General features: G+C 37.0%; 4 protein-coding genes, 1 non-coding gene and 1 pseudogene across 13 annotated transcripts; 2 read left to right on the top strand and 4 right to left on the bottom strand.

Moving 5' to 3' along the window:
• Positions 1–29,476: 29,476 nt before the first annotated feature.
• NDUFA12 (NADH:ubiquinone oxidoreductase subunit A12) lies at positions 29,477–54,299 on the bottom strand. The gene is made up of 4 exons (XM_063075974.1): positions 54,174–54,299; positions 53,189–53,271; positions 51,303–51,390; positions 29,477–29,761 (listed from the first exon to the last, which is right to left on the bottom strand). Exons 1-4 carry the CDS (start codon positions 54,257–54,259, stop codon positions 29,581–29,583), a joined length of 438 nt encoding a protein of 145 aa, XP_062932044.1. The 5' UTR covers positions 54,260–54,299; the 3' UTR covers positions 29,477–29,580.
• On the top strand, positions 33,053–40,258 carry LOC134360921 (treacle protein-like; annotated as a pseudogene).
• Positions 54,300–64,124: 9,825 nt separating the features above from the next.
• NR2C1 (nuclear receptor subfamily 2 group C member 1) lies at positions 64,125–120,279 on the bottom strand. Of its 6 annotated transcripts, none has more exons than XM_063074946.1 (14): positions 120,256–120,279; positions 101,503–101,576; positions 97,894–98,124; positions 94,853–94,934; positions 92,586–92,765; positions 91,421–91,568; positions 91,243–91,333; positions 84,716–84,900; positions 83,036–83,201; positions 77,315–77,436; positions 70,515–70,654; positions 68,745–68,882; positions 66,750–66,855; positions 64,125–64,644 (listed from the first exon to the last, which is right to left on the bottom strand). In XM_063074946.1, the coding sequence occupies exons 2-14, from the start codon at positions 101,554–101,556 to the stop codon at positions 64,470–64,472; spliced, it is 1,818 nt and encodes a 605-aa protein (XP_062931016.1). In that variant the 5' UTR covers positions 101,557–101,576; positions 120,256–120,279; the 3' UTR covers positions 64,125–64,469. The 6 variants fall into 6 exon arrangements, with proteins under 6 accessions (XP_062931016.1, XP_062931013.1, XP_062931012.1 ...); XM_063074943.1 differs by lacking the exon at positions 120,256–120,279 and adding an exon at positions 111,429–111,592; XM_063074942.1 differs by lacking the exon at positions 120,256–120,279 and adding an exon at positions 111,443–111,591.
• FGD6 (FYVE, RhoGEF and PH domain containing 6) lies at positions 117,759–219,125 on the bottom strand. Of its 2 annotated transcripts, XM_063074939.1 has the most exons (21): positions 218,951–219,125; positions 211,155–213,552; positions 185,178–185,331; positions 167,416–167,483; positions 167,300–167,330; positions 159,582–159,733; positions 157,198–157,354; positions 155,017–155,104; positions 140,639–140,689; positions 137,659–137,717; positions 137,394–137,465; positions 136,637–136,705; positions 136,028–136,111; positions 135,183–135,262; positions 128,954–129,056; positions 128,314–128,460; positions 127,165–127,267; positions 125,304–125,431; positions 121,194–121,322; positions 120,256–120,404; positions 117,759–117,938 (listed from the first exon to the last, which is right to left on the bottom strand). In XM_063074939.1, exons 1-21 carry the CDS (start codon positions 218,964–218,966, stop codon positions 117,902–117,904), a joined length of 4,275 nt encoding a protein of 1,424 aa, XP_062931009.1. In that variant the 5' UTR covers positions 218,967–219,125; the 3' UTR covers positions 117,759–117,901. The 2 variants fall into 2 exon arrangements, with proteins under 2 accessions (XP_062931009.1, XP_062931010.1); XM_063074940.1 differs by lacking the exons at positions 117,759–117,938; positions 120,256–120,404; positions 127,165–127,267; positions 128,314–128,460 and having other exon boundaries at positions 121,207–121,322.
• On the bottom strand, positions 193,858–193,979 carry LOC134361413 (small nucleolar RNA SNORA26). The gene has a single exon (XR_010021437.1). It is a non-coding gene; the product is annotated as a small nucleolar RNA SNORA26 (small nucleolar RNA).
• A 331-nt stretch (positions 219,126–219,456) lies between the features above and the next one.
• VEZT (vezatin, adherens junctions transmembrane protein) lies at positions 219,457–282,181 on the top strand. 3 transcript variants are annotated; one of them, XM_063075208.1, is made up of 12 exons: positions 219,457–219,574; positions 242,822–242,956; positions 246,367–246,456; positions 251,503–251,678; positions 252,469–252,744; positions 255,467–255,616; positions 258,624–258,771; positions 262,358–262,689; positions 266,065–266,255; positions 275,279–275,379; positions 276,816–277,023; positions 280,286–282,181. In XM_063075208.1, the coding sequence occupies exons 1-12, from the start codon at positions 219,539–219,541 to the stop codon at positions 280,813–280,815; spliced, it is 2,373 nt and encodes a 790-aa protein (XP_062931278.1). In that variant the 5' UTR covers positions 219,457–219,538; the 3' UTR covers positions 280,816–282,181. The 3 variants fall into 3 exon arrangements, with proteins under 3 accessions (XP_062931278.1, XP_062931279.1, XP_062931280.1); XM_063075209.1 differs by having other exon boundaries at positions 255,479–255,616; positions 280,286–282,180; XM_063075210.1 differs by lacking the exon at positions 219,457–219,574 and having other exon boundaries at positions 242,875–242,949; positions 255,479–255,616; positions 280,286–282,180.
• The last annotated feature ends 6,177 nt before the right edge of the window (positions 282,182–288,358 follow it).

The following is a 288,358-nucleotide window of genomic DNA, read 5'->3' as shown; positions in this document are numbered from 1 at the left end:
AGAGATAAAGTATTGAAGAGATGTGTCAAGCAGCCAAATAATGAAGATATTACTTTTATGGGTTTTTAAAGTATTTGTCAGCTTTATAAATATTGTAATTTCTTTTCCCATTTGAAGTAAATATTCAATTTCATACTCAATTTTTTTTTTTTTAATTTTATTTTGTCGATATACGTTGTGGCTGATTATTGCTCCCCATCACTAAAACCTCTCTCCCTCCTCCCTCCCCCATACTCAATTTTATATTTATAATTTTGCATCCTTTTTCTTATAGAAGGAGCCCACTTCCCTCATGCTTATGCTTTAGTTTCCACAAAACCTGGACATTTCCTGTCATCATCATTTATTAAGTGAGTTTTTTGGGTGTGTAGAGGTAAAGTGAGAAGTGCTTGGGGGCTAAGTTCGGGGAAATTTATAGAAAATTATCCACAAGGGCAGCTCAGACTGACCCCCAAGATGTCAAGATATTTTATTTCAAGGTAAACGAGTCAGCAACTGTCACTTCCTGAATCCCATTTTCTGATGACCGAATTATATCCTCATTTTTCTTTGTTCTTGTTCTGTAGTCATGGTGGCAGCTGATAATAGGAGACATAGCAGGGCCAGGGGCAGATGACTGTTTAGCTGTGACTCTACAGCCTCCCACACTATAGGGAGCAAAGGAAGATAATGGTAAAAAAATAAAACAAACCAGCAGCTACCAGAACATGCCATCAATCCCAACAAAGAGCTGGCATCCCTTTGGAAGCCCCAAGGACAGATCCCTGAAGCACACAGAGCAGAGATGCAGGTCAAAAGGCAGGTAGGAGCCAAATCAAGTGGGTTTCACTCATGAGACTACAGACTGCAAAGCCATGACATTCTTCTCATGGAACAAAGCACGGGGATTAATTCTTAGAATGTAATTTATCATTTCTTTTAGAATGAAAACATTTTGCCCTGAAGCATATTAGGTTTTGGAGTGCTCATATTTCCTCAAAAACAGTTACAGAGATCTGGGAATTTAATTTCTACCTCACTTAATGTGGTTCAGGGACTTGTAAAAGATAGGCTCCCTGGGGCAATGCTACTGGTCCATTTCCAGCAAATCAACTTCATTGATTTTTGGAACACTTTATGGCTAAATAAAGGGGGTTGAAGACAGGCTTATCTCTTTTCCCTTCTGAAATCTCAGTAACATGGACTGTAAATAGAATAAAATAGGTAAAGAATAGATATAAATCCACACAGATAAAAAGAATGAGGGCTGGCTGGTTTGCTCAACTGGTTAGAATGTGGTGTTGATAACACCAAGGTCTTGGGTTCCATCTCTGTACCAGCCAGCCACCAAAAATACAAAACAAAACAAAAACAAAAAAACCAAATGAGAGAAAGATGACAGCAGACTAGAGATTCTGCAGCATTCTAGAAGCTATAGTCCTGAGAAGTGGGATTTAGTGGGCAGAGAAGATTCTAGAAGCTTTAGTCCTGAGAAATGGGATTTATGGGCAGAGAAAGCTGGGTCAGAAATATTCACCCTACCCTTATCACCTTTTAGGCTGGAACAGAATAGCTTTCACAAAGCAATTTATATATTATGGGATTTAAAAAAAATAACATGGATCACTTATGGTTATAAAATAAAGAGCTTTCATTTACTAAATAGGAAGAGTTAATCAGGAGCAAGTTGATTTTTACCCCAGATCCACTCTCCATCCCTGGTCAAGAAGTTCTCTTTCTGGAGAGATTGCACCAGCGAATCCTGAGATGTCATACTGCAAACAGAGGCAAAGGTGGAGTCAGCTGTGTCTGAAACACACAGTCCGAAGGAAGGGAAGAGCAGTTTCACTGGAGGAAAATTGGGGTAATAACAATAACGGCAGATACATAAACTATGTGCCAAGCAGTGTTCAAAACATTTTATATACATTAACTCAATTAATGCTCACAACAACAGTATGCTGGAGGTACAATTATCACTTAAGTTTACATTTAGGGAGACTAAGACACAGAGAATTTAAGTAAATTCCCAAGGTCACACTGCTAGTGAGTAGAAGAGCTGGAAGCTGACCCTGACAGCCCGGCCGTACAGAGCCATGGCAATGGTTCCCGGTGACAAAAACACAAAAGGTCTGCCACAGGGAGAGCTATGACTTAAGTTCCAAAGCTTTCATACTTAATTGTGTGGACTGTACACAGTTTTATCACATTTCCCACAGTTACAACGTGGGACAAGGAAATGCCATAAAGTTAAGCTCATTCCTTTTGAGGAGGTCCTTTTCTGCAGCCGCAGGTCCCCTACAGACACAGGTCTGTAGTAGTCTGTATAACGGCCCTGAAAGATGTTCTTGTCTCAATCCCTGTGCTGTGGTTTAAATGTGTCCCCCAGATTTCACATGTTGGAAACTTAATCCCCAAATTCATATGTTGATGACATTTAGAGGTGGGGCCTTTGGGAGGTAATTATAATTAAATAAGGTCATCAGGTTTGTGCCCCTGTGATGAAACTGGTGGCTTTATAGGAAGAGGAATAGAGCTGGCACACTCTTGCCCCCTCACCGTGTCACAGTGTAGCAAGAAAGCCCTCAGCAGATGCAGCCTCTTGACTTTGGACTTCCCAGCCTCCAGAACTGTAAGAAATAAATTTCTTTTCTTTATAAATTACCCAGTTTGTGGTATTCTAATATAACAATAGAAAATGGACCAAGACACCCTAAGATCTGTTACCTTACATGGTCAAAGAGACTCTGGAGATATAGTTAAATTAAGAATCTTGAGACGGGGAGATTATCCTCGATAGGTTCTCCAATCCTCATAGGAGATCCGGGCCTCTTTCCACTTCCAGACCATGAGGGGAGGGGCTCACAGACTAGAAACCCCTCTGCAAATACCATGCTAAGCCTACATCACTATTCAAATCACTGGTAAAAACCTGGGACAAAGGTGAATGGGATCTCAGATCTCTCCCAAGCTGGTACTGATTACACACTACATTAGATACCCATACAAGAAACGGTTTATAATCACAGAACAGGAAGTTCTCCAAATAAAATCAGGGTAAATATACTAAGACATCTGTAGGTTCACATGCTAACACAAATTGATTTCATTCAGGCTTCAGAATTCTAGAGTGTTAACGACTTGGCTGTGGTTTCAAGGAAAGAATTGTAAATAAAGCCTGGATGAACTATGTCTATAAAAAGGATGGAACTCTATTAGTCACGGATGGCAGTTGCTGTATGATCAACAGCCCACCTATTCTCTTGGTGTAATTAATGCCTTTTCTATTTTTCTATTGTAAATCTATAATCCTAAAATGACTTTATAGGTGGGGGATGGAGAGAAGAACCCTGTTGGTTCCTAAATGAGACACCAGAGACTTGAGCAGATGGCAGAAGCAGGTAATACAAGCCAGGAAGTGCACCAAGCAAATCATCTGTCTTAGGGTATGTCAATCATTTCAGGTCTGCAACAGGACTGTGAACTCAATGTATTCCTTAGACAAGGAGCAGAATGTTATTGGGTGCACCCATATAAGTCATGAGCCAGGAAAGGACACATTCAACCAGGAGCTGCAGGCAGACATCTGGGAGGCTATGTGATTATCAGAGGAACTAAGCTCAGACCTTGACTTAGAACAGTGATATAAAAAACATAAGACACATAGTCACTCTTCATCCCATGCCCATGGCAGACATTACTAAGTGACCACTGCACACATTCTTTCTGAGACCACAGGCAGCCTCAGAACCTTTCTTAGCACAGATCCTCAGAGACCTACTACCTATTGATCAGAGTTGACCCATAAGACAAAACCTATCTTCTCTCCCTGGTTTAGAGAAAGAGGTAAAGGAGCCAAACTTTAGTTAGAATAAACTCTGCATTAATTCCTGTCTTGAAAAAGCACTGGAAGCACACTGCATTGTGCATTATGCACTGGAGGCACATTGGAACAGAGATCTAGATAAGAAAAAAAGGAGGACTTCCTGGGGCCGAAGCCAAGGAGGCATAAAAAAAGTTACAGGAGATGACACTAGCCAGGCTGAAATCTAATGAACGTTAGCAAATGCTTCCTTACCTCCCTTTGGTCATAATGGGACCATTAGCCCATCCTGAACCAATCACTGTAGTCAGATGTGTGGGTTTGCTGATTGACTTAATCAGAGCCTACCACTGGAACTAAGGTAATTCCCACCTAAACTACATGACTAAGAGCAGGGAGATGTGACTCTCCAAAGGAAATTGGGGTACACTTACCATGAAGAACAGATTTACTGCTGAAGAATAAATAATAGGTATTATTTACACTAAGGTACAATTTCCAAGGACTGGAGTCAGAGAACTCTCCTAGAAGAGCAGATGAGGTATGTATCAAGTAAGTGGAAAGTGGTCCAAAGCCCAAGGAAATAATTTCTGGAGACTAGGTAGGAAGTGTTTTCCTCCTCTAAGGAGACCTAGGGATCTGTACTTGCCACAAAAATGAGGGAGCAAGTTTAGGTTTTAACTCAGAATGTACTCAGACCCAGCAAAGGAGCCAGCTTGAATTTTCCTGGGCAAGCAGTGTGGGCCAACATTCCAACATCACAGGAGGAAGATATGTTGGGACCACCCAGGATCTAGATCCTACAGCCCAAAGACATTAACAGCAAGTGATTTCTTCAACCTGTGCAAATACCCCATGTTTGTAATTTTTGTTTCCCTGAATGTTTCCTCACAGCGGTTAGCAACAAATTGCTGAAGTCGGAAAGGTCCTAAGTGCTTACCTTACAGGCAGGGAAAGAAGAAGGAAGCTTGGGGATTGTGTCCCACTTTTTTGTCATTCCTGGAAACAGAAATCCTCCCAGAGATTAAGAAGGGGATGGCGGCTTTGAAAAGAAAGGAAGGTGGGATGCTTGGGACCTATGGAAAAGAAGAAACGTGTATAAAGGGAGCGATGAGAAGCAGCTGTGCAGGTTTAATGGGGAGAAAATCCAGGCATTACAGAGGAAGAAGAATTTGTAAATAAGAAGGCCATCAAAGCAAAGAAAGCTGGACGTCTGCTACACTTTCTTCACAAGTGGCATCAGTTAGATTAGATATCTTTCAGCTGTAAGCATTAGAAAACCTTCCCCAAACTGGCTTACACAGAAGAAAGAATTTATTGGCTTATGTATCTAAAAGGCACAAATGGAGAATGGACTGTAGGCAGGGTTTGATCCAGCAACTCAAAGGACTCAGTATCTTCCCATCTCTACTCTCTTCATCCTAAGGCTGGGTCTCCTCGTTGCTGCAGGATGCTTACCATAACTGCTGCGGGCGGGGGTTGGAAGACATGCTTCCTCATTAATATCAAATAAAGAAGAAAGGAGTCTGTCTCCCAGAATTCCTATCAAAGGACCTCTAATTGGACTAGCTTAAGTCTTGTGTATACCTTTGAGCCCATCATTGTGTCTGGGGGGAGGGAAATCAGGTGCTAACCAGGAGATGGCTGTGGAGTGTGACATAAAATCTGCATGGCTGAGAATGGTGAGAGTGATGGTTTCCCAAAGTAAATAGGATGCTATTATGATGAAGGAAAGGGCATAAAGGCTAGGTAGCCAAAAACGGATATTCTAGTATCAGATGCTCAGATGTACAAAGATGGTGGTTTATTAGTCCATTTCTGTTCCTTTACAACAGAAATACCTGAAACTGGGTAATTTGTAAAGAAATAATATTTATTGCTGACAGTTTCAGAGGTTGGGAACACATCTGGTGAGGGCCTTCTTTGGTGGTGACTTCAGAGACACAGGTATCACATTGAGAGAAAGGTAGAAGCAAGAAAGAACTAACCTCCTCACTGGCTCCCCTTTTAAAGCCCTGAGAACCACGCCCATAGCCACCACTAAACCATCAACGGATTAATCCATTTACGAGGGCAGGGTCCTCACAATCTAATCAACTCTTCAAGGCCCCACCTTTCCTTTACCATAATAGGATTTCCCACCCTCAACAGTTACAATGGGCATTAAGCTTCAATGAGTTTGGGGGGACATTCAATTAACACAGGTGGAATGTATGTAATATACTAAGTCAAAGGTAAAAAGCAAATAGCAAACGTCTCTCTACTGGGAGTGACTTTTGCTTAAAAAAAAAGTGACTAAAAGAAAAGGCTCTCATGGTATGAGTGTGGCCATGCTCAGCTGGCTAGCAGCTGCTCCACCAAAGGAAATGAGACACAGGGATAACCAACTCACATGAATAATCTCTGAAGATGGGTCCTGACATATATACTTGACCTAACATTCTTGGAAGGACTCACAAGATACAGCCCAAAGAGTGAGTTAATGTTCTGTTAAGTTCTTGCTTTATTTATCCACAAAGATGGTTTCCTCCTGAAACCCAGCACGATATTAACATTCTGCAAGTCACTTCAGTTCAAGCAATCCATAGGAAGACGGATCACCATTCATTCACTGAAGAATTTCCCAAGTTAAAGAAGAGATATAAATAATAATGTTAGAGTAGCCCCAGCTAGAAACTCTAACAAGTTATATAACATGGAAGACAGAATAATGAGAGCAGTCATTCTTTTGTGCTTAGAAGAGAACAGTAAAATAGATTGAGTAGCATGACAATTTTTCAATAGTTTTTTTCCCTCTCTGGAGCTAATGGTTGTTGATTCATGCCAGGGGTCTATGAGGCTGAGAGAGCCAACATATTTATCTGAAATAGAATTCTCCAACCACCATGTCAGAACATAAGAGTAGATTTTAAAGTCTTGCCTGGTATCGAGGTGATTGTTTAAATAAATTATGATATATCCCTACAATGGAATTATATTCATTTATTTTAAATTATGCTATAGAAGAAAATGTATTAACTTTGCTTGATGTTCACAATATATCTATCATTGAGTAAAAACAGCAGGTAAGAAAACATACCCTGTACTGGCCAGCCACCAAAAAAAAAAAAAAAGAAAACAAGAAAACAACATGAACTTATAAGCACACTTTTATAAAACATTAAAATATTTACATTTTGCACAGAAGAAATGAAAAGATATACTTTAAGGTGTTGATAGTAGTTTTCTCTGGATGGTGGAATCATAAATATTCTTTAAAATTTTTTTCTCTTGTTTATATTTTCTAAAATTTCCACGATGTACATTTATTGCTTTTGTCATAAGGAAAATACAGCAGAGATATTTTATTAAAAATTATATGTGCTGCATATGTAAGTCTTTAATTGTAGTATTTTACTCTTTAAAAATTTTGGTATTCTTCCTGTAAGCAGCCACAAGTCCTTTCTGGAATGAGATAGGTAAATAATGGATAAAAGAGTGAATGAATAAACACAGCACCAATTAGAACAGTATAGGAAACTTGAGGGAATCCAGAGGCTGACCCTCTGTTCCCTGCCTTCCATTTAGTTAACATCTAAATGAGATACACTTCCAGAGTGGCCTCTTGGCAGTCACTAGCAGAGACAGTCTCATCCATAGGCATTCTAGCACTTCTAGGTCTGGAGATGAAGTTTTCTTGCTTCCAGGAGGGGCGTCTTAGAAGTCTACATCTTGAGACCCTAGTAATGGGTCAGTCAGTCCCCCGAGCCCCATTTGGAATTTTTCTTCTCATGGTCCCTAGATCCCTCCAGCCTCCCCAGGTGGGGCCAACAGCTGGTCTCAGAGGGAACGCCATCACTGCTGAGCCAGGGCTCCTTGACCTTCACCCTGCTTCAGCCCCTTCTCCGGTGCTCTCACACCCACACAGCCCTCAGTAGTGGCCACCATCACTGCTGTCACCATGCTCCAGAAGGTTAGAGTCTAATTCCGCCCTCTTTAGTCCTCAGCAAAGAGGCAAAGAAATGCTCTCTCAACAGCCTCTAGAATGTAGAAACGCAAAGGTCCCATCCCAGGGCTTTCTCCAGGTAGGGCAGAAGGTGGACACATCAACCTTCCATCTCATTAGTAAAGTCCTATAGCATCCTTCCTTCTTGCTGCTCACCAGCCTGATAGATAAGGGGACACAAAATGACAAAAAAGGAGGTGAAACAAACTCAAAAGCCTGCAAGTAACATAAATGAGTTTTCTACTAGTTGCTGAGTTGTACTGGATTGTTGCCAAAGACCCGATCTTGATAGGGTTTTTTATTTTCCAAGAAAAAGCAGAAATCTAGATTATTACATATAATCTCCCAATGTTGGCAACTAATTCTTTTTTCTTAACCACAGTGTAGGTTAGGACCAGTTAGAAATTCTATTAAGCTGCTAGTAACAGAGATGATAAATAATATGGCTTAAGAGAAAGACTTATTCTCTTCCACCTGAAAGAAGTCCAGAGGTGGGCAGTCCAGGGCAGTAAGTCGCTCCATAAGGTCAACATGTTTGAACCACCTGGCTTCTTTCTAGCAGTTGCTAGAATGTACTGGAACTTGAATTCCAGATAAACCAGCTGAGTGTCCCTGGGCACAGCCATTTATTTTTCTACGCTTCTGTTTCTTCATTTGTAAAATGGACAGTAACGACACCTGCCTCATGGGGTGGCTGTGAAAATTAAATGAGATAATACGTGAAAAGCACTTCGCACAGAGCCTGGGACCCAATGAGCCCTGTAAGTGTCAGTGTAAGAAAAAAGGAACTCCATCTCCACTCTGATAACCTGGGCCCTTGTAACCTGTAATGACAAAGCAAAGAGAGTTGGGCACAGCATAGATGACAGCTGAACTATTCTATATTAAAAGATGAGAGCTCGTTTTCCTGTATTTTTTCCCTCTCAGAGCAGGAAATAACAAAAGAGAAGGGAAGAGAGGAGAGAAAGGAGAAGCAGGCAACACAGCAAGGTGGAGAAGGACATTTGAAAATAAATATACCTGATATTAATTTTGAGGTTGATAGTCTTTTTGAAATGTAACACCCTGTCACCCTGAATCTTTAAAGTCTGGTAGGCACACAAATATCTATTGTGAGTAATTTGTCATGGAGATTATGAAAAGGGGCTGAGTTTTACATGTGGGTTGATGCAGAATAGAAATGGACAGCATCTACAGGACTATGTATTCTATTGACTAGACTAATGAATAGAAATGGGAATCTGGAGACAAAAGTTAATCTGTAAGAACATAGGCTCTACCCCTCCCTCAATCTTTGGATAGACTTACTGGACTTTCTTTAAATGTGAAGGGCAGAGGGGCAATTTGAGTCAATTTTATCTTGATCTACAGGAGCAGGAAGTCCCCCAACTGACATCTGAGTGCCTACCCTCCCCCAGTCCTCAGCCACACTCCTAATGACCCTTTGCTAAATTGAATGGGAATCTACTGACATTGCTTCTGCTTTTGCATTACTGAGAAGTCAGGGTGAGCTTGAGTTGGCTGTAATCCTAAAAGATAAATGGATGCTGATGGTGTATCCTAGCAACAGCAGAGAAGAAATCAAAGTCAAGTGGTACAAACTCCATGAGTAGAAGCAAAACATCCACTGAAGCATGGTAAGAAGTAACACGGCCTTGGTGCTGTCAGATCAGAACTGAAGACAGTAAGCGGACCTTGCTGTTAGGTTGCTGTGAAGATGGGGCAAGAGCAAAAGGGTGAGTTAGGCTGAAGTTAGGCTCATAAACATGACCCCAAATCAAGATGCTCAAAGTCCAGGTTTGGAGCAAGAGCCTCAGCCAGAGAAAACCACTTCATTTGCAGATAACGGAAGGTCATAAAAGGCTGTCAAATAAATCTCTTTAATTACAAATGACATTTATTTCTATAAAGCCACATAGTATTAAATAAGACACTGATAATCATATGTCACAAGAATCAAAACAACTCCTTCCATTACCCTCCTCATAAATTTGGCAAGCACTGATCGTTAGCCAAGTACGAACTGGAGAATACTGATGTCCTATTGCATTAGTCAGGGTTATTTTACTGCCAATGAAAAAAATTCAGCTTGAATTGAGCAAAAGAGGGGGGATTTGGGGGAAGGAATAAGGCATGGAACTAAAGGAAGACGTCCAGGAATCAGGGCAGCTCTGAGGACATCTGGAACTAGAAACCAGGAACTTACACACTGTCTCTGTCTCCGTCTCTCTCTCTCTCCTTTTCTATGTGTGTCAGCTTTATTTCTTGAGGTTTTTCTCTGAGGCTGAAAACATGGCAACCAGCAACCCTGGAGCTGTATATAGTTTTGTGGCTCTGAGAAGAAAGAGCACTTTCCCTACTAGATTCATTTAGAAAAAATTCAAGGGAAGAATTCGATTAGCTTGGTATGGGCCACACACATGGCTATTCCTGGATCACCTTCTGGGGCCAAGAGGATTGGCCAGGCCTGGGTCACTTGCTCACCCTTGGTATAAGGACAGGAGGTGGTGTAGTCTGGCCAGGAGGGCTGGGATGGAAAAGAGAAGTTCCGCAAAGGAAGAGGATGCTAACTTCAAAAAGGGAAAATACTGGTGCTGAGCAGACAAATAACAAATGCCCAGCACATTTATTGAATCAGTGATGAGAGTGAGTTTCACAACCTGCTGCTATCATTAGCTTGTCTAAGTTGTCTTAGCAAAGGTAAAACATTACAGAATCCAGAGCTGTCTGGAATGTACTCTGAATTTGATTTGATCTAGCTAAATCATTTGCAATTAGCCATCATAGGAGGGGAGACATTTGCTGTACACCTCTGAAAAAACCAAATTCCATTTTTCTGGTAAATAAAAGAAGGGTACTCTAAAGATAAAAGCAAATATCATAGCTATATGTTTAACTTTGTTTATAAATATAACCATTACATTTCTTAAGAATTTTTTTTTTTTTTTTTAAAGATGACCGGTAAGGGGATCTTAACCCTTGACTTGGTGTGGTCAGCACCACGCTCACCCAGTGAGCGAACCGGCCATCCGTATATGGGATCCGAACCCGGGGCCTTGGTGTTATTAGCACCGCACTCTCCCGAGTGAGCCACGGGCTGGCCCTCTTAAGAATTTTTTAATCAGTAAAATAAATAATGTAAAATTGAGTTTTATTAAAACTTGAAGGAATACTGCATAAATAACTTTTTTTTTTTTTTTTTGCAGCTGGCCAGTAAGGAGATCAAACCCTGGACCTTGATGTTATCAGCACCATGCTTTAACCAACTGAGCTAACCAGCCAGCCCTGCATAAATAACTTCTACAAATATTTCTAAGTCATTGTTATACAGTGATCTATATTGACATTTAGTGTAAAGTTTTGTTGAACTAGTTACTATTAATATGATTCTATTTACTTAAAATAAATAACAGTAAAAAGGCCTAAAATTGATCATGCTTTCAAGAACTGTAAATCAGCAAACTAAATTATTATTTTAAACTTTTGTTAGGATTTTGGATCTTTGCTTATGATTCGACCCAGATAATTAAGGAATGATAATAGTAACCCTTATGTTTACCATATGTCACATGTTTTACTGGACATCACCTCTGAGGAGGATTTAATTATCCCCATGTTATAGATGAGGAAACTGAGTTCTTCTAGGGGTTGACAGCTGCCCAAAGTTGTAGGGTAGACCCAGGTCAGTCCAATCCTAGAGCTGACTTTCTTTCCAATCTGTCATATTGCTTCCCTGACTCAACAATGCTGGAGAGAAGAACAAAACTGTGCAGATATTTGTTAATAAAATAGGAGTCTGTAGAGCTAGGGCTAGGGCCTCTGGTGCTTACAGGCCCCTCAAGCCCGTTCACAAACCCTTCACACGCAGGTCTATGAGCTAGGTAACTGTCAAAAAGGTCCTTGGAGCCTTGGTTGAAGTAGGAATAATCTTTATTCAGCACACACAACACTATGAGCCAAGCAGTCCACAGAGAAACTCAGAAACTCAACTGCTAGAGCAAAGTCCAAAGAAAAACTGAAACTGAGCAGCTGCCAGCAGATAAACATGCTCTGTTTTTAGACTTGAGCTCTGCCCACCAGTGCTGCTTCACAAACTCAAGAACACACAATAGCAACAAACTGGAAAGAAACATGGGTGCACATGCACACTAACTCCACCCACACAACTTGTTTACAAGAAATGTTGAGTGAGCCTGACTAAATTATCCTATTTTCCCCACAGAGTCTAATAATTGAGTGTTCTAAAACAATTATTGAATAACAAATTCTATAAAGGGCCATGTAGTTGGGCAAACAAGTTCACTTCTTAGATTTTAAAATGTTCTCCAAAATCCAGGTAGACACATTTGCAGTGTATAAAATGAGACAAGTGCCAATTCTAGGACCCAGAAACAGACAAACAAGAAATGAGGGCAAGGCAGCTATTCCTCAGTCTAAAGTAAGGGTGCAACTGTGCTCCAAGTGACCACAAGGGAAAATGTGAGAATAAAATCTTACATCTTCTTCACCAATGGAAAATTAGTTAAAGGTTTCAATTTAGGGTTGTGGGGGCTGCGTGTATAGAGGCAGTAAGGGAACTGGGGCAAGCACAGTTAAATGACAAATAAAACATGATGACTATCTTAATTCTCAAGCTGAAAGTTTCAGGTCAGCCTGTAGGGCAAGCTGCCTCCATATGTAACAACCTTTCTGGAAATTCTCTGTGAAGGTTTACCTAAGCAAAGGAAGTCATCTGAGGTCACAGACAAGTACATAATTCAAAATAAGGAGGGGATGTCAAAAGAGCTCTACATTTTTGGACAAAGCCCCAGTAAGACAGCATTTTTTCCAGTGAACAAGGCCACTCCTCCCCCTCAAGGGATATTAATCATGAAACCACTAGAGCCAGCCACTTATCACCAAACTCAAATTAGGAGTCTCCAAGACAGACAATGTTAATGCTACCTAGAGTTATTCCCCCGGCATTTGATAACAGAACCTTAATTTTGTTCACCCTCTATGTCTTTCAGCAGGCTGAGTCCTCTGGGGATGCCTCTTGATTAATAAGCCAAATGTGGTCGTCTCATGATCCTTACTAAGTGACTGGTTTATTATCAATTATTTTTATTTTTGGTGGCTGCCTGGTATGGGGAACTGAACCCTTGATGTTGGTGTTACAAGGCTGTACTCTAAACAGTTGAGCTAACAGGCCAGCTCAAGTGGCTGGCTTAGAAATGGCATATGATGCAATTCTGGCCAATGAGACATGGGGGGAGTCTGTTGAAAGTATCTAGGAAGATTTTGTGCTCCCAGAAAGGGATGTAAGACAGGGGCATCTCCCTTTCTCTGACTCTGCATATTGGCATTGGCATGTGATATCTGGAACTACAATAGCCTCTTTAGGACTAAGAAAGGAGCTAAACTAAGAGTACAAATCAACCTGCTGAAGATGGCAGCAGAGTGGAAAGACGGGAAAAACCAGAGTCCTTGATAATGTTATTGAGCCACTGAACTTAGAAACTACCTGTTACTTAAATCTAATTACAGACTCTCTATTATGTGTATTATTCAATGTCTTATTATTTAAAGTACTTTTAAACTGGTTTTCTTTATAGCCAAAGTGTCCTGAGATTTCCCCCAAGCTATAGGTATCAAAATCCAATCTTAGGTCATCCTGGTCAGATCAGTTTTCCAGTCCTCTCTATTTGCTGTCCAACTTTTGGGCAGCTTTATAATGTTGAGGAACTTGTGAGCCCCATCCTCCTCCTCCTCCTCCCTCCACACCCCCATCTTTACTCCATGTCCTACCCACCCTACAAGCCACACTGCACTTACCTTCAGGTAATGTAATTTTTAGAAGGAGGCTTAACTCAATCTATATTAAGCAAAAAAGATAGAATAATCTTATGGTGCTTGCCCAGGGAACAGAATTGTTTTTAAGAGGATCAATAACAGAGTAAATGTCACTTTCTTTTATGTTGAGGAAACAGGATTACTGTCAATAACCCATTAGAACTGAGTTTCTTAATCCTTTTTTTTTTAAAGAAACTGAGATGAAAGTCCAATAGCATAAAATCCAACTTTTAAACTATTCTGAAGTGTACAGGTAAGTAGTTTTTAGTATGTTCACAATGTTGTGCGACCATCATCACTAATTCCAGAACATTTCCATCACCCCAAAAAGAAACCCCATACCTGTCAGCAGTCGACCCCAATTCTCAATCCCTTAATTCACATGTCCTAACAGCCAAGAATTTTACTGTTTTGTTTCCTGTAGTTTGTATTATAAAAATAAGGTTTGTTGTTTTATTCATTTTCTCAATGCAAGATTACTGTATTAGTCCGTTTGTGTTGCTATAACAGAAATACCTGAGACTGGGTAATTTATAAAGAAGAGAGGTTTATCTGGCTTACGATTCTGGGACAGCTGCATCTGGTGTGGGCCTCAGGCTGCTTCTACTTATGGCGGAAAGTGGCAGGCAGCCGGCGGGTACGAGCAGATCACATGGTGAGAGGAAGTAAGAGAGAGTGAGGAGACTTCGATTGGCCTGAGTAGCCCTGGCTGCCAGAAATAAACTCTTTTCCTTTTCCTATTACCTGGTTCTCGTGGGCAAATTTCTTTTACCCGTTGGATGTTGGCCATAACATTTGGGGGCTCATCCGGGATCCCTTAAGCCTCTCGAGAACCGTCCTTTTGGCCCTGGGACTTTTTGGATCTCTAGGGGGGAATTCCTGAAAAGATGTTCTTCAGCCCCAGAGAGACAAACCCATGGCAGGCGCCATCGAATTTGGTGAGTCGACTCCTTGGTTGGGAAAAAGGCTGGGCTGGACGCAGCCGTAGACGCCTCTTTCCCTGGATCAAATGAGACGTCGTTCTGATCCGTTGGGACCTTTTTTAGGTCGTTGGGACTTTTGTTTTGATTTTAATATCTTTTATTATACGTGTATCGTTTGTTAGTTTCGGTCTGTGTTTAAGTCCTTTTGTTTGTCTAGTTTCTTTTTGTGTTGTCTGCTATAAGTGTAGCTTGGCCATTTCAGCTCCACAGGACATCGTGGGACAAGGATCCTCCAGACCAACTGTCCTCCAATGTTTTCTTATGAACTTTAACACCTTCCGAGAGAAGGCTGCAGACTTTGGGGCCTCCGTGGACCCCGAAGTCTTGCGAGTCCCTTGTGAGATTGATTGGCCGGCCTTCAGTGTCGCTGGCCATCAGAGGGCTCTCTTAGCCTCCCCTTAGCTCAGGCTGTCAGACGGGTCATCTTTGGAAAACCCGGACACCCTGATCAGATACCTTATATTCTCATTTGGATTGAAGTTCTGTCTTACCCTCCTCCTTGGTTAAGAAGATGTTTTCCAGGTTTAAAGAAAAACGCTCACCGCTGAGAAACCACCGCCATTCTCCTGACGAAGCCGCGCCCTGATTCTGCCCCTAAGCAAGTTTTATAAACCGCTCCAGAGGAGCCGGACCTGATCTGCCACCCTCCACCTTATGCAGAGGACCCCAGCCAAGTGTCTGACCCACTTATCTCTCCCCCACACCCGCTCTGGGGCCTCTTATCGTCTCCAGAGTCCCGCCCCACCAGTGTCGCCTCCTTCCTCTGCTTCCCCTTCTTCACCTTCCTCAATTGCTTCCCCTCCTGGACTCTTCCCCTTGCGTGAGGCTGCAGGGGCAAACGGCCCTTTTATGATATATGTTCCCTTTACCACCAGTGATCTTTACAACTGGAAACACCAGAACCCTTCCTTTTCCGCCGATCCACACTGTCTCATGTCTCTGCTTGAGTCTGTCTTTTATACTCACCAGCCCACCTGGGATGATCGCCAACAATTATTACGGACTCTGTTCACTTCCGAGGAACGTGAATGAATCCGCCGAGAGGCCCAACAGGCTCTCCTGGGCCCCAATGGTCTCCCCACGGATGACCCTGAGTGATTGGCTGCTGTTTTCCCACCCGCCGCCCCGATTGGGACCCAAATAGTAATAGAGGTAAGGAGGCTCTCCATCAGTTTCACCAGGTCCTGTTATGAGGGGTTCGAGCTGCAGCCTGAAAACCCACAAACCTATCTAAGGTTAGTGAAGTAATCCACCAGCCTGCCCAATCTCCAAGTGCATTCTTAGAGCGCCTCCTAGAGGTGTACCGGATCTATACACCCATAGACCCCGAAGCACCTGAAAATAGAAGGGCAATTAATTTGGCCTTTGTAACTCAGTCTGCACCCGATATAAAATGGAAGTTGCAGAGATTAGAGGGATTTGAGGGCAAGGTTCTTTCAGAGTTGGTAGAAATAGCCCAAAAGGTTTTCGCAAATCGCGACCCACCTGAAGATAAGATTAGCTTAAAAGACTAATTGAGGTTCTGCTGGCCACACAAGGCCAACCCAAGAAACCTCAGGCCCCTAAAGGAGCAGTCAACATGGGGGTGGAAAAACGCCCACCATTGGATAAAGACCAATGTGCCTACTATAAGGAAAATCAGTATCATTTCTGGTGGACACGGGGGCTACATACTCTGTACTGAAAAAACCAGAATTGCCTAGCAATAAGCCCCCCATTGCCATTCAAGGGGCCACAGGAAAAACTAAATTTTGTTCATGGACAGAAGGGTGACTCACCGACTTAGGCAAGAACACAGTCACTCATTCGTTCATTTTAATGCCTGACTGTCTAGTGCCTTTATTGGGCAGAGATTTACTCCACTAAGCTTGGAGCAACCTGCCACCCTTTTGGTGACATGCCTTTGTCCAAAGAATATAAGCTCTTGCCAGAACAATTGCAGGAAGATAAAACCTCCAACCACCAAGAATTGCTAGCTTATTACATGAAACTTGTGCCCCGGGTCTGGGCTGAGTCTAATCCCCCTGGCTAGCAAGGCACCAACCTCCAATAGTGGTCCAGCTCATGGCAACTGCCACCCCCATCAGAGTAAAACAATACTCTCTTCTGTTAAAGGCACGACAAGGGATAGAACCTCACATCAATAAATTAAAACAGGAAGGGATACTAGTGCCTTGCAAGTCTAGCTGGAATACTCCCCTGTTACCGGTCTAAAAGGCAGGGACAAATGACTACAGGCATGTCCAGGACCTCTGGGAAGTCAGTAAGAGGGTGGAACTATCCATGCAACTGTACCAAATCCCTATACATTGTTGAGCCTGGTTAATCCCCTCCATCAGGTTTATACAGTGTTGGGTTTAAAGGATGCCTTCTTCAGTCTGCCCCTAGCCAAAATCAGCCAGCCTCTGTTCACCTTCGAATGGGAAGCCCCAGATGGAAGCTACTCTGGTCAACTAACATGGACTAGACTGCCCCCAAGGGTTTAAAAACTCACCTACGCTGTTGGATGAAGCGCTGAGCCGAGACCTCCAAGATTTCAAGGTAAAGTGGGGATCAAATATAACACTGTTACAATATGTCGATGACTTGCTATTGGCTGCACCCACCCTGGAGATTTGTAAACAAGCCACAGGGGATTTATTAAAGACCTTACAATACCTAGGATACCAGGTATTTTGCTAAAAAGGCCCAACTTTGCTCCTTGATGGTGACATATTTGGGATATATCTTAAGCACAGGGTAAAGGAAATTGTCCCCTGACTGCATAACAGCCATCCTAAATATACCAGAGCCAAAGACTAAAAGGCAAATTTGAGAATTCTTAGGAGCCACAGGATACTGTCGCTTATGGACTTTCAACCTTGCTGAAATGGCCCAGCCCCTCTATGAGGCTACTAAGGGACCAGGGGATCAAATTACTTGGACTGAGAGACTCCAATTGGCATTCAACAACATAAAGGCTGCTCTTACGAAGGCCCCAGCCCTGGCACTGCCCAATCTAGAAAAGTCTTTTACCTTATTTGTAGCTAAAAACAAGGGCATTGCAAAGGGGGTGCTAGCCCAAGATCTAGGGCCATGGAAATGACCAGTGGCTTACCTGTCATGCAAGCTGGACCCAGTGGCCACCGGCTGGCCCACATGCTTATGAGCTACAGCTGCAACTGCACTCCTAGTAAAAGAAACTAATAAGTTAACCTTGGGCCAGCCCCTATTGTTACCTCTCATGGGGTAGAGACTGTACTGAAAACCCCACCAGGAAAATGGATTTCAGATGCAAGGTTAACTCATTACCAGACCCAACTGCTTGGACCCGAACATATTACATTCTCCAACCCGGTTGCCCTAAATCCAGCCACCTTGCTCCCTGACAGTGACCCTGACTGCTGCGAAGTCACACATGATTGCCTTGAAATCTTAACCGCTTTCCAGGGCACCCGACCAGGGTTGCAAGACACTCTTCTCAAGGAGGCGGAGCTAACTCTTTTCACAGATGGCAGCAGCTACATGGTTGACGGAGTCAGGTATGCAGGTGCCGCGGTGGCTACCCCTGAACGAGTACTATGGGCAGAAGCTCTCGGGTCCCAGACCTCAGCCCAGCGGGCAGAACTTATCGCTCTCACAAAGGCCCTTCAGCTTAGTGAAGGTAAGACTGTAAATATCTACACTGACAGTAGATAATGCCTTTGCTACTGTACATGTACATGGGGCCCTCTACAAAGAAAGAGGGTTACTCACTTCAGAAAGAAAGACAATTAGGATAACTGGATATCGATATGCAGGAGAATGAAACTAGATCCATACCTCTCACCGTATACTAAAATCAACTCAAAATGGATTAAGGATTTAAATATACACCCTGAGACAATAAAACTTCTTAAAGAAAACATAGGAGAAACACTTCAGGAAATAGGACTGGGCACAGACTTCATGAATACGACCCCAAAAGCACGGGCAACCAAAGGAAAAATAAACAAATGGGATTATATCAAACTAAAAAGCTTCTGCACAGCAAAAGAAACAATTAAAAGAGTTAAAAGACAACCAACAGAGTGGGAGAAAATATTTGCAAAATATACATCTGACAAAGGATTAATATCCAGAATATATAAGGAACTCAAACAACTTTACAAGAAGAAAACAAGCAACCCAATTAAAAAATGGGCAAAAGAGCTAAGTAGGCATTTCTCTAAGGAAGATATCCAAATGGCCAACAGACATATGAAAAAATGCTCAACATCACTCAGCATCCGGGAAATGCAAATCAAAACCACATTGAGATACCATCTAACCCCAGTTAGGATGGCTAAAATCCAAAAGACTCTGAACGATAAATGCTGGCGAGGCTGCGGAGAAAAAGGAACTCTCATACATTGTTGGTGGGACTGCAAAATGGTGCAGCCTCTATGGAAAATGGTATGGAGGTTCCTTAAACAATTGCAAATAGATCTACCATACGACCCAGCCATCCCACTGTTGGGAATATACCCAGAGGAATGGAAATCATCAAGTCAAAGGTATACCTGTTCCCCAATGTTCATCGCAGCACTCTTTACAATAGCCAAGAGTTGGAACCAGCCCAAATGCCCATCATCAGATGAGTGGATACGGAAAATGTGGTACATCTACACAATGGAATACTACTCAGCTATAAAAACGAATGAAATACTGCCATTTGCAACAACATGGATGGACCTTGAGAGAATTATATTAAGTGAAACAAGTCAGGCACAGAAAGAGAAATACCACATGTTCTCACTTATTGGAGGGAGCTAAAAATTAATATATAAATTCACACACACACATACACACACACACACAAACCGGGGGGGGGGGGAAGAAGATATAACAACCACAATTATTTGAAGTTGATACAACAAGCAAACAGAAAGGACATTGTCGGGGGGGAGGGGGGGAGGGAGAAGGGAGGGAGGTTTTGGTGATGGGAAGCAATAATCAGCTACAATGTATATCGACAAAATAAAATTAAAAAAAAAAAATAAATAAAAAAATAAAAATGAGAAATAAAAAAAAAAAAAAAAAAAAAAAAAAAAAGAAAGAAAGACAATTAAAATGTTCCTGAAATTCTTGCACTATTAGAAGCTATTTGGCTTCCAACCAAGGTTGCAGTTATTCATTGCAAGGCACACCAAAAGGGAACAACTGTAGAAACTCAAGGAAATAAATAACTTCGCTGATAAGACTGCTAAAACAGTGGCACTCCAACCAACTGGAACGTCAATCATAGCGCCTTTGCTACCACAACCTCATTTGCCACTAAAACCTGAGTACTCTCCAGAAGATGAGAAAAAGGCTAAAACATTGGGAAACCAAAAAACATAACCACTGGGTGGTATGAATCAAAGGACAAAGCCATATAGCTACCAGAAAAAATGGGTCAACGCTTGGCTCATGAAATTCACCAAGCCACCCATTTAGGGGAAAAAAAGCTATTAGAATTAATTAGACAATCATTTAATTTCAATAATGCATCAAAAATTGTTGAATCACTAACTAACCGATGCCTTGCATGTACTCAAGTAAACTCTAAACAGGTCACTCATCGATGGTCTGGAGTTCGACAAACAGGTAATACTCCAGGAGAACATTGGGAAGCTGATTTCACTGAAGTTACGCCTGGAAGGTATGGATACAAATACCTGCTTGTATTAGTAGATACATATTCTGGATGGGTCGAGACATTTCCTACCAAGTCTGAAACAGCCTCTATAGTAGTAAAAAAATTAATCAATGAAATTTTACCCCGCTTTGGGCTACCCACAACCCTCGGGTCTGATAATGGACCTGCCTTTACAGCACAAATATCCCAACAATTGGCCAAATGTTTGGGAATAGAATGGAAGTTACATTGCGCCTACCACCCTCAAAGTTCAGGACAGGTTGAGCACATGAAAAGAAGTTTAAAAGAAACCTTGACTAAGCTTCATTTAGAAACTGGTGAAAATTGGGTAGACCTCCTTCCCTTTGCACTATTAAGGGTACAAAATTCCCCATATAAACAGGGATATACACCTTATGAAATTCTTTTTGGTCACCCCCTGCCCCTATTACCCAGGGTGCCAATGGAGGCTGACCCCCAAAAGCTGCCTGCCCATATTTTGGGAGAACTTCAAACCCTACAACAGATTTGTTCACAAATCAGAAACAAACAAAATGCTAACGCTTCCCTTTCCAAAGCAGGAGCCAGCCGGACCCATCCCGGGGACTTGGTGTACATAAAGAAGTTACCTGCCTCGTCCCTCCAGCCCTGCTGGACTGGACCATACCCGGTGATCCTCAGCACGCCCACAGCTGTAAAGGCAGCTGGAAAGGACGCTTGGATGCATTGGACTCACGTCAAACCAGCACCAGTGATCCTCAGCACGCCCACAGCTGTAAAGGCAGCCGGAAAGGATGCTTGGATGCATTGGACTCACGTCAAACCGGCACCAAACTCAAACCCCAACACCGACTGCTGGAGTGTCCAGACCACCGACCACCCAACTAAGATAAGACTAAAGAGACTTTAACGTGCTTTTAAAAATTCAACCCCTAAGATAGCAATGATTTGCTATAGCTACAACAACAGAGGGGAATGTTAAGGGATGCCCCAACCCCTACTGACCTTAACATATGCATTCTGCTTCTGTATAAATCGCTTGCTAAAATAAAGGGGAATAAACAGAGTAGCATGGCCAACGCCATTTTAGGCGGCTCTGCCATTTTAGCCTGAAAAGTCCCTATGGGGAATCCAGGGTGGGGAGGGGCTACAGGGCTACCCACAAAATTAGCTTATGTATCGCTGGCTTGCTTGCATTGGCTAGATTGTGTCAGGTGTGAAAAATTTCCACCTAGCTAATAATAAAAGCTGCGATAGGTTTCAACTCGGGGCTGCGCACTTCGATTGGCCTGCGTAGCCCTGGCTGCCAGAAATAAAATCTTCTCCTTTTCCTATTAAAAAAAAAAAGAGAGAGAGAGAGAGAGAGGAGGCACCAGGGTCTTTTAAACAACCAGCTCTCATGGGAACTATAGAGAGAACTCACTCATTAATCCCCCTGCCCCTGGGGAGAGCATTAATCCATTCATGAGGGATCTGCCCCCATGACTCAGTTTCCAACACTGCCACATTGGGGATCAAATTTCCACATGAGTTCTGGGAGGACAAAACATCCAAACTCCATCAATTACATTTTAATGTTATACATGCTTTTTCAAACTATAGTTGCCTCCCAGATTCTGATGGCCAACCCCATCCCCACAGGCATCCTCCCTTAGCCCTGGCTGAATATTGCTCTATTAGTCCTTACTTGTGAGATGTGTATTTTGGGTGGCTTTTATATGACTGACTACTTTTTCCATGAGTAATTTTTTGTTTTTTCACCTAGCTCAAGTTAGAACTGATGGTTCTAGTGAGCTGTGTTGCTTTAGATGAAATTCTAAAATTTACATTTATTAATCCTACCTAGAAAGAGATAGCTTTTCATAAAAGGGAAAATAGTTTTTCATTTAATATTTAAATTTTAAATTAGAACACAGCTTTTTCTGCAGAGAATTTTCCCATCCTCTATTGCTTTGAAAAGAATATCATAAATCAGCAAAATTGTGGAGATGACGCTTAGCCTTATTTAATGACATAAAAATGACTGCCAATTTATTAGAATTTTATTATGGCTTAAAGTGTCAAGGCCAGGCCACATACAACCAAATCTGCACATCTGCAGACCTCTCTGGAATCATCAAGTAGAGCCATCACATACAGGAATTTTAAAGGCCTGGATAAACTGTATACTTAAATGCACATGCAGAGGCTTCATGGCATGTATGCATTCACTTTATCATAAGCTTTAAGTTTTAAAATAAAGCTATTTATTAGTTTATAGCAATAAATCTTGGCAAACACTACTAGTTCATAACATACCCATATTTACGAATCAGAAAATTCATTATCAGGGCTACTTCTAAGAAGAAAGATGGTACATACCAAAAATAAATTTCATTACTAGAGAAGTAATAAAGTCATAAGGATGTTATATCAGTGAAGACATTCAGTTGCAAGTGAAAGAAGCCTAAGTCAATTTAGATTCAGGAAAAAAAAGGGGGGGGGGGGAAGCATTGTTTCACATAACCGAAGAGCCCAAGTAAAGAGTAGCTACAGGCATATGTGGAGCTGGGTCCTCAGACACTATAATCAGGAATGTCTTGTTCCTTCTCTTCTGTGTTGACTTCATTTTCAGACTGCTGCCTTTGGTGTGGTGCCTCCTAGCCACACCAGGCATATATCCTCCAAGCTTCAAGTCTTATTGAATGAGGACTTGTATTTTCCAGTCTTTCCAACTAAAGTCCTGGACTTGAGTTTCACTGGCCTATCTTGGGTCACTTATTCATTCCTGAACAGATCACTGAAGCCAGTGGGATAAGATACTCTGAGAGTCAGAGAGTGGGTGTAGTCAAATCCACTGACCTATATGTTTTTGTTGATGTTGTTATTTTATCACTGACCTGTATGGATTGAGAATAGGGGAAGAATGGTCCCCGAGAGAAGTCAGGGTTCTATGATCAAAAGAAAGGGCAAGCACAAGCAACAGAAGTCTAGACATGTACCTTCCTGGAACTGGATTCTCTCCCAGACACATCCCGGTGAGTAACCCAGAAGTAACATGTTGCACAACTCCAGGAGACACCGTTCATGTGGTATTCTATGTGAAATGTGCAATACAGTGGCCCTTGCATATCCCCTTTTCTCTGGGATAGGAGGCTGTTTCAACACCAGACATAAGCCTGGGAAGTAACTTTTCTAAGACCAGTTCTGTTCCAATGGATCTGTTAAAAAATCTACCTCTACATGTCCATTTCTTTAATTCCATTATTCCATAAATCTTAGGAATATAAACAGACATTATCTCCCAGAGCTGACAAATGTGGCTCAATTACTTTGCACTTATGATGCAACCGCATTTCATACTCATGGACACTTGGTATGATTAACTTGTATTTGAAGAGAATGTTGTAAATAGGATATCTCCATGCATAGGAGCATGACTTAAAGTAGAGATGCAGGCCTAGAGTTCTCTGCAAGCTGATCACACAAGTGACAACAAACCCTTGAAATGGTCACCAATCTTTTTGGAAATACAGCATGACACTTGGTAATTAGTGCAATTTTTTTCCTCCAAAAAATTGTTCAATTAAAGTTTTTTAAGTTTCCTATTTATAACTATTTGCAGTCTTTAATGTTATTCCCCACAAGGGCTTTTACTTTCTGAAATTTCAGAATTTGTTGTTCAAGGCTGCTGAACAGTTGTTATCTCACCCCTAGCAAAATTAATAAATCTGATCAATACTGTTCTACTTCATTATGTCTACATGTATAGGATCCTAGCAGGTGAATAGTAGATGTTCTGTAAATGATGAACACACAGATCATTTATTGGAATAATTTTGTTCATGCCTTTTTTTAAAAAAGAATATATATTTTGAAGAAAATAAAACAAGGAGGTTTATGTAAATAAAGTAAAAAGAATAGGAAGTTCCTGAGAAAACTACTTTAGATTAGATTGACACAGAACATCCTGCCGAGAAGGTAATACCTGTAAAGTGAGACGTCAATGATACAAAAGGAGCAACACAAAGATGTTACTCTTCCAGATGAAGGAACAGCAAGTGCAAAGGCCCCAAGACAAGAATGAATCTGACTCTGAAGACTAGAAAGAAAGCTAGTATGACTGATACATAGCAGGTGATAGGGGAAGAAACCAGAAAGACGATGTCGAGAGGTTGACAGGGGCACACTGTGAACACTTGAACATAAGCACGGACTCCCATAGACACTAGTCCATTGCCTTACCTTTTTGTGAAGAGAGTTTCTTGGCCAGGGGCACTGGCCTGCGTATGACAATGGAGCAAGCATTCTAAGTCCGTGAATGTTGGTGTTGGCCAAGGCATGACAGGCAAGGAAAGCAGATCCAAATTCAGAACAAGTGCCTATTCCCATGGAAACAAATCACCACTCCCTCCAAAATGGAGGAAGTCCAAATGAAATGAACTTGCTGCCATGATGCTACTGGGCTTAGATGTGTGTTTTCTGTTGGGTTCTCCCAGACGCAGTCACTGAGACAAGTTCTCAGGAGGTGATCTCAGTAAGTACCTGGCTGCTTTGTTCTAAATATTCTTGAAGTAATAGTGCAATCCTGTCTACTGCATTTGCAAAACCCTTCCTAAAACTTTCACACCAATCTTCAGTGTCGCTTTTTAAGTCTCTGACCATCAAGCCAGCGACTGGTTATAGATCCTGATCTCAGGTCACGTTTCTATCAGGTCAAAGTACATGGTAAAGGCATTACCTGAAATCCTGCGTACTGATATTTGCCCTCCACTGTCCTTCAGAACAACTCCTAATAGGGACTGATATACAACAGTACATTTCCAGCTGGCAGTGCATATTGTTCACAATGTCCATAAGCCAGGCATGGCTTTTTTCATTCTGTAATTGCACGATAACTCTCCACAGGGTAAAGGGACAGACTGATAGGAGCAAGGTGTGGGCATAATCAAAGGCACAGAGTGGAAAGAAATCTGCTCACACAAACTAACTGTACCTTCATGGCCTGCTCTTGTCCCATCTACTAGGTGATTGAGCATGACTGGAAATGGCCAACTTTATGATTAAATAGATTAGATAGCACCTGGTGTCCCACAGTTTCCAACATCCCCAGGAGCAAATTGGTGCTGTTTCTCAAAAGGAGAATAGTAATCTTCTGAGAGGGATATGACTTTGCTCCAAAATCCTATGGGTTTCCATTGTGATTCTCCTGCAGAGACCTGTTTTTGATTTCAGTACGTATCCCAATCTGCTAGACACTTTGAGAGGGCTGGGCAACAAAACTGCTGGTACTGTAGCCTGGGCCACCTAGAAAACTGATTTTGCTCTACCAGCTTTTCAGGTCACCTGGTAAATAAAAAAGTGCAAAATACCTGTATGCTATATTGTTCTCTTGAATATCCAGGGCACCGCAGGGTACTGTGCCTTCTACAACTAATTGTAGAAGCTGCAAGGTATAGTGTTTTTTCCTTAACACTGAAGGGGCTTCTCAACATGTCCTAGACCACTGAGTCCCTGCAAATTTTTCTAAGGAGTCAAGTTCCTGTATTTCTATGAGATTCAAATTCCATCCTTTGGCATACTTGTGTCTTACCAAGGGAAAGATACCAGATACCTAGGGTATCTGGTATTTCCAGTTCCGCATCAACAAAGTGGACTAACGTGATATCATATGGTTTGGTGAGTCATTAAATATCTTCATGTAGCAAATGGCTAGAGTTGACATCCTTGAGACAGATTTGTTAAAGCTATCTCTGTCTCTGTCAGGTAAAGCAAGCAACTACTAGTGGAATTCACAAACCAAAATGAATAAAAATGCAGTGGTTAGTTAGGTCAACAGTTACATATCAAATGCCAGAGCCTGTATAAACTTGCTGCAACAAAGTGACCATTTCAGGAAGAGCAGCTACAATTAAGATCACCTCATGATTAAGTTTTCTTGTAGAACCCACCGTCATTCTCTAAGATCCATCAATCTTTCCCACTGGTCAACTGGAAAGTATACTGTACATTTGGAGATATGACAGGAATTACCACATTTGTATCTTTCTGCCCTCTGATGGGTACACTAAACTCTCCAATTACCCCAAAGATATATCGCATTTTCATTTATTATTTGATAGGGAGGGAACACTCCAATGGCTTCCCCTTGGCCCTTCTACTACAGGAACGCTTACTCCTCAGGGCAGGAAGCTAATGTTCATATTCTGCAAAGGATGCCCATCCCACCTACACTTAGGAACTGAGGAAATAAACCATGGGACAGCGGGAGGAGAAGGGATCAGTATTCCAGGGAGCTTACAGTTAAGGAGGATCCAAACTCCATTTATCATCTGTTTCCCAGAAGCCCATAAATGGGCCATAATATTCTCAATTCCTCCTAAGTTAGTGCTAACCTGGATGAAGTATTCACTGATCCCTGAAAGCTTTGAATATTTCTTTTCTGAGTACATGTCACCTGAGAAAGTGGCTGGGTGGAAAGGTCATAGTGTATATATACATATATCTACTATTATAGCAAGCCCTTAAGTCAAATGTTCTAGCTCTGAAAATTAATTCAGGTCTAAGAATTTAAGAGAGGCTATGTCTTAGCTTGATTCAAGTCTCTACCTAGACCTGTAAAATTATTTCTTTTAAAAGAAAAATGAGATTAAGACTTAAGGTAGCTGTCTGTTGCTTTCATTCCTAGAGACCCTGACATTACTTAACCATAGTCAGATTGTTGTGGTTCAGATCATTTCCTAATTACCACCTCTTTTCACCTTCTCCCTCCCCATAAGACCCACAACCATTTTGCTTCTAATAGGTGAACGTCTAGCATTCTTGACCCAGAAAAAACAGCAGCTAAGAGAGAACTTCTAATTACTCACAAATTTCCCTCACCAATCTATTCCTAATGGCATTAGAAAGCAATGCTTTAGGCCCTGACAGAGGAGTTACTGAAGTGGTAGATGAACAGAACACATGGAATCTCAATCCAATATAGGTAAGCTTTTAGTGTTTGGTCCTGTGCTACGTTAGTCAATCAGCAAACTGCAGACAGCTATCCAAAACAGCACATTGAATACAGTATCTCCTGAAGGCACCGAATCAACCTGATTCAGCTAAGTAAGGGATACTTGGGGGTAAGGCTGAGAGCAACTGCAGTTTCTTATGATCGAGGAAGAGCTTCAGAAGCTCTGATTTCTTTAGTTCAGTGGTTCACAACCTTGGCTGCAATGGAATCACAGGATGGAGGGTGAAGGGGGAGGCATTGAAAATTACTGATGCCTTTATCCCACCCTCAGAGGTGCTGGTTTAATTATCTGGGCCTCCGGGTTTATTAAAAAAAAAAAAAACCCAAACCAAACACCACTCCAGGTGACTCTGATATGCAGCCAAGATTGAGGACCACTGTTCTAGTTCCTTCCAGATGTTCCTATACCAACAGTCAGGACCCCACGCCATCCCTTGATTTTCACATAAGAAACTTGAGGTTAGCTAAGTCATATAATTGCCCTGAGTTTCACTCAATGCCTTTAATTGAGATTTGGAAATCGAGGTTCGTTCTCTCCCTTAAGTTATCCAGTGCTCTTGGAAGCAACCACCTGACTCTGTAATCCTAGCACTTTTTTTTTTTTTTTTTTAATTACCATTAAATTGTTCTATGGAGGCTGCTAACCAGTCTCCAAGGGCCTTTTCCTCAGGAAGTTCTTGGATCTTGGTGACTAAAGACAACATCTTGATAAGCTGTCTGGTCATTGAAGCTGCTAGTTTTCCGCCCAGAATACAGAGGATGTGGCAATCAACGCCTTTCATCCTATCCAGACACAACAATCAATTCCAAAGATCCCACATTTCCCTGAGGGCCTTCTGCCTACAACCCTCATTCTCTGGTACTAATCTGGATATTAAATTTTTTTGTTTGCAAACAACAAAAAACTAGTGACTGTAGCTAGCTTAAAGAAATAAGAATATATTGGAATGGATCCTGGCATAGTTCAAATTCAAATAAACTGTTAAAGAACCGAAACTCAGAAAATAGGAAATCTCTGATAACCTCTGCTTAGAGAGCTACCATAAAAGCCATCCATCTCTGATGACTCTCAGTCTGTGTCTCTCTATTCAAGTTTCAAATTCCCACAAGAAAATTTGTTTGGCTCAGCTTAGGTTTAGGTCTTCCTCCCCCTGTCAATCAGCTATGGCAGTGAGGCAGGGTCACAAAGCACAAACATGACCACTGGGGCTGTTCCCAGAAAAGGAGCAACTGTCAACCAGGCAACCATCCTAATCGATGTCGACTTTAATAACCCATGTTTGTAAGCTTCTATTTTGCAGTTGGTGAATTACAAAGTTAAGGGCAAAAAGGCACAAAAGGACATAAATAGACATTTCTCAAAAGAAGACATACAAATGGCCAACAGATATATAAAAAAAAAAAAAATGCTCATCATCACTGATCATCAGGGAAATGCAAGTTAAAACCACAATAAGATATCACCTCACACCTTTAGAATGGCTATTATCAAAAAGACAAAAGGTAACAAGGGGGAGTGTATGGAGAAAAGGCAACCCTTGTACACTGTTGGTAGAAATGTAAATTAACATAGCCATCATGGAAAACAGTATGGATGTTCCTCAGAAAACTAAAAATAGAATTACCACATGCTCCCACAATCCAACTTTAGGTATATATCCAAAGGAACTTAAATCAATATGTCAAAGAGATATCTGCACTCCTGTGTTCACAGCATTATTCACAATAGCCAAGATCTGGAAGCAAAGTGGGTGTCTATCAACAGATGAATGCACCAAGAAAATGTGATATATATGCACAATGGAACACTATTCAGCCTTTAAAAGGGTGGGAGGGGATCCTGTCATCTGTGACATCATGGAAGGTGTGCTAAGTGAAATAAACTAGGTACAGAAAAGTAAATACTGTATAATCTCACTTATATGTGGAATCTGAAAAAGTTGAACTCATAAAAACAGAGAGAAGAATGGTGGTTACCAGAGGCTGGGGGACGTGGGGGTTGAGGAGAAGAAAGATGTTGAGCAAAGGGTACAAATTTTGGTGAGACAGGAGGAATAAGCTTTAGTGACCCATTGCATGGACAATGGTGACTATAATAAATAACAATGCACTGTATATTTCAAAATTGCTAAAAGAATAGATTTTAAATGTTATCATTAGTTTGATTTAATCATCCCACGATGTAAGCATATATCAAAATATTACACTATACCCCATAAACATATACACTTATTATTTGTTAATTTAAAAAAGGCACAAAAGATATTGCTTAGTCAAAGAATTTTAATCAAGTTAATGATAAGCAGTAAAAGTGCAATTACATGAAAAGCCCCATATTTTACATGTTTAAACTATTTCTCATTGCCTTTACTTGTAAGGTGCTGAAGGTGGAACCCATTCCTGAATCTTCTTTCTCGTGGTGGAATAAGGTACATATTGTTCTGGAGTGCCACTCACGTTGAATTTATGGTTTGTCCAAATGAATTTACGAGCAGTAGGTGGTTTTGTTGTTGGAGGATCATCGGTCATACAGTGAAGCCAACGATGCCTTAAAGAGGGGGAAAAACAGTTATGAAGAGGCAGTACAGCACAGGAGGAGGTAGGCTAAGAGGACAGCTCTGGAGCTATTTTGTTGCTTGGGTTCAAATCTCAACTCCATCATTTACAAGTTCAACTTTTCTATGCCTCAGTTTTTTCATTTGAACATCTCTACTTCCTAGGGCTGGTATGAGATAATATTGAATGAGATAATACACTTAAAGCACCTAGAAAAATTTTTGTGCATGGTAGGTAGCTCCACAAATGGTAACTATTGCTATTATCATTACTATATTTCATCAAATCTAAGACATCATCCATTTTTAGACACATCATTATTTTATATACCTCTAAGAAAGAAAAAATGCTGCCAATTAAATTGACACACTATATTGACCTGTAATATGCATCCTAAGTTTAGATGTAAACTGTATTTTAGAATTGATGAAATACAGTACTACTATCAGATGCTACAGGCTGATTCTGGATTTTCAGTATGCTCAGGTTGCTCTGGCCAATGAAGCTCTAGTTTGAAACTTATGAAACTCTTGCTGAAGAAGAGGGTCTCTGCATGCATCTTCCATTCAAGGTCAAGTCTGAACACTATAGCACATATTTTGTTATTAAAAATATTAAATCACAGCCCAAAGTTCACCAGTATTTCAGTTATACGTGCTTCAAAAGTTAATGTCAAAGGATAATTGATGGGAGGTGCCAGAAACCTCACCTAAAGAAGGAAGCTGGGTGCATGGTGTATAAAGGGAAGAGACTAGTGATGATGCTGCTCAAGATGGAGAGAGCAGGCGGGAAAGTTTTTTTGTTTTTTTTTTTTAAAGATGACTGGTAAGGGGATCTTAACCCTTGACTTGGTGTTGTCCACACCACACTCTCCCAAGTGAGCCAACCAGCCATCCCTATATAGGGATCCGAACCTGTGGCCTTGGTGTTATCAGCACCACACTCTCCCAAGTGAGCCACGGGCTGGCCCTTTGAGGAGGCAAAGTTTGAGGGACAAAGAGTAGAATCAATAGGGAAGCTAAGCCAAGGAATTTATATGGAACAGGAATGTGAGAGAGAATTCACACCAGATCTCCCAAGCCCCGGAGCTCACAAGACAGAGATGACACTACGAAAAAAGGGAATGAGAGGACAGTCGCAGAACCGTAGCTCCAAGAAAGAAAAAAAAAAGGGTGATCACCCAGCTGCAGAGAAAGGACAAGAGGAGGTTTCAGTGGAATAATGAAAATTAAAGGGAATGAGAAAAATTTATAATGCTATGTGAGTGTAAGAATATTTGCTAGCAGTAACTGAGAGAGCTAAGGAACTGGCTAAAACTAGTAAGAATAGAGATAAAATGTGATAACTGTTGCCATATTTGTGTGTAAAGATAATTGTGTCATGATCAGCTAATACAACAAAGAATGAAGAAGACTGTACACATTGAGTGGGTGTCTGTTTCACATTGTCCAAAGGAAACAGGGGTTTAGTTAAAGTGACCGGGACCAATAAATCTCAACGATTAACAGGAGTGCTGAAACCCTTGTGAGCTGGTGGTAGTGAGCCAGTCTCCACTAACTACTTAAGAGAAGAGATTAGCTCTCAAAACCAAGGCTGTCATTTATCAAGGGGCTTTATGTGAGCTTAAGGCACAGCAGAAATATTTAACTTTTACCTTGTTAAGTCAGCTTAAGTAACTAAAAAAAATTTTATCCAAAAACTTGCTGTCCAGACTCCTGAAGGTTAAATAAAATGATAATTAAGAAACAATAGCCCAAATCTTATATATGCCTAATCAGTTACTTAAGTGAGGAATAGAGAGCTCAAGGAGAAATAGAAAATGCTCAAAAAAAGTAAAAGATAATTTTTATCACAATACCTAAAATCTGAAAATATTTATCCTAGCAAGACTACAGGCAAGAGTTAGGGAATGAATGAATGATAATCTATACTCATTATGGTGGTTTATAAAGCACTGTAAGAAACAAGAAAATGTTTATAGTCTGCTAGGCTAATATAACCTATTTTTATCATTATTGCTATTATTATTATATAAAGGGTAAAAAAAATCATACCTTTTAGATTTCCATACCAAAGAGTTCTATTTGCAAAATAGATTTTCAGCTGGGTCATTTTTATTCCAGCTAATTAAAGATGGCAATGTACTAACAGCATTGTCTAGAAAACTTGCAGTTGGCATTAGTATCACTTCAATCTTTTATCAGTGTTATTATCTTAAAGCACAAAATATAAAATTACTTAAACATGATAAAGTCAGTGAGACTGCAAATGAGACTAGCAGAAAGGGAAAAAGTTACAAATACGAAAGAGAAGACTATAATGAAAATATAACATTTTGGGAAAAACTTACTATTCAAACATATTAAAGTTGTGTCTATATAACTGGAAATAAAGATACGAAATCATAATTACTGTAATCCCCTCCACCACATTATTTCCACTTTTGGGAAAAAAGCTTGAATTTGCAGCACAACTCAAATGGAAAAAAACCCATAAGTGGCTAATCCAATTTTCAGTTGTATGAGAGAAAAAATTTATGTCAAAGAACAGGGAAGAGAGACTTTCCCTTTTGAAAATATACTGCTTCACTTAATAAACAGCCCCTCATTCAAGGACGTCAACCATTCAAAGTGCAGAACAGAGGGATTAATTTGTGATAAAAGAATAAGACAGCCTAACAGGAAATTTAAAAAACAGAAAATACATATCATATAAATAATTTTTAAACATCATTGCAAATGAAAACACTGCTTAAGATTAGTATTAATAACAAAAATAAGACAATTTAATTTTCCCTTTCAGATAATTCCCAGAAATAAATTGTTATGAAATAATAGCCAATGACAACAATGAAGGCAGCTTTGAATCTTTCTTCTCCTTGGATATGAAATCAATTGGGGGAATGAAGGAACCATTCTGGCCGTATTGTTCATGTTTCAGATACTTTCACTTAACATAACTGAGACTAGAAATCTAAAGACTTTTCAGTTTTTCAAAAAATAAATATGAAAGACTAAAGAAAAACTCCAGAATGTTTTTTAAGGTAAAAATATTCATCATACTAAAACTATTATTACTCCATCCCACTTCAGTTTATGAAACATTCTCACACATACAACTCACTTACTTATTTAATACTCATCCAGGTATTTTATATTTTAAAGTCAAGGAAACAGAATTTGTAACAGAGCCAAGGCTTGAACACAGCCTCCCAATGGTTGAATAAAGAATCTTCTGACCAGAAATTTAAATTTCAATCTATAGATGAAATTGCTTTGGGATCATGATGGCATGTAAGTATCCGCAAAAACCCTGAGATCCATCTAACACCACGATGGGACTAATAAATTTAACAAATTTAAAAACCAAACATATTTCATTGTTAAGAAGGCAACTCAAACCTTGTTAGCACAGTAACTATTATTTAGATAAATGCGATATGAATCAAAATCCCAATGGGATTCTTCTTAGAGTTTGACAATATAATCCTAAGGATCAGCTGGAAGCCTGTCCAAGAAAATTTTGAAAACTCAGAACAATCAGGAAGGCTGGCATTACCGGATATTAAATGAAAGTCTCAAACATTAGAATGGTATTAAAACCAGTACAAAAGTACAATAATAAAGCAGAACAAAATCTCCTAAACAGACTAAAGTGTATATAAGGTATGGTAAAATTGGCATTTCAAATCACTGAGGAAAGTAAAAATTTCTCAACAAATTGTGCTGATAAAAAAAGTTAGGTTTCCCAAATCATAAATCAAATAGATTCCAGACAGATTAATAAAGCTCAAATACAACATGGATGAATATTTATATTCATATGACATGTTGATATCCATAAAATATGAAGGACCACTTCTAGGCTTAATATCAAAGGTAAAAAGCCATAAAAAAAAAGCTGATACATTTTACTATGTAAAAATTTAAATGTCTATGTCCTAAAACACTGCAAACAAGATTAAAGGCTAAAAGAAACAGGTGAAAATATTTATAATATACAGAAAAAAGATTAATTTACTATTATAATCAGAAAGAAAAAGTAAAACATCCAATAAAAAATGGACAAAAGATAGTAAAAGGTAAGTCATGAAAGAAAAAAATTAGAATGGCAAACAAAAAAAGTTTAATCAAGGAAATACAAATTAAAACAAGATGCAACTTTTTACTTGCTAAACTGAAAAATTAAAAAACAAAACAAAAACCAGTAATACTCCATACTGGTGAAGTTATAGAGAAATCACGTTCATATAATGCTGAATGTATTACCTTGAGTGTAAATTGGTACAGCCTTTCTAGTGGGCAATTTGGCAATGATATCAAAAACTTATAAAACACATATACTCCTGGGTATAACAATTTTACTTGCAGAAATTCACTTAAAGAAATCAAGATACATGGGTAAATCTTTTATTTATAATAATGAAAAGATACAAAGAACAAAACCAAGAATAAAGGGAATACTTAAATAACTCATGCATATCCACATGACAGAAGACTATAATGCCATTAAAAATTATGTTATAGAGAATATTTTATGACTTGAGAAAATGTTCACAATATTTTAAGTTTAAAAAGCAGGTTATTTACTTAATTTATTTAACAATACTTATACAGCATTTGTAAGTCATGGGCACTTTTCTAAACACTTCAGAAACATTAACTTATTTAAGCCTACAACAACTCTAGAGGTACATATTATTATCCCAGTTTAACAAATGAGACAACCAGGGCCCTGAGAGTTTAAATAACTTGCCCAAGGTAGTGGAGCTAGGATTCAAACCCAGTCTACCTCTTCAAAAAGCCCAATTACATTAATAACAAAAACAAAAGGATACATATGCACAGAAAAAGAGGAAATTGGAATAATACATATCAAAATGTCAATAGTGGTTGTTTCTATGTGGTAGGATAATAGGTTATTTTTATTTCCTTTGTTATTTTCTGAATTTTCTATGATGAACATATACTACTTCATAAGAAGTCTATTAAGAAGAAAAATCCTTCTAATTCAAATCCATTCTACAGATGGTTTATAAATCCTGCCCAAGTCAACTGTCATGTATTTTGAGTTTATAAATAGGTTCTGTCTACCTCTAACTTCATTTTATCCTACTTAAGCCATCATTAAAAAAAAAAAAAAAAAATCACTCCTTCTAAAGTACTCAAATGTTTTAGTGGCAGATAGACTGTTGCTCTAGGTCCACCTTAAAGGAAATTTTTTCTAAGTCAATTCCACAATACAACGTCATTCACTAAAGGTTTCATTAAAAAGGCTCAAAACATGTTTCTATCTAGAAACCTCAAAATTTTCTGTACATGACTATCTCTACCATATACTATAGCTCTGATAACCTGCGAATACAATAACAACTTATTCTGGAAACTGGAATCTAGAGCAGTTCCTTGTTCACCAAGAGTAATATGTAATTTACTTCCACACCCCAGGTATAGGATTTTCCAACAACTCATCTTTGCAAAATGAAGCATTGAACAGCAAGTGAAATATGTTAAACAAAAGCTGAATTTTAGGGCCGAGCCCGTGGCGCACTCGGGAGAGTGCGGCGCTGGGAGCGTGGCGACGCTCCCGCCGCGGGTTCGGATCCTATATAGGAATGGCCGGTGCACTCACTGGCTGAGTGCCGGTCACGAAAAAGACAAAAAAAAAAAAAAAAAAGCTGAATTTTAAAAATCAAAATAAACTTGTCTTCTGCTCATCGTGAACATGTTTTAACAGAAGGGTTATAAAGAAAAGTAACATTCTATAACATAGGAGAATCTACCTACACAGTCTAGTTTCTTAGAACAAAGTCTCTTAATATTCTAATTTTCTAGAGAAGAAAATAAACATTAGGAAGGACGTATTTTGAAAAGAATCTCACAACCTATTGTGCTGAGTAACACTCACTTCAATTCAAGGAGTATCTTATACAGCACTCACTACTACCTGAAGAAGGCTAGATAAGGCAGATATACCAAGAGGAAGAAGACAATATTCTCTGCCATTGACAGCTGGCAATTTATTTTAGGGAATAATATTTTAAAAGACTACAACAAATGATTCAGTGGGATGAGGTACTAAGGACAGGCTTAAATTAGAATGGATTTCAGAGGTAAATTTCACTCCAGATTCATTTTAAAAAAAGCTATAAAAAGTAACAGAACATGCCATCTTTATAATAGCTAGCTAAAGTGCAAAAAACTGATTATTGTATCCAAAAAATAACGATTATTTCAAGTAAAATGTTATGTCTACATTCATTCACTCAGCAAATATTTATTGTGCAACTACTATGTGCTAAGCAGTATTCTAGCATGGTAGGTAGGGAAATAAACAAGAAATTAAATAATAAATAACACCAGACAGAGGTAGGTAAGTGCTACCAAGGGAAAAACTAGAGTAGGGGGAGGGGATGGTGTCAGAGGGGAACAGGTTTTAGAGTGCGTTGTCTGGGGAGCCACTGAAGCAGGCTCTTGAATAAAACTGAAGGTGTGAGCCATGCAAAATCTGGGGAAACAGCTAATGCAAAGAGACTGAAGTGGGAGTGCGCTCACTGTCCAAAGAAAAGCGAAGAAGGCCAAGGTGGCTAAGTCAGAGTTAGTAGCACAGTAAATGGAACAGTATACACAGAGCTAGGCAGGACTGAGATCACATAAGGCCTTGCAGAACATGTAAGAAGGTGGGGTTTTTATTCTAATTATAATGGGAAGCCACTGGATAGTTCCAAGCAGAGATTTGATGTGATCTGATTTACATTTTAAAATAATCATTCTAATTACTTAGGATGTGGAGAATATTAGTGTTTTGCATGAATGTAATCAGACCAGTTGGGAAGTTGTGGTAGAAATCCAGGCAAGAGATAACTCTGGCTTGGACTAGGATAATAGTTATGGGGGTGGTGATCAGTTGTGGGACATATTCAGGAAGTAAAGCGTAAAGAGTTTGATGATAGACTGGATATTAGAAAGAGTTGAGGATGACCCTTAAGTTTTTGGCTTGAGTAAACAAGAGTCATTTAAGTGCTCAGAAACAGTTTGCTTGATAGGTTTGTTAATCTACCTATCCACTGGGCACCTGAAGAATTGAAAAAAATCAAATACTTTAAATTTATAAATGTTAACCTAAAATGCTTAAAAGTATATAATTAATTAAATTTGCAAATGGGTGTAACTGTTTAGGAGAATTTAAACCTTTTCATTAGAGTTTGTCAAACATTCACCAAAGAGCAGGAGAAAATGATTATTCTTTATTTTTATGCAAAAATATTTGATTTACTACTCTTGTTATTCTATTTATAAATTGAACCTCAAGACTTATGAACTAGGTTTTATAATTTGCAGTTGTAATAAATAGGATATTATTTTTAAGGTCAAATTGCTATTAATCCTTTTTACATACAAAAGCCCCTCAGACACTTAAAAACTGAAAGTGACAAGCAGAATATTTAGTGGAATGGGGAAAATGTCTGTGATATATTAAGTGAGGGGAGGAGAAAGCAAGCCACAAAATATTGTGTATATTACAACAGAAATGTATATGTATATTGTTATTTATAATCACAAACTTTCATCTAAAGAGGGTGTGACCAATAAACTACAACCAATTTTCCACACTGTAATGGGAAAAAAAACCCAACAACTGAATATGATTGTGAACACAACAACTACATAAAAAAGTGCTTTAAAAGGGCTAAAGGAGATATGTCAAATGTTGACAATGGTTGTCTCTTAGAGGTTTGCTTCACCCTCCCTTGCCAGAATCTTTAAACTTTTCTAAACTCTCCACATTTTTTTCAAGAACAGATTCTATGCAGATTCAGTGTATTTCATGTTGCCAAATCACACGGACACTGCTCTGTCATAATCTTATTCGGCCTCTTGTGGCAACAATCAATAAAGCGGAGCCTTCCTTTCTTGAAATGCTAATCTCTCTTTCCTTTCCTCCTACTTTGCTAGCTACTTCTCATTCTTCTTTGCTGGTTTGACCAATGTCCTAGCTCCAGATTTATAGATCCAGCTGTGTACCTGACATATCTATTCACTTGAATTTCCAAAAGGTATTGCAAACTTACTATGGCCCAAAAAGAGGCTTCTTATTCCAATCCTTCACCACCCTCATCTACCCTTCTCTCAGTCTCCATTTCAATGAATGGTCCCACCACTATGGTACCAACCATTCAAGCACAAAATAGTGCCAATCATTCAAGCCCCAAATCTATGAATCATCCTTGATTCCTCTCTATCATTTCCACATAATCCTCCTAAGACCTGCCACCCTACTTCTCTACAAAGGCTTCTAGAACACAACATGCAAACAAACAAACAAAGAAGCTGACCACAGTGATGTTAAGCATCCTAAATAAATTAACCTTACCAGAGCAAAAACATTTATTGGGGGCTGGCCTATTAGCTTAACTTGGGAGAGTGTAGTGCTGACAAACCAAGGTCCAGGGTTTGTATGCCCAAACAGGCCAGCCACCAGGGAAAAAAAAAAAAGAAACCCTTTAACCCACACTATTATTTTTAAGAGAATGTACTTATGTCTTACTTGAGTAATTAAACATTAATTTTAATAAGAAAAACCCCTACAGAGACTAATACACTACACTGAGGGAGAAAAGACATGCTACTTAGAAATGAACAGGAGGTGCCACCAAGTGGGAAAACAGTATATACGCAGTAGAGAAAAATCTAAGCAAGCCACGTTGTTGTTTTCAAACTTGGTTCAAAAGACTTCAAGATTCCAATACATAAAAACAAAAAAAGCATATCTTTATTCCTCCTGATGTAAGTGAAAACAATTTTATACTGTATGGGCTGGCTGGTTAGATCGGTTGGTTAGAGCATGGTGTTAATACCACCAAGGTTGGGGGTTCGGATCCCCACACTGGACAGCTGCTGAAAAGAAAAAAAATAGTAATAATAATTTTCTGCTGTCTCATGCGTGAAATAGCGCAAACTTTCTACCTTTCCATACTCAACAACTTTTTACCTTGTCAAGTTTCATGTAGATACTAGTTACTTACTTAGTTTATATGTTACTAATTCTACGTAAAAGCTAAGTACCATAACAACGAAAATAAAGACTTTTGTGCTTTCTGTATAGATGGTGGCAATTAGCTCACTTAAAGATAAAAGTGAGGGCAACCAAAAGTGGTATAAAATAGCATTTGTAGGGGGTGGCGGCAGGTGAGCTGAATGGTCCAGGGTTGTGGGCACGGCTGAGGCCAGGAAGCAGATCTACCAGCATCTGCTGCAGGCGGGAAGTGAAGGAGCAGAGCAGTCAGAAAAGTTTCCTGGCTCAGCCTGTAACCTTCCTGGACATCTATACGCACTGATAACAAACCTCAGAACTTGGCCAGAAGCAGAAGGCAGAGGATGATGCAGTACTGCAAGCCAAGAAGATGAGTATGTAGGACCCTATTAGCAGCCCAGAGAGCTCGGAAGAGGAGGAAACAGAAACTGAATCTGCCAAAGCCACCCCCAAACAGGTGTCTACCAACTCCTCTGTCACATGGGTGGGCATGCCATCGAGCATGAAAGAAAAAGCCAAGGCAAAGACCAAGAAAGCCAGCAAGATGGGGAACTCCATGCCACATTCTGCCTCCAAGAAGTCAGTGGCCCACTTCCTCTCTGGGAAGCTGCCCAAGAAGTCAGCAGAGCCCTCAGCAAATACCATCTTGGTCTCAGAAACTCAGGGCAGGGTCCCAGCCTTGGAGCTGCTGCCAAGCCTGGGATGGTGTAAGTGGGCAGGCTGACAGCTCCAGTGAGGACACCTCCAGCTCAAGTGATGAGACAGACTTGGAGGTGAACCCTCAGTAAAACCAGCGCAGGTGAAAGCCTCGCCAGCCCTTACCAAGAAATTGCCAGCAAAAGGGTTAGCCTCAACCCTTGGGAAGGTGGGGGATGTGACACCCCAGGTCAGAGGAGGTGCCCTGGCCCCAGCAGGGAGAGCCAAGAAGTCAGAGGAGGCATCGGAGAAGAGCAAAGAGGAGTCTGAAAGTGAGGAAGAGGCCCCTGCAGGGACACCCAGCCAGGCCTCTGAGAAAATTTGCCTCGGCCCCTGCCAAGGGAATCCCTGGGAAATGGGCTACCCCAGCACCCACTGGGAAGGCAGGACCCACAGCCACCCAGGGGCCAGAGGAGGACTCAGAGAGCAGCAGCAAAGACAGTGAGGAGGAGACGTCCTGCTTCAGGCAAAGCCCTTGGGGAAGACCTCCCAGGTCAGAGCTGGCTCAGCCCCTGACTAGGAGTCCCCCAAGAAAGGGGCTGCCCCAGCACCACCTGACAGTACAGGGACTACAGCCACCCAGGCCCAGGTGGGGAAGCAGGAGGAAGACTTGGAGAGCAGCAGTGAGCACTCAGACAGTGAGGAAGAAACGCCAGCAGCCAAGAGCCTAACCATGAGCCCAGCTCAGGTGAAGCCCATGGGGAAAAACCCCCAAGTCAGACCTGTCTCTGCTGTGGGTGTGGTACTCTATTTAATTTGATTTCAGAAAATAAAGGACTTGAAGAAAAAAATAATTTTTTTAAAAAATGGTATTTGTTATCTACTTAAATACTTTCAGAGTATTCTTTTCAATCACATTAAACTAATATAAATTCCTGAAGAAGAAATTAAAATCTTCTTGCCGATCCCTTAAGAGAATAAAACTTAGATGGGAAAATGAAGGTACTATAACAAAAATAATAGACACTAAATTGTAGTACAGTATTAGTCTACCAGCTAGTAGTCCTTAAATGACTATAAGGTCCAAGAAAGCAAGGACCAGATATATGTCACTCACCACTGGGAATGTATAAACCCATCAATGCCTAACATATAGTGGGGTGCTCAATAAATATTTGTTGGATGAATGAACAGTTTGTAAGGAGAGTGATGTGCTGGGTTCTAGGTAATAAGTTTCTTATTTTCAAGGTACCAGTAGCTCCACTGCCCATCCGAAACATCTGCACCACCATGTATACCTTTTGTTTATCTACTGGTAGATACAGTAGCCTCACTGGCTGCTGGTAGATTCAAAGAAGTGAAGGCCTTGAGATGAGATAGACAAAATTAACTCATTTCCCCACAAGATTTCTAATGTTTCCTGCAAGATTAGGGAATATAATGTGAAACAAAGTTCACTAAAGATATTCCCTGATTCTATCAAAAACGCTGATGCCTCTGAAGGGAAATCCATCCCTAGTTCAGATTATGCTGCTACTGAACAGATTCATAAGACTATCATAGGCCACATTGGCACCTGATGGCTCAGAAGGACAGAGGACCGGAACCACAGCTTGCCAGCTGGGCAGCATCAGTTGTTCCTCTCACTGGGAGTCTTTGTAGTTGTTGATGGAGGTGACAGCTCACTCAACCATCCAGGAGCTATTTTCTTCAACTCTCTACATGACACAGCACAGGCTCAAGGGACATGAGAGCCACACTGGACACGTGCAGGAACTGCCCTGACTTAAAAGCTTCATGCTCCACCAAAGCCAACATCTCTATTACAACTCCATAGGCATAGCTTCAGGATTCCCCTTCCCACAAGGCTCATGCCAGCTTTAAGATTAGCAGTAGCAGCATTCAGAGAAGTCCAAGCTAACTCATCAGGCTTTTTATAATTCCTCTCAATCCAGATGCGATTTACCAATCAGAGGTCAATTTTATGTAGCTATATACTTGATACAATTTTATCTGGTTTCCAGGGCAACAGAGCTAGGCATTTAACTGAAAGTTATATTCTCTTAACTCTTAATTTATGAAGTTAAATTGTATACTACACCAGGTAAAATCACATCAAAGTCCTATCTCCAGGACCAATCTCTATCTTAACTTCCAAACTACTGTTTTCACCTGTTCTCTCACCATCTCCACTTGGTTATCTATCAAGTATCTCATACTTAACATGGACAAAGTAGAACTCTTGACTACCCCTTCCAAATCTGCTCTGTCTTCCCTGTCTCAGTAACTGTACCACCAGTAGTTCAGGCCCAAAATCTTAAGTCATTGTTGACTCCCTATTCTCTCAAAATCCTGTCAATTGGCAAATCCTGTTGACTCCATCCTACTTGAAAATATATCACCGAGGCGGGGAGGGTTGAGGGAGGGAGGTTTTGGTGATGGGCAACAATAATCAGCCACAATGTATATCGACAAAATAAAATTAAAAAAAAAAAAAAAGAAAAAGAAAAAAGAAAATATATCCCCGAGATAAGCAGCCCCCAATGATCACCTCCTCCTTGTATAAAACACTCTCCTTGAGTGTGGGCTGGACTGACTGACTTGCTTCTAATAAATAAACAGCAAAAGAATACGATGTCACTTATGAGATTAGGTTTAAAGGCTGTGGCTTCTGCTTTGGGTGTTCTCTTTTGCTCTTTCTCAGATCTCTCACTTGGGAAGCCAGCTGCCATGTCATGAGGTGGCCCTGTGTGGAGACCCACTCAGTTAGCTTGGAACCAAATCTTCTGAGGTCTATCTACAGCCATGTGAGTGAGTTTGGCACTGGATCCTTCCCAAGTCAAGCTTTGAGAAGACTGCAGCATCAGACAATATCTCAGCTACAGCCTTGTGTGACAGCTTGAGCTGGAGGCACCCAGCTAAACTGTGTTTGAATTGCTGACACACCAAAATGGTGAGATAATGTTTATTGTCTTAAGCTAAGTTCAGAATAACTTGTTATACAGTAATAGATAGCCAATGCAATCCCACATCTCACAACCTGCATCATTAGCATTCTAATCCAGCCTCCATCACCTCCTACCCAGACAACTACATACGATAGCTTCCTAAGTGACTAGTCTGCTCTCACGCTTGCCTCTCCTGCTTCCTCTATTCTTCACAGCAGTCACAGATATATATATCTATTTTTTTGACCTGGAAGGGGATCGTAAACCTCGGCCCAGTGTGGACCGCACCATGCTCAACCAGTGAGCACACCGGCCATCCATATATAGGATCTGAACCTGCAGCCTTGGTGCTATGAGCGCTGCACTCTCCCGAGTGAGCCACGGGGCCGGCCCTCACAGAGATGTTTTGAAAATGTAAATCAGAGTCCAAAAGCCATATGTGCTTGGTGTCAGGTGTGGGAGAGGGGGAGTGCTACAGTAGTCCAGCAAGGTGCGTCATTGCATGGGGAGAGAAACGTGTCCTCAAGAAGGGGAGGAGGATGGCAACCCAGTATGGGGTGTTGGAGGCAAAGTGGGGTAAGAAGGAAGTCCAGTGGGGGGGTGGGGGGATGGCTGCAATTGGTACTTAGCTACACACAATGGAATTGACCAAATAAATAACTACAGTAACTACATTAAGAAAAAAACAGATACAAATACAGAAAGGGAGAAAACTAGAATGTAACCTGTGGTGTAGAACAGTCGTATGAAATCACTAAATATGTGTATATATTCCCTAGCTCATCTACTGAGAAGGCCTGGGAGCACTGACACCCCAATAACAATCAGCATATCTTGCATTCAGACCTTAGTCTCTAAATACCATTCTCCATTAAAAAACAAGCAAGCAAGCAAACAAAGAACAAATATAGGGCTCCTTGGAGAAATGACTGTCTCTAAGGCTGAGACAGGGAAACTATAAGATCAACCTGGAACATCTTGTGTCAAAAAGCAAGAAGATGGTCCAAGAATGATGGGGACATCAAAAGGGCACCAAATTCTAATATCCAAAGTATATAAGGAACTCATAACACTTAATCGCAAGAAAAAAAAGAACTCAACTCAACAATGGGCAAAGGACCTAATTAGACATTTCCCAAAAGAAGACATACAAAAGTGGCCAACAAATATATGAAAAAATGCTCATCATCACTAATCGTCAGGGAAATGCAAATTAAAAAACCAATAAAATATCACGTCACACCTGTTAGAATGACTGGTATGAAAAAGACAAAAGATAGCTCCCTTGGTTAGAGTGTGGTGCTGGTAATACCAAGGTCAAGGGTTCGGATCCCCCTATAGGCCAGTCGCAAAAAAAAAAATAAAAATAAAAAAAAGTAAGTGTTTGCAAGGGTGTGAAGAAAAGGGAACCTTGTACATTGTTGATAAAAATGTAAGTTAATATAGCTATTATGGAAAACAGTATAAGGTTCCTCAGAAAACTAAAAACAGAATTATCATATGATCCAGCAATCCCACTTTTGGGTATATATCCAAAGGAATTGATGTCAGTATGCTGAAGAGATATTTGCACTCCCATGTTCACTGAAGCATTATTCACAACAGCTAAAATATGGAAGCAACCTAGGTGTCCCTCATCAGATGAATGCATAAAAAAAGTGGTGTGTATATATATAATAGAATACTACTCAGCCTTAAAAAAGGAGGAAATTATATTATTTGTGATATCGTGGATGAACCTGGATGACAATATGCTTAATGAAATAAGCCAGGCCCATAAAGACAAATACTGTATGATCCCACTTACATGCTGAATCTAAAAAAAGTTTAACTCATATAAGTAGAAAGTAGAATGGTGGGTACTAGAGGCTGGAGGAGAAGGAAGAATGGGAAAAGAGGAGATGTTGATCAAAGGGTACAAAATTTCAGTTAGATAGGAGGAATAAACTTTAGTGATCTATTGCACAGAACAGTGACTACAATAAATGACAATGCATTGTACATTTCAAAATTGCTAAAAGACTAGATTTAAAAAAAAATAAGTGAGGTGATGAATTTGTTAACTAGCTTGATTTAATCATTCCATAATGTAAACATGTATCAAAACATCACACTCGGGCTGAGCCCGTGGCGCACTCGGGAGAGTGCAGTGCTGGGAGCGCGGTGACGCTCCCGCCGCGGGTTCGGATCCTATATAGGAATGGCCGGTGCACTCACTGCCTGAGTACTGGTCACGAAAAAGACAAAACATCACACTGTATCCCATACATTTATATGATTATTATTTGTCAATTAAAATTAGAAATTAAAAAAACCTGCAAAACAAACCCCCACCCCCAAATAACCCAAAAAAGACCCCAAATGCAGCCTGAATGCCTCCCAGCTAGACAAATGGAGCTCAATTTGAGCAATAAAAGAACCAATTATAGGAATGAGTTATAACTCATTGATTAAAATGAGAGTTAATATTGATATAAACAAATAAATGAATTGATTAAATGTCTGATGAGTAATGGGATAGGAACATAACTCAAAGTATCGCCACAAAATTTTAATTCATTACAAAGAGGAGATGTATTAGTCTTTTTATGTTGCTATAAGGGAACACCTGAGACTGGGTAATTTATAAAGCACAGAGGATTATTCGGCTTACAATTCTGGGACAGCTGCATCTGGAACAGGCCTCAGGCTGCTTCTACTCATGGCGGAAAATGGCAGGCCAGCCCATCGGTACAAGCAGATCACATGATGAGGGGAAGCGAGAGAGAGAGAGAGAGAGAGAGAGAGAGAGAGAGAGAGAGAGAGAGAGAGAGAGAGAGAGAGAGAGAGGAAAGAGAGGGAGGGAGGTGCTAGGGTCTTTAAACAACCAGCTCTCACAGGAACATAGAGCGGGAACTCACTCACTATCCAACACCAGGGCATTAATCAATTCATGAGGGATCTGTCCCCATAACTCAAACTGCTCCCAACATTGCCAAGTTGGGCATCAGATTTTGACGTGAACATTGGGGGTACAACACATTCAAACTCTATCATTCTGCCCCTGGTCACCAAAACTCATGTGCCTCTCATGTACAAAATACAATCACTCTATCACAACAGTCCAAAAAGTTTTAGCTTGTTCCAGCACCAACTTAAAAGTCTGAAGTCAAAAGTCTCATCTGAGACTAAAGGCAAAACTCCTTCCAGCTGTGAACCAGTAAAAATCAAAAACAAATTTATCTACTTCCAAGATACAATGGTAGAACAGATATTGGGTGCACATTCCCATTCCAAAAGAGAGGAAAAGGCCAGAAGAAAGAAGAAACAGGCCCCAAACAAGTCTGAAACCCAGCCGGGCAGACATTAAATCTTAAAGTTCCCAAATAATTTTCTTTGATTCCAAGTCCTGCATCCTGGGCACAATGCGGGGTTTGGGCCACCAAAGCCTCGGGCAGCCCCACCCCCATTGCTCTGTTGGGAGCAGCCCACTGGGCTACACTGGTGCCTGAAGCTTTTCCAGGCCAGCGTTGCACATTCCCAGTGGCCCTACAGTTCTGGGGTCCTGGTGACAGCCCCACTCCCTTGGCTGTACTAGATATTTCCTTGGTGGGGGCTCTCTGTGGGGGCTCTGACCCCGAGACTTTTCCATACATCCTTTGAAATCAGGGTGGAAGCTCTGAAGACTCCACAGTTCTGGCATCCTGAGATCCTGCAGACTTAACACCATGTGGAAGCCACCAAGGTTTCTGGCTTGTGCTCTCCAGAGCTGTTGCATGAACCATACTTGGGGCCACTTGAGGCAGGGCTGTTCCATCCAGAGCAACTGGGATATAGGGAGCAGGTTCCTGAGGGCAGCTGCACCCTGGGTTTTTTCTCTGGAACAACTTGGTCCTCCTAGGCTTCTGGGTCTGTGATGGGAGGGGTACCCGTCCAGACTTCTGAAATGCCTTCAGGGCCTTTCTCCCATTGTCTTGGCTATTAGCATCCCGCTGCCTCATAGTCAAGCTAATGTCTTTAGCAACCAGTCCCTCTGATGCACCACTAAATTCTTCTCCTGAAAATGCTCTCTCATTCTCTACCACATGGCCAGGCTGCAAATTTTCCAAATCTTTACACTCTGCTTCCCTTTTAATGATAAATTCTGGCTTTATGTCATGCCTTTGCTGCCATAACTGAGTGTAGGCTGTTACAAGTAGCTATGCAGCTGTCTGAATGCTTTGCTGCTTGGAAATTTCTTCCACCAAACATTCTGGTTCACAACTCTTAAGTCTCACTTTCCACAAAGTCCTAGGACCTTGACACAATGCAGCCAAGTTCCTTGCTATGGGGCAGAATGATAGAGTGTGGATGTGTTGTCCCCTCAAAGATCATGTCAAAATATGATGCCCAACTTTGCAATGTTGGGAGTGGTTTGGATTATGGGGGCAGATCCCTCATGAATAGATTAATGCCCTGGGGGTGGGTAGTGAGTGAGTTCTTGCTCTATGTTCCTGTGAGAGCTGGTTGTTTAAAGACCCTAGCACCTCCCTCCCTCCCTCCCTCCCTCTCCCTCTCCCTCTCTCTCTCTGTCTCTGTCTCTCTCTCTCTCTGTCTCTGTCTCTGTCTCTCTCTCTCTCTCTCTCTCTCTCTCTCTCTCTCTCTCTCTCTCTCTCTCTCTCTCTCTCTCTCTCTCTCTCGCTTCCCCTTATCATGTGATCTGCTTGTACCTGTGGGCTGGCCTGCCACTTTCTGCCATGAGTAGAAGCAGCCTGAGGCCTGTGCCAGATGCAGCTGTCCCAGAATTGAAAGCCAAATAAACCTTGTGCTTTATAAATTACCCAGTCTCCGGTGTTCTGTTTTAGCTACACAAAAATGGACTAATACAGGAAATGAGTAACTTTAATATGGAGACAGCTAGCAGACACCTTAAAGAAATGATAGAAGTTTTCATTAATAATGGGACAAATCAAAATTGGGTGCAACTTAGTAGAATGCAATAAGAAAAACATGGCATTGCTTCTGTGACATTACTGTCAAAGATGCACAGCCTGAACCTAGTTACAAGAAAATATTCAACAAACCCATACTGAGAAACATTTTACAGCATAACAGTCCCATAATTTTCAAAAGTGTAAGGGTCATGAAAATCAAGGAAAAGCTGAGGAATCAATCCTGTGTGAAGGAGACTAAAGAGACGTGAGATTCATATGAAATGTATAATTAGATCTTCTTGCTATAAAGGGACAACTGATGAAACTTGAATGGGATCTGAAGATTAAACAGCAGTGGTTGAAGGAGTTCAGAACATGCCACTCTAAAATGTGCTGCTGTGGTATATCGACTATTTTGAGTTAAAGGCACTTGAAAAACAGCAGGCACAAGAACACTCTTGACTTTCCTTCTTCTTAAAAGCAGATGAAACTCCCACATGAAATGTGTCCTCCCTACACCAGAAGGAAAGTATCATTCTTCATCAAGAACAGGAAGCTGAGGTCAAGCGAAATCTGTACAAACTTTGTTAAATTAATCCTTTTCTTCCTAGTCACTTCTCCACCCAATTTACTCCCTAGCCTAAGTCCCTCTGCCTTGTCACATGTTATATAAGTGTTCAACATTAACTGTCTTTGGGTCTTCATTTCCTTATAAGGGCTCGCATGTCACATAAAACTTATATTAAATAAATTTGTATGCTTTTCTCCTGTTGATCTGTCTTATGTAGATTTAATTCTCAGTCCCAGTCAAAAAACTCTAAAAGGGCAGGGGTAAAATTATGCCTCCCCTATATGGTGTATCATTGTTAATTTCCTACTACTGATGGTTATATTGTGGTTATGTGGGAGAATGTACTTGCTTGTAAGAATTACACAGTAAAGTATTCAGGAGTCGTATGGTATCATTTTGGCAATTTACTTTGAAATGATTCAAATACTTGCAATGTTTCAGAAAGTTCAAGATTGTTCCAAGTTTTAAAAAACTATAAATCCTATCACATCCTACCTTATATTCCAGTGATTTCCAAAGAAACTTAGATAACAAACCAAGGTGTTTATCACGGTTTACAAGATCTGCATGATCTGGGCTCTAGCAAATTCTCCTACTCATTTCTTAACATCTTCCCTGCAACTCATTTCATTCCGCTAAACTGGCCATATTGCAGTTCTTTGAACAGACCAAGCAATACATCTCAAACATACAGGGCTTTTGCATCTATGATTACCTCTTCCTGGAACTCTTTCTCCCCTTTTTCAAGGTCTTTCCTCAAATATTACTTCCACAAAGACTTCCCTAACCCTGCATAAAATAGCCACCCAACCTTCCTGTTGATCGATAGTCTCCTTATGAGTCCCAGTTTCACATTAACATCCTTGTTTATCATTACCTCATAACATATATGTTTTTCTGCCTCCCCCCATGAGACCAAGAATTTTATTTTATTCACTGTTGTATCTCCAGTGCCTACAATAGTTCTTGGCACCAGGTAGGTACTCAGTAAACAGTTATTTGCGTGAGTAAAGATGACAAGTGGTGTTTGTTATTCATTACTCTGTATATATGATAATACCTAGCTCTCAAATTAAAGATAAATCAACTCTAGGGCCGGCCCGTGGCTCACTTGGGAGAGTGTGGTGCTGATAACCCCAAGGCCATGGTTCAGATCCCTATATAGGTATGGCCGGTTAGCTCACTTGGGAGAGTATGGTGCTAACAACACCAAGTCAAGGGATAAGATCCCCTTACTGGTCACCTTTTAGGAAAAAAAAAAAAAAAAAAAAAGATAAATCAACTCATTTTCAAATTTATTCATGGATCAAAGGTAAGAATCCACAGATTTAGAATTCCAGTGTATCATACTCAGCATACTGAGGTCTGAGAAACAAACAGCTGAGCTTGTCCAATACCACTTCTCCCTACAAAGACTCATCAGAAGCCTTTAAGCTTCCCATAGAAATAAGGGTCATCAAAGGTACTCAGCTCTTAGGAGGCTCTTCTCCACAAAGAAATTCAGCTTTGTGTCTCCAATTGCCCTTAGGTGTCTGCTAGAGTGATCTTATTATCTTTTACAGCTCTCAGCTTCTTTTTCATGTGATCTCAAATCATACAAAAGGACTTGCTTGGCTAAATAGTGTTTTTATCTTTTCAGGTTTTTTATTTACTATTTTATAATTTTAAACGTGTTTCATCTCACATAATTTGTCACCCCCCTGAGCACCAATGATAGATGAGTGTTTTGAAGGAGACAGCCCACATGCCTTCCACATCCTCCCAGGACCAACGCCACCCAAGGAGAAATCAATCAAACAAACACTGGGAGGATTCCTCAGCTCCTAAAGCCTATTTTCTACTTTGAGACCTTGGTCTCAAATAGTTCTCCTAATGTATAGAATGCCCCTCAGAGAAGGCTGACAGCTCTAAACCTAAAATCATAGCTCCTCAGACCTTAACAGAAGCACAGATTATTATCAAAAAGAGCACAAAATCAAGCCCCAAATATTGTGCAAGAAAGCTCCTAATCAGTGATGCTTTCCCATGTTGATAACCAATGAGGGCTGGCCATTTAGCTCAGTTGATTACAGCATAGTCTTGACACATCATGCGTTTGGATCCCCATACTGGCCAGCTGCCAAAAAAAAAAAAAAAAAAAAAAAAAGAACCAAGGAGCTTTATATAAGACATCATCCATTATCATGGTCCTCAAACTTTATCACCGACATCACCCACGCTCCCAATTTGTCCAAGTAGTAGACCAGAAGTTAAAAACGAGTTGTAGGTAAAATCTTAAAAAGATGTTTTGCTTAGAAAACACAGTAATTAAAAAAAAATCTGTTCTGTCCAATCAAGAAGCCTATTCAATTTAGATAAAATAAAAATTTCATTTCTTCAGTTACATTATCCACATTTTAAAATGCTCTGGGCCAGATGTGGCTAGTGGCCACTCTATTAGATAGCACAGATACAGAATCTTTCCTACCATTATGGAAAGTTCTACTGAATAACACTGTATTTAAATTATCAACTATTTTTTAAAATTAACATTGAAAAACAAGAACTCTCACAAAGAAATACAGATTTCCACCTTCTTTTGAAAAATCATCTAGAAACCCTTAGCGGAATTCTCACCTAATGGAACAAGGGCAGCTGAAAAGGGCTGCTGCCCTCTTTGGTTATATGTGTGCTTTTCAGCTCTCTATAGTCCCCACTACTTCCTAACGTCTTTTATCTGCACTTCACTCACATATGTCACATGCCTGGGTTTCCAAGTGAGTCTTTACAACAGAAGAGAATACTCTGAGATTATCCCAGCTTCTATCTACTCAAGAGCCCCAAAATGTCACAGACAACATTATACACTTACTTCTAATTTTCTGGTGAAATTTTCTAGATCAACTGGAAAGAATTTCCAGAGCTTAACTGTGTATCAACCTGAGCTGGCCGGTTAGCCCTCTAATTGCCTCAACCAATGGAATATGGAAGTGATACCGAATGATTTCCAAGACTAATTCAGAAAAGGCAATATGGCTTCTGCTTGGCTGTCTGTCTCAAAGCAATTGCCCTAGGAAGCCCAGGTAACATGAAGTTCCAACCCACAGCCCCAGCTATGCCCCAGGCTGACAGCCAGCATTAACTGCCAGATACTAAGTACACAACAAGTCTTTAGTAGATAACTGCAGTGTACAGCCATTGAGTCTTCCAGCTGAGGCCCCAGATATCTGGGCACAGAGATAAACCATCCCTGCTTTGTCTTACCTGGACACCTGACTCACAAACACTATGAGAGGTAAATAAGTGTTTTAAGCCACTAAGTTCTAGGATAACTTGTCATGCAGCCACTGAAACTGGGACATGCTTTCAGAACACCACTGGCTGCCTTTATAAATAAATAGATACTCAATAAATATTTATGTAACGAAACAAATATTGCCAACTCAAATAAAACAAAATGTTGACTCAGTTTACCATTCAGGAGGCACCATGCTTCCATCCACATCCCAGAACGTGTTTTTGCCATTCATTTCAGTAGTATATATAACCCATCGGTGACGGCCTGGGTGGAAAGATCAACATTTAGAAAGATGTGATGAAGTAAAGAAAACTTTTGATTTTAGAAGCATACATGCATAATTATCAAAGAAAACAATCTTAATTAAGAAAATTTTACGTGTTCTTATATAAGATAAATGTTAGAGGAATAACACCCTGGGTGTATTAGTGAAGGCAAGCTCCAGAAAGTGTGTGGCAAGCTTTTATCATCAGCCTGGCTGCCACCACAGCAGGGTCCCTACACCAGGAACTCAGACAACTCACTGCTGTGGGTGGTACTCAGACCTTTCCAACAGTGAAGAATCCTTGCTTCTCCCCCAGCTCCCGCAGAGGGAATAGTAGAGAGAGTAGGGGAATGTGTTCTCAGCCATTCACGGTATTCAGGAAAGATTGTGTTTCTCCTGAGACTGGGGCAGAAATGTATTCACAGCAATCATACTTAAATTCTAGGTTTCCATATAAATATTTTAAAACAACCACCTCAGATCCTTTTGGAAATGTGAATTATACATAATAAGCAAACATTATCAATGATGGTTAGGAAAGTAGGGAAGCTCATGCCATCAAAATAGTATGGCTGCATTCTTTATTTAACAAATTTCTGTGAAATTATTGGGGCCTAACAACTATTTACAAAACTATTTCTATTGGGTCCTTACGTTGGGCAAAGACTTGGGCTCCAATGAAGAATCTGTCACTTATTATCAGTGGATATTAGGCAAATTTTATGAGCCTCAATTTCTTTATTTATTACAAGTGGATGATTATACTTACATCTTAGGGTTGCTGTGAAAATTAAACATCACACACATACATCTAGTTTAGCATCAGGCATATTAGTGCATAATATATATTAATTCTTTCCACTCCTTCCTCACTGCTCTCACCCCCCAAACAGGGAATACTGAATTCACCCCTGTAGTGGATTTTACACCAGTAAGCAAAAGGTAATCTGAATTTAGTTTACAGGGTTTTCCTAGGTAAACATAATCAACAAATATTGACTAATGCTACCTACACATGATCCTATCTACTAAAAGAAATACAGATTTCAATCAGGATTTGCTTCTTTTAGAGAAATGAATCTTGAGAACAGCTAACTAAAATCAAATGAGGCAGGGGAACACAAAGACAGATGGAGGAGACCTTTGGAAAGGTCTCTTAAATTAGGCCATGACAACAACAAAGAATTCTAAAAAATATGTAATTCATCAGTATCCAAATGATACACACTAATGTTGCTTTTGAATTTACTACTAAAACACTGCTGTAATAGGTGTCTTTGTTTTGCAAGAACATTTGCAGGATGAATTCTTAGAAGTGCAAGTGCTGAAACAAAGAATATGTGCAATGTAAATTTTGACAAATACTACTAAACTGTCCTCCAAAAGTACTTCAGTAACGCCTTTCCTCACTTTGGGATTTATCAGATAGAAAAACACTTCAGGGGCTGGCCAGTTAGCTCAATTGGTTAGAGCATGGTGTTGATAACACCAACATCAAGGGTTTAGATCCCCTTACCAGCCAGCCACAAAAAACCAGAAAAATACTTCAAAATTTTATAGGTGAAAAAAAGATAACACGTTTTAAAGTTGCATTTCTATAATTACAAGTGAGGATGAATATTTTTCCATGCCTTTGTTAGCTATTTAGTTTTCTTTTTCTGTGAATTTTTTCTATTTTTTTATTGAGTTTTTCATTCTTTTTCAAGTGCTTTGTAAACTTTTTTTTGGTGTAATATGGAAAACAGACTCAAATAAAACCCCAACCCAATTATTCATACCAAAAAATACTGTACTCACCAAAAAATTGCTTGTTGTCTTCATAGTATTTGTTTCCGTATTTGTCTTCCCCAACTAATGTGCCAACCCTCAAATCATTTGCCCTGTGGGTGCCCAGAAGAAAGCAGACATTTTAGAAAGATTCTTTGCTCAAAACACAAACAGAAATAAAGTGAGAATACCAACTTTCAGACACAAAGGTTGCTGCATCAACTAGAAAAAGGAGGAGACTCTGAGATGGTCACTGGTTGTATGTTTTCAGTCTTCATCTCCAGGTTCTCTCCACCCAGTGTTAAAGAATCAACTTTCAGGTTACAAGTTCTAGAATTCCTGCTCATGTTGGCCCCAGTATCATGTAGACAGAATGGGAAAAGAAAAACTGACACAACTGAAGCTCTTAAGTTACACTAAAAATATAAATGCAATATTCTCAAATTACAAGACTGCTTTTATCTACTACCCCTGAGCCATGAGGCACTGGAATTAGCAAAACCTTCAGGAAATCAAGAAGCCAAAGTATTTTATCTCTTTAAAATGATACGAATGTCTCCTAGCTCTTTCATTCCCCCATGGGCCTCGAATTCGGTTTCCTCGTAAGATGCTGCTCGTGCGATCAACGAATGTCAGGACTAGTCTAGAGCACTATGATAACCTCCTCCAACGCCTTACGGCACAGGAAGGGACGTGCAGGCCAGTGCAGGGAGAAAACTTTCCCAAGGTCACCGAGTGAATGTCTGGTGATGCTCATTACTGTCCAGGCGCGGGGCAGTGGTGCAACGCAGATGCCCTGGCCGCCGTATCACAGCTCTCTCAGAGATACCTTCTCGGTCCTCGGCAGTTCCCGGATAGAGACTTTAGCGTGGGGGGTTCACGGCAGAGATTGGGCCGGCTGTCCTTGACAAGAGCTATGGATTCTCCAAGGTGACACAAGATCGGGCCCCTTTGCAAGAAGCCAGCCGGCGCAAGTCGAGCTCCAGAAGCCAAAAGCATGGCGTTGTCCGCCTACCTGAAAAGAACTCGTAGATAGCCGCGGAGGCCGCCGTGGCCGCTGATCTGCTGTAGCCCGCGCTTCAGGACCTGCAGTAACTCCATCTTGTCCTGCAGGCCCCGCCTCCCGGGTGCGCCGGCAAAACCCACCGGGCGAAAGTGGCCACTCAGCGCGCAGGGAGACCTCACGCGGAAGGTTCCCACACGCGAAGGCGGATCTGCGCGTGCGCAGAACTGGAGCTCGCCTGCCCTGTTACTTTCCGGCTTTCTAAGTAAGCGCCATTGGTTTCCCTAGGAAGCAAAGGGTCCTTAAACTTAAGAGATTTCAGAGGTTGCATCTAGGAAGCGGGCGCGTGGTGGAAAGCTTACCTAGGCAAGGCTTACCCAGACGGGGGCTCCTCGTTTGGGAACTTTAGTTTGCTCATCTAAAAATGATTGGCTCAGACTATTCCAAAGATCCTTTCCAGCGCCCAAGATTCTTTAGAAACAAGATACCATGAAGGAATTCGATACTGACCACACATTGACATAATGTATTAGAAATTGAGTACATATGATGTTGAGTTGGAAGGAGGAGGAATAAAAAAGTATAAAATTAAGTATCTGCTCTCAAAGATTTGATATTTAGTTACCAGGTTAAAATTCAATAAACATTTAAAAATTTATTATTAGGAAACTGATTCGTGTATGAACTTTAAAAATTGTAGATAACAGAAGGATACTAAAACATTTCTAATTTTCTAGCAGTTATTTAAACACTATGTCTAAAAATCTATATTTCTCGTCCCATCAATTTGGGACTTTCTTGGTTCCCAATTTGAGATGAGGATTTTAGCATATGATCACTTCCTTCATCTCTTCTCACCCTTTGCTCTTTCAGGCTCTAGTCTACAATTTCATTTCTTTAAAATGTCAAGATTTATAAGATTTACATTGTATTCTGTAACTACAAGCTTTAATAATTGTTGGCAAGACAGTCTTAAAAATTGAAATACATTATTTCTTGAAAGGACCAAGTGATGTGACTGGACCCTGAGAAAGGATGTAATTTTATGTTAGTAAACCTTCAACCACAAGGGAGAAGCTTCCAAACAGCAGGATCAAATTTTCTTAGACTCTATCAATTGCTCAAAATTAAACGGTGACTTTCATGCACTTTTTGTTTTCCATTAAAAAAAAAAATTCTGCCTGAAATATTTCAATATATATCTAAGAACTCTTTTAATATCATAGCCACATTACTATTATCTCACCTCAAAAAGTTAACAATAATTCCTTAATTTCAAATACCCACTGAGGAGCGTTAAAATTTCCCATTGTAATTTTTTTTTTTAACCATTTGTCTAAATAGGGTTCATACACTGTAAATGATTGATTTTCTTTTAACTTAAAAAAAAAATCTATATCTATAGCTCCTCTTGTTTTTTGTTTGTTTGTTTGTTTGTTTTTGTTTTTGTTTGTTTGTTTTGTTTTTTTCGGCCTTCCAATTTGTTTGCTGAAGAAACTGTTTCTCCTGTAGAGTTTTCCACTGTTTGGATTTTGGTGATTGTGCGTCAGTGCCACTCTATCCCCTGTATTTCCTGTATGCTAATACTTAAATCTAAATGTTTTACCAGTCATAGGGGTCATTCTTTTCCTGCTAAGTATACTTCAATGGTGATGATATCCTTCCATCGGGAGCACATGGTGTCTCCTTGTTTCACTTTTTGTGATTTTAGCCACCACTGGTGAGCACTGACTAAATAATTTCATTTCATTTTTATTTATTAACCACAATTCTTCTATTAAGAGAAACCTCCCCGCAACTGTTTGGTTCCTGAGAAACAGTTCAAATAGGAAAGGCAGGACAGGTGCTTGATTCTCTCCATTACTTAACAGTTTTCAAAATAAAAAATTGCTTCCCTAGCTTTTCTTTTTGTGGGAAAAAACACAAAACAAAAAATTTAACATCTCAACCATTTTTAAGTGTATAGTAGTGTTAACTACATGCACATTGTTGTGCAACGGATCTCTAGAATTTATTCATCTTGCAAAACTGAAACGCTATATCCATTAAACAACTCCTTTCCCTCTCCTCCCCCTAGACTGTGGAAATCACCATTCTTCTTTCCTTCCCTTCTTCCTTCCTTCTTTCTTTTTGTAATTGACTTTTTTTTATAGTAGTTTTAAGTTTACAGAGAAATTGAGGAGAAAATACAGATAGTTCCCATACTCTCCCCTCCCCGCCTACCCCCGCCGTACAGTTTCTCCTATTATTAACGTTACATTAGAGTGGTACATTTGCTACAGTTATGAGCCAATATTGACATATTATTATTAATTCAAGTTTACCATTAGGGTTCCCTCTTTGTGTTGTACAGCTCTATGGGTTGTGCCAAATGTATAGTGTCATGTATTCACCATTATAGTATCATACAGAATAGTTTGGCTGCCCCCAAATCCTCTGTGTTCCACTTGCTCATCCCTACCTCCTCCTGTGTAACCCTGGCAACCATTTTTTCCCCCATTATCTTCAACACTTATCATTTCTTTGTGTTGGGAACATTCAAAATCCTTTCTTCTAGCTAATTAGAAGTATAAAATAAGTAGCTGTTAATTATAGTCACTTTACAGTGCTATAAAACAATAGACATTATTCCTTTTTAGCTTAGTTTTGTGGGTTTTTGTTTGTTTTGGCATCTGGTCAGTGTGGGGATCTGAATCCTGCTCTAACCAACTAAGCTAACCAGCCAGCCCCAGCTGCACTTTTGTATTCATTAACCAACCTTTCACTAACTCCCTTTCCCCTATTCTTTTCAGCCTCTGGTAACCACCATTCTACTCTTTACTTCTATGTGATCAACTTTCTTAGCTTCTATATATGAGTGAGAACATGTGGTATCTCTCTCTGTTCCTGGCTTACCTTACTTAACATAATGTCCTCCAAGCTCATGCATATTGCTGCAAATGACAGATTTTGTTTCTTTTTTATGGTTGAATAGTATTTCTTTGTGTATATATAGCACGTTTTCTTTTTCTCATTGGCTGATGGACACTTGTGTTGATTCCATATCTTGGCTATTGTGAATAGTGCTGCAGAAACACAGGACCGCAAATATCTCAATATACTGATTTCCTTCCTTTGAATATATACCCAGTAGTGGAATTGCTGGAACAGATGGTAGTTCTATTTTTAGTTTTTGGAGGAACCTCCATAATGTTTTCCATAATGGCTGTAATAATTTATATTCCCACCAACAGTGCATAAGAGTTCCCCCTTCTCCACATCTTTGCCAGTATGTGTTATTTTCTTTTTTATAATAACCATTCTAACTGGAGTGAGATGATACCTCATTGTGATTTTAATTTACATTTCCTTGATGATTACTGATATTAAGCAATTTTTTTCGTATACCTGTTGACCATTTGTAAGTCTTTTGAGAATTATCTATTCAGCTATTTGCCCATTTTTGATTGGGTTTCTTTTATCTGTTGAGTTTCTTGTATATTCTGGATATTAATCCCTTGCCAGAGACACAGTTTGCAAATACTTTCTGTCATTCTGCAGGTTGTCTCTTCACTCTGTTGATTATTTCCTTGGCTGTGCAGAAGCCTTTTAGTTTGATATAATACCATTTGTCTATTTTTGCTTTTGTTGCCTGTGCTGTAGAGGTCCTCTTCATAAAGCCTTTGCCCAGCCCAATGTCCTGAAGCATTTCCCCTATGTTTTCTCCTAGTAGCTTCATGTTTTGGGGTGTTTAATCCATGCTGAATTGATTTTTGTATATAGTGAGAGATAGGGGTCTAGTTTCATTCTTCTGCATATGAATAACCAGTTTTCTCAGCACTATGTATTGAAGAGACTGTCCTTCCTCAATATACATCCTTGTTGCCTTTGTCAACAATCAGTTGGCTGTAATTACATGGCTTTATTTCTGGGTTCTCTGTTCTGTTCCACTGGTGTGTCTGTTTTATGCCAGTACCATACTGTTTTGGTTACTATAGCTTTGTAGTGTATTTTGAAGTCAGGTAGTGTGATGCCTACAACTTTGTTCTTTTTGTTCAAGATTGCTTTAGCTATGAAGAGTGTTTTGTGGCTCTATATGAATTTTAGGATTGTTTTTTCTATTTCTGTGAAGAATGTCATTGGTATTTTGATAGGGGTTGCATTGAATCTGTAGACCACTTTTTGTAGTATTGCCATTTTCACAATATTAATTCTTCTAATCCATGAACATGGAATGTCTTTCCATTTCTTTGTGTTCTCTTCAATTTCTTTTATCACTGTTTTAGCATTTTCCTTACAGAGATCTTTCACCTCCTTATAATGATTATAAATGGGATTCCTTTCATGATTTCTTTTTCATCTTGCTCATTATTGGTATATAGAAACATTAATGATTTTTGTATGTTGACTTTGTATCCTGCAACTTTACTGAACTCATTGATCAGTTTTAAGAGTTTTTTGGTGGAGCTTTTAGGGTTTTCTGTATATAAGATCATGTTGTCTACCAACAGGGACAATTTAACTTCTTCCTTTCCAATTAGATGCCCTTTATTCTCTTGCTTAATCAATCTGGCTAGGACTATTCAACTTTCTGTTTCTAAAACTGACTATTATAGATACCTCACATAAGTGGAATCATGCATTATTTGTTTCTTTTGTGACTGGCTTATTTCACTGAGCATTATGCTCACAACGTTCATCCATGCTACAGTATTTGATAAGATTTGCTTCTTTTTAAAGGCTGAATGATACTCCAACATCTGTATATTAGCCAAAAAATATTTTTTTTAAATCCAGTCATTTGTTTATGGAGTTTTAGATTGCTCCTGCCTCTTGGCTACTGTGAATAATGGTTCAATGAACATGGGGGTGCAAATATCTCATTGAGATCCTGTTTTCAATTCTTTTGGATATATACCCCGGAGTAGATTTTTGGGTCATATGGTGATTTTATTTTGTGGTTCTTAAGGAATCTCCATACTGTTTCCCATAGCAGCTTCACCATTTTACATTCCCACCAACAGTACACAAGTGTTCCAGTTTCTCCACATTCTCCCCAACACTTGTTATTTTCTGGGGGTTCTGTTGTTGTTTTGATATTGGCCATCCTAATAGGTGTAGGGTGGTATCTCATTGTGGTTTTGATTTGCATTTACCCGATGATTACAGATTTTGAACATCTCTTCATATGCTTTTTGGTCATTTGTATATTTTCTTTGGAGAAGCGTCTATTCAAGTTCTTTGCCTGTTTTTGAATAAGGTTATTTGGTTTTTCATTGGTTAGTTGTAGGCATTCTTTATGTATTCTGGATATTAACCCCTTATCAGATATCTGGGTTGCAAATGTTTTCTCCCATTCTATGTTGTTTTCATTCTATTTACTGTGTCCTTTGCCATGAACAAGTTTATAAGTTTGATGTAGTCCCATCTATTTTGGCTTTTGTTGCCTGTGTGTTTGGTATATCCAAGATATCACTGGCAAATCCAATGTCATGAAGATTTCCCTTTTTAATTCTAGGCTTTATAGTTTCATATTTTCAGGTCTTGTATTTATATCTTTAATCCCTTTTGAATTAATTTATGTATATGGTGTAAGACCTTTTCCATGTGAATATCCAGTTTTCCCAATTCCATTTGTTGAAGAGACTATCCTTTCCTCATTGTGCAGCTGTGGCACCCTTGTCAAAGATCATTCAACTAGACACGAGGGTTTATTTCTGAGCTCTCTATTCTGTTCCACTGATCTATTCTCTCTATTCTGTTCCATGTGTCTTTATGTTAGTACCACACAGTTTTGATTATTGTATCTTTGTAATATGTTTTGAAATTAGGAAGTGTGAAGCCTTCAGCATTTATTTTCTTTCATGGGATTGCTTTGTATTTTGGTAGTCTTTTGAGATTTCATACAAATTTTAGGATTTTTTTTACTTCTGCAAAAAAAAAAAAAAAAAAAGCCTTTGGGATTTTTGTAGAAATTGCAATGAATTTGTAGCTTGCTTTCGGTAGTATGGACATTTTAACAATACACAGTCTTCCAACTCATGAACATGGATGTCTATTTATGTGTGTCTTCTTTAATTTCTTTTGGCAATGTTTTGTAGTTCTCAGTGTACAAGTCTTGGGCCTTTTTGGTTGAGTATTTTATCCTTTTGGATGCTATTGTAAATGTGATTGTTTTCTTAATTTCTTTTTTGGATTGTTCATTGTTAATGTATAAGATGCAGCCAATTTTTGTGTATTAGTTTGGTATCCTACAACTTTGCTGAATTAATTAGTTCTGACCATTGTTTTGTGTGTGGAATCTGTAGGGTTTTCCACATATAAAATCATGTCATCTGCGAACAGAAATAATTTTACTTCTTTTCCAATTTTGATGCTTTATATTTTTTTCTTGCCTAGTTACTCTGGCCAGGACTTCCAGTAGTATGTTGAATTTAACCAGCAACAGCAGGCATTCTTGCCTTGTTCTTGATCTTAGAGAAAAAACTTTCAATTTTTTTCACTGTTGAGTGTGATGTTAGCTGTGGCTTTTCAAATACGGACTATTATGCTGAAGTAATTTCCTTCTATTTCTAGTTTGTTGAGTGTTTTTATCATGAAAGGATACTGAACTTATCTGGCATTAGAAATATCCAGTGTCTCTTCTGCATTGCATTCATCAAAGAAGTCATAAAGGTCTGTGCAGATTTAAAGGGAGGAGGAATAGACTTACACTTCACCTCTTTATGAGGATGTGGCAAGCTTCTGTGCTGGAGACCAGCTCTAGTCGAGTTGTGAGTACCTGAAAAGGGAGAGGAAGGGTCGGCAAAAATAACAAACACAGACAGAGACCTCAATGCATCAATATGCACGTTCTCTCTCTGCAGGCTGTCAGTGTGTTGCAGCTGGAGCCCAGAAGAGCATGAGACAATGCCTTTTATTTAGATTTTTCTCTGCAAGGGGGTTTTGGGTACTATTTTTATTGTATCAGCAAGCTTATATCAATAGTCCAAAAAGCAGGGAGGAAACTTTTTTTAGAGGTCAGCACATCTTAGGTGATGAACTCCTGCTTCTTTTTCCTGGAATCAGGTTTATCAGATTTAAACAATCCCTTTATTGTCTTGAAGTTATCTTGTGACCTTTTTCTGTTAGCAAGCTGTGGTTAATATCCACCCTATTAACAGGGTGGCAGCTATTTTGTAGATAACCTATATCTATTCTTAAATGTAAATACAACTTTGCTAAAAGGAAAAATGTTAACATTTCTGTGGCCCTGCAATCTTGATCTAAATGTCAAAGTGTCATTGTGCACAGTACCATCCCTCACAAAACTAGGTGTACTCTTTTATTTTTCTAAGATCTAGTTTTGCAGGTTTAATAATTTTACAGCATATATTTTTATCCCAATACCTGATTTTTAATGGTTTATTAAAACTGGACACCACCAAGTAAAGGGGGTTCTACAGTTTCATTCCCATATACTTAATTTATCCCAATCATATAATTTCCCATTAATACCAACCATTCTCTTGCCATTAATATAATCTCCAGTAAATGATGTTTGCCAACTTACATTAGGCTGCAGCTCATATTTAGTCATGAGCGGTGCTTTTGGAACATATGTTGGTGTGGTCAATTTATCATAAGGGGATAATTTTAAATTGTCCAATTTACTCGGATCCTCTGTGGGAATGTTTAGTTCAATGACCGCAAAATCATTTGTGTTATTCTTATAATCTTTTGGGAATTCAGAGAACTGCCACGCTAACCAAAATACGAAAGAGAAGGCAAAAGCCATGAAGCCGAGGCAGAAACCCTTATGGTTGTAGCAAGTGCTCGTAGCTGTGGCTTTGCCAGCAGCTCTCCCTCCAGCGGCCTTGCCAACTCGGAGAGGGCAGCCCAAGCTGACTCCTTTAGGATCCTGCCATGGCGTGGACCGTGCCACTTCTGGAAGAGCACGTGGGACCAGAAATGTTTCAGCCATTTTGAGGAAAGCATCTCAGCAGCCTCACTTAGAAGTCCAAAGTAGAGAAGGGTTTCTCTTGACAAGACCTGGGGGTGCAGTGGGGGTGAGGGAATGAGGCTTTTGTCTAATGGAATTGTTTATAAATTGTACATAAGAAGCTTTATAAGAGGTTTAAAGAATTGTATGATCTTGAACTAAAAGGTACAGAACAGTAAAAAATAAAAAGAGGCCTTTGGACCTTCAAACTTCTATGGGGAGTAAGATTAGAGCTTCCCTGGTTCTGTTTCTGCTAAGTCATTCATTTTCCACTTGCATTTTGTTTCCAAAAATTTACTCAACTCTTATCCTTTGCTTTCTTCTCTCTTGTTTTGACACTGTGTGGTTACACTTTATTGTCATATTATTGAGATTAAAAAAAAAAAAAAGGTCAATCTGTAGTATTTAGCTGTATGTCTTTAAAATGATTTGTAAATAATCCTAAAATATAGGAAATGTCTTCCACATTTTTTCCCCTTCCTGGAAGTACTTCAATATAAATCACCCCACCTAAAAGCTAAGGCAACCTATTATATAAGTAATGATTCTTACTACAGCTTTCTTAATATAGCAGATCTGTACTTTTAGATGAAGACACAATGGTACAATGGATAACCAAACATTAAACAAATAGGACACAAATAAAATATATTGGCAGGATACAGAAATTTGTAACGTAAGTCACATTTTAATATAGTTTTTAAAATATTTCCAAATAGAACTACAAATTTAATCAGGAAAAATACTGGAAAGAACATCTTAATTAACCATTAGTACATTATTTTAAAGGATTATTTTCCTGAATCCTTGGCTTATTACATTGAGTTTATAAAGGTATAAACCTACTGATTTTTCCATTTGAGTATTTTATACTAAATGTGGTTTCCCCAGCTGGTAATTATAAGTAAAGGTGTTCATGATAATCATGTTTTAAATAGGGAAATAAGTTGGTAAAGTCTGTAAGTTGATATTTTTAAACTTTTGATAAAGTAGTAATTAGCAAAATCCACACCCCCCACAAAAAATTTCAGCTTCTCTTCTATTGCAAAAATCTTTATAAAAAATATACTGGAAGTGCAATAAAATCTCCATATTTGTGTTTTAAAAATCAACAAATAGACATACCAAAATAATTCATCATGAAATCAAAGCAAAGAAATATTTAACAGTATCAGGTTTGCAAAGGAAAACATTACTGTGGAAGACATCCAAGGAGTCTAAAATACTTTTGTGGTGGCAATAACAAGGCTTCAGTCTGATCTTTACACTATTGTTAAAGCAGCCCTCCCCTGCTTTACAGTGAAAAGTCAGTGCATATTTCTTCATTTTTTAAAATTAGAAATTGCTTTAAAATAATTATTTAACTCACCTTGAAAACATGAATTGGCTATGATAAATCAATTATTTAACAAATTGGGTGATTTTTTTTCTAATGAAAAAACTGGCTAAAACCCATGGCAGAGTCAGGAAGCTATAACACAGGTCAGAAAAGAGAGAGAGAGGTCAGATGCTTCTTATGGAATGGAAGAACAACTTTGATATCTATTTTGAAATACTGAAACAATTTGGGCTCAGTTAGTCTCTACTACTTTTAAAACACAGCAGTAAAAACCAAAAATAGTAAAATATGAACCCTATCTTATTCTCAAAAACAATTTTCTGCTGCATAAATAAAAAGTGCTTGTAACTAATAATATACAACACTAAAAATGTCAATTCTTAAGATCATGAATGGCCTATGTCTCACTGCCAGCAATGAGCTTAGTATATGCTAAGGGACACCATATTTACAAAAGACAAAAATATATATATTCAATTAATATTTCCCATAGTTCTACTATTATCATTATACCACTGAGCATAAAATAATCTTTTCACATGGTAATTAAAACAGATGGATTGCATTATGAAAGAGTAAAATGCAAGGAACTAACTCCTCCTTAGGGATTTCTAACCATTAACTGTACTAGTTCATAATGAAGTTAAATATGAATAGAACACAATTCAAGAAAAAAATACTAATTTATTTGTTTTACAAAGTAAAATAGAATGAGATTTTAGTTTAGACAGTCAACAAGTGACAGCTTCAGATATCATCTTCACCAAGAATAAATTCAAAGCATTTCTTATTCACTTGATTAAGACAGGAAAGGAAATTCTAATTCCTGTGGACTGCCCAGTCACTTCAAAAATTCTTCTAAGGAAGCTAAAATAAAAAAATACCTTTTGGATTTTGGTTACTCTTTAAAGTCACAATTTCCAGATTCCCTGGAAGCAATGAGTTCAATTTGGTGTCTTCTTGAGTTCTGGGAAAGAACAATAAATTTACAGCACTAGGATCTCAGCTTTCAAATGCTGTGACCAATTATTTGAGAGTTATAATCTGCAGGCTCCATTTTTAAAATATGTGGGATGACACTGTCAATTCGTACATTGCCAATAAGACCCTTGAAAAACAATTCTTCAGTGATGGTAGCATTCATCAATCTCAAAGCCGGCAATCTGAGAAGTAGTCTGGATAACCTAAAAAGAAAAAGAAGAAAGAGGATGGAGAGAACAAGGCTGTAAATCAAAATGAGATTTAGCAGAAAAATGAGTAATTTCTGCATGTATATTATTTTGGCCTAATATAATAAAGTTCTAATTTTCAAAAGTTAAAATCAAAACGTTAGCATTCTCAAGCCTTAGAGCATATGACAATCACCTGGTTATAAATGCAGTCCGACAGCCTCCACAGGAAAGCCTTGCTCTTAATTGCTATACTGTGCTGCCTCCAGATGGCTATATGGACCATAGAACTAAGTTATTAAACCATGGATTAAGTTATACATTTAAGAATGTCTTAGCAGGCTGGTCGGTTAGCTCAGTTGGTTAGAGCAGTGGTGCTGTTAACACCAAGGTCAAGGGTTTGGATCCCTGTACCAGCCAGCTGCCAAAACAAACAAAAAACAAAAATGAAAGGCATAGCAACTCATTTCAGGTTGTAAGAACAGCAATGTTTTGTGTTATCAGGACACATGTGGTTCAATAACAGTTTTCCTGGCTTTGCTGTGCAAAAACCTACTGGAAGTGATAAAACAGGCAACGGTTGTTATAACTGAGAAGAGCACAGAATATAGAATCAAGACTGCTGGGTTCAAATCTGGATCAACTGCCCCCAAGCTATGTGATGAATATGTACAAGCCACTTACTCCCTCTTTCTCACAGTGCTGTTGTGAACATTAATGAAATGATCCCGCCAGTTCCTGTGCTAGGTAGTGACGTTAAGGGCAGGATCATGTCTTGTATGAAAATGCATTATAAGTTGAAAACTGCTATCAAAGGACAACTTATTATTTTTAAATAACTAGGGATGAAAAAACCAAAGAGAATTCCAGAGATCAGTCAAAACACCCACAACCTAACAGAACAGCTGTATGTCAAAAAGGAAGAAAAATTTAAAAACTGCATTTATTTGTATAAGGAGGCATAAAGCAACTTTTGAAACTTTAAAAAACTGAGAAACAACCACAACAAAACCACTTTTCTTAAAAGCTTCTGGTACATGTATCCTCCTTTTTCCCTAATGCCTTGCACTCTAACAACTTGAGACCAAATGAAACCAGCAGCCTTCAGGATTAAGCGATATTCTTATAGCCGTGTACTCTATTCCTCAAATTACTCTGTTCTGGTTTATTTCCACCAGCTGAGCTGCATGCACAGAACCAGTAGGAAGCAGAGTAGGAAACTCATTAGATAAACTAAGGCTGATTTTCTGGAGTGAACTACCTTGTAAATTTACATTACTTAATATATGTAAAAAACTATTATACGTAAAATATTCTTTTACTAGTTTGAATTATGCTACACTAATAAAAATAATTTTATTTATTATAAGCAAACACTTATATAGCCTTTACTACTTAACAGGCATGGTTCTAAGCACTTTATATGCATTATTTACTGATTTAACCCCTATAACAATTGTAAAAAGTGGACACTATTATTATCTCCATTTTACAGATAAGGAAACTGAAACAGAGAAGTTCAATTACTTGCCCAAGATCATGCACCTAGTAAGATAGAATCAGGATTCAAACTCCAGTACTCTGACTTTGACAGCAATGCACTTAACCATTCTGCTATACTGTCCCTCTTCCAAAATTGAGTGGCTCTTATAAAAAGAGAATTTTTTTCAAAGAACAGTGGCAAGAAATACCTTGAAAAGAATATTAAGCCATGTTTCAAACTTAATTATAAAACAGTCTAATGGTGTTTAATTCATTCTTTTTTTTCCCCCCTTTTACTAATAAAATCCATTATTTTATCTGAAGAAAAAGAGTTTGGACTCTGGAGTCAGACTACCTGGGTTCATAGTCAGGCTCTGCCATTTATTGTGTGACCTTAAACAAGTTACTTAATCTCTGAGCTGAAGTCTCCTTATATATAAAATGTGAGAACTTGATGAAATATTACATGTAAAGTGCTTTTTCAACAATGCACTACCGCTTTTAATAACAGCATTAGCTACTTCAAAGCTACGGTTGACTAAAACATTTAATTACTCTTAGAATGAAAATAATAAAATAACAGATTAACAAAAGATTTTTAAATGAATTTAATCAAATAGTATTTAATTTCTAGATACCTGTAGGTGTCATCTGGATATGTTTTGGTTAAATAATCTTGGAATTCCACATAAGCCTTTTCCTGACATTTCTCAATCTGTTCCATATTTTCTAAGCCTGGATGATCTGAAACATTAAAGGATATATCGTTACCCTAATTCTTAATGCTCATTTCATAAGACTGAGAGAAGGTGGAAAAGGATGGGAAGAATAGTTCAGTCAAAAAAGATGTTCTACCATATAAAGTGTGGCTCTTTATTTCTACAAATATTTATTTAGCCCACCTACTATATACCAAGCACTGTACACACTTAAAATTATTTATATAATATGCATATTTTAACATCTAATTAAAAATGAGGCCATGGGGTGTTACCAAAATAAATAGTTTTCTTTCTGTTCCAAAAGTGGTGGGAGAAATTTTGATCATTTTGCTCTTAACAGGAGCAAAAAACTAAAGACTCAGCTTAGTTAAAAAAGCATTTTTTAATCCATGAAATATTTGGAGATTATATTCTATGCCATATTTTTACAATAAAAAACCCAGCTACTGTTAGGTAAAAAGGTACTTATGAAGTTATGAAAATATAAACATCATCACTATCAGAAAAATTATGACACGGAAACATGAAATAATCTGTATAAGCATTTTAATGGTCACTATAACCATAGTGAAATGGAAATATTAAAAGAACTTCATAAAAATTATGCCTAACTTAAGAATTGTTGAAAAATATGGAAATCTCTGTTCTGATGAGTGGAAATAAAAGAGTAATTACAGGAAACATTTAATAAAATAAAATTATTTGTAATGCTAATTAACTTCAAATTTGTTCTTTCAATTTTCACCTAAGGAAAATGAAGGTGGCAAATTGGTTGTGATAAAATTGGAGACACATATCATTAACTCATGTGAAAAATTAGAAGAAACAGTACAAAAAAGCTAAATTATCTTACTGGTATCCCTGAGGGGAAGAGGCAGGTTTCCTTAGAAAGCTTTATTATGATGTACATGAACAGAAATATATATCAAAATGAAAAATACAAAACCTAAGAGAATTGTCAATTGATCATTTAGAACCTACACTTTACTTACTGTGGAAACTAGAAACTGACAGAAACATAATAGACCCATTTTTCTTTTTCTTCGTAAGTCTAACAAAATACTTGAGAATTTAACCCATTAATACAGCAATACTCATCTGTCATTCTGCCATTTAATCATGACTAACAAAATATACCTAAGAATTTAAATGCTGATGTGACAACAGCAATAAAGGTCTATAATGTCATTTCACTGATTTCTCAACATTCCTTTTCATACCCAGATAAATATCTAACATCCTTAAAATTCAATAATTTAAAATATACAATTCGATGGTTTTTGTATATTCAGAGTTGTGCAACCATCACCACAATCTAAGTTTAGAACATTTTTGTCACTCCAAAAGAAACCATTTAATACCCATAAGCAGTCACTCCTCATTCTCCCCTCATCCTCTGGCGACCACTTATCTACATTATGTCTCCACAGGTTTGTCTTATTATGCTTATTTCATATAAATGGTATCAAACAATATGTGGTTCTTTGTGACTGTCTTTTTTCACTTAGCATAATGTTTTCAAGGTTCATCCATGTTGTAGCATATATCAGAATTTCACTTCTTATGGCTAAATGACATGACATTCTATGTATATGTTATGTTTTATTTATCAATTCATATGTTGATGGACACTTGGGTTGTTTCCACTTTTTGGCTATTACAAATAATTTGGCTCTGAACACTTATGTACACATTTTTGTTTAGATATATATTTTCATTTCTTTTGGGCTGACAGGAGTGGAACTGCCAGGTTACGTGGTTACTCCCTGTTTAACATTTTGAAGAACTACTAAACTCTTTTCCATGGCAACTGCTGCACTATTTTATATTCCCACCAGCAATGTATGAGGGTTTCAATTTCTCCATGTCCTCAAACACTGTGTTTTAAATAAGAAGTAAATATTTATATACCTGGACTGAAGAGCACTATTGCCTTCAGGTAGGCATATTCATATCCATCAATGCAGAGCTTAACCATGCTGTTACAAAACTCTTGTAGTTTGAAGATGTGCTCCATCAATAATTTTCGTCTTTCTGTTGACATTTTATCTTTAATTAAGAACAAACACACACTTCTAGTTTTTGTCTAAAATGTATGATGAATTTTCATCCAATATACTTCTTTCTCACTATTTTCCAGCTTTGATTATAACCAATCTATAAATGTTTAAAACTCAGTATCTCTGCAATTATAGAAAAAAACTAATCATCTTCAGATATTGTTCATTTATGAAAAACAAGCTATTAGTATAGAAAACCCTAAATGTAATGTTTCTTTTCAAGATACACCTCTGAGAAGATAATATATAAAGACAACCTCTGGAAAACTGACCAACCAAAGTGTAAGACTCAACCTTTGGCAACAGAATTTTATTTAAGATTATATTGGCTGGAAAAAAGTAAGCAGAACCATCTACATTTTTTAACATTACCAACACTACTGCAATAAAAACAAATACTTAGCAAAAAATAATACCAAGACCAAAGAAAAGTTGATAAAAATGAAGTTTTACAATAAATATTATAATTTATTGTAGAATATGTTTAAAACACATCTTTGAGTATTAGTGATTAGTCAAACATAGCTTTCCTGAACGTAGGCTGTATTAACACATTGCAAGTATATGAGAGATAAATCAGGACTAGGAGGCCATAAACAAAATGGGAATGTACTGCTGCCTTCTAGTAGATCTATTGTTGATGAGATTTAAGGTGATTCCTCTGCCCTTAAATATAAGAAGAAAGCAGATGATTTAAAAATAACATAAAACAATGAGAAATAGAATATGCTAAGGAACTAAAAAGTAGTCCCCAAATTTTAACTTATTCCTGAGCTCAATAAGCAGATTTCCCCATGTGAAGATGGGGCACCCTCTTGGTTAATCACAAGCCATTCTGAAGTTAATTATTTATAGGCCTGGCTGGATAGCTCAGTTGGTTAGAGCACAACGTCATAAAACCAAGATCAAATGGGCCGGCCCATGGCTCACTCGGGAGAGTGCGGTGCTAATAACACCAAGTCCCCGGGTTCGGATCCCATATACGGATGGCCGGTTCGCTCACTGGGTGAGCGTGGTGCTGACCACACCAAGTCAAGGGTTAAGATCCCCTTACCGGTCATCTTTAAAAAAATAAAAAAATAAAAATAAAACCAAGATCAAGGGTTCAGACCCCCAGCCACAAAAAAAAAAAAAAAAAAGAAAAAAAGGTTAAGTATTTATAGTCAGTGATCGGCTGTCTCCTCAAATGAATAAAAGTTGTAATTACCTGGCATCTAGAAAAACAAAAAGACAGTAAGGACTGTTCCTTCATTCTTCAATATTGTTTAGGTGAGAGAATATACCTTGATAAATTGAAACAAAATCAGCCTACATTGGGATTCAAACAGCTATAATGAAGAAAGTAGTCTAAAAATTGGTGGGAAGTATATACTTTAAAATATTTGGTTACCTCTACATAAGCTAACTCTGGATTCTTTGGTACCTATAGCAAAGGGCAAAAATTCACAAGGCCTGGACAAAAGTAGCCTGTCAGATTTAAATATACTGGTTTCAATTTTGTTGTGCTCTCATCTAAAAATATTTTTGGATTATTAACGGATTTATCAAAATGTCATATGTTTTATAAAACTGATGTCTCCTCCAATATCCTGGAAAAGGTAATAAATAAGATGCTTTTTACCTTGTTGAAAGCTATTGTGAAGACAATTGACAAATGTTGCTAATATAGTTGCTACATTCATCACTTGCCAGCACTGGGCAAGACCAAGAGTAAAAAGTTCATTCCAATAAGCTTTCACCAACGATATGCTGTTTTCTTGCCTATTAAAAACAAAAGCACAAATAAGATAATATTAAAATAATTTTTATAAACTTTACAACTGATCCATATATTTAAAAATAAAATATTACTGAACTAAAATTACTGTAGAAACACCAATTGGGCATGGACTTTATCAATTCTGTTTTGTACAGCTGATAGCAATTGATAAGGAATGCTAAGAAATTTAAATATTAGCTAGTTCATTATCAATCAGCCAGTTTATAAGAACAATTACAAGTAATATTTAAAACTAAAAATGTTAGGGTTTTCATCTCATATATCATAAAAACAGATGGAATAAACACTATTTTTTAAAAAAATAAAAGCAAAAGCATACATTAAAAAACCTTCCCTAAGCTTTCTTTTGCTTTGAATACAGGTAAACATTTTTTTTTAAAAGGGCAATTAGAATTAGTTGACAGTAGGTAAGCAACAAATTTGATACCCAGAATTTGACTACTTATAAAAAGAGACAAGAAAGGCCACAAGTCCTTTCCCGAATTTCTCAATAAGGAATATCAGCAGCATAAGGGAGTGGAAAAATAATTAGAATAGGAGTCAAAGCACCAGGATTTTAAACCCATTTATTGTCCCATTGAAATTGGAAATAAGCTTCCCTGCTACTCATACTGCTTAACTATACAAAATGCAGAGACACTATCTGTCCTGTATCTTGCTTAGAGTTATTAAGAAGTGCAAATATAAGAATTATGTAACCAGGCCATGACATAAAGTACATGCCAGGCACTGTCCTAGGCACTGAAGAAATAGCAATTAACAAGATGGATTCATCCTGCCTTCATGAAAAAGAAAGGAAACATAAATATATAATTTCAAATAATATAAATACATATACATAAGATTATACATACATTAAATTAGTTACAGGTAATAAAGATTCTGCATTACTATAAAGTAGGGTAAAATATTAGAAAACGGGGAGGTTCAGGTAAGGTGGTAACATTTGAATCACTTGAGTAGAGAAAGATGGGAGAGAATTTTAAAAAATAAAATAAAATAAAATCTAGGGGAATAGTATTCCAGGAAGAAGAATAAGGGAAAACTTGCTAAGGTAAGAATGAGCGTATAAAAGGTGCTCAATAAAAATTGTCAAATTAATTACTAAATGCTGTCTTATCTTAGAATGTCCTTTCCGCACCTAGTTTTCCTGGTTAATACCTATTCATCCCTTAAAAGACAACTCAGAGCACACTTTCTTGAAGAAACATTCTCTTACCACATATCTCTCCCAACACAGTTAATTACTCCACCTTTGGTGTCACCTATACACTTACATTTTATACTTATTTCATCGTATCCTAATTTATTGTTTTAGGGGTCTGTCTCCCATACTAGAATAAATCCTCATTGAAGGCAGAGATTCCCTTATGCATTTCTGTATCTCAGTGAATAGTACAGTATACGACTTACAAAAGAATTAAAAAAGTGATTTCTGATCTCAGGGGTAAAGAAGAGGCATAAGTGAGAACTTAGAAAAGACATAGTTAGAAAAGCTGTGGGCATGGGCTTTTACAATTAAGCAATCTTTAAACCAAGCCTATGTATTTTATTGTAAATAAGATAATGAAATTATAATATTTCTTTCCTTTCTCCAAAGAGATTTACGTTGGTAAGAACATCCTGATAGGACATATATACATCCTGAAAAACGGTATTTAAGTTTTTTTCTTCTTAATAAAACTTTAAAATTAGGATAATCAATGTGTTTAACAGAAATCATTCATTAAGAATCACAGCCTTCTTTATGACATTACATTTTATTAAAGAATTAAATATACTTGAAACAAAAACTAATATTGCCAACTTAAGAGCCACAGAAAATAATTTTTCACACAGAGAATTATTGAGGTGAAATTTTAACTCCAAGCTGACCTGTTTTCTACTCAGTACCTGTGAAGGATTTGCCATAAGAAATTGGCTATTAGGGCTAGATGGATAGCTCAGTTAGTTAGAGCTCAGTGTTGTAACACCAACATCAAGGGTTTGGATCCCCATACCAGCCAGCCCTCAAAACAACCCCCCAAACCAAACAACAACAAAAATAAACAAACAAAAAAGAAATTGGCTATTAAAATTATTTTGAAAGTAAAGTTTAAATGCAATGAAAACCAGAATAGCAGCCCCCCAACTGCAGTTTCACTTTCCATGGTTTCAGTTACCTGTGCAATCCGAATATATTAAGATATTTTGAAAGAGAGAGACCACATTTGCAGATCTTGTATTACGGTATATTATCATAATTGCTCTATTTTATCATTGTTATTGTTAATCTCTTACTGTGCCTAACTTATAAATTAAACTTTATCATAGGAAAGTATGTATAGAAAAAAAAATAGCACACATAGGGTTGAGTAATATGTGGTTTCAGGCATCCACTGGATGTCTTGGGACATATCATCCTCTGATAATCTCCATATAGAAAATGATTAAGATTTCAATCTCAGTTAAACAAAATCAAAGGAAATAAAAATAAAAGATAACAAGCTACTATTAGCATTTACCAAAAAAGTTGGGGTGGGCTGGCCAATTAGCTCAATTCGTGAGAGTGTGGCTTTATAATACCAAAGTCAAGGGTTCGGTTCCCTGAGCCAGCTCCCCCCAACCCCCCCGACAAGAAAGAAAAGTTGGAAAAAACTGAGAATTGAGGAGGGTGTAAGGAAATGAGCATTTGTTCTCATACGCTGCCGATGTGAAACTGGCTCAACACCTTTTCTGAGGACAATCTGGCAGTACCTATCAAAAGTTAAAATGTACACCTTCTGAGACCCAGCAATTCCACTTATAAAAGTCTATTTTATAAAATACTAACATAGTTAGCAAAAATATATATACAATGCTACAATGCACACTGCAGCATCAGATATAATAACAAAGAAAACTGGCAACAATCCAAACGTCTACTAAGGGATGAGTAAGTAAATTATAACAAACCCATAAAATGGAATACTAGGTAGCCACTAAGAAAACCAGAGCAAATTTACATGTGCTGACATAGAAAAAAGCCCATAATATAAGTGTAAAAAGCAAGACAAAGAATAGGATGTATAAATGTGTGTGTGTGTTATTTGTTTAATAACCATGGCATGAAAAAAATCGGGTAGGACACCAACCTGTTAACAGTGGGTTTAGTTACCTCTGGAGAGAGAGAGAATGAGGGTTTACTTTATAGTTATTTCAGTATTACTTTAAACATGAAGAAAAAGTTAAAAGCAAACATGAAGAAAAAGTTTGAAGTAATTCAGTCTTTACCCTGAACCTCTGATTCTGAAGAAAAGGAAAAATAACAAGAAAATCAGAGCTGGCCTGTATTACACCTAATAGTAAGGAAGTACCCTGACATTATTAGGGAGGCTCAGAGAAAAGGTTAAGGAGTAACAGTGTGGAGGATGAGAAACACCAAAATTATTACTAAGGAAAAAAAGATGAAAGTGGCAATTGAGGAAGAAACTGCCAGATTATCTTGTGTCCAAAGGAAAAGCGAAAGAGCTAATTGTAGAAATCAGTTACAGAAAGACATCTATTTGCACTTTTATCCAAAACAAAAAACAATAAACCCTCGTAGTACAGCTAGCTATGTTGTTCAAATATGTTTTTAAGTTCATTAGATTAGGACAAAAAAAAAGCAAGTCCCCTTTAAAGAGGAGGTTCCTAAGAGGACTATTATCTATTTTGTAGAAAGCAGCGGGTTAGATAAATGTACCTTCATTATCTCACCTAAATGGCACAGCTCAGAAATAAGTGTTTCTGCTCCTAATTTACATTTGTGGAAATTGAGCCTCATTTAAGTAAGTTGATACAAAGACACAAAAGCCAACAGATGAATAAAACCAGAATTTGAACCCAGAAATTCAAAGCCTATGCTCTTTTATAAATCATTACACAATTTACCAAGTAAAATGCAAAAGTCAAAATTTTCAGTAGATACTTCCCATTGAAGGCTAATATTTTATGACAGTAAGCACATGTTTGCTACCAGTTTTTTCTTGTTAGGAAAACAAAACAAATGACTATGGTAGTCAAATTTTACTATTTTCAAAACTATTTCCTTTGAGAATCAAAAGGAGCTGGGTAGAGAATACAGCAAAGATACTTTCAGGTACCCAGAAAGCAATGTAAGTGCTTAAAAAAAAAAAAAAGCATTAAGTTGACTAATAGTAAATACATCAACTTCTTTTTATAAATAGGTATTTTTCTCTAACTACTGTACTTTTAAAAATACTGTACATATTTTAATATTCACTAAAATACATATGTAGGTCTCACAATTTGAGATTAGATCATTGTTTATATTATTTATTTTGATAAAGGAATATGACATTTCTCATGTACACCATAAACCCAAGACATTCTTCTTTTCCTGGTAGCATCTGTTTGAAACAAAGGCATGGTCTACTTGGGGAAAAATCATTAATATACGGCAATAAACCCACAAAGTTAAGGTTTCAAACCCAAAAATTTACAGGAAACATTACATTGTCTCAATGGCATTTTAAAAGATTCAACTTTCAGGCTTAGCATTTAATGGAAGGCTGATAAAATAATTCAGTAAATAAAGTCTCCTGTGGCAAATGGTAGTGGCTTGGAACATTTGGTTACATTATAAGAATCTAGTTAGACAGGGCTATTTCCACACTTCAGGCAAATCATGCCAAGTAACCCCCACTACTCCTTCAACTGAATCTTCTTACTACTGTATAAAAAACTGAATTCCTCTAAGTACTGAAACTACAAATCTTAAACAGAAATTCATTATCCTTGTAAAATACAGGCCCTTATATAATACAAATGGTACTAACCATGCACCGTTTGAATCTTTAAGCTACTGTTCCCTTCCATTAAAGTGAGTGATCAAAACAAACTTGACTGTTAGAATACCATTTAAGTTGCTTATCTGTTTCTCTCCATAAAATTAGCATTTTGTTACCAACTTTGTATCTAAAGATAAAAATGCAACCAGTGCCAGTTTCTAGATGTAGAATAGCTTTTATTTCCACATAAAAGAATTTTTCCACTACTAGCACTTAATTCTCATCCATCTGATTAAGTCAACACACAAGATCTATAAGTTACCTAGACAGGGATAAAAATAAGAGTTTATGCAGCAGTTAATGGCCTCGATTGCTAGATCAATAGTTATTCTAATTACAAAGAATCCTGTGGCTGTTACATAGAAACATCTATCAATACATATCACAAAGAAATGTGGCTGCCAGTATAACAGGAAACCTCAGGTTTTATTTTTGGTTTCTTCAACATCTGGATTATTTCCAAGGACAATCACATTCAATTTAATAGAAGTACGTAAGATCAACAGTGTTATGAATAATCCAAGGAGTTCAAATCACTCCCTCCAATTCCTTCCTTTCGTTATTTTACTGTAATAATAGCCTATTATGAAAAATATCACCAGGTTCCTTTCATGCATAAGTATGCCAGTTACAAGCTTAGCAAACTTCACTTAATGCTTTAAAATTAATAAACTACTAATATGTAAATTTACATTGTATTTTAATTTTTTCTGAAAAAACAGACAAATTCTGAAAGTTGAATGTTATTTTAGGGCTAACAATTGTTTTAAAATTGAACCATTCTAACAGGCTTTTAGTCTATGTAATTGTACTATTTAAGTACATGATTTAATGCATGGTATGTATAACACTGATTAATAAAACAAATTATAGTACTGAATTGCTTTCATTCAACTCTTTATATGCCTATTACAGTCATGATTTAGATGTTTCTTAGTTATATTCAAAATATTCCCCAAATGGGCAGTTACTATTCCCCATTTGGTTGGGAAAACAGAGACACAGGACATGAAAGCACATTGTTTACAAAATCATACCGGTAAGGAGGTTCCTGTGAGTAGAATAAAAACTTTCTGACTATGGGCTTAACTTTTTCCATACTCTCCCCTTTTCATACCAGTTACTCTGAAGCAATCTAAATAAATTAGGCAAACTTTAGGTAAAGCTTTGGTTTCTTATAATAAATCATTTTCCATTTCACCTGATTTTTACAGAATAGAATACAGATGCACTCTTTAGTGGTGAGACCAAACCTCTAAATCATTGTAGTGGTACTATGGAATTTTCCTTCTCTCTCTTTTGAAACACATGATTGGAAAACAATAATCTATTTTTAAACATAATCAATGTAAGCAAATTTCAGCTCTTCAGTAACACACCTGGGATGATCGTAGAAACAGTGGAGGTGGGAAACAACAACCTAGGGCATTCCTGTGGCCTCTCTATCTTTAAGCCAATCAAAGACAGCCTATTACAAATGCTAGCCATTATCCATCAACTCCACGTATTATATTCCATTCAAATTGTTAACTTAAACTTAAAATATGGATGCTCTTCCACATAAAAATAATATAGAGAAAAGACTAGTTAGTTGTCATAATTTGTTGTATGCAGGTACTTCAATAAGTTTGTGGAAAAAGAGAATTAAAGATAATATGAATCTCTCCATGAATTTTTAGAAGACCCTCATATAAATGATACAACTTAAAGTTATAATATTATACCATTTTTTCTCCTTTGATGCAAATCCTACTAAAATGAAAATTCTTGCTCAATGTACATTTGTACTACAAAAATCACATTTATATTCAAGGACTTCAAAACACTCACCCTAGAGCCTGGAAAGAAGGAATCGAAAGTGCCCAGTGCATTGATAAGAACAGCAGTCTGGAGGCAGACTCCCCAATGTAGTGCACATTCAGGTACTCAGGCATAGGAGAAGGCATGGTGAGCTAGTATGAACAGGGATTTAGGTAAATTATCTTATGACTGAAAGTTCTAAACGATCATTTCTTTGATAAAGTTGAATGTAAACATAACACATCAAATATGAGTCTAATATATTCACAAAAAAGGCTAATCTCGAAATAATCCAAGCCACTGGATTTTATAGCTAACAAGAGGGCTTAGAATAAATGAGTAGACCACAGTTTCTACAAAGCAATATTCAGACAAGCAGAATCTCACTTAATAACTATCAACCATGAAATTATCTGGTTGTATTTTTAAGTTACTTCCTACTTGGTCTGACAATGTGTTTTTTCCTTCTCTCTTTCCCTCTCTCCATTAATCATGATATACAACAAATTCAGTTTAAGAAACAATCCTGTATGGTAAATGTTCCTTCCTTTCATTTAGGCTGCCGGGTTAACAAATTCAAATGCTTACAGGGCCTGGAGAGTAATGAGTGAAGCAGACCTGCTGGTGCCAACTGGGGAGAGCGTACTCCCAGACAAAGGGCATGGCTGTGACTCGAATTCAGCACAAGAAAACATAGGAATTTGGGATAAGCACTACCAGCTCTTCCACTTTTTCAAAGAGCATGTTCTGTGATAAATCTCCCTATTTAAAAAAACTGGTACTGAATAAAAAAGTATTTAAAAAAATAGTCTACAGGTAAAACAAAATATATCTGTGAACATATGACTCAAAAGCTGTCAGTTTCTATTGCTGATCTTAGGTAGTTATTTTAAATGTTTGACCACTGTTGAAAGTAAATATCCCAAATGAAAACACTTCTGAAAGCATTTTTAAAAATCCTGTTAAAAGAGAACTTTTACTACTATACATGAAATGCAATTTCACCCATAAGAAACATTTTTCTCTAGTCTGAAATTATTGAAATGATAACAGTATCAATTATAGTGAGGATATAGGGAAACAAGTATTAACACACTACTGAGGGTGGGTAAACTAGAGGGCAATTTGGCTGTTACCTAACAATATTTTTAAAATAAGTCCAGCTTAATACCACTTCTAAACCTCTATTCCAGAAAAATACTTGCACGCATGCACAAAAAAAGCACACTTATAAGGATGTCCACTGTAGCTCTACTTTTAATGGTGAAATTAAATTCTGGCAACAACCTAAATTTCCATCACTAGGGAAAAGAAGTATCCATGCTATAGAATACGTTATAGGCATTAAAATTAATAAGATAAATTGAGGTGTAATGGCACAAAAAAACCTCACAGAAATCTAAATGGAAAAAGTTGCAAAACAGTATATAGATGATCAAATTTATGTTAAAGAGTATGTATGTATGCATATATATATAACATTAAAAGGACAGAGGGAAACACTACACAATTAACCATGGCCACTTCTGGGGTGGGGGTGGATGTGCCCATATGCACTTTTCTAGAGAATGAATATATAGCTTTCAGTAGATTCTCAAAAGTGTCTATGATGCCAAACAGATCAAAAGGTTTTAATCAAAATGATATAGGGCCGACCCCGTGGCGCACTCGGGAGAGTGCGGCGCTGGGAGAGCGGCAGTGCTCCCACTGCTGGTTCAGATCCTGTATAAGGATGGCCGGTGCGCTCACTGGCTGAGCACGGGTGCGGCCGGTCACAAAAAGACCAAAAAAAAAAAAAAAAAAAGATATAAAAGTTCTTTAGAAATGTTAAGATAAAAAATGTCTGCCCGTGTTCAATATTAGCCACAAATGGTTTACCTGTTTATAAATGGTGCCAAGTAATAAAACAACAGGCAGTTACCAATTGAAATCCCATGCATGAGAAAATTTTTTAAATGTTTGAGAAATGTTTACTGGAGCAGTAATTAAAATACAATTATTTAAGACAATTCTTAAGAGAATTGTAGGCAAGAAAATATTAAATATCTTAAATGTAAATATCAGGATGCAACTATTTCTACACATGAGTATATTAAAAAAAATTGGGAACCATCATACCTTCTCAGAATTGTCAAGGCAAGTAGGAAAAAAAGCCTGAAAAATTAGGGGAATTACCAAAATTTACTAGTTTTAGGGGGAAGGGACAAGTAAGATGCAAAACAACAATAAAGGATACCCTTTGCTAAATAGTTTAAAATTGGGATTGGCCAGTTGGCTCAGTTGTTTAGAGTGCAGCCTTATAAAACCAAGGTCATGGGTTTGGATCCCCATACTGGCCAGCTGCCAAAAAAAAAAAAAAAAAAGTTTAAAATTACCTTTAACCAAATAACATACTTACAATAGGTAAAAACAGGATAAAAAGGGCTTTGATTTACAACGATGGTAACTCTGAAAACCTACATTAATCATAAAATCAAAGTAATTTGCAATATATAATGAAGGAACTCACTATTTAAAATGCTACCATGTATTACTTTATAAAGAGAGGAAATGTTTTGTAATTTCTCTGTTTTACATACTTAGTACACCTCTAGTCTTATGAATCAGAAAGCTAATGCTGGCTAAAAAACCAATCCATTCGAAAAGTCTTTTAGACTGAAAAGACAAAGATTTCTTCCTCTATATACAGAAGGTGAGTTTCTACATCTTTTTAACATCGTTATAGATATTAAAGCTTCCTTAAAATGCCTGTGGATCTTTAGGTTTATAAAATGAATTATAGATATTTTTCAAATTTAAAAAATTTAATATATTAAGCTCATTTTTTAAAGTGTTGGCAGAACTAAACTTGACAAACTTATTTTAGAACTTCTTACTTGCCTTTGCAATTACCTTTCTAGCACAGTTTCTGTATAGAATTCTGATAATAGCGTGCACAGTATAGCTTTTAAAATATCATTTGACTTGAGCTGGGAGATCTTAATTCTATTTCCAACTTTTCATTAATTACTTGTATGACCCTTGGATTACACATTCACTCAGTAACCAATTACTGAGAGTTCACTGTGAGCAGCTAAGTTGTCTCTGTTGGGGAATAAAATGTGAACTGAATGAGCTACAGAAAAGGCTGAGAAAGGAACTGGCAAGTGTGAGAAATGACAGGCAGTTGGATCAGAATGTGGAGGGCCCTAAAAGTCATCTTATGGAGACTAGACCTAATCCCAAATGGGCAATGGGAAGCTATTAAAGACTTTGAAGTAGCAGAGTGATATAATTGCATTGAGTTTAAACAAATATCATGCTGGTACCAGTGAACAGTACGAGATGGGGAAGATAGACCAGAAGCAAAGATATTACTACAACAGTTCACATAAGAAATTTCAAAAGCCCTGAAATACGATGATGGAATGAAGATGATGGGAAGAAATTCAAGGACTAGAACGATTAAGATTCAGTTTTAAAACAGAGGGGAGTGAGGCATAGGAAGAATGATGACAACTCCCAAGTTGCAAACATGAGTGTCTAGAAGGACTGTGATTCTAATAGTGAGATAATAAATGTGAGAGAAAAACAATTTTGGAAATCACTTGATTTTTGTCTCAACTACTTATTTCTAAAGTGGGAATACTATATCTACCTTAATTATTCTAATTAGGAAAGTATAAGAATCAGGTAAGATAAGGTACAGAAATTGTACCAAAATTCTGAAGCTTAATAAAAATGTTAAATACCAGTACTGTTCTAGATTCTTCAGAATATGACTTCAAGTTTCAATATTAGACTATTTCTATTTCCTTATTACCGAAATTACTATGAATAAGACACTGAAAATCTATAAATCTCTTTCTTCATCTACAAAATGAAAATAAATATTCTAACTTCCTTGATAGAAGTGGTGAGGCTCATATGAAAGAAAGTATGTGAAAATCTGATGGATTTTATTGCATAAAAATGCAATAAAGGAACAAAAATGCTATTTAAGCTCAGTAATTATGAGAAGCATGAGTTATTTGATTACAGATATGAGATCTTAAAACTCATGACCCGAAAACTTTGATGAGAGAACCAACCATGAAATTACCAGGCTCTAGGAACTAAGCAGGGAAATCACTGCAAAGCAAAATTCTTGGTTTCACAAGTCTATAAACAAGAATCAGAGAAAGATGGAGCCTTCCTTTTTGGGAGAGTAAGAAACTTTATAGCGCTGACTCTGAGGATATCCAGAATATAAGAAGTCAAAGATGGAATGGAAAAAAGTCAATTCCAGAAAGAAAAAAAAATTCTGTCTAATTCATTTGTCCAAATACTTCAAGGAATCAAAAATTTTAAGGACCAACATCAACAATAACAAGGGTGAACTACTTCTACTCTGTAAAGAAGTACTCTGTACTTTTTCCTTGCAATGGTCTTCTTCCTACATCTTTCCCATTTTATCCTTCCTCTCACTGAAATCCAAAGGCAGAAAATAAAACTAAGAAAACAAAAGAATGTCTTTTATTTAGAATAAGAAAGAACAATGGGAAATCAGTTTTGCCTTGCTCCACCCTTGTCCATCATTCCTACTAAGATTTTTAAGAATGACATTATTCCCATTACTTTTTCTTATAGCATTCATAAAAAGTTTTCCTGTACAGTGCAGATAAAACATTTCTATTTTTTTCATGTAAGTTATCTTTAGTAAAATTTTACATGAAAACTGGTTTCACTGATATATTGACTATATCAAATTATAATTATTTAAGTAACTCTGAGTTTTCTCTGTAGCTATTTCTACCAAGTCAAATTTTAAAAATACAAATATTACCATATACAGTTTTGCCAATGTTACATTCTGTGTTCATTGTTTCTATCAGTGATACACATATCTATATATTTTTCAGAAACCCACAAACATTTATAATCTATAGTAAAATTATAAGCAATCACCCACAGGTATTCTGGAACTGCTATGCACTGCTAATGGAAATCTATGTATGTTCAATCATTTTGCACATATCTTGCTAACAGTATTCATAGCTGGCAGAAGAAAGACACAGAGTGGTTAAAATTGAGGGGTCAAAACAGTAGGGTCTTAATGAAGGGCCTCGACAATGAGTATATATCTACAGTACTGGTCTAAACATTATTTGAATGACAAGTCAAATACCAGAAAGTGATTTTCTAGTTTTCTACATGTACTGTTTCTAGTATTTTACACATATTGTTTCCATCATAAATGAATGTATTTAGGGAAACAAAATAAATTACAAATATACCTTCTCCAAAATGGTTAAAAGTATAAAAAGTTAAAAACCGAAAGTTAAAATGTATTAAATAATTTATTCTTACATTCTTACAATAATGCTGAAAGCTAGTTAATTAGGGAGATACATAACAAATGGAGTCCTTTGTAGTTACTATGGTAAAACCAAAATGTCTGAGTCTTAGATATTTACACTAAAGAAGTAGTAGTTAGGCATTGAACAAAAGCAGTGCTTCAACACATCACCAATATCAATACTTAAAGTTAAAAAAAATGTTTAAATAGTTCTAAAAGCTAACTTTTATACATCTAAACTCATTACTTTCTATTATAACTGACTTTTAGATGCATTATTGAGCCATTATCTTATACAGCCAGACGTGCTCTAGCTGCTGTTGTGAAATTCTGTCACAAATATCTGATTTTAAAAGGGATATTTGATTTTTGAAAGGTAAATAAAAATCAAATAACAACACAACATAAAAATTTTTAAAAATGTATTGAGATACCCTGAAAGCTACATGTGAATCACTGAGAAGTGGCCCCTCTTTTTCGATGTAATTTATGCTCGAATCTCCAGCAATTAGGTGTACGCCTCCTTCCATGCCCTCTACGGAGCTCTGACAGGCTGTGTTCTCTCCAGGATTCAGTGCTTTTGCAAGAGTGTCGAATGCCCTATTAAGGAGACATTAGAAGCTGTGAGCCTAGCTAATCTCTACAATAAAATGGAAATTCTATTTAAAAAAATTAGAATTAAGACTTAATCCTAAGGGAGGGCAAAAAAAAAAAAAAAAAAAAAAAGACTTAATCCTAAAATACTGTTTTGAAAACAGAACTTTGATGAATCACTGAGCACTCTATTTCAGTGACATCTATGACTCTCTCCAAAAGCAACAAATTAAACTTCATATGTATAATATGAAATACTACATTACCATATTAATGTATTATCAGGGAATTTAAAGTCTCTTTTTAAAATCTTGTATAATTAAGGGGGAGAAAAATTCTTAAACTCAGGTATGAAAATATGCTTTTAAAAATTATACATTTGTACTACAAGATATTAGCCCATTTATTTTACATACAGAAGTTATTCAGAAGGAACTAAAGTAAGAATTTCTGTTGACCTTACTGCACTGTATACAACACAAAGTTAAGTCTTAATTTTATTTAAAATAAATTTGTAGTTACATAGCTAAATCTAAACTGTAAGAATTTGAGATTAAGAGTGATAAATAATTAACGGTTAGCAAATAATTATTCAAAATAGCTCCCCATATTTTTCTAGAGTTCCTTAAAATCTCATTTTAACAAAGTACTTATCATGACTCATAAATGCAGTTTATTCAATATTTTCAATGATTTGGTTTCTATATCCTAAATATTAATACAGATTGAGTATCCCTTATCCGAAACACTTGGGATAAGAAGTATTTCAGATTTTTTCAGATTTCGGAATATTTGCAGAATACATACCAGCTGATCATCCCTAAACCCGAAAATCCAAAACATGAAATGTTCCAATGAGCATTTTCTTTGAGTGCCGTGTACATGCTCAAAAAGTTTCAGATTTTAGAGCATTTTGGATTTCTAATTTTCAGATTAGGGATGCTCAAATGTTATTGACAGAATGAAGAACAGAATTCTTTTTTTTTTTTTTTTTTTTTTTTTTTGAAGAACAGAATTCTAATACTGCTTTCCGCAAGTATAACTTAAAACTGTAGTTGATTCAACTAAGTCTTTTACATATATTTTCATTACTAGAAATTTGGTGGGGGATGGTGATCAACATGACTGCCTAGTAAGACAAATGTTTCAGTCTATATACACAGAAGATAAAATGTGGCAACTAAAATATTTGAAATGTTAGACCCAAATTACCATCTTTAGAGAGAAAAAAAAATCCTAAATTTTAAGACCACACTTCTTGTTCTTCAGAATGTAACCTGTTGGACATTTTATACCAAATGTAGTTTTTCAGTTAAAACTTACTATGCCTTAAATACTTGTTTTCTGAAACTTCTGTAAATAGTATTTAACATAAAAGCATTTTAAGAAATTCAAGGGTACTTCAAAAAGTTCACGGAAAGATTTGTTTTATCTTTTAATCCTAATTTTCCATGAACTTCTTGAAGTATCCTCGTACCAAGACACTTAAACAAAGAACTCAAGATCAAAATAGACTTTACCTTGAAACATCACCATTGGTCTGCATTTCTTGGTGAAATTCACACAGAGAGGTATCACCATTGCTTAAGCTTTCAATCACAGACATTTCATTACTGTTTTGAGAAAGATCTTTAGTTTTTCCAAGATTTGCTAATGATGTAACCACACTGGCCAATGTACTTAAATCTCCCTGACATGATTCAGCCTTTATTAAAAAAAGAAAAGGGAAGGGGATATTAAAATTCTGCAAATTGGTATCAGTATATTTTAAAATCTGAAATATCTAATTCTAGATTATGAATAGCCAAAAGAAAAGTACTCTAAGAGGATAAATGAAACCTAGAAAGTTAAGTCAAAGTGTTCCGAGCTTGTAGAAACTTCTTGAGGAAAACACAAGTTTGAAAACATCAGGTACATTTCTTAAGAAATGTTTACATAAGTTACTTTAAATAAAAAACTGCACTTACTAATTATCCGTGTTAACAGTTGCTTCCTCTATAGAAAGAGACTAAATTAGACGATCTTTCAAGTTGACTTTAGCATTAAAATTCTGATATTATGATAATTTCTAAAACATATTATATAAACTAAAAACTTGTCTAGAATGTAAAGAATTAATACAAGTGAAAAGAGTACAAAAATGGCAAATGCATTACTGAACAGACTTCCTAGGATGTCAACTTTTACTAGGCACTGTGTTAAACACAAAAATGAAAAGAAATCAATCAGTTGCACATTTTTTTCTTCACTTTTTTTCATGTTTTTGGGCCGCTGGCTGGTACAGAGATCGAACCCTGGACGTTGGTGTTATAAGCACCACACTCTAACCGAGCTAACTGGCCAGACCCCATCTTCACTTTTTTTCTTACTGGAGTTGAAAAACCTCTTTATATAGTTGTTAGCATTTTGTTACACATTGCATACTTTCCTGTTTGTCTTCATTTTCTATGCTTGTCAATAATGTATATATTTTCTATCCATTAGCTATAATTCTTTTATAAAAAGAATTTTTCCCTTAACTTTGATTGCTCAGAAATATAATTTGTACAGGAAAGGCAGAAAAGTACTTAATTTTTCTTCCATTTAGTAATCAATTTTCAGAGCAATGAGTTGATATGCTAGCAAGCCCCAATGGTGACAGATGAGTTTTTCTGAGTATCATTTTAAATTCATGGATTTTTATTTATTTGATGTATTTCAATTCATTTTTATATTCTTTTAATGCTTAAATTATCCTATCCTAACCTCATGAGAGGCCCTTCATGTTGCCTTCTATAGCCTACTGACGTGATCACTCAATGGTATTTTTTTCAATTTATACTTTCCTTTATAGTTTTCTTAGTGTTCTTAATCCTAAAATAATATATATGGTTCCATTTTTTATATCAATTATTTAGCTTATGTGAAATTGATTTTGATGAATAATAAGAAGAGTAAAACAGTTTTTGTGTCTTCCCCAAATTAATCACTAGTACCAGAATCATTTACTGAACACCCCACTAGTTGCAAAGTTCTTACATAATTACTACTTACATACTTATATTTTATTTAATCCTTATAACAACCTTGTGAAATAGGGATCATCATTCCTTTTATCACCAACCAGAAGAATGACCCATTGCACACAGGCATGAAATAGTCGAGGCAGGGAACTGTCTGGTTAGCTCACTTGGGAGAGCTTGGTGCTGATAACACCAAGGTCAAAGGTTCAAATTCCCATACTGGCCAGCCACCCAAAAAAAAAAGAAAGAAAAATAAATAGTGGAGGCAGGACAGGAAGTCAGACCTGTCTGACTGAAAAGCACATGTTCTTTACCCCTGCTTCAAACAGCATTCTTAAATGCTTGTAAAAATAATTACAATTTTTAAGTGTTTTAATTTTCAACTAAAATTTAGAAACTCATATATTATCTTCCATTAAGCAAGATCTCTGACTAGATTTTTAAGTTTTTTGCCACTGAAGATTCTCAGGCAACATAGAAAAATATCATCCTGTGACTTGATGGTTTTAGGGACATTTGTCAGAGAAACTTTAACACACAAGGCTGTTATAATAACTTAATACAAAGACATACAAAAAACAAAGAACAGTGTCTGGGAAAATAGTGGTTTCCCAGCAAAACTTATTTCCCTTCTTTTCCTAAAGAAGTTAATATGTCAGTAAAATTGCAATTACCATTCTAACCTTGAATCATGTAGACAAGGCTAAGTGAAGTCTTGTAATTCCAAAATATATGAGGCCAAATTGCCTCACTTACTAAATGCTGTAGTAGATTGAATTATGTCCCCCCAAAACTTCCTGAAGCTTGAACTATGTTCCCTAAGTTTTATGTATTAGAAACTTAGCCACCACTATGACTGTTAAGAGGGTGGAAAATTCTATTATGGTAACTGAAAGGTGGAGCCTTGAAGAGGTGATTGGATTGTAGGACCATGATGTAGTGAATGATTAAAAATGGTGGTCAAGGGCGTGGTTCTGAGGGCTTTAAAAGAAGAGGAGAGTCTGTCTCTCTCTCTCTCTGTTCTCTCTGCTTCCATTCTATCTTGCAATGTGAGACCCCTGGTTGCTGCTGCCACCACCAGAAAGACTTTGGACTTCCCAGCCTCAGAAACTGTAGCAATAAATGTTGTTTTTCTTTATAAATCACCCAGTTTCAGGTATTTTGTTATAAGCAACACAAATAGACTAATACAGAAAACTGGTACCAGGAGTGGGGTAACACTTATAGAAGTTCCTTATAACAAATACTTGAAAATGTGGAATCAGCTTTGGAACTGGGTGTTAGGCAAAGGTTGGAGGAGTTGGGAGGACTCAGAAGAAGACAAAAAGACGAGGGAAAGTTTGGAATGTCTGAGAGACTGGTTACAAGGTGGCAAGCAGAATGCAGACAGAAATACGGACTGTAAAGACCATTCTAAGGAGATCTCAGACAGAAATGAGGAACTTATTGGGAATTGGACAAAAGACAACTGTTGCTACACCATAGCAAGGAACTTGGCTGCACTGTGTCCATGCCCTTGGACTTTGTGGAAGGTGAGACTTAAGCATTGTGAACCAGAGTTCCTGGTGGAAGAAATTCCTAAGCAGCAAAGCACTCAGGAAGCTGCATGGCTACTTGCAACAGCCTATGCTGAGTTATGGTGGCAAAGACATGACATAAAGCCAGAATTTAAAAGGGAAGCAGAACATAAAGATTTGGAAAATTTGCAGCCTGGCCATGTGGCAGAGAAACAGAGAGCATGCGATGGTGTAGCCCATTAACCAATAACTAAGAAATTAGTACAAAGGAAAGGGATTATCAAAAGAAGGAGAAAAAGGCCCTGAAGGCATTGTAGAAGCCTCTGGAGCCAACCCTTCCATTTCAGGCCCCAAGGCCTAGGGAGAAGGAATGGTCTTGGGGAACAGGCCTGAGGCACCCTCCACAGACTTACTGCTCAGGAAGCTGCTTACAGCACCAGCACCCCAGTTGCTTAGGCTGCTCCAGCCATGGCTAAATTGGTCCCAGGTGTGGCTGGACCAGCAGCTTTGGAAAATACAAGCCAGAAGTTTTGATGGTGTCCACATGGTGTTAGGTCTATAGGCTCACAGAATGCCAGAGCTGGTAAGGCTTGGGAGACTCCACCCAGATTTCAAATGATGTATGGAAAAGCCTGGCAGCCCAGGAAGAGATCTATCACAGGGGTGGAGTCACTGCAGACAACCTTCACTAGGGGAATGCCCAGCAGAAATGTGGGGTCAGAGCTGCAGCAGAAAAACCCCATCAGCACCATGTCTAGAGGAGCCATGAGAGCAGGACTGCCATGGAGACCCCAGACCTGTGGAGCTACCAGTGTGCAATGCCAGCCTGTGAGAGCTAAAGCATCACCTGAGACCAGGAAAGCCATAGGAGTGGAGCTGCCGGAGGACTTAGGGACCCAACCCCCACACCAATATTCAGAGGATATTGAACATGAAGTCAAGTTACAGGATTCACTAGCTTTGAGATTTAATGCCTGCCCTGCTGGGTTTTGGACTTGTTTGGGACATGTTTCTCTTTTCTTTTGGTCTATTTCTCCCTTTTGGAATGGGAATATGTACCATGTTTGTCTCACCACTGTATCTTGGAAGTAGATAACCTGTATTGATTTCACAGATGGAACTATGAACTTTGGACCTTTGAGTTGAAACAAGTTAAGACTTTGGGGATGAAACGAACGCATTTGCATATGAAAAGGACATGAGTTTTGGGGGGCCAAGGGTGGAATGTAGTGGATTGAATTATGTCCCCCCAAAACTCCTCCCTGAAGCTTAAAATGTGTTCCCTAAGTTTTATGTATTAGAAACTTAGCTCCCACTGTGATTGTTAAGAGGGTGGAAAATTCTATTATGGCAACTGAAAGGTGGAGCCTTGAAGAGGTAATTAGATTGTAGGACCATGATGTAGTGATTAAAAATGGTGGTCAAGGGCGTGGTTCTGAGGGCTTTAAAAGAAGAGGAGAGTCTGTCTCTGTGTTCTCTCTGCTTCCATCATCTTGCAATGTGAAACCCCTGGGTCGCTGTTGCCACCACCAGATGGACTTTGGACTTCCCAGCCTCAGAATCTGTAAGCAATAAATGTCGTTTTTCTTTATAAATCACCCAGTTTCGGGTATTTCGTTATAAGCAACACAAATGGACTAATACACATGCTAAAGCCCAACTTGTAAGGTAGACACTCCTATTATTCTTATTTTATAGATGAGGAAAATGAGGCACTAAGAGGTCAAATAACTTTCCCAAAGCTACGCAGCTAGTAAGTGGCAGATATAATTTGATTTCAGACCCCAAGTATTTAGAGTGCCTTTCTGGGATTCAGAAAGCAGTACCCCAAAGTATGGCACTTTGACATGTTGAGTACTCTGAACTGAAGTAGACTGGAATGCTTCAGAAGCAGCCTCAAACGTAAGTTCTCTCTGACCTTCTCCTGCCCTCCTGCCTCTTGCTCCTCTTTCTCCCTTGAAGTGAGTCATAGAAACCAGAATTTCTCTTCCTGAAGGCAGGAAACTAGGACCTCTCTCCCCTAAAGCAAGCCATAAAACATAGAAATATTACTCTAATCTTCCCCCACTTTTCTGTGTAGGAGCTAGCCATAAAGAAATTCTCTGACCTACCATGTCTGAGAGTAGGTCATAATACTCTCATTCCAGAGGTGTCCTGCCCTATACCTAGGAAGAAGGAATGCTACACAGAGAGGTCAAGAAGAATATGAACAAACAGGCCTTACTGGGTTTCCCCCTCAGTGTACCATTAATCATACCCTTTTTGTCCAATCACAGTTCTGCAGAGCTGTCCATTCTTCTTCAAAGCTAAACATAAAAAGTTTTCCCTAGGTCTTTAGGTCTTAATTTCTGAAGGCTCCCATGTCATGTAAAATTTTGATTGAATAAATTTGCTGTGATTTTCTCTTATTAACCCATCTTTTGTTATAGGAGTGTTGGCTGTGATCCTTATGATAGGTGAGAAAACGTAGTATACCTTTTCCACCCTTACAACATCAAGCAACAGTCACGCAAAGTGTTATGACATTTTTTGATCAATGACAAAACACAAATACAAGAGGTCTTCAAAATATTCATGGAAGATTCATATTATCATTTAATTCCATTTTTCCATGAACTTTTTGAAGTACTCTCATATGAACTAGGTGTGTAGTGGCTATACCACCTAGGTTTGCTTAAGTATACTCTATGACCTTCACACAATGACAAACTCGACTGATGAAGCATTCCTCAGAATGTATCCCTGTAGTTAAGTGACACATGACTGTATCTAACAAGTCTGGCAATACATAGGACAAATACACAGGCTCCCTAACATATGTTTTAAGATATGAGTTTTTAGGAGAAATTATTGCTTCTTGTTCTAAGGGGTTTCTGAAAAGTACAGAAACTCTACATGCTCAATCTGAATAAACAAACCTTTTTTCCTCTAGACCCCTTGCCTAATAAAGAGCTAAGAAAACCCAGGTGATTTGGGTATATAGCGTGAGAGCTCTTGTAATCCTATTCGTACTTTTGAGTCAAGTGAATGTTCTGACTGAAGTGTGCTAAGAATTTCTCCTTACCTGAAATATTTTAAGTATTTTGGCACTAACAAATCTGTAGGGAAACCTAAAAGGAATATGAGGAATTTTGCACTTATTATAAATTTCTTTTTCTCAGGATTTTTGTTTCAAGAGGAAAAAAAAAGAAACCTGGAAGAAGTTGAAATGTTTGTTGCCTTAATGTCGAAGCTATAAGCTCAGCTGGTTATAGCACAGCCTTGTAACACCAAGGTCAAGGGTTTGGATCCCCATACTGGCCAGCCACACCACCGCCAAGAAAAAAAATTGTTGAAGCTATAACTGTCCTAGTGGAATAATAAACATTTCTACCAAATAGTTGATAACTTATGTCAAAAAGAAAAGCAACTTGTAATGGGAAATATTTAAGACCATATCAACTAACTAAAATTACAGAAGAGATAAAGATAATGAAAAAATTTTGAAAGCTTAAAAAATATTTAAGCTTTAAATTGCACTAAACACACCTTATCTAGTGTCATCAGCACAGGTGACTCAGTTTTTATTCCAGACTGATGAATATTCACAAACATTCCTGAATCTAATAGTCCTGTTGACCTGTAACAATTAAGTACAAATTTTTAGCCTTAGTGTCATTGGGAAGAAAAACAAATGACAAGCTACTTAATGTCTGTTTTACTATACCTTGCAGTTTCACTATCTGTTACAAAGGTTGGAGTTGCAGCTAATGGGCTTCGGAGGTCTTTTCGGATGTAGATTTTTTCTGTTGAAGCGGCACAGTTGGAAGATTTTTCTCGTGATACTTCTATGGGTTTTCTCTCACACTGAACAGCTACAAAAATGTGTTAAACTATTATATCACAATACAGAATTTATAGGCAATTATACATGTAAGCTCTGGGTCAGCAATTCTGCTAATGGGAGACACAGCTACCATACTGAACTTCAAAGATAACCATCAATCTTTAGAAATTATGTGTAAATTCAACAAAGTTGATTCAGTTTAGTTATTCTCTTTTCTCTCCTTGCTCCTCCACTCCCGTGGTAGAAATGTAAAGGAACTCTTATTTTTTAAAAGTTCACTTTCAGGAAGGAAGAACTGAAGTTAGGAGTCCCTTACCTGTCTATATGAGAGTTTTAAAAAATGAAATAAAATTTAATCAATTGAAAATAATACTAATAGAGAAACACAAGAAGGTCTAAGAATTTTGTTTTTAAGTTAAAGTCAGGGAGATTGAGAAGTAGCTTAACTGCTTGGTCTTCATTTATAAAATATAGGTAATATTGTAACAGTTCTAGAAATTTTACTTTATAATACTTAGGAGACAATTTAATGTAGTTGTTAAATATACATTTCCTGAAAAACAATAAACTGCAAAGGAAAGCCAAGTTCTGCCATTTATTAGTTGGGTGACTTTGGGCAAGTTTCTCAACTTCTCTGTTTACTCAAGTGTAAAATGGATAACAAATAGTACCTACTGCAGATAATTGCTATAAGAATAAGTTAATAAATATGCTAAGCACAGTGTTTGGCACAGTGAGAACTCAATCGATATTAGCTATTGTCATTATCTTTTTACAGTTTAATCAAAAGGTAAAGTGGTATCTAGTTAGTTATGCTTTTTTGTTTTGCTAATTTCAAACTACAAATACATGCTTGTTACTTGGGTATTCAATAAATACTTGTTGAATAAATAAAAAATACATATGTATATATTCTTATATTTTTAGTAGGAAAACTGTAAGTTAAAAAGCATATATATTTGACATATTTTAATGTGTTAATTTGAACATGTTTCTAGTTTGCCAGAATCCTTAATGTGTTTTCTCTTTTAAAGCTAATACATACAGTCTTGTTTCATTCCAAACGCAATACATCTCTGTAACCTGCAGTATTGACAGCGGTTTCGATGGTGTTTATTAATGATACAGTCTTTTGATCCTCGACATGAATATACTAAATTTTTTCGAATGCTTCTTTTAAAAAATCCTTTGCAGCCTTCACAAGTTACTGCTCCATAATGACGACCTAGAGATAAAATATTTAAGAAAATACAAGTCACATATTTTAGAACAGAATTGAAATAAGCCCATTTCTTCCCTTTAAAAAATACACGAGATGAAATTGAGATTTTTGAGTTTCTAACATGAGTTATTACAGAATTAGCACTGGCCAGTTGCCAAAAAAAAGAGAGAGAGAATGAAACAACCATATTCTCTGATAAATAAATAAAATACTATGAAGTTTTTAATTTTATAAGGTAACCTGAACAATGGTATAGAAAATTTGGGAAAGAGGACAAAATTACCCCTAACGCATTGCTTAATATAAAAACTACTTTCACTTTTGACATCACTTACAAATTATATTTTTGTTATATACTGTATAGTAGATATTTTAATCTGAAAACTACACTTCAAGAAAAGGATAAAATGTCATCTAGTATTTGAAACAGAATAATCCCTCTACATAGTAAGTTCCACTTTTGAAATTTCTGAAGAAATCTGTAACATTTTGATCAACCTATTATTTCACAAACCATTTCTTTGCACATCTATTAACTAATTAAACACACTCTGGGAGTGTTTTTTCATGTACCTGTTGGCCATTTGTATGTCTTCCTTTGAAAAATGTCTATTCATCCCCTTTGCCCATTTTTAATTGGATTATTTGGTTTTTTTACTGTATAGTTGAGTTCTCTGTATATTCTGCATATTAAACCTTTGTCAGATGTATAGTGTTGTACAGATGTATAGCAAATATTTTCTCCCATTCCATAGGTTATCTTTCCCCAATTAGACAAGCCATTATTAAAAAGACCATGAATAACAAATGCTGGCAAGGATGCAGGGAAGGGGTACTCTCATATTGTTGGTGGGACTGTAAACTAGTACAGCCATTATGGAAAACAGTATGCAGATTCCTCAAACAACTACAGACAGAACTATCATACAATCCAGCAATCCCACTACTGGGTATTTGGGTATATATCCAAAGGAATGGGTAGCATCATGTTGAAGGGATACCTGCACTCCCATGTTCATCGCAGCTCTATTTACAATAGCCAAAATACAGAACGAACCTAAGTGTCCTTCGACAGATGACTGGAATACTACGCAGCCATAAAAAACAATAAAATTCTCCTATTTGCAGCAACATGGATGATCTTGGAGAAAATTATGTTAAGTGAAATAAGCCAGACAAGGAAAGAGAAATACCGCATGTTTTCACTTATAACTGGGTGCTAAGAAAGAAGGAAAGAAAGAATGATAGAGAGTGAAAGAGAGAAAGAAAAGACCACAAAAATTTGTTGAACTTTCAGGAGGAGAGAACAAACCTAAGATTACTAGAAATGGGGGGGAGGGAGGGACAGGTCGGGTAAAGAGCATAAAGAAAAATCATGATTTGTAATAATGAATGTGCTAAAAAAAAAAAAAAAAACACTCTGGGAAAAACTCTAATGGAGGTTTTTGCAACAAAGCTCTGCAAAAGATTAATGGAAACAAACTGGGCCCTTAAACTATATCCCATTGGCACTTATGAATATATATGAGTGGATGTAAGTGCATATTTCTGGTGTGAGGTAACCATGGCTAGAACTAAAATGACTTAACCTGGAGTACTAGTAACATGTTTTGAGAATATCCTGCTCAATTATGCAGAGCATTAAATAAAGGTTAACAAGAGCCTTTTCTACCTCAATAACTCAAATTATACTGTATTCCTGGAACACGGCTCAAGAGGTAGGTTAAAAACTTAATCCAATATATTAAGGATTACAACTCATTTTTAAATGTTTCCTTTGGCAAAACGTCTAGTTTTCACATTCAAACATTTTTCTACAGGTTTACTTTCAAAAATTGAAACTTATTATTCATTAAAATATGCATTTTATATTATTACAAATCAAATTAAACTGTACTGATGTAAAAAAAGAAAAATAAAGATGAATAAAAAGCTCTGGGGGAAAATAGTTAAATCATATAGGCTACAAAAATGAACCATAAAAATGACAAATTCCTTTACTTTTCTTTTTACTTTTAGTAGAAGAAACATGGTAGTATGGTAGTTATTTTAACAACACAACACACACAGGAGGTTATCTTAAATGTTACCTGATGCTCTGTCTCCACATACCACACAAAGATCAAAAACCTTATTTGGTCCCACGTCTGGGGAAGAATTATCTGTTAAGAGCTTAAAAAAAAAATTGTTGTTACTCAATAACACTCTGATTCTGTCAAAAAATGAAAGAACACTCTGTCTTGCTTTTTTGCTTTCTTTTTCATAAGATATTCTTAAACTCTGAACTCTATTATTATTCCTATCAATTAAAAGTCGTAATTTTCTTTACATATAGGTGAACATTTCAATGTTACAACAAGACAGTAAGAATATCTTTTAATCTGTTTCATAACAATTCTATTAAAGTAACCAAACTGTTCAACATACAAATAAATGAGTATTTTTTAATGCATCTCACCCATTAAACACTAAATATTATTCACATGGAACACATCAAATTATTGCAGCAGCTATCAGTCCTATCATGACATTTATCTTTGAGAAGCTCAGAACCTTTCCACATGAAACAGCATGACAAATAAAAGCTTATAACAGCACAAAAGATAACTCTGAACTTTTTAAATAGAAAAGGGATTATTAAAGATGTAAATTTGGGGCTGGCCAGATAGTTCATGGTTAGAACGGTCTGGGGTTTGATCCCTGTACTGGGCATCAAAATAAAGTAAAAATAATTTTAAAAAGATACAAATTTTGGTGATGCAGTAAATTATACTTATGCAAATATGATTTCTATACAAAGGCAGACTTTTCATTAATGAGCTAAGATTTGGATTAGGTGTAGGCTGACAGCATGGACTCTGGAGCCTGATAAAGGGTAGCAAATCAGTGACCAGAAGTGAGACTAGGTGGGGTGGCCTTGGACAAATTACTAAGCCTCCTAAATTATATAAAGAGCTCATCACTAGACACAGCTAATGGGATGCTAGTAAAGGAATAATAGTTTCTTCTTTTAGGTTTATCTTTCAACCTCAACCTTTTCCTCATTTTCTTTCTTTCAATCTTTTGAAATGTTAACAAATCATTAATTCAATTCAAAAAATGTGATACAGCGCTTAGCAAACACCTTCCCCCATGCTTAAAAATAAGAAAATAATCCTCTGCCTTTACTCTTTTTTTCACTTAGGAGTGTGAATGCTTTCAGGAGTAATTCTGGTTTTAAGAACTTTAAATGGTTCTTAAAAATGACTGTTCCTTACTACATAATATATGGCATCATTTCTGCTTACATCACCACAAAAATCAGTCTGTAATACGTACTTGAAAAAAAACAAACTAAACTTCTGGTATTACATGTCTTTTGAAAGCACCTATGGCAAGTATCATTCTTTTCCTAGTAGCATACCTACTGCAAATGGTGCTAATCTTTTATTGGATACTTTTCCTAAGGGTAGAAGAGATTCTGAGAAGTTAAGGAACTTGTCCACATCCCATCTTAGGTTATTAGACCAGAAATTAAATCTTGGCCCAGGGGAATTCCAACCTATACCTGTTTCTCTTTCATTGCCCTTTGTGATGACCCATAAAGTAAGCAAAGTACCAATATTATCCTCATTTTAGGAATTTTGTAAAAAAAAAAAAAAAAAATGTAGTAACTTTAGAGTGGAGGAACTTGACAAACACTACTTCAGCCAGGTGATCAAGGTCAACTTCACCAGTCATAAATCACATTGATAGAAAGTACCTTTGATGTGATGAAATGGCACTTAACCTCTGTAATCTTCCTCCCTAAAATCCATAACTCCTGTCTAATCATAAGAAAAACATCGAAGTCCAGTAATGGGGCATCTTATAATATGCCTAATCAGTACTCTTCAAAACTGTCAAGGTCATCAAAAACAGGAAAACCTGATAAACTGTCATAGCCAAGAAGAACCTAAGGACACATGACAACTAAATGTAATATGGTATCCTGGAATAAAGAAAGGACATTAGGTAAACACTAAAGGAAGCCTAAACCTATGGACTTACTGTTCTAAAAAAAAAAAAAGCTAGTCTATTAATTAAAAAATAAAAAAATTAAAGTACTCATAATGTTATACTTTTTGTGACTTTTGTTCATTAAAAAAACTTACAAATCCTTAACTATGGCCCTATTCATTTTCTACCTTAGTTTCTAAAAATAATACAAATAAGGTCACTGGAAGAATAGCATCTGTCAGGACATAAAGGCAAGATTTCATGTTTTATGAATTAGGAGTTTTTCAATCCTAAAAGGAATTTTCTTTCATTAATTTTTCATCACAAAACATGGAACTCAATTTTAAGTAGACACCCCTCTAAAAATTCTCTAAAGGCAAACTTAAGGGTGCATCATTGTATTTGTAGTCAAACACAGCAACTAACAGTAAAAATATGTACATAATCACAGACATGCAGTGTGTAAAAGTCTTAACTGGCTCTTTGAAGAATGTACAGTTTTGTATTCCAGTAAAAATTAAAACGACGTAATGTTAATCTATATGACTGAGCTCCAGTGTAAAGCACACCACTGGTAGACTGCTTGCTACATCAACGAAGATGTAGATGATAACAGGGAAGGCATAATTCTGAAGCCAGAAACTACAGTACCGACTTCTTGATTTGGCAGTTTCCTGTACAAGGCATAGGCAGCAAGGTTCTGGAAACTGCAGCTACAGAAGCTGTTTCTGATTTGACAATATCCCAACTGTGCAGAAGTAGGAGGTCTCTCAGAAGGCAGTTTTGCAGCATGCTCCAATAGTTATTCCTGGAAACCTGGCCTGGAACTGTTTCTTCAGCCTTCCCAACAATTCCACGAGTTTTCTATATCCTTTATTAACTCCCTTCCTGGCCAAACTAGCCAGAGTAGATCTTACTGTATGCAACTAAGAACCCCCTAATATATATGGGTGTGAGGATTATAAGGAAAAGTACAGTGGCCCATAGGAGAGGACAGTCACCATAGATATTCTGCACTGCCCATAATTTTACTCAAGAATTTCTTTTTCTACTGAATATGAATATATGCAAAGTCCTTAATGGCAGGACTCATGATATGCTTTTAATTTTTTTTTCAAGTCTCAGATGAAAAGACACTTCAATAGTTAATTACCTGAAGGTGTTGTGCCGACAGTTCAGGAGTTGTAAAAAATAACTGGTTGACACCTGACACATCTGGAGTTGTAAGAAAAACTTTTCCTGGAGTGGAATCTTGCCTGGCCAGAATGACTTTGCTTGGAGTAGAGCCATCATGATTTGTCAGAATGAACTGCTTGCCTTGTGTGTTATGATCAAGTGCTGTCACAATCTGGATTTTCTGCCCAGTTTGCTGCTCTGTAACAATCTAACACAATCATGTCGAATAAATAATCAATTCAACTTTTAGTTTTCTCTAATGACACAATTTTCTTATATCTTCAGACAAAGCTAGAAAAGCACACCATTACATATATATTCAATATAACACACACACCTTTTAAACTAGCAATTCTACTTCCACAAAATTCCATCCTACAGAAATAAACAAATTTGCAAATAAATAAAGGTACAATAATAGGAACATTTTGACCTCACTATTTTGATTCCTTCATTCTCCTTCCCTCTCACCTTCCATTTACACAAAAATATATTGGGTGCATTCTACTTGCTGTTCTGGGTCCTGGGATACAGCAGTGAGCAAAATGAAATCTTTGCCCTCATGAAGCTTTTATTTTAGCAGGGAAAGACATAATAAATAAGCAAAAAATAACATTGTCAGGTGGTACTAAGTGCTATGAAGAAAAAGCAAGGTAAGGTGAGAGACACTGATAAAATGAGGGCAATGAGGAAAGCTCTCTCTAAGAAGATGACACTTTTGCACAGACCTAAATAAAAAAAAACAGACAAGTGTTAGGACTACCTAGTGGAAGAGCATCTCAGGTAGAGGAAACAGAACATACAATGCAGTTCTGGGGCAGAAGGGAGTGTTTGACTGACACACCTGAGGCACAAGGCACAGCAAGAGAGCCTGTGAGTGAAACAGAGGAGGAGACAGGAATTACAGTGGAAGATGGGATCTGAGTGACTGCTGGGGCCAGATTGTATAGGGCTTCCTAGGCTATACAAAAGTCTAGATTTCCTACTGTGTGAAATGGAGAGCCACTGGAGGGTTCAAAGCAGAGAAGTGGCAGGATCGTACCTTTTAAAAAAGAATCAATTTTGACTTGCTGTGAAGAACAGATCACAAATGTTTAAGAGTAGAATTAAGGAAGATCAGAAAAGATGCTACTGAAGATACTGTCAGTATCTGGTTATTATATATGGGCAGATTTCTGGGTGTGAACAGGGTAGTAGCCATGCTGAGGTGAAAAATGATTGGATTTGGGATATTTTTTGGAAGAGAGAGGTGACAGGATGTGCTGACAAATTGGAGTGGAATATGAGAAAAGATGAGTCAAGGATGATTACAAAAATCTGGCTTGAGGCTGGCTGGTTAGTGCATGGTGCTGATAACACCAAGGTCAAGGGTTCAGATCCCCTTATCAGCCAACCCCCCCCCCCCCAAAAAAAACCCCCAAAAAACCTGGCCTGTGCAATTAAGACGACAGAAGTGTCATCTGCTGAGATGGAATAGTTTGGGTAAGAGCAAGTTCATGGATAAAGAAAACTATCCCAGCACTGAGAGTTTTTGTTATCGAGTAAATATTTTCTACAGTCAACTTCATTAAGCCAATTTAATTCCTTTATTAAATTTAAAAAATGGCTTAGTTGGTTTACTTCCAAAATTTTCCCATTTTTATTTTCCTGAAATTATTTTTGAGATTCTTTTCTATATAAAATTTAAGAGAAAGTTATGATTCACTAATCAGTTTTTGTCTAAATGATCATATCTGCTGTCAATTTAAGTTTTTTTTGTTGAACATTATTTCTACTAAGCCTTATTTTTCTGGGTACAGTTTTTTAAAAATTGTTGTCAATTTTATTTTACATATGTTATTTCTACCAAGTCCAGTCTTTACCTGCCCCCAACAATTTCTGCAATTTTCAGTGATACCTACAAGATGTAACTTTGAAAAAGTTTATCTACACCAAATTTTACCATGTAAAGTTTAAGCTGTTGTCAGTTTTCCTGTGGATTATTTGTATAGCAATATTCACTGTGAACTGAATAAAAGACTAATGGCTCACACACTTCTTACAGAAGAGAATTAGGTGCATGCATGGTACAAACTGTCACTGGGTTGAAATATTTTGCATAGATGAATAAAAGGATATTTCTTGCAGCATAATTATAATAGTTGAAAACTGAAACAATACAAACGGCCTTCAATACAGAACAGTAAATTATGGAAACAACTCTTAGGTCTTAGGACTCCTTTATACTCTAAAAAAATGACTGAGGGTCCCAAAAAGCCTTTGTTTATGTGGGTTATAGCTACTGATACTTAACATATTAAAAATTTAAAGAAAAAATTTTAAAATAATATTTATTAATTCATTTAAAAGTAACAACCCATTAAATATTAATATAAACAACACTTTAAATAAAAATTTGTTTACTTTTCCACAAACAAAGATTTAGTGGGGAGAATGGCATTATTTTACATTGTAACAGCCTTTTCAAACTGTGGAAACTGTTCTCTGATGCCACACTAAAACTTGACAAGTGGTAGCTTTTTAAATGTTAGTTGCAATATGTAATCAGAAACTATATTAAAACCCATTGGTCTATCCTGCAATTTGAATGGATCCTTTACTCTTGCATGCTTTTATAGCATCATGCATCGATTTTTAGAAAACATTGGTTCACTGACTTACGTACACCTACAAAATGTCAACACATTTCAATCACGTCAAGTAGCCTATGGAAAATTTCACTGTATTCGTGTGAGAAAGTAGTGAAAAGGCAAGTAACATTTTAGTATTATTATGAAAATGGTTTTGACCTTGCTGACTCTCTGAAAAGGTCCATAGATGATACTTTGAGAACCATTAGATTATGGAACCCTTTACTAAGGAATAGGACATAACCACTGAAAAAATGGAGATGTTTGTATTGACATGAACTAATTCCTACTGGTCCATTAAGACTGGCCTCAGATTTTGCATCTTTCAGAAAACATTCCCCATCAGGTCCCCACCTACTCCATAACTCTTCATTAGTTTTCTTCTTCTGTGCTCCCACAGCACTCTATACAATTATCTATCACAGCATGTGCAATTATATTCTCTTGTGATTGTCTGATTATTCAGCTCTCTCTCACTAGACTGAAAAACTACCTTAAAGCCAGGGGATATCTTTTATCGTTGTACTTCCAGAACCTACAATACAGACACAGTCCCTGACTTGTGATGGTTCGATTTACAATTTTTCAACTTTACAACAGTGCTTTCAGGTATGTATATTAATGGTGATAACGAGCCTATTTTTCACTTTTAGTACAGTATTCAATAAATTACATGAGATATTCAACACTCTACTATAAAATAAGCTTTGTGTTGCATGATTTTGCCCAACTGTAAGCTAATGTAAATGTTCTGAGAACATTTAAGGTAGGTTAGGCTGAACTATGATGTTCAGTAGGTTAGGTGTATTAAATTCATTTTTTACTCAGGATATTTTCATCTTACAATGGGTTTATCAGGACAGAACCCCATCATAAATCAAGAAGCATTTTTTACACATTTAGTGTAAATAATACAAGTTTGATGAGTCAGCAAATGAACTGTAAACTAGACATACCTCTCCCATCTGTTGTTCAATAATTTGATGTGCAATTTCTTCTATGGTTGCCATGATCTAACTGCCAAAATGTCCTGTCAAAAATAAAAAGATGCTCACTTACTGAAAAATTTACAAATGAAATCATATGGTATTTAGAATTTGCTTCAAATTAATCCAGTTGGGGTTGGGAGGGAAAAGACAAGATTGGCCATGTGTTGCAAGTTGTTGAACACTGTGAACTGGTGAAGCTTTCATACAGGGGCTTATAAAACTATTCTCTCTGCTTTTGTATATTCTGAAAATGTCTATTAAAAAAACTATTCAAGACCCAACAATTTCACTTTTCAAACATACTGAAGCCTAAACAAGATAACTCTGATTGATATAAAACAGGAGTTGTAGTTTATTGAACTTTTTTTTTTTTTTTTTTTGGCAGCTGGCCAGTACAGGGATCCAAATCCTTGACCCTAGTGTTACAACACTGCACTCGAACCAACTACCCCAACTGGCCAGCTATTAATTTAAAAAAGGGCACCCCTGTTGGCAAACTTACCACTGTAGCCATGTAACACACTCTTTTATCAATATTTTATAAAACTGAAAAATAATTGCATCCATTGAAAGCAGACTTCTCTAGAATTCTGTGATAGTTCTTCCTAAGTGCCAATTTCTTTCTTTTTTTTGCTGGCTGGTACAAGGATTGAACCCCAGACCTTGGTGTTACCAACACCACGCTCTAACCAACTGAGCTAACCTGCCAGCTCTCAAATCTTATATTTTAAGGTTAATTTGATTATTTGTGTGTGTGTGTGTGGCTGGCTGGTACAGGGATAATTTGAATCTAATGAAAAACTGTCTACAAAGAATTTGAGAACCTATAAGATTAATGGTCCGACTAACTTTTGCTTTTTCTCTATATCATGTAGTCAAGAATACAAAATATTTTTGTGACTTTATATTATATATTCTCATATATTCACTAATATTCTGTAATTATAATTAATATTAATTCCCAAATGATGTGAATTATTTTTTTCTTTTAATTACTATAAAAAGTAATGCTGTACCTTAAATGCTTCCATTTACTTTTAAATGCTTCCATTAGTTGTGCTAAAAGCAATATTCAATATTTACAATGATTATTCAACTCTAACTAGATTGAAAAGTGGCCCCAACCTCTCTGGAGCCAGCAGAAGAGATAGGCCCCGCCCTCCTGGGGCCTGTGCTTCTGAGCTCATGGAGACAGCGTCAGTTATGCTAGCCTCTAACCCACCTTTGGGGTCAGTCTTTCCTTTTCTTGGAAGACAACACTGTTCATGGCTGAGTAGCTTGACTGGCCTGTCCTGCAGAATCCCAGAAGTCTAACAGCATTCCTTCATTTCATCCCATCTCTGTCCTCCTCAGCCCAAGCTTGGCAGCATTTCTGATGGTATAACTTTGTTGGCCTCCCATGCAATTCACTGAGGTCCAAGCCATGAAACAAGAGAGTCTTCCACAGATCTTTCATGGATAACCCCATATCTATGCCTGGCTTCTGACAAGATGGCTGACTGGACCCATAAGTCACAAACCCATAACCTCTTCAGAGATAATTATCCAGTCACACCATTAATATTCTCTCCAGAATACACTTTCTCATTTTTTGCAATATGGATAGGCTAAGAATTTTCCAAATCTTCAAGTTCTAGTTCTGTTTTCCTAAACAATTTCTTCTTCAATTTATCTCTTTCCTCTCACAATTTACTTTAAGCAATAAGGAGAAACCAAGACATGATTTCAATACTTTGCTTAGACAGCTCCTCACCTAATACCCAAGTTCTACCTTCTACAAAACACTAGAACACAATTCAGCCAAGTTCTTTGCCACTTTATGAAGGATCTTCTTTCCTCCAGTGTCCAATGTGTTCCTCACTTCCATCTGAGACTTCATCAGAAGTACCTTTAATGTTCATATTTCTATCAACCTTCTGCTCATAATGATATACTTATATCTCTAAAATGATGGAAGCTTTCTCTACAGCTTTCCTCTTTTCTTCCTTACCAGAATCATCTTTAATGTCCATGTTTCTATCAGCAGTCTCCTCAAGATAATCTTAGCCTTTTTCTAGCATGCACCTCTAGACTCTTCCAGCCTCTACTTGTTGTAGTGAACAAGACTGAAGCCATCCATGTTTGGATCTAAAACTGCATGGGCTCTAGTTTTTAAAAGGCAGTTTTTTTTTCTTAGCATGTATTTCTCTGAGTTCTCTCTTTTCCCACGGTTATTTGGTATTTTGAACCTTGGTTATCGGGCAAGATGATATTATTTACAAACTGTGCTTTTTTTTGGTGTCTGGCCAGTATGGGGATCCAAACCCTTGACCTTGCTCTAACCAACTGAGCTAACTGGCCAGCCCCAAGATGATATTATTTACATAAATGCAAAGATGTTTTCCAGTCAGCCTTCCAGTTTCCAGGAGATGCAAACTTGCCATGAGACACTACTATCCAGACCTGAGAAACCAAAGAAGACATCAATAAAGCTACGCTGTTGCCACCCAGAAGCAAGATCTCTCCTCAGGTCACTGGTATTTCTGAATAAAAGCTGACTTCCTATTCTACCAACAATTTGACTTTAAAGTTGCTTTTGTTTGGGGCAGGCAGCCCTGGGTTCTGTAACAGATTTTTGAGAGACAAGCCACAGTTTTTGTACAGGGCAGGCAGCTGAACTTGGGTTCAGTAATATACTCTTTACCAAGTTTCAAACGTTTAGGTATTTGTTCCAGTAGCACCCAACTTCATGGTACTAAAGTCTGTATTGGTTTGCTAGGGCTACAAAGTACTATAGACGGGATGGCTTCAACAACAAAAAATTATTTTCTAATAATTTTAGAGGCTAGAAGCTTGAGATCAAGGTATGGCAAGGTTGGCTTTTTCTGAGGTCTCTCTCCTTGGCTCTTAGATGGCTGCCTTCTCCTTATGTCTTCACACAGTCTTTCCTCTGAGAGTCTGTCACAATTTTCTCTTCTTGTAAGGAGACCAGTCATACTGGATTAGGGCCCGCCCTAAGAACTTCATTTTACCTCAGTTATCTCTTTAAAAGGCCTTACCTTCTCCAAATACAGTCATGTTCTGAGGTGCTGGGGGTTAGGACTTCAACACATAAATTTGGGGAGGAAACAATTCAGCCCATAACACTTGCATAAATCTAATGAGAATTGTGCAAGTTCTATATAAACAAAGCTTTAAAATGCTACCTGGAGACAAGAAAAACTATACCTTGAAGGACACATAAGAAAATGGTTACAATGACTACATCCAAGGAGAGGAACTGAAAGTGTGGGAAAAGGATAACTGGTTAGCGAAAGAAGAATCAGGGAAAAGTTCTTAGAATATTTGCTTCACTTATTGTACAACTCAATTTGTATGGAGCAAAACAGGAACAAGAGGAATTTGTAAAACAGATTCAGGCTAGAAAGGCAGATTAAGAAAAACCTTTCCCCTTTTTTACCCCTGCCCAACAAAACATATCTTCCATTGACCCCCAAGTACTTATTGTATTCTATCTGTAAAGCTTGTTGAATGTCCATCAAGCCAACTCATTATGTTAAGATTCAGATCTAGGAAGGCAAAGTCAAATCTATAAACCTATTTTCATCATTATCTATTTCCCTTCCCAAACTATCAATGAATATAATATTTATATGTACATAAACCTATGAAATAATTTAAATACATCTTACAATCCTGTTCATTTAAACAAATTTTCACTATTTACAAAAGAGGCAATTTATCTAAATTAATTAAAAATCCTATCTAAATTCATTGTTTTATTAAATTCAGAAATTTCCAGAGGATAGTATCTCTCACTTTGGTAGACAAATTAAAAAACTGGTAAGGGAAAAATAATGAAACTGAGAATTAAATAGGTGTTTGGCATGGAAGCAGGTATTTATAAGTATATCAGTCACTTTGTAACAAAAGCTCAAATACTAGTTTAAGCAAAAAGCAAAACAAAACAAAAACCAGCAGAGGGGAAGAGGAAATATACATTGCTAGGACAGTGGTAGAGCTGACCTGGGGAAAAACTGGAGCTAGGGTCTCAGATGCTGTCAGGAATTTCCCTGTCTCTATTCTTAGCTTCCTCCATGAGGCTCCTTATTTTCAACTTTGTAGTAAAGCATCAGGAAAGTAAAAGTAATCTTCTCTAAACCCGATTTAAAAATCCTGGTAATGGATTCTGATTGGCACAGTGTTGTCAGCGCCACACTCAGCCACTGAGCGCACCGGCCACCCCTATGTAGGATCCAAATAAAGGTCATCTTTAAAAAAAAAAAAAAAAAATCAAATTAGTTTTGGATTACCAGTCCAAATTTTATTCCTAGCTTTAAAGGAAAAGCTAATAGGAGGAGGCTTTTGAAAGGGAATTCAGTAATAGGAAAAAGAGACATAGTTTTGAATGTTTTCTAAAGACAATTAAAGAATTGAAAAGGGAATCAGTAAGCCAGTCACACCATAGTTTCTAATGGCTTTATTGTCATTCAGTAACTTCTGTTCCAGTACCACCACTCATTGAGAATTTTGACAGAGTGATGTCCCTTTCCTGCCATCAACATGCGTGACTTGTGACCACAAGGACAGTCCAAACTATAACCATTCTAGTCCCAAGTTTCTTGTCTAATACCATTTACCTAATTGCTACTTTAATATTTTGCAGCCAGATTCTTTTAACATACAGATTTAATATTACTTTTCCTCTTAATATTCTTCAAAGCCTTCACTTTATCTATAGGATTTGAGGTGTCACGTGTTAAACCTTACATTCTAAGTACATACATTATTTGTAATTCCTTGAATTTACCATGTTGTTCATGCTTCCATGTCTTTGTCAATAGTTCTCTAACATGAATGGCAGAGAATCACTAGATTAATACATATTTTCCAAGACTAAATTTAACTCCAAAGATGAGGCAAAACAGGCATTCTTTACAGACTGTTGGTAGAAAGCTAAGCTGTTATAACCTTCCTAGAAAAGTAATTTGCCAGTGTGTATTTAGAGCCTAAAAAATGTTCAACTCATTGACCCAATAATTTATTCAATACTTTTCCATTAAATAAATATTTGTTGAGTGCTTTTTCTAGGTGAGGGGGATACAGCAGAAAGTATTGAAACAAACATACTTTCCCCTTGTGAAGTCTGTATTTTGGTGGGTGAAACAGAAAACATATAAATAAGTAAAATATATCAATAAATGGTAAAAAGCGGAATGAAGAAAAATAGAGCAGGAATTAGTAACAGAAAATGCTGAGGGAGGGGAATAGTTTGCAATTTTTAATAAGAGGTCAGAGATGGCCTCCCCAAGAAAGAAACATTTTAGCCAAGACCTGAAGGAGGTGAGGAAGTAGGCCATCCAGGTATCTAGAAGAAAATCTTCATTTCCAGATTTTTTTCTTTAGGACAAAAATTTGTGCAGAAAAATACTATCTGCAACATCATTTATAAGAACAAAAATATAGAAACAAATTAAACAATAGTAGGAGAATTTTAAGTAGATCATGGTATTACGTTAGTTAAAATCATGAACAGTTATAGCAAAAATGTACAATGATTAAGAGAAAATACCTATGACAAACTAAATGTAAAAAGCAAGAAACAAAATTTTACTTACAACATGGTTTTAACTATGCAACAACATGCAAGGACTAAGAGTAAACACTTTACAAACGTTAACTGTGATTTTTCTAGGTAAAGAATGAGGGGCCACTTATTTTTATCTTTATGCTTTTTGAATGAGTACTTACAATTGTAATCAGAAAATTAGGCTTTCCTTCATCTGTAGCTCACTGTATCTTGTACTCACCTGTAGTGGATTGAATTATGTCCCCCCAAAACTCATTGAAGCTTGAATTGTGTTCCCCAAGCTTTATGTATTAGAAACTTAGACCCCACTGTGATTGTTAACAGGGTGGAGAAATCCTATTATGGTAATTGGAAGGTGGAGCCTTGAAGAGGTGATTGGATTGTAGGACCATGCAGTAGTGAATAGATTTAAAATGGTGGTCAGGGGCGTGGTTCTGAGGGCTTTAAAAGAAGAGGAGAGTCTGTCTCTCTCTCTCTGCTCCCACCATCTTGCAACGTGAGACCCCTGGGTCCCTGCCGCCTCCACCAGATGGTCTTTAGACCTCCCAGCCCCAGAAACTGTAAGCAATGTTTCATTTTCTTTATATATTACCCAGTTCCAGGTATTCCATTAGAGCAACACAAAACTAGACTAGAATACCACCTTACCTTCTAAAGTACCCTGCCACTTCCCTGAACTTATTTGCACAGATGCCCATCTACCATTATAAGACTTGTGAGAAAAAGAACTGTGTACTTTTCCAATGAACTAATTTTTTTCAATGAACCTCTAGTGCCTATTATTCTTACCTTAACTCAGAGTATTTACTGAAACTTATTTATCAGGCACTGCTAGACAAGACAGAAAAGATCTTTCCTTCATGGAGCTTATATTTTAGTGAGAAAGCAGATTTTTAAAAATTAATAATTGTGCTTAATTCTATGAAACAAACTAGGAAGGGGTGATAGAGAAAAATGGCGGTAGGGAACTTATACAGGTGGTAGACAGTGTCCTAGACTTCAAATTGTAAATCAGAGTTCCAAACCCATTTTTACTACTTACTAAATGTGTAATTATATGTCAGTCACTCAGTTTCCTCACAAATAAAATAAATTCAATACAATCTATTTCAAAAGGTTGCTGTAAAGACTCAATGTAAGTGAAAATACCTGTACCCATGGCTAACAGTCTCTTATAGGTAAGAGTTATTCCACAAATATTAGCTGAATTAACAAAATGCTCAATAAATGAACAGGAGGAGTTTAGAAGAGGAATCACTGAATGAGGTCTAAGAAAACCTCATGGAAGAGATATGTTAGTCACTGATGGATAAGTAGTATTTTTACCAGCCTGAGGGGCAAAGCAAACAGCACAAGGATGCTGTCCTTCCTAGAGCTAATCAACATGCACAAAACACAGTCCTACATTATTAGCCCTGATCTCCTTTTGCAGGTTTACCTTGATCTTATCTCCACAGAAATAGATAGCAAAAATGTGTATTCTGTCACTGATGCCATCCTTCTCCCATCCAGACTAAAAAATTTAAGGCTATTTTTTGACTCATTCTCTGCCTATATCAGATACAATTCTTTTTCTTTCCCCAACATCTGCTCTCCTCCCATTCTATCCCATCCAGTCCCACTCATGTAATTCAAGCTAGGCTGTCATATTCCATACTAAGCAGTATTTTGCAAATTGTGTTGTGAGCCACTTATGGATGGGGAAATTAATTTAGCAGATCATGACCAGAATTTAAAAAAAAAATTTGGATCCGTGTACTGGCCAGTTGCCAAAAAGAAAAAAAAAAAAAAAAAAAAAGCTCTCATTTTTTTGGTGGGGGCAGGGTGGGGTGAGTCCACTTGAAAATCTGATAAAAGTTACGGTTTCCCTCACTAGAAAAACACAAGTTCATGTTCATTCACTGTAAGCAATGGTATATGCTAAATTTCAAAGAGTACATAAAACCTTCTGCTGCCAGTCCAAGGGCCCTAAATTAAGATCCCTTAGGATAAAATTTCAGGTACTGCCAGAACTGAGTTTCCTGAATGTATATTTCTTTTCCTTTTTTTTTTCAGGCTGTGAACTGTTTTATTGAAGGGATGAAAAAATTAACTAAGAGCTCTGAAGGCACAACCTCTTCCATTGCATTTGAGCAAAGACAGGGGTGCTCCTTCCTGTATCATCATTTGTTCCCAGAACGTTTGTGTGGAAGAAATCCCAGTGCTCCTGGGTGCCAAAGGTGTGCCTGAATGTGTATTTAAGATATGGAACATTGTGTATATTAAAAGCCATCTTTGTGTCTGCACCTGGTAGAGGGGCTTAGACAAGTAAATTCTCAAGATGCTTACAGAACTGAATCACCTCCATATTTCCTGCTTCAGACCATCAATGTCTCTTTAAAGGCCAAAGAACAAAGTTTTAACCCCTTCTCCTGGTATTAGTTCAGTATTTACTAATCATCCACAAAGTGCCTGGCACTGTGGACACAAAGGAGAATTCCTTTATAATCTGACTTCCCATTTTTTCATTTTCTCTCCTATCACTCCCAAGAGGGGTCCTCTGTTCAGGTTAAACTGGATGCTCTTTATTCCCCAATGTTGTGGATTGATTGAATTGTGTCCCCACAAGTTCATATATTAGAAACTTCATTCCCACTGTAACTCTTGAGGGTGGGAAATCCTATAATGGTAATTGACAGGTGGGGCCTTGAAGAGGTAGATTAGATTGCAGAACCATGCTATAGTGAATGGATTAAAAGTGGTGGTCAGTGGCATGGTTATGAAGGCTTTAAAAGGAGAGCACATAAGACTTTCTTTCTCTGCTCCACCATTTCTGCCATGTGAGACCCCTTGGTCACTGCTGCCACCAAGACTCTCACCAGATGTGTTCCCTGCACTGCAGACTTCCCAGCCTCTGAAACTGTAAGCAAAACATTTTAGGTATTTTTGTTATAAACAATAGAAACAGACAAATACACCCAATATACCATTCCAATCTCCTCCCCCCTCATTTAAATTCCACCTGACTCTTAAGACTCAGTTCAAACAGTTTCTTACCCAATCTTTCTAGGTGGGTCCAGCATTTACTGTGTATACTGAGGTTACACAGTAGTAGATTCAGGAACAGACTTTTGTTAATTCCTAATTTTGCATGCAAAATTTAATGGAGAGGTGCGTTTTTCTGAGGGTTCATAAAAGATATTAAGAGGCTGTAGTGTCTTGAGACTCGAAAAAGGCAGGGAATTATATTTATACTATTATTTATTTACTGTATGCTGTTTCTTTTCCCTCTTTTATTCCCCAAGGTTACGAATTATACACTTTGTGTGGCAGTCATACAAAAGGTAGAAATTTGGGAATGTTTGCTGCCATTAATTTGTGTCTCTCTCAAAATCCTTCCTGAGAGTGTGAAATGCTGCTACAAAGAATGATGAAGTTATCTGTCACGTGACCCACTTTTTAATAATAAATAGAAATATCTTTTTCAGATCTACCAATTAGACATAAACAAAACTTAAAAACATCGTGTATCAATCAAACACACAGCATTGTTAAAAAACCTCAAAGTTGAAAGTCTATTTACAACTCCCAGGGACACAAACCTTAATTTCAAGTCTTTTTCCTTTTTTTCTAGTTACTTTTTTTTTTTTTTTTAGTTTGACTTACTTACTGAAGGTTACGGGATAATTTGGCAACATCTGCATTTGATAAAATGATATTTGCACGCGTTGGAGGCAGGTTTCTTAACAAAAGAGCTACTGGAAGGTTGGGCGTGCCCAGTGCACTGAGGACCTAGGGCCGTTCCATTTGTTTTTCCTCCAGATAAACGTCCAAAGGCAGCCGATACTCCTCGCCCGTTGTGTTAAAAAAAAAAAAAAGTGAAAGTGGAGGGCATTACGGTCGTCCAGTGTAAGCACGAGAATTAGCAATCGCCCCGGGAGCAGGGAGCTCAGGCCTCCGCCCCCGGGCCACTCGGGTCGGCCCCTCACGCGCGGCCTGCGGACCCCAGGGCCCGAGACCGCGGCGCACGGCTCCCGGGGGCGGGGGAAGCGGCGGCGGCGCCGAGACGGAAGCTTTTCCTGTAGGTGAAAGGTCAGAGGCACAGCGGAGGAGGCGGTTGTGCGCGCCCGGCCGCTTGCCGGCTGTCCCCGCGCCCCGCCGCTCCCGGGCCCCGCCACTCAGGCCACTCTCTGCGCTCCCAGCCCAGCCCCAGCCTCCGACCGCGCACTACCGGGCAGACGGGCCAGGCCGGCCCAAGCCCATAGGCTGTAGGAGCGCACTGGGGCTGCGTCCGTTGACCGTTGGGATGAAGAGACACCCCCGCCTCGGCGGCTTGTCTCCCCACCTGGTACTTCTTACCGGCACCTCCCTGCCGCGCTAACTCCAGCGTCGGGCGCCGACCCCGACAGGCCCGCTGCGGCGGCTGCTGGCTGGGGGCGCTCTCGGGGAGAAGCTGAAGAAAGCTGAAGGGAGGGGGATGGGGGGGAGGGAGTTTCCGGGTTTGTGTATTTGGTGGGGGGGTCAGAGTTCGTGACCCCTCCCTCGGCTCGGCGGTTCGCGCACCCCCCACGCCTGCGCATTAGCGATGTGGAGAAGCGGCGAGAAGGTCGTGACGTTCCCTGGGTGGAGTGGAGCGACCGGGGAGCCGAGCCGTGGCAGTGAAAGTCGACTGCCCCCTTTCGGCTTGGAGGAGGACTACGCAGCCAGAGCTGCGCTTCCCGATCAAGTACTTCTAGAAGCCACGCGTTTGACATCATGTTTGCCAGAGGTGGTCGTTAAAGGAAGTTTTGAGCCAGCATTTCAGATTTAAGTAATAATAAATAACCTAATGGCTTAAGCTAGTTCAACTTCTAATTCTGGAAAACGGCTCTGTTACAGGCTCTCTTAGAATCTAAAGTTTATTAGAGAACTCACAATCTAGGTAGATTCTAATTAGATATTTAAGTTTCCCTTAACTATAACGATAGCTGAAATAGAATTATACATAGTAAGGCAAGGTTTTACTTATCAACTATTGTAAGTAATGGCTTACAGTAGTAGATGAGTAAAACTAAATGGCTTAAATGGAGCAAAAATAAAATCCCTAGAATGTTAAGTTCCCCCAAGGCTGGTTTTTGTCTGTTTTGTTCATTGGTGTATTCCCAAGCACACAGGACAATGCCTGCTGGTCAATAAAGATCTGTGAAATGAAAGGGCACTGATGGGACATCATTTTCTCACAGTGGCCACTTGTGGCAGTGAGGTGTGGCAGGTAGAACTGCCCTGCGTGCAAGGTACTGTGAATTTAGTCTTTAAGAAAAGGGGTCCTTGAAATTTTTATTGTATCCAGCAGTGTAGAAAAGCAGCTAAGGATTCAATTAGGAAAAATGTGTACTGGGAACAAGAAAATCTCTGCCATTTCCTTCTGGAACTAGGCAGCTAGACAATGAAGAAGGGCACACAACATTCCCCAACAAATAGAAATATGCTTTATGTCTCATTCTCCCTGTAAAAGTCCACCCCTACCTTTTTGCATCATTTGTTGTGTGTTTGGGTTGTTGGTTTTTTTATTTTGGGGGGGGGCAGCTGGCCAGTTATATGGATCTGAACCATTGACCTTGGTGTTGTAACACCACACTCCAATCAACTGAGCTAACTAGCCAACCCTGGTTTGTTTCTAAGGCAGTCCCTCACCTTCCTTTCCCCCATATCCTTAATCTGGTTCCAAAGGTGAAAGCTATGAAAGTACACTGTCCAATGGAAAAAGGCAATCTGAGACCTTGTCTCTATTCTCAATGCATACTGTGCATGCCTACAGCAATGCTTGTGTTTACCCCTTACCATTCAGTTAATTCACTTGAATCCCAATAAATTGTCTTAGTAAAACTTGGAAGTAGAAGCCATTTTGGGAATATCATTTGTGGGTGAAGAAGAATCTCCCTTAATTATGCTTCGGGAGGAGTCAATGAGGTTCATCTTTAAATGTGACTCTAAAAAAAGGTATGGTTTAAAAGACATCACACAACAGTAGATGTTATAGTAAATTTATTTTATATAAATATAATACATATTAACAATATTTACAATGCTAATTTTTTATCTGTAAAGGATCTGTGTCTTTATATGGACAATAAGATACAAACTATTACCACTTTAAGTAAAAAGTGTTTCTAGAAATACAAGTCATTAAAAAAAGTATTTCAAGATTGGTTCTTATATCCTATGATCAACTCATACAAAAGAGAAAGTTGCGGGCCGAGCCTGTGGCGCACTCGGGAGGGTGCTGCGCTGGGAGCGTGGCGACGCTCCCAGCGGCCGCGGGTTTGGATCCTATATAGGAATGGCCGGTACACTCACTGGCTGACTGCCGGTCACGAAAAAGAAAAAAAAAAGAAAAAAAAAAAAAAAAAAAAAGAAAGTTGCCTCACTTCATCCCTTCCCCCTAGGCGAAAGGAAAAGGAATTTGATATTTAAGCTTTTTGAAAATTTCCTATTACCTTTACTTTTAAGAAATCCTACTAGGAACTATTTAGCTCTTTCCTTATAGGGGAAAAAGTCAAATAAGATTTTCCTTTAGAAAATGACATTAGAAGTGGCATAGGCTCGAGAATGATATGTATATTGGAGGCAGTTACACACACACACACACACACACAAAAATCAGAAGGATCCACATGAAAGAATTTAATTCAGCAAACAATCCACTGCATGTGAAGTGTTCTGGCAGATGCGGCCCAGGGGGACTCTCAAATGAACAAGATTAGTTGTTCTCAAGGACAGAATGTGATAGCACTATATGAAAGTTTGTTTCTGAACTAAACACTATTGAAACAATCTAGTCTGAAGGAATAGGGGAAAGAAGGACTAGATCAACTGTCACAGAGACGTCTTGGATCAATAGGCAGAGACGGGGTGGCCTGTAAGGGTGGTGTTCCCTCAAAAAAAAAAAAAAAAGGAGACTGTGAAAAGAGGTCAATTGGGTTAGGGTTAGCTGGAGTGTGTGATACCTGATGGAGTGTTCCACACCAAGCCATTGGAAAAGCCACTGAAGGTTGCAGAGATGAAATTAAATTGGAACTATGCTTTAGGAAGATTGCTCTGGCAATGTTTGAAATGAAACTTCACAACGAAGGCAATGAAATTAGAAGAAAAGTTATTGCAGTCATTGGGAAGAGGTAAGACGTTCCTGAGCCAGGGCTATGCAGTAACACCAGGAGGGCGAGGATGGAAGGATACAAGAGAAATTGCAGAGAGTTGTTGGGACTGGGAGGCTGATTCTGGAGACTTGAATTGTGTCTTTCTATTACAGAAGAGAATAAATAGATTTGAAGGGGAAAAAAGTGAGTTGAGTTTTAGTCACGTAAAGTTTAAAATGTTTGAGGACTCATGTATATCCAACAGGTAGTTGCAAATGTGCCCTTGCAGGATAGTGGAAAGAGTAGGTCTAAGATCTGATTTATAATGAAGGCATTTTGGGGCTGTGTTTGAGTTGTAGATAACAAGATGCCTGTTCTCACCTTCTATTCAATTGAACAAATATTTTCTCTTAAAAGACCCATGTGCCATGGGAAAAACTGATATAATACAGTATCTGCCTTCAAGGAGTGTACAGTACAATAAAAGAAATAGGATTTACCTCTTTGGAAATCCTAGTGACTACATTTGATCACAATGGATCTCCAACTTTTCAAAAACTGAGTATAATGGAAGCACACTCCAAGATATATCAAAATATGCTGTGATAAAATGTACCAAACTACCAAGTAGGAGGCTGTCCCCATTTCTAGATATATTCTACCAACTAAATATAAAATATACATTTGGTTAACAAAACTATACAGATGGTTTCAGCTAATGATGGTTCAACTTAGGAGTTTTTGACTTTACAATGGTGTCTTTACGATGGTGCAAAAGCAATCTGCATTCAGTAGGCTCAACTTATGATGGGGTTACATCCTGATAAACACATCCTACACTGAAAATATGAAGTTGAAAGTTGATATTTTCAACTTAAGATGGGTTTATCATGACGTAACCCGATCATAAGTCAAGGAGCATCTATCTGTAAAATTTCATCCTCACGTAGTTGTTTCACTACAGCTTTGCATGAATCAAGGGTTGGTCTGATGATCTCATTTAAAGAAATGCTACTAACTACTCAAAGAATCAAGCTTTTGGTTAAAGAAGAGAGAAGTATCTTGGGAAGATAAAGGACAATAGGAGGAAGGTGCTGGGTACATCAGAGAACAGAGGAAAAGAGGTTGGAAAGAGGTTCAGAAACATGGGATGAGGCCAAAGATGACCTTTCTCATTTTCTTAGGACTCTGGTGGGTCCTCTACATTTACAGCTGCCACAGATAAAGGAAGAGCACTGGATGGGGGACACTGGCTAAGAAAACCAGCCCTCACCTAGTTCAGACTGGGATCTCTCGTCTAGGTGATTTTCAGCACCCTTTTAGCTTAGCCTTATAACTGCTTCTCTCTCCTCTTCATGAATAAAAGGAGACACCTGAAAAAGGGTTTGACAAAAGCACATGTATCTGTTTAATAAATATAGTATTCCTGGGATCTACATACTATTTATACTTTCTCCCCACTTATAGACTGCATCGAATATTTTTTTCCTCTAAAATGTTAGCTAGCTATCAAGAGATATTTTTTAAGTAGTTTTACAACAAGTCATATATAATTATGTTCTCAGTTGACATTGAATGAGCCAGATTAAATAAGTAACATTTGATCAGCTTTAGTTATGAAGGACTAATAAGTGGTTTAGGGAATGTAATACTATTCCATACTTAAAACATCTTTATCTGAGAAGGATAATTTGATAGTTTCTTCAAAAGGCTACATTATATACTTCCCAAAGCCTTCCATGAGGTTAAGCCAATAGCTAATACAATCATACATGAATTTCACATGTATGAAAAAAACTTTTCACTAAGTTTGTGCCAGGTTTCTTTTCTCTCTCTCTTTAGATTTATTTAGAACTGGTTCTTGATTCAGCCAGATGTTGCAAGATAGAATAGCCTGGCTGTTATTTTTTCGAGTCTGAGGCATAGGCCAAACTTTGTATTCAGAAAGCTTAGAGTTCAAGATGAGGGGGAAGAACCCCCCAAAACTTGATGTCTTGTTAAATGCCAGACTTACTGCAGCAGAAGGAAACATTTTATAAGGCATAATGTTGGCCTCCAAAAAGGATACGCTAAAAACTGCAGAGATTTTAACATGGAAACCTTATTTATGCAATCTTGATTAAAATAAAGCGAGCTGCAAAGAAATATTAGTTTACCTGTGGTGAAGAAAGATTTGGGAGCCAGCATAGGAGGATTGCGTGTGAGGCTGCAACAGTTTGAAATTATTCCACAGCAAGAAATAGCCAGAAATAACTATAGCAGCCAACTCTAGATCTAGCAGGGACTCTGGTGCTGCAGCAAAGAGCATTCAAGAATCTTCACTAAGGCACTCAGTAACTCTCTTGGGCTACTGAATTAGGAAATCCTTTATATAGAAGCAGAAAGGAAAATTCTTGTACACTTTAATGAAATATTCTATGGATAACTGTGCCTTTTTAAGATAATTTATAGTTGAAACTCATGTCAGTAAAATGTATGTTATGAACACCAGGAATGACTTTAATCACAGTGTTAATTTCATTTTTCTTCAGCTAATCAACAATTCTATGTACAAGGTAGTAGTTCATATGTTAAACAATAACTGCACCAGAATTATGATTATAAGTCTTTCCTAATGAAGTGCATTGACAGTGGTTAAAAAAAGGATTTTTTTTTTTTTTTTTTTTTTAATTACCAGGGAGGACATATCCCAAAATGTTAAAGACCTTTAGAAAATGAACACTATACAATTTCACTTAATACGGCTTAGAATTTGTGCTTTTCTGACATGGTAATTCCAGTTCATTTTTTAAAACACAATATTATAGGAAATGTAACATTCATTTTAGATACAAATACCACCACTGACTTGGGCTCAGAACTTTTACAGTAGCAGGGGATATTAAGTAATACAATGCTTGCCATATTTTGCTGTTAAAAAAATTTTTTTTTAATGTTTTTGTTGAATTGTAGCTGTAAAAAAAAGCTTGGACTTATTGAAAAGTCTATAGTTGATTATTTGTATCTGTCCCTCTACAAATGAAAATACCTTCATTCCTACTCACAGTTAACAAAAAATTCAGATTTTTGCTTATAATTCTTTGATGGAATATAAACTCATGCCAAAAGAGGTAAATAACAGTAGAAATCCTTAAGATTATTTACTAGAATTTCATTTCACAGTTACTGAGGTAGAAGCTGGCCATATGTTTTTCCATTAAAGAGACAAAAACTCATCTAAATTTACTGACTCATAGACATGCGTTTTTTTATCAGCAGTTTTATAATCATTTCGAAACCAAGCACCACATAGAAATTTGCTCCTTGATATGTGTTTTTTACTTATAAAGATTTATCACTAGTGCGAATATTACAATGTAAGGTAGAGAAACAGTGGAGACTGTGTCACAAGCAGTTAATTCAGTATACAGTATTAAGATAAGTTGTCTGGTCTCTAAAGAAACGGTACTTTAGAATTCAGTGTGAGTCTCAGAAATAATTCTGACCATTAAGTAAACATCAATATTTTAATAAATAACATACATGAAAAAAACATTTTAAAAAACTTCTTATACCTAATAAAATAATTTCTTATATCTGATGAAGAGTTTGGTTGGATTTATCGTGGCAGTGTTCATTTTTATAAAATTTTTTGAATTGCATTTACTCCATTCTGATGAAATCCCACCTCCTTAGAATCACAGAAGAGAAGAGACCAGTACTGCTACAATATTGTGCCTTCCTGAAATGCTTCCATCCACCTATCGATGAGAGAAATCTGTTAGATTTGTAAAATCCAATCATCTGATATATGTGAATACGATACAGATAACAGCTGGGCCTGTGGACCTGATACCCTGACAGCATATTTCAGACCTTTCCTGTAGCAAACTCGAATTCTGTATATGTGGAACTACCCTTTATTTGGTAATTTAGTTCAAAATTTGGCCTGCAAATTGTGTCTCTTATTTCTGAGGCATGAGGAAGGGACCATTTCATGTATAAAAGTTTTATGAAGTCCTGACGCTCCCATTTAATGCGTTTTGGAAGTGGATATATCAGCAGAGGCCTTTATTACAACTCCTTTTTTCCCTTACCTGGTATTCTGACTCAGTGCTTTTAGGAACACTAGCTCTGTCCCTGTCTCCTACTCCCTTAACTCTACCAACTAAAGTTTCCTTGTATACTCCCTACTCCAGACCTGTTCTAGTATTTTCTGTTAAAAGGAATCTAGCATCTAGTCCACTCCCAGTTGATCAAAATTTAGCATGCAATACAAAAGCTTCTCAAAGTTTCATAGAAGTCTTTCCAAAATTATTTAGTCTCAAAATAAAGTTTTATCTGACAGTATACACAGCTGCGATTATTCAGAAGACACGGGGGTAGTCTCTTTTTCCTCCCTAGTAGTGTTAATTGCTTCTGAACTTAATTATTTTTTCCTTTTCTGACTGAAATGTAATTTCTTACAGTAGTATTTTATGTAAAGAAAAGAGATAAGTAACACCAAGGTCAAGGGTGTGGATTCCTGTACCAGCCAGCTGCCAAAAAAATAAAAAATAAAATAAAGAAAGAAAAAGAAAAGAGTCTAGGGAATATGAACATTTGAAATCACTCAATTTAATTAGTAAAATCAGCCTGTAACAGATTCAGCTCAAACATCAAGAACAGAGTTTTCTCAAACATTTAAATTTTGAATGCAAATAGCATATGTTATACCATGATAGCAAGCTGTTAAAAAGCCCCCAAATTTTCCACTAACATTAACACATTTTAATATTCTGTCATGTACAACAAAAGAAACCCATATGATATTAATAGCCTCAAAGAGAAACATAATTTAGCTTGGATCAATTCTAAATTATAAGTAAGCTGATTTCTGTCACCCAATTATACTTAATTCTCTCCTGATGGCATTTCCATCTTGTCAACTTGATGATATAAGCAAAGGGTGATATATATTGAAAAGCAATAATTTTTATCAGTTTGGTGATGAATACAGATGAAAATTATGAGAAAGATAATATCTGTCAGAATCTTAGGGCAATTACTATTTTGTCTAAGTAATTTTTACAAGAAAAAAAAATTGAGACCAAAAAAAAAATATTCTTTAGTATCCAAAAGTAATTATTTGGAAGAACAGCTATACACTGCTGGATATCCTAAAATAGACTAGGGAAAAAAAAAAAAAGTCTTATAGAGTGTTGGTAACATTGTACCTGGTTGGTATTCAGGAACATATGTAATTCTGGTACTTTAAGGCTAACTTCCCTAAGAAACTACAAGGCTTGCTTACTCAAAGCATTCTTTTTTACCTTCATCTAGTCCACTGGATATTAAGCCCATTGAGAAAACATGAACACCTCTTACTGAAAACAAAAACAGATATTTTATGAGGCCAAAGAAAAAATCAAATGAGAGAGAGGTGAACTGAACTATTTTGTTCAGAAGGGCTCTTGATTTCACAAACGGAGATATGCATTTCTATGTTACTCAACCTCATAACATCTAAATAAAGATTCTTGTTGGAATTTTGAATAGACTGTTTCAGCCTTTACCATCTAAACTCGTATCCATTTCCTTCACTCAGTCACTGGGAACAGCATGGGAGCCTCTTAATGTGTTTGACCTTTTTTCCCAAAGAACTAAGTTAGCAAGCAGCTGTTTAAACTCCTGCTGTTCCATGGCACAATTGAACCATTGGATTGCCAAAGTCCTGGAATGTTTCAAGGGAAGATTCTTGCCCTCACTGAAAGAGAGGTCAAATGTCTCATCTTCCCTCCCTTCCCTTCAGCAGAGCAGCATCGCGCTGCCTCCTCTGAGGTCATGTGTAGACAAATACTCTGGACAGGATTACCTATTTTCTTTTCCCCTTTGCCTCCTGAAAATATTCCAGATACCCTTGCCTTCTCTTGAAAACAATTCTGAAGACTTTGAATATGTTAGGTCATCCTAATTTAGATCTCTGATTTAAATTCTGAGTTGTCCCATGCCTTAAAAGTAGGTAATTTTAAAACCAATCATTTAAAATAAAAACTTGAACTCTCATGTATGAAAGAAAAATATGTCTAAATTACTTACTTCTGAGCTGAGTGAGCATCATCTGCTTTGAATACATAAAATAACATGTTTTTGTGCAGTAATTGAAATACTTTAGATTCTGAATTCTCATCTTTGACTTGAATAACAGTGAATCCTAATAAAGGTTGACTCTCCAAAGCTGCCACATCCTAATTTAAAAACATACAAATGGAGATAGGTTTTTAGATTGAGACAAAATTCTGGTTTGAGAATTCTTGATCTATATAGTTCTCATTTAATTTCATGCACACACATATAAAACAACAATCCTAACAACTTAATCATTTTTCAACAATATTTATTGAGCCACCTCCTCCCCATCTACTCTGTGTGCCAGACACTGTGCTAGACAGTTTTCAACAGGCTTGCATCCATTGAATTTCACATTATTTTTACTACAACCAAGGAAGGTAGGTGATTATATTACTTTCATTTTATGGATGCAGAAAACATAGCTCAGAAAGCTAAGTGGTGATTTACCCAGATCCCACTGAGTAGTGAGGAAAAGCATGGACCCTAGAGCAGTGGTTTTCATAAGACGACAGGGTGATCAGATAGCAGAAAAGGATAGAATTAGAGTAAGTAGCCAGAAATCTGATGATAGTCAAGGGAGTGTCACCAAAGAGAGCTTTGCAGAAAGGATAAGGAGCTTTGCCTTTAGTGAAGTAGTTAGTAGTCACATATCATATGTAATTACATATCACCAAAATTTCCTGCATTTTAATACTATGGAAAATTCCTAACACATCTGAGTAAGATCTCTCCAGGGACAAAGCAAGAACACTGTTCATATTAACAGCAACAACACCTCCGCCCTCCAAAAGCAAAGCAAAAAAACCCTTGCAAAACAAACAGGTTTTTAAAATACTATAATTATTTCCAGTTGGCATTACAAAACAAGATTCCCGAATTATTCATCTGTAGATTTCAGATCTTACCTCACTTGCAGCATATGTATATAATACTTTATTTTTTATGACAAACCACAAGTGTTTCCAAGGTTTTTTATTGCCCTTTGATCTGTACAAGTAGCCACTCATAGAAGAATCTTCTGTGTTTGCTGATACCTAGATAAGCAAGCCCCAAACATAGTTTAATAGTTTTTAAACAAATTTTAAAAAACAACAAAATTGCTTGTGATTATTAGGTGCTGAAAGTAATAATCATAACAATAATAGAATGTTTCAGAATAAAATCATATATTTTCAAAGTCTGCTACTGTAAAAATTGAATACTGCTATTAACATGATTCTTTTAGAAGCAATTGTGTAATTTTACCTGGTTTACCTGTGCTTGCATGTGTTTGTGTATGTGTTTCTTTGTGGGTTCATCTATGTTTTCAGGGTTGGCAGGAGAAGAAAAATAATTCTGAAAGCCTAAAATGCTTTTCTAAAGCTGCGTTTCTGGAACTGTATATGTTGTCTATTGCTCTTCTTTTTTTTTTAAAAAGATGACTAGTAATGGGATCTCAACCCTTGGCTTATTGTTGTCAGCACCACGCTCAGCCAGTGAGCGAACCGGCCATCCCTATATAGGATCTGAACCCATGGCCTTGGTGTTATCAGCACCACACTCTCCCAAGTGAGCCACAGGCCGGCCCTATTGCTCTTCTTATTTTGGGGTATTAGGGAGAATTATTTAAACCTTTAACTTGGTTCCTGAGATAGTTTTTTTCTAAAAACCATATCAACAGAATAGTAAATAGAAAATTCTTTTTTTTTTTGGCAGCTGGCCAGTACAGGGATCCAAACCCTTGACCTTGCTGTTTACAAGGCAGCACTTTAACCAACTGAGCTAACCCGCCAGCCAAAAATCCTACTATTGATGGAGGCGATTTTAAGGATCAGTCATTGCTCTCCAAATTTCGGTCTGAAAGAAAAGCAGCTTATTTTTGTTTCATAAAAGGTTGAAAGTGTTTTAATCTCTATGCAAAAAGACAGTAAGCTTTTAATAATTATAATCTGCCAATTCAATTTTTTTTAAACATAGAAAAAAAACCCAAGAGACTAGAGAGAAAAAAAATGTTGAGGATTTGCCTTATTAGTGTTGTGGTGGGCAGACTCTTAAGGTGGCTTCCCAAGAACCTTGCCCTTGAGAGTCACACTGTTGTCCAGTCTCCTCCTCTGGAGTATGGATAGGACCTGTGACTTGCGTTTAAGAGAATTTGGTGAAGGTGATGGGATGTCACTTCCATGATTATGCTACTTTATATAAGACTCTATGTTGCTAGAATAGTGGTGCTAGAGACTTTCCTGCTGTCTTGGAAGAAGTAAGCAGCCACATTAGGAGGCCCACATGACAAGGAGCTGAGGGCAACCTCCAGCCAAAAGCTAGGAAGAAGCCAGGGCCCTCAATCTCATGAATGCAACAAATGAGCTTGGAAGCAGACCCTTCCCCAGTCAGTCCTCCAGGTAAGGACTCAATACTGGCTACTACATTGATTAGAGCCCTGTAGAGGTCCCAGCTTAGCCATGCCTGGACTGCTGAGATAATAAATATATGTTGTTTTAAGCCACTAAGTTTGTGGTATTCTGTTATACAGCAATAGAAAACTAACACAGGTGGTTGCTGTGAATTTTAAAAGTATATATTTAATCATGTATTAATTGATGAGTTGTATTAATTTCTTATAAATTTCATGAAAAGAATTTATACTTAGTGGAAAGTTTAAGATCTAACATTAAATTAGAAATATTTGTTAAGTGAAAGTAGATTTGCATAAAGCAATACATCCTTATAAAAGACTACCAAGTAATTTTGAAAAAAGCAACTAGAATATTGAACATTCAAATGAGACTTTGCTTAAAATATACTTAAGCTGTGATACTACTCTACACTTACATAAGTGTTACTAACATTGCTCAAAATATATTACCTTTCTCCTTTAGAATATTTTAGAATCAGTTTATTAGCCACACAAGATCATAATGCTGAATAGCCATGAATAGTCCTCTATTATCTTTGAAAATAAAATTGGTATTAACCAACTTCATCACCTAATCGATTCACAAAACTTTTCTTCCAATGATTTGATTATTTAAAAAGGAAATCAAATCCAACACAAGAGATACAATCTGCTATTACTGACTGTACTAAGGCTCTGAATGTAATTCTAAAAAAGAGGAGCTTATTTTCTACTCCTAGGTGTATACCCAAGATAAATGAAAACATAGGTCCACACAGAAATTTGTATATGAATGTTTATAGCAGCATTATTCATAATATCCAAAAGGTGGAAACAACCCAAATGTCCATCAAGGGATGAATGAATATATTGTGGTATATACATATAATGGAGTATTATTCAAACATAAAAAGAAACAAAGTATTAACACATAATATAATTTCAATGAGCCTTGAAAACATTGTGCTAAGTGAAAGAAGGCAGACACAAAGATCACATACTGTATGATTCCTTTTATATGATATATCCAGAATAGGCAACTCCAGAGAAACAGAAAGCAGATTAGAAGTTACCAGGGGTTGTCGGGAGGGGAAAATGGGACTGATTACTTAATGGGTACAGGGTGTTTTTTATGGGGTGATGAAAAAGTTTTGTAACTAGAAAGATATGGTAGTTTTACAACATTCTGAGCACACTTAATACCACTGAATTGTATACTTTAAAACGGTTAATTTTATGTTATGTGAACATCACCTCAATTAAAAACAAAAAATAAAAAAACATATCATCCCAAGGAGAACACTATACTTTGACTACTATAACACTTAACTAGACATATTAATTTCTCCAGTCTGACTGTAAAGAAGTAGTTCAATAAGCCCTCACACTTTGAGAACCAGTGGAGTAAAGGAAGAAATGGTTGCAATCAAGAAGCAGAAATTTGAAGTGGAAGACCTGTTTGTGTGGCTGGGTGGAAAGATGTACAAAATGGGATTGGAGTTAGACTGAGTCTAGTCTACACAGTAAAGAGTTTTGTAACCAATGCTGTGGAGTTTCAACTAAAGAGGGGAGTAAATGGTAAGAGTTATATTTCGAAACTGTGACATCAGTGTGGAGATGTGAAAACACAGGGAACTGAGAACCATTTCAGTTGATTAAGAACTTCAAAAATTGTGAATGCAGATTTAGGTTTAGAAATTGAGGGATGGAAGAAATAGTTCAGAGGTGCTCACTAAACTGGCTTAACAGTTTCATATAAAACTTGGCAAGTAGAACTGTAAGTCCTATTCTTACTATGTTCTAAGATTGACTATAGGGCTAACTGGTTAGCTCAATTGGTTAGTGTCGTGTTACAACACCAAGGCGAAGGGCCAAAAAAAGAAAGAAAAAAAAAATTGGCTATAATTCACTTCATATTATTTCAACTGGGAATATACTCTTAATTTTAATAAGAATCATGATCTCAGTCAAATTTTTACAGATGTTTGCTTCACCTCCACAGTAACTAAGCAAGAGAACTAAATTAAAAACCCTATGCAAGAAAATTAGCACAGGTGAATCTAATTAATAAACTAATCATAATGGGAATGGCCAGAATGACAATGCTGTCTGCTCTGACACTTGAATTTGAGGAACTGGGATAGGATAACAACAATGCCTGTGGATTGTGCCACTGGCAGGTCTAAGCATGCAGGCTATAACAACTGTTAAAAAAATTTTTTTTCAATCTAAGAGAAAGACAGCCTACTATCAGTGCTATCGGTTTCACATAACCAACCAATACCTACAAATAACAAACCATGCAGACCAGCAAAATGCCAAAATACTATACAGATTTCACTGTGATAAAGGGCCTCCTCAAAGTAGTTTTAAAAAATTAACATGTGTCCAACTTATCTTTACTTTTTATCATTGCTATAAAATGTTCTCTAAATCTTTCAGCAGCTAATTTCTAAATGACTCAGGTCATAAGGAAGACCAAGCAAGGTTGTGAGGCATCAAGCCACATCCATCACCAGTATTAAAATTCATATCTTAATAGTAGTAGGAAATGACATCTTCCTACATGAAAGAAAAACAGTGTATTATAAGCACATGAATAATTCAGCCTCTATCACATTACAAGTTTAATGGAAACACTTACTTCTTTAAGAGCAGCTGGGATTTTCTTTTGTTTCCTCCCTGATGGAATACTATGTAAGACTGATGATAAGGCACTTGAAGGAGATTTGTGATTTCCAGGAGATCCAATCTTAGGAGAGTGCTGGTCATCTAAAACAAATCAGGTACATTAATGTAGCCTACGGTAAGCATTCTGCAATTCAATTTAATTCAACTCCATAAGCATTGTTACATAAAATATCCGTGAAAGGACACTCAAGAAACTGATGTCACTGATGGCACTGGGGAAAAAAGATAGACGGGTGGGAGGTGAGGGGAGGAAGACTTTCCATTACATAGATTTTATATTTTTTGAACTTTAAACCATGTAAAAGGATTACCCTTTTATGTCCCTAGAATTCTGATCCATGTGAAGGTACTACCAACTTAAAAAAAAAAAAAAAAAAAAAAACTAATGTTTTTCAGTGTCTAGATACTAGATCAAATAGTAACATTACAATGAACAAAGTACTAGAAAAGAAGCTACAGGACACAGGTGAGGAAGTAGTTAACACTGACCGAGAGATTCAGGGAAAGCTGGGAAGAGACTGAGATGTTTAAGTTGGCCACTAAGGCCTAAGTAGGAGTTTGCCAGGTAAAAACGAGGAGAAAGAACAGTGTACACAGACAGCATGAGCAAAGGCAGAGAAGGGTGACATTAGATCACCTATTTGGGGAACAGAATACTGAGGCTGGGGAAAAAAGGGCTGGTTCTAAGGTACCTGGACTGTTGTTTTGGCTTTTTAGGTTGGGGAGTGACACGAACAATTTAAATTTAGAAAAATAAACCTGGAAGTAGCAAGGAGAAGGGATTTACAGCAGGAAAACCTGCTAGGAGATTATCACAGTAGTCCAGAAGAGAAAATAAAGGCCTTATTAGGGCTGAGATGGAGAAATCAAGACACAGACAGATTTTCAGAGATAAAACTGACAAGATTTACTGACCAAATAAGTGTGTGTAATGAGGAAGGATTCAAAGATGAATTTTGAGTGTTCACACTTTATACTATATACCCAGACAACTAAGTGAGGAACAGAAAGGCTGGCAAAGGAATACATGGATGTGTCTTTTTGGAAAATGTATACAATAAACTATTCATGCATAAATGTATAGATTCTGAAATAGCATGTCACCTAGTTTTATTCACTGAGCTATTACTATTTGCTAATGAAAAGCTATTCTTCATAGAAATGAAGGACAGACTTTTTAAAATTTAGAACCTATAGGTTTCAGGAATTTAACTAAAGAGCCCTTCACAAAATATAGACTTGTGCAGCCTTGCTAGCTGCATTCACTTTATTATAATCATTATTATTATTATTGCATTCACTTTAAATGTAGGATACCTGCAAATAATGAGTAGGAAGATACGAAGTATCATTTTGTATTTGGTCAAAAAGCTGCACATTCAGATGTACAATAAAACTTCACTTAATCAGTCCAAGTGACTAGAATTAGTCAAAGTGCCACCTAGTATATTTTCATAGAGGATTACCTTATAGATAGATGATTTGTAATGAGCACATTGTTGTGTGAAACTAGAAAATTCAAAATTACTTGCAAGTTAAACTTTTTCAATTGTTTTAAACATTTCACCCTGTAATTATATTTCCACAGTCAATTAGTTTTCTTAGCAAAACCTTTTTCACAGGGTAAAAACAAATTTCTGTCCAACCGCTCGTGGAATTACCACAAAATATGAGTTAAGGAAGCTTAATACAAATTTTGAGGCAAGAATCAACAATCATAATGCTAATGCACCAACGATGACTCTTTCAGAAGGGTGTGTGAAAGCATCTGTGGAATAAAGGAATTTTTGGTTAAATCTTTATTTATATATTACCCAATTTCTGCAGTTCTTGGAAACAATGTTCACATACTCTTGCTGGTTGGTTTTTCAGGTAATCTAAGCCATGCTTATTTGATGAACAAGCTTGGCACACAATCTGAAAACACATTGAAATTATCTCATTTAGAATGACTTTTGTTTCAAACCATACGGTATGTTACAATTTATAGTGCTATCCACTTTATGAAACCGTTTCATAGTCACTGAATCTCACTTAGTCTCAATATTAACTATGGAGTTTGGGCATGGAGTGAATTAATGCACAGACCCACACTTGAACGATGGAAAGTCCACAGATTATTGCTGAGTGCTTACTACATAAAATAATATAGTAAAGGCTAGCCAGTTAGGTCAGTTAGTTAGAGCACAGACTTATAATACCAAGGTCAAGGGTTCAGATTCCCATACCAGTCAGCTGCCAAAAAAAAAAAAAAAAAAGATAATGATATAGTAAAGGAATTAATATATGCAAAATGTTTAGAACAGTGCATGGCAAGCAATTAAATTCTGTTAGCTGTATTGATCATCATTGTTGTCATCATAACCATCATCACTACTGCAGCAATGACCACTTCTCTGCTTTTCTATCGAGTACCTGGCCCTGTACGAAATGCTCTCTAAATAGGACCTCATTTAATTTTTAGATTAACTTTGATGTCATTGTTACCATGCTCATTTACTAATGAGGGCATCAAGGCTTAGCAACTTCACTAGGAATAACTTCAACTATGAAAGTTCCCCCTACTAAATACCATCTAGATACTTATTATCTAGTTTCAATAATTAGCTCTAAAATGTGAGTCTATTTAATTTTGGATTTGTTAGTTTGTTTTTTTATTTTTATTTTTTGTTGGCAGCTGGCCAGTAACAGACTGAAACCTGTGTTAGTTTTTATTTTTGAATGAGAGTTACCTATTACTGACATTCTAAAGTAACTTTGGGGTGGGAGGGGAGAAGTTCCCTAACAAGATTCCATCCACCCCTGCATATCTAGAGAACACATCATCCATATTTTTCATCACCACTATTTTGTGGGTGTGTAATTTTTTTTCTGCAATGGATTATGCGGGGGATATGCTTCCTTACTATGTAGAGCCTAGAGATAGTAAAAATCACAAGGGAGATGGTATTTTCCTCTCCAACCTTTCCGCAGGCCCGGCAGTGGTGTCGTCTCCAGGTCAATGTAAATTCACTTGTGCAGATCATACACATTGTGGCTCTGGTATCAGGAATCCAGATGGGAGCCTTAGATCCAAGGGGACTAACTTCCTCTTTATTTTCTGAGTCTGCCTGCAGGAGAGGAATGACTTCTGATCATCTCCATTAGGCACTGCCTGCTACAGAATCAAGCCTTTTTATTTGGCAGTGGCGTCTCACAGTATCATTAAGGATGTGGGATGAAATATGGGCTATTATATTTTTCATGTGCTCAGGATATTAAGATGAACTACATAAAAAAAATCCTTTAATGCAAAACTAATTTAAAAAGATGTCTGTGATAGTGAATGACACCTGATTAGTTTCTTCCTTAAACTACTTTATAATTTCTAAATTTTCTATGATGAAGTATTATAACTAGGAAAAAATATGAATACACTATATGCTATCACAGACTTGCCCTTAGACATTCCTAGAAGGATCAACGTTTAGCTTTGAGATGAGACACATACCTCCAATTGTTCTCTGAAACATATGTTGCTTTTCCAAACCCCTGCGAAATGTTTCTTTAAGGTAAAACCTGTTTAAAATGCACTGGAAAAAAATAAGGTGACAAAGACAATACCTCATCCAGACTCCTACTAGGACAGAAGGTGATTCTTTTCTTGGCATGCTCTTCTATTGACCTGGAAATGGCTTCGAGCCATTCATCCCTTTCTGTGGCAGAACTGTTAGGGGCAAAAGAAGGTTCCATCAACCAGATGTCAGCTTTTATTCTTTGCCTTTTTCTTACTTCTTTTCCTTCTCCCATGGCAACAGATCTCAACACCCTCCAACAATACTAGTCAAAAGCAGCAGCTCTGAGGTTTATGTGAACAAATAATCAGAGCAGGCAATAGAGAACCCATGACATTTTAGCAAATACAATGTTTTTTTTCTTTCCAAAAGTACTGCTTTCTATTAAATAGCTTTTTAAGTCTCCTAAATTTGGAAGTATTTTTGTTGGTTTAAGGGATAGTCACTCAATTAATAATTATGATTATTTATATAACCATGGAGTTTCCTAAGACATAACCCTAGAGTTTAAAAATATTCCAAGGAATCAAGTTTCAAATACCAATTTATAGCACAGAATACTAAATATCTTTAGATTACTAAATATTATCAAAATTTTCTAAAAAGGGCAGTAGTGTAAAGGGAACATATTTTTAGTGTCATAAAACAGATGTTGAAGGAGTGGGAAATAGCCTGCAATTGTTAGAGCTCTTCTATTTAGCCCACACAGTTTTCTGTCCCCACCCCAGCTCATAAGGAGATAGCAGCAATTCAACTCTAGCTGGGAATGGGCCAAAACAGAGGAAAGCCTGTTCAGAAAAGGGTATTCTTGTTCTGAGTTTTTACAACTACACCTTTTCCCCAAAACTCTGGGATAACTCTGAATCATTACTGGTATCAGCATGTTTATGAAACCATTGTTTAAATTTGTTTTGCATATTCAAAACTGAGAGACATATTTTAGGTTTATAAATAAATATATACATATATATGGAGAGAGAGGGAGGGAGGGAAAAGGAGAGAGAGAAAGAGAGATTTTAATAATCAATTTAAAACTCCATCATAATACAATAAAATACATTATAATGGGATTGTGACTATGTGAGAAAATGTCTATTTTTTTTTAGAGACACATAGTATGTAGGAGTAAAATGACCTGATATCTGCAATTTGTTTTAAAATAACTTAGACAATGGCAAAGCAGAAAAATTGATGGGAATATCTTGATTTTTGAGTTTGGTTGATTGAATATGCAGTTCACTGTATTATTCACTCTAATTTGAAGCACATTCAAACTTTTAAATAATATTTTTAAAATAAATAATTATATCATTAATAATGGTACATAGTAGGCATATGTTGCTATATTTTGAAGAATCCAGAGCAGGACAAGAAGATACATAAAAACCATTCACCTTCCCCATAATAATCATTCTCAGGAATGTACCTCCCTACTAAATAGCTGAGTACCATTTAGAATATTCATTGATATGGATATAAAAAGGTAGAAATCCAGTTTACAAAGAAAATTTAAAAACTAGTATATTTCTCAAATTTTCATTATATACAAGGAACAAAATAAAAAAGAAACCCCTTTCTAAACCAAACAAAACCTGCCTCATTTACCTCTACCATTCTAGCATTACTGATAAAACCAGCTACCATTTAATAGGTACTACATGTCAGCCAACTGTGCTAAATGCTTTGCAAATGTCATCACGTCTCATCCTTACAGCTATCCCAGGGAATATATATTGGATCTTACCCCCCACTACAACATCACCACCCACCATCACCATTTACAGATAAGAAAACGAAGGATTAGCAATGTTAGATCATTTGCTTTACAGACAACAGGCTATCAAGTGATAAGCTGGTATCAAGCCTAAGTGTAGTTAAGGACTGAACCCTTCACCACCAGGTCACTGCCAGCCTCTTCGTGTTCTCTGAAGAACTACACTGAGAACACATGCTCAAGCTTCCAAGCAAACATTCATAAAATATCACTGTCTCTCCCTCCCTCCCCTGCTTTTTACTGGAAGAAGTAACAGAAAGCACATGAGCAGATGGCTAATTTGAGAATTGCTGTTGGATTTTTCTGGAGCCCTGGGAGCATGTGGAATGTGATTCAACTGTGCAAATCATGTCACATATGCTGTTCTTTCATTTAATCATTCCTGGCTCTCTCTTGTGTGGGGTTCTGCCAAGACAGTGTTTACCAGCTCTTGATAACACATTTTTCACAGACCACACACATCTGCCCGCAGCATCCAGTGAAGAAATGTTAGGTCTTCTTTTGTATTAGCAGAAGGATCAGCAACTTCTTCAGATCAAAAAAAAAAAAAAAATAATAATAGTGAAGCCAAGTATTCTTTTCTTTATAGAAGGGGTGCACTACCAGAAAGCAAATTTGTGTCAAGTAAGTACCATTTCCCATTGACTGGAATGAATTACCAAGGAGAAAAACCCTCCAACAGGAGGTATTTCTGGTGTATTAGACCTTGCCACACTATTCACTACTTGTGCTAACTGTGAGATGCTGAAAGGCCGCATCACTTTGATTCGTGTGAGTAACATTTACTGGGAGCCTACTTACCGAGCACCAGGAAGTAAGCCAGCAACTGGACACAACAAAGAAAGCTCACTTGTGAGGGCTCACACCGAATAGAGGGGAAACACGTAATTAACATATGATATAACAAATGTAAGGTAAATAAAAGACACGGAAGTAGTGAATTCCCTTGCCTAAGTAGCAGGGAGGGCTTTTCAGAGGTGATGACAAAGTTGAGACCTGAAGAATAATGAGTCTGACAGGGAACTCCGCAGTCTCTCTGTACCCTCATTCGATCTCCTAGCTTAGGTTATCTCTAAGCTGATGATGCCCACATACATGCCTCTAGCCCAAGATTCCTTTGACATCCAGATCCTTATCTAAACTGCTCCTTGATGGCTGCATTTGGATGTTACATAGGGACTTCACACTCCATACACAGGTCTGAAATGAAATTCCTGATTTCTCCCTGAAAGCTGCTCCTCCCTCAGTTCTCCCCATCACAGTGGATGGCATCACCACCCAATACAGTGTGCAAGCTGGAGTCTCCACATAACCTCTCCCTCTTAACCTGAGTCCAGTTAATCACCTCCCGCAGTCCATCTCCCAAACCATATTCCACATAGCAGCCAGATATGCTTTAAAAATGCCAATCTGTATAGTTTACCACTGGTATGCAAAAAAAAAAAAAGCCAATCTGATCACATCATTCCTTTGTATAAACATCTCAGTGGCTCCTGAGGCTCTCGGGCTAAAGACCTCCCCCACACCCCACCTGCACCGACCCTTCCCTGGAGCACTCAGTCCCAACTGTATTGGACTTCTTGCTGTTCCTTTAACATACTAAACTCTTTACTTCCTCCTTCATGCGATTTTTGTACCTGGGACTTACTTCTTCCTGGTCTCTGCTTCTCCTTAGAGAGAGCCCTATCCCATCACTCTCTATTTGCTCAGCCTACTTTATTTATCTTCATAACATTTAATACCTCAAATTATATATATATTTGTACTTGATTATTGTATATCTCACCCTTTGGAACAAAACTTTGCACCCCCAGCTCCTGAACAGTGCCTGGCACAGGGTCAGTGCCCAGTAAATACCTGTTGAATGGATGATGGACATTAGATGGTCCCTTTCCCCAACAGCTATCCTGTATGCCAGTCCCTAAACAATGAACATTTCACAACATGAAACTTACTCTAACTCTGTAACCATCACTGTTGGTAATCACCGCTCATCACTGAGTACCAGACTACTAAAAAGAAGACAAATGAAGGGATCCATATACCATATTCAAAGAACAATACATAAAATGTTTTCTATATGACCTCCCTGCCCACCCCTGAAATAAGGCACAATTATTCTCTGCACAGTGATTTTTGTGAAAACCAATTCTGCACCTCTATTACTGCATGAGCCTCATTTATGAAAGGCATATTTTCTGTTTTTCTAGTGCCTTCTTGGCAACACTGTGATTTTTCATCCTGTTCTAAAGTATCTTGGCAGCCTTGTGGAAAATTACTTCCTTGAGATGGAAGTGCAGAGACAGAAGTCAGTATAAAACTTGAGAAGGAACTATTTTCCCTCCCTGAATGGCTAACACAAGAGCATGTGTGGGATCTTAACCATAAGGGGTAAAAAATGAATGACAACTCCAGAAACAGCAAATTGCCTTTAGGGAAAATGAATGAGAATAGTGAAGACTAAGTCATAATAACTGAGGAATTCTCTTTCAACGTTACACAGATATAAACCTCTAACAGAGTTCTTCATTACACCTGTCTCATACTGACCTGGAAAATCATGGACAATTCAGATATTTACCTGATAGGCACCCAAAGAAGATTTACCATAACTTCCCGAATAGTTTAATCTTAATAAAATCAAATACTGTTTTTACAAAAGCCAATGTTTAGTTAGGAAATGTAAGTGCAATTGAAAAATTGACTTATCTATAGGCATTAAATCTCTGGAGCTTTGAAAGTAACTTTCTTAATTTTAAGAACGAAGGTCAAGTATTGGCCAGAAGCCTGATATATAGGGACTTGGTGTTCTTTGAACTTTTGTTCAAACTCCCCCAACCCTCAAAAAGACAAACAAACAAAAAAGGGTCACAGTGCCAAGTGACCAAGAGTTTACTTTCACTTTCCAAATACAGATATCTGGGGGATGCTTCAAGTACCCCCAGGAGTTGTGCTTGCTCTGGCTGGTAGCTGGGAAGCATTTGACAAACTCTGAACACAGGTATTTGTCTTCTCCTGTCATCCTGTAACCTGGAGTCAGCCAGTAATGGCCACTCCATTTCGGAGGAGTGATGTGACCAGGGAATACTCCTTTGGTCCTCTGGTTTTGGGAAGTCAGACATTTGGTCTGAGTCCTTGACATCCATAGACACAGGCAAAATTATAATGGTTGTCAGAAACACCTAGGTTCAAATCACAGCTCCACTACTTACTAATTGTGTATCCCTGGATGTGTTACTTAACCTCTTTGAGCCTCCATTTTTCTCATCAAGAAAATCAAGATAATCCCCATCCCACATGTTATCATGGAGATTAAAGAGAAAATAAACATAAAACATTGAGCACTGTGCCTAATACACAGTAATGAATGATTCCAGCTACTACACTAGCTGCTACGAAGATTCTAGCTGATTTTAGTGGTACAGACACAGCTGGAAGTAGATTGCCTGGGTTCAAATCCTGGCTCTGCTACTTAATAGGTGGGTGGCTTTTCTCACCACAAAAGGGTATAATAATAGTAACTTGCCTTAAAAGGTTGCTGCGAAGACGTAATAGATTAGTGCACATTAGTTTTTAGGATGGTACCTGGCACACAGTAAGTGTTACAAAAGTGTTTGCTACTATTTTATGACAGCAAAGATTAGGTTTCAGAAGAGAATCTCACTATCTAGATCCCGCAGTGGTAGGCTGGCTGGTTGCTCACTTGGGAGAGTGTGGTACTGGTAACACCAAGGTCAAGGGTTTGGATCTCCATACTGGCTGGGCACAAAAAAAAAAAAAAAAAAAAAGTGAGGGTAGATCCCACAGCAGAGTATGCTGTGGCTGTTGGTGTCTCTCCCGTCACCAGTCAAATCCTCTCAAATACCCACTCTGCCATTCAGCCAACAACTTAATAATGTACCTGTAAGAGTCATACAGCTTCTGGTTTCCTTAGCACTTGATTTGCATCATGGTAATATATATTGATTTATACAAAAGTCACTGCAGGTTCCAGTTTGAGGCAAGGTGGTATCATAAGAAACAATGAAAGTAAAAGCAACAGACTTCAATTTATATCCTGGCTTTGCCAGCTGTGTATCCCTAAGAAAGCAACTCAGTTTTTCTGTAACGTAGTTTCCTCATTTTCAATATGAGATGACACCTACCCTCATAGGTTTGTTAAGACCTTTAAATGATACATGAAAATTTCCTAGTAAACTATAAAGCACTAGTTGTTTTTAAAAACAATCTGAAATAATCACTTTTAAAAAATGATCAGCAAAGCCCTTTTCACCACTATTATTCCATTCAGAGGAACATTTTTATGTTGTGCTCCTAGCACATTATTGCATCAGTACTCAGCCATTCACCTGCATGGTAAATTAAGAGTAAACTGCATGGTATTGGGAAAGAAAAGGAGGAAGGAAAAAAGGTCTAATAGCTCACCTAAATATCTAAATAGTGCCAGTGATATCTGACTCTGTTATACTGGCAAAAATTCATCTATATATACTTTAAAATTTACCTGGCTGAGAGAATGAAGGAACGTTCTACACTTTCAATCTTTAATTCATTCTGATATGCTTCTTGGGTGGGTTTTCTGACCTGGAAGAAAGCACAATAATTTGAACAAGCACATCCTACCAAAAATTCCTTCTCCGAACTGTAGCTGAAGTTGCTCAATGACCCTGGCTGTTGACATCCACAACCAGCCTTCCTATCCAGCTTTATCTATTACTGTTCTCCATCCCCTGCTCTGTGCTCCAGATGAATTTCAATACCCGCACCCAAGCCCAACTTTCCCACCTCCTGGCCTTTCCCCGACATCTCTGCATGGCCAGATGTGACCTGTACTTTAAGGTTCACTGGTGCTTTCTCCAAAAAGACTTCTTCAACTCTCCCTCTTTTCTAACTGCCTATCAAAAGCTGCAATCCCTTTAACAGTCCCATAAAAAGATGCATGTTCTTTTCTGAACTCCCAAAAACTTTAACTGTGTCTTTATAGTGATATTTATTGCTGTCTACTTTGTAGGTATTTAGGTGTAGTGTATTATCTTCCCTACCAGTCGCAATGTCCCTGGGGAAAGGTTAGAGTAGGGGCAGAAACAAAAAGAATCATGCTTTGATTCATCTTCATAGTTTCCACCAAACCTATTACCATGTATCGATTATAGTAGTTCTCAATAAATATCCTATGAATAAATTAATGCATGAGTGAATAAACAACTACATGAATGAATAAACGAATGCATGAATAGTAACATACAGAGAGAAAAGTTAAGGATGTGAGAAAGATGAATTTCTTAGGGATTTTTCTCTACACACGTATCTGAGTTAAAAAAAAAAAAAAAAATCAACAGATGCACAGACCTTCATTCCAGCTAATGATAGCATGTTGTTCAGTTTATACATCCCAGACTGCACTGGTGTTGTATACAGCAGGGCGTCATTAAACTGAAAGTAAAAGCATTTCATAGGACAAAATAAACAAATTTCAGCTACAAGGATATTGATAAGATATAAAAATAAAAAACAACAGCTAACAGCTCTCTGAATAAAATACTCATTTTCTGCTTATATACACTAGAGCCACAAAGAATGTTTTATTAGAACATTATTAAAAAGCCAATTTCTGGAAAATGTGCTTCCTTTCCACATTCTATAACAGATTTAATGTTTTCTGAATTCTAAATCCCACTAAGGTATTACAGTCTGTCTAAAATGAATGATTAAGACAATTCCTCCAAAGTAGAAACAAAATAAACTAAATTCCAAAAGGAAATAATTTCCTGATTATGCATCCTAACAGATTTTACTTGTATTTCCTATACTCAAAATGCAAATAAGCAATATAAGTCAAAGAGGCCACTAAAAAACTGATATTTGAATGTGCTAAGCTTATCTGCCACATATAAATGTGTCCTCCCGTCAAGCAAGCATTTCTGCCTCCGACAATTAGAACTACACGTGGCCTCTTACCAGGAAGAACATTCGGGGCTGCATGACTTTCCGAGACAGCTTCATCAGAGTTCCTTCTTTGAGAAAAACCTGATTCATCCAAACAAAGACATATTTAGTCCTACCATCATAACACAATGACAATATGCATACAATTTCCTTTTCAACTTTCTTCCCCCAGAATTTTTTTTGTGGGGTCCAGAGAGACATAGTTTCCTTGTGACTTTTTATAGTCAGTTTCTTCTGAAACCCTGTAAGTCATTTAGGAACCGGACAAACAAGCATTTCGTAAATCCCATACTGGCCTCAGGGGTACTGTGTGGACTGACACGTAATTGACTGAGTGTGTACTTGATCTTGAGGCATATCCAACATCCAGACAATTGCATTTTGCAATTCTCCTGCATTCATTCCCTAGGCCATATTTGTGCTTTATGAGCAGCATCAAAATACTAATTTTCTCCCTCCCCTCATAATCTTCTCTTACATTAAGATTTTAAATGAAATTGTTTTCAAAGCTGTGTGAGGTCAGTTGGTATTACACAATAAAACGATCCCATTAAATCAGATACTCTGTGGGGTCCCTTGCCATTCTCCTAATTGAATTGGACTTCTGGTCACAGTGACTTACATCATGAATGTTTTGAATGGATACAGAGATCCAGCTTGAGTCAAGGAAGAGTAACAGTAACAATTACCCTATTTTCAAAACTGTAATGAAAAACACCACATACAGATGGTATCTAAATGCATTGTTTTAAATTTGCAAAACACTTACCCGTCCAGGCTGCACTATTTCATGGTGTCCATTTAAGCTGTACTGAATTTGCATGAGTTTCTGAAAGTTGTCCTACAGAAAGATAATGTAGAGAATGTGAAGGCCTAGGCTTCCAAGGTCAAGAATAACCAAGCCACTAATAATAAGACACTTATTCACTGGGCTGGCCAGTTAACTCAGTGGGTGAGAGAGTGTGGTCGAGGGGTCAGATCCCTGTACTGGCTGGCCACCAAAAAAAAAAAAAAAAAAAAAAAAAGATACTTACTCCTTGCTTCATGGTGTCATTAGCATGGTTGGCTACCTCTATAACAACAGCAAGGGCATCTAAAATATGTAGAAACAGAAGATGCATTTGGTCATTACTAGTGAAACAAACAGTTTGCAACATTAAACAATTCCAGACAACAAGATAGCTAGCTCATAGCAACCAACCCCTCGAGGAGCTTGGTTGACTGTAAGTAGGCAGATACAGATGGAGACATTCGATGAAGGCAAAACCAAAGAAGAACAGGCAAAAACAATACTTAGGGAAAAAACGAGCCAAAGAAACTAAAGAGACGTTGTAGACCATGTTTATCAATAGCATGAACGTCAGGGGTGTTTTGTGCTGAGATGTGATCATCTGTTGAAGTTTACAGGATAAGGATAGGATTTCATCAGTATAAACTGTTTTAGGAGAGAAGGATTGTGAGAGAAAAGGATCCTGATATAGGAAACAAGAACTATGAGAAATGAGTATTTAAGAGGCTCAGCCTCCTTCTTGGTCTGATTCCAAGAGGCGTGAATTAGAAATGGGAGAAATGCTACATAAAGGTGTACTAGACCTTAGGAAATCACAAGCAGCCTTTTCTGAACTGGGTTATTTAGCTTCATGGGACTGTCTGTTTTATTCTTATTGACCTCTTGTCTTTAGAAAAGTGTTTTTGAATGCTCCAGTCTTGCCATCTTTGTAACTAGATATAAAGGAAAAAGTCTGCTTTTTGTCTGCTTTCGGGCTGCAGTTATCTTCAACCCAAGTCAGTACTGCTCCCCTATGGACATGTGTGAAGACAATTTTTGTCTGTCTCAGTGACCGGGAAGGTCCACTGGCCCTCAGTGGATAGGAGGCAGAAATGTAATACCCTGTAAATCTCATTAGAAACCCACACATTATCCTGTACAATATGACAGTGGCATTGCCATTGAGAAAAACTAGCGGGGAATTAATGAGAGAAGCATGCCCTCCTGATACTGCTGTGGCAGTGACAGTAGTCATCACCAAAAGGACTATTTAAAAAAAAAAAAGATCAACTTCTAAAAAAAGATGGAGGTTTCTTTAGTCCACCTACTATAACCTACAAAGAGATTCTCTTTCTGGTGCCAACCCTGGAGGTTTCTGTATTCTTTAAATATGTATTATTATCACTGTTGTTAAAGAAAAGCAGTATTTTTCCTTACATAGGGACTCCAACTATATATCAGAATTTACTGCACCTGACACTCTCTTCATGGCACCTATTTAAAAGGTTACCTTGGACACACTCCTTGCTTTCTAGCCTATTGGACTTCCCAGAGGGCAGTGCAGAGAAGCCTTATAATTTAATGAATGGATGAAGGACAAAGCTGCTACTATATGGTCACCTGGCCTCCAAGCTCCGCCTTCTCCAATCCATTCTGCAATTCTACTTTCCCCACATCATCTCTTTAAAAGGCCCTGACGACTCTATTCCTTTAACTCTTCTGCCTACCTTTCAAAGGTCTGTCTCACTTTGCCTCACCCTCAAACAATCTAATCTGCAGCTGCTCACCACCTGCCTGCTCTGCCTCTGGCCACAGAGGGCACCTCACTGTTCAGTGATTATTCTAATCTGTGTCTTTGCTGAAGTGTGTAATTTCCTTTAAATAAGCTCCTTTATCTCTGGCTCTATATTTGTTTTTCTGTAAAATGGAACTAATAACTTACTTTTCTTGAAGGTAGAAGCCCTGGGATCTGGGACAGATGTTTCCTTCCTATTCACAAAGTCCTACCTACAATTTTCATCCTCAGGAGAGAGACTCTGCTCTGGAATGCCCACTCTTCCTCTCGCCCACCCTTCAACACACTGTCAGTCCCACTGCTCTCTAAGCCAAGCTTCCCTGCCTCTTCAACCATCCTACTTCTCCCTTTCTTCCAAATGATTCTGTACTGCTCAGTGCATCTTACTTTAAAGCCATATGCTTTGTTCTTTTTTTTGATGGATATTACAACTTTTTCATCACTTACACTGTATGTTTACTGAAGTCAGAAAACATGTCAGACCCCCCCCACCCCAAACTTTTCCTTTAAAACAGCGTAACACTTGCAAATAGAAGATAACAGAGAAGGGGACGAGGGAAAGTAAAATAAAGAGAATGAATAAGAATCTCTACAAAATGGGTTAAAAACCTGTTCAACTTTTTAATCTGAAACTGTAAAAGATGCACAAGAATGTGAACAAAACTCATAAAATTAATAGGGTTGACATGGACTTGTTTAATGTGTTTCTGGAGATTAGAACTAAGAATATACCTGCTACATTTGAATGAGGTAGCTTGGGGAATGGATAGAAAAAATACACCTGAATAGAATTAATCCTTGTATTTGTGTGCTGTGAAGGAGGGAGAGACAGAAACTATGTATGACAAAGAAACTCTGATTATCCCATGAATGTCAATGAGTCCCTTGTGTTGTAATGGACTATTTCCCTTAAGTACTACCAGGGGTAAGGGGTGGAAGGGTATAAGGCTAATGCCCAAGCATTAAACAATCCCAGAATAATACCCTATTTTAGACATTATCCCTGATTTGTAGTTTGGTCACTTCACAGACTCGTGATTTTAAAGCTTGAAAGGACCATCTGTTTCAATGTTTGTTTTTAAAAGACAAAGAAATGAACATCTAGAGACACTGAATGTGCCAAGGGCACAGAGTAACCAAGCCCAGGAAGACGAAGCTTCCTGACCCATGCTGGGTCCACTCCCCCAGGAGGCTGGTTCTCACAGAGGGCTGGCCTGGATCCCTCTTGTTCCTATGATCTCACCTGCCACTAGCACCACTTTATCACTTTGTCTATTTCTATATTAATCTGCCCCAAAAAGAGTTTCTTAAAAGGCTTCAAGTCTTCTTACAAATAAATAAGAGTTTTGTACATGGGTTTTTTACCAGTTCATTTTTACTTTCTAGGTCTAAATAAACATAATATAAACACTTTTGCAATATATGAGACCAAATAACAAAAGTTATTTACCTTGAGTGTCTCTGTAATCTCCATCATCTTCTATGAGATTCTTCAAATAATCTGAAAAGAAAAAAATTATAGTATTCGAGGACAATAAATCAATGAGCCCAAAACACTTATCTTTCTTTTTCAATACTTTAGTCAGTCTTGTTGGTTAATATACAAGAGTGTGCTAACTTTCTAAAAATGTAAAACAATAAAGCCCTGAGATCCATTTGAAATCAGGACACAGAATCAGAGCTAGAAAGAGCTTTAGAGGTCACACTGGTCATGCTAGAGATGAGGAATCAGATTCTTCAGCAAAGGGACTCCCTCAAGTCACACAACCTCTTGTGGCAGAGCCAGGATGAGAACGCAGCTCTCTTGATGCCCAGGTTCAGCTCTCTTACCCCAACACACATGGAATACCTTAATCTCCAGATAGATGCATGTCTAGTACAAAATTCTAAGGATTAATAGATCCAATGCTTAAAGGACTCCTGGATTTGTCAATCTAAGAGTCTAACAATACCCAGGACACCAAGAGAACTCAATATATGAGTCTAGACAGGTGGTTTTCAAGTGGGGATGAATTGTAGGGCTGGCCACTTAGCTCAGTTGGTTAGAGCACACACTTAGAACATCAAAGTCAAACGGGCATGAATTTGCCCCCCAGGGTACATGCGGCAATGTTTGGACACAGTTGTGGACAACTGAGGGGAAGGAGGTGCTCCTGGCATCTCGTGGTTAGAGGACACGGACGCTGCTCAACATCCTACAAGGCAGTTCTACAACTGATGAAGAATTATCTGACCCAAAATGTCAACTGGACTGAGATTGAGAAATCCTGGTCTAGATGAAGATGGTCTGTAAATAAGTAATTTGGTATATAGTGGTTCTTACAATGCAGGAAAAAACTGAGGCAATAGATTATATTTAATAAATCTTTAACACCAAGGACTGTCGTAAGATTTCAAGGCAATACTTCCTTCTCTGCTGAAAAATGCTGGACGGCTTCCCATACCAATCATATGAACACAAACTCCTTTCCCTGAAATTTAAAGTCCCTCCCTACATGGTCCCTGCTGACTTTTCTGACTTTCTTGCTACTGCCTAACAAAGCCCCTTTGTTCTTACCAAAATTTGCTTCTGCAAAGTTCCTTAAGCACTTCCCATGAGTTCCTTGGCTCCACACCCTTTTGTCTGAGATACCCTCTTCTATTAAATCCCTTTCTCTGTCACTGCGTATACAAATTGTACACATATTCTTTAAGGCCCATGACAAATTCTTCCTCGCCTATTAAACTTGCCATTTGAAAGAAGTATTTCCTCCCTTTGAATAATACATGACATGCAGTCTCACTTTACGCCTCTGATCATTTTCCTTTTCAGTGGACTCAAAGCTCTCTGTGGGCAGGAAATCTGATTCACCTTTCTCTCTCTCACAGCACTTAGCCAGGGGCTCTGCACACAGAGGACAGTGAATGCTTAATAAATAAAAAGAATACATTATCCTAATGCCAGTGGGAGTTGAGAAATGGAAGGAGGAAAGACATGTTCACAGACTGAATGCATTTTTATCAGCCCCAATCTCTATCTCGGTGGCAATATTATGAAACAGATATAATTTTATCCCACCGATTTATGAAGTCATGTTCAAAGGCACAAAGAGAAAGCTGGATGTCAATGCCAGCTTTTCAAACATAACAGATGACACAAACACACATGCCCAATTGCTGAAACTTTGCACACCTTCAAGACAGTGATCCAAGAGCCTGTGTGAGTCTAGACATGCAACTTATAAGCACCTGGCACTGGCATAAGCTGTGGTGAGACATCCTGTGTGACCACATTAAGCTTCCCTGGAACACGGCACAGGTTCTGTCTTGCCAGGGACCTTCATTAGCAATTTAGATTTTATAAGAATCTCAACGCACAGGTTGGAGAGCATGCTCCCAGTCAAACAGATATGAAAACCACAAAAACTAACAAAATAGATTGATTATACATTATACTTTGCCTCACCTGGAGATGAAAAATAAACTTATGATTACTCTGACCCCACTCAGAATGCATTTCATATATAAGCCATGCTTGGTGAGACAAACTTACCTTTCCTATTAGATGTCCTCAATGCCTAACCTACCTCATCAATAAAAACTGGTTTTCCTTAAGCCTTTAGTTTGCTGAAGAGTGTGGAAAGGAAAGCAGATTTACCTAAATGTCAGATTCATGGTGGGTTCCTCTTTTGTCTTAATTCTTGCTTTTTTCTTTTCTTCTTTTTTTGGAGGCTGGCTGGTACAGGGATTGAACCCTGGACCCTGGTGTTATCAACACCACCACACTCTAACCAGCTAAGCTAACCGCCCAGCCCCTTAAATTCTTGTATTTTTTTAAATACAGAAGTATATCCATGCAAACCAAGACATTTTTCTAAACCAAAAGAGCTCACTGGAAGATGTCCATATTAGGAAATCCTGACCTTGGAATCACTGTGCTGAGCCTGATAAGCTTCTGAGTTGCATTTTCTCTGCTTACATTCAAGCTCAGCCGCTGGCCTGTCTATCTGAACTTTCAGGAACAGAGTTTAAATACACAAATTGGCTAAGCAGAAAACCTACACTAAGATGTTGCAACATCACGTTACTAAAACAGGAAATAATGAAGTTAGGTTAACTTTCCTTACCAATTTTTAAAAACATCTTAATGGTCTAAAATTCACCTTTCCAACTTATCCATCCCTATTTTTAGAGCCTCTTGTTATAGTACATACATCCTTTTGAGAACTTTAACCTTTTCAGAGAAGACAGGACCACGACTCCCTTAAACAGTTAAGTATCACCCAGTGTCTGAACTGCAGCACGAGAAGGATATGACTGATCACCATCTGAGTCAGATGGGAGAAACACGAAAACTACTAGCTGCCCAGTGACTATTATAACCAAGGTGAAGTCCAGGAGAGGAGACCAGACAGACAAGCCTGCATTGGTCATAGGGAACTATTTACTACCTACCATTTAGGACCTAGCATCCTGCAGAAGCTTTCATAATAACAATGAGGAGAGCAGTCATTTCAGTTTGCCATGTTAGACTAGTAGTATTCTATGACTTTCCTGCTTTTGCCAAAACAAATTAAGCATTGTTCAAAACTTCACTAATGCACTGGCTGGTTAGAGTGCAGTGTTGACAACACCAAGGTCAAAGGTTCAGATCCCTATAGTGGCCAGCTGCCCCTCTAAAAAGAACAAAAAACAAAACTTCCCTAATAAAAATGCCTCAAACACCACTAAGATTATTTTTAACAAAGAAAAAAATGGTTGGTGCAGTGGGTATGGGCACCATAAAATGTACTCCTTGGCCACCAGGTGGCATCGCTGATTAACAAAAGTTAACTCCTGCTCATCATCACCATTACCCAACATTAGCAGTGCAAAATTAACCGAAACCCACCATGTGCAACCACCAGGGATATGCAAATTCACTTTTCTCCTCATATATAAGGTCCAGGATGAAAGGACAGGGACCCAAGAATGACTGTATCTTGATAGAGGTCTAAGATTTCTATATAAGGAACCCTCATAAGCCTTACCACCCCTTGATTACCTAATCGACAAACTTAAAACAGAAAACTATTCAGAAGTACAGTTTATCTTTACTAAAAATTAGTCATCTGTGAGAATCTGGGACTTTCTGCATTCACCAGCCAGTCAGATTCCTGGACCCTGTGCTGAGAAACGGTTGGCAGCAGAGCACAGAGGAAATGAGCATCTATAGAAGGGAGAACATTCCAAAGTCAAGTGTTTTGAATTTGAGGACATGTCTTGTTTTGTATTATTTAGGTTTCTTCTTTCCTCCATAAATAAGTAGTGAGATCAGCGATACATACAGAACTATGGGATCCAGAGAAATATCAGTCTAGTCCATAAGCCTGTTTGACAAAGTTTAAAATTTTGAAAAAAGCAACCGAAAATTATCCTGACATATGAAACAAAGTATGGATTATTTTAAATACCAAAAACAAAGCTCAAGTGTCCAGTTACAAGACTACGGACATCTTCCAGGCAGTTGGTGAAGGGATCAGGAGCCCTTGCTTGGAAATTGAAGATAGAAATTCTTACTATCCAGCCAAGGCAAGGGTCTTTGGCCATGCCCTTTAGTGTGTGTCAGTATCCTCATACAGAAAATAAGTGGACTGGACCAGATTGAAAAACTGTAATAATTCTCATTCTAAAATATGAAATATATTTTTGTTTAATACTAAAATACATTATGGAAACTTTGGAAAATTAAAAAATCATGGAAAAAATTCAAACCATGAATAACACCTCTCTAAAATAATGATTACAATTTTAAAGTATCTCCTGTTTTTACAAATGCTTAATTTCACTTAATTTTAATAATTTGTAGGATTTTATGCCTTACTTAAAGAATTCTAGCTCATACATTTTTTTCCCATAGGAATAGTTGAATTGTAGTATTCTATTGTTAATTTTATGTCATTTTAGTGTGTTTTGGCAATTACAAATAGGATGGCCATATATCCTAATTTGCCATGATCTTGCCTTGACACCTACTGTCCAGGCATAATTATAAATAGTGTTTTCTTTCATTTTTGCAAGTTAACAGATTTAGATGATAAAATGTGTGATCACTTTAATTATAAGTAATACTGACTAATATCTTGATATCTTTATCTTTTTCCATAATTTCAGATTATTTCCTTAGGAACGATGGGAATAAAAAATTTGTTTAAAAGAATTTTTATTTTGGGTGGCTGGTCAGTCGCATTCCAGACCTTGGTGTTACTAGCACCTATTCAACTGATCTAAATAGCCATCCCTAAAAGAATAAGTATTTGATATAGATCAGGAGAAACCTTTCCTAACAGGATATACCAATTTAAAATATCATAAATATCATAAATACCAGTTTCAGTAAATGATTGTCAATTTTGTGTGTTGTAGTTTTTAACTGCTAATATACTAGAGGGAATTAACAGCTTATTTAAATTGATATTTATGATTCAAAGGAATTGAGACATGCCACTGTGTATTTTTGGCATTTGGCTGGTACGTGCTCTAACCAACTGAGCTAACCAGCCAGCCCTTAGGTACACTTTTGTATCTGAGTTGTTTGTTCATATTTTTAGTCCAGATGTCTATTTTTAGTATTCTTATCAAAACAGTAAACTTTTTTCATATTTGCTACAAATATATTTTCTGATGTGCCATTTCCTTTTTTAAAACTTTGACTAGGGCCAGCCCATGGCTCACTTGGGAGAGTGGGTGCTGACAACACCAAGTCAAGAGTTAAGATCCCCTTACTGGTCATCTTTAAATAAAATAAATCCCAAAAAACAAACTTTGACTATATTTTAGACTTTTAGAATGTTCTCATTATTTAGAAAAGTTAAAAGGTATCAATATTTTCCTTTACATTTGCTTTGTTATTTTTGGCCTAGAAAACCATCTTTCCTTGGAGTTTTAATAAATAGCCTATTTAATTTTTCCTGGTTTTCCTATAGTTTAATACTTCATATTCAGTTCTGATTTTAGTATATGCATTAAAGTATGGTTCTTGATTGGTTTTTCAAATTATTAACGGGTTATTCAATAAACAATCCTTTTTCTCTTATCTTGTGCTTCCTATTTTGTTATATATTAGATGCTTATAAACAACAGGATCTATTTCAAGTTATTTCCTTGTTCCAACGACAGAATAATTATTATTTTTAAAAAATCAACAGATATATTCTTGCCATGGTATTGCATATTTTTAATTGTTGATGCTTTAGAATATGGACTGACTGGTGTTTCCCTCCAAGAATATTCTTGTTTTTGTTTTGTTTCGGGTAGCTGGCCGGTACGGGGATCCAAACTTGTGACCTTGTTGCTTCAGGGCTGTGGCTGTAACCAACTGAGCTAACTGGCCAGCTCCAACCAGAATATTCTTTAATAATGTATTGTATTAATTCCCATGCACAAACTAATTTTGGAAGTATTGATAAAATCCCCAAATTCTAAGTTAACCTTAATGAGAACATGAAGCATTGTTAATACTAGTATGTCAGAAGTTAAGTAATGGTTCTATAGTGCAAGGTACCATTTTATCTACAAATGGAAAACTGTGCACTTCATGAGGACAAGGAGTCAATTAATTATCCTTATATCCCCAGCACCTAGAGCAAGGTCTGTTACATATTCATTTAATGTTTGCTGAATTTATGGTGGATTAAATGACATTCATTTAGGGCTGCCACTTCTTGTTTCAAACTTTACTAAGCAGTTGAGATGATATTTTGAGGGTCTCACTGCCTAATTAAAAAGTGCTGTGGCCCCTGGCTCCAGTGCTTCTGCTTCTCAAATATTAGTTCAATTCTAGTCCCTGATTATGTGGCCCAGGGCTGCCTCATGTACATGGGATGCTTGCCTAAGTTAGAGAAAGTGACCTTCCTGGGCTCTCAGCCTCACAGTAAGCAATGCCTTTCTGTGAATTAGAATGGGTCCCTTCTCTTGGGCTGATGTAGCCCCTCATCAGGGCACAAAATACAGTGAGTGGAGTGCCGTGCAGACTTGGACCATAGTCAGGCACTCTTGTGCAGGGCTTAACCCGACTGATAACCCTAGTCCCGAGGTGGCATCCCCAAAGGACTCACAAACCAAACTGACTCCAGGCTCATCCTATGGCAAAATTTTGGAGCAGATCACACAATGGACAGAATCTCTTCTGGGTCCCTTTTTAGTGGCATTGACTGGCTAGGCATATCTAGAGTGCCTTAGAGGAGTCAAATGCGCAGGAAGTCTCTCAACGCAAGTAAGCATCCATTAGTTGACTTGGCTGAGACTGCTTTTCTTAGTGGATATATTTTTCAATCATTAAAGCTGTCAGTTTATCAAGTAAGAATCTTAAGTGTACAGAAAAGGCCTTAGCACAGTCAAGCTACACTTAAAGAAGCTCTTACCTATATCTGGTCCCACCACCCTGACCATCAACAAAGAGTAAATTTAGGTTTGGGGAGATACGAATATCTTACTACCCAAAAGCCAAATGAAGAATAAAGCAAATATAAGCACCAAAGTGAGTTTGAGTTTAACTGAATTTGAGTGTTTTTTTCAACTGGAACAGTTCCTGATGTGAATCCATGATTCTGACAAAAACTGTGAAAGAAACTCTTTAGCAACAGATTCTGCTTGCTATATCTTTGCCAAGACCCAGCAATAGAGGCATCTGGCTTCTTGCAGGGAATCTGGGTCAAATCTGCACTAAGAATTGTGCAAAGAATGGCTTTGTTGTAACATCTATGGTAGAATTCAGGGTATCTGCAATGTTGGATGGGCAAAAACAAACACACAAACTAACTTTCTCGCTTTCACTAACCCCTAAGTGAAATTTAAATTTCCTTCCGTCATGACTAGGCAGCAAACTGAAGAAGTATCAGTGATACCTGTGACTTTATCCCCATAGAAATCACAGATATTTTTATAGCATATTACGGTTGTAGCAGACATCTCAAAACATTGTTTACTCTCATCACTACTTCAAAATAATGGTTGTTATTAGATCTGTCAGCAGATCTTCTTAGTTAATGCAGTACCAAAGAAGCACTTGTATTACTAAGTCACGCTTAAAAAACATTTTAATAACTGTATTTCAGCCCAATTGGTTTTCATTTTAATCTTACGTATTTTATTCTATAACTTTAAAAAAAAACTGTCCTGAGAAGGGGTCCATAGGCTGTGTCAGACTGCACAAAAAAGGTTAAGAACTTTTGTTCTATAGAGAAGGTGAAGTTACATTGAAAAGTAATAGAACAAGCAGATAAAATGTGCTTATACCCTAACGTCCTTCCATAGTATTAAAATAATTCATGGAAGAAAAATAGAAAATAACATAAAATAAAATATTTCATGGATATAATTTAATACCATCTCTCAAAATACCTTGGTTCCCAACTACAGTTAAAAATGAATTGCAGCAGAACATGAGCCGAACTAATTACAATGGGAATTCTGAATAGCACCTTCCTCTTATTTCACATTGCTTTATATCAGGGCCTTTGGGTTCATCAGAAACTAAATTCCTCAGCTGGAGTTCAGGACAGCCCTACTTTTTTTTATCAAGTTCTGCCTTAGAGAAAGTGTTAGAATTACTTTCAATGTACACAATTAGCCAGTTTTAACAGAAATACTTGCTAAATAGAAATTTTTCAGTAAGGGTTTTTTTGTTTTGTTTTTTAATAGTTATCCATTAATTAAATTAATTAATTAATTTTTGGGGGTGTCTGGTCAGTACAGAGATTGAACCCTGGTCCTTCGTGTTATCAGCACCATGCTCTAAACAACTGAGCTAACTAGCCAGCCAGCAGATGTTTTTAATATCCCATTTTCTACCAATGTGGGAAATCCTAGATTTCTAAAACCTAGAGGGAGTTAATACCATATCAGACTGAAGGCAAATACTAAAGGAAAAAGTAATATAATACGTTGTTAAAGCAACCTTTAATAAAACATAAATATTTTGAACAAGATCAAAGAAACTACCTGATCCACATTTAATCAAAGTTCAAAGGACTGTTTTTTTTCCTAAATATAGACATGGAAAAGATTTTTCAGAGGAATTTTTACATTATATTTTTCATTATATTTTCCCCACCATGATCCTCACTGATTCAACTTGTTTCAACCCCAATGCAATAACTTCCCACAAATGAAAGCCCTTTTATTGAAAAAATATTATATAACATACAACACAGGTAGAGACAAAAAAAATCTATAAGGGTCTATGATTGTCATGTGCGGATGGTAGAATAAGGACAAGGCCTTTGCTTTTTTGTAATACTTATATGTTTTATACACATAAAAGATCCCTTCAAAGAAAAAAGTGACCCTTACAAAAAAAACAAATCAGCAGAATGCTTCCTTAAAATGAATGAATATCTGTTGTGACTGTTACTTGCATTAAAGTCCGCCTCTGCATTTAATAGGTTTATGATCTGGTTGAGAAGATGTGAGATAGACCCATGCAATAAGTTTACAACTAAAAGATTCAGTCACAAAACAGGTGGCAAAATCAATACAATTTTTAGGAATTGAGAAGAGGAAGAGCTCAGTGGGAACCTGAGTGGTTGGGGGCTGCTCCCAAGAAGAGGCAGGGGCCAGCGCTGTGTTTTTGCCAGTGTATACGGGTGTCCAGCTCAGGGTCGGCCCATATACATATATGTTGAGTGAGTGATTAATGGAGGAGAGAATCTGGCTATGAAGAACAGGTTTCAGGATACAGTGAGAAACCTACTGCTGCTGGAGTGAAGGAAAATAAGGTTTGGGTAATTGGGTTATAAACTGTGGTCTTTATACTATGGATAAATAAGTTTTCAGTTTTTCAGACAAGCAGAATGCAAGTGTATCCTTGGAAGAGAAATTAGGCGATAATGTGCTAGACCACATGGGGAACTCTGATAAGAATCTCTGATGAGAGGTGGCACGACCAGTAAGGAAGACATTGCCACGATTTGGCTTGAGTTTAGAAAGACCTAGCCTGGAGCATAATAGGGAAATGGGAAGAACAGGAACCAGAGGTGGAGGGAAATTTGTTGGCAGATCCTACCGGGGAGGAAAGAAGAGGAAAGGGAAGGATTTCAGTCCTCTCCCCAATTTTGTGCCTGGATGACTAGAAGAATACTTTCTCTCTTCAGTGTTATCTATTGATCCATTCATCCATGCAACATTTTTTTTTTTTTTTTAAATGATGACCGGTAAGGGGATCTTAACCTTTGGCTTGGTGTTGCCAGCACCCCGCTCAGCCAGTGAGTGAACCGGCCATTCCTATATAGGATCCGAACCCGTGGCCTTGGTGTTATCAGCACCGCACTTTCCCGAATGAGCCACGGGGCCGGCCCCATCCATGCAACATTGAGCAGTGCTACTGTATAGGGATTCTCAGCCGCAGAAAAAGAAACAACTTTTCATTTCCCTAAGCCTCTTGGTTAACTGAGTCTCTGACCTGTGCCAGAATCATGCCAGACACTAGGCCAGGATAATAAAGACAGTCCCTACCCTGAAGAGATGAGGAAATAAGCAATGGTAAGAAATGAATGCTGCTCATGTAGCACTGTCTGTCTGTTTTCCTCCTCAAGGCTGCTTCATGATTCTCATTCCTCCCAACTTCAAAAAGGATCTGAGCCCCAAACAGATTTAAAGATTTGGCTTGATGCACTGGCTTTGAGTAGCCAATACAAAAGTAAAATTTACAAGCTTTTAGACTTAAGTAAATCACTCACTTTTTTCCCCCTTAAACATTTCATTACATAACTACATGCATTCTCTTAGATCTATTTTGAGTTGACCTTCAAAAAATACTACAGGAATTTAGTTGGAAGTTTTTTACTACAATGAAGGAAGAGATAGCCTAAGTAGAATACAGAAACCCAAATTACCTCCAGAGAATAAACACGGCAAGACAATAGGATGGCTGTTTGAATAGCAAGACTGCTCTATCTGGGGATTTCCACTTACCTTTCTCTAAAAGAATTCCAAAAGAAACAACTCTATCTTATCTGCACTTCATCTATGCATTTCTTAATCTTCCCCTTCCAAGGCACCAAGGTGGGAAGTGAGTCACTGAGTCAAGTAGGAATATTTTCCCTTCTCTGCCTAAAACTCATTAATAAATCAAAATCATCAGGAGTTGCCTAAATAAAATCTCACTCCCCCTTTCTACTCCTGTATATTCTGTGCATTTGGAATTACTCCAAATTCCAAAATGGAAATAAAAGTACTTATCTTATGAGGTTGTTGGCAGGATTCAATCATTTGAGCTTTGTTTATCCAAAGTTGGGGACTGTTAAATAAAAATTACAGGAGGCCATTGTTTTGGACTAAGCTCCTATACTAGACCAGACTAAAAATCAAAACAGTCACCCCTGCTAAATTCCATGTCACCAAACCCAAACTAAGCTGTCATCTGACCTTCCCAGAAATCAAGAGAGAGAGAGAACAGCCAAGTTCCCAAACAGGCCACTTAAAATCTTCAATTGGCATGATAATGAAGTTTCCTCTGCTTTAATCTTTACACATAAAAGATACCCTGAAGTAACCTGATGTTAACCAGTTATTTTTCCATTGTTCTGTACCCCTGATTCCCCCTTACAAGGAAAGTAACTTTGAAATGACCAATCCATTTTTTCTTGTTTCTGCTTTTGTAGCCCTTTTTCTTTCTACAAAGCCAACCTCTTTTGCTCAGTTCATTGGAACCCTTACTCTATTTCATGGAATGAAGTATTGCCTGATTCTAGAACTGCAACAAAGCCAGCTGACAACTTTAAATCTGATGTTAATTTTGTTCCTTGACAGGACCCAGTTATTAACATGTTTGAATAGATGTAAACTTAAGACTTAAGAATCCAACTTCTAAAAATCTAAGTGCATAGACAGGGACACTTTGATAGCATCTGTAGAAATATCTTACAAAATAGGGAATAATCAGAACTTCACAAAAATTAGTATTAAAAAAATCAGAATTTTAAATAAAAATATCAAATAAACCATCAGTATTGACCCCCATATATCCTTAGGATTATACAACCAAAGATGCTTCAACTAATACTATTTGTGTAGCCTTGGGCAGGACACTTCACCTTTTCAAAGGTGGCTTCCTTTTTAGAAGTCAACATATCCAAGTACCTTAGATATCTAAATTTCTATGTCTCAGTGTTGTTCTTTGAGCTAAAAACAGTTTTGCCTAGTTGGATGTTTTAAACATAGCTCAAAAACAAACAAAATTATTTCCTGAACAGCTTCAAAAAGTATCTAAAACTGACCCAGATATTTTGGGGGTAGTAAATGATAGATATAAGACACTCCACGAACTCAAGGAATTCACCATCAAATTAAGGAATCAATATTACAAATTATGCAAATATTAGCAAATTCACAAGGTATTGCATAAATATTTGCTAAGTCACATGGAGTAATCAGAGACAGTTTCAAAGAGAATGGAGGACTTCAAGGTAAGGCTTGGAGGAAGGGAAGAGTGTAAATCACTGGAAGAAAAGGCATAGGACAAAGAATACAAAGTCTATGTTATTTCTTTGCAAAGTCTACGTTCTTTCTTGGATTTTAGTCCTGACTTTGTGACCTGAACAAGCCATTTATCACTTTTGCTCCTCAATGAATCCACAATTATTGAAAGCCTACTATGTGTAAGGTATTGTGTGTCACTTAAATAATGAAGATTTTCCAATTTAAGAAAGAGGGGAATCTGATTTAAGATTAAACAAGACCTAGCTGAAAAAAATAACTCCAAGCTCATGTGACATTAGTATTATAAAACAAGCTAAGTCTTAAAGAGGATTTTTTTTTTTTTGGTGACTGCCTAGTACAGGGATCTGAACCCTTCACCTGGTGTTAGCAATACCACATGCTAAACAACCAAGTTATGTTAAAGAGAATTTTTAAAACTTGCTTTTGTCATTTCACCATTTCTCAATCAAAAACTCAGCATTAAACCTAAATTAAACATATGTAGCTTTTTTCCTGCTTAGATCAGCCACAGTCTGGGGAAAAAATATTTTTACATTAATACGTCAGAATCTTGCTCCATCCTTCTCACAGTTGAAACCATGGTTGTCTTTTGCCACTAAAAACAGTACTTCATTTGACAGCTGTGGAAATTGCCTAAGCCATTCAATAGCTGGTTTATGACAGAGCACTGAATTTATCTAGCAAAAACACAACATGTGTATCAGTACTTCCTTTTGTCCTGTGTATTCTAAATTGCTGCCAAAAGCAGAGAAAAGTAAGTACAGATGAACAGGATATCCTCAAAGTATTTGGTTTGCTTTGTGTCATTTCAGAGAGAAATCTAGTGCCTAATTCACAATTAGAAATTCAAATTAAACACTTGCCACACCTAGGGCAGCCAGGTTCTGGGGTTGAAAGGCAGGCCATCCCCCATCAGCTGTCTGTTTTTTACTACTCAAGCTTGAAAGGCCTGAAGCCTTTGCATAAAGGGAAAAAGGGAAATCCTGGTTTTCCAGAATTCACCCACTACCTCCATATAGCTCTTGGATTAAGAAAAAGTGATTAAGTTAATGAGAAAAGAATGCATACCATTTATTAAGGACATTAATAAAAACCAAGTGTCTCAAAATCTATTTACATAAAATTATAACAGATTGACTTTAGAGTTGTGGTGGCATTTGAATGTTCTTGTCCATTTCAACACATTTTTTTTTTGGTGGCTGGCTGGTATGGGGATACGAACCCTTGATGTCGATACAATTTTTAAGGCACATTATATATGTACATCAAGCCATGCACATCTAATACATTTTGGCAAATATTCCAGAGGACCTAGTTTTTTTGTGATGCCAAGCCACCTAATCTCTATAAGCCTGTTATCTCATCTATGAAAATAATGTTGTGATATATGCATGGCTATGGTAAGGATTTAAAGAGCCAGTGAGAGGTTACCAGAGGTGGGGAGGGGAAGGGGGTGGGGGTGGGACAAGGGAGAAATTGCTAAAGGGACATAAAAAATGATTACATTGTAAAATGCTGAATATATTAATTATCCTGATTTGAGCATCACATATTTCACACAGGTATTGATATTCAACTCTGTACCCCAAAGACATGTATAATCAACTATGTGACAATAAAAAAAAATCCAGTAAGTACAAAGCCCTGAGAACAGCAGATGCCTTCACTCAGATAATAGCTTCTTTCTTTTCTTTCTTTCCTTTTTTTTCTATTAATACAGTGGTAAACTAGGTAGACATAGCTTTGTAATCTTGAAGTTTATACTCTAGTAGAAGTACGGACCGATAACCATGAAAAAATAATAATAATGATAAGGATACCGCAAGTACTGCTACTAATAGCAGCTAATACTTATTTAGAACTTGCTATGACCAAAACACTATTCTAAGCACTGTCCACGTTTAGCTCATTGATTAATCCTCATAACAACCCTCTCAGGTAAGGAGCTAAGGCTATAATAGTGCTATACAAATATGTAAGTGAAAAAAAATTTTTTTTTAAATACATGAATAAAACAAATATGTGGGAATGACCCTGTAAGCCCCATTCTTGAGTAGTTAAGAAAATACCTTCTTGGGATCAATAATATTAATCAGGTAAAATGATGCACGGATGTGGGGTTGGGATGGTAAGGAATTATGCATATGAACGCCCAGAGGCAAACATGCACACAAGAATGATCAAAGAACTGAAAGCTGTTCAGTTCAGGAAATGTGCATGTGAGCTATATAAGCAATTTACAAATCCATATATTAGATAGAGTGGTTACTGGAGTGATTTAAAAAGAGGCATTTTTAGGAAAGGCAGAGTTTCATAGAGGCAACAAGAGTTGGTTGGTTGGTTGGTTGGTAAACTGCTGAAGAAGCCCACCTGTCAGCAGCAGCCTGTACTGGGGGATCCTCTGAACCGGCTTGAGGAGGTAGTGTTTGAGGGCCAGGTTAGCACAGCGTGGGCTCATCTGAAAGGAAAAGGCATCCAAAGTAAACACTAGTGTTTTCTAAGAAGCAAGAGACCCAGATTCAAGTGCTCAGGAAGCGAAACTTTAAACAGCCAGCAACTCTAGAAGGGAATTCATAGAGAAGCTCCCTTTTACTTTAAGGCACAACTGTTATGCTGAGAGTTAAAAGAAAGTCAGATCCATGACCAAGCCCACCTTCTCCTGTAAAGAGGTCTCTTGTGCCTCCAGAAAACTTGTTTGCAGCCCTCTTGCAGAGCGTGGAAGTCAGTCTGTGTTCTAGGCTAGTTAGAGCCTGCCCTCCCCAGCAGCTCCCACTTAGAGGAGCATTTGCCAATGTACTCATAAATACAGATGAATGTCAATGGACCAAGAAGGTAATGCATGGTCCCCAAAATGAGGCAGCAGTAATAAAACTACTGGGGAATTGAAATCAAATAATAATCAGAGCCTGTAGGCAATATACTCATAATAACAACAGGGCAGTGGTGGGGAGAATTGCAGAAATTAATGATAACCCGAAAAGCAGCCTTGCTAAGCATCCCTTCTCTAACAAGACTGAAGGATATAAAAATCTTTTTCAGATGAATGACCTTATAAAAGACAGCCTACAAATCATAGAGTATATGTAGGAACATTTGATTGTGGAACCACATTTTTGACTTGACCATGAAGACACTTGATTCTGCCTTTAAGGCTCTTTTCCATAGTATGTACAATGGACATCTCTGCCCATTCCTGAGCCTCATCCCCACTCTCCAACCCGAGTTTATTGTGAGGTGGCATCAAAATGATCAAGTAAAAATATCCCTTCATCCTGAGGGCCAAAATAAAATGTCCTATGCTTCTTATACAGCTAGGTGGGTTGGTAAGAGTTTTTTCAGATTTGCTCAGACTTTTACCTCTACCTAAACATGCACCTTTACTGTCTGGTACACAGAATAATTATGAAATTATAAAGATAATGCATGTTAAGAAAGCATCATTCATACAAGCACTGTTGATGAAGGCAGCTAACTCTCCCAGTCTTACGTCTTCTTTTGTTGCCAAGAAAACAGAACAACTCACTGGACACTGACCAAAACTCAGGTCAATCACCAGTTGCTATAACTATATCACATTTTGTTTTCTGATAGCATAAAGATACCACAGGAGAAGAAAAGAAGAAGAAGATTACAAATGATTTTAAAGTTTAGTTATTTGTCTATTGCACAAATTAGAAATCACGATACCATAATATTTTTTAAACTTTTCATTTCTAGTTTTGTGTGACTGAAATTCACTGGCCTTTCAAATTTCAAAACAGAGAACTAAATACTAAAATATAGTAACCCAAATTTTACCCCAAATTGGTGGAGTGGACTACAAGAAGATTTTAGTTGAAAACTAATATAAGCTTGCAGCCTTGTAGGTTTGAGTCAAAACATAAAGCCTAGGCTGACTCATATTATAAACAGGTTATTAAGTTTTCTTAGCTTTGACACTGAAACTGTTATTTATTTATCTAAAGGAAAACAAATTCTATTCCCCATCCATCATCGTAGATTAGTGGTTAGAAGATTAAAAGGAATGCTTAAGTTAAAAATAAGAAATGTTTCCCAGAGTAATCAAATTCAGAGACAGAAAGTAGAAGATTGCCAGGGGTTGGGGGAGAAGAGAATGGGGAATTAATGTTTCATGGATATAGAGTTTCAGTTTCACAAGATGAAAAGAGTTCTGGAGATTCAGTTGCACAACGATGTCAATGTATTGAAAACTACTGAACTATATACACTTAAAAATGTTCAAAATGGTGTTTACATTATGTGTAATTTACCACAATCAAAAAAAAAAAAAAAAAAGAAAAAGAAAGAGTGCTACCAAAATATTATTTTTCCAAGTCAAAATATTCTGGTGTTTAGTAAGATTTTCAGAATTAATTTTTGTATACTGTTTGAGTTCTCACCAATTAATTTGTTCAATTGCTTCTTTGATTTAGAAGGAATTATATTTTAATACTTTTTTGTTTGCAAGGTTTGTTTTCAAAGGCTACAAATTATTAAAGCTTCAAAAACAGAAAGAAAAAGAGACATTCAACATTAGATGGTTGCAAATACCTCAAATTCCCTAACGACGGCAGCAAAACCTGGGTTTTTCTTGCACTGCTCATCCAGCAAAGCTAAATTCTTATCAAATTCTTTGATGTATGTGGAATACATTTTTAGATATGGTCCCTTCTTTACAAAGATATCAGCAATTCTTTGTTGTTCAGTCCTATGGATGAAGAAGAGATACACAAAAATATAAAAGAGTCATTAATGTATCCAAAACACATCCCGTGATGACCAGAGTCTCACATCCAAGCCATCAGCTTATCATTTTTCCTCTTCTTTTCAGACACATCCCAGAGTGCCTGCTATTCACCATTTCCACCGCCACATCACATCTTGCCTAGACTCCGCCCGCCCTGTGACTGGTCTCCCTGCTTCCTCTCTTGCCCCCTCCATCCCATTCTTCAGCACAGCCAGAGAGTAAAAAATGCATATCCTATCATATGACTTGCAATGGCCTTCTGCTGAACTTAGGGCAGAAACAAATTCCTTATCTTGGTATAAAAAAGCCCCCAGGGACTGCTGTTGCCTAACTTTCTGACCCGGGTCATGCTTTTCCCCCCTTACTTACTACTCTCCAGCCACACTGTCCTTAACATTCTTTGGACATAGAGTTCATTCCCACTTTGCAGACTTTTACTAATGGTTCCACATGTCTAGAAATATGGAACCCCGGCTGGCTCCTTCTTTTCATTCAGATGATAGTTTAAATGCTCTGCCTTCTTAGGGGGCCTTCCTTGGCCACCCCATCTCCATTCCCTAGCATGGCATCCTATTTTAAGTCTCTGCATATCAGAAACTGCTTTTGACATTTTTCTTGTCTATTTATCTGGTCCTTCCCTCCTTCCCCCTCTAAAATGTCTGCTCTATGAAAGCAAGAGCCTTGTCTATTTTGTGCACGGTGATATCCTCTGCATACTTAGAGCATGGACTTGTACCCAGTAGACAGACAAAACCATACTGAAGGTGCAAATGAAATTTTTCATCAATTCTTATTAAAAGCCAATAGAAAAATGTTATTTCAGAAAGTCTGCTAAAACCAAAGAATATGTCTTGATTCAGAGATCCCTGAGAGATAACTATTTTAATAAATAGAAAATATCTTCTCCAAGGATTAGAAGAATTTTACTTCAGTAGTAAGTGGAGCTTTTCCCATAATTACAATTTTAGATGTCCCTTTCATCTATTTAGTTTATTTCTTAGGAATGTTTAATATTTTAACACAGAACATCTATAGATCTAAACTCATGGTAACTTTTAGACAAAAAAAAAATACATTTAAGTCTCTTTATAACACTTGCTTGCATATATATGTATATCCTTTTAAGCCAAGATAAATTTTTTAGAAGAAAAATGACTTAGTATGTACAGGAATTTTTTGTAATTACATCTTATTTTTATCAGGACTTTTAAAAACTACCATTTAGTCATGCTTCAGTCCTTAATTGTGTTTATACTTAGACTACAACTAAGTTTTAATTGCTTGTCTAGCATATTTTCCCAACTTACAGAGGCAAAATATTTCCAAAACAGAGAGGTATTTTTCTGGGTTATATACAAAGAAAGCTTAGAGAGAAATTTTGATCATGAAAGTAGATGATACTATTTTGTTATTCTAATCATTCTGTGATCCTCATGTACTTCAATAACAAATCCGTCCCTCCTAGACCAGTCTGTGTATTTCTACAGATGTCGCCAGCGCTTCTGCTTACTTTCTTCCACCAGTCTGAAGTAGCTTCCAAACTATTCTTTTCCTGTTCTGAAATGTATAGTTTCTATAATGATGTCATGCATATGTAAATTTGCCTTTCCAAAACAACCAACCTGCCAATTATCACAGTGAATGGCCTCTTTTCAAAAATGCAAAAGTAGTTTTATGACCTGGAGCTCTAGAAGATAGATAAAACATTAAAAAACTTCCATCTTGAATATATCACCCACCCTCCCTTAATCTCAAAATCTTGATTATTAAAGCTCACCAATAGAGAGTTAAATTGGTTGAATATGGGCCCTTCTTGCTTCTGAGGCAGCATTACCAAAGGATTTGAAAAATTATAGTATTAAACTCAGTGTGCCAAAGTTGTGAATTTTGGCCATCCAAAATAATCGATATACAGGTAACTGCCAAGAAAATTCAATATAAGGGAACAACTCAATGTAAGGAACAACAACTCTCTAACACACAGAGCTGTTCTGTCTTCATCTAAGATGAGAAACTCAGGCTGGCCAGTTAGCTCAGTTAGTTGGAGCGTGGTGTTATAACACCAAGATCAAGGGTTTGGATCCTCATACTGGCCAGCACCAAAAAAAAACCAAACCAAACAAAAAAAATTTCAAAAACAAATAAAATTGGAAACTCTAGGAAAGTCCAAATCTCAGTCCGTTTTTACCAGTTCAACATTCGTTCCTCTAGTTCCTTCAGGAGATCCCGGTTGAGCTCATACAGCTGAGGCAGGTAGTACAGGATCTGATTTAGGATCCGGTCCTCAATTACTGGTTTCCCAAGTTGCCTGGAAGCATGGGCTACTGCATCCCGGAAATCCTATTACAGTCCAGAGAAGGGAAAACAATAGATGGAGGACACATATCACTTGACAAAAAGCTTTTTCTCCAGTCACTCTCTTCCCTAAAATGATAAAAACTGCAAAGCTGTATTTCCCATGAAAAATTACAAATTGAAAATACTCAATTTCTCCTCCCCCACTCACCTAGATAGAAAAAAAAAAAAAAAAAAAAAAAATTCCACAGTGGCTGGAGAGCGAATTTGATTTTAAATCAGACTGCATGATATTTCTCTTAAACCTTTTAGTGTGATCTCCAAATTTAGCAATTATACTAAGTGAGTGTCTGGAAATTGACTTGCAACTCTAAAAAATCCTTAAAATTATGCCAATACCATCATATGAACACAATCCGTATATTTTAAAAGTCCCTAGGAGATTTTAACTAATTTTATTCTGGATTTAAGAGTCCCTTTGAACACTTTCAGGAATCATTCTCAACAACTAGAACATTCTAGTGAGACGTGGAGGGAGGCAATGTGCAATAATCAGAATTCTGGATCCAAGTCCTTGCTCATGATTTACTGTTACCTTGGGCTAGCTTCATTTTTCTCACCTGTTAAATGGTTATGAAATAGTTATGAGACTTTAATTAGATATTACACATGATAAAAAAAATCTGCTCTGACTAGGCCAGCTAAACCGTAGTGTCTTGGTGGGGCTGGCTGGTTAGTTCACTTGGGAAAGCACAGTGCTGGTAATACCAAGGTCACAGGTTCAGATCCCCATACCAACCAGCTGCCAAAATAAATGAAATGCAGTGCTTTGAGGACCTGGGATAGGTTAGTAGTCATGTCTGCATGTCCTAGAAAACGTTATAAGATCATTTTTCCTTAGATGCAGATGTGATGGCACCAGAAAGTCATGAAATAACCTAGAATGCTTCTTGTAACTCTTACCTTAGATCCTGCATGTAGGGTTTAACCTAGTAACAATCCCAAATCTATATGTCAGGTACAACCAATAGAAAAACTGATGAAGTGATTAGGTGGGCTCTCTCTCACTCTGTCTCCCTAGATTCTTCTCTTTTCTTGTGATTATAAAATGCTAAGCCCTACTGGCCCTCTTTGGAGAACATTTCTCAGAGAGACCTGACCTATGTTTTTCCCTGATTGCAGTCATCATACTGACTTAATAAATCCTACGCTTTATATGTTTGGCCTCAGTTTCTTTTAGGTCAACACACATAAGGCTTTTTGCAATGCATTTGGCACAGAGAATCTAGAAAACATTTTAACTCTGGATCTTAGATTCCCCCTCCCCTCTAGCTACGCTCCCGATAAATTCACCAGGACTTACACTTCTCACAAATAAATAGGACTTTCTCTTCACATATTATTTTTCATCTACTGTTCCCTATAAGGCTATTTGTACCAAGTTTTAATATAGGTCAACACTACCACACACCATCACTCCAGAGGACTTCAAAAGAGTGAGGTAGGGATAAAAATTTGCCTGGATTACAATGTCCCCTCAAGATATAAGTAAAACAATAGTGGAATCTGTTTCATAGTCCTGAGGACTCAAAAACAAAGATTTGTTCCTTCTTAGAAGCAGTAGTTTTTATTAAAAATCCTAAAGTAAAGGTTGAGGTAAAATGACTCTATACTAGGCTTATCTTCCTTTACCTTTATTTCCAACTGCTTTCCCTTTGGGGATTGAGTGGGCAAATCAAATAAACACAAAAAGATACTGTTTCATCCCTTGATCCCTTCAGCATCTGCCCTCAACATATATATATTAACCATGAGTATTTCTTGAACTTCCTCTGGACAAAAATCCTCGTATAAAATTTGAAAGTACATGAAAGGATTCCTTTTCTAAAGTATGGCTATTTCAGATAAGTCAAATCCTTATGCTTAATAAATGCTTAAAAAAACTCTTCACTTAGCTGTACCTGGGCAAAGGTTACTTAGCCAAAAGGAACCAACTGCTTATACCAGTATCTAAAGAGCTAACTTGTACAATGAATTAGTATAATACAAAATAAGAGTTTATAACCTGTATAAGCTCCAATCCAAAAAACCACACGAAACATCTCCAGAAACCAAAAGGATATTGGCCAAATTCCACCTCCCAACAGCTTGCTTCAATCAGCACTCACATTTGCTAAGAGAAAATAGAGCTACTTAACACTTTTGAAAGTCATTAGATTGTCAGGCAATCTAATGAATACAGATTAGAATCTAATGAAGCTATAAAATACATTTGCATATTATGAATAACTTCAGTTGTAAATGTATTCAAAACACAACAGTTAAATGTCTTCTACATTTTTATTTACTTTTTTTTTTTTTTACCAGTTAAGTGATTAATATAATTTAGATGCCAATGCTCCTTGCTCAGCAAAGCAATAGGCACCACCCTTTGTTCTGGTAGAATAAGTGATGACTATATTTGTCTCTTGGCAGCAGTATAACTTTTGTTTTCCAATTGGAAGGTATTTCCTCAGCCATGAGAGTGACAGTAGATGTTAGCTGCTAAGTAACTTAAGGACCCAGTTTGACACAGCTTTTGCCAGACTCTGCATTCCATATGTCTGCCACCACTGCCAGAAAAGAAACTTGTTTATTTAAGACACATTTAACAGAGACCAGCCAAATCAAAACGGGGATGACCGGTGAGATGGCCACCTCTAAATGGAGACCCTTGTCACATACCAGGCAAAACTTTATTTTTTCCAGTACTGCTAGATGTTTGTAGGCAACTCTGCATGAACTGATGGTTCATGATGATTTGGTTTTGTTTGGTTTTGTTTTTAATTATGAGTAGTATGTCAGAATAAAATAGAAATTTAATAATTAAAAGAAAGAAAAAACATTTAATAAAAACTATAGGAATTTAGAGAGTGTATATCCATAAGACCCAGAAGGTTACATATGCAAACAAGCACTTGATAAAGATTCTATGCTTAACCAAACTAGTCAGGCTCCTCAACCTTCTCTTAGACCCATCTGTGTACTTTCTTGTAAAATCCAGTTTTAGCAAGAACTCTGCTAAGTCAGTTTAGCAAGAACCTCCCCACGCCCAACATCTGATCAGGTTCCTCATCCTCCACTATCCCCCAGGTGATGTCTGATCACCTTGGCTGGTCTTCAGTAAGAATTCTGTTGAATCAGGTTAGCCAAGATTTCCATTACCCCTGATGTTTCCTCTCCGTTATTTTCCATCCATTGACTCCCACTTTGCTCCTTGGGTGTAAATTCCCACTTGCTCATACGATAATATGAGTTGAGCCCAATCTCTCTCCCCAACAGCAAAATCCCATTGCAGTGCTCCCTATACCTATGATGATGGTCCTGAATAAAGTCTGCTTACCATGCTTTAATAAGTGTCATTGAATACTTTTTCTTTTACCCTACCAGGGACATCACTGGTTTTCATGCAGCCTTTTTAAAAACAGAAAAGAGCAGCCTCTCCTCCAGGCCAACACAACTCACACCAAGGGCTCCACTCACAACTTACAGCTTTGATAACCACATGCAGCAGCCCTGGCCCCAATCTCATTCCTTCATGTCTTGGGCCACCATGCCCTGAAAGTAATGTGCAATATGGCTCCAGTGACAGATGTAACTAATCACACAGGAACTACACACAGAATCTTTAACTTCTCAGCTCTTCATGAACCTCTACCACTGCCAAAACCGATGCCACTGGAAGAAGGTAACATCTTTTTTTGTAAAAGGGATGATTACAACATGTCTGGTTATTTTCCTAAATGTTAACAGCCAGGATAATTTGAGAAAGTGTGATGACACTTAAAAGCCGGAGGCAAAGCTATTTCTGGGCAGAAGAATCTAGATTCACTAACACCTCCTTAACTGAATCACTGAGGATGCAAGACAGCAGGACTAGCACTTCAAAAATTAGATCCAAGGGCCGGCCTGTGGCTCACTTGGGAGAGTGCGGTGCTGATAACACCAAGGCCGCAGGTTCCGATCCCTATATAGGGATGGCTGGTTAGCTCACTTGGAGAGCGTGGTGCTGACAACACCAAGACAAGGGTTAAGATCCCCTTACTTTAAAAAAAAAAAAAAAAAAAATAGATCCAGAGTTTACTTTTTCACATTGGAAAAGCTGGGTAATTAAAATAAAATGGGCAGGGGGAGCTAGCATGTGAACATGTTAGGCAAGCTACAGTTTATTGGTATCAACTGCCTATACTTCAGCCCTTCCAACATAAAACCCACCAAAGATTCTGTATGCAAAACTGAACCACCTACACTATAGTATCTGGTCATAATAATCAAATGCTTGTCCAACTTGGAATTTTTAGAGATAAAAATGGGCCTGTGAATTACAAAGCATATGATAATATTATTCTTAATAATTCCCCAAAAACCTCCAAATAAGAACCAAATCAACTTTAAATTGATCTTTAATTCCTTTGAGGTATTAACATACTAGCCTTGCCAGCTCTGATAACTTGGGGAAGTCCTAAGCAAAAATCAATGTGAATAAACTCAAGTATAAATATCTGAGGCAATGAAGTACAGAACAGATGGTTTTGTTCATGGGGTCAGGCTTTATACCTCCAGTGCCAAAGAGAAGTTATGTGACTTAACTACCAGCTGTCCTGACTAGGTTTTCCTGACCTCAGGGCATCACTTACCCACTATTATGACACAGAGAATTACAAAGACCAAATGGACATATGGACAGACAGGGAACTCTGTAAAGGCTCCCTATCCTCAAGAAGGGCACTAAGAATCACTTCACATTAAGCAAAAGCAAAGCAGCTGCTGAGGTCAAAGAGCCACAATAAATATGCAGTAATGAGTGTGAAATTATGAAGTAAAAGTAGAGGGGGAAAGTCCCCACATTGACAATTGTACTTTGTTTTAAAAAAAAAATATTTTCCCAGTGAATTTATTCCTCCCTCTCTATATGTGCAGATGTGGTGATATCATGCATAACCATCATTGCAAAACTATATAAAACATGACTGAAACCAATCATTTATCTCAAGTTTCCAGCCCGCTTTAATAACATTAACAGGTAATAATTACAATATATCCTACATGACCAAAATCTAGCTTCATTTTCATCTTTTTTTTGTTTCTTGGGGTTTTTTTTTTTTTTTTGACTGTTAGCCACTACAGGGATCTGAACCCGTGACCTTGATGTTGTAAGGCTGTGCTATTTTCATCTTTAGAAGATGAAAAAGTAGAATTTCTTTGGTTTCCAAGGCAACCAAAAAAATTCCAAAAGCAAGCTAATATACCTAAAAATACACTATACCCTATACAGCATAGTAGAGATTTCAAGTAACAATTTTTAATTACTTTCTAAACACTTAGTGCAAGGGCTCAGACAGACCAGACTTCAAGTCTGGCTTTGCCATTTGGTAGTGGGTTACTTTCGGCAGTTAACTTACTTTCTTCATTTATAAAATAGAAATAATATCTATTTGATAGGGTTACTATGAGGATTGCAATGGATAATTTTATATAACATCACATACTGCAAAGGGCATAGAAGGCTATTTATTTAATCAAAGATTTGGTTAATTGAAATGATTCCATGAACATCCTTTAAGCTCCACAAGTCCCTGGAAGCTTGGAAAGAGAGCTCTGAATCAGAGGCACACACAGAGAAGGAAATACCAAACCAAGGTGGGAAAAACACCTCAGCAGTGAGACAAAGGTGCTCTTAACAATGAACTTCTTTCAGTGAAAGACAGTCCTCAAATGAATGAAGCTGTTCAAAAGTGAAGGTTTGGTAGCCATGTCAATAGAAGCTAGAGGAGGATTCTTTACAACTAAAGAATAAATGATAATGAAATGGTTCACAAAACTCAAAACACAGGGTGTATTCAGTAGATCAGGATGAAGTGACTTTGAGATGAAAAACATGAGAAGTGCAAAAGCCTTCCTTGATGGTGCATTTTCAAAAAATAAAAGATATAAAAAAATTTTTAAAATAAATACAAATCTTTACATTAGCTTTCTGAAGTACCCTCATATGTCTCAACCTAAAGAAATAAGTGGAACAAAGATGCCTCATTACTGGTACTACTTAGCTACTATTTAATGAACCTATCTTTGTCCAAAAGATCCCTACATCTCTAATCATTCCCTTCCAAAATATTTTTTTTTTAATTCATATTATGTGGTCATTTATAGAAATATATTTATTTATTTATTAAACACATCTCTCATCAGAGAGCAAATAAGATGAAAAGAAAAATACATTGTATCATTTGTTCTTAATTACATTAGATGTCTAAGGTGTGGTAGGGATGGTCAGGGCACAGCAGCAAATGTACAAGGAGTTCATTTTGAAAAGCCATTTATCACTTACTTGAGATGACATTACGCTTAAAATGCAACAGATTTGTTTGTGTGATGAAATATTGTGCTATCATTTAAAAAAAAATAATTACCAAAGAAAACTTATCATGACTATTCAGGGGAATATTTTTTCAAACGAATTAACAATGTTTTTGTTTGTTTGTTTGTTTTTGGTGGATGGCCAGTTTGGGGATCCGAACCCCTCACCTTGGTGTTACAAAACCTGCTCTAACCAAGTGAGCTAACCAGCCAGCCCCTGAATTATCAACGTTAAGACATTTTGAAGAAAATGTTTCCAAAGCTAGAGATTTTTGACACAGGAATTAGGCCTCCATGTCTCCACTGGACCAAGTATACAGAACAAGGGAATCATTTGGTGAATGTGAGTCATCCATAAATGTAACCCACTCTTCATGTTCATATGTATCTATTAAAATGAAAACTGAAAATAATGATACTCTTTGCAGAGACATAAATGGGTGCATATTTTGTGAACCTTCCATTTCATAGCGATTAAGTTTAATTCATGATGTTAATAATTACACTGTGTAAGTAAATTTTCACTTCAATTTCTTTTTCCATTGTTTCTTCTACTTTACCCCTTTCTTTTGTTAAGTTTAATATCTTGCTGAAATATAACTGGAATAAAGTAACACTAAGAGCACTTTGCGAATGCGGAATGAAACTTGTGAAAACTTGCAAGTACAAAGGAGTGCTTAAGAAAAATGATTATGCAGTCATACACACATCATAATTGTTTCCCAGCAGGTCTGTTCAAGTTGACAATTTCAAAAATTGAAAATAGAACTTTAAAAAAAAAAAAAGTATTTCAAGTGTCTATTTCTGGGAGTTTATTCAGACAGGAGAAAAATAGCTTTGAACAATGATGATATGATATTCTTTATACATTTCTAGTGCAAAATTCTTCTGATAGATATTTTGTGCAGATGCCCAAGAAGATATGTTATTATTTTAACAACTCTTTATTACAAAGAAAGAATGTTTGAAGACTTTGGAGATATAGATATAAAAGGCTCTATTTTTCAGACATCTGGGTATATCTACATATACATAAGATACATACATTTTAGAAAATGTCTATATTTACATATATGCGTATACTTAAAAATATAACCATGTACTGGAAAGCATATACATATAACTCATTAAGTTAGTTATACCGAAAACTTCTGGGGGTAGGGAAAGTACAAAAGGGGATGGTCAGATTTCAAGAAAATATTAGCAAATACTTACAATATGCAAAAGTTTTAACACATCCACAAACCTGTAAAAAACAGCAATGGAAAAATGTTTTAAATGAGCCAACTGGGTGAAAAAAGAGTCTTCTGAATTGTAAACTAAATACCTACACTTTCTCTGAGCTCATGATCTCCTTGGCAATATGATGAACTTTACTTTTCATTCCAGTATCTTCATCCTGTGGAGGATAAGGAAGATCAGCTATGAGCTAGTCAGACACGAATTTTAACTCTGATGCTTTTGAGTTTCCTATTAGCACACAATTCATACTATATAACATTTCAAATGGCAAATGTGGAGAATTAGATGAGGGATAAACCATGATCCAGGAGTGGCTGAGAGCAATCAGTAATCCTCACCATCACCAGCAGGATTGACGGACTGCTCTGAGTAGCCCCAGGGTCTCAGTGGAACACAGACACGAAAGGTTCAAAATGGAAAAATCACATTCTGTGGGGAAAATGATCCTTATAGATTTCACATGAACATGAGTCTTTTGGGCAAACAGAAGTAATTTAAGAATCATCAGTGAATATCTAATAGGAATGTGTAAGACAACTTCACCCTAAATAAAGCCATTCTAACTCAGACAACTTAAGTACAGTTTAAATAGGGCTATTCTTCACAGTCTGTATCAAACACAAGTCAACATTACCGTCACAGGTTCTCTTAATTTCCTTAAAATCCTTTTTAGGTATATGTTCTTAGTGTCAAAGTACTTTTATTCTAAAGAGCTAAAATGAAATTCTTTTATTATGTACTGCTTCGTATGAAAATTAAATGCCCTAGCAGGGACAACAAAATGTGCATGTTTGAAAAAAAAAGTAGAGATGACTTAGAAAGAGGTCTCAGTATTTAGGTGAGTTTGTTTTCAATTAAATATTAAGAACTGGCTTTGATTCAAGAAGACTAGAGAAAAGGAGAAGAGTTTCCCTCTCTCTCTTTTTTTTTTTTTTTGGTGGCTAGCTGGTACGGGGATGCAAAATCTCGACCTTGGTGTTATAACACCACACTCTAACCAAATGAGCTATCCAGTCAGCCTGTTTCTCATCATTTCTAGTGAGATGAAAGCTCTGAACACTTCAGTTCCATAGTGAAGGGCAAAAAAGAGTAAATAAGGAACAAGCAATTACTACATTTAGATATTACACCTAAGGTGAAAATTATGACTGCTGCCATTAAAAGGAGAATGCTCTGCTGTTTCTGTTGAAGAAACATCAGACCTGGTGTTTGAAAGAGGTCAGTTTGTAACACAGCACTGGCAACACCAGGACATAGATATTTTGTGCTGCCCAGGGAGCAGGTGGACAAGGCAATGTCACAATAAGCATAAAAATTAAACATGACAGTCCAGTAGTCATTCATTAAGGAAATGCCACAGAAAAAAAAAAAAAATAATGCGAGTAACTTCTCTCTGAAGTGGTCTTTTCTTCTAGCGGATCTGCTTACCAGAGAAACACCATGATGAGTCAAAGGACTATTTCAGTTCTTTTTTTGGAAAAAAAAAAGTTTTAACCTGCTTCCAGAATTTCTTTTTTGTTTTTTTTTTTCTTTGGCGGCTGGCTGGTATGGGGATGGGAACCTTTGCCCTTGGTGTTATTTCTCCCAGAATTTCAGTGTCAGAACCAAGGAATAAAAATAGATGCAGTTTAACAATAAATAAAACTCATCTGAAACATTTTAATATATATTTTTTTTAGTATGCCTGCTTATGTTCTGTACATACATCAAAACTCTCTTATTCACTTACTTAAAGCATTGGTGATGTTCAAGTGAGTAAACTGGGAGAGGATTCCTCAAGGTTTTACAGTATATTAAAAATTAGATTTTTTGATTGCAATCACTTCTATATTCATTAGAAGTCAGACAGATATAGGAGAGAGCTTTATTTTTAGATTCGTTTTATACTATATTGAGATCATAAATGGTAGCTGAAGTCATGACAGTGAATGAGATCAAACATAGGGAATACATAAAGTGAAAACTGGACAAAGAGCAGAATCCCTAGTTAGACCCACTTAATACAGAAATTTGAAAAAATTCAAAGTTGATTATTAGCAGAGAACCCAGACTCCCCGATATCTAACCTAAGAATTATTGCATTACACCCTGAATCTCTCTTCAATATCTGCTGGTAATCTAGGCATATCTTTACAAACAGTCATTGCTAAACATACACTCCCCCACAGAGACTGAATAAATCTAAACATTGTGCAATAGTTGCTTTAAATCATTTTGCAAAACAAATTGTTTTATATTAACATTCTTTTTCTCCTCCTCCAGAAGTAACCATTGATCTTGCAATTTGCTTTTTTTTTTTTTTCTTGGCAGCTGGCCAGTACAGGGATCTGAAGCCTTGACCTTGGTGTTATCAGTACCACACTCTAACCAAGTGAGCTAATGGGCCAGCCTGAAAATAATCTTTAAAGAGCCATCAATTACTATTTCAGAGTACCTATAGTACAGCCAAATTAGCCTAGGATATTTTGCCTCGCTACTTGACCTTTGCTCTCAAACTCTATGGGTAAATAAATGGATAATTACATAGATTAATTTGACCTATATCTCCATTATTATTCCTTTTCTAAGTTGCCGAATGATTGAGACTAACAGGTTAGATAAATCTTGCTCAGTTTAACTGCATTTACTCACCTTTTAAACTACACATAGCTAACATTCCTCAAGAAGCAGCCTTAAGCACAGTCTGATCTTGCAGACCATGTATCAGTCATGCACTAATAACCATGATTGTGTATGTGTGTGTACACACACACACACACACACACACGCACACAAATTGATAATTGTTATTTTGAAAATATATTTTAGCAAGTCAATGCTTATGTATGATAATGGGTTCTCTATATCATCTGTAGCTAGAAAGTTTAATGTGTATAACATACAGTATATATATTTAAAATTAGAAATGCATTAAAAATAAAAAATAGAAACCTAAACCATTAAGAGAACTGAAGCCCTGACTCTGTATTCTTTATTTTCAAATGACGTGAGGCCCCATAAAGGTGGTTTCAGCAATAGCTTTAAAGAAACCTAGGCACACTATAGATGTGGATACATTTAATTAGTAGAGCCAGCTAAAATGTATACTGGCTATACACAAAAATTTCAAGTAGGTGTAATTTATTTTTGGCATCTACTCTTTGTTTCCTTTCCTCTTTTTAGCACTCTCCTTTTGTTAAGTCTCTACTCTGTATCATTTTTTTCTTCTTCTTTTTCAGGACCTTGCTCTGCCAGGGCCTGGGTTGGAGAGAATTGTGTAGAGTGGGCTATTCCATAATTATAAATATACGTTATTCCTAGGCAGATATCATGCTTCCATTATAACAAGTAACAAAAATACTTTAATTTTGAACAGTAATAGTGAGGGCCTAACATTGCGTTTCTATAAAATGAAAGTGATACTGGAGAAGAGGGTCTAAGGAGGTCGGATTGCCAACCTCAACCCACCCTGTCCTCTACAAATGTTCTTGATTATACCACAGGAAAGAACTCAAGAGCAGAGACAGAGTAGAAAGCGAAAACAGGTTTAATGTAATGAATAAGAGATACATACTTCACAGGGAAAACATGGGCTGTTGGCTCCTGAGAGTTTAATTCACCAAGTTTAATACAAAAGTGAGAAATACACACCTCACAAAGTGCAAGCTGGCTCTAAAGAGAATGAGCAACAGCTCACCTTCTTCCTGGATTCTACTTTTATAGCTTGGCTATCTATACGTATTCATGCTATCTAATGATATCTAATGATAATGCTATCTAATGACAAAGGGGGTGGCTCCCAGTAATGTAACAGGTTAGGTAACATAGCCTTGCACATGCTCAGATGGTCCCTTTGGAGCACACTCATTGATCAAATTCCAACATATGCACCAAAAATTACTTAAATATGTTAGGTGCTTTCTAGTGTGTCCAGTGGAAGGTCATCCATAGGATAAACTCTTACTACTGAGCATGCTCAGCCACTGGAATTACCTAAGTCGGCCTTCTGTGGTCTCAATCTCCAAGTGCTGGTGCCAAAAACAGGTGCAACAAGTAACAGTAGCTAAGGACTTGGAGAAGGGGCTTGAGACGTAGGCGAGTGGTTTGAAACCCAGGTGAGTGGCCTGAAACCTGAACCCAGGGAAACTGAGTGCCTCCTATCTGAAAAGTGTTGAACTCTCAACTTTAAAATCCTAAAATTTAAACATTACCTCAAATCTCAGGTGTGGTATGGCAAGTCAGTAAGACAGAGGGTAGCGCTAGTACTGGTGACTGTAAGTGTGTGTCTCTTTTCTACAAACTAAGATCACAAATTTGGGGGGGGGGAATGGGCACTGGCATAAAGACAAGCATGTAGATCAATAGGAAAAAGTTGAGAGTCAGATGTAGATGGATTTTTGATGATGGCAAGGCAATTCAACAGGGGAAGGACAGTTTTTTTCAACACAGGTTGAAAATTGCTGGACCAACTGGATATACACAAGCAAAAAGATGTACTTATATCCTACCCAACACTATATACAAAAATTAACTAAAAATGCTGAAACTACAAAAATCCTGGAAGAAAGCATAAAAGAAAATCTTTGTGACCTTGGGCTAGGCAGATGCTGGGAAAATAGAATAATTTAATCAGGCCCCCTCACCTTAGGTCCAGTTGGGGGTGGTGCAGTGCATTCTTTGTATGCAAGTTGTGTGTGGGTGGAGTTAGTGCACATGCATGGCACCGCAATTTGGCTGGCGTTTACTGCCTCGGGCGTCCGCCTTGTGTGGCCATGCTCTTAAAACTATGGCTCCAAGGACCTTTTTGCCAGTTACCTAGCTCATAGACCTGCGTGTGAAGGGTTTGTGATCCAGTCTGGACAATGGGCTTGAGGGGTCTATGAGCTCCAGACCCAGCCCTAGCTCACCAGCAGAGTTCTTAGATGCAATGCCAAAAGCATAATTCATAAGAGAAAAAAAATTGATAAGCTTTACTTCATGAATTTAAAACTTTAGTCTTCAAAAGACATTATCAAGAAGATAAGCCACAGAAAGGGAGAAAATATTTGCACATAATGGTTCTGAAAAAGGACTAGAATCTTGAATACACAAAGAACTGTGATAATTCAACACAAAACAACTCAGTTAAAAATGAGAAATAAGAAAATGAAAAAAAAATTAAAAGAAAAATAAGAAAAGATTTAAGAATGGCCAATAAGTATATGAGAAGTTGTTCAACATAGTTATTAGAGAAATGCACATTAAAACCACATAAGACACAACTTTACACCCACAGAATGGCTATAATCAAAAATCAGAAACTAACAAGTATTGGCAAGGATGTGAAGAAAATGGAAACTTTAGACACTGCTGGTGGGAATAGTAGCCCTTACTTACATGTTGTGATTTGAGGTTCTGCTATCTCTGAATATTACTGAAAACAGAATTTATGTCTTATCATTGTTATTATTCATATAATTGTCATTATATAAGAATATTTTCAAGAGTAAGGGGTCAGTACCACTCTTACTCCATCATTTAAATCTGAAGTTAGTAATCGACTTTCCGTCATTTGATCATAAGGCTAGGAAGAGAAAACAGCTCTTCTGCCAGCTGATTCATTGCTCTATGGCTAAATTTGAAAATATTACTGATCACTAGAATCACCAGGCAGAGCTACAATTTCAGATTCCCAGGTAACTGTCTTGGAAATTCCGATTCTGAAGGTCTGAAACAGGCATGAAAGTGGGTGTTAAAAGAAGGAATTAAAGATAAATAAGATGTGAATAAGGGGAGCACACCAAATGTTCAAATAACTATATATACGAAAATAACTACGAAATGTGCCGACATCTTGCAGGAGAGCAAGATAATAATCAGGCAGAGGTGTGTAAATCAGGAGAAGCTTCACAGAGAATAAGGCATTGCTGACCCTCAGTCCCTCTTTAAACAAGCCACCCAGTACTTGCACACTTGCGACTGTAGACATAACACTGGTCTAGGCCAGAAACCTGGACTCCTCCTACTCGTCCTCACAGCCAGCTTTTATCTTCACAACTGAATCAACAATGTCTGTCTGAATATTTCTTTAAAGCTTAATAGATCCTTTTCTCTCCTCAAACTTTGGCTTCTTGTGTCTTGCCTACACTGTTATAGTAACCTAAGTGGTTTCCTCAGCTCTAGGTTTATCTCATCACAATCCATTCTCTACACTGCCACCAGAATATTTCTTAAATGCAAATAGAATCACGTTAGTGCTCAGACTGAATCACATTAGCAGCTCCCTATCACATATGGGTAACAAAGACCAAACTCTCCCTTGCCATGTATGCAAGGCACCTCACAATATGTGCACTCACCTTCACCGGTCTCTTTCCTATGCTTCCACTGGCACTCTCTACTCCAGACAAACTGGAACCACCTGCAACTCTGAGTATGCTCTGCCCTTACATGCCTGTCCCTTTGCATATGCCTTTCTTTCTGCTTTGACTTCCCTCCCTATCACCTCCCCTTCTCTCCCAAGAATTTCTGCCTGCCCTATTCCAACTCATCCTTTAAGATGACACTCGAAGATATTCTCTTTTATGAGGTGTAGTGGATTGAATTATGGTCCCCCAAAACTCACTGAAGCTTGACTTGTGTCCCCCAAGTTTTATGTATTGGAAACTTGGCCCCCACACTGTGACTGTTAAGAGGGTGGGAAATCCTATTACGGCAATTGAAAGGTGGAGCCTTGAAGAGGTGATTGGATTGTAGGACCATGCAGTAGTGAGTGAATTAAAAATGGTGGTCAGGGTGTGGTTCTGAGGGCTTTAAAAGAAGAGGAGAGTCTGTCTCTCTCTCTCTCTCCATTATTTCACAATGTGATACCCTGCATCATTGTTGCCACCACCAAGACCCTCACCAGATATGTTCCCCGGACTTTGGACTTCCTAGCCTCTGAAACTGTAAGCAATAAATATTTTCTTTCTAAATTACTCAGGTCCAGGTATTCTGTTATAAGCAACAGAAACGGACTAATAAATGAGGCTTCCTTGATGTTCTCTCCCTGCCACCCCCAAAGGACAAGATTATTCTCTTGTTCATGTAGTATCTTTAAGACTCAGCCCAGCAGAGTGTGTTTATTTGCTGAAATATCTGAATTCCCTCTAGCCTATGATCTTATTCACCTGCATCCTTCTGTGCATAGCACTGTGCCAGGTCGACTGTGGAATTAACATTCATGAATAAGCAAAGGTGCAAAGGTGGCTGCTACTTTCTCAGAATCTAAGACCAGAGCACACTGCTTTTGAACATGTGTTCCATAACATGAAAATGCAAACTCAAATGAACTAAAAGCTCTCATAACATAAAAGAGTAGGGGGTTGCACTAGATGATTAAGGTCCTTTCTAATTCTAAAATCCTAGGAGTCTATGTATTCTATTATTTATTTTTTAAATAAGGAAAACTACAGAGCTAGATAAAGAGGGATAATAACTACTAAAAAAGGAGTCAATGGATTACAATCATTTTCAAAGTGGACAGAAGGTCAAAGATAACTACAAAACAAAATTAAAAGCTCTATATTATCTCCGACTTGTACGAACAACAACTGATTCTGACCCAAGTCACACAATGATGGAAAAACACACACCACTGTAAAATCTCAAGAGAGACCATATTTGACATCTTAACTTTTCAGTTAATGAAAATCCTCACTTAAATTACATCACATTTCAAAGCAGAGTGCCTGTTAAATAACAGCATCTTCCAAAAGTACGCTGCTGTGGAAGTTGAAACATAAGCCACAAACAAATGAAATTATTTTGTCAAGGTCATAAAATAAGTGAAACAAATTCCAAAACAGGACCTTTGATCTGAAATCCAGTTTTATGTGCTGATCTTTTGATAACAGCCCAGCTTTGTAAATTCTTAACTGTGTTCCCTCTTTTCCTATTTGTTCACTACAAGTAATGTTCAATAAAATTTATGTTACATTTTAATAGAATTATTACTTTTAACAGAATTATTTAGAAGGCCTCTTCTACCCTACTCAAAGAGTTCTAATAAAATGCAAAAAATCTTAACTTCCAGACTTGCCTGAGAAAACCCTTTATCATCAAATTATCCCAACGGTGAGGTGATACCAAAGGACAAAGCTGTCTTAGGTTTTCACCCTTCTCTTCATGGGAGTATTTATCGTATGAGCTATTTTACAAAGATGAATAAAAAACAGGGACAGTGAAGAGGGTGAATATACTAACCATAAAGAAGCAGAACAAATACATTTCTCTCTCTTTTTTTTTTCTTTTGCTATACCTGCTAGAATGGGATACATTTCATTTTTGAACATTTATTTAACACTGAAAGGAAAGACCAAAAATTACAAAACTAAAAACTTGGAAAGGCAGACAGTAGAGATTAGCATGGCCATTTACCCCACCCCAAACATGTTCTATCGACATCATTCAGCTTCTGTGGCTGTATCAAGTTGTTAGTAGAGACAGATTTTGGTCAAAAACCCCAACTCAGCAGGTTCCAAGGTAAGTTTACTTAAACTGTACAAAACTCCTTTTCCTCATGTGAAATGAAGAAACACAGCACACATGTCAGATCTATACCCTAGGATATTTTTTAACGATGAAGTGTAATGTACCTACAGCACACAGACAAGCACAGGCACACGGGAGTGGTCCAGTTAATTTTCTTCCCCTTCACGGTGCCATTTTCACCTTTACAGGAGTAACTTTTTGAACTCCTGTCTACTTTTTCTTCACACACAAAAAGACAAGGGCACAACGGCACACATTCTTTGCTCCTTTTACTGAATCTGGCACTTTCATGAGAAAATGTTATTGGCATCTAGACACATATCAGTGATGTGCCCATTATATGTTCATGGAATACAGCACCTGTTATGCATTGAATTGTGACCCCCCTCAAAAGGTCCTAACCCCAAGGACTTCAGAATGTGACTTTATTTGGAAATAGGGTCTCTGCAGGTAAGTTAAAATGAAGTCATACTGAAGTAGTCCTTATAAGAAGAGAAGACACAAACGTAACGGCACACGAGTAGAGAATGCCACGTGATGACGCAGGCAGAGGATAAAGTGCTGCAGCTGCAAGCCAAGGAATCCCAAGAATTGCCCCAAACCGCCAGAAGCTAGGAAGAGGCAAGGATGGAATCTCCTCTACAGGCTTACAGGGGGAGCGTGGCCCTGCTGATATCCTGATTTTAGCCTTCCTGCCTCCAGAACTGTGAGACGATAAATTTCTATTGTTTTAAGCCACCTGGTGTGTGGTACTTTACAATGGCAGCCCTAAGAAACTAGTAAAATCTATCATAAACACAATCATGGAGGTAAATCACATGTGTTTAATATGCATCAAACTTTTCTTGATTTTCCAAATGCTTTTACAACCATTATCCTTTTTCAGCCTCAGAACAACTCAGGGTATAATGTTACAACATTTGAAAAACTGACCAAGTCAAGGGTGGCCTGGCAAGCCACCCAAAGAAGTTACAAAGAAACTCCTATTCCTACGCTTCTACTCCAAAAAAAACATGTTTTTCTTTTGGACACTGATTCCTCTTCTTTACTGAAAGCCAAATTTGTGGCCCACCCTTGGCTGACGTGTAGGACTAAATGATACGCATTACTCTGTACTAATCTTCCACTTAGCACTATCATTTTTCCTTCAGCTTCTTTTATTCTTTAAGAGCTTTATTGAGATATAATTCACATATCATAAAATTTATTTTTGCCCTTTTAAAGTATACAACTCAATGGTCTTCAATGTTCAGGGCTGTGCAACTATCACCACAATCTAATTTTAGAACACTTTCATCATCCAAAACAAAAATCATGTGCCCATTATGGGTCACTGCCCATTCCTTTTTATGGCCAAATAATATTCCATTGTATGGATATACCACAATTATTTTATCCACTCATCAGTTGATAAGCATTTAAATTCTTTACATTTGGGGCTTATTATGAATGACGCAGCTATGAACATTCCTGTACATATTTTGTATTGAATATATTTTCATTTCTCTTGGGTAGGTATCTAAGAGTGGAATTGCTGGGCCATATGGTAACTCTATATTTAAGCTTTGGGGAACTGCTAGACTGTTTTCCAAAGCAGCTGCACCATTTAACATTCTCACCAGCAGTGTATAAGGGTTCCACTTTCTCCACATCTTCACCAACACTTGCTATTGTCCACTGTGTTGATCATAGCCATGCTAATGGGTGTGAGGTGGTACCTCACTGAGGTTTTGCTTTGCATTTCCCTAATGGCTAATAATGTTGAACATCTTCTCATGTGCATATTTGCCATTTCTATATCTTCTTTTGTCTAGTCACATCCTTACATCTGGGTTATTTATCTTTTTATTGTTGAGTTGTAAGGATTCTTTACATATTCTATACATAAGTCCTTAAGCAGAGAGAAGATTTGCTACTATTTTCTCTATTCTGTGGGTTGTCTTTTCACTTTCTTAAGTTTCAATACAAAAGCTTTTAATTTTGATAAAGTCCAATTTATCTATTTTTCCTCTCATCACTTGTGCTTTTGCTGCTGTACCTTTCCGTAAGCCAATGTCACAATGTCAGTCCTGTATTTCCTATAAGGGCCTTATAGTTTGAGTTCTTACATTTAAGTCTACGAACCATTGTGAGTTCATTTTTGTATATGGTGAAAGCAAGGAGTCCAACAACATTCATTTGTGAGTGGATATCCCATTCTGATTTGTTTAACTATATATTTTGAATTTATGTTACCAGTTTTTTTATTAAATCACCTGACATCCATTGTGAAATGAGATTTACGTAAATAAACTAACTGACTTTTAAAAAATTATTTGACCACGGTCATACAGCTAGTAAGTGGCAGTGCTGGGACTGAAACACAGGTGTTAGGATGCCAAATTTCATATTTTTCCATTAAAACACAATACTACCTTATGTGTACACAAGTTTCATATTTATTCATCAAAGACAAGAAAAGTCAAACTTAAAACAACATATATTTATTGAGAGGGTTACATAAAGCTTGATTTGAGATGTTTAGGATTTCGCTGGCATATTTTCATGTAAACCAATAATAATAGCTACAAATCAATTAAGCACTCATTTTGTGTCAGGCACTAAACAGTGTATAATCATTTAATCATCACAACAATCTTAGAACATAGGGACAAGTGTCCACCCTACCCCCACCCTTCTTTTTACAGAAGGAGAAACTAAGGCAAAAAGAAATTAAGGTGTTCAAGATCACAGAGGTGGTAAAGTGGTGGGAACCCAAGCAATCTAGCACCAATGACTGTGTTCTTCTTAGCCACTATGAAAGGAAAACACGTAAGATAAAAGCATTCACCAGCCATGGTTAAATGGACTAACAACTGTCTAGAAAGGGAGAGTAAGTCTATTCTATCATTGCTATTATTTTTTTTTTTTTTTTAATTTTATTTTGTCGATATACATTGTAGCTGATTAATGCTCCCCATCACCAAAACCTCCCTCCCTTCTCCCTCCCCCCCTCCCCCCCAACCATGTCCTTTCTGTTTGTTTCTTGTATCAACTTCAAATAATTGTGGTTGTTATATCTTCTCCCCCCCCCCCCCCGGTTTGTGTGTGTATGTGTGTATGTGTGTGTGAATTTATATATTAATTTTTAGCTCCCTCCAATAAGTGAGAACATGTGGTATTTCTCTTTCTGTGCCTGACTTGTTTCACTTAATATAATTCTCTCGAGGTCCATCCATGTTGTTGCAAATGGCAGTATTTCATTCGTTTTTATAGCTGAGTAGTATTCCATTGTGTAGATGTACCACATTTTCCGTATCCACTCATCTGATGATGGGCATTTGGGCTGGTTCCAACTCTTGGCTATTGTAAAGAGTGCTGCGATGAACATTGGGGAACAGGTATACCTTCGACTTGATGATTTCCATTCCTCTGGGTATATTCCCAACAGTGGGATGGCTGGGTCGTATGGTAGATCTATTTGCAATTGTTTAAGGAACCTCCATACCATTTTCCATAGAGGCTGCACCATTTTGCAGTCCCACCAACAATGTATGAGAGTTCCTTTTTCTCCGCAGCCTCGCCAGCATTTATCGTTCATAGTCTTTTGGATTTTAGCCATCCTAACTGGGGTTAGATGGTATCTCAATGTGGTTTTGATTTGCATTTCCCGGATGCTGAGTGATGTTGAGCATTTTTTCATATGTCTGTTGGCCATTTGGATATTTTCCTTAGAGAAATGCCTACTTAGCTCTTTTGCCCATTTTTTAATTGGGTTGCTTGTTTTCTTCTTGTAAAGTTGTTTGAGTTCCTTATATATTCTGGATATTAATCCTTTGTCAGATGTATATTTTGCAAATATTTTCTCCCACTCTGTTGGTTGTCTTTTAACTCTTTTAATTGTTTCTTTTGCTGTGCAGAAGCTTTTTAGTTTGATATAATCCCATTTGTTTATTTTTCCTTTGGTTGCCCGTGCTTTTGGGGTCGTATTCATGAAGTCTGTGCCCAGTCCTATTTCCTGAAGTGTTTCCCCTATGTTTTCTTTAAGAAGTTTTATTGTCTCAGGGTGTATATTTAAATCCTTAATCCATTTTGAGTTGATTTTAGTATACGGTGAGAGGTATGGATCTAGTTTCATTCTCCTGCATATCGATATCCAGTTATCCCAGCACCACTTGCTGAAGAGGCAGTCCCTTCCCCAGTGAATAGGCTTGGTGCCTTTGTCAAAGATCAGATGGCAGTAAGTGTGTGGGTTGATTTCTGGATTCTCTATTCTATTCCATTGGTCAGTGTGTCTGTTTTTATGCCAGTACCATACTGTTTTGGTTATTATAGCTTTGTAGTATAGCTTAAAGTCAGGTAGTGTTATGCCTCCAGCTTTATTTTTTTTGCTGAGCATTGCTTTGGCTATCCGTGGTCTTTTATTGTTCCATATAAATGTCTGAATAGTTTTTTCCATTTCTGAGAAAAATGTCTTTGGAATTTTGATGGGGATTGCATTGAATTTGTATATCACTTTGGGTAGTATGGACATTTTCACTATGTTGATTCTTCCAATCCAAGAGCATGGAATATCTTTCCATCTTCTTGTATCCTCTCTAATTTCTCTCAGCAGTGGTTTGTAGTTATCATTGCTATTATTGTCTCAGATGACAAGTGATGGAGTTTGGATGTGTTGTCCCCTCCAAAACTCATGTGGAAATTTGATCCCCAATGTGGCCGTGTTGAAAACTGATTGAGTCATGGGGGCAGATCCCTCATGAATGGATTAATGCTCTCCCTGGGGGAGGAGGGATTAATGGGTGAGTTCTCACTCTGTTAGTTCCCGTGAGAGCTCATTGCTTAAAAAGACCCTGGCACCTCCTCTCTCTCTTGCTTCCTCTCTCTTGCTTCCTGTCGCCATGTGATCTGCTTGTACCTGCCTGCTGCCTGCCACTTTCTGCCATGAGTAGAAGCAGCCTGAGGCCTGTGCCAGATGCAGCTGTCCCAGAATCGTAAGCCAAATAAACCTTTTTTCTTTATAAATTACCCAGTCTCAGGTATTCTGTTATAGCAACACAAAATGGACTAAAACAACGAGACAGAGAGTAAATTCACCAGAGTGGCTGAGAATTCTGAGGGAGGGAAAGTATTAATACTACTGGCATCAGGCAAAAAATGTTAAATGTCCATGATTAACTGAAGAAATTGTTCCATTAAAAAAAAAAGACAAAAGATTTAACAGGGATATTGCAATGTAGTACAACTAAGGATATAAAACAATAATATAAATATAGGAAGGGAAAGGAAAGACAGGCACTAATACAGAGGAAGGAACTCTGGGAGTCTCCACTGACCACAAATGAATGAGTCAACCAGGCAGTGTTATGACAGGATGTGTTGGGAAGAGGCATCGCACAACAAGGTTAAAGATTAATCCTTCCTTTATACCATGTATCAGTGAGATACACAGTAGAATGTGGAAACCAATTTTGGTCACCACTTCAAGAAGTGGAAAGAAACTGAAAAAGGTTCAAGCAAAAGAAACAACTAACCAAAACAATAGAAAAAGAGTATCTGTTAGGAAAAGAAAGAACTTCAGGTTCCTTATCAAAGAGAATAAAGGTTGACTTAACTGCGGCCCTTAGAAAAAATACCTTTTGAATGCTCATCCTGTAACTCTTCACAGGTTTTGGCTCTTTCCAGTCATTTAAGTCTCAGTCAAATATCACTTTTTCAGAGGCTTTTATCCAAAGTAGCCTCCTTATTTTCTAGGATATCACTCCATAACTGTCTCTTCATAGCCCAAAACTGTTTGAAGTTCTTGTTTATGCATTTATGGTTCCTCTTGCCCCATTAGATGTGAGCTCCACAAAGGTATGGACCTTGAGCACTGCTTATCCCAGCAAATACTGGTGGTACCTGGGACACAGTGAATAGTCCATAAATATTTGTACAATCTATGTTCATGAAGAAGTGACATGGAAAATGAGCTTTCAGATTAGAGCAAGACAGATATCAATAAGACACAGGAGGTGTATTAGTCCATTTCTGTTGCTTATAACAAAATACTTCAAACTGGGTAATTTATAAAGAAAATAAAATTTATTACTTAACGGTTTCGGAAGCTGGAAAATCCAAAGTCCAGGGGACATACCTCGTGAGGGTCTGCCTTGGTGGTAGCTTCAGTGACATAGGATATCACATTGCGAGATGGCCGAAGCAGAGAGAGAAACTATCCCGTGCTCTCCTCTTAAAGCCCTCAGAACCATGCCCAAGAACTAGGTCATGGTCCTCACAATCTAATCACCTCTTCGAGGTCCCACCTTTCAAGTATCATAATAGGATTTCCAACCCTCAACAGTTACAGTGGGGATTAAGTTTCAATGACTTTGGGAGGGCCATTCAATCCACTGCATTCTGCCTCTGGCCCCCCAAACTCATGTCCTTGTCATATATAAATACATTCATTTCATCCCCATATCCCCAAAGTCTGAACTTGTCCCAGCTCAAAAGTCCAAAGTCTCATCTGTGAAATAAAAAAAAAAATTATTGACTTCCATGATACAAAGGTGGGACAAACATAGAGTATATATTGCCATTCCAAAAGGGAGAAATATGCCAAAAGAAAAGGGTAACATGTCCTAAGCAAGTCCAAAACCCAGCAGGGCAGTCCTCAAATTTTAAAGCTGAAGAATCATGTACCTTGACTCCATGTTCCACGTTCTCTGCATGTTGATGTGGGGGTTGGGTACCCAAGTCCTCAGGCAGCTACGCTTCTATGGTTTTCCCGGTCTGAAGCCAGGCTTCAGCTCTCACAGGCTGGCACTGCACACTGGTAGCTCCACAGTTCTGGGGTCTCCATGGCAGTCCTGCTCTCATGGTTCTACCAGACATGGCACTAGTGGGGATTTTCTGCTGCAACTTCAACCCCACATTTCTGCTTAACCTTGCTCTAGTGAAGGCTGTCTATGGTGACTCTGCCCCTGTGACAGATCTCTTCCTGGACTCCCAGACTTTTCCATACATCCTTTGAAATCAGGGTGGAGGTTCTCAAGCCTTCAGAGCTCTGGCATTCTGCGACCCTGCAGACCTAACATCATGTGGACATTGCCAAGGCTTCTGGCTTGTATTTTCCAAAGCTGTGGGTCCAGTCACACCTGGGTCCAATTTAGCCACAGCTAGAGCAGCAAAGGTGCTGGTGCTGGAAACAGCTTCCTGAGGTGGCCCTGGGCAGTGAGCCCAGGGAGGGAATCTCTGGCTTGTTCCCCAAGACCATTCTGTCACCCTAGGCCTCTGGGCCTGTAATGGAAGACACAGCCTCAAAGATCTCTGAAATGCCTTCAGGATCTTTTTTTCCTTCTTTTGATAATCCCTTTCTTCTGTACTAATTTCCTTAGCAAAGGGTTGTTGGGCTGAACCATTACATTTTTATTCTGAAAATGTTCTTTGCTTCTCTACCACATGGCCAGGCGGCAAATTTTCCAAATCTTTTTGCTTTGCTTCCCTTTAATTATAAATTCTGGCTTTACATCATGCCTTTGCTGCCATAACTCAGCATAGGCTGTTACAGGTAGCCATGCAGCTTCCTAAATGTTTCACTGCTTAGAAATTTCTTCTGCCAAATACCCTGGGTCAGCACCTTTAAGTTCCACATTCCATAACACTTTTGGGTATGATTTTTCTTCTTCTGAGTCCTCCAAACTCCTCCAATCTTTGCTCATTACCCAGTTCTAAAGCTGCTTCCATGTTTTCAAGTATTTGTTGTAAGCAACACCCACTCCTGGTACCAATTTTCTGTATCAGTCAGTTTCAATTGCTTATAACAAAATACCTCAAACTGGGTAATTTATAAAGAAAACAAAATTTACTGCTTATAGTTTCAGAGGCTGGAAAGTCCAAAGACCAGGAAACACATCTGGTGAGTGTCTTCCTTGGAGGTGGCTTCGGCGACACAGGGTATCACACTGTGAGACGGCCAAAGCAGAGAGAGAGAGAGAGAGAGAGAGAGACTCTCATGTGCTCTCCTTTTAAAGCCCTCAGAACCATGCCCATGAACTAGGGCATGATCCTTATAATACAATCACCTCTTCAAGGTCCCATCTTTCAATTATCATAATAGGATTTTCCCACCCTCAACAGTTATAGTGGGGATTAAGCTTCAATGAGTTTGGGGGAGGGTGGGTATTCAATGCACTGCAGGAGGAATTATTTTATTGTCAATGTAAAACCCACAGACCACTGAGGGATGTTGTGGGCCTTTAAGAACAACAGTCATTCATCTGTCATAGAAGTCTTGCAAATTCATCTGCCTAAATAATTTCTAGTGGTTACTCCCAATACCATAATTCAATACTTTACACAAAGAAATGAGATCTTCAGAGTAATAAATAATAAACAAATGATCACTGAGCTTTTATCATGTACTGGACGATGTTCTAAGGCTTTCCATACATCAAATCATTTAATCCTCACAATTCTGTAAGTACTATTATTTTTTTTTTAATTTATAAAATGGCACTCTTTAGCTCAAGGTTACCCAAATTATAGATGGAGCTGGGACTTAAGTTCAGACAATTACACTCGAGCCATTCATGTAAGGCTGAAAATGGATTTAAACAGAGCAAAATATGTTAAACAGGAAGCATAATGAATTGATAAATTATGGCATAGGAGTTAGGTGACATGGATCTTTTCCATGGCTTGATATACTGGAATGCTGTAACATTCCAATTCATTGTGGGGATATTGCTGATGGACTAATTTTTTTTTCTTCCTTCATGCAAAGGAGCAGAATAGACTATTTTTTCCCCTTAGGAATGTCTTTATTCAAAGAAATGTAATTTAAAATAAATAGATATTCATGCCAAACTATACAGACAGTATAATAAACCCACTCCATACACATCTTAAACAATTATCAACACATGGACAATCTTCACGTATGCTGTGCTTCCCCAAACATACACACACACCGGGTTATTTAAAAGAGAAATGATGATGTACTATTAACAGCAATCTTTATTCTACCCCTAAAAAGAGTTGATTGAGTCTGAAAAGCATATAATTCCTTTCTTTCAAGAAATCTAAGAAGAATTGGTATCAATACAAGAAACAATCCTAACAAGGGTTTTCATTATCAAAAAGGAAGACAGTGGTTATTACTAAAAATTACTTCTCAAAAATCATTAAGTAATCTCTAAGTGATATGTACTTGGAAACATGATAACATCTTAGGTGGTACATTACAGCAGGGCATTAAATTTACATTTGAAAAATGTTTTATAAGTTTTAAGAAAATTCACTAGGGTTTTTGTGCCTATCATGCTGATAAGTATTATTCCCAAGCATAGTGAGAGGTCGACAAACACAAAAGTAGAAACCACTAAATACTAAAACGTACCTGCTTATCTTCCAGTGGGTCAGGGTCTCCTTTACTAGACTCGGAGCTGCCATCATCTTCATCAGAACTGTTGATAACTTCCTCCTCATCAGAGGGAAGGTCACCAAGATCAAGATCCAGATCATTGTGTCTATCCAGGGATGCTCCAGAACCGCTTCAATAGAAAGTGTGCATTAGTCACCTTTAACAATGAGGAGTGCTAGCAAAACAAAACCAAAATCAACCATCTTATTCTTGTGATGTGAACAAGGTACATCGAAGGGACTTAGAGGGATGGAAAAAGCCAGATCAGCCAACCCCCCCCTCCCTTTCTCTGTCTCAAAAACCCAAAATCATTTTGAGTTTAAAATTTAATTGAATTTTAATACCAATTTAATCTTATTATAATGATAGGAAGATGGGTGGGAAACAAGTTTCCCAGCTGCCCCCATCCTGTACTTCCAGATATCCTTATCCTAGAAGATCAGGTCTGTACTCCTAGTATAAACCAAGAAGCCTTATAGGGAGTGGGCTGGCTTACCACAAAGGGCACTGGCTATACACCTGAGCCTTAGTGGCTAAAAAACAAGAAAAAACTAAGTAATAAATCTATGAGGATTGTGAAGTAATGATGGTGATTACAAGGAGTAATGCATGTGCTGTTGTGAACACGTGCCTACCTCCCTGATTATCAGGGCTATGCCCTGGTACCAAAAGACACGGGAAGGAATTGGAGACATTACAAATTCCTAGGCTCTGCTCTAGACCTCCTGAGTTAGAAACTCTAGGAGTACAGGGCCCAGCAATAAGTATTTTAACAAACCCTGCAGGTGATTCTGACACAGGCTGAAGTTTGAAAACCACTGTGCCAGGCCATTTAACAACTCCCCCTCACCAGCCTGATATCATCAAGGTTTCCCAGTTTGTACTGAGACAAACCTCATGAATCTAAAAGTCAATGTTGTAATCCGATCTGTAGGGGGAATTCCATAGGAAAGTTCTCCTAGGAAGACAATGGAAATAATTCTTTCTAGTGTTGGATGTAAAGACTCAAGAACAAATTGTCTGTTATCAAATGCTTTCCTGTGGTCAGGCTACAAGAATATCTGCAGAACAGAAGAGTATATAGGTGGAGCCAGTAAAAGATCCACAGAATACTACCAGGGGAAACACTCAAGCAGAAGAAAGAGACAGTTGCATTCCACTCTAGCAGGATCTTTCAGCAGGTCATGGGCAGGTCACTAAACTGCCAAGGCTACACGTTATGAGAATTTCTAACGGGAATCTTAAAAGCTAAAGATAAATTTTCTGCCAGTTCCAGATTACACACTGTAGGACACAGACTTGCTTCAGAAGGCATTCCTGGAGCCCAACTGTTACACAAACCAGTTGGATGGAGGCAGAATGCCAAAAGGAACACCTCCCACTGCCAAAGACGGGTTTCCTATTACTCAGTGGCTGGGGGCCTCGGGGAATCATATCACAGCCTCAGTTAGGTGGGTGCGCACCTATAGCTCCCCATGACACGAGGAGACTCACTGCCCGGGGGTGGAGGGTGAAACTTTCTAGTCAGATCACTGGTAAGATTCACTGTCCCTGGGTACAGGGATAAGAGCCAACCCAGCTGGGCAATTAGTTGTTGATTTAGATTAGCAAGAGTAAATGAGGTAACAGGATGTACAGACTGCAGGATCCATCCTTACAAGTAAAAGCAAACATACCTCACTTGTTTTTATCGTTATTCCTTATCTCTTCATACCCTCTAAAACTCTCTTAACTCAACACATGTTCAATTTCCAAGCAGCATCACCATCACCTGGAAGCTTCTCAGAAATGCAGAATGTGAGGCCCCGCCCGACCTACTAAATCAGAATCTGTGTTGAAACAAAATTCCAGTGACATTGAGTGAGAACCTCTACTCTAAAAGGCTTTTCAATCAGCTCATCTGTACACTCTTTTGGACGTTTGAGGTATAATGGATTTGGATAATTAATAATGGGGCTGGGGCACCTTTGAAGAAATTAGGTTTATTTTGTCTAAAGAAAGACCTAAAAGGTGTTTCTTGATCAAACATTTGGAAGGCTATTATTCAGAAGATAGTAACCAGCTGTTGCCACATCCATTAGGAATAGAAAAGGAATTAAAGTACGAGAGTTAACACTTAAGAACAAGACAGAAAAGCTCTAATATTAAAACTGCACAGATCAGGGGTTTGGCTGCTTAGCTCAGTTGTTAGAATATGATGCTGGCAATACCAATGTCAAGAGTACGGATCCCAGTACCCGCCAGCCATCAAAAAAACTACATGGGTCAAAACACACTGCCATGAAACAGTGGGAGACTTCGGTTCCAAAAATTGCTTCCCTGCTGAAAATCCTCCCTAACCCCCTCTCTCTATCCCAAAGTGGTCTACTTGTGTCTTCAGAATGCTATACTATCTCACTCGATTGCACTTGGTGGTACGCTTGTTTCCCTCATTAAAACGTAAACTCCTACAAGACAAGGAAATCGTGTTCTTCAGCCAAATACCTAGAACACTGCCTGACACACAATGGGCCCTCAAGACTTTTTTTACTGAATAAACAAAAATGATATCAGAAGGCAATGGCTCTTAAATTTCAATGGCACAGGTGGCCTGAACCAGGATGGCCACATTGGGAATTGAGAAAAAGGGACAGATGTAAAAGGAAGAAAAAAAAATCATTCAGACTTAAGTAAATGAATGGGAAAGAAAAATTCATGGAAGACTTCAAGGTTTCAAGTCCAGTACACCAGCAGAAAGAGGGTGACGTGAACGGAAACAGAAATATGTAACAAGGGCCCTTATTTTTTTAAGGGAAAGATAATGGATTTAGCAGCAATATCAAGAAAGGTGGCATCTAGCACCTGTGCTGCGCTCCCAGCGCGGCACTCTCCCGAGTGCGCCACGGGGTCGGTCCGACACGTTCATTTTTTTTTTTTTTTTTTTTTCCGGTGACCGGCGCTCAGCCAGGGAGTGCACCGATCATCCTTATATAGGATCTGAACCCGCGGCGGCGGGAGCGTCGCCGCGCTGCTAGCGCAGCACGCTACCGAGTGCGCCACGGGCTCAGCCCGACACGTTCATTTTTAAAGTGGTGAATTAAACTGTTTTCCCACACAATCGTTAGCTTTCAAATCTACCTAGATAATTTCAGACTTCTGTTAATGAAACAGATTCGTTATTGATGCCAGTTGTATATTTTGGGGCTCTTCTATTCTTTTTATTTCCTTCCCACTGTCAGGAAGACAACATCCTAACCCTGTCTGCTTTGCCGGTTAAAGGAACAGGACATAGCATTTCCTCCATATCTTCCTGCCTAGTTAGTTCATAATTTGACAGTCAAAGTAAAAGGAAAGTAAGCTGCCACAGCAACAGAACAAAGACTGGACTCTGCTTCCCAAGCACATTGGAATAAAGGCAGAAACAAGTAAAGCCAGAAATAAATTCCTACTGACAGATAACTGGTCTTTACATGTGATGACTATTCTATGCCACCCTTTTTTTTTTTTTTACTTATTTTTTTCTGTGTGCTAGTTTCTTCTACATATGGACAGAACCTCCTCAGCTGGAAGTACACCAAATTTGTCTTTCAGGTAAGATGTCACATCGAGGATGGTTCCTTCTTTAGAAGAAATTGTCTTTTGAAAAATACTTAATCCACTTGCTCTAGAGTTTTTAGGAACATAAAACCTGTACAAGGTCGAGCCAGGCATAACAGTTGCCAGGGTTCACCACAAAAACATCCTTGTGAACCTCCACTAAATTAAAAATTCCAGCAAGGGGAAGGGAAAAAAACAAGGATAGCAGAGAGAGGAAAAGGAGGAGCAGAGTTGACTGAAGAATGCTTTCAAAGCACCGAGTCTCCTCTGCTGTTGACAAATCCAGTCATCTTTTTCCTCTCTTGCCTGTGATTTTATTCAGAGCCCCTTAAGCAAAGAATGTTCCCTGTAATTCCTCCCAAACTTGAAGAAGGAAGTTCATTCTAATACCTTCACCTTCAGAAGTGTCTTTCTCATTTCCAAGTCACAACATGTAAATCTGAACTTCCGTGATCTTCCTTTTCTTTCTACTCCTGGCCCAAACTGAACAGAACCTGCTCATCCTCAGGATGCTGTCATAATTCTTTTTCAAATGATTTCTCATTATGACTTGTGATTATGTATTTCTTTTGGCTGCTTTCATACTTACCACAGAATCACCGGGAAAAACTACTATTAAGGACTTGAAGGATGAACATTACATGGAAAAATGAACAAATAATTTAAAAGATAAGTTACTTAAATTATTAGCTATTGTAGTAAGGCTAATTGTATAAAATTAGTTCATAATTTTCACCAGAAAATTATTTCTATTTAGTTTCACCAGGAAAGTTTTCACTGATACTTCAGTTCCGTTATGAAACTGGAGATTTCAGTGTCACAGTGAAACCATGAGTCAAATTAACAAAAAACAATTAAAAAACCTTTTTAGTCTCCTTTTTGGGTCTTTTTTTATATTCTTTTTTGGCAGCTGGCTGGCATGGAGATCTGAACCCTCGACTTTGGTGTTCCAAGGCTGTGCTGTAAACAGCTAAGCCAACTGGCCAGCCCCTGGGTCCTCTTCTCAATTACACAGTACTTCTGGAATATTCTCCAGCCCCTACTCAGATGATTTTCCTGGGAACTGCCCCTAAAATGATTAAGTCATCTCTCTAATTCTTTTAGGAAACACGGCACAACTTGTAAAATAGGCATACATGTTCATTTTCATCCTCTAATAAAGCAAGAGTTGTACGTTCATGTCATATTTTTAGGTTTTCTAAACACAGGATTTCGCACTATTATTTTAAGTATGTGCAGAGCCAGGGTGACAGAACGTAAAAGCCAAAGGGTAACACAAAGTTGGAGGCAAACTTATCTGACCTAAACAAATGTCAGGTTCAACAAGTGTGACCCCTCTGTGCTGGAAGGTAAATCAGATAATCTCATGGGTCTTCTCCATTATTAACTGCTTTGACTAAAAACATCAACATCTCAATATGTCAGACTGTGGATGCTGATGTTCTTATTACAGTATAATAGCAGAAATCTTTCCTCTCAAAGAGAAGTATATACATTAATTTTTAATCTTCTTTTGAGAGGTTGCCTACATAAAGGTTAGGGAAAACTTTATTTTAATTTTAAGAATTAATGATTTTATTGCCTTGATCTCAGTTTCAAAAATCGGTAACATATGTATGTAACATATTAACTTTTTTGAGTTAAACTTTTTGATTAATAACCACAGGATAAAAATAAATAAAATCACAAGATACAGGGATAGCACAGTGGAGGGGTGGAGACTAGGGGAAGGAGGAGAGAGAGAGAGAGAGAGAGAAAAGAAGAAATTGACAGAATAAAATGTACACAATTAGCGTTGTTTTCTGGTCTGTGAATTTTAGAGGTGTTAACAATCGAGTAGCAAGCTAGGGTGCTATGGCTTCCAAAAAAGACACCACACAAAAATATTCAGCTTCCCTGAAATATACACTAGACAGTGTTTAAAACTGGCTCTGAGTGATCTGTTGAGAAGGAAGATCAGGCTTCACGGATGGATTTTGAAAAACAGGCCTGCTTCATTTTCTAGGGACAACCTCCACCCTTACAAATACCATTACCATTCCTTTCCCCAGGAATGCATTTATGGCTCAGATTCTTAAAACTGTACCCTGCTGATTAAAAACAAAATCAGGATCAGTACCTTGAGGCTGCCATTTAAAATACAGTCCTCATGACAACTCTGACAATGGTTTAAAAAAACCAATGGAATTCAGAATTCCTAAAAGTAAAAGAGAACCTACCCAGACGTTTGCACTCCTTTTAATATAGTTAGTTTTAAAACCATTAAAGTTTAATACAAAGAAGCAGTTTTAAAGGGAGTTTACATCAATGGCCATTAGTATTATTAATATTAGACTCGTTAAATGAACTGGGGTACAAACATACAAGAAATTACCCGCCAACTAATTTGTGGGTTTTTGTTTTTATTTTGTTTTTTAGTGGCTGGCCAGTACAGGAATCTGAACCCATGACCTTGGTGTTATAAGGCTATACTGTAACCTAAACAACTACTTAAAAAATGAGGTAGATCTATGCAAGATGATATTAATCTTCTCCAGGAAATATTGCTAGGTTAAAAAGAAATCGAGGCACAGAATGCGCTCCCATTTGTGCAGAAAAAAAAGAACGCATAGACACAAAAACATTAAAAAGAAAGATATTCTTCTCCTGTTTTTCCCCTTTCTCCTCCCAACGCCCAAGCTTGGAGGCCTGCCAATTTTCAGGGTTGCCTTTTTTTTTTTTTAAATCTCTTTTAACTATTTTTTAGGTTGCTAAGACATACTCTATAGACTATGGCTCTCCCTTACTGCACGTAGGGGTTTGTTTGGGAGAACCATTACCTTTAATCTCTAGATAATAGGGAGGAAGGGGTAACCTTCTGGCTAGCTAGTTGGCTTTCAAAGGAAAAACAGAGGAAGCAGAGGGATTGTTGGAACAGTCTGCAGGAGCCAGAGTAACCACAGAAGTTGTTGCCTATGTCCTGATGAACAGCACCGTAATAGTATGGTGCATCTCCCACAGTGCTCCCTGGCCTTGCAGAGTTCCTGGTCTTATTTAATGATACAGGAGGAGCTCAGGGCTGATCACGGTCCAACAAACACTCCTGCCCCTCTAGCTTAGCTGGGAGGCATCCAGGTCAAGTCTGAGCTGTTCTTAGCTGGAAAGGAACACACTGTTATACAAATGTCTCCTGACACAAACACTAGCTAAAATAAATATTAAATACTTAATCATCAGCAATTTTTATTTCTTAGAATTTGAAGGGCTTTGAGAAATGATTCCTTAAAATGCTCTTCAAAAAATGTAGACAGAAATCTTTTTGTTAATACAAATAGAAAGGCATTCTACTGAGCTTAAAATTACCTTCAATAAAATAAAGCAAGTTCCCAATCCAATTTTGTAATTGTACCCAAAGATGATGTTTCTTTTACTGAAAAATAAAGTTTTCAGCTAAAGTTAGGACTGACCTGACATCTTTTCTCTTCTTCGCCTCCTCATTATGTGCCTATTTAGTACCAGACCAAATAATGGCCACTAGAAGTAAATGAGATTGAGATGGCTACAGGAGAGCACTTCATATTTACACACACACACACACACACACACACACACACACACACACACACACACACACACACACACACATTTACACGTGTTTGTACATACATACATATATTTTTACATATACATTTTATAATGCTTAAAATATAAAAAATTGCCTATGCCATTTATTTCAATAAACATTTATTGAGGGCCTACTATGTATCACGAGCTAGAAAAAATAATCTATTAGCATTAGGCTGGCCCATTAGCCCTGTTAGCTCAGTTGGTTAGAGCATGGCACTATAACACCAAGGTTAAGGATTCAGATCTTGGTACCGGCCAGCCACCAAAAAAAAAAAAAATTAGTTATTGTAGTGGATTGAATTACGTGCTCCCAAAATTCACTGAAGCTTGAATTGTGTCCCCTAAGTTTGATGTATTAGAAACTTAGCCACCACTGTGACTGTAAGAGAGTGAGAAATCCTATTATGCTATGGTATTGAAAAGTGGAGCCTTAAAGAGGTGATTGGATTGTAGGATGTGCAGTAGGGAATGGATTAAAAATGGTGGTCACGGGTATGATGGATAGTCTGTCTCTCTGCTCTCTTTGCTTCCACCATCTTGCAATGTGAGACCCCTGGGTCACTGTCACCACCACCAGATGGACTTTGGACTTCCCAGCCTCAGAAACTGTAAGCAACAAATTTTGTTTTTCTTTATAAATCACCCAGTTTCAGGTATTTTGTTATAAGGAACAGAAGCATACTAATACAGTTACAGAAAATGTTCAAAATATAAATTCTATTGATTGCTTCTCTCATATTTATCCTAAATAGATAAAAGCAGAGGAATTGCGATAATCATAGTAATTGGATAACGGCAGTGCAGACACTAGGGGCTGCAAAGCCAGAGAAATAAGTACCCCATGCAGAATGTTAAATGTTGCATTAAATACAGTCCCCACTATAACAAAACAGTGAAGAATTACAAGGAAATCAGTAGTTAAACCCAAAGGACATATGCTTGCAGTCCCAGATCTTATTTTATCCAAACCTACTTAAGTGGAACCACAGCTGTTAACTGAGATGTCCCACTCGGGGAAAGGGATAGTAGTCTTCTTGGGAGCCCATAAGGAGTCCGAAAGGGGGATGCTACATTGTTGCTCATGAATAAATCAGTCTACTTCCTTATTTAAAACTATATGTGAATAATTTATCATTTCTCTTCCTCGGGTACTATCCACAAAAGATCTGTCTTAAAGGTCAACTCTAGACCACCTATGAATCATCAATAACCCCCCAAAGACCCACATGGAACCCATTTCTCTCTGAGAGCACCCTGGGGATAGAGGTCCATCTTCTTAAGACTGGGAGGCTCTGGAGGGAATCAGGAAAGAACATGGGTTTCTTCCTCCATCCTTAATCCCATATATCAGTATATCCTCCCACCAGTTACACTGCCAATTAACTGTGTTTATTTTTACCTTCTCCAATTGGAAAACCAAGAAAAATTTTAACATTTCTGTCAAACTCAGATAACATCATTTTTCCCCCCCTTTGGCTGTGACTCCAGACAGGATCCAAAGAGAAGTTTTACAATCTCTTCTCTGGGTTTTATGGAGACTTATTTTACCCTTCTATGTTAGCCCCTTAATGCACTTTGTCAACTTTAAAAAGGCATGGGAAAGGGTGTTAGATAACATCTTTGAAAGCTAGAGTTAGGGATAAGGGAAAGGAAGTGAAAATACACATGCGTTCAAGAAGTGAGATAAACAGATTCACTTCTGACAGGATCACAACATTTCATAGTTTCACACATTTCTAGAGCAAAAGAAAGGTATTAGAGAAGAAAAAACGCTAGTTTCAGCCTCAGACAGAACTGCAATTAAAGCTAGGCTCCAGCACTCACATGGCTGTGTGGAACTGGCCAGCTATTTAGGCTCTTTAATTTGCTCTTCCCTAAACTATAAAATTGAGATAATACCACCTGCTGTGAAGACTGAATGAGAGGTGAACATGTCTGGTACACACAATGGATAGGAAATAAAGGCAAATTTTTAAAAGCAGACATGAGAAGATGGAGAACATCACGGACCATTAAGTAAGCAGAAAGGCAAGAAGAACTAGAAGCTTTTGTTCTTGTTCACCCCCAGTAACCCCAGAACTTATGATATCCGATCTATTTCTTGCATGAACAAATTAACAAATGAATGGATTTTATCCAATATCTCATACATATACAGCATAGTATGATTAGGCAAATCCAGCCTGCTGCCTTTTTTTGTAAGGCCTGAGAGCTAAGAATACTTTTTACATATTTAAATAGTGAAAAAAAGAAAGAAAGAATAATATTTTGTGACACGTGAAAATTATATACAATTCAAATTTTAGCATCCACAAATAAAGTTTTATTGGAACACAGCCATGCTCATTTGTTTGTTTGTTCTAGCTTATTTGTTTTTGTATTGTCTGTGGCTGCTTTTGTACTACATCAGCAGGGTTGAATAGTTGCAACAGAGATCCTATGGCCTGCAAAGTCTAAAATATTTATGATCTGGCCCTTTATGGAAAAAGTTTGCTTAACCTTGATATAGTAGATTACCCACAAAGAGTGGATCTGCATTGGAGCAAAACTGGGTTTGAATCTTAGCTACGCCACTTACTAGCTAAGTGAAACTAAGTTTGTAACCTCACTGTGCCTCAGTTTTCCCATCCATAAAATGTGGATGATAGTAGTGCCTATCTGACAGGGTTTTGTGAGGATTAAACAAATTAATACAAGGAATGCACAAACAACAATGCCTGGTATATAGAAAGCTTGCCCACTCTTTTTCTCCCCATATATATATATATCTTGAGTGTTATTTGTAACATTAAGAAAAACAAATCACTGCTGGAGCCACTTAAAAGCCTAGAACTGAATACAAAATTACTTCAGAGAGAAGCTTCTACATTATCAGTCATGTGAAACCGCTCATCACCAGCATAAATGAGTGAGTAAAGAACTCCTATGCTGAGGTCATGTGAGCCACAGTTTTGCAGCAGGTTACTCCTCAGGCTTGTTTTCCATGATCAATCTCATCACCACTTCCCTTTGGTAGCTTACTACTTCTACAGTAATATCCTGAAACTCAGAAAAATTACAGTTACACACATCACAATATCATCTCTTATTTCTAAAACAATATCAATGACTAACATAAAATAATGACTAATTAGAGGTATTCCACTAGCTCAAAATACTTTTTAAGGCACATTTTAAAACGCTAGCTTCATTCCTCTTTGGTTAATAATAACCACATCGGTGAGTGACACAGGCCAAAAAGGCGTATGAATGACACTGATAAACGGGTGTCACGTATGCAGTAAAATTGCTGATTCCACTGCTAACGTGAACTTCACTTTGCAATGTAAACCTAAATACCCTTATTTCTTTTCTACATACAGAGTTTTACACCGGACTGAAGTGGAAAGAGCCTAGGGGACTGCATTCCAAAACACTGATCACGTGCTCTGAGTCACTAGCTAAAAGTACAAAAAAAGGGAGAAGAGAAATTTCTCTGTATGTTAAGGAGAAATTAAGATATCAGAAAACAGTATGAAAAGAAGGAAAGAGGAGAGAAATGAGGAACAAGTAGAAACACAAAGTACCACCCATCTGTGCACAGGGCACCTGTTATTATAGACATTTACTAAGCTCATGGTTGGTCAGGCTTTGTGTTAGGTATTGAGGTTACACAGGCAAAGGAAGACTCGGTTCCTGCCCTGGAGGAAACTGCTGTCAGCCTCTGTCTTTCTCATGTACCTCAAAGATAACAAGAACCTCCTAGGGGCAGTTTACTCCTAAACTTTCCATTTATTCTAAAACTTTCCATATTCAGGAGAAAAAAACAGCCCCCCCTCGCCCAAGTCTTTTCTTTCCAGATGGAGATAATGAGAAGGAAAGGGGGCAGCATTTTATTTTTCACTTTATACACATTTAATTCTTTTTTTCTTAAGCAAGGATTGTATATAACTTTTACAATTAAACAAATTAATATACAAAAAACTGAAAATCCCCATTCTCCCTTATCCTTGTTTACTAATCTCAATAGTTCTAAGCATTCTTCATAAACAACATTCAAAAAAAATACTTGGGAAGGAAAGGTCAATGGTAAGGAGAGGATGGACTGGAGACAGCTATCCCCATCTGGTCCTCCCCCAAATGCAAAAAAAAAAAAAAATCAGACCATGTTGACATGTAGGTTATGGCAACAGTTTTCAGTATACTTCCTGTAGAAAGTCTCTAAATGAACTCTTCTAATCCCCTGAACTGGGCTAGCTGGCTAGCTCACCTGGGAAAGTACCGTGCTGGTAACACCAAAGTCAAGGGTTCAGATCCCGGGATCCCCTTCCATCCAGCCACCAAAACAAACAAGCAGACCAAAACCACAAACAAACAAAAAAATCACCAGAACCACATCTCTCCTCCCCAGCCCCCTAGGGAAAGTGATAAATTCCCTGTACTTTGTACGTAAACCCAGGGAAGAAAAAATGTTCCCACCCTGAGAATCAGGTAAGTATAGTAAAATACAGAAGATTCTATAAGTATACTTTTTCTTAACAGTATGAGGGCTCAATAAAAGTCAAAGACACTTAGAATTACTACTATCAAGAGGCAATCTAATAAAGTCACATTCAAGAAAATGGCTAAGGTCTTACTTCAGGCTAGTGTATGAAAGCATCAACAGTCAAGTAACCACTGGATATAAAAACATATCTGAACTTGGGCTGGCTGGTTAGCTAAATAGGTAGAGCATGGCGCTGATAACACCAAGGTCAAGGGTTCCAATCCCCACACTGGCCAGTCACCAAGGTAAAAAAAAAAAAAAACACCTGAACTCATTTTATCATTAAAAAAACCCCACCAAACTCCTGAACCTAGCTAGAGCTAATGTATTTGCTTATTTTTACAGTATTTAAATATTGCCCTACAAAAAGATTTCATGTATTTAATAAGATCAAACCCATTTCTTCAATAGTCATAGAAAATTTTCACCCTTCAGATCTTTACTTTATACTGTTTACTAAAGTGTTATTTCTAAAAGATTTTGTAGCTCTCTTGTAATACATCCTCTCCATATGGATACTCAATGAGTCCATACTGGGGTTCACAAAACACTTTATTTTATTTAAGCTGTACCCATATGCTGTATGGAGACAACAGAGCAAAGAGTCTAAAATAATATATTTTGGCAGACTGGTACATGTTCAAATCCTGAAATGATTATATGGATAATTCACCCTACAAAAGGAAACATGTTCTCTATAGCTGAATCATTCTGGTATTTCCTCAAATATAAAATTTTACTAACTCCAAAGGCAACTAGAGACTGCCCAGATTTTTTTACTTTCAGTCTTCTTACATGTAAGTCACAGGGACAGTTCTTTCATTTAAAGAGAATTTCATAAAACCTTAGATTGTTTTAGTGATACAACTGTCTGCATTTTCTGAATAGCAGATGAAGGTATCTTGAGATCTTTACTACTTAAGAAACTTAAAAACTGCTTTTGAATGGTGTGGAAATTGATACCCCATGCCTTCTTTCTGCAGGTTTGGTAAGAGGACTGGGGGAGTGAGAGGAATGGAATGTTTCTTGCTTGACCATTCAGTAATAAGGGAGGCTGCTCATTATGTAGCTAATGAAGACAGACACATGTGAGGCCTTTTAACTCAATTTCTCTTCTCCAAGGGAGCTTTGTTTTAGCACATAGCAGTAATTCTCGAATCAGTGTAACTGCTTTCCAAAATTAACAGATGTTTCCTGTGCATTCTGGAAAACTGGTCAGTGGGACACTGGTTTACTCAAAATGCAGCTGGATTCTGACCTCACACAAGTAAAAGCAATATTTAACCTGATCACTATTTGCTCAGATGCAACCACCTAATTTGTGCCAGGTGTCTGCTAGGGCCAAGGATACAAAGGTAATCTCTACAATATTTATTCTTATATATGTTTTTTGGAGGGTGGGGTGGGGCAGGGGCATGTAACAAAATGTTATTATAGAATGATGAGAGTTAGTGCTGTACAATAGTAAAAGACCAAGGAAAGAGGTGCTTTGCCCTGCTTGGTATATAGTGAAATCAATACAATAAATGTTAGCTATTACTTGACTATATCATAAACACAGTATGCCAGGCAATATGCTATGGGACGTAAATATACACTTCCTCATTCATTTTTTCAATAAATACTTAGTGCCTACTACATGTCAGGCACTGTTCTTGGCACTGGGGATAAAGCAATGTAACAAAATTAAGAAGCTCTCATTCAGGCAGTCTATAGTCTACTAGGAGAGACACATGATCAAATAAACAAATAGATAATATACTGGTGGGAATAGGAAGCATCAGAAAAATAGAACTGCATTAAGTGGATAGAGAGCAACAGAATAGACGTGGGGGTATTTTGTCACTTTTCCTACATTAGAAGGGGAGATTTCCATAAAAGGTAAAATTTGAGGGCCGGCCTGTGGCTCACTCGGGAGAGTGTGGTGCTGATAACACCAAGGCCACGGGTTCGGATCCCATATAGGGATGGCCGGTTTGCTCACTGGGTGAGCGAGGTGCTGACAACACCAAGTCAAAGGTTAAGATTCCCTTACTGGTCATCTTAAAAAAAAAAAAAAAAGGTAAAATTTGAGTTAAATCTAGAAGGATGAGAAATAATCTGTCTGGGGGAAAAGGTGTTTTTAGGCAGTGGAACAAAGCTATGAAAAGGGATGAGGTATTTAGGAACATAGTGTAGTGCAGTAATAATTAAGATCATGAGACTGGAAAGGCAGACTAGGGCCAGACCACAAAAGGTCTTATATACTAAGCTATGGAGTTAGAATCTTATTCTCTAGGGAGTGGGTGTCACCAAATAATGCTTAATTACAAAGTAATTCTTAAAAAATAATAAACTGGGTTGGCCAATTAGAGTGTGGTGCTGATAACACCAAGGTTAAAGGTTGGAGCCACTCACCAGCCAGTGCCAAAAAACAAACCAAGAACTCTCATTAGAAAATGGGCAAAAGAAACAGAGATATCACCAAAGAGGATATGCAGATGGAAAATATGCACATGAAAAGATAGTCAAGGAAATGCAAATTAAAATCACAATGGGATATCTGTACATACCTATCAGAATGGCTAAAATAAAAGTAACAAACACCAAGTGCTGAAAAGGATGCAGAGCCACTGGATCACTCAGACATTGATGGTAGCAGAGTAAAACGGCACAGCCACTCTGGAAAAAAGTTTGGCAGTGTCTTATAAAGCTAAACATGCAATTACCACACAATCGCACTTTTCAGCATTTATTCCAAGTAATGAAATCATATTTTCACACAAGAACCTGAACATGAATGTTCCCTGCAGCTTTATTTGTAAGAGCCAAACAGTGGAAATGGCCTGGGTGGCCTTTAACTGGAATAGTACTCAGCAATAAAAAGGAAAGAACTATTGATACACATAACAACTTGGATGAATCTGCAGGAAATTATGCTAATTGAAAAGAGCTAATCCTAAAAAGTTACATCCGGCATGATTCCACTTTATATAACAAATTTGAAATGACCAAAGAATTAGAAATGGACTAGTTAGTGGCTGCCAAGGATTGGGGGGTGAGTTGGGCAGGAGGTGGCTGTGATTATAAAAGGGATCCTGTGGAGATGGAACTGTTCTGAATCTGGACTGTCCTGGTAGAAACACAAACCTACACACATGATAAAATCAATGCTAATATCCTGGTTGTGATATTTTAATGCAGTTTTACAAAACGTTACCATTATGGGAAATTAGCTAAAATATACTTAGTTTCTCTCTGTATTATTTCACTGCATGTGAATCTACAGTTATATCAAAAAATTTCAATTTAAAACAATAATAAACCGGACTGTAAATTTCTTGTGAGTAGGCACTGTCCTTAACTTCTCTGACTTTCACTTCCATGCTGTTTTTTACCCCTCCATTTCCAAATGAGAGCAGCCTGAGATCAGGACATAATAGGAGATATTTATTTGGTTCTTAATTTACCCAAGGGGGAATTAAGTTTATTAATTTCTTTTAAAGTTAGATCTATATTTTACTATAAGTTCTATATATAAATGACTATGTAAATTCCATGAGCTAAAATCTAAAAATCCAACTCTCTGATCAGCTACTAGTGAATAAAATCACTTGAATACATCCCCTCTAGCAATTAGAATGTCACTATGTTTACTTGAGAATCAAAGACCTTTGAAATCAACTGTCATCAGACAGGAATCTTTGGGTAACAGAGCCTAGGAATATTGGCAGATTGAGGCCACCGGATTTCACCAGGCTCCTGTAACAAAAGCCTTCAGAGCAGTATCACATCACTGTCACTTTTCCATCTTCTGTTTTAGCATAAATGACAGGGGAAGAGGAGAGGCAAGAAAAAAGTGATGTAGGGCAGTGAAACATACATGTACTTATACCACAAACTAAACACTGTCTTCCTACACTTACATGTCCTTTGATAATAAAACATTCTTACAACCAGGCCAACTATGTAGCTATTTCTGGGTAGATTTTAATTTGGATTAAATTGAGAGAAAAAAAAAATGACAAATTCATTAAAACTGTGAATTATAGGATATTTTAAATGAAATACAGTTTGAGTAATTTCACATACTTATATCTACCTTTAACAGCCCAATAGAGATCTCATCAGGCTTGCTTTAGCACAGTAATAAATTTATGTAAATAGTGTTAAAATGCCCAGTGGTGTGTGTGGAGTATACTAACATTAATAAAGCAAATGTATTTCACATGGCCTATCTTTTTAGAATTGCACATAGAAATATTAAGCTTGGGAAAGACAGAAAACTTTTCCCAGGCTTAAGTCTCTATTGTAGATAAAGAATTGTAACACAGCAAAAATGCTGGCTCTAAGGGCAGATGTCCTTGGTGCAGCTAAACCTAATGATTGTTGCCATGACAAATATCTTACTGTTCTTTTTGTAACCTTATGTTCCTTTTCTGTAACTTTCTTGCCTGGACAATAAATACTGAGAGAAAACCCTGATTTGAGGTTAGTTTCCAAGAATTCTTCGCCCTTGAAGGATTTGTCTGGAATTAACCCCTTCAGGCCTCTCACTGCTCAGAAAAAATGGGCTTTGAGTAATCCTTTGCACCTCCGTCACCCTGGGGGAGAGGTGACAGTGTGTGCACAGAAGGAATTCAAACACGCTTTCTAAAATATGATTTACAAAATTTATTTGCTTAAAATGAAACAAACCAAGTTCAGTTGGGCCTTGGCAGGAATGAAAACAGGTGCCAAATTAAAAAGTCACATAGTGGCATCTCAATCCCTTTACCTTAAAAGTAGACTCAGCAAGCCTTTTGGGGGACAGTGTCAGTGATTATAACCTGTGCCAGCAGCTCCAGCAATAAAGCTAGCAGTGCTTGGCCTAAGAACTTCTCTCCTTGTACAGCCCAACTGAATATGCTGTCTTATCAAGTATCCAGGTCTTACCCTTTCATAATTCAAAAGGCTCTGGAAAGCCTACCACCTCTAACAAACTTTCAACTAATTAGCAAGTGTATCACCTGCCTCTGAGGAAAAACCCCTACCATTCAAGTCTATTTTTTTTCATTAAATTAATAAGGGTATTGCTTTATTACAAGAAGTATTTTAGCATTACAAAATTATTTACTTTGGGTATCTGTAAACAGTGATTAACTATTAAACTAAAGTGCTTTAGAGGTGAGACAGTACTTGACAAAGAATGAAATAGGAACAGAGAACAGTTAAAAAGCAACTCTTATGTAGATCAGTGGGGAAATATGAGGCATGCATAATCCTTTCCACATCATTAATGTCCACATGCAACTAGTAAATGACAAGAACCATATTTAACTTGCTTTGAACAGCAGCCACCACTAACTGGATCAAATGCAAATATGACACAATTCAGTTTCTAACCTTTGAAACATCTATTACCTAACCATAAAACCTTTCCAATCAATGAACTCCTCTTGCATGGAAAATGTGGGGCCACTGAAAATGCTCATCAATGTCTACACATATCACTGCAGTTGTCTCTGTGTCTTCCCTCTAGATAGTGAACAAATTGGCGATGAGAATATTTTGTCCATTGTGGTCCCTTGGGTAGAAGATTCACACAGACCTCTAACAATATTAAACATAAAAAATAATAATAATAATAATAGCAAAACCATGAATCACAGCACAAAACAACATGAACATGTTCTGACTTAAAATCAGTATGTACCAGGATCAGAAAACTTGATCCCATATTCAGTTTATCTACATATTAGCTGCGTGTCCTTGGGCAAGTTACATAACTTCATTAAGTCTTAGTTTCTTTATCTATAAAAGAAAATGATATGTATCTTACAGGATAGTAGGGACTAAATAATACATGCAAGAGCTCCTAGCATAATGCTTGGCCTATTAGCAATATTGAATAACAGTAGCTATTACTACTAAGCATAAAATGCATGCTATTTGATGTGAACAGCATTTCTAATCCTTGATATTCATTTATAGACTTTTGGCAAGGTGGAGAAAAAATTGGATTGATGGGGAGTCAGCTAGTTTGAGGGTAGAAAGTTTGTTAACACATATTAGTAGCATCTGATATTTGTTTGCTCAAAGTTGCTGCTTAGTTTGAATGGTCACCTCCCTGAAATTACCATTTTAAAAACAGGAGCCATATAATTCTGGGTTCACAAGAGGCTGGGTGCAGCCCTCCTTCCTGATAGAGGTAACAATGTCTGTAATAGCAGGAGAGAAAAAGGCAAGGATGCAGGCAAACCCGAACCCTTGTGCAACAATTAAGTCTTCTAAGTCTTACCAACTTTCTTTATAATGCTTCCACACCAGCATTAGCAGGGGCAATGTGGTGTTTTGAAGCTCCAGGTCTTGTAATTTCCCATCTCTGTGGTATGGAGAAAGTCAGCAAGTCTTGCTGGGCCTTGGTTTCATCAGTGAGTGAAGAGGCTAGACTGGATGATTTCTAATGACTTGCTCAGTTCTACTTTTTTTTTTTTGGGGGGGGGCAGCTGGCCAGTATGGGGATCCGAACCCTTGACCTTGGTGTTATAACACTGTGTTCTAACCAACTGAGCTAACCGGCCAGCCCCCCATAGTTATAAAATTTAATGATTGTATGATTATATTTAACCTAAAATCATTTCAAGACACACTTGAATTTCCAAAATTTTCAAATACTTGATTACAAAAAGTCCCCTATTTAATTTTCCTTACCCCAAAACTTCTAAAAGACTTAAGATTTCAGGAACTTCTGCTATCAAATAAATCATACCTGGACTTGTAAGTGACCTCATTATCTATCCCTCCACTCCTCTATTCCTCATCCTAATCAGGGTAGTAGATGGAGTGTGCTTTATCTGCATGTTTCTAGTCGAATGAGAAAGAAAATTTAAGTAGTGGGCTGAGCCCGTGGCGCACTCGGGAGAGTGCGGCGCTGGGAGCGCAGCGACGCTCCCGCCGTGGGTTCGGATCCTATATAGGACTGGCCAGTGCACTCACTGGCTGAGTGCCGGTCACGGAAAAGACAAAAAAAAAAAAAAAAAGAAAGAAAGAAAATTTAAGTAGTGAAAAAGCTACTCATTTAAATTGGAATCTCTCTTTACTTGTGACTGCTGATATATCTAAAGACCAACAGAAAGTTAAAGGGGGAAAGCTACAAATTATTATTATTTTTTTTGGTGGCTGGCCAGCATGGGGATCCAAACCCTTGAATGACCTTTATAACGCTGAACTCTAACCTACTGAGCTAACCAGCCCACCCTATTCCTTCATTATATCTACTTACCTGGACTTGAAATTGCAATGGCCAAACAATTCAAAATCAGAACTGCTTTCCAGATTAAAAACCAAACGAAAACAAAAAACCAAGCTATTCTAAGTTTGTTAAAAACCAAATCTAATCTGTAATTTCTAATGTTTCATATGATACGAACATATGCCAAAGTATATCAACTGTTATAAAGGTTACCAAGAAACTGACTTCAAAAAAATAAATGATCTAACTAAAACATAAAGTTTTCAGCTAAGTCCACGGGAGCTAAAAGAACAAACAGTTACACCATTTCAAACATAAAAAAGGCTACATATGTTTGTTTCCCTTTTTATTTTTATCCAAACATTCAGGGGAAACTGATTTTCTTTGTCCAGTGTTTATTATTTCACCTTTCTTGCAGCAGAAACCAAAATACTCTGAGAAATGGGAGAATCCAGTAAACAGACTCTTGAAGATTAGAGCTCAGAACCACTAATCCAGATGCATTTCCATGACTGTTCACTTTTCATTAAATCACTTTACGACCATGACTCAATTTCTTTATGTATAAAAGGGTGTAATAACACCAAACACAACCTTATTCCAATTCATGCTTATATGGAAACCAAAAGGATCTATAATATATGCAAACAAGAAGGGCTGAGAAATCTGGGAAAGAAAACTGCAGAAGATAGCTGTACTTCCTGAAAATACTATGACAGCACTTTAGTCCACTGACAGTCTATTTGGCTACCCCTATTTTTATAGCTCCGATGATAGATTATTTCTCCCCAATGTCAAAACTACTTACAAATACTTTTTTTTTCTCCAGAGATTCACAAACACACACCATTACCAGACGCAGACTAAACCACCAAAGTAGTTTTTGCATACCACCCAGAAGAAACTAGGCAGTTCCATTTTTTAACTTTTAAACTCAGTATTTTAAAAAGGGCCAGTATTTCTTTGTGGCTTCCTACACCCAAATGTACTATAACACAAACTGCTCTCTGAGCTTATTATGGTTTCAAGAAAGTATTAAAATAGACTGATATAAACATGCACCATCTTTTCCTTTTTAAATCCAAAAGGGCTTTCCCTAAATACCAAATTTATCTATGCAATTCCATGAAAAGATGATGAATTTAAAAGAAATGTCTGGAAGAACACAGAAAGCTTATAAAGTAATATATAAGCACAGGCATTACTTACGAATATGTGAAATATGAACAGACTCATCCCCTTCCATACAAACCCAAGCCCAGATCCAGAATTCCCTTGAACCACCTGGAGCCAAAGATCATCTTCCCCACTTCATCTTGTCCCCTTCCCCCTTAGTATTTCCCTCCTCTACATGCTAATCTTTCCCTCCTTGAATGAACCAGCAATCAAGAGTCACAAAAACTATGTAATTTTATTGCTCTGTTTTACTAATGACACAGTCTCACTTCCTATTACCTTCCATTGCATTTTTCATATACTAGAAGCTAAATATGTTCTTCGGGCTGGCTGGGAAAGCAACTCCCACTCACAGTTATTTCTACTGCAAAAATGCATTCTGAGTTCCAAACATCCTACTAATAGGTTTAATCCATTCACAGATTGATGGATCGTCTGATTAGCTTTTTATATGAAGTCCTTACGAGAACAGCAAATGCTTAGGAAAAGAAAGAGGGTGCTCCATGTCAGACCCCCCACATCTGCCCTTCCCCAAAAGGTTTACATTGAGAATGTTTCTACAGAAAATAGGTCAGAAACTCATTTTGCAAAGCAATTTGTCTCATGGATGTAATTAATTCCAATTTTATGAAACCAAAATCATCATATCCTTGACTAAATTATAACATTTTTAGATTTTTACTATTCAAAAACAGTCAAAACCAATCACTACCTCCAAAAACAATAACACAACCTTTTCCCCCGAAAGTGTACAAGTTTCAACTATCTCAAAACAATACATTTTTATCAAGCAGGATGGAAGATATATGTAATATATATATATATTATGTACACAAGGGTACTTCAAAGAGTTCATGGAAAGATCGGTATTATCCTTAATTCTATTTTCTGCGAGTTTTTGAAGTACCCTCATATATATTTCATATATATACACATTTGTTCTTCCATATCTGACTAAAAATATGCCTCTAGAAGTATAAATTGGCAGTCTACCACACAAAAGCATATATATTTGATAAAATATAATTTATCTGCTTTGGCAGGAAATGAGACCGAAGCAAGACAGCTGGACAAAATACTGCAATTTAACTCATTCCTAATACTTATTTAAAAGGAAAAGAGAAAAGCTTTACTACCAAAAAATAAAACCTCATGCTTCTAGCTGCAGTTTCAAATGTAGGGTAAGCATGTAAACAAGCAGATTTGCCAAAACTGTGTGGCTGTGATTCCAACACAAGAAACATGAAGTCAAAGAGGCATACCAATTTTTGATATTTCCTGAGCGGATGCTGAAAATAACTTCCAGGAAAGGGCTGCTGTTGAGATATATGAGTCTTATCCCCCACCCTCTAACTGTGCATAATCTTATCTGTGCTATGACAACATGTAAATGCTCATTAGGGCTATGTGTACTCTAATTGTTATATTAAAATTTACCACCACCACCAGATGGTAAACGCAACCAGACAGAGATGTCTTCTAGACTAGGTCTGATGATTCATAATGCAAATGCCTCAACAGGATCTGACAGGACTTGTAATGCGACTTGTAATGCCATTTGGCAGCTCTGTAAGCCCAGTTTCTTGTTTAAAGTGGGGAGAAACAAACCAAAAAGTTAGTACTTTCCCCCAGAGATGAGGGTATACTGATTAATTAAAAAGAAATGATTTTGAAGTTTATTTTAATTTATTTTTAATGCTGGTGCTTGAAGAAAACCAAAAGATAAAACCAAACTTGTCAAGTGACAAGAACTTCTGGGCAAAGTTTCAAGGGACAGTAATCCATACTTCTGATTCCACTTCCTCTCTTCTCAGTTTGCAATCTGGCTTTTTCCCCTAAAACATCACCAAAACTGCTCTTACCAAGGTTAGAAAACAAGCCCCTAAATGCCAAATCCAATCATGTCCATTTAAAAAACCTTGGCTCAAGTGTTACCACATCCATGAAGTTGTCCTTAATACTCTACTCAGGGTACAACTCAGGCAAAGTTTGGATTAATAAAACCACGTTGTACTCTAACTGTCACCTCACTGGGCAGAAATTCCTTGGGAGTAGGCACCCCTTTTCACCTTTGAATGTGCACTGCTTGACACATGGTCAATATCTGTGGAATAAATAAATTGAGGGTTTGCTAGGTTACTTAGGAAAACCCAATTATCATACTTTTTCTTTGAAGTGCTTTAATGAGAACAAACTAAAACAACACAGGAAAAACCTGGAATGTTCCCAGGGAAAGTTTTCTTCTTTACAGAATTAAGAAATCTCCCTCAATTTCAAGAGGAAAATTCCAACATTTGGACACTGTTATTGTGCTGATTTGTCTATAACCCTTTAATATCAAAAGCCTTAATTTTAGGAACTTCTCCATGAAAATCAAATGACTTAAGTAAAAGTAACAGTACACGAGTACATGCATACCAGTGAAACAGGCCCGCTGCCTGCTAGTTTTAGGTTTATAGTCTGAAACACTTTAGGGAAGAAACACACTGGAATACTCCAGACTGACTCATGATCTTACTACCAACGAAACTGCTGTTGAGAACCCGGAGCAGTGACTAAATGGTGACTTATTTCGGAACACCAAAAGCTACTGTGGTTAAGGGAAGTCTCCTTCCACCCTCCTTTACCTTCAGATTTGCCACTCCTTACCCCTCCTCACCCCAGTTTCTTCTACACACTCTTGCCTGGGGTCAGAAACTCAACTAATAGAATCTTGCAGTTAGCAAAGGAGACTGGGGAGGGAATAAGAGAAGGGATGGGAATAATAAGGAGAAAAGGAGGTAAAGAAATTCAGGGTCTACCAATTCCCAACCACCCCACCCTTCCCTTCTCTTTATCACTCCCAATGCTTTACAGTCTTTCTCCAAGCACGCCCTGCCCCCAATTTCCTCATTTTTCCTTAGTTACCTCACCCTTTCCAGGAACCCTGCTGCTTCAGGCCCTGTGCATTTGCTGCTCTGAGATCCCTAGTGTTCAACCCCAGGAAGCCAAGGCCCCAGCCTCCATCACAGGGTCAGGAGAATTTGCCTGGGGCAGGGAGGGAGGCCAGGACAGTGGGGTTAATATAATCTGAGAGCTAAACTGAGATCTTTACCACCATTCCAAAAATGTTTCTTTGGGAAATACACTTTGAGTTCCAAATCATCATGAACCGTATTTAGAATTAGGAAGTGTCTACAATTATTTCATGATAAATCATAAACATGCATTATAAATTTGTAAATGTTAAGCTGTTGGACTTATGAAATATCTATATTCTAAAGAAGATGACCATGTGGGCTACCCCTAAGCTTGCCAGATGTGTTTACTAATCCAGAATTTGGCTGGTTATACAAGTAGAGATTCTGTTAAACTAATGATTTTCTGTGAACTAGTGTCCTGATCTGGACTCACTTTCATGAGGACTGAGAAATCGTTAAAGACATTCTTTTAATGATTACAGCAGAAAAATCTTATATAGGGTTCGTTGACGTTCTTATCATTTTAGACTCCAAGGCAGGGTGTTGGATTTTGAATTATTCCAAGGAGCAGGTCTATATTTTAAACAGCCAGACTACCAAACAGGATTTCCATGTGGATCACCTGAAATGAAGGCCCCACTTCTCATTTACTTTATTTCAGGGTGTCCAGGTGTCCTCCTCATAAAGGCGTGGATTTTGTTTTCTCCATCTACTCAATGTTGATCACAGAAGACAACCTCCCAGGTAACACTGTGGGTCTGACCCTATGACTGAAGGCTTTTAATGGAGCTGGCACATTTTAAGTCTCAAGCCTGTTTAGAGATCTCTGCTCCAGGCCTAAATGAAAATCTGTATGGAAAGCGAAATTCAAAAGCAGAGCTCACCCACCATTCACCAGGCTGCCCTACTTGACATGCAGCCTGTCCAAAACCACCCTGGGTTTCCTGCGGCCTCTAGAAAGAACCCTCCTTATGAATGCTGTCCAGCTGTACTGGCTGGCTGTGTACATTAACTTCCTCTAACCTGGTTCCCCTCACCCGAGTAGCAGGGCCCTAAGTGTATAAGAAGCATACCAGATACAGAAAAAGTTCCAAAGTGAAGAGCCTCTGTCAGAAATAGTGGCAAACCCTTGGGATTTAAACCTATCGACCAACAGAAAACTTACCCCCATCAACAAACCTCCAATTTCAATAAAAATTTTTACCTTAGCCAAGGATAGCAGTGTGTCGTGAAGAAGCCAACCAAATTCATTACACACACACACACACACACACACACACACACACACAAATGTGCAAAAGCATGTTAAAAAGAGGACTGCACAATAAAATTGCTTTCAGGGAGAGCACACATGAAAACAGATAATTTTTTTAAAATAGTTGGATATGTAACTCCAATTCTCTGTTGAAATATTTATGCCAAGGAAGTGGCTTTGCCTAGGTACTAACATTCAGGGAGTAGACAGATGTAAACAGAATGGAGTCAGCTATGAGAAAAACTAGGCCAGGGAGGTAAGTAGCCTTTTATAGGTAAAGGGAAGAAGAGCAAAGAGGATTATGAGTAAAAAATGCTGAGAGCATGTGCAAGTTAAAAGAACATAAAACAATTTATTTTACTTGGTGCACTGACTTGCTTGATGATTTTATTTATTCCATTCGTCCACTAATGCTTTTTTCTTTTGAGCCCCCACTATGTGCCGGATATGTTAGTATTTCTACAAAAGTCACATTTTAAGACCTGAGTACTCAAAGGCCTGAAGTTAGTGGCCGAAGAATAATCTGAAGACTTCAAAAAGGGTCTATGCGGGTTTTTTTTTTTTTTTTTTTGGTGGCTGGCAGGTACAAGGATCGAACCCTGGACCTTAGTAATATCAGCATGATGCGCTACCCAACTGAGCGAACCAGTCAGCCCCTCTATGCACTTTCTTGTTAAACACATAACACTTGAATTACAATTCAAAGGCTGCCTCTGTGACTATGAAGACAGAAGGAAGCAGCTGCAGTGGTTGTTTCCTTTGCCTCTTTTTCATGTATTCTTTCCTATACCCAACCAACATCTACTGATCACATGCTAGGCCCCTTGCTTGGCGTCATATAGGCTAAAAAGATATGACTAGAACACTTCAGGAGCTTAAAATCAAATACAGAACATAAGACACTCCATTAAGACAGACAGATAAAGGTAAGGATATCATCACAACGTAAGTGAGGGGTCAGAACAAAAAGTAAATACTTCCCACTAGGTAAGTATAGAAGGTTCATGAAGCCAATGATTGAGGAGCTGGACTGTCAAGAATGGGCAAAAGTTCAGTAGGAGGAATAGAAGTTCATATACAAAAGTGAGAAAGGAGGAATAGGTGTGTGGTCCTGCATTTTTCCTACATCCATCTGAGGTCAGCAATTAGCCTTCAACAAGTTAAAATAACTAATCCTCAAAGAATGGTAACCTCTGCAAATTTAGAGGTTTCAGCTGACAAGGGGACCACCACAGGTAAATGCATGGATTTCAACACCTTCAGATTTCTTACAGCTAGCAAATAAACCTCATTGAATTGGCCAATTTCCTGCCCCAGTTTCCCTGCTGCGATTTCTGAGCTGGTTCTTGGAGGCCCGGGAACCTCTCTGGAACCTCTCTGTTCCAGGCCTTCCTTGTAGTACCTACACTGCTACTGGTTTGAATTCTTTGAATCAGCTACTAAAATAAGTCGATTACTCCAAGCTTGCACTGCAAATACCCACTCTGACTGATAAAAGGAGGCTGCACCTGGGAATAATTTAATATGTTTTCTAAACTACTCCCTCACCAAGTGATTTTTCTCCCCCTAATCTCACATGTTGTCAAAGGTTAACTGCAATATGCATGAAATGGTGCAGTGTCTGTGGGCACCGAAGTGTTACCTGGATTGCTGATGTCTGGGTCCAAGTTGCAGCTGGCCATCTGGAGCTTCATATGGCTCTTCTACCTCATACACATTTGCATCAGTGTCCTCCATGCTGCTGGAATTGTGCCATTCTAACTCTGGAGTTTTCCTTCCAGCCATAATAAACGGCAAGTTCTCATACTCCGGTATTTCCTCATAATGGCGTATATTTTCATATTCTGGTGCACAGCCGCTTGTAGCAGACTTGCAAGGCGCCTGAGGTGATGACTCCCTGGAGAGCATTTGGTCATCTAAAGACTCAGCTCTTAGTCCATTAGCTGCACTGGTCAGCCCTTGAAACTTCTTCCTCTTCTTTTGAGATTCCAGGCTGCAGTTATCTGCAGAATATGCTTTGATGGGTTTACTTCTCTTCTCTTCCTCTACCAACAAGCCATGCCAATCATTTTCAATGCCTTTCCGCTCCCCACCAGAGAAGCTGCCTGTGGTTGCGTCTCCGGGATGGCTACTCTTGGACCAAAATTTCTGAAAGTCACTCTTCATGAAACAGATGGACAGTTTCACATGGAGCAACTTTTTAAAAGAATTTTTCTTTGAACTATCTTTGCAAGATTTAGTGCACCTTTCCATATCCATAGCCGATAATGATTTTGCTCTAGGCTTGGTTAGGGAAGTTGAAGGTTCACTATTTGAGGATATGGTGATAGACTTCAAGGATTCTGGGTTCCCTGAAAAGGGTAAAATAGGATGAGGTAATTTCCACACTGGCTTTTCTGAAGACCGTTTAGGCATATCAAAGGATGATGACATACCATGGTTTTGAGCACACAAATGCTGAGGGTGATTTCTTTCTAGACCCTTCTCTGAATTTTTTTCTTCAGTTGAGGGAGAAATTTTCTCCACAAGCTCCTCGGAGGCAGCCTTTTTAAGTACTCCTGCAGCAGGCAAGCTGTGTCTCTGAGGTTTTTTGGGGACAATTCTTGAGGAACTTTCCTCTTTTATTACAGATTCCTTTTGCATTTGAGTGGCAGACACTCCCAGCTTACAGGCAGTAGGAAAATGTTCATTGCAAGTTAATTTGAGCTGCTTAGGCAGGCTCATAGATAAAGAACTGCATCTTATAAAACTGGTTTCTGTGTCCATAGCAAGTGACATATCAGAACCATCTACTGTTGTGCTGTCAGAACTCAAATTAGAGTTTGTACCTAAACAAGGTACCATTTTTTCAGAGGAAGATGTTTCATGACACACAGCTTTCTGTGAATTGACCAGATCCTGCCTGTCACTGCTGGGGTCCATATTCAAATCACTTTTATTTCCTGGTTTCACTTTGCCCACCTGTTCCTGGTTACACAAAACACTGTGATGAAGAACACTGATTTTACTGTTTTTCAAACTGTCTTTGTTAAGACAAGTGGAGCTACTTTCTGAATTGTCTGGTTCTTCAGTACTTTCACTAGGAGTATCTACATATTTTTGGCGTAACAGACGAGCAGTGTGTGTCTTTCTGGGCTTGGGAGTTGGGAATCTGGGGGTATATGGTACTAAGTGAATTTCTAAGGGACCGAGGTCTTTGACTTCTGATTTCTTGCCAACTCCATCCGAAGATATAAAAGTACTCCTTTTACCATTTTCCAGGGCTTGTAGTTCAGATGAATGAAAGTAACTAATGCTTTTTTCACTGCCATTTTGACAGGTTTCAAAATTCTGAAATTCATTAGGAAGCTGTACATGGCAATTGAGATGGGAAGGTGACAAATCTGAAAATTCAATTCTGACTTGTCTGTTAGGATTACAGCCACAATTCATTTCTGGATTGTCTGTGGATCTGTGCTTCTGTAGGGAACTGAAAGGTGATGTTCGTTGAGTTAAAACATTTTTGAGTTTTTCTTCTAGGACGCTTGCCTTTAAAATTGCACCAGTCTGGTTCCTGACCTTTTCACCATGAGAAACACATTTACTCCTAGTTTTTATATTCAAAGAGGACTCATCAAGTTTACTATTTTCTAAATTTTCATTTGCTTCTAGGGGCTCTAAAACAAGCTGCTTTACACACAAATTGTCTCTCTTCCCAAGCTTATGAATACACTCGGAACTGTCAGGACACATTGGTAAAATATAATTGTTGCTCTGTTCCCCTACATTCTTGCAAGTAAAGTTGTCAGTGCTTTCAGGTAATTCCTGTTTATGCTCTTCCAGGTTTGAGGTGATTTTCCTTGATGGTAACTGCTCAATGTCTTGAACAGGTGCCTTCTTCACAACTTTTGGTTTCGGGGCTATTGCTGGTTTGGTTTTCTTTGCTGACTGTGGAACACTAGAAATCACAACGTCGGGTTTAGGTGCAACAGGAGGCGGAGATGGCTTATTATTTGCCACCACAAACTTTGGCTTGGGGGCCAATGGTGGCTTCTTAATTTCTAGAAAGAAAAAAATAATTTGATGACAAAATAACCAAAGCATAAGATGATATATGATTAATTTTTTTGGTGGCTTGCCAGTAGTATATATGAGTAAATTTGACTACATTTTTACTTTTAACAATACGAACTTGCGTTTTACTATGTAGATTATATTACATTATATAGAGTTGATATTACTCTCAAAATTCTTTAAATTGTCCTTAAATTCCTGTATACTAGCTTTAGGTATACAGTACATTTCTTAATAAGTCCAATATAGTTTTTCTTCCAACTTTGGAACAGATTACCATATCTTTAGTTGACACTAAATGAAATAGCTGACTTCTGCGTGGGATCCATACAGTAGTTCTTCAGTAAATTTGCTAAGTGCTGAGAGCTGAATTTGTCTAAGTTAAAAGTAGGATGCAACTCTTTAAGATTCTAATATGAATGAGCAGTTATATTTTTCCACCTCAGTGATATGTAGTAGAACTGCATAAATTTGCTTTTTATCAATAATCTGTCTACCTCAATAGATAGAACTTCAAAAACAATCTTAAAAAAAGAATATAGAAATTAAAAATTTTCTAAATTTAAGAACTGAAAATTAATTCTTCATTATTATTTAAGGCTCATAATAAAGTTGGTATTTCTCTACAGGGGTTCACAATTGGTAATTTTCATTATAATCCTTCATGGAGCTTTATTTTTTAAAAAGTTATGTGTCTAGGCTCTACTTGAGATCTTAATCAGAATCAATGGGGATAGAGCCTGTACATCTGTATTTCTTAAGTTCCACAGGTAATTATGTTTATCCATTAATAATCACTGTTCTACGGCATTTCAAAGATGACCATGATTTCTGGTGTAGCAATTCTTCTTCAACATTATATATAAAGTATGTAATTAACATCTATTTTACAATGCTAGATTTGTACAGACTAGCTCCTAGCCTATGGAAACCTAATAAAAGCTTTACACAAAAGACCTGTAAAATGAAAAGATACATAGAGCCTGCACATCTGTATGTCTTTTAAGTTCTCCTATCCCCACTGTCACTTATCAACCAGTTATATTTGTCCAAGGAGACTTGAGGTCAAACATGTTTTATCTTACATTTGTTATACTTATGTCTGTTCCTTCAGAAGGATCTAATGCTTAATGAAAATTTCCTTTACTGGAAAAAAAAACTTTTCAAAAGATCTGTTGAAAAAAACTGCTGGACATTGTTTAATAACTTGAGTACACATAGACTTTGATATTTCATTTTGGTGATTTTTTTTTTCAACAAAGGATATATTAGTCACAACACTCGGGAAGATATTACAAGGAACTGAGTTTAAAAAAAGGGAGTAGGACGCTCTACTTCCTTTTATCAACTAAAGAAGAATTTCCCAAATTCCTAAAACTATGTGTACAACCAAGATTATATAACAGATGCCTTCTCACTCAATTCCTAGGTATGCTATAAAAAAGATAATGAATTATTTTCAAAGTAACTTAATACAAACTCCCAAAGCTATACAATTTCAGTTAGTTGTTCAATAAGCAATGTTATTAAATTTGTTTGAGCTTTTTTAGGCAGAAATTGTAAAATCCTTCAATGCCTAGTGGTAAAACTGTTGTAATGGTCAATTAAATTAAACTACCGTCTCAAGAGAAAATATGAATGCCCTGGGCCTCTTCCCAACCTCCCATCTTACTCAATAAAAACTGACAGACTGTCATGTTGATTTCATGTCTGTAACTATCTCAAAACATCCCACCTCTGGGATTTTTGAAAGAATTTTTTAAAAAATCAGTTTTGCGGGCCGGCCCCGTGGCGCACTCGGGAGAGTGCGGTGCTGGGAGTGCAGCGGCGCTCCTCGGATCCTATATAGGAATGGCTAGTGTGCTCACTGGCTGAGCGCGGTGCGGACGACACCAAGCCAAGGGTTGCAATCACCTTACCAGTCACAAAAAGACAAAAAAAAAAAAAAAATCAGTTTTACAAGATGAAAAGAGTTCTGGAGATTGGCTACACAATATGGATGTACTTAACACTTCTGAACTGCACACTTAAAAATGTAAGATGGTAAATTTATGAGTATTTTACCACAATTCAAAAAAAACCCATCTCATCAAAGTAATCTTTTACTTTCTGAATCTTAGATCCTTGTCAGAAGCTTCAGGTTTATTTAACCAATCCATTTTTGCTTTTCAGTTAAGTTGTTTTTTTAATCTCTGGTACTAATTTCACTCTTTTCTTTAAATGTGTTTTGTACATGAGTCTGCTTCCAAGAGACATAAATTCCTGTTCTCTCTTAGTGTCACAGAAATTAAATTAACTACATATGAGCTGGGGTTGATTCCCAATAAATACAGCACAGCATTACGTACCTAAAGCATTCAATGCATACTCACTGAATTAAATAAAGAACTGTGAACTTCAGCTTTCGACTTGCCACTGTTAAAGCCCATATGAATCTGAGATTATAACTTCTGAGATATCTGCTCCAGGAGAACCCTGATCTGCTGTAGCCTCTTTGTACTGTGTTATTTTTCTTCAGTGCACTGTTGTCTGTCTTCCCCACTGGAAGGCAAGCTCCAGGTGGGCAGGCACTTTATCTCATTCATTGCTGTATCCCAGCACAAAAAAAACAGGGCCTGGGAATCATCAGAGCTGCCCCAACACATATTCTTTAATATGTCTCAGTTACAGGAAATTTCTTTAAAAAAAAAAAAAATCAATATCCATTTTAATGTAGAATAATATTTTGACAAGTTAGTAGGAATCAACTTCAATAGCATTATTGAATAATTCCTTAATCATTAATAGGAACAAGAGTTCAACTAAAGTCATTGGTATAGCAATATCTGAAAGCCTTCATTATTATTTATTATTACTTTTTAATGGCTCTATTTTGAAGGAAGCACAACTCGAAAAATAATAAGCCATTATATTATGGCCTGCTCCAATGTTAAACTCTTGAAATAAATGCATGATGTTTGGAAATGAGTCCAGCACCTTTGGATCTTAATACTGTATGTATCAACAGTCAGACCCAAAGCTTCTCAGAGCAAAATCTTTTATTTACACAGCTGTTTGGCTCCAGGGAAATATAAGGTAAGAAAGTAAAGCACTGGTACCATTTTACCAAATATTGCAAACATACTCGTCATCCTGTTACACACAGATGGCTGTGGTTCGCATGCGCACTTGCTTGGCTATTGGACCAGTCAAACAGCAAAGCACAGATGTTAATAAGACAGTGACCTGTACATGTTCAAAAAGATACAAAACATACACCTATAATTATGCCTTCTACATATACTGCTTAGAACAATTCCAGAATCTTTACTAAGGGCCCATTCTTTCACAGAAGCAGAAAAAACAGACCAAGTGCTTCTTCAGGATACATATAACTTACATGTTCTACAACATTACTCTTATTTTATTAAATTAAACCAACCCTATGCTAAGATTTCAACATGATAGAAAAAGTAATAAATAAATAAACCCCAACCCTCCCAAATACCACAGATTAGATTTGATAACAAACATCTCCTCCCCCAATTGCAAATAACTTCCCTAAAAGTTTTAATCAATTTGACTATTGTTCCACAAAAGCACCACGATAAGCTTATAATAACGATGTATACATAATTTTATAAGAATGGGTGGAAATAAAACCCCAGTTCTTTCCCATATTCCCCATCTAGACACAAGGAAGAATTATAATAAATCTTAACAGATGAGTGAGCAAAAATGTAGTTAATACTTCTCAGAGAGCTATGCTAAAAACTAACTCAGCTAGACACAGGAAATGTTCCTCTTTTAAACACCACAAAAATGTCTGTGGATTTCTTTAATTGTAAAGTTGATAAATATAAAAATAGCTTGCATTATTCTAGGGTAATTCAAACAAAAGAATTATAAACTTCCAGAATGGGCCCTGGAAATCAAGTTTACATATGTAAGTGTCAAATGCTTCATTATCTGTTCATTACATAAGCTGTTAGGACTGAAAGGGAAAACTGATACATACAAAGTATGAATATTTTAAATACATTTGACACCCCAAAGAAGGGAAGGACTACAATTGGCTGGAAAGATTTTTGAATTTCTAACCACTTTTAACTTAATTATATTGGTTCAATAGTAAAGAAAACTTAAACAAAGGTGAGGCACAGAAACTTAGAACGAATTATATAATTCATTAGATAAATGGAAAGCCACCCTTTGGTAAGGAAAAGAGAGTTTATAAATAACTACAACAGTGTATGAGGACATCTCATACACAAACATGTAACATCAAAAAGGAAAGAGTCACATCTTCTACAGGAGTACTTCACACCTTGCTTTCTTATTTCTATTGGCTAATTTCCTGTCTCTCTGGTTGTAATCTGATTACACCTAGCAATGCAACACTCCACTATGTCTAGGCTTTAGAAATCATACAAATCAGACCACTTAGAGCGCTGTTTGACAGTTTCAAGTTGCAGGAATTTTAAACAAATGACAAAAAAAGCCATGAAAATTTAATCTGATCAAGTGCTGATTCTAGAAGTAACTTTGAGGGGAAGTTTTAAGCTATTCTACTATAAAATTTCAAATGGAAAGTCTGTTTATTTCAAGATGGACAAAACCGTAAAAAAATAAAACCCTGAATACCTAATACATTATTAAGTTCTGGTTTTAAAATTAACCTATGTTCTTATGAAGTAAATGTAACCGCCCTTCAGTAATTATTTTGATAGAGTTGCTAAAAATCTGCACAGAAATACAGGCTTTATTTGGATGAGGGGGAAAGGACTATGGGAGGCAGACAGAAAATAAGGCTTTGTTCACACTAACCAGGTAGAAATGGGGGGGAGGGGATTCATAAGAAACTGGGTGAAGATGAGCAAAAGAAAAACTGCCATCAGCTTCTCAGGTAACGGGTAAAACCACCAGGACATGAGTAACAACGCCTAAACCTCTTTATTTTACACGGGTGTTTCCAGCCGATCCTAGATTTAAGGCGACTCAGCACAGTCGCCGGGTTCAACACGCTGGGAACACTATCCTTTTCTAGAATAACTGATTTCTTCACATGGGAACCTACACTATTTTCACACGCACAAGCAAAGTCGCTCCGACTGTAGAAGAGATGAACACATGCCCTCTTTACACTTTACTTTTCACCTGGCGCCAAGAGCAGTGCAGGTCTCCTTTGGAAGGGAAGTTCCGAGAGATCCACCATTTCCAGGAGCCGTCTCGGCAGGAAAGGACGAGCAAATCCGGCAGCAAACCCCATCTGCTCCACACTTGCCGAGGTGGCGGGGAAAGGCAGAGGGCACACGCTCGCCCACCCGCCGCGGAGAAAGTGGCTAGTTCCAGCCTAGCAGCGCTCGCTACAAACTTTGCAGCGGCAGCGCGAGCGCCGTCACTTACCAGCGGCAGAAGTCATGATTCCCCCGTACAGCTCGCTTCCCCGCTCGCGCCCCTCAATCCATGTTCCCCTTTCAGTCCATTGTTTCCAGAGTTGGGGCAGAAGAGAAGAGCCCTCGCAGTGCCCACATACTGTCCCGCTGTACAGCGGCGCAACTCGAGCGCCGCACAAAGGAGACAGCCGGCTCCGGAGACCCAGCCGCGCTCCCGGGCGCGAGCAGCCGGCGGGCGGACAGCCAGGCGCAGGCACGAGCAGCGGAGCGCTCGCGGTGGCGCCCGCGCGTGCACCTTTCAATCTCCAAAAAATCAGTGCTCCAAGCGCCCCCTGCCAGTCGAGTCCGTAAAAGGCAGACAAAAGCCCAGCCTCCTCCAATCGAAGGGCTCGAGCATAATCTCGCTCCCGCCCCTCCCGCCTACACGCTCACCCTCTTCTCCAATGAGCGTAACTAAAAAGGGGGCGTGAGCGGCGAGGCATGCTGGGAATTGTAGTTTTCTGGACCCACGGGACGGGCAGAAGCCGAAGCATCCGTGCAGCCTGTTCTCCCGCCTTCATTTCCCATCGTGCTGAGGCGGGTGGCATGGCGGAGAAGGATGACACCGGAGTTTGACGAAGAGGTGGTTTTTGAGGTAACGGGAAAATGGCGGTGGGTGTGGATTGCCTTTGTTTGAAAAGGACAAGAGGGAAAGCGAGGAGGCCAGGTGATCCCGGGGCGAGTGATCGAGTGACTGACTCCTGCAGGCCTCGGCCACTGAACCCCCGAGATTTCAGGGCCTAGTGTCTGCCGCAGCCTGACAGGTGTATGCCGAGTTGCCTTGGCCGTTGCCAGCTTCTGCCTCAGGAGCGTTCAGAATTGTCAGTCGGGGCCGGGTTGCCAGGCCCGTGGGCGGGAGCCCTGTTTGTTCCTTCTCTGGGAATGGATGCGCCGGCGGGGGAGTGCGCCAGGCTGGGGCGGGGCCGAATTGTGCATTTTACATACTCACTTATGCAGTTTAGCCTCCCCATTTTTTGCCCTCGATTTTTTTGGGGTCGGATCCAGAAGTGCCTGCCTCAAGTCACCGTTCACTGTCAAGGCGTGGCCCTCGTAATGAAGGCAGCAGGTGCCTGTTTTCTCAGAAGGTTTAAAGTCTGTGTATTTGGGACCTACCGTGGGTGGCTCGGATCGGGGCATCTCAGCATCTAGGTGGGATTCTTTTGTCCTTTGCTGTTGCGCTAGGTGTAGCCAGTTTCTTCTGACTTGAGGCTATGAAGGTGACTGCTTTTGTGTGGGACTATTTTAAGATGTTCTCTGCCATCTTGAATGAAAAAAATCAGGCGAGTGTTTTTGATGCCATTTTTCTATCAGATACAGATCAAAACTCACACCTCTGTATATATGTAGGTTTTACTGTCGCTAATCCAACTAGACTTTAAGAACTTTTAAAAAAAAGAAATGGCCCATGCCGTACAACGGGAGAGATGCACTATCGGGACAGAATGTTAAATGTTGAAATATGAACAGACTGTCACTGGAGGATTTATTTGGAAACGGCCGTCTGTTCTTGCGGCCTCCAAGAGGGTACACCAGTAAATGATACCCGAGTTGAATCTTAAACTATGAATCAGATTTGAAAGACGGAAGGGAGAAAATGTATTACAGGGAAAGAGAACTGAGCATACCAAGGCTGGGAGGTGAGAAAGTACCTGGTGTGCGTTTTTAGGGGCTGGGGTGTGTAGGGTTGCAATGTAAAGTGGTTTGATGTGGCTAAAATGTAGAAGTAGTGGAAAATGTGGCCATTTTACCGAAACGCAAAATCTGGATGTGAGGAGTTCACTAGGGAAGACAAGGGCCTGAATTTTGGAAATGAGAGAAGATATAATGGAATAATGGCTTGGACCTACATTTCTAAAGTAAAATCGAGGAAACGGTTACAGATTGAACGTGGGAGTTGAAGGAGAGACAGAAATCTACGTTGCATAGATTTCTAGAGTACGGGAAACTGGGTGGATGTATTTTTTTACCCTATTACTTTCTTCGATTTCCCAATATAATAGTAATACATGCTCAAAGAACATTTGATTGTAGATAATAAGCCAAAGAGTGAAAATAATCCATTATACCACCACCCAAAGATGGCCACTATTAACAGTATGGTATGTGTTCTTTTAGACTCATTTTGAGTAAGTATAAAAAACACGGTGTTTTTCCTATCTTTCCTATACTCTTATACTCTTTTTTTTTTTTAATTTTTTTTTTTTTTTTTTTTTTTTTGTCGTCGTTTTTTCGTGACCGGCACTCAGCCAGTGAGTGCACCGGTCATTCCTATATAGGATCCGAACCCGCGGCGGGAGCGTCGCCGGCTCCCAGCGCAGCACTCTACCGAGTGCGCCAAGGGCTCGGCCCTACTCTTATACTCTTATTCAGTAACAATACCACAGAAGACAGACTTCTGACTTCTGTGACCATATATATGGGGATCTTTCCCTCCAGCTAGCAAGCAACCAGTTCTGCAGCAGACACCAGCTGAGTGTGTTTTAATTCAAATGTGTTCTAACACTACCTGAGGATAGCATCAGATCCCACAAGACTGCCCCCCACCCCAATTTCTTATGCCAGTCACAAGCTACAAGTTATTTTTACCTTTGCTTCTGACCCAATGACTATAAATTGGGATTCCCATAACACCCTCTTTGGGTTTGATTAATTTGCAGAGTGGCTCACAGAACTCGGGGAAACACTTTTACTCATTTATTGCAAAGCATGCATAGAGCGAGGTACGGGGGTGACGGGGGGAAGGGATGTGGAGCTTTCCTGGGGGCCACCCTCCAGGAACCTCCACAGGTTCAGTTATCTGCAAGCTCCCTGAACCCAGGCCTCTTGGGTTTTTAGGGAAGCTTCATTACGTAGGCATAATTGATTAAATCACTGGCCATTAGTAATCAACTTAACCCTCAGCCCCTCTCCACTCCCTGGAGGTTTGGGGGTGGGCTGAACGTCCCAACCTTCTAGTCCTGCCTAGGTCTTTCCGGTGACCGACCCCCATCCTGAAACTACCCTAGGGGCAGCCGACCTTCAGTCAACTCATTAGTATATAAAAAGACCGCACTTGGGAGATTCTAAGGATTTTAGAAGTTGTATGCCAGGAAAGGGACAGGAACTGGGATCAAGACCAGAAATATACTGTATTTCAAAATTTCAAAGTAATATACTGTCTCGTCACGCATAGGTATCGTAATATAACCACTTTCCCATTATTGGATAATTAGATTGTTTCAAAGCACTCATCAGTGGGTCAAAGGATATGAATATTTTTTTAGGACTTACGGAGAAAGGTTATACCAATTCACATTTCCATTAGGAATAAGTATTAGTTTCACCAAATCCCCAGCAACAGCCTTATTAGTTTTCTTTAATCTTTGCTAATTTGATGGTCAAAAATAGCATTCTGTTGCTCTGATTTACATTTCTTGGCCATTTTTATTTCTTTGAGCATTTTTTGCCTATTTTCCTATTTTATGCTAGCTGTTTAAAAATTGATTTGCATGAGTTTTTCATATATTACTAAGCCTTTATCATACTTGTAGAAAATTTTTTCCAGTTTGCTGTTTAAGTTATTTGCTTTTTGTCATGTACATAATTTTTATTACAGTATGATATACATAAGGAAAGTGCATAAATCGTTAGTGTGCAGATTGATGTGTTTTTACATGTTGAGCACACTCATGTAACAAGCACCCATGAAGAAACAGAACATCACAAGCACACTGGAAGCTCCTTCCAGGTCCTCTTCAGTCGCTACTCTCTGCCTTAAAGATAACCACTATTCAGACTTATAATAACTAGCCTAGATTAGTTTGTCTATTTTTATTGTTTGCATACTGCAATTCCATTTATATGCTCTTTTGAGTCTGGCTTCTTTTGCTCTCTGGCTTTGTTTGTGATATCCATCTTTATTATTTGAGCATTTTTATTTCTGCATAGTATTTCATGTAAATATATGGCCATTTTTTATTTTTGTTTTTGTTTTGTTTTGTGTGGCTGGCCGGACATTTTTTAATCCATTCTTCTGCTAGCAGTCATTGGGTAGTTTCCAGTTTGAAACTATTATGAATAGCTCTACCGTGAACCTTTTAACATGTATTTTGTTAAACATTTTTCTGTTGGGTATATATTTAGAAGTAGAATTTCTGGGTTATAGAAAATACTATTTACCTTCTGTAGATATTGCCAAACATTATTCCACAGTGGCTGTACTAATTTATACTGTTGCCGGCTGTGTATGAGAATTCCTGTTTTTCCACATCCTCACCAACACGTTCTAATTTCAGTCTTTTTCTTATTATCATTCTGGTGGCCATGTCCTGGTTATCTCCTTATGGTTGTAATTTGTATTTCCCTGATAAAGAAGTTAAGATTTTCAGTATATTTGTTGGTCAATTGTATATCCACTTTTGTGAAGCCACTTCAGGTTTCTTGCATATTTTTCTATTGGGTTGTCTTTTTCTTACTGGTTTAAAGGAATTCTTTATATACACTGGTTACAAGTTCTTTGCTGGATATATGTACCTCTCAGATAGCTTATCTCGGGCTAAGCTATGTGATTTTAGCACTCTCCTAATAGTGTTTTTCAATGAACAGAAGCTCTTAACTTTATTATAATCCAATTAAACCTTTTTCTTTTATGGTTAGTGCTTTTAAAGAAATATTTGTTTTCTCTAAGGTCACAAAGATATTTTCTCTACAAGCTTCATTTGACCTTTTGCATTTAGATCTGCGATCCATCTGGAACTGTTTTTTATACAGTATCAAGTAAAGATCAACATATTTTTTTCCCATATAGATGTCCGGTTGACCCGGAACCATTTAATGAAGAAGTCATCCTTTCCCCACTGAACTGTAGTGTTGCCTTTGTCATAAATCAGGGTACTTTTATGTGTGGATCTGTTTCTGGACTCTCTCTTATTCTCCATTGATCATTTTGTCCATTCTTGTGCCAATACCACATTATTTTATGTTGCTTTGCCTCACACGGATTTATCACCTCTCTTCCCCTGGTTGATGGAACTGCAAAAGGATTACTCAAAGCCCATCTCTTCCTAGCAGTGAGAGACCCCGAAGGGGTTAATCTCCTGGAACCCTCAAGAGCAAGGCATTCCTTCCTTGGGAAATTAACCATGAATTGGGGTTCTCTCCCCACATTTATTTTCCAGGCCAGGAAGTTACAGAAAAAGAACATAGGTGGGTAATAGTCTAACAATAGAGGCTGGTAAGAAGCAAAGTGACATTCCATAATGCAATTTGCAAAAGGTTAAGTCTATCCACCAACAAAAGCATGATCTTAGCAAACACTGTTTTTCTCAACAGTAATTTCCCAGTATCTTTACATATCGATCAAGTAACTTGTCTGTCCTTGAGCCAGGAACCTTGCTGTGTTACAATTCTTTATCTTGCAACAAAGACTTTTAGCATGGGGAAAGTTTCCTGTCTTTTGCAAGGTTAAAATTTTATATGTACTTTTAAGAAGTTAGGCTAAACCTGAAACTAAGGGAACTAGACTCTGTGAAATATATTTGCTTTATAAACTTAAGTATATGCCACAATTTTAATTACTGCAACTTTATAATAGGTACTAATATCTGATAGGATAAAACCCTTCAGCTTTTTTTTTTTTTTTTTTTTTTTTTTGAAAAAAGATGACCAGTAAGGGGATCTTAATCCTTGACTTGGTGTTGTCAGCACCACCTCTCTCAAGTGAGCTAACTGGCCATCCCTATGTAGGGATCCGTACCTGCGGCCTTGGTGTTATCAGCACCACACTCTCCCAAGTGAGCCACGGGCTGGCCCCCTTCAGCTTTATGTTTCTTCAAGATTGCCTTTGGCTATTGGTGGCCCTTTGTATTTCCATATGAATTTTAGAATCAGCCTGTCAATTTCAGTTTTTAAAAAAAACCCACTGAGATTTTGATTTAGATTGCTTTGAATCTATAAATTAATTTGGGGAAACTTGACATCTTTATAATATTGAGTCTTCTAATCCATGAACATTTATTATTTGCCTTCTAAATGAGTGAGGCAGCCTCCCATCTCTTTCTGTCCTCTAGGACTGATTTTACAAAATGGGAATTATCTGTTTCTTGAAGCTATAGCGAAATTGGCCCTTAAATGATCCAAGCCTTTGCTGGGAAAAGGGGGAGTGGATATTGTTTATCAGTTCCATTTCTTTTAGGATTATTGCTCAGTTACAATTTTCTATTTTGATAATTTTTTAAAATTCTGAAATGCAGTGTAATATAGTTAAAGTCGTGAGCTCTGGAGCTGACAGCCTAAGAAATCCTAGCTCAGCTATTAATGTGGCTTTCAGCAGGTTAATTAATTTGTCTAAGCTTCAGTTTTCTCAGTATTACATAGAAAAAACAGTACCTATCTCATAGAACAGCTGTGAGTATTAAGTGATTTAATATGTGAGTCACTTAGATGAATACCTGAATCTTGTAAGCATTCAGAAAATGTTGCCTATAAATTAAAATTTTCCAGCAAATTACTCTTTATCTAGATTTTCAAAACTATTGGTATAAACTGCTCTAAGTAGTTTCTTAATTTTTAGTCTAATTTATAACACTAATTTGATCTAATTACTTCCTATGTTTATTTATGCCTTCTCTTTTTATCTTGCATAGATTTGCCAGCGTATGGAGATAGACTTTTCAAAGAACTAGTTACTGGTTTTATTTGATTAGCTCAATTGGGTTTGTTTGTAGTTTTTAATTTTTTAAATTTGTACTTTTATCTGTTTCCTTTTTTCTACTTTTTTTGTGTTTATTTTGCTGTTTTTTCTCTAGCCTCTTGAGTTAAAAACTTAATACTGAAAATAATTTGTAAGGCTATGAATTTCCCTGAGAATATTGCTTTGGCTGTATCTCATGAGTTCTGAAATGTAGTTTGTCTCACAGTTTTGTAATTTCCGTTTTGATTTCTACTTTAGTGCATTACTTATTTAATACCCAGGTGTATGGGTGAGGGATTGGTGTTGTTTTTGGTGATGATTTTTTGCTATGTGTCCCTGAGATCCATAATTCTACACTGACCATTATGGAGTGCATCAACTCTATTCCCTTGTCCTCTGGATTCCATTTGTGTTCAGCCAGTGGAAAGGAACTGCAGATTAGAGGGTAGAAGAGAAAGGGCCTGAGAGGTCTGGGAATTTAAACTCCTAGTTCACTCCCTAAAGCCCCTACAGGGCTACCATTTGGTAGTGATTAGCCACAGCTCTTATTGGGGGATTCTTCTCTTTTAACTTCAGCTCTTAACGAGGCTTCAGTAACACTGATTTTTTCCCTTGGCCTTTTGACCTATGGAAGGTAATAATTTCTTACTGTTACTAGTCCCTGGGTGCTTTATTATCCCCTCATGATTGCCTCACTGCTGCTTACAGCTTTGTAAAGTCTTTTCAATTACCCTTTAGAGTGTGCTGTTTCTTGGGGTCTTCCTACAAGATGACTTCCTTGGTTAACCTATTATGTTGCCCCACTTCTCTTCTCTGGGAGTCATTCTTATGCATTGTCATCCATGGCCTCTGGTTCTTCAGTCTGAGAATTTACTCGTTATCTCTTAGTGCTCCATTGCCTCTTATGAAATGGGTATTAAAATATACCCTTCTTGGACACAGCCCACCTTTCTGATTCCTGCTGATGCAGGTTTGTGGGCTTAACAGTTGCTTTAGGAGTTGAGTAATTACAGGTTTTTGCAGGATTTTGGTTTCTTTGGAGTACAGTTTCCTGAAGTACTGTAGGTCTCCAGTCTGCTTCCAGGCAGTTTCATGCAAAAGTAATCACAGCTAAAGAACCCATAGTTCTTAAATCTGAATTCTGTGGATCATTTTCTGGTTTTGTTCTGAATCTTTTCTCCTTCTCATTCAACTTTAATGACAACCACCTTGATCATCTGAAATGAAACAGGAGGACTGGGTGTAGGCGATATCACCCTTAACCAGATTTTTGCAGCTAGGCTGTTTCCCATTATTTTGTGGAGGTTCTTGGGAAATCTTGGGGCAGCCATCTTACTTCCTGCCTTTTGGCTTTTCCAACCATGAAAACTACAACCCCCCTCCTCCCTGTAAAACTTTCATTCAGCTAGGATCTCAGACCACAGGCAAAGAAAGCCTTCTTGTGAAGAGCTGAAAGCTTGTTGAGCACAATGTTTCCATGCCATCTACCACTCCGCTACTCAGCCAGTGCAGCATATTTCAAGTTCTACTAAGTCAGTCCTACACCTAGATACTAAGTACTGTATCAGCCATATATCCTAGTGCAGAAAACAGAAACCTGTCTCTCTACCATAAACAGAAAGGGATTTAATACAGGGAATTAGTGGTTAGATTTTTGTTGGAAGGTCTAGAGGATTAAGACCTATCAAGGTTGCGAGGTTCATGAAGCCAGGAATATATGATCATGATCATAGTTACAACCCAGTAATCAAGAAGCCATCACCACGACTGCCTTTCAGTAACATACAAAGTGATACTTTGGTATTGGAGCTCGGAATCACTCCACTGTCTCTACCAAAACTCATCTCTGTGTTACCAGGAAACTGGAGAATACATATTGGAATACTGCTGTAGAAAAATTTTGCCTCCATAGTTCTGTTTCATAGCAAAAAAAGAGAGAACGAGGAAAGCTAAAGGAGCAAAAAGTGAACCTCTGCTTTCCTTTCTCTCATAGGTACATCTAATTGAGGGGACCCTAATTTATATCTAGAACTCTAGCTGCAAGATAATTTGGGAAATGCCAGATATAGCTTTCCTGCCCCTGCAGTACAAGAGGTGTACTAGAAGGAAGATAGAATGGATTTTGAAAAAGCCAGTCCACCATATATCCATCATAGAGCCTAGCCTCTTCTCCCCTAAGAAAATTTAATTGTGATATTTTTGGCATATTTGGTATGATACTGTTATTTTGATGATTTTTAGAGTCAGAAATCAGACTTATTTGTATCTTGAGATTTACCCAGAGAGTCACATGCTGCATTAAAATTAAAAATTTAGTTCAAGCAAAGTTTTGGAAAGTATTACAGTAACATCCCTCCTCTTAAAACTTTTTTCAGGTATCTTGTTTTAATTTCCATTTTCTGGATTATTAGTAAATTTTACTAATTTTATATTTTCTTACATTTTGGTCATTTGTATTTCTTCTTCCAGATGTCAGCATTGAGTCCTCCTAGTCTGGGAGAAGTAGACGTGCATGGAGAGGTGGTGTGGTGAGGGACTAAGGGAGGAAAAGAGGGGTGAGGTTCTCAGGCTCAGTTCCTAGTCCTTGCCCTAGAACCTGACCACATTCATTTCATCAAGGCCAGATTCTCTATACACCTTCAAAGTTAATTTTATTATATTGGAGCCAGACTCTTCCTTCTCTAAAATAATTTATTTTAATCAGAACCTTCTGTAGTCATCCTACCCCAAAAGGCCATAGTAGGAAGGATAGAGTCTTAGACCTCACTCAGACTGAACAACAACAGGACAAAGTTTAGAAAATGATAGACACCATGTTTAACATGAGTATTAAGCAAAATAAATACTGAAACACCAACCAAGATTGATGTTTTACTCTGTTATTGTAATCGTTAATTAAGATGTTTTAAGAGGAAGAATTCTCTAGTCGCCATAGAAAGGTGTTAACGTTCTGATGTTGCTCTTTCTTAATTGTCAGACTTTTTGATTATAAATTAATTGCAGAATCTAGGAGTTATTCATTCCATCTTAAATCCTGCTACTCCTAGAGGGCAGAGTACTTGGAAATAATTTTTTATCTGAAGGAATAATTTTTCTACGTCTGCATTATTTGTAGTGCATCTAAACTATTTCTTCGTGACTTCCTTCTTGTACAGACAATGTTGTCCTCAAGGGACCTTTTACACTCTCCTCAAATCTCTGTCCTTGGTAACCCTAGTCTCTGTAGTTGAAAACTTTACTGGCAAAAGTTTTTGGTGTTTCTTTGAATTTATCCTCTTTTCATTTGTTCCTTACTGAAAAAGATAATTTTTGTCCCTTTTAACATGATCTCCTTCCATCTTACATCATTCATACTTCTCGTAAATTATTAAATATTAACACTTGCTTGGCAGTATGTTTGGTTTGGCTTTTTTTTTTCTTGTCCATAGAACTAAATCAAATAAAGGAAAATGACTCTCACCTCTCATATTGAAAAAAATTTTTTTAAAAAATCCCTCTCTTCCAATCTCCTTTCTTTGTATTTTTAAAGGCAATGATACATCTCTAAAGAACAGTAAGGCATTTTTTTCTAAGTGTGATTTGTAGATTCTTTCCTACTTGCATCATTGATTTAACTAAAGGAAGGAAATTGTTTTTGTCTATGAATGTACACGTGGACATTATTTGTTATTTTGATAATGGAGCTTGCTGTCTAGAATAATTATATGTATTATTATATCACCTTATTTTTTCTTAAAATGTGTCTTCAGTTTCAGTTTGTAGAACATAAAGCCCTAAAGTTGCATTATTTAAAATAATGTAGTTCCAAGTAGGAGGTGAGATTAGAAGCATAAAAAATTCATACTTGTATCACTATATATAATAGAAAGAATATTTATTAATGGCATTATTACATCACAATGCTATTGACATAGAAGACTGACCATTAAGACCAAAGCTAGTTTATCACCAAATATGCAAAAAGAAATCACATGTTTAATATGAATTATAAAAATTATTCTTGGGGAACAAGTCTGCTTTTTTCTGTTTGATTTGTATTCTTTCTTCTATTTTGGCTTCTTCACATATCCTAAGGGCTCCAATATAGATTTAAATTTTTTTTCTTTTTTAAATCCAAACATTACAAAAAAATAGTAAATAGGTCTCTCTTTTGTGTATTTTTATTGCATTTATTAAAATGCAAGTCCGTTTGTTTCAAGCTGTGATACACACAATGCTTTATTATTTTTTATGGTTACTTTGGTATTTTATGCAGTTATATTAAAGGTTTTCACTTTTTAAAAAGCATTGCAGAAAGAGGACTATACTAGGAGTCAGGACACTGATGTTAATTAGCAATGAGATTCTAAATGAATCACTTAATTTCTCTAGCATTTGTTTCCCAATTGTAACAAGATAATTCTGTATACCAGATCATCCATTAGCATAAAAGTTTTCTTAAATCGATTAAGGGATCTAAAACTATCTGCTGGGTTCAGTAAATGAGAGTAAGCCCTTAGAGGCTTCCATTAATTAGGAAATACAGGAAGAGAATCTACTCATTTCCAGTCTATTTTTAATTAGAAACCCTGACTCACTTTTGTTTTCCCTGTTTCTGTTCCAGATGTTCCCTAAGTTCCTAGAAGCAAATCATGCCTTAAGGATTTAGTAGAAAATGCCTAGAGCTCAGCATACCCCACCGTACCCCACAGGGACACAGTATTAGCATGCCTAACTTCATTGCCTTTGGATTTTTTCGAGTCTTGCTTAAAGTATCCATTGAGACTTCCTGTTGTTGCCATTATACCCACTATAGCAAATCAAATGCCCACTAGTCTTTATTTGAAATAATGTATTTGAGGACGTCCTTTATTTTTAAATCTACATTGTAATTTATGTAGCTGATAGAATATAGCCACCTATATCTTATTATTGAGATTTTGCTGATTAATCCACAACCTTTAATCTCATATCTCTTTAAGACCTTTATTAAAATAGATTTTTCTACTTCAATATATATCTTGCCTGTCCTTGTTTTACTTTTCCTTACAGGGTCTGTCTTTTATCTTTACAGAACCACAAGTTATGCCTCTCCTTTTTTTTTTTTTTTTTTTAATTTGGGATAAGGAGAAGATGACCAATATGGTTGGATGTGATCTCATAATATCCAAGCCTTATTTTAACGTTTATTGCATGCAGTTCTTACACCCAGCATTTTACCAAATGTGCTTCACATTCTGGCCCTTTCATTTGTTTGTTTGTTTGTTTGTTTGTTTTGGCAGCTGGCCAGTATATGGGGGTCCTAATCCTTGAGCTTGGTGTTATCTACATCCTGCTTTAACCAACTGAGCTTGGTCCTTTTTTTTTAAGTAGTTGAAAATTATAGTTTTTCTTCCTCACCTTGCTTCTGATCTGCATTTAGTAAGTGTCCGATATATACCAATTAATTAACCAGATTTTAAGTAATATACAGGGGTAGCATCAGTACCCAGGCGATCTCAATCTACCTTTGCTATCTTCCTTCCACTTAGTTAAGACATGTTCACTGTTGCTGTTTATTTTTAGTCAGTTGAGTATATAAGCTAAGTCAGTTTTCTCCCTTTGCATCTTTTAGTTTTTCTTTTGATGGGTATGTTTGATTTTTGTTTTTGGACTTAGGTACTTCAGTACATTTGTGCTATTGTATGGAAAAATCGTAAAGTTACCGTTTTTAAAACTTTGCTGTTTATACCATGTCATAAGAGATTAATTGGGTAGGATGCATTTCTTTGGAAAATATTAGAAGCCTGTATCCAGGAAAATGTATGAATATATGTCTTGGTTTATAAAAAAAAACTTAAATAGACCCTAACATTAAATAACATCCTTTGAAGGCATTTTAAAAACTCCACTTTTTCTGGTACTTCTGCAGTTGCTGAGGACCAGCACTGAAGAAATAATCTTCAGATTTTTTTCAGAGAGCTGCTTCTGATAGGAAAATGCTTAGTAATGACAAAGGCACGCCCTCCAATTCAGTGGCCATTTTGTACTGTAGTTCTGGAGAAACAAGTGGGAATCATCAAAGAAAGAAGGAAATAGATCAAAAAAGGAATATGGATAAGAGGCATTAAATTTTTCATCTAGGTCAACTGGAGAAATTAGAACTATGCTGTCTGTGAGTAATTTAGTTGGACCAATTTTTATCAACGCTTTTAGGTTAATCTTTTTGAGTTCTATGATTAGATTTTGCTTTGTTGATATTGAGGAACAATTAATGCTTGGATTTGGAGCTCTGGGTATAGTAATTTAGAAGTTACATTGAAATGTATAAACTCCAAGAAGAATTTCCTATTATTGTAAAATATCTTTAAAAAAATTTTACAGGATACTATCTTATGATATTATTCAAGGTTTAAGGGAGGGGAAAGGCAGTAAGTAGTTAATTTCAGATTATATTTTCTGATTGTGTACTTAATTAAAGATAGGTGAAAGGTCTATAGAAATTCACTCTATTGGGAATATAATTAATAGTGATGAGGAAATTTATTTTCTATTGCAGAATTTTGTTGATTTTGACAGTTTTAGCTCTTTAAATTTCTTCATTAAAAATTGAAAAAGTCACTGCTTTGTATAATTTGGTAATGACAATCTATATCATTGGTTTATCTTGTGTTCTGCAGCTATCCTGGAAAGAAAAAGGGAAATCATAGCAACTGACAATGGGAGTTTATCCTTTTCAATAGTATTTTCCAGAAAAGAGAATTGCTGTTCTGTATGCGATAATCACATTTAGATTTATTGCTTTAAGCTATATTCAAAGATAAAAGATTATTTTAAATAATTAATAATAACTAATAAATATTGATATCTAGGCATCATATTCTCCTGTCAAATCCCTTTAACTGCAGATATTTCTTCCTTAGAGATTTTATTTTGAATAAAAGATCTTTTAGAGGTTTTCTTGGCATGGTGGAAACTTTTAAAAGTCTCTCACTTACATTATACTCTCTATATAGCACTTTTTTCTAGAGAATTTAAAAGTTGATACAAATTTTTAAAGAAAAGTTACCTGTAAGTAATTTGGTGAATTCTATAACTTGGGAATGGAAATCAAAGGTTTATTGGTCCTTTGAACCATGATGAACACAGATTCCTGTGGGTGGGAAGTCTGCATTAACAAAGTTACTTATTAAACATTCCACAGTTTTGGGTTTCTGTGCCAATGCTTTGTGCCTCATACTGCCTTCTCTGTTAGTAGCTAGGGTGCTGTGTTTTCCTATTGCTTTTTGTGTTTAATACAGACTGTAGAGCCCAAATAACATCTGACATCTAACAACAGTTATCATTTTGCCAGACCTAATAGTGTGGTTCTTATATAGTACTGACTTTTTTTTGGCAGCTGGCCAGTGTGGGGGATCCAAACCCTAGACCTTAGTGTTATAATGTCACGCTGTAACCAACTGAGCTAACTGTATACTGCCCAACGTTATCCTAATTAAGTTTTTTTCCTGGGTCTTGGTGTTATCAGCACCATGCTCTAACCATCTAAGGTAACCCACCAGCCCTGAGTATTGACATTTTAAATAAAGTGTAATAGTTGAAGTAGATCATTACTTTTGATAATGGAAAAATGCCCAGGATCATTCTATTTATTTGCTAAACTAACACCTAATTGGACTCCTTTTTTAATAGGCCTTATGGGTACCTTTTTCCACATGAATAACACGTGAATATATTCTCATTGTAAAAATTTCAAATAATACAGGGAAAGCATCAGGTCTTTCTTTTTCCTCCCCTGTTCCCTCTTTTCTCCCCAGAAGTTACCACTGTAGTCACTTTGGTACGTTTCTTTCCAGATCACTTTCAGTGCAATTACATTCATATATGTGCATGTGTATATATGTGTGTGACATACTTTGGCATACTTTTATAATTATATCCATAGGCTAGATGCCTGATAGTAGAATTAACTACTAGGTCAATGGATATATGTGTTTATATTATTATATCTATACTCCCACTAATAGTGTATGAATTATCTGGTCCCCCACACCCTTGCCAACCTAAATATTCTCAAACTTCTTAATTGTTGCCAACTAATGCATAAAAATTATATTTGTTAATTTGCATTTCTTCAATCAAGGGTGAGGTTTAACATGTTTTCATTTATATTAACCTATTTGTATTTTTTTTCTTTGAACGGCCCCTTTATATAATTTGCCCATTTCTGCAATTTAAAAAAAATATTTTTCTTGTTGGCTTATATGGGCTTATTGTAAATTAATTAATTGTGTCGTATATTGGCCAAATATTCTCTCCATTTCCAATAAGAGTTGTTTTTTAAAAGCCCATTGAGTTTGGTTAGAGTGCAGTGTTGTAACGCCAAAGTCAAGGGTTTGGATTCCAGCCAGCCAGCAAAATAATAATAATAATAATAATAAAAGCCCATTGAAGGCTGGATGGTTAGCTCCGTTGGTCGGAGAGTGGTGCTGATGATGCCAGTGTCCAGAGTTTGATTTCTATACTGGCCAGCTACCAAAAATAAAATAAAAGCCCACTGAGGGCTGGTTAGCTCAGTTGGTTAGAGAGTGGTACTGCTAACAACAAGGTCCAGTGTTCCATTCCTGTACTGGCAGCTGCCGAAAACAAAAACAACCCCCCCCCCCAAAAAAAAAAAACAAGGAGCTAGTTTTGAAAGTAATTTGCAAGAGTAAAGTACTGTTGTCTTTATAGTCCTGAAAAATCTTTGTGGCCAATTTCTATCTAGCCTTGTGGTAATACGAGGCAAATGTCCTTACTAAATATTTACATATTAATTATAGCTTGTCTGAAGCAAAAATAAGGTAATTGGAAATTTTTTTTTTTTCTTTTTCAGAATTTTTATTTTTATTTTTATTTTTATTTTTTTTTGCTTTTATTACTTTTATTTTATTATTATTTTTTTTTTAATTTTATTTTGTCGATATATATTGCGGCTGATTATTGCTCCCGGTAATTGGAAATTAAAGTAGATAGTATCAGAATAAGACTGACCTATTTTGAGACTTTAACTTAATTTGCTAAATAGTTTTAAAATTTCAAGTCAAGTTTTTGGTTAAAAAAAACACAAAAATATAACAAACTATATGCCATAGTACATTAGACCAAGTTAATGAACTTGTTTACTCAAAATTATTTGTAAAGTAGTAGGGTAGATAACAGCACTGAATCTATCAAGCTGCCTATGTTCAAATTTTTGTTCTGCTATTTACTATCCTGTGAACTTGGGCAAGTTACTTGGTCTCTCTGTACCTTGGTTTCCTTTCATATCTAAGAAGAGCCATGCTTATAAGGTTATTGCAAAGATGAGACAAGTTTGTACATAAAAATACTTAGATTAGCGTCTGGCACAGTCTGGGTGCTCAATAAATGTTTGATACGGCTGTTGTTTGGGGACAGATGGGTGGGGAGAAAACCAAACCTATAGTATATTTCCATTTGTATGAAAATTTTGAAGGCTATTCATATATACATAAATAGATACAAATTTGGAGGGAAGGATTCACAAGCTAAAGAATGTTTATTACCTTTTAGGGTTGAGACTAGGTGTCTAGAGTACAAACAAAGTTATTTCTCATTTTTAAAATCTTTTTCTGCTTTTTACATTTTTAAATTTAAAAATAGCAAAATTGTAAAAAAAATTCAATGAGGTTGAGCAGTTGAGCTTAAAGGTTTCCTTTTGTGGTGAAATAAGTTAATTTCTTGTATATCCCTAAAGAGAAATTAATAGAAAATTAAAGTGACTCTAGTGCCTGACACATACTAGGTACTCAGTAAATATTTGGGTAGTGATAAATTAATAAATGATGATTGACCCTTTACTAACCAGATGATCTTTCCACTGGAGTGCTGTTAGTACTCAGTCATTGGTAGCTGCAAGAATAGATAATTTGTGAGGAACCGTTATCAGAATTTGGCCTGTAGTTTCTGCAGACTATAAGTTGCTTTTCTAAAAGGGTATGGGGCTCTTATCAGCACCGCACTCTCCTGAGTGAGCCACAGGCCAGCCCCTAAAAGGGTATGGGGCTCTTAGATCAGCTGTTCTGGAAAAGGGAAGGAGAGAGTCTATAAGATGCATCAGGGTTAGTGTGGAAAGAGTGTGGTTGGTTCAGACCAGGACAGAGGAAGTGACAGAGAAAAACAGAAAGAAATATTGTAACACAGTGACTTGAGCTGCAAGATAGATGCTGGGTGTTTCTTAGCGTGATGTAGGTGCTGGATTGTGGTGGGCCTGTAGTGTTGACATTGATATTGATAGTGTTGTCAGTAGACAAAGGAAACCACTCAGTAAAGTATCATTTGTGGAAGAGACTAGGTTTATTTAGATAACTTTCCTAGTAAATTATGAAAACAGCTGCTAGACTACTAATTTTTTGTGATTTTTCAATCTGTGATTCCTTGTAACTCCAAAACAAGTTTCTCAACCTTTGCACTATTGACATTTTGGGCTAGGTAACTCTTTCTGGGGGTTGTCCTGTACAATGTAGGATATTGAGCAACATCGAGACCTCTACCCATTAGATGCCAGTAGCACTCCCTCCCCTCACGCCCCAGTTTTAACAATGAAAAATGTCTCCAGACATTGCCCAGTATTGGAGGTGGTAGTGCAGTGACAAGGTACTTTGAGAACCACTGCTTTATAAGGCATCGTAGTCTTTTTATTTCTGTAGTTTGTTTTAACTGTCTTGGTTAATGGTGATTTTAAAATGTTGCTCCGAAATCACATAATTGAGAATTGCTTATTCCATAAACTTTACATTAGTTTGTGGAAAGAAAATGTGAATAATTAAAATTGGCAGGTAGTTAGACATTTATTTGTACCTTATCTAAGACTGGAAACTTGAAATCCTGTTGCTAGAGGATACCTTTGACATTTGTTGTCCTTAGTGGAAGTATTGAGAGGCCTGGTCCTTGTTGCAGGAAGTCTGTAAGTCCAAATATTTGTCCAGCATTATCTGAATATTTTATGTGAATATATAAAATAACGTGTACATGTTATAGTAGTTGATGCATATGTGATTAATTCACAAATTCATTTAAAGGGGTTACTATATTAACATTTGCTTTGTGTCATATTCTCTTTCAATAGACATTAAAAGTACCACTACCATTATATGGAAGTTTGTAAGATTTGAGTGTTTTAAAATCTAATAAGCTGATCTTTTCCCCATATTAAAATAAGAAGTTGAATTTTCCCAATTTTACATTTTTTTCTATAATATTTTCTTAAGCCTTTTATACCATTACCTAGGAAAACCGGGCATCTGATTTTTTTTTTAAAGACATTCATTATGGACTTTAAAATTATGTATAAAAGGAGAGAATGATACAATGAAAGCTCCATGTACCCATCATGGAGCTTCATCTTCAGCAGCTGTTACCAAACTGTCTCATCTATTCCTCTCTCACACCCACTGTTTTTCTTGGAGGGTTTTAAAGCAAATCCCAGAAATTACCTAATTTCACCTGTAAATGTGGTAGTATGCATCTCTAACAGATAAGTGGTCTTTTTTTAAGTGATAACCCCAACACAATTGTTTAACAATATTAATAATAATTCCCTAATATTTAATACCTAATCTGATTTTGGACTTCTTTGAGAATCAAAAGTGTCTTCAGGATCCAAACAAGATCCATACATTGCATTGGGTGATAGGTACCTTCAGTCTTTAGCTATTTTCCCCACCTCCTACATCTTTACTATGTCATTTTTTGTTGAAAAAAGTGGGTAATTTGATCTGTAGAATCTCCATATTTGATGATTGCATAGGATAACATGGCATCTGATTTAGCACAAAATTCCATATTTTAACATACCACTGATGCTGGGAGGAGAAGGTCTGGGGAGGCCTGACAGCAGGCCTCAACCCATCCTGTCCTCTTACTAGATTCTTGACTCTGCCACAGGAAAGAATTTAAGGGCGAGTCACAGTAGAAAGTGAGAACAGGTTTAATATAACGAATAAGTGATACAGACTTCATAGACAGTGTGGCCTAGCTTCAGAGACTGAGCAGGGCCCGCACCAAGTTTAATACAAAATAGAAATACAAACTTAAAGTTTAGCACAAAGAGCAGGCTGGCTCAAGAGAGTGAGCAGCTGTTTGCTGAAAGTAAGTGTGATACAAAAAGAGAGCATATACACCTCTGTTGGGGAAGTGCAGATTGGCCCCAGGAAAGTGAGCAAAAACCCTGCCTTCTGTTGGGATTTAAATTTTTTTTAAGTTTCACTATTTAATACATATTCGTGGTAAATTCCACTTTAGTGAGCATGCTCAGCTACTAGGATTATATAACCCCTTTCTACTGACCATGCCAGCCACTGGATTCGCATAAGTCAGCCTCCTGAGGTCTCAATTTCTCCATGTTGGTGCTGAAAATAGGTCCAACAAGTGATAGTAACTCTCGTCTAGGGGAGGGCCTAGCAGAGCGGCCTGAGACCTTGGGGAGCAGCTTGAAACCCAGAGGTGTGTCCTGAAACCCAAACTCAGGGAAACTGAGCACCTCCTATCTCACCACTTTTTTTTATCGTCTTTATCAGAGAGTGTCATAAGTTTTATTTTACCACCTGAACAAGTTTATAAGCCCCATATCATTCTTATTTTGTACTTAAGGAAGCTGAGACCAAGAGAGGATTTTCCTGAAACATAGCCTACCTGGAAAGTACAAGACCACTCAGTATTTTCCTCGGTAATGTTGAAAGCCTGATAAACCATGATCATAGAATGAAACTTCTTAGCAAAAATCTCTCCTGCTTTGTTTTGTTTTATCCCCTTGTGTAAATGTTGCCTGGCACATAGAAGATGTTATCAATAAGTATTTGTTATTGAAAGAATTGTCTAATTCTGCCATCTTTGGCCTACAAGCATACTTCAAAAAGTTCATGAAGTAGTCGTATTATCTTTTAATTCTATTTTTCCACAAAATTTTTCAAATATCCTTGTATTTCTCTCTGGCCCTAGACCTGAAAACCTACTACTTGTTCTATCTAGAAGGGTTTAAAGTAGTTTAGAAGAGTAAAGCTAATAATAAAAGCATTTTACCAACATCATCTCCATTTTGGAACTGGTTAGTCTTCATTTTAAAATGCAAACCAGCAATAATGATACTGGCACTTCCACAAAATACATCATAGATCATGCAGAACAAATTCTGCACTAAGTGAATGGTTAAAACTTTATGTATCCATTAGTGTGGGGTCTGATATCTTTATGTGGTGTAGGGGCAAGAAGTGCCAGTAGCATAGGACTTGAATGAGTCATTTTCTCTAAGTGCTTGCTCAGCAAAAATTTTGGAGGTTCCTGTCTATTTTTGTTTATTTTTCTTGCAGAAGTATGTTTCAGCCACCCGAATAGTCTTAGCACCACCAAAAGGCTCTTGGCTATTTTTCATCCAGCAAAATTCTTCCTGGTGCTATGATTTGTATTCTCTGTCAGCTAAAATTTACGGGAATAGTGAACCACTAGGATTTCCTGAGGAGGAGCTCCCACATGCTGTGTCTGAGGTTTCTCATATTTCTTTTGGCTGCAGTAACATTCTTCAATACTTTGAAATTATAGTTTGAAAACTCTTCAAAAAACAACTTAACTAAAACATTTGTGATTCTGTTTTGCTTGATCCAAGGAAAAATGTTATAACATAATAGAGAAAATTACCCAGTACCACCTATTCTTACCCTCAACGCAAAAAAGTGCCTTTCTAAAGCTGCCATCAATCTGAAATAATATTCACTATATGTAAAATAGACATTTCTGTATATTTATTAGTTTATAAGCCTAATAGCCCCCAAACTCTAAATATAGTGGTTAGGACAGTTGCAATAGAGAGCCTCACCTTGCTGTAAAAGAAAAAATAAAAAGAAATTATATTGGATGATCAGGTTTTAAAACTAAGACATCATTATTTGCCTTTTTCACTCTCATTCTCTTGTGCATGTATAGAGTACAAAAAGCTCAACACTATGGTTTCATAATCTACATTAAAATTAACCTTTTCAAAACTATCACTTGTTGAGTTTTGGTATGGCTATCGTTTGATAGAACAATTTTCAGAAAAGACTGTTAAAATACTTATCCCTTTTCAACAACAAATCTGTCTTAAGGCTTGATTTCTTTTGTATACTTCACCCAAAACAATAAATTGCAACACATTTGAATGCAGAAGCAGATATAAGAATCCAGCAATCGATCTTCTATTAAGCCAGACAGTAAAGAGATTTTAAAAAATGTAAAACAATTCACTCTTCTCAATAATGTTTTTCATTTTGGAAAACTTTTTTAATGAAAAATATGTTGTTTACATTAACATTGTAATGGGCTTATTTTTAAGTAAAATAATAAATATTTAAAATTGTATTCAGTTTTAATTTCTAGTACAATAAATGTCATTAGATATTTGCATAAGCAAAGGCCTTTTGGGGCTCTCTATAATTTGTAAGACCCTAAGGGGACTTGAGATCAAAAAATTTGAGAACTACTAGTCAGGATGGGATTTTCTGAGATATATGAAATAAATACACAGGTTATTTGGCAGTTTTAGAGAAAAGTGATGATAATTTTATCACCAAACATTTAAAAATAATTAATGTAAAGTAATAATTTCACCAAAAATCTCCTCTGCATTCTTAAAAATTACCCATGTGCTGCAAGGTCTATCTTGGTCAGTTCATCTTGGCTGACCTTCAGTTAGTTAACGTAAGGGGTGTTTGTTTTCCATTTGTGTGTTGTTGCTTAAATTTTACTTTTTTTTTTTTGGTTGAAAAGTGATTGAAGCATAAAAGTAGAAATAAAACAGTAAAATAAATGCAAACATTCAGAATGCTGTCATAAATGTAATGAATAGAGCTTTAGCGTTCATACGATATCTGGGTTTATAGGTGTTGGGAGGTTTGCACTAATAGCTAAAATAGAAAAGTGCAAATATGAAATACAATGGTAGCAGTCAAGAGTGTGCTGCCTCATTGCCATTGAATCTTTAACTAGAAGAGGGGTCAGCAAATTAAAACTCTTGGGCCAGACTCCCCCCGCAGCTGCCGCCACCACCATTTTTGTGTGGCTGGTGAGAAAAGAATGGTTTTGATGTTTTAAATGGTTGGAAAAAATATCAAAAGAGTATTTTGTGACACGTGAAAATTATATGAAATTCACATTTTGGAGTGCACAAGTAAAGTTTTATTGGGACATAACCACACTCATTGGTTTATGTATTGTCTGTGACTACTTTCACACTACCAGACTTAATCACTTGTGACAGAGACCATATGGCCTGCAAAGCCCCAAATATTTACTATCTGTCCTCTTACAGAAAAAATTTGCTGGCGCTGAGTTGGAGTAACTCCACTTTGATCCCTCTTATTTATTGTTCTTCCCCATGGGAGTTCATTTAAAGAACAGCTTCTATTGCCTTAAAAACAAGTTTTTTTTTTAAAGTATGTAAACTTTTCAAAAGGTCAGCCCAAACAAATGAACTAGCCTTCTTGTTCTTTTGCCTCTCTGGGGCAGAATAGAGTGGGGTTCACAGTCCAATTTGAAAATACAGGTTGAGTAATTCAAGGCAATATTTGAATGTACATTATGGGCAATATAAAGGTAAACCATTTGTGCCCACGGAGATTTTAAATCTGTTACAGGGATAAGAAACATATTTCTCCTTATAATTTTTTTAGCATTTGTCTTAAAAGAAAGATTAAATGGGGCCAGGCTGGGGGCGGGGGGTGGGGGGGTGCAAGCAAACAAAGATTAAGCATAGCTTAAAAGGAAAGTATTTGACTCCATTTTTGTTTTATTATATTGATGCCAAGCAAACTGCTACCAGTCTAGCAAATTCCTATTCTTCCTCATTCTTCCTAACTCAAGGATATATTCCCTAAAAGTCTTGGTCTATTTCCATAGCATCCAATACATTCCTGTCATTGTTGATTTGCTTGGTGTCTCTGTACTAAACTACAAGTATGCTCCTTCGGTATCTTCTCAATAGACACAGCAGGGACTGTGTTTTATTTTAGGTAGTATAGTATAATATTTCAGAGAGTTGGCTTTGGGGTCAGATGTGTCAGTCAGTCTTGTCTCTCCTGCTTTCTCCAGCTGAGTGATTCTGTTTCCTCATCTGTGAAATGGGAATAACCATGATAACGATCATAATAATACCTCTTAGAGTTTGTTGTGAACCTTAACAGAGATAATGCAAGTAAAATACTTAAGATTTTGCCACGTAGAACTTTTGTTAGCTGTGTTGTGAGGTTTTTGGGTTATTATATTTCTCACCTTAACATACAATCTTTTTGAAGATTTAAATATTTCCTTGAATGTAAATAAAGGTTTATTTTTAAACATGTCATCAACTTTGTGCTTTAGAGAAGGTTGAAAGTTAAAATTAAATCTTGTTATTTATCCAGAAAGAGTTGTGCAATAGATTTGCATCTGATAGTGGCAATGATATTTCTGTTTGACGGAGTTGGGATGATTCTTCCTTTTTCCTTTGCTCATTCCATGTATTTTATATAAAGTTAAAGTATAAATTGTGTGCTTACCCTGTGCCAGGAACTGTTCTAAATACTTTATATTAATTTAGCTCTCATAAGAACTCTATGAACTAAGTGTTGTTATTCCTATTTTTAGATGAGAGAGCTGATGCATAGAAGGATTATAAATTGCCATAGGTTGCTTAGCTAATAAGAGGCAGAGTTGGGATTTGAACCTATATGTAGTTTGTTTCCAGAGTTTGTGTTCTTAACCACTGTGTTGTAATGCTTTTATTAGCAATTTTCTCATTTGCCATGTGCTTGTGTGTCAGATACAGCTTATCTATGATAACTCTCTTGAAGAGTTTTTGTTTACAGTGCTGAGCATGTGGTAGATGATACATATTTGTGTTCGAATGAATTAATCAATATGATGGTATGATAACATTATAATTAATACAATCATCGTTTAATTCTTTTTGGCTTCGAGTAATAACTATTTTTCACTGTAGATCCTCTTAGGAACTATTTCTTCTAAGAGCTATAAATATTGGCTATGAAGCAGTCTACTCTAAGACTACAAAAAAGCAGTCTACTCTAAGACTACAAAAATTTGGGCAAAGAAAGTGATTAATCTATTTATAACATTCATTTTTTTCTTACTGGTACTCGATGAAAAATGATCTTGAAATTGCTTTATTTTATATGTCTCTTTCAGAATTCTCCACTTTACCAGTACTTACAGGACCTGGGACACACAGACTTTGAAATATGTTCTTCTTTGTCACCAAAAACAGAAAAATGCACAACGACAGAGGGACAACAAAGGACTCCTACAAGAATCCTGCCGAAAGTAAGAAAGCATGCTCATTCTTTATCTTTACCTTACTGACTATTTAAGCTGCTTTTTCCCTTACCCTCACAAACAAAACACTTCATAAGCACCTCCATGTCCTTCCTCACACTGCAAGACTTTATTTTTTATTTCATCAGTAGTACAAAACTGTCTATTTAGATAAACATGAATCCTTGCTGTTTTGGACTATTTTGTGGTAAATTATATAAGGTGAGGAAATGGATATGGTTGAGGATTAAAATATATTATTTACTTAAATATTAAAGTTATCCAGAGGGAACCAGAAAAATATACTAAAATCTTACAAGAACCCAACAAATAAGAATCCCTTATTAATTGGAATTTTTTTCTTTAAGTCTTTTTTAAAAAAGAGAGCACAAATTATAAGAAAACAAATGGACATTTCTTAAACATTTACCTCAAAATTGATGCCTTTTATATCTAACGTATTATATACTTTTATATAGTAAATATCTCATAGTTGATGTACAGCATTGTGAGGCTGAGATACTGGAAGAATCCCATTAATTATGTTCTATAAAATGCATTTACCAGATTCATTTCTGTTCTATTAGCCATATCTACTAAAATCAGAAAATATTCCAGCACACTTCGATTCAGTTTTCTTTTTAATTGAAACATATTGATTTTACATATTTTTGGGGTACGGAGTTATATTTCAATACATGTTTAGTGATCACATCAGGGTAGTTAGCAAATTAGTTATCACAAAAATTTATCGTTTCTTTGTGATGAGAACATTTCAGTTTTAACCAAAGGGATTCTAACTTAACCGAAAAAAATATAACCACATTACCCCATTCCTTGAGCATTCTAGTTTAATCAATGTTTTATTACAAGACTCAATTACTCTTGGGAGGAGGCATTTAAAATTTTCAATTAGTCATACTCTATTATGATAGGGAGGGGAAAACATGGATCAGCAGAACGATCTTTTCTCCTGGTCTTAAACACCTAGAGGATCTCTTCTCCTACTCTTAAACACCTAAAATGTGAGGTTGCCAAGCTGACCCATTAATAGCAGCAAAGTAAGCATGAGAGAAGTTTTTTTGACTAACACCCAGAAGGTGGGAGTTAGGAAAGTTAGTTCACATGGATTAAAATCAGTTTTGCTAGTCTTCTGTATTTACCCTTACTCCCCTTGCCTGTTTCAAGTATGAATGTTCCAGGGAAGGGTTTTGGAAGCAAACCTAAAGATGTATCTAATAGGCTAATTACAGATTAAAACTTGGATGTGAAATTACTTGGCAACACAAAACAAAGAATGGCCGAGGGATAGTCTCGGGTCAGGAGATGGGCATTGACCTCTAACTTTTTGTTTTGTTTTGTTTTCTGGTACAAACTTGGGTTTTGTAGGTATTTCATCCTTATCATTTCTGACAAAGTTTTTCATTTATAGAAATGTTGTTGTTAGTTTATAAGTAAATCAAAGGAGACTTTGAAATTTCAACCTTTCAGAAATTGAGGAACAATAAAAAGCATAACCAGAGGATGTTTTTAAAAATTACCAAATCTAGAAAGTTTGTTTAATCTTCATATTGCACATCTCTAATTTTAGTACATGTGCTGCTGAAGCGAGCACTATATTGCAGATTTCTAACTGTATGAGCTATATTTTTTTTATACTGGATTATTTTCTAAATCTGGGGGCAGCTAAATTTTAGAAAGATGTGTTGAATTATTTAGTTCATTCTCAGGAAATATATTTTTAGAATTGCCCCCCAAAATTCTGTTTAAGGAATGAAGTATCAGTTATATTCTTTGGAAAGCAATTTTTTGAATAGTATGAGTACTTGATGAAACAGTCATTAGCATTAATTGCCCTCTCTTTTTTAACTTGTGTTTTTTTATGTGCTTGTAAAGTACTTATTGAGTAGTCTGTCCTGGTATCCCTACCATGACTGTTCATTCTCTTTTCTGGTTTCTTTCCTATGATTATTCTTATACCTTCCTACATAAAGTTTTGGCATCAGGCCTCTTCTCTGCTTGGTCTGTTCTTCTGAGTGGTCTCATCCTTCTTGCCTTCATTGGCCACTTATGTCCAGTGAAGTTCCAGATGTTTGTTAGACATTTTCACTTGCATGTGCCCCAAGAAGCCCCGATTCACCATGTCCAAAACAGGACTGCTTTCCTCAGCCAAACAAACAAACAAAAAACATATTCTTTATATATTCTCAAATCACTGTCTTGTCACTTATCTTACCATTTCCCATCACTCCTGCATTGCTTTGGTCCCTAAATGATATATCAAGTCAACTTCTGTGTCTCTTAAATCTAACCCTTATTCATTACCATTTTTGCATTCATTACCTAGTTCAAGCCTTTGTAACTATTAAGCTGAACTATTAAATATCCTCCTAATATTGCTTCTTGCCTACAGTTATTCCCCGCCAGTACATCCACCAAACTATTGACAGTTTTTTTTTTTTAATGCTGATTTTATTGTTTCACTTCCTTGTATAAAAACTTTTCGTGGCTCATCACAGCCTACAGAATAAAGTCTAAACTATTATGGGTTATAAGACCAAAGTCCTTTAAAACCTATTTCAATGTACTTTTTAAACTTCATTACAAATCCCTTCTATTCTCAGGTCATAATTGTTCCTGACTCTGCTACCATCCCTGTGGCATGTGCTTCTATGTCTGTCTCCTTTGCTAATAACCCTTGCCTGGAGTGTTCTCCATTCCTACTCATCTGTTATGACTTAGCTACAGTGTTAGTTCCTCTCTGACCTCCTCTTTTCTCATACTTTTCCAGACTTTACATTGTTTTGTAATTATTTGTACCATCTGTTCTTCTGTATTAAGTTCTTGAAAATAGCAGTCATATATATTTATTTTTGTTCCCATGACCCTTTGCAGTACCTGTGATATAATAATCACTTAATAAATGTAAATTCCATTTAATGGCATGCTCAGGGAATGGGCTATTAAGGTAAATTGAATTTTTGGTTGATTCAGTAATATAACTTTTATTTCAGTATGTGACAGTTTTTCTAAAATGATTAAAATATCTTTTGCCTTAGTATTGTGGAATGAAATGGTCTTAATATTTGAGAACTTGGAGTACCCTATGGTTTTCATTCTGAAATAAATACCATCATCATGTTGACATAGATAGTACTGTATATAGTGTTCCTGAGATAAATGAGCTACATCAGGATGACTTCTGGCTGCTCTTTAAAAATCAGATTTCCAGGCCTCAGTCTAAACCTATTGAATCAGAATCTTTAGTTTGGGGTCCCAGGAATGTTTCTAACTAAAATCCCCAAGTGATTCTTATGTATAACTAAATTTGGGAACTAATAAGGAGAATGAGACATATTGAAGTTTTTCTGCTATTTGGGTGAGGTTTAATAATCCTATACAATGTCATTCATCTTCAGCGAAGCATCCTGTTAAAAGTGGCTCAAACCGTCAAAAATTGGATTTTTTTTCCTCAGTGCAATGAGAGCGATGACTTACTTCACAAGTTGGTAAGTATTCACTTCTTTTTGTCATTTTTCAGGGCTCCAGTTTATTAATGAGAGAATCAATGAATCAGTATTTGTTTTGCTACTGATTTGGACAGTGACTGATTTTTATTAGAAATTCCGCAATAATTGGGGACCTTTTAATTTGGGCTTATTGGTATTGTTTATAGCTCTTGTAAGAGGTTATTAGGCACTTAGGATGGAATATTCTGGTAGTTATAGAAACCTTATTTGTTAGATTACTAATTTATTGCTACCATCTTCCTCCATTGATAGGTATTCTCAGTAGGGAAAGAAATATATCTATTAGTGGTATCAGTTCAGTCTCATAGGGCTGATCAATCACAGAATTTCCCAAAGATTTGAAAGAGTCAAAACTGAGGGTCTTTGTGATTCCTGTGAAGCTTTCTTTTTTTTCATATGTCTGCTGTAAGATATTTGTTGCTTGGCCCCTGACCCCAAGGGGGTATATTTTAACCTTCTTATACCTTAACAATACAAAATCCAGGTAGTACAGGTAAAAAAATGCATGTTATAACATTCTCATGGCTTCTAGTAGAAGTAATCAAATTACAAGTAAGCAGGTTTCAGGATCCTCTGCTGGCCTGTGACCTTAAGAATTATCATTCTTGTAAATTAACATTTGTGAAGAGATTGTTTACAAAGTGCTTTCACATTTTGATTTGGTAATCCAAACAACATTGTATGGTTTAGTATATTTTAGCAGTGAGAAAGCCAAGGTTCAGGCAGGTCAGTTTGGTTTAATAATTTATTAAGTGAATTATTCAACGATGTTTAACTAGAAAGTGATAGAGTCAGAATTTGAACCCAGATCTCCTGGTTTCAAAGCCCATGCTCTTTCCACTATAACATACTACCCCTCTTGCTTGAGGATTATTATTTTTTGACTGACTAAAATTACTTTTTTAGCAACCCACATTGGCAAGTTCTCTGTTCAGGGTTTCATCTTTGTAGAAGGTGTGTTGAGAAGGTCAATGAAGTGTCTTGTCATCTACGTAGAATATCATCTTTATCCAGGTGGAGCCATCTCATTCTACAGTGATACTAGGACTGTGGTAAGGTATATGGATCATATGCATTTTTCTGTGGTTTAATCATAGTCTACATAGGCCTGGTCTTTTCATTCTCGGTTCTTCATCACTGGCCACATGTTTCATGTCATGTTTCACTATAAAGTTCCAGCTTCTGTTTGCATCCCTTTCGTGCCTATGTTATGGGGATTTATAGGAATATATATCTAAGAAATAGTTTACTAGTAATGGAACAAGGAATTGCCCAGTTAGCTTCTGGTGTGAGATTGTTTGACTTTTTCCACTTGGTTGTGATGTATTGTAAATTGTGTTAGCTATACAGATATTCAGACAGGCCCTCTTTCTTTTTTATAAAAATATTGGCAATTGCTCCATGATATCTGAACACTGTTCAGTTTATAGTACTTTTCTTAAAGATTATAAAAAAGATTCCTTTATAGCAACAATGATGGTAGTGGTAATAGCAGTTTTTAAGTGCTTTTTAGCCTATAGAGTGCTTTCACACATGTTACCTCACTTGATCCTCATATCAGCTTTATGAAACAGCAATATATTAAGAAGTGTGTAAGATCATTGAAGTATATTGGCACATGAAAAAGTTCCCTTCTCCATCCCTATGGGAAAAAAATAGAAATCTCTTTATTCTTTAGTTGTGCCTTCTCATATGCTTTTCATTCCATCCAGGCAGAAATCTTCCTAAGTTACTTTCTCATGCCACTTCTCTATTTAGATCCTACGAAGATCTCCATTATCCAGCCAATCAAGTCCAAATTTATCACCTCAGCATTAAAGAGTCTGCATAATTTGACCCTAACCTACCTTTCCAGCTTTGTCCACCAGTATTTTTTATCAGTGAACTCAGTCTTCCTTTTCCTTTATTCCATACTTATTCTGTATGTCTATGTTTATGATATTGTACTGTGGTGGAATTCATTCCATTTTTCTCTCCATCTATTGGGATCTTTTCAGTAAGCAGTTCTACCTTTTCTTCAAGGCTTTCCCAAAAACTTCAGCCTGCCTATTGGATCTCTTATTTTCTGCATCAATTTAGTAATAATTATCTGTGCTATGTTCTGTAACTCTTTTATTGTATTATATTCAGTGTGTGCTTTTCCTTATTGTGTTTTAATTAGTTTATGTGTAGTAACAACACTAATAGCTAACATTTATATAGTGCTTACTATGTGCCAGACACTGTTCTTAGTATTTTACATATGTTGACTTATTTAATCCTCACAACAACCCTATGAAGTAGGTACTATTATTACCCCCATTTTGCAGACGAGGAAACTGGCACAGAGAGGTTATTAACTTGCTTAAGTTATGGAGCCAGGATATAAACCTAGGTACTAAGTCTTGGCACTCAAACTTATTGAGGGTGAGTCAAATTTTACATACTCTTAGTACACCTCCTAGCAAGCACATAGCTCCTAACTATACAGATGATACTTGCTAAAATTTATCAGAATTGTACCGTTTCAATTTTTTCATTTGTTTGAAACTTGAACCTGGGCTTCCCAGTCCAAACAGGGTCTGTTTTGACATGTTTCTTAATTTGACAGGTGTCCATTTTCCTAGTAGTTAGATTGCTATATTATAACACAGTTTCCATATTTTCTGTTCTTATTTTTATAATTAAAAAGTAATATATAATTTTTATAATTTATCCTTAAGAAAGAAACTTAATGCATTAATTTAATCTGATTCAATTTAAACAACTATAATTATTAGAATATAGTTCAAATTTTTCATTTATAGAGGCAATCTAATCAGTAAGATTATACTGCTTTAGTTATTTGGAGTGACTTGGTTCCTTTCAAGTTCATTTGTACGTATAAATGATGGTAGGTTATTGGTTTGTCACACCCTTGAATGAAATATTCCCAGAGCTATCAGTTCTGCCTCTAATCGTGTTGGTTGTTGGGAGGTGTTATTCTAGTTTTGCAGATGGGTCTGATGCCAAGTTGAAGAAAGTGAGTAACTGATTAAGCAGAATCTCTATCTGTGAAGAGGGAGAGCTCCATCGTACGTTAATAGTTATCCTCCTCTCTGACAGCCTTATCCTTCATCTAGTTAGGCTTCTTTAGACTTACCTATAAAAGGTGCATGGAAGTCTCATAAAAGGTATGGCATAAAGCTTTTATAGCAACAGTTTGATTTCTAATACTCGTATTTGAATATGACTGTATCTAACTGGAGAATCCAAACCAAATGGTAATATCAATATGTGAAGATTCATTTCAGAGATTACTTGAAAAGCTACCATGCTCCATCTCCTGCCCAGTCATTAGTATAAAGTGAGTTTTACTGTTCTTTCTTTATGAAAGTGGGGTGGGACATCAAATAGTTAAGCGGTTTCTAATGTTAGGATCAGGATTGTGAGAAGAGGAGGCAACTGTTCAAACATGAAACATGAAAGTGCTGCAGACTTATCTGCAGAGTGTGTCAGTAGATAGTAAAAAAGCCACAAAAGGCTAAAAGGAAAATAAATATTCCATTGAGAAGATGTTCCCTTTTTAGATTGAAGATAAATAAAATATATCCAAATAGGCTTAATATTAAAAATATTCTTCTCCTTCTCTAAAAGTGACATATAACCATGATCAAGAGGTTATGTACTCAGTTTAATATACGGATTTCCACATTCCTACTTCAGTCCGCATTATGATCAGCCAGGACTGTAATCTGTGGAGTCGGAATGATTAACTAGGAAAAGCAAACCTACTGCCTTCAGACCCTAGGCCTCACTGATTTTACTTTAATCGCTAAAGGCCTTGTCCATTAAAAATTCACTTATTTTGATCAAATAATAGGATCACTGTATTATCAAATTTAATACAAAATAAAACTTCAGATTTTCTGTTGAGGCAGACTATATGCAGAGAAGCAAAATCAACTACCAAAGACTTAGGATTTGAAATTGTAATTCTGAAAAGTTGTTTAATCTCTTTGGGCTTTGGTTTTATCCTCGATAAAATGGAGAGGAGGATGATAATGGACATCACAGGGTTACCGTGAGGTTGAACCTATCTGCCCTAACACAGCTACCTCATCTCTCACCTCTCCACTACGTGCACTGTGCACACAGCTAATATCAGATTAAATTTACAATTCCCTAAATTAGAAGGCTTTTGTCCTGTCCCATCTCACTACTCTTTCATCTGATCAATTCTTATTCATTCTTTAAGACTTAGCTCAGGATTCACCTCTTTTACTTTCTCTGACTTCATTTCATGTTTGGTCCCTCTGTGCCATTTTCATAGTACCCTAGGTATACCTCATTGTACTCCTTTGCACATTATATTGCAACTGTTTGCTTTTCAGTACTGTTAAACCATGAACTCTTTAAGAGTAGAGACTTGAATGTCTTGTTTGTTTTTTGTGTCTTCAGTGTCAAGCATGGTGCCTGGCTTGTAGAAGATATTCCTTGATAGTCGGATAGAAGGAAGAGAGGAAGGAATAAATGAGCTGGTATATGTGAAGGCATTTTGTAAACTATAAAGTGCTATGCAAATGTTAGTGTGGTTTTGTATTACATTCCTTAATGATGTATTTTTTAGTATTTGAATGTCCATTTTTAGAAGGCCTTGATCCTGCTGATATAATTCTTAGATATTGGCTGAATTTTTATAGTATCCATGGATAACATCTTCTTTGTTGCAGGATTACGTTTTCACGTTGTTTCCTAGCAATTTAATTAATGAGGCTTAACTAGACAAGTTTATTAATCTGTAATCACTTTACATCTGGTTATTAAAAATTTATATTTCACATCTGGTGACTCAATCATGACTACCTCAATCTTTATCACTGCACATTTACAGTGAAAGTAAAACCCCATCTATCATACTGATGGTAGATTGAACTATTGTTTCTTCTTCCTGGAGTCTGTACTGAAAATAAACACTTCTAAATTTTCTTAGTACATTTGGAGCTTAGCATTTACTACAATATTATGTATGTATTAATACCTCTCTTCTGGTATTTTAATGGCAAGGATATTGGATTCCGACTCGACTCACTACATACCATCCTGCAACAGGAAGTCTTGGTACAAGAGGATGTGGAGCTGATTGAGCTGCTTGATCCCAGTATCCTGTCTGCAGGGCAACCTCCACAACAGGAAAATGGACACCTTCCAACACTTTGCTCCCTGGCAGCTCCCAATATTTGGTACCATCCAGAAACATTTATCCGTTGAATGCTTACATATGATTTACAGGAAATTCATCATGCTGACCATTGTAAAGGCATTATAAATATTTCGTACACTTAGCATTACAATTGGTTTAATGATATGCCAGAGGTAAAAAAAAAAAAAGTACCTTTCTAAAGTAGCTACTATTTAAAATAAAGCTGGAAAAAAATCAATTTGATTGGTATATACTGTGTGCCAAAAGAATTTCTCTCTGTACACATGTGTACATGCAAACCTAGCCTGTTCTTTATTTTTCTATATAATTAATAGATTTTATCATAACCACATTGTAGAGACACCAAGTATAGGATGGGACATGGAGGTAAACAATTGATTCTTGCTATGTTGGCTGAGAAGAGATACTAGGAAACATATTTTGGTGACTCAAACCTATTCTAAAATGTTTCAACTTGTAGTATTTGGGTCTAATATCAGGCCATAATCTGTAAATAAATAAATAAACAAACAAACAAAGAAGACTGAATTGTAAAAAAGGGATTATATGTAAAGAATTGTTGATGTCCTCTTCCTGACAGAGAAGGGAAGAATGACTCAAGAAATGCACTGAATCACTGCTCAAACTGTTTAAATTATACAGACAGTTACATTCATTGGCCTCAACGTCCTCAATTTGTTTTTCTTGTCACACTGACCGCTTCATATTGTAACAGATAGCAAAGTCTGATGTTTTCCAAATCTATAGTCACTCAAATGTCATTATGAGGAATAAAGCATCTTATCCTTTCTTGGTTTCTCTGTTCCTAGGGATGTCTCAATGCTATTTGCCTTCATTAGTTTGCTCATTATGCTTCCCACTTGGTGGACATTATCTTCCTGGCTGGTGTGGGGAGTGATTCTGTTTGTTTATCTGATCATAAGAGCTTTGAGATTATGGAGAACAGCCAAACTACAAATGACCCTAAAAAAATACAATATCCGTTTGGAAGATATGGCAGCAAATAGCCGGGCTTTTACTAACCTTGTAAGAAAAGCTTTACGTCTCATTCAAGAAACTGAAGTCATTTCCAGAGGATTTACACTGTGAGTTCACATTTTATTCTATTTTTTAAATGATTCTTTTTTACTACATAGTTAAAGGATGGTATTTATTACCTATTTTCATTTGTGTGTTGCATTCACAGGAAAGAAGTAGGTTTCTCTTTAACACTTATTAAGGCCTATTAAATGCTAAGTGAAGGAATAAAGACATTATATGCTAGATTGAATACGTAGTATGATTCTGCTTGTCTACTTTGAGAAACCAAAGTACTTTGAGAATTATACTGATTTCTGATTATTGCCATGTGATTACGTGAGATAAAATATAGAGTACCTAACACTGAACCTAGCATGCAGTTGTTACTCAGTAAATGCTTGTGCCCTTTACTCTCTGTCAAATGCCATCTTTCTCCAGTTTATATAATAGATATATCTGACGTGAATTCATTTTGAAAAATCTCAACATGTATTACTAATACTCTTTATGTAAATATTTTTTAGCTATTATGGCATTGACAATCTCAGAATATTATGCAAATCGTGATATTTCACGTTCCCACAGGAAACTAAATATTCACCCAACTAAGCTGTGTGTGTATTAAGTTATAGGATATACTGGCTATTATTTACTCTATTATTGAAGGGAAAGTTATACTTATTGAGCACCAACTATGTTCCATATACTATGCTAATCACGTTTACATACAACTAAAGGCATACAGTTGTAAGTGGTAGAGGAAATATTCAAATCCATTTTATCTGACTCTAAAGCCTGTTCCCAGTATACTAGGCTGCCTGCTAAACACTAACAGAGAACAGTTGTACTCTTGTCTAGTATATTTAATAATTTATATAACATTCAGCATCTGTAGATGGGAGAAAGTAGGTATATGATGAAGAATAATTATTGCTCTTAATTAGTTATATCTGGAAAATCATGAAAAGTGGGGAAGAACCTCTGGTAATCATCTCATCCTCTGCTCTGCTCTAGAATAGCACTTATACAATCTTGACATAAACACTGTTTCTGGAAAATCATAGTGGGGAAATCTCCAGTAGTCATCTTGTTCTTCACTCTGTTGTATTCCACACAACAATCCAGAGACATGAGAGGGATTTTATAACCTCTCTTTCGGCTGAATTCAAAGTATAAGAATCCTCAGTGTCTGTTGCTTTTTGTCCTTCCATTAGTTGAAGTCTGCTTCTTGTTGATAGAGGATAGCAAATTTTAAGTTGTTTGAGTGTCAAATATTAGAAGTTAAAAAATCACACTGAAAATAAAGAGTAGCTACTTTTCATTCTTGACTTGCACGGCAAAATGCAAAGATCGACTGGTTAAGCAAAATGGCTATGTGTCCAACGAATACATGCTTAGGCATGTATTCTGTGCCTTTTGTCATTTTCCAGCTTTTACCCATATGTTTGGAATTGGCATGAAGAGGTAAAGTGAGCCAGTTAGACGTGAGTTACCTGCAGATTATGTTTTCTACCCATTCAAATGGCAGACAGAAATATTGGAAGAAAATGTGCTTCATTTGTCTCTAGCTAACTGGATAGTAGACTGAAAAAATAAATTATGAGGAATAATAAATCTTGAATTATAATTTTTTAGAAATACTTTCAGTTTTTAAAACTGATTCAGTAAAATGGAGCACAAGCAATAGTGCCATATATTGAAATCGTGAATGCTATTTTTTTTCTGCTTCAGTTTGTCCTCTGTAGCAAGTAATTTAACCCTTTATCATTTTCACACCCTTATTTTAAAATAAACCTGTCAATTATTATTCTCTGCTTTTTACAGATTTTTCATGCCTGAATATATTGTAGTATGATTTAACATTTTTAAAGTTTTGAGCTAGGTGTCTTATTTTACAGTGGTTATAGTGTAAAAGATTTACAAATGCAAATATTTTGTTTTACTATTGGGAGAGGTTACTGGTTAAGTGAAAAAAAACTATTATCCAATAACTATGTAATATTTAATCATGCATACTTTCCATTACAAAACATAATACATTATGTGTCATTGTTACAAATAGGTACATCCCATTAATCTTGTGGAAAGTGCCATGAAATGTGCTTCCTCTTGAACAGTTTTGAGAGTAGTTATGCTACTACATGGTAACCCTTACTTTGCCTTTCTACTTGCATTCCCCTGTTGGCCACTGGTCCTGTTACCTTTCTGCATTCCCTACTTCATTTTGAGTAGGTAAGTGCCAGTGGCAGCAGGTGGGTAAGTAATTTTGCCCTACTTTTATGAATGTACAGAATTTATTTTTATATAAATTTGCTCTGTACAAATGAACAAATATATGATTAATGAACCTATGTAAATGTATATTAAGAATGTGAAAGTGTTTATAATTAAGGCCTTCATACTTCCTATAGATATAGGTTTTGAAAACTAAATGTAAAGTAGTTCCACTTTAGTATATTTTAGCAGGTAAAGTGTCTGTATAAAAAAGATGCAAATTCTTAAACATTCCTATATTTCTATTATATCTCAATTAAAATTGATTGTTCCGTCACATCAGAGGAAGCCTTTACTTTTTGAGATTTTTAATTTTTGATTTATCTTTTTCTGGTGACTATATATGTATCAGAGGACTGGCTATTTTATGAGAACTAGGTTGGGGTACTGATAATCATTTTCTAATGAAAATCATAAAAAAGGAATTTCTTTTCTAAGTTTAATAGAATTTTGGATTTAGAAAACAAAAACTTTAGGACACCTGTACAGTTGTATCACATTTTACTTTTCAAGTTTGCTTGACAGGGTCAGTGCTGCTTGCCCATTTAATAAAGCTGGACAGCATCCCAGTCAGCATCTCATCGGTCTTCGGAAAGCTGTCTACAGAACTGTAAGAGCCAACTTTCAAGGAGCAAGGCTAGCTACCCTATATATGCTGAAAAAATATCCTTTTTTTGTCTATACATGAGAATAAGCAATGTTTCTGGAATCCTGAATGTAGATATTATAGTTGCTTCCTGTAAAGTTAACTAGAAACTGCACTATTTGAATCTAAGTTCCATCATCACAACTATTTTAAAACTGGAAGTGCATTCCAGTGGGAATGACGATAACAGACAAGAATAAAGTTCTTCTGCTCTTGTGTGGCTCATTTTTACAAGGAAAAAACTTGAAGTCCCTTTTTTTATTGGTCCAAAGAATAGTCAGAAGAACCTGGCTTTGCTAGGTCTAACATTTTAAAAAATTTTTGAACATGGCAAATTTGTGTCATGACATGGTTATGAACTGGTAACAGGAAATCCTTCTCTTTTCAAAAAAACAGAGGGTCTAGAATCAGATTGAAGTCAGGAAATTAGTTCTATTAACCAGAAAATAAAGGTGTGTAAGATTTTTATTTTATTAGAGATTCATAGATGAGATAAATTATGAATAAATGGAGGGCAAAAAGACCTTCATGTTGCTGGGTACAGTAGCACTGATAATAAATATAATGCTTACAGTTTACAGAATGCTTTATGTTGTATTATTATTTCCTTACGCAAATCTTCCGAGCTGGGTTTTCTCATCTCCGCTTTGTAAGAAAACTAAAATAAAGGTTAAGTGACTTGCTCAGTGTCACACATCTAGTAATAGGTGAAGCTGTAGGATTTATAACTTATATATATATATATATTTTTTTTTTTCTTTTTTTTTTTTTGTCTTTTTCTTGACCGGCACTCAGCCAGTGAGTGCACCGGCCATTCCTATATAGGATCCGAACTCGCGGTGGGAGCGTCACCGCGCTCCCAGCGCCGCACTCTCCCGAGTGCGCCATGGGCTCGGCCCTGGTGAATATTTATTGAGCATAAACTGAGTGCCTCATGGAGTGTATAGTTTAATGTGGAATGAGAGGAGATAGCCTAACAAAGATTGCAGATTGTATGAGTTCCCTGTGCCAGTCACTTTTCTAGAAACTGAGGAACTAGCAGTGAACAAGATAGACACAATCCTTGTTCTCATAAATGAGATAATCAATAATAAATAAAAAGCTGATATTTTCAAATATAATAATTGTTATAAAGGAAAAAAAAAAAACCCAGGGGAATAGAATAGAGAGTGATTGTCTGGGATGCTGCTTTTGATTGGATGGTAGGCAAAAGCCTCTGAAGAGCCATTTAAATGAGTTTTGAATAATGAGAAAGAGCTGGGGGAAGAGTGTTCCAGTGAGATGCAGGAATGAGTTTAGCATGATTGAAGTATAGAAAGAAGACCATCTTAAGTGGAGCGCAGTTAAGTTGGGGATTGGAGTATGAAATGAGATTCAGAGGTAGGCAGAGGCCAGATCATATTCTCCATAAAGAAACTTTAAGGAATTAAAGTAAAAAAGAATTCATCAACCATTTCTTTGAAAAGACCAGTAACAATACTATGTAAAGAGCAGAAATATACAAGATGAATAATGAGAACACAGTGGTAACCATAGATGTGGAAGATATTAAAATATTTATAAGGGGATAATATATGTAACTCTGTAGCAGCAACTTTGAAAATTTAGGGGGAAATGGTTAATTTCTTCTAAAAATACAAATCTTCAAAACTGATTTAGGAAGAATTTAGAAGCTTGATTGGATAAAGTATATTCCTTTTTAAAGAGAAAACACCTGTTCATATGTAAACAATGGAAAATATGCAACTATTAAACAATGATAGAGTTCTTGATGCACTACTGTGGAATGATCTCCAAATTATATTAAGTGAAAAAAAAGTAAAGTGCACAGAGCAGTATTTATAGTACCCTTCCATTCATGCAAGAAAGGGACTGTGTATTTATGTAGGGATAAATATGTGTGTATTTATTTGTGTACGTGTGTGTGTGTGTATATCTACATATACCCAGACATACACACATTTATATTTGGATTTGCTTTTATGTATATATGCATAAAATATCTTGAAGAATATACAAGATGCTAGTGACAGGGATTGCCTTTGCTTTTGAATAGGAGAACTAGGTGGCTAGGCAAAAGAGATGAGAAGCAGTTTTATTATACCCCTTAATACCTCATGAATTTTGAATCCTGTGAATATATTACACATTCAAAAACTAATTGAATGAAAAAATTTAATTATCAAGTCCAGATGGTTTTATTAAAAAATTTTTTTTAGACTATAGAAAAGGTTAGAAAGCTCCCCATATCATTTTATTTATAAAAATACTATAATAATCTAACTATCAAAACATGATGCATTGCAAAGAATAAAAACTCTATACTAATCTCACAAATGGAAATACAAAATATCTAAATAGAATATTTATAAATTTAATCTAGCACCATATCGAAATATTATTATAATGTGACCAAATAGGAATATGCTGGAAATACAAAGATAGTCAAGTATCAGAAATTGTATGGATAAAATTCTTTATAAAAACAAAGCAGAAAAATCATTCCTGATTGATATTGATATATGTTCATAAGGAAGAGAACAGAGGAAAAAGTAGTTTATGCCAAACAACTTAGATAGAATAGGCTTAGTGCTACTTATATCAGTAGTCTGGGTATTTCAGATATATGTTCAATTAATGATGTCCTGCAGTATGCAGACTGGGAGGAAAAGAGAAGTATTTGCTATAGCATAATGAGGGTCTGAGCCAAGACACAATAAAATATGCAATACAGCTCAAAAAGGTAGATGTCAAAAATAACTAAATTAGCACTGTGTTAACTTTTGAAGGATTGAACTTTTTATAATTTAGACATAAAAATTTTATTCACAAGTATCCTATAAGATAACTGAGATGTTAATATGTTAGATTTTAAGATTTAATTTCTGTTTAAAAACTGATGTAAAGTCTCTTGATGTAAAAGATCAAAAAAAAGATTAGTAAATGTAATTTTGGACAATTTTATTCTACCTTTTATGCTTTCCTAAAAAAAAGGCTTTGTTTATTGCCTTAACCTAATTTAACCTACCCCCTGAACTCGGAGAGTGACAATATAACCAACTACATCTGTGTGGTGCCTTTTAAGGAGCTGGGCCTTGGACTTAGTGAAGAGCAGATTTCAGAAGAGGAAGCACATAACCTTACGGATGGCTTCAGCCTGCCTGCTTTGAAGGTAATCCAGTTGTGGAGGGGAAGGGCTGAAGAAAAGGTAGATACACTTGAATTGTGCCTGTGCTTTCTGAACGTAAATGGTGCACCTGTTCCCCTTCATTGTTTGCTGAATACTGTCATCATAAATGTCTTAATGATGCTTGTGGTGCTGTCTTTCAAAGATGAGAGCATCATAAAGATCAGATGAGGAGATATTTATATTTTGATGTTAAAATTCTTAAAATTCTTAATGTAAGAAATGCCTTAAATTACAGTTTGGAGATAAATGAATGTACTTTAATTGGAAGCCAATATGAGTGATTTTTATGACTAGTAATTTGTTTCAACAAACATAAATAAAGCATTTAGTGAGATCTACATCTTCCCTTGGAAAATCTCCAAAATTCTTGTCTAGACCAAGATTGTTTTTTCATATATTAAAAGCCACATAAAAGAATACATTTGGCTACATAAAAAACTAAACTTTAAATATTGCATATTTTAAATGCAAACAAGCTAATAATAATTACAATGATTCATAACAAAGGGCTTGAATTCTTTCTATATAAAGAGCTCTAAGGTGTCTAAAACCTGCAAAAGATAGGTCAGGTATGTGAACTGGTAGTTCACAAAAGAAGAAATACAAATGGCTGATAAATATGTTAACACTTTCAATCTTAGTAATGAAAGAAATAGAAATAAAAGTCATAAGTTAACCGTTTTGCCAAGGATATTTAAAGGTTGTTAATATTATAAATGAAGATTCAGTGAGACCTCACACACTAGTTGTGAAAGTATAAACTGGTTTACTTCAGCAGTGAGTACCAATATTCATAAATGCGTATACTCTTTAGTCCAACAATTTTACTCTCACAGATTTATCTTAGGAAGTAATCAAAGATATACCCAAAGGTTTATGATATTACTACAGCAGCAAATATTGGAAACAAATTAAAAGTTTCATAATATGGAATTGATAATGACTTATGGTACATACATTTGATGAACTACTTTGGAGTTAGTAGCAGATAAATGTTGAAGAAAATAATAACACAGAAAAACATGAGTTAAAGCAAGTTACAAAATCTGTGTGTGCAGTGAGATTCCAGTAGTACTTTAAGAAGTCAATCTAAATGTCTTAAATTCCTTTTTCATAATTAGCAAGCTCTTAGATATTTTTGTTTCTAGTCTTTAAAACTCTCCTGTTATCACAAAAATCAATCTAAGTGCAGTTGACAGCATTTATCAAGATCCATTTTGTTTTGAGACCATATTTTAAATTTTCTAATCCACATAAATGTCCTAATTCTCCTTTGTTTTTTGGTCTTTCCTGTTATTTGAAATTTGTCTTGACTTATTCCTACCCTCATTTAAATCCATCTCAATAAATGGCACTACACAACTTAAACTAGGAACCTGTGGCACGATCTTTCTTGTTGTTGTTGATTGGGGGTTTTCTTGGTGGCTGGCCAGTACTAGGATCCAAGCCCTTGACCTTGGTGTTATCAAAATGAGAATGGTGGTACTGGGGACTGAACATCTTTCTCATCCATCATTTTTACTTTATCATATCCAGTCCATTAGCAGATTCTTGTGTCATTTCTATCTTGAAAATGTATTTTAAATCCATCCACTTTTCCATATCTCCTATCACTGTCCTAGGCCTAGCTACCATCATCTGTTACCTAGGCTACTGCAATAGTTTTTTTCTTGGTTTCCTTAGTTCTCTAAAGTTATTTGTTTCAGAATGCAATTTGACCTACAAAGAACCTTTTAAATGATTTGTCCTTTGAATCAGTAATTCCACTTCTATAAATCTTTCTTAAGGAAATTATTCTAAATATAGTCAAGCTTTATGTACCAAGTTGCTTAATAGCTTTGTGTTTATAATAGTGAAAAATGGAACACTGCCTAAGTGTTCAGCAATAGAGGAATGGCTGCATAAATCATGGTAGACCCACATGGTGAGCCATTGTGTAGCAGCTACAACGTGCTTATGAAAATTTTGTGAAAACTTGGAGAAATGTTTGTTTCCAGTAAAACAATCAGGACACATAAGTATATACATGCAGTATGATCACAACTCTGCTGTTTTTTTTTTATTTTTTATTTTTTGGTGGCTGGTTGGTAAAGGAATTTAAACCCTTGACCTTAATGTTATAACACCATTCTCTAACCAACTGAGCTAACCAGCCAGCCCCACAACTCTGTTTTTTAAAAAAGAATGGGAGAAAATACCAGGATACTAATAGCTACTCTGTGGGGAGGTGGGACTGTAGGTAATTTCATACTTCCAAATTCAATATCGTGACCATGCTTAACTCTATAATTGAAATAAAGTTTTTTTCAAAGGACAATTTGAGAGATTCTTAATGAAGAAAATTGAGCAGACCTGGATTTATATTTTATCCCTGACTTTGATTAACCATTTGATCTTAAATAAGTTATTCTTTGAACTTATCTCACTTATAAAAAGAGGTTATCATATCTACCTTATAACGTGTTAGATTAAATAAAAGGACATAAAAAAATACCTAGAACAAGATTTGTCATATAGTGGGTACCAAAAATGGTGATAGCTATTATTCTTTAAAAAGGAGTTGAAGAAAGAATTACGGCATTTCTTCATTTCATTTTTAAATTATTTTTTGTTTATTTATCAAAGTGTCTCGTGATTTCCCTATTTCTTTATGTTCTCTGTGTATCGTTTTTAAAAGCTTGTTAAATCCTGAATTGTATTCTAGCTTAAGTGTAGGCAGTAAAGAGAAAAAGGACCCCATGGAGTCAGACTTTTCTAGGTTTATCTCTAGCTTCATCACTTGACTACTGATGTCTTGAGCAAATCATTGCTTCTATGTTTATTAAAATTTAATAATCACAATACTTACCTCCAAAGCATTAAATATTTGCAAGTCCGGTGCCTGGTGTAAAGTAAGCAATTAATAAATGTTAGCTGAATTTTCAAATTTCATCTTATCTGAGCTGCTCTAAAATGTGAGACTTCTTCTCTGTTGTTGTCCCCCCACCCAGTGATTTTGATTATGACTGGATCCTTTTTGCTCACCCATACTGTTTTCTCAATCAGACTATAATAGTGTTTTTATATTTGCTTTATTTTGACCTATAACTAATCTATAACCAAACTCAGTATTTGAGTTGGGTTATTACCAAGATTATCAAGCTCTGAAGCCTTATCTATAGAGTTTATAAACTGCCAAGAACCCCTGTAATGTTCAAAACTTTGTTGCCACCTTGTATAGTTGCCATTGTGCCCACATAGTTTTAAAATGGATTTTGTAAGTTAAATTTTAAAAGCAACTTCTCTCTGAAAGGAACAATAGTAAATCTTTATAAAAAGATCTAGTGAAAGATATCTTTACAGGTTTACAAATACGTATTCCCATATGCTGTGACTACACAATTTGATAAAACATTCTTGGCTAATTTTAGAGTTAGTTCAAGCTCAGCTATATTCATTATTTAGGATAAAGTGAAGAACTTAAACCAGAAGTTAAGATAAACAAATTTTTGGTTTGTTTTAAATGTTGGCCAATATTTTTATTGATCTAGTCCTTTTTTCTTTCTTTCTTTTTTTTTTTTTTTCATAGGTTTTGTTCCAACTGTGGGTGGCACAGAGTTCAGAGTTCTTCAGACGGTTAGCCCTGTTACTTTCTACAGCCAATTCACCTCCTAGGCTCTTGCTTACTCCAACACTTTTGCCTCATCGTATTTTGTCTGATGTGACTCAAGGTCTACCTCATGCCCATGCTGCCTGTTTGGAAGAGCTTAAGCGCAGCTATGAGTTCTATAGGTACTTTGAAACTCAGCACCAGTCAGTACCACAGCGCTTATCCAAAACTCAACAGAAATCAAGAGAACTGAGTAATGTTCATACAGCGGTACGCAGCTTGCAGCTCCATCTGAAAGCATTACTGAATGAGTAAGTTTAGAAGCCATATAAGGAAATGTCCCTGTGATTAGCAAGCTTCATTCTTGTTCCATTGTGGTTGTTGGCTCATGTCCTAGCTAGAAAGAAGAAACCAAATTGAGACATGCAACATGAAGGATGGTTTATAGCTACAAATGTAGCAGAGAAACAAGTGATTTGTTAAGTACTGTAATTTATAGTTTTGACTTTTCCCGATTTCAACAGAAAACCTAGAAAGATAGGACAAACTCAGAGGTTGTTCATTCTTTTTGAGAGCTGAAATGGAGAAGGTTATGAAGAATGAGCTGTTTTTAACCCTCTTAAGGTAGGGCTCTTAAACTAAAACCTGCAGTCTGAGAGAAATATCTGCCAGCACAACAGTTCATAACAAGAGGCATTGTTGTGTAGATGAAGAGTACTATATTGCTATTTTTCTAAAGAAATTATAGCAGATCTAAAAATTTTTCTGTAACACAAGACAAGCTTTTTGGCTCCAGTTGAGTACTGTATTAGTCCACTTCTGTTTATAACAAAATACATGGAATTGGGTAATTTGTAAGAAAATGAAATTTATTGTTTACAGTTTTAGAGGCAGCAAGTCCAAGGTCCACAGAACACACCTGGTGAGAGTCTTTTGGTCATGGCTTTGAGGCAACGCAGGGGTCTCACATGGCAGAAAATGGTGGAACAGAGAGAAACTAACCTCCTTATTCACTCTCCTTTTAAAGCCCTCAGAACCACGCCTCTGACCACCATTATTAATCCATTCACTATGGTATTGTCCTGCAATCTATTCACCTCTTCAAGGTCCCGTCTTTCAATTATCATAGTAGGGTTTCCCACCCTTTTAACACTGTCACAGTGGGGGTCAAGTTTTGGGGGGTACACTCAATCCAGGCAAGTAGTAAAATGTACTATCTACAGTTTATATTTGTTGATCTACTTTGCATGGTATTATTGGTACTGTGCCTTAATTTCCAAATTTTTATATCCCACTTTCATATACCTTTATCAATAGAGAATACTATTTTCATGTATTTCTACATGGAAATTTTCAAGTTTAAAAATTGAGTCGAGGCATATAATATGAATACAGTCATTTCCTGTGAATTTTTTTTTTTTTAAAGATGACCGGTAATGGGATCTTAACCCTTGTCTTGGTGTTGTCAGCACTACGCTCTCCCAAGTGAGCCACAGGCCGGCCCCCCATGAAAATTTTTTCTAACAGTTAAATATTCATAATGTAGTACTGGATCAAATGAATGATTGGGTTCACGTTGTGTTGGTAATTTAGTGAGCTGGTAAAGTTGTTGCTGTACTTGATCCTGGATACCAGGCAAGAAGTGGGAGGGGGAAGGCAGCAATTAATTTTATAAAATAAGAAAATGGATCAAATGGACTTGACATATCAGTAAAATCAAAAGGCTATGTTAACTGGAATGAGGGAGGATAAGATGTACAAGAATAGGAGCTTACGGTTGGAAAGACATTTTGAGAAGATAAGTTTTTACCCATTAGCTGAAGGCCTGGGATAGGTATATATAAGGCTGATATAAAGGTGAGGGCATAGGGAAAATAAAGTGTGAGGTGGGTGTGTTTGAGTGCTCTATATCTGCTGTTCTAAGAAAGCAGGTGAATGCTAACCTGACTTTTAGCCCTGTCTCCTACAGAAAACTTGGGTGATAGGCCATCTCCACTTGAGTCGGTGGCAAAGATTGGATCATCATCAGAGGAAAATAAGATTTCAGTGGAAAGGTAGTATTAGGCAAAGCCAGAGTCTCCAAAGAACTCATACAGGACATACTGGAATGCATTAGAGTGAGGGAAGATGGCTCGGGGAAGGAGGAGTACTACATTGGGTGGACATGAACATGAAAAGAGGAGCTTTATACCTTGAACAGGGATCGTGGATTATTCATGGGAAGTATGTGTCCTGTTTTAAAGTGGAATATTTTATATATGCTACTATCTGTCAGTTCTCTAAGTATTTTAACGAGAAAGTGTTTCAGTCACAAACCATCATATCTGATTTGCTCAATAGTGCTGCCACTTTTAAAGGTGTTGTCTAAAAAAATGTCTTGTTTCATATTTCAAAATCCTCTTTTTGTGTTTCACTCCTCTCTCTCATTTGCCCGCTTTGCTGCTCTTCCCACTCTCAGTGCTCAGTGCAGGACCATATTGTTTCCTGCTTACACTAGGGCATCAACCTCTAACTGTTCTCCCCGTCTCCAGAGTGCGCACTGCCAGTTTAATGTTACTGAGGCATATACAGGTTGAGCATCCCTAATCCAAAAATTCAAAATCCAAAGTGCTCCAAAATCTGAAACTTTGGAGGCATGGACATGATGCTCAAAGGAAATGCTCCTTGGAGCATATTGGATTTCAGATTAGGAATGCTCGACTGGTATATATGTATTCCAACTGGTATGTACACATTCTGCAAATATTCCAAAATCTGAAAAAATTCAAAGTCTGAAACACTTCTGGTCCCAAGCATTTTGGATAAGGGATACTCCACCTGCATTTGTTTTGTCACTTAACTGAAAATCTTTACTGGTTTTGGAGCATAGCAGCTTAGAGTGAAGTCTGCACAAAACATTCTTTAGAGAAGGGTTGCCATAACCTGACTACATTCTGCATTTCTATCTTTATTTCTTACTCCTTTCCTTCAGTCCCAGCAAACTATAAATGCCTTTTCCCATGTTCCGTCTAGAACAACCTTCCTCACCTTTTATACAGGCTCAAAGTTTATCCATCCCTCAATGCTACCTCAAAAGTACTTCTTCCTTAGCTGTTCCCTGGTCTTCCATAGCTGGTAATAATTTTCCCTTTGCTGAATTCTCATAAGACTATCTCTGTCTCTTTTTGTTATTATCTTTTTGTGCCTAGATTCATCCCAGCTTTATAGCCTACCAGCTTTGTGACTCTGGACAAGTTTCTTCAACTCTCTGGACCTAATTCCTCATCTGCAAAATGGAAATAAAATTTTAGTTTTAAATTTTTGTGATATTGTATGTTATTTACATATATGTATAATTTCCCTGGTTCAGTTATAAATTTCTTGTAAGTAGGAAATAGGTTTAATTTATCCTTTTAGCTCATAAAATGCCTAGTATGTAGGTTAAAAATATTTGTTGAATATATATATGATACTCTGTATGAGCTCTTAGAAAAACTGTGATAAAATGTACATAACAAGGTTTATCATTTAACCATTTTTAAGTGTACATTTCAGTGGCATTAAGTACAGAATGCATTGTTGTGCAACGTTACTACCAGCCACTCCCAGAATATTCTTCATCTTATAAGCTTATTTTTTAATAAGCCTTATAAATTATAAATTTTACATTTTATATTCTGGAAATCTGCTTTTTTTTTATTACGCAGGGTAATAATTCTTGAGGATGAACTTGAAAAGCTTGTTTGTGCTAAAGAAACACAAGAACTAGTATCAGAGGCTTATCAAATCCTAGAACAAAAATTGAAGTTGATTCAGCCCCATGTTCAAGCAAGCAACAATTGCTGGGAAGAAGCTATTTCTCAGGTGGATAAACTGCGAAGAAATACAGATAAAAAAGGTACTTGCGAGAGATTTATTTAGCATATGCTTATCAGACTTGCTTATTCCACTCTGGTAGGATTTTATTAGATGGGTTTCTTGTCTGCGTGATGAGACTGGCTTCACAAAATTTCTTAGTTTACTAAAAAAAAAAAAAAAAAGTTGAACTTATATGTACAAATTGACACTGAATACAAAGTCTTGACTCTTATTTTGTAAATGAAAAATTAACATGATTTTAAAATTTGGTGACTAATCCCTCCTTTTAAAAAACTGAAGTGAGGGGATGAATTTTGATAGTATTTTTTTATTTGTTAGAACTTCCTGAAACTCTTTTCCGTTAGGATAATAAAAGAATGAGTTTGATAGTCAGAGGTTGGAAACTGAGTTTTTCTTTTAAGATAAAGTACTTACTTTAGTCATTCAGAAATAATATACAAATGATATAATTAGTGGTGTTGCATATTCATTAAGGGCCTAAACATATTAAGCGTCGTTATTTAGTGGTAATTATCAGACCGTTTTGTGCCGCTAGGTAAAAAGGCAGTCTTGACATTTTTCCACCAAACTGCTTTTATTTGACTCAAATTTTTTACCTGTTTTTACATCGGTAATTTCATTTTGAATGTTTGGCATACTGATTTTTTAAAATATTGCTACAAACCAATACTGTGTTTATCCCTCGGGTCTTTTTTATTGCGTTAATCAAACTTATGCATAGAATTTGCATTGCTACCAGAGATAATTAATGCTTTATTATCCTGTTACGGTTTTGTTTACAACTAGATTTGCAGTGCTTTGTTTAGTGTCTTAAGCTGAATAAATCCTTAAATAATTAAAGTATTAACTTTTTTCAAAGTAAATGTTAACATGCTAATTACTGGTATATTACTCAGAGGTTTCCTTTATATCTCAAATGTAAAAGGTGAATAATAAATCTGCCAAGAAATTTTAATGTATTCAAATACTTAAGCATATGTGAAGTCTAGAGCTTGGAGTACATTTTCTATAAATAGAAACAAGACCTTTGGGTGTTAAAAGATTCATCCCATTCAACCCTCCTTTAGCACACTCCAAGATGTTGAATTTTATTCTATCACTTAACCATTGTTGTTCACTGTTACTGTGAAAACCGTTTCTAAATCATTGGGCAGGTAAGTAAGATAAGCTGTTTCTTAATTATGCTCTATGTGGCTTTTGCTCATAGATAATAATGATATGAATTAGATACAAATCATTCACAAACTTTTCACGGTAAAACATGCACAATGGCCATAGCTACACAACTTTAAGTAAAATATTTGTTTGAATATTTTAGGAACTGGGTCCTTTAGTTACACATCTTTTTAAAAAATATTTTGTTTTGAAGTCATTTCAAACTTAGAGAAAAGTTGCAAGAATAGTTCAAAGTACCCTTTATCCAGATTCCTTAGTTGTTGACATTCTGCCGTATTTGCTTTATCTTTCTATGTATGTTATCTGTATGTGTATGTGGTGTTACTTTGGCCCATTTAAGGGTAAGTTGCAGACATGAAGATCATTACCCCAAAATAATTTCATTTCTATTTTTGAAAAACATGGATATTCATTCTCCTACATACCCACAGTATATCATCAATATCAAGAAATTAACACTGATATAATATTGCCATCTAATCCACAGAACCCCCATTCAAATTTCACTGATTGTTCCAATATTTTTTATATTTCCAGATCCAGATTATGCGTGGCATTTAGTCATCATGCTCTTTATTCTCCTTTAGCTTTTCTTAGTCTTTCATAGTAAATATTTTGTGAAGAAACACTTTGAGGTTATATAAATAACACTTGCCTCACCAAAATTTTACCCACTATTAATATATATACCATATAGACCCAATAGTATCATTTTTACCCAAGAAATATAAAAACTTAGTGTTCATATAAAAACCTGTACACAAATATTTATAGTGGACTCAAATCACCAAAAACTAGAAGCAGCCCACATGTCCTTCAGCTGGTGAATAAATTGGTATATCCATCTGTACAATGAAATAGTACTCAGCAATAAAAAGAGTAAACCATGTTGGATGCAACAGGATGAATGAATCTCTAATGCATTGTGGTAAGTGAAAGAAGCCAGATTCAAACCAGTACATGCTGTATTATTCCATTTATGTGGCATTCTTAAAATGACAGAGAAACAGAAAGCAGATCAAGTGGTTGCTATGAGTTCCTTAACAGGGACAGGAAACGTCAGTGGTTGCCAGGAGTTAGAGATGGAGGGAGGAATGGGTTATAAAGAGGCAGCATAAGTAAACATTTGGAGGGTAGAACTGTTCTATATCTTGGTTGTGGTGGTTTTGTGACTCTTTATTTGTCTAAATTCATAGAATTGTATACCAAAAAGAGTGAATTTTTAAAATAAATAAAACAAATCAGCTTAAGTTTTTTTCATCCACTTGTTTTAGTTTTTGCTTGAATTTGATATTACTGTGATGGTTGCTAATTGGTAATTTTCTGATTCTGTTTTTTCTTTTACACTTATTAGTTGGCACTCTACAGTAAGGTAATGCCTTGTGTAAAGTATCCCCTTTTTCCACTTATTTACTTACTTATACCAGTATAAATTTATGAGTTCTAATTTTATTCAGTGAATCATAATTTATTACTATTATTATTTTATTGTTCACATTGTCCAAGATTTGACCAGAAGGAGCTCATTCAAGCTGGTTTGTATCACCATCATTCTTTGCGCACTTCCTTTCTTGTACCAATTGCTCTAACCAATGGTGGTTAGAGCAATAGGCTATACCATATAACCTAGGCATGTAGTAGGCTATACCGTCTAGGTTTGTGTGAGTACACTCTATGATGTTCACTCAGTGACCAAATTGCCTAACAACGCATCTCTCAGAACATAGCCACACATGACTGCACTTTCCTTGCCTAGCCTTCACAGCAGCCATGTCTCCAAGAATCAATCCCTCATTCTTTTTAATGGAGAATGGCATTTAGAAACCAAGATCTAGGTGCTAGATATGCTCATTGCCACTGGGATGTGCTTTTAGGCCTTCTCAGTGTACAGATGGAGCTACAAAATATATGTGTGTATATACACTTACACACACATCTATATCTACTTTTATATCTGTCCATAAATACTTGTATATTATAAACCATGAGTTCATTACAGTACATCTAATTCATTCTAACACCACGTGATTTATTCTGTCCTCCCCCCATCCATATTTGTACCTCCGTTCTCTGATTGTGAGAAACTTGGCTTCCATTGTCTTCAAAATATTTACTTATTTACTTAACCCCCTTGTATGTAACTAATCCACTGACACTAGGGGCTTTCTTCAAAGCCACACTGCTGCTGACTTAACCTGATGAGAGTTCTTCCCTTCCCTGGTCCCAGCATCTTGCCATCCCTTGCTGGCTAAAAAGACCCATCTTACTCCTTACCCCCCAGCATCCAGATAACTCATACGGGCTGCCTCTTGGCAGCTAAGAGTTAGTTCCCCATGGGTACCTGTATCACATTGACACCCTCCAGTTGATATTTAGTTGACCATGTTATTTTTAAAAATATCTTTTAATATTTATTTTATGAAAAACTAGGGTATTTATATCCTCAAAATTTAAAAAGCACAAAAGGGTAGGAATATGGTGGAATCTCCTATAAAGCCTTGCCCCAGCCACCCGATTGATTACCTTCCCTAGAGGTAACTGCTGTTAGAAGTTTCTTCTGTATCTTTCTAGAGATCTTAGGCACATATTAATATGAGCAAAGATGAATATATTTTTCTTTTTTATAGAATATTACATGCTCTGTTGTATGTCTTGCTTTTTCAAACTGACAGTATATCCTGCTGCATTTTGTACCTTTAATTAAACCAGGCCTCTCTTAATGAACCGTTAAGGTGTTTTCAGCCTTTTCCTATATGTTAAATAGCCACTATCCTGAAAACTGTCAATTCATATACTTTGTCCATATTATTGGTTCATTTTCTTACTGATTTCAGGTTTTTTTGTGTTAGGGAAATTGACCCTCAGTGATATAAGGTGCAAGTTTTTTTTTTTCCTGATATGTAATATATATATATATATATATTTTTTTTTTTTTGATATCTGGCCAGTATGGAGATCTCATATAACTTTTGACTTTGTTTATGGTAGGTTTTTCCTCACAAAAATATTTTATGCATTTTTTTTTTCTTGTGTGTCTTCTGGATTTTTATGTCATAGTTAAAAACTTTATTTCAAATTTATTTTATAAATTCTCTTTCGATTTCTTCTAATATTTTGTGGTTTTATATTTTTTACATTTATATATTTAGCTCCTCTGTAATTTATATTGTTGTTAGATATGAAATATGGATACAACTTAATTTTTTCCCAAGTGGCTAGCCATTGTCATAACACCATCATTTCCATTCTGGTTTTAATTACTTTTTTATTTCTTTTTAATTCCATTGATCTATCTATTCCAGTTCTACAGTTTTAATTATTTTAGTTTTATAATATGCTTTAGTAGCTTATTGACTAATCCTCCTTTTCAGAATTATCCTCCCTATTCTTGCTTTTTAATTTTTTGTAAGATCTTAGAATTAGCCTTTATAGTTTCCTCCTCCCCCAACAAGAGAAAGTTCTGATGGTATTTTTAAATTTCTGGATTAATAGAGGGAGAACCGGCATTTTATTATTACTTTTTATTACTATTGTAAATGAGATTGTTTTTTCCATTATCATTTAACTAGTTTCGATTAGTTAAATTAAGCCTATAGATTTTTTAAAAAATTATTATTTAAAAATGTTTTTAAGTAATACATTGTACACATTTATGAAGTACAATTTGATGTTTCAGTACATACGTGTTGTATAAAGATTAAATCAGGGTTTTTAGCATATTCATCACCTCATGCATTTATCATTTCTTTATGGTGATAACATTCAAAAGCCTCTCATAGCTATTTTATGATATGCAATACCTTACTATTAACCCTACTATTAACTAGCCCTACTATGAAATAGAACATCAGAACTTTTTCCTCCAATCTAATTGTAACTTTCTACCCATTGACTAACCTCACCCATCCTTAACCTCTCCCCTCCCCTCCCCAGTTTCTGGTAACCACTGTTCTACTCTCTATTTCTGGGATATCAACTCTCTCTCTCTTTTTTTTTTAGATTCCATGTATTAGTGAGATTGTATGGTATTTGTCTGTTTCTGGCTTATTTTACTTTATATGATGTCTTTCAGATCTATCCAAGTTGTTGTAAATGACAGGATTTCCTTCTTTTTTGTGGCTGAGTCGTATTCCATTGTGTACACAGGTACTTCAAAAACTTCATGGGAAAAATAGCATTAATAGACAATATAAATCTTTCCATGAATTTTTTGAAAATTCTTCATGTATATACCACATTTTCTTTATTCATTCATCCATTGTTGGCACTTGGGTTACTTCTGTATCTTGGCTATTGTAAATAGTGCTTCAATAAACATGGTAGAGCAGATTTTATTTCCTTTGGATATATATCCACTAGTGGAAACAGCATGGAGTTTCCTCAAAAAATATTAAAAATAGGGCTGACTGGTTGCTTCGTTGGTTAGAGTACCGCCGTGCATCACCAACATCATGGGTTCAGATCCCTGCACCGGCCAGCCCCCCCCCACACGCACTAAAAATAGAACTACCTATGCCTGTTGATTTTTATGTGTTAATTTTGTGTCCAGCCTCCTTATGGAACTCTCTACTTGTGATAATTTTTTGTTTGATTTTCTTAGGTTTTCTAGGAGTATGCAGTCATCATCTGCAAATTATTTTACCTCTTCCTTTTTTATAACTCTAATTTTTCTGTTGTCTAATCCCATTGTCCATGTGTATCTTTTTTAATGCCAAATTTGTCTAATCTTTTGATTTTAACAGTAAAAAGAAAAGTTTCCTCTCTATACCAAATCTTTAATCTGTTCGTTCCCTTCCTCAGAGGCAACTTCTGATACCAGAATCTAATACATCATTCCAGAGTTATTCTGTGCAAACATGTGTAAATAAGCCCGAAACCTGGATTGGGGAGCTAATCTGCCTGGATTTGTATTTCAAATCTGCTGCATATTAGCTTTATAAACCTGAGAAAGTTATTTAACTTTTGGAGCTTCAGTTTCTCATATGACAGATGGGGAAAATGATGTACCTACTGCCAACAAAAAGGTTGTGAGGATTAAATTACTAATACATATAAAAACTTCAGAACACCTGGCACTCAAGCCAAAACAGCATTTAAGTGTATAGAGAGCCCCGGTACCTATTTTATTCTTATTGTATAATACATATTTAAGTCATGTACCAGTATCATGAAACAAACATGAACTCATCAGCCAACTTAAAAATCTAAACTGTTACAAACACCATTCCATCATTCACTTTTTTTTTTTTTTTGTGTGTGTGTGTGTGTGATCCTTTCCTAGATCATCTCCCCTCAGGGATACCCAATAGCCTGAATCTTATCATTTTCTTGCTCCTCCTCCACCCTTTTTTTTTAATCTTCTAACAATTTGTTGTGTAGTTTTCCTTCTTTTTAAACAGCTACTGTTTTCCTCTTTTTAAACAGATACTGTTACACACATCTAATACTTTACACTTAAGATAAATCAAAAGATCTCATTCAGGACTTGGAACACTGTAGGTATTCAATAAATATTCATGAATGGATAAATAGAACTTTGTATGACCAAGAATGAGTCCCTCAAATTTGGCAAATTAAGAAATTTCTAATTTCATCAATATATGAATAAACCTCAGAGATGTCACTTTCTTTAGTATCTAGTGTTGCTGTCTCACGGAGGTGAGTGCAGGAAATCATTGAGAATAGGTTATCACTTTGGCATTACTTAAGAATCTCCAGAACTAAGGTAAAAAAGAAAAGAATCCCCAGGTAATAACAGTTTCCTTTTATTAAAATATCACATTATTTAGAAACTTAAGATTTATTACCTCCAGGGTTGCTACTCAAGAGTGGTCCTTAGATTAGCATATAAGCATCACTAGGGAGCTTGTTACAAATGCACCCTTGACTTAAAATCAATTTGCATCTTAAAAAGGTTTGGTTATTTGCAGGTACATTGAAGTTTGAGAAACATAGCTCCAGGACAAGGGTCTGCATTTTTTTTTTCTCTGAAAGACGAAATAGCAAATATTTTCTGTTTTGCAGGCCATATGGTGTCTGTTGCAACTACTCAACTCTGCTGTTGTATGAAAGCACTCATAGACTATCCTTGAATGGGTGTGGCTGTGTTCTAATAAAAATGTATTTGCAAAGACAGGCAATGGGGCAGATTTGGCAGACCCCTGCTGTCAGGAAATAGAATTGAGGGATAAGGTGGTCAGGGAGTTTTGTCATTTTATACCCGTTTATGCTGTTTGAAGCTTTTACCATGAGCATGTTATTAAAAATCTAGTGGTTTTTAAAAAAAAATTTTAGACATATTTTTAGATAATGAATGTAAATATAAATATGAGAGAAATTCAAACAAAGGCTTCTTGTTTTTGTTAGGGTGTTTGTTGGTGAGTAATTTTGTTTTTCCACCTCAAATAAGGAAACGCCAGCAGATAAGTAAGTCTGTTTAAGAACAGAAAAAAAAAGATATTGTAAACTCTTTACTAAAGTTGAAATTTAATGAGAGATACAACTAATTTTTCCTCAATGCCATATTGATACGCCAATGTAAAAGTTAATCCAACTACGTTCAACAGTGTATACCTCCTGCTCACACAGGTCTGTAAGTTCATTGTTGAGCTCATACAGGTGGTCAGTAGATTTTTATTAAGTGAATTTCATGCTGCAGGTGGCTCTCCAGAGATTGTTAAGTATTCAGGAATTTTGTGAACCCGTTTAACACCATTGGTAGCTTGAAATTGGCCATGGTGGGCATATTTACACCATGGAAATTGGAAATCACAAGTGCTACAAATTGAGTTGTTTTGTTTTGTTTGTGAGTTGGATTACCAGCACACTGTTTAATGTACCTGTTTATTGCTATTAATAGTATCTTGGATTTGAGTTTTCTCCTTTTCATTCAAAGAGCTCAATATGTAGTGTCAATATTGATGCAATGAAATCTATGTTCTGCTAAGTAGGCAATAATGGAACTATTTTGAGCATGTAATGTGTTGTAGGCATTATTCTAAGCATTGATAAGTACTGTTATTTTCACCACTGTTGTCCAGATAACTGTGACTTAAGCTAGAAAGTGGCAAGAGCTGGGATTTAACCAGGTGTGTGTAACTCTAGAGCTCTTAGCCACCATGCTAGTACATCTCTCGTTAGTGCTACCTACTGAGTTATCTTGGTATTTGTCATTCAGCCATCTTGCCTACAGACAACTAACCAGTCATCTTTTTATAACATTTCTCAAATACTTCTTGTTTCCCTTTAAAAAAAACAAAAAAACTTAACTATCAATTTTCTTGAAAAGTAAAAATCTAGAAGTTTAAATCATTCTTCTTTTTAAGTAAAGAGAGAATGATGAAAGATAAAGACCTAGACATGAGACTAACCCTGTGATGAGATACCAAACACAAATTTTAAGTAATTCATCTTTTCAAGATATATACTTGTGAAACTCATTTCTAATTCTACCTTCTGAGTTAAAACAGTAAGACTGAAGTTTTGTTCTTTGTGTGAGGAAGAGTGGTGATCTGTCTTAAGACTGTCCTGTGCTATAAACCAAAAAAAATTTTTCTCAGCAAGTTTTTATAGAGTACCTGGTATGTGCCAGATGCTATGGTGAGGTGAAGAAGGGGGAAAAAAAGGTCCTCTCCTCTAATAGTTTAATTTAACTTAAAGTTAAATAATAAATCTGATGTTGCTGTTGTTAACTTTAACATATTTGATTTTTTATAAATAAAAAGTGATAATCAGAACAAGTTGGACTATGAAATTGACAAAGTATTAGTACTAATAGTAAAACTAATTTTTATTAGATGCTCACTCATTTCTAAGTAGCCTGTTTCTTATCTTTATTTCCCGTCCCCCCTCCCCTTTTTTTTTAAGGCAAGCCTGAAGTAGCGTGTGAAAACCCACATTGTACTGTGGTACCTTTGATGCAGCCTACTGTTCACATTGTCGACAGAGATCCAATCCCTGAAGAACAGGTAAGGGTGAAAGTTATTTTTCCCCCTAACGAAGAGTTTTGCATACAAAGCTTACCTACCTTTCTTTTAAGTGACGTGGATAATTGTCAAATAACTTGTTGAATTTCTCTTTCTAATGAGCTTCAAAATTACAACATAATGTGTTGAATTTATATCATATATTAGTTCTTAGTGCCTTGAATTTGAAATCATTGAATCCACTAGCAGATTTTCTTATTATTTATATCTAAGTGTCCATTTCTTAGAGGCTTTTAAAAGTGATTAAATACATTAAAAATTAGTGTATTAGCTGAGGTATTTTCTGGGATGCTGGGAATGTTTTTGTCTTGATCTTAGTGATGGTTACCAGTATGTATACATAAAAATCCAAAATATACGTAAGAAATCGTGTACACTTAATATTTGTTCACTTGACTGCCTGTATGTTGCACCTCACTTTAAAAAACTATTTTTTAATGATTACATTAGTTATTGGCAAAGACTTCTTTTGCTAATTCTAAGGAAAATTTCTTTATCTTAGGTCATATTATCTACTCAGTACTCTTAATTGCATGTGGAAACCAACCCTAGTTAATTTAATGGACAAATAATTTATTTAGAACCATTAGCTTATAGAATATTTTAGAGGGCCACATAAGCAGGCGTGAACCAGGCTGGGATAAACAGCCAAAATCACTCAAAAGAACTGTTCCAATGGAGACATCATTGCTGAGACACTGGACACAGACATTGCCACTTGCTCCATCAATGCTGAATAGTAAAAACCACTCCCTCTGGAAACTTATTCAGCCATCATCCCTGCAAGAATGGATTCCTCAACGTGCCTGCTTCTGTTAACACAGACTTCTAAATCAGATCTAATGATGCAGAAATGTTTGGTTAGGATCCCAGGTCATTTACCTGAACCTTAACTACAAAGGAGGCTGGGTAAGCCAGTATCGCACCCTCTGTGTTAGAGATATGGAGAACCATAAGATGAAGTGTTTCCTAATCCTAGGAAGAGTGTTCAAACTTCCTGGGAAGTCAAAAAGAACCACAAATGTCTACCACAAAAAGATTAATATGCCTAACCTCCTCCCCAAACTGCCAGCCCTTCTAATTTTGATTGCTTTTGATGTAATGAATAAATAACTGTAACTTAGTAACTAAGTCTATTGTATGGTACCAGAGTGGAAAAAATAACCATTGAAGTTATTAAACTTTCTTATCCACAACCTTTTTAGAATCAACTGTTAAGTTTTTGAAGATTTTGATTTATCTACAGATATATGTTTGCTTTTTTTATTTTTTATTTTTTTGCCTAACTGTGCTTTAATGACCTGTGCCAAGAGCAAGCCTCATTTTTTAATCTCAGAGATGGGAGGGTGCAAGTTAATGAATGCTTCTAGGAAGTTGTCTGCTTGAAGTAAAGTGCTTTTTCTTTTATTCATTTTTAGGAATTAGAAGCTTATGTAGATGATATAGATATGGACAATGATTTCAGAAAGGATGATTTTTATTACTTATCTCAAGAAGACAAAGAGAGACAGAGGCGTGAGCATGAAGAATCCAAGAGAGTACTTCAAGAATTAAAATCTGTGCTGGGATTTAAAGCTTCAGAGGTAGAAAGGCAGAAGTGGAAGCAACTTTTATTTAGTGATCATGGTAAGCACAGACTTCAGAGTAAAAAGTTATTTTAATGTAGGAGATTCTTTTTTCTCTTGAACCGTGGATCTGATTTTAGCTGTAGAATTCTTATGGCTTTAATTTTAGGGATCCACCAAAAACAGTACTTTTTCTCATAGATGCAGAATCAACTTGATCGATAAAAGAGTAGGTATATAATCACACTGAGAATATTAAGTCACAATTTTTCATCGGGTTTTAAATTTTTACTAAATTTGTTTTGGAATGGCAGTGAGTTGAATAATTTGGAGTATTTTAAACAAAATGTGATTTTTAACTTTAGTGAATTTGAGATTCTAAACTCTGTTCTCCATATGTTAAGATATTAAAAATACCTCAGTGAAGCATAAAATGAATAACTGTTCACTAGCGAAAAAAATGAAATAAGACCTGGGCCCTTTAGCCCGTATCATTAGGGTTATTTAAGTGCTTTGTGCCCTTTAGTAGAGGGGAGGAGGGAAGGTGCTTCTCTACAGGCTGTCTCCATGCTCTGATTTGGGCAAAGCTGTATGGCTGGTAATTCTGAAGGTTAGCCTTAAACTCCTTTACGTTAATCACCTTTCTTTTCTTTGTCAAACTTCATGGGAGGCAGGGGAAGGAATGAGGAGAAGCTTGAAACTTAACAATATCAGCCTAGCTAATTTCTAGTTGAGTTAATTCCTATGGATTTCTAAGAAGGTAGAGTGGGACTTCCATTTTAGAGTATCTACGTGGACCCTCAAAATTAACTTTCCTTTCTCTTTCTCACCAAACCAAATCGGTTAACTATATTTCTGGACATCTCCTCAGGGTCCTCTTTTCTTCTCTTAGGAGTCCTACCATTATCCCATGTTCAGGTCTTCATCTCTTGGTTTTATCTTTCCTCTTTCTTCCCATTGGCCCATGTTCTCATTAGAATGTGCTTGTACATTATAATAGTCTATTAGCTGACTTCTGTTTTCAGTACCATTTTCTTCTAAGCTCTCCTGCAAGCTCTTTCTAGATTTTCTCAAACAGTACATTGATAATGGCTCTTTCTCTCTTAAAACCTATAGTGGTTACCCCTTTCTTATTGTACTAAATCTAAGCTCCTCTTCCTGGTTTCAAGCCTCTCCATCGTTAAGAATCCATCATATCCAATTATGTTTCCCACTATTTCTAATGTAGATTTCTTCCTCTACTGTCTAATTAGACTACAGTTCCACAAACTTGCTATTTTGATTCATTAAAAAAGTTCATGTTGATCCCTTAACCAAGAATTCTGAACTCTGCACCTAGCTGTCCTCTCTACTAGTCTGTTCTCCATGAATCCTTCTCTGACTCCTTCAGCCCTGCCACCTCTCCTACCACTACAGACCTTTACTCTAGAGGGGCATTATAGTGAAATGTGTGGGAAGTCTTGAGCAGCAAAGCACAAAATCATTTGATTAAGAACTTCCCAGAAGCCACAGCAAAGATAGAGTTCTGCAATGTGCTTGTTTATATATTGGCCCTACATAAATCAGAAATTAGTGGTATGATGTTTTAGGCACTATTGTTTTCCGTGTTCAATTTTTTTGTCTCTGTAACCAAATTACAGTCTCCTTAAATAGGGGCTTTATTATCCGCTCAGCATTCAGTCAGCAAATTATTCACTTGTAGTTACTGAGTATCTGTTATGTGCAAGGCATTGTTTACTGTTGTATCCCTAGCACATACATCAAGAGACAAAAATGCCTACCCTCCTGGAGGCTTAATACAGTTGTCAGTCGACCTTCCCATTATACAGATTATATCCCGTTATACAGATTATATCCCGTTACACAGATTATATCCCGTTATAGATTATAATTAGCAATAATTGTATCAATCGACTTCTAATATATGTCTCATTCTTTAAGAACTAGCAGATTTATAAACTAAAAGTGTAAATAAAGACAGCATTGTATATAAACTTGCATCCTTTTTTATTATTTAGTATTTTCTTCATATAGCTTTAAAATTATCCTGTTGACATTATGGGCAAAGATATAACAATAAGAGAAATGTGTCTCTTTTTCAGATATGTGCTTTTGATACAGTTTGCATTTAAAAGGCAATAATGCTGTTTTTAGTTTGTGAAAATAAGTAAAAACCTGCTGATACCATAAAATGCTTTTCCCATGAAAAATTTCAGTACATCTTCCAGAGTTGTTTTCATCTCTGCCTACAGGGATAAAGTCCGAATGGAATTAGAGAGGGAAATTCTACACTGGAACCTGCTGTGGCCATTGTTTTCTGTTGTTGCTGCTTCTCTAGTGGAGTTACTGCAGCTTAGGGATGCTTCTTGGAAATGGACATGTTTTACAAAAATATTTTTTAAATACACGCCAGCTCTTCAAGAAGCACTTTTTTTTCTTCCGTCCTGCTTCATAATATATTGTATTGTACTAACCCCTCATGCTGGGAGGAGAGACTGCCTAGCAAGCAACTCACTGCCTACTAACATCAACAGGGGCTAAATAAAACTTCATTTTCCTTGCAAGGACGACTTCTGCCGTATGAATATATATTATATTTATGCATTACTTTGTACAGTAGTTAATCTTGAATGCAGATTTTTATTTCATTTGTGTTTTTCTGTGGTACTACAAAATGTGTAGAAGTTGTGGCTTTATTTTCATCAGGGTCTTGTTAGGTGGTTGGCAAGTAAGTTGAATTGTCTGTTGCATAATTTCCATGCGGCTTTAACTTGTAAATATGTTAAATATATGATTATTATCTGAATCACTTTAGGTCTTTTATCTGGCACATTATCAGTGAAAACCAAAATGCTTGTTCTTTAATACAGTGGTTCTCAGACTGTAGTGTGCATCGGAATCAAGTGGAGGAAATATCAAACACAGCTGGTCCCCACTCCTACAGTTTCCAATTCAATAGGTCTGGGATGAGGCCCAAGAATCTACATTTCTTATGAATTTTTAGGTGATGACTAATGCTGTTGGTTCAGGAACCACACTTTGAGAACTACTGTTTTAATATTTTGAATAAAATAGTATGTGAGGTGTCTTTAAAACCTTCATGAAATCCCATCTCATTTCATTTTTTAAGCATTTTATCTTTTATAAAGTTCCCTGGATTTATACATTTACATTGATTTTATTAGAAAGTTTTATTTCACTTTTATTTATTTATTGTTCTTTTTAAGAAAATAACTACTCAGTTTAAATTAAAGTTTAAATCATTGCTGGGTCCTTAGTTATTATTTTTCTTTTCTTCCTTTTTTTTTTCCCCCTCTTTGAAGCTGTGTTGAAATCCTTGTCTCCTGTAGACCCAGTGGAACCTATAAGTAATTCAGAACCATCAGTGAATTCAGATATGGGAAAAGTCAGTAAAAATGATACTGAAGAGGAAAATAGTAAACCCTCCACAACTGACAATGAAATAAGTAGGACTGAGTTTTTATGTGAAAACCCTCAAAAGGGTAAAGATAAAGACAGTTCTTCAAATGAAGTCTTCCTCCAAGGAGCTGAGGAAAGAATGTGTTACCAATGTGAGAGTGGAGATGAATCTCAGCAGACAGATGAAGGTGGCCTGGCCATTGCCCCTCCAACTCCCAGGGACTCCTTACAGCCCTCCATTAAGCAGAGGCTGGCACGGCTGCAGCTGTCACCAGATTTTACCTTCACTGCTGGCCTTGCTGCAGAAGTGGCTGCTAGATCTCTCTCCTTCACCACCATGCAAGAACAGACTTTTGGCGATGAAGAAGAGGAACAAATAGTAGAAGAAAATGAAAATGGGGGAGAAGAAAGAACCGAGATTCACATGAAGTGATTGTAGATTGTTCAAAAGTGTTTTAGCTTCAAAACTGGAAAGGGAAAATGAGTGTAAGTTTACTATATATGAAGCTAAATTGTGAATTTACAGCAAGAACCCTGGTTTGAAAAACTGATCTGAAAATTAGTACTTACCTGTAAATGGCAGATCTTTTAGGAAAATAAGAGAAGGTAAGGGCTCTTTTGAATAAACTGCGGTTTTATTTGCAACATGTCTGATCAATCTTGGAAATTCTTTAAGTACTTTTAATAAGAAATGAATTTATCATTTCTTGCCAGAATTTACTACCATAAGGTGACTGGGATAATTGCAAGAACATTTACATTTATTATGACTCCTTTTTACTGTATTCTTGCAGTTAATAACTGCAGCTATTATGTTAATAATAAGTTGTTTGTATTTTATTTTTGTTTATACCAGTCTTAAAGCAAAGAGACAGGTTCTGAATAAAAAATATTAATTCATACAATTGATGTGTGCTGGGCTTTGGAACTAAAGCATAGTTTCATAAGTACTTGGGTGATAAGATATTTCTTATGTTTCCTTGTTCATGAGTGAAATCAGCAGTTAATTTTAAAATGTCCTATCTTTAAAAGAAAAACATAGTACCATTTTAAGAATTACCCTTTCAATTTTTTTGTTTATCACTTCTTTTGTTCTTTAGTTGCAACTAAAGAAATGATGTCAAAGTGGGATTCCTATAGCCCAAGGCCCCATCTTCAACTTAGCAGAAAGTTCTTTGATTCAGTTTGTCTAGAGATAATTGGGTGCCATTAACACAAGCAAATCACAATGCTGCTATTTTCTAGCTCTATCTACCTTACTGAGGTTCAGGAAACATCCTGTTAGCTTCCTGGAAAGTACACTGTCTCCTTAACTTCATTTACAGGTTATGTCTTAGAAGAAACTGCTTCCCAAATTGGCCAATCTCATCTGATTGGATTTTCAAGGAATGATATTTTCAGGAGTATACTGTTTTTGAAACCTGTACCTCCTATGCACTGACGTAGTTTATAGTATTATTTGGGGGAAATGTAGAAGTAACTCAATTTATGCTGTCCTAGAAAGGAAGTTATGTGGTGAATCTAAATTGTCTTAAGAAACACATTCAAATTCCTGTAACTTAGCACGCCTAGTGAGTACTTAAACTAAAAGGTGTTTTTTTGTTTGTTTTTTCAGTAATCTAAGGAAATTTATCTTTTATCCTGAGGAGAAACTTGGTTCTGCTTTATATGAATAGCAGAGATCCTTTGTACTGTAAATGATTTTGCCCGTTTCCAAAATTCTGGAATTTATCCATAATTAACCTCTTAAGAGCAATACCTTAGGGTGAGCCTAGTTTTACCACTTAGAAATAGCTAAATTTCAAGAAGAAAAACCATTTTGTGTTGTAACTGATTATTATATTCTTAAATAATAATACTTAGGGTTTACTTTCTTATTTAACTTACTTATCTTGCCGACTTTGTTTTTCCTTGGATTTAAAAGTAGCAATTATAGAAAAACTTGGTAATATCTCTCTTAAATTTTATTAGTTTTTTAAAAATTTTTTAAAAAATTTATCAGTTTATTTAGTGCTCTCTGAGTTGATACTCTTTAATTTTGAAAGATTAATTTTAATCAAGAATTCCCAGTCTTCTAGTCTGATCTGTTCTATTCACTAGTTAGCTCTGTAAAAACTCTAGTTGTTGAAATTATGATATAAGGATCTTGGAACTTTACTTAAGTGTCCTTTTTTCTGTGTAGTTTTCAACATTTCTTTTACCTTTTAAAATAGTCCCAAGATAAAATATTTTGTTCTCTGTAAAAACTCTTTGACTAATTTTCTCTTATGATAGTTTAAGTCAGTGTTTCTCAGTTGTTTTAGTGGGGTATCTGCATCACAATAAACGGGAGGTCTTGCTTTTAAAATGCAGATTTTAGGCCATACTCCCAGTGATTCTTAGTCAATCATTTTGGAATGAGACCTAGGTAATGTTTATACCCAATAAAATCTAAGAACCTCTGTCTAGGACTTTGTTCTTCTTGCCACGAACACCTTAGGAAATATAAACAGTCCAATGTAACATAAGTGTGTGTTCTTGTTTGTTACTTTTCTACGAATATTTTACTTTTGCTTCTCAGGCTTTTGACTAGTTTTAATAACTGCCATCCTACATCCAGAAGAAGCCTTCTAGGAAAAACATTTTAGGGGGGAAACTTATAATTGTGCTTTCCAATTTTACTGTATTATCTTATAGTAAAATTCTTGTTGGGCATAGCATCCTGACAGCTTGTGTAATACAAACATTTCCATAGTTTGTTTTACTAGGACAAACCTAGTACTTAACTTAGGAAGACTACATTTGAGAGGCTATTTAGGTCACTCTTGAAGACAAGATTTTTACCTTTGTCTACCTACAGGTAGGAAAGTCATAGCAATAAGTGATCTGGTACCAGTTATCCTGCCTTAAATCCTTTTTTTCACCTTCCATTAAGACCCTACATATCTGGCCTATCTAGGGCCAAAGTGTACCCGGTCTTTGATTTGCAATCCTCTGCTTAGTTGCAAGTTGTTAGTTGCTTAATTGCAAGTACTATGTGACTTTATAAGTTAAGTCCTCATAATTGTACTCGTAGCATCAGGATATATTTCATTAGGAACTGATGCATTGACTCAGGTTTGAATTCTTAAGTTATTAGAGACAAGCAAGTCGGAAGAAACACATTTAAGGCAAATAACTTAGGAAATTTAAGAACATAGGCTTTAAGGCCTTAATACAGAAGGATAGGCAAAGGCCAGAGTTTCAGTTCCAGATCCTTCCATCTTAAAGCTATAAGTGCAGCTGACCTAATAATGTTGGGGGGAGTTTTTCCAGCAAAACCCAAATTCTCTACATTGCTAAATGATATTTGCAGTTTCTTACTTCTCAGAAGTAGTTAAAAAGGAAATAAAACTGTTGATGCTAAAAGCAAGATCTGGTTATAAATATGTTAGTAAAATAGACCAAAAAATTTTAAACTCAACTTTCTTAAAAAATAAATAGTAATATTCCATTCATATAATAAATATTGTTGTAAAGCTTTTAATGTTAAAGCATAAAAAGAATCAAGAGCTGGCCAGTTAGCTCAGTTGGTTAGAGCATGATGGTGTTATAACATCAAGGTCAAGGGTTTGGATTCTGTACCAGCCAGCAGCCAAAACAAACAAAAAAAGCATAAAAAGAATCACTTCTCATACAGTTCACAAAATTATGTCTGTGGAGTATTAATCAAAAGAGACCCTACAGGTCATTTCATTCTGAGGACTCTGATTCTTTACTTCTCATCAGTTAAATGAAATATGAAATATTTTGACAATTATTAGAAATCCTATGGGAAGAAAAATTCAAGTGATTTGGTTTAACCATAGTGTATTGTTTCCATACCCCCCCAAAAGCAAACAAGGAAACAAGAACTAAATACAGTACCCTAAGAATAGCTCAGCTAAATCACTGTTTGACCTGAAGTAGATATCATGCTCTGAAAGACAAACAGACAAACATAAAGATTGATTTATTTTTCCAATTCTATTTATAAAACATATCCATGCAATATATACTTACATTAGAAAATGAAGCTGCTGGGCCGGCCCGTGGCTCGCTCGGGAGAGTGCGGTGCTGATAATACCAAGGCCCCGGGTTCGGATCCCATATAGGGACGGCCGGTTCGCTCGCTGGCTGAGCGTGGTGCTGACAACACCAAGTCAAGGGTTGGGATCCCCTTACCGGTCATCTTTAAAAAAAAAAGAAAGAAAGAAAATGAAGCTGCAAATATTTTAGAAGAGAATAAGTAGAAAAAATGCCTAGATACAATAACAATTCATTTATCTGTCATCCTTGACGGGTGATTAACTTGCATAAATTAATTTTTCGCTAATTGAGGCAAATCTACTTCATCATTAAATTTAACAGTATAGTAACTAAGTATACCTTCCACTCCACTTTTTCTAGAGTATGCAGAATATAATTTAACTTCTTTGTCATCTAAGAATGTCAGTTCCTATCATGGAGTGATACAGAAATTCATCCTCAGGGGCTACTGAGGTATATAATGTCATATGCCTCTTTACTAAATGACCTCACATTGCTATGCTTTTTGAGTTATGTCTGTTTCTCACAGTTTCTCTATCTTCCCTTATAATCAGCTGTCATTTTCACTGCTGTCTTGTGTGCCTGCTTCCTGCAATAGGCCCCTAATTTGCTGCTTCTAATCTGCTGTGGACTGAGAAGCCAGATTGCCAAGCTTTCTAGAATTGTGTCTCATATAAGAGTAAGTAGACTGAAAGAAAGCTTAGGGGTTTTTCTGTCAGTAAAGTGCATGGACTTTGTAATACCTGTTTGTCTGCTCAGCATTCTTTTGTTTGCCTTAGTTCTTTACTAAGAACTTGCTAAGAATACTTGGTTGAATATGTGATTGCCATATATTTGAAGTATTAATTCCGTTTTTATATATTGATGTTTCCAGGACTTCCCCATTAATGAATTCAACTGTAAAAGAAAATTTGACTATCATCTTTGTATAAATCATTGTGTATATTTCAGGAAAATGTTAAATATTTTGTTCTCGCTAATTGTTCTTAGTACTATACAGATTTAAACCTTACACCATTATAAATGTAACTTCAACTCTGTTCACCAGGACTTATATTCTAGAACCATTGGTTTGAAACTAAACATGGCTAATTTAGTAAGAACTGGCTAACTTGAATATTTGGGGTATTAGCTATTCTAGATATCCCAGTTTTCTATAGTGTTTGAAACTCTCAGCATTAAAACTTTTTGGAATAATATCTGAAGGAAATCTTTATAAAATTTATATGCATTGCTATCTTCTTAGACAATATATGAAATACATTTTAATCTTTTTTGATATCACAATGATCATTACTAACATTAGTTATTATACCCAGATGGGCTAATTAGATGCCGAGAACTGTTAGTCCTTGTGCTAACTGGCTCCCTTCTGCTGTGCTTGTTTTTGTTTTCATGCCTTTGTTTTTTGATAGTCATTCTGATTCCTCCATTTATATTACACTTGCTTAAGTGTGCCTGTAGGAGTAGCCTTTCTCCACCTTCATAATGTGCCTTCTTATCTGCTTTGGTTTTGGAGACCAGATGACTAAGCCAGTTAGACTCATGTATAAAGTAAGAGTAAATGGACTAGTGAAGACCTGAAAAAGTGGATTATGCTTAAGTGCATGGATTTTGTGACATCTATTACTCACTACTTGTTTCATTGCTCTGTTTAAAATCAGTGAAGTTACTAGATTAGAAACCAGCTCTCAAAATAGAAGAGTTATTATTGTACAAGAGAAGCCACTTTATTTCCATACTTTACTTTTTCTAAAGTTCTTTGTAGACTATAATTCTTTGGTTTTGATTAAAACCAGTCCACTTAAGTTAGCATTTTCTTTACTATTTTCTATTTGAATTGGATACCACATGGTGTTAAGAATTTCTTTGGCTTTTTCATTTAGATTAATGTATCTTTATTTCCAAAACATGAAGTAAATTAAGCCCTGAAAAATAAGAAAGGATTCATTACTGATGTCACAGACACCTGAGAAGTAATAAGGTTTATAGACTCTAGGCAGTTTTACAACAAAGAATTTACTCTTTATGCTACTTTTTTTTGGTGGCTGGCTGGTACAGGGATTGAACCCTGGATCTTGCTTTATCAGCACCACACTCTAACCAACTGAGCTAACTTGCCAGCCCAGATTATGCTACTTTCAAAACAGTATCTTTATTTTCATTTAATTAAAAGAAATGTATGTCAAAAACTTACCAAAAGCTATCAGTGTGAGATCTAATGATATTGACAGATATTTGAATGATTAAATCCCCACTGTCATTCTATATTTGGCATGTTTAAATTATTATTTAATATGTTAAATAATCAAGCAGATGACTTTTCTCTCTTGAATGAAAAATAAACATGAAATTTGCACGTAATAATATTTGCACGTGAAATTCAAATCTGTCTAGAAATGGATATCCTAGCATCAAACAACTTTTTTACCAACATGTTGATTATGTGTTAGTAACCATATGTTGACTCATCCTTTCATCACATACAAAGTAATTAGAAAATCAGTCTGTTTATTTTATGACCATGTCTCATAGTCAGCTTTCAGTTATCCATGCTAGTGGAAGAGAGCTATGATATAATAAAAGCAAGAAATAGATGCCAAACCAGTTTCTTGAGTTGAGACTGCCATTACCGAAGAGATAGTCACAATGCCAAATCTGGGTTGGTGATATAAGGAGAAAACTTCTCTTTGAGTATAGTTGTGAGAAGAAAGTGATTCTACTCAGTGCAATTGCTGTAAACCAAAAAGAAGATGAATTGATTCCAAGATTCACACATGCAGAATTTTAGCATCAATAAGGAAGAAGTGATTTATGGATGTCCTACAATGTGTGATAAATTAAAATGCATATGGTATATTTTAAATGCTAAACATTTGAATATATTTTAGCTCGTCAGCAATAAAATTAGTTTTATCCCTATGTACTGAATTTCATTTAGCAGCATGTTAGTGTAATAGAACAGTGTTTAAACTGTGTATACTTCTGTCTATACTGTCTTTAAAAATGGATGTGTTCTATGAGATAATTGTTGTAGAAATATGTATTTCCTCTCATATTTATATCTTGAGTTTCTAAACATAAGGGATAATTTTATTATTTTAGGCTTTAAGGTTTTTACTTTATAACATTTACTAAAGGTTGGCTACCTACAAATGAGTTTATTACTGAACAGTTTTTCTAAAACTAAAGCATGTCTTTTATAAGTTTACTCTTTCATAATATCCTAAACAATTTCATAACCTTTTTTCTCTTCCCAAGTAAATTCTTAAGGAAATTAACTCCATTTCTAAATCAAAGTATTTTCTGCACTTTTATCACACCACTCTGTACCTTCTTTTTATACCATGGCTTAAATAAAGCTTACTCATACACAGTAGTAGCATCTGACAATGAACAGAAGGCTCCAGAAATGTCACTCCCATCCCTTAAAGGTTGGCGTATGGTCCTGATACAGCCCTGGAGGTCCATGTATGTGAAAAGCCCAGAAGTCGACCTGACCTGAAAGCACTCCCAAGGAATTTGGTTTTGTTTGGGTTTGTTCTAGGTATGGTCCCAGGGATCCCAGATCAAACCAGGCCCCTGGGCCTATCCTAGAACCAACCTAAACTCGCGCATCATTCCTGGAACATCAAGAGTGTGAAGACTGAAGATAACCTGAGGCTGACCAGACATCCTTCATTCACCAAGACTCACATTTTTTTGTATGTGTGCCTACGTTTTAGCAAGAATTGGTTGGTTAATCCTTGTAAAATTAGAGGGATGACATTTGGTAACAATATAATGTCTTCCCAGACCTTGACATTATAGTGATTTCTCACAATAGAAATTCTATGTGGTTATTAATTGCCAGTGTGGAGAGTTGTTTTTGTGACTTTTATTATTAGATCTCTATTTTTAACTGAAGCAACTTAACCACAAAAACAAAA

The sequence above is a fragment of the Cynocephalus volans genome, chromosome 12 (assembly GCF_027409185.1).
Source record: "Cynocephalus volans isolate mCynVol1 chromosome 12, mCynVol1.pri, whole genome shotgun sequence".
NCBI lineage: Eukaryota > Metazoa > Chordata > Mammalia > Dermoptera > Cynocephalidae > Cynocephalus > Cynocephalus volans.
The sequence above is the reverse complement of the archived record's forward strand: the minus strand, read 5'-3'. Positions and strand labels throughout refer to the sequence as shown.

Excerpts from the sequence above, each read along its gene's own strand:
- NDUFA12 (XM_063075974.1), bottom strand. The coding sequence starts at position 54,259 with ATGGAGTTACTGCAGGTCCTGAAGCGCGGGCTACAGCAGATCAGCGGC. Across the intron at positions 53,272-54,173 it reads TATCTACGAGTTCTTTTCAG|GGCAAATGATTTGAGGGTTG; the intron begins GTAGGCGGACAA and ends GGGCACCCACAG. Across the intron at positions 51,391-53,188 it reads AGACAACAAGCAATTTTTTG|GCCGTCACCGATGGGTTATA; the intron begins GTGAGTACAGTA and ends CTTTCCACCCAG.
- NR2C1 (XM_063074946.1), bottom strand. The coding sequence starts at position 101,556 with ATGGCAACCATAGAAGAAATTGCACATCAAATTATTGAACAACAGATG. Across the intron at positions 70,655-77,314 it reads CCTTCTTTCCAGGCTCTAGG|GCAAGAAAACAGCATATCGT; the intron begins GTGAGTGTTTTG and ends TGTTTTTAATAG. Across the intron at positions 68,883-70,514 it reads TCACAATAGCTTTCAACAAG|ATAAAATGTCAACAGAAAGA; the intron begins GTAAAAAGCATC and ends TCTTAATTAAAG.
- FGD6 (XM_063074939.1), bottom strand. Across the intron at positions 185,332-211,154 it reads CCCAGACATCAGCAATCCAG|CGGTTCTGGAGCATCCCTGG; the intron begins GTAACACTTCGG and ends TTTCTATTGAAG. Across the intron at positions 137,466-137,658 it reads ATGACACCATGAAGCAAGGA|GACAACTTTCAGAAACTCAT; the intron begins GTAAGTATCTTT and ends ATCTTTCTGTAG.
- VEZT (XM_063075208.1), top strand. The coding sequence starts at position 219,539 with ATGACACCGGAGTTTGACGAAGAGGTGGTTTTTGAG. Across the intron at positions 219,575-242,821 it reads ACGAAGAGGTGGTTTTTGAG|AATTCTCCACTTTACCAGTA; the intron begins GTAACGGGAAAA and ends TGTCTCTTTCAG. Across the intron at positions 246,457-251,502 it reads ATGACTTACTTCACAAGTTG|GATATTGGATTCCGACTCGA; the intron begins GTAAGTATTCAC and ends TTTAATGGCAAG.